A 264,088-nucleotide genomic window follows, 5' to 3' on the forward strand; every position below is an offset into this window, starting at 1 on the left:
TTCGCCATCACTGCCCTATACCATTTCAGACAAGCAGCTATCCAGTCTCTTTTTCAAAACCTCCAGTGATGGAGCACCCACAACTTCTGAAGGCAAGTCGGTCCACTGATTAATTGTTCTCACTATTAGGAATTTTTTCCTTAATACTAAGTTGTTTCTTTCCTTGATTAGTTTCCATCCAGTCTTGCCTTCTGGTGCTTTGGAAAATAGGTTTAAATAGGCATTTAAATAAGAAAATAGGTTTAAATAGTAATTTTAAAAACTTAGTCTTTTGTGTCAACAGCTTTCTATCTTCTGGAAGCTACATTCCTCTACCCCACAGGGCCACCATAAGGCCCACTTCCTGAAACATTTTAATTTTATTGTTGCATTGAAGTAGATTTATGACTTTCAACATCAAAAGTAATTTGTATGAAGAAGTCATCAGAATATTCTTTTAAATATCGCATCACAAAAACACCCTTCCACTTATAGAAGTTCTTTTTTTTAAATTAAGTAGGAGTAGATATCACTGGATTTTCATTTAGCTGGAACCTGCTCCTGGGGTTCCAACTGAAGACCCTCCAAATGTTAGTAGCCAATGTTGTTAATAAGCCAAACTTCAGTGTTGAATGCGCAGGTTTGCCACATGGCTCCTGTTGAGTTTGCAGTCTGAAATTTGGCCTCACCGTCTGTGGTTTTCAAGGATTTCAGCAGATGCAGGCCATTGATTTAATGTTTCATAAGGACCCCTGCTGTAGCTTCCACAGCTTGTCCCATTGCCTTGGGAACAAGGGAGTAACATGCAAACAATAGAACTGATGCCACTCAGCAATTTTGTGCTTATAAACAACATCCAGCACCAGGCCTTCTGGCATTTCTATTTCATCCCATCTGCAGTAGAAGCTATTTTCTCCCCCACATGCATGAATAACATTCTTTCTTTTAGCCCTTGTGCCTATTCCTTGCTTCCTTTTTTTTTGACAATGGTTTTTCCCTGTAATTTGAATGCATTAGTCTTCAATGTAACCATGAGAAAAGCATGAGTTGTCACGTTATACATTTTGAGGGCCTAACTACTTTCCATCACTAGATATTCTTGTGTTATTTAGCTTCAGTTGACTTTCCCCTTGCTAGATTGCTTAACTTCCAATTTTATTCATAGAAATATTATGACTAGCTAACCTGGGACATGTGGTGGAGATCACCCAGCATGTTAAGTCAAAATACAACAACTATATTTGTCTGTGTGTTCTAACCATTGTGGTCTGGAATCCATCCATCCATAAATTATGATAGATGATTATGAGGAATCCACGTCTTTATCAAAGAAATCCCAGGTCAATAAACATGTCCTACCATGTTCTGCAAACTCAGTTTACATGTTTACCCAAGGTAAGGGTTATTTCCAGGCTGTTATGTTTTCAGAAATGTTATTTGTGTGATATTGCTTATCTGTTTTAGGAAGCTATGTGTAATTATCTCTAATACACACTAACTGACTAATTGGTTCAGTTTGCCCTGGCCTGAACCATCTGCCTAATGAGCCTAGGGAAAGGAATTCAGAACTGTAACATCAGCCCAAAATTTTGGATTCATCTGCTTCTTCCCCATCTCTTGCATTTTTGACCTGAGTCTGAGGACAACAAAGGATTGAACCTGTAGATTTCTTTTTTATTATTATTATTATCCAGTTCTGGACTTTGGACTTTATGTACTTTTATTACTAAGATTATTTTTTTAATAAATGAAAAGGGCTCTCACAGATAATGAAGTTTTTATGAGCAGCCACCTAATGATAACCATCCATTTCTTTGGTTTGGTTGTAAGAGCAAAGCATATACAGTGTGGCACCCTGAGGATTAACTTTGTGCTTGTTGTTTGTGTGTGAGCTGGAAAACATTTTAGAACTCAGTCATTAGTTTCTTGTTGCATAAAGTGTTAACATGGTTATTGCTGCTTTGAATTAGCACTTCAAGGGTATTTTTTAAAACCTACAACAGTGATAGAGGCTGGGTTCACATCAGAGGTGGGTTTCAGCAGGTTCTGACCAGTTCTGGAGAACTGGTAGCAGAAATTTTGAGAAGTTCAGAGAACCGGTAGTAAAAACTCTGACTGGCCCCGCCCCCATCTATTCTCTGCCTCCCAAGTCCCAGCTGATTGGGAGGAAATGGGGATTTTGCAGTATCCTTTCCCTGGATTGGGGAAGGAATGGAGTTTTTACAGTATTCTTCTCCTGGAGTGAAGGGAAAGGAGATTTTACAGTATCCTTCCCCTGCCACCCCCACCAAGCCATGCCACGCCCACCAAGCTACACCCACAGAACTGGTAGTAAAAATATTTGAAACCCACCACCGATTCACATGATTCTACATCAGGAACACTGAACCACAAACTAGTCAACTGCATAGTTAAGACTAGTGAGTTTTGTATATCACTATGTTTTTTCCGACTCAGTCCCTGTCCTGAAGAACCACAAGTTCAGGAGTGAGCAGAGGTGGTCTTCCAAAGAGCAGAGGCAGTGACAGAGAAGGCACGACCTTTGGGGTTCTTTGCTGATAAGATCTGGAGAAAGCTGACCCTGCCAATTCTTACTGGATAAGCAAAAACAATCAGAAAAATATTGTATGGCTCAATGTGTTAACTCCGGAAACTAGACTAATTGAATGCATTCAATTAGTGCATGCATAATTGCACTATAAGCATATTATGTAAACAAATAAGCATATTATGTAAATATAAATCAAATCTTTATCATGGTCATAGACCAACATGTAAATATAATCTTTATAATATATTATATTCCTACTTGATTTGATTTCCAAATATTATATACTTGTGCCTGAAGAAGGTTCTTCCCCTACAATATTTGTAGCCATGGTAATCAGTTATGATCTCTCTCTCTGTGTGTCTCTTATCGATCTCCATCCATCCATTCACATGTACACACACATACACAAATATGCCCACCCCCTGAAACTGATGCCACAATAATTTTATTGCTGATGAAAGTGTTAGTTTTCTTTTGATGCAGTTCTTTTCTTTCAGCTGCCACAACAGATGGGCAAGACTACTCTTACAATCTGGGCTCACACAAGGTTTGAATGAAGATGGTGACATCAACAGGAACTAACTAGTAACAGAAATAATGAGCACCAAACAAACCAATATGACAAAGGGATTAAACTAATAGAGGCCAGACCTGGTTGGTTCTACTTTAATAGCCAGAAAGTCATTCTTTCCATGTTAGCCGAGCATTTTGGAAGCTATGCTTCTTTATACAAACTTGGGCTACAGACAGGACAATCTAGAACAGGGATGTCAAACTCAGATCGTCACGCCGGCATCACGTAACATATCGGGGCTTTTTCCCTCTTCGCTAAACCGGGCATAGGCATGGCCAGCATGTGATGCATCTGGCCCGCAGGCCAGGAGTTTGACAGCCCTGATCTAGAACATTAGCTTTAAATATGTATTTATTTTGCAGGTAAGAGTTTATGCAGCTATTGCCAAATGCAATTGAAAACCAGACACAAGTTTAAAAATCTGGAGTGGTTGAATGTTTATTTTTCACAAACTTCTGCTCATCTTGAGTTCTGGCAGAAATTGCCAGTCTGTGGCAAAGCCAAAGATTTAACAAATGATTTCCCAGGAATTTGTTAATAGCATGATGAGGCATATTGTCCTCTAACGCCAACTTTCCCTTTATGGTAAGCTTTTTTTTTTTAACTGAATAGGTTCTTGAGAATTAGTTCAAACAGCTCATTTGGAAACACACACCTTGTTTCAGGTAATTCCAGCTCCGTTTCCTGATTTCAGAGTGTTCCATGCTCCAGTTTACATGAGTAATTTTGCATCCTCCCAAAGACCTGGGCAACAGAAATTAGCAGTAATTGAAGTCAGGTTACCTTGACAAGCCACTAGGTGGCTCCATTTCCATGGCAAGTCATTCATTCAAGGCACTAGTGGCTCATTGCTCAGGCTTGATGCTCTATCTATCCCAACAGTTTTAATAATACATATGGAGACAATTACTGTATGCTGAATCACAGTGAGCCGGCACTTCATTATACAGATGCAATTCTAATGCAATCCATAATGTTTTTCAACTAGCAATGATATTAATCATGGTCTTTTGCATCTCAGACTACTCACTTGTGTAAATAGCTAATAATAATTTGCTGCCCTTTAAGGACACTAAAACCAGCTGTTTGCAACAGATGTCTCACTCGGCCTATTGGCCTGCCCCATTTTAATCACTCATAACCATAATGAAAAGATGCACTCTGGGAAGTTTTACAACCTCATCAGTTTGCATCAACAGGGTCTCTGGAATTACAGCCAGTTACATGCATCCTGAATCTCCTAGGGAGACCAGAGCTATTGTTGACAACAAGTATTCTCCTTAACTGATGTTGACCTTATGGGCAAGATTCTGAGAAGGACCCTCTGCTATTTCCTGCCTCTCAACCTGTTTCTCCCACCCCCAGCATAGTGTCTTTAAAAAAAGGCACAAAGTTTACAGTGAAAATCTGTCAACACAAGGATTATACACATCCCAGATCAGGATGGCCCATGGCTGAAAACACACAAAAACGTGCTAAGTCCAAAGCAGTTTTTTCTTAACCATTTAGAATAGAATAACAGAGTTGGAAGGGATCTTGGAGGTCTTCTAGTCCAACCCCCTGCTTAGGCAGGAAACCCTACACCACTTCAGACAAATGGTTATCCAACATCTTCTTAAAAACTTCCAGTATTGGAGCATTTACAACTTCTGGAGGCAAGTTGTTGCACTTATTAATTGTTCTAACTGTCAGGAAATTTCCCTTAGTTCTAAGTTGCTTCTCTCCTTGATTAGTTTCCACCCATTGCTTCTTGTCCTACCCTCAGGTGCTTTCTGCATTTCTGAAGGAGGCACAGCAATAACATCTGTAAAGGGGCTTCTCCATAGTGGCTCCCTTTCTCTGGAACATCATTTCCCCAGAGATTAGAATGGCCCGTACTCTAACACTCTTCCAGAAGGAGCCCATTAAATGGCTCGTGATGTGTTGTGGCCGGGGTGTGGGGTTATTACATTATTTTATTAATATATTATATGCTTATTCTCTTTTACTAGTTTTACTGTTTTAAACATGAGGTTTTATATTCCTGTAAGCAGCCTTGAGTCGCCATGTATGAATAGGCGGCAATGTAAATTTCCTAAAATAAAAATAAATTGTTTTCAAGCTGTAGAAGAAGTGCTAATTACAACCTCCCTGTTTGAACTTCCCTTTGTAAAAGGTAGAAGAAATGGAGACCTGGAAAGAGTGGTTGGATTTAAGGAGAATCATAGCAAGATGGAATTCCTATAGGTAGTCCTTGTTTAATGACCATTTGTTCAGTGAGCAAAGTTACCATGGTGCTTAATGACCGGTACTTGTGACCAGTCCTCCTCAAAATTCTGGCCATCCCAGCTCCTGGTGATCATGTGATTATATGTGATCTGGGCACTGGGCAACTGGTTTGCACTTATGATTGCAACATTCCATAGTCAACTGATCATCATTTGCAACCTTCCTATTGGCTTCCTACAAGCAAAGTCAATGGGGAAGATCACAAGTTGGCCCTGCAAGTCTCTTGCACTCTATCTCTCTCAGCGGCATCCCCTTACCTGCCAGCTGGGCAGCTTGGAAACCACCTGGGACTGGATTAACAACCCACAATCCTTGTTTAATGGCAGCGATGGGGAATGCAGCATTGCCATTCCTCAAGAATACAATCATGTGATATCACACTTTATAGTTATATCACTTAGGAACAAAAATGCTGGTCCCAATTACTGCTGTTAAGCAAGGTCTACCGGTATCAGGGATATCCAAATCCCTATCTTAGGAATTTTAACTATTGATGCATGCCAGCTTCTTTTAACAGTGCATGTGATGGAGCTCTGAAACTGTTAAACCCTCCATCGTAGACTGGAGGGGGGAAATGAACAAACAAGACTGTGTGATGTCCTGTATATCATTTTGAAATCATATTCCGTTAAGAGCACAAAGTTATATTCTTGATCAGAGCCACTTCTGTTTTGCCTCTTGCTTTGATCAAAAGGGGGGGGAAAGATGCATACAATACGTTTTGTTTTATGAATTACAATATAAGTTGTCTTTAACAATAGGCGCTTTTGTGACTGTTCCCAAAAGAGACGCAAGGCTGAAGGAAAAAATTATCCTTTCCTGCCTACAGATGGTCTTTCAGGAATAAAGGAATATATTGTCAGGTGCACCACAATGTTTATGATCTCAACAAGTAACTAAAGAGAACTTCACTGACTTTTGTTCATGCATGGGGATCTAGCAATTATTTAAATGGAAACATTCTGGAAAAGGTTAGTAAGTGGTAAAGCAAGAATTTGTGAGTATGTTTTTCCATTGACAATTACTACTAAAAGGCTAATAAATTCTATTGACAATTTATTAGATTTTCATCATTGCCAAGATGAAGAATATTGTTCTTTTAAAAATAAATTCAATTTCATGCATTTTAACATGCCACATTTTCAAAGTAACTAATCTGTTTGTTAATCTATGGAGCAAGTTAGAGACATTTGAGATACCATTATTGTCACCTTTGTGTACAAAATCTGCCTTTTATGTTAAATAATTGCCATTCTAGCAACATTAAGGATTGTTGTTTTTACATAGGGACACGTCAATGAAACATTGGTTTAAAATTCGTATGAATTAAAGAGAAATTAGTGAGTGATCATTTCTGAAGGGATAATTTACTAATGAATGTAGTGCCTGCATATTTTTATATATATATAAAGACTCCAAATATCTGTCTAATAAGTTCTGACAGGAAAATAAAAAATCAATCTGTGATTTTCAAGAGGAACCGAAGGTGCTGGTTTCCACATGCTTGAAGCTCAATTTACTTTTCCATTAAGGTTGGTACAGTAAGCAGAATTTCAGCAGCAATGAACAGATTGCCAGAGAAAAATGAAACAGAAAGACTTATTTCCTGCAATCCAAACCGAAGCATGGATTGCGAACTTTGCACTTCTTCGGTTTGGTCACCCGTGAAAGAGGAAAGAAAAAAATATATACTGGATGGCCGTGAAGCACTTTATCAAAACAAAAGCTTTCATATCGGTGACAGGAGAGTCACTAGCTGCCATATGTCACTCTAATTTACATATGCTAAGCCAAGCCTGGCCAATGGCGTTCCGTCAAACTCTTCCTTGACCCTGTTGTTCCCTATAATGAATGCCCCTTTGTCAGCAGTGCTAATGCTACGCAATCTGTTTGGCCATATTGCCACATGTAGCCCAGCTTGGTGCAGGCCTGCACATTTTGCCACATCAGAGTCCCGTGCTGGATGCTTCGCAATCTGTTGCTCTTGAAAAGTGGAATTCAGCTGCGAGAAAAGGAGGCCCTTCATTGTTATCCCTGTCAGGCATTCCAAGTGTGGCTCTTCCGAGAGCAGCTGTCTCCCAGGCCTGGGTTGAAAACACACTTCCTGCCAACAACTTGGCCTGTTGTATGAAAACAAATTGCAGGGTGAAATAGAGTTGTTTTGACCAGTTCCTTCAAGTGTGTAGGTTACACTTTCCAAGTCTTCAAGCTACATGGGATTCCTTCCTGCCTCCGTGCCTGATAGGACGACACCTCTGATTTGGTGCCGTTCACTTTTGCAATCACCACACTCCACGATTCCAGTAAATTGGGATAACTCTTACCGTAAACTGGGAACAATGTACTCAATAATACAGAATGATTTTTTTTGCTGAAGTAAGCATCTGATAAAGTGGTGGGTTCCAACCGGAGTTACCACCGGTTCTCTTCGCGCATGCGCACTGCGCAAGCCCATTAGATTTCTGCCCAGCTGAGGCGCAGCAATCCACTCTGCTGCGCCTATCAGCTGGGCTAAAAAATGACAAATGAAGGTAGGTATAACGTGGGGGCGGGTGGGAGGGCCAGCTCACAGTCATATAGAACCAGTTCGCTGATGTCACATCATCACCACTACCGGCTCACCTGAACTGAGCCGAACCGAGAGCAACCCGCCACTGATCTGATATTAGGGGAATATTCTTGGATTCATGTTATAGTTCAGTTAATTATTAGTGAGCTCATGAATCAATAGTTTGCTTCCTTTGTGGGCATCAGTTATAATAGTGCCATTCATTTTTATGTGCTGGGGATGATTACTAAGGGTGGACATGTTTGTTGTTGGAAACCGCTTTGATTTTGCTTTCTAATGACAGATACAATCTGGGAAAAAAGATATCATTTCAAGCACAGGCAACTTGCTTTTGTTTAATATGTTTTAACCTTGCATGTTTCTTTTTGTTTCTAAAACTTCCTATATGGGTATCTGATTATGTATTTGTAAAGGCATTTTTATAAATATTTCAAGTATTTTTAAATAGCGCATTTTTAAGAAAAATGAAACCAAAATGCCCTGAGATCTGCTTACAGTCACAGAATTGTCATTCAAAAAAAAATAGTAGAACAAGATTGCTCCTGCTCTGCGTTGCATTGCCATGAAGTGTAAAAACGATTAAAAGGCAATGCTTAATCAAATATAAATATTTAAGTTGCTTACAGATTTAGTTTCCATTATGATCTAGGTTTATGAAAATAAGAGTTCTATGTAAAGGAAATCACTGTTTTCCACATGGAGGATTCATTCATCATTTATTTACATGACTTTCCAGAGAGAGGCAAAGTGGCATTTTAAGAGGCATGAAAAGCAAAAGGCAGTAAAATTAAGACTCTGTCCCTAAATTCTTAAAGCTCTTCGAAGAGCAAAAGGTTAAACAAAAACCAAAACACTACTACACCATACAGAGCTTTTGCAACACAGCAAATAAAAAATGAACCAAATGTTAGCCTAGAAATAGATAAATGTATAGGCACTGTAACTATGCGTCCTTCATTACAAAAAACAGTTCTTTATTTCAGAACCGTGTCCTTTAGATTTTGTTTTTCAAAAGTTCACTTTTGACTTAACTTTTACTATACAAATGGTACCACTTTGTGCATAGGATTTCATGTACCTGTGAAAAATACTGAAATTGAATTGTTTTTTTTTAAATATTTATTTATTTATTACATATATATGCTACTCACCTCACTATCAAGTGACTCTGTACTGTTTGATTTTAGATATTTTTATTAGAATAGGGGTTTATTAAAAGCTTTTCTTGGCTTTGGTCTTGAATTTTCCTTTGTAAAGCAATGTTATAAACATGACAATTTCTTAATCCCGATGAACCTATTTCAGATGAGCCCTCTTTTCAGGTTTGTCCTTTATTTGTTTCAAGAAAATATGGTCGCTGAATTTATAGTACACAGTAAAGGAAAAGGGACTTTCCTGCATGTTTGTTTGAAGCCAGAATCGTAGCAAACGGCCTTTTGCAGACCGTAACTATTTCTTATCTGGTATCTGTAAAACATCGTTTTCCTCAGTATCCCGCCTTCTGTTCTCCACCAGTTTCCAATATAGTTCACTCACATGATACAGGACTAAAGGAGAGACACCTGCTGTAAAATAAACTGAATTTTGTCATGAAAAACTCCCTTTGCCACGAAAGCATATTTCCCCCTTACTAAGACAAGGTTTACATTAAGCACATGCTGGCAAGCCAGGAAAGGCTGTGTGGATTTATGGCCGGCTTTACTGCTGTCACACAAGGAAAACACGTTTGCGGTACCCGAATTGTCAAAAACTCTATGCTACACTGCCGCCTTCTCAGCCATTTTCTTCAGCAGGATCCTGGTGTGTGATATTATGAATCAATACACATTCTGTGGATGATTTTTCTGCTTTGCTAACTAAATTTAATAGTTAATCATCTGGGGGCCAGGTTCTCCAAAGGCACCAGCGTTCTTTAGGTACTCATTACTTAGCCATGATAAGACCTTCACTTACTGGACAATTCTAACAGGCACCTTTCCATTATGAGCATCCAAAGTTGACCCAATGTCATGTTTCTTGCATAGATCATCATCCTCTTTTAATGAGTCCACATTTCCTTGTGGGGTAGAGTTTGGGCAACTGAATGAAGCCAAGTGTTCACTGGCCCGATGTCCTTCCTGTCGCCAATGTGGAGTTATATTCAGCAGATATATTCTTAGCGTGCCTAGAGAGAGAAATCTCTACCCAGGATCGAACTCATAGCCTCCTGATTGTGAGGAGCAAGCTCCACCTCTAGGCCACCGCACCACTCATTTCTTGCACAGATATACTGATGATTTTATTTGCTTATTTGTCTGAGAGGCACTGCCCAAAATTTTCAGAGCATTACACAGCCCCAGGACCTCTGGTTGTGTATCCCTGAGTATAAAGAACTTAATTGGTCTTTTGTGCCACTATACCAGCTCCAAAAGTATTGAGATGGTTAAGCCACTAATTCCAGGATTTAGATACCTGACTGGTTACATTAATCATTTGATCATAGGCAATTAGGAAATTCTAAAGGCGTTTCAGCAGATTACGGAGTGGTAGCAATGTCCTAGGGAAGACATATAAGCTTTTGCAATAATGGAATGCCTTCCATCAGAACCTCTAGATTGCTATTGCCTGCCCCCAAGGCCAGATAAGTGTTCAATTATACTGTAAAGTCAGTTGGTCTTCACATTTGCTCTTGTCCATGTAGAGTGACCACACAGACTGTCTAGGATCTGACATTCTCCTCGTGGTGAGCCAGATATTGTGGGTATTCATAATATCTGGGTAATTAAGAGAAGCAACAGAGCCTCTAACAAATATCAGATGCTCCAAGAAAACAATAAACATAGTACTTAAAGCTTGAGTAGGAAAGCCTTGGATCTGTCCATTGTGATGTCTCCCCTTGGCATCTCTTGCCAGGATGAACCAAAATGATCTGGAGAAGAAAACAAAGCAAACACACACACAGAGACAGAAAAAACACTGAACAGAAAAGCAAAACCAAAACAAACATGCAAAACACATATACGGTAGGTCAGTGTAATTATTTCTCCAACATTCCTTTAAATACACAGTTCTCTCAATTATTATCATACTGTCAATGTGAATGAAACACAAAAATACTTTGGAACAAAGCCAAATAATCTTCTCTGAACTAATATAGATATGAAAAGCCCAGCATTTCTGAAATTTTCCAGTGTTTTTTACAATTTTGAAACACAATTGTCTCAATGGAATGTAAGTTAATTCTAGTGAAACAGATTTGTTGAAACTCTATGCAACGTTTCAAGAGAAAGAATGGGCTCATTCAATTGTTACCAAGCTATGCAATGAATATAATAGTAATCTCAAAACAAAATCAAATTTTAAAAAAGGTAGGAGGAGATGATGCATACTTTATTCAGGAAAACAATGGCAGAAAGAGAGGGTTATCTCCCCCTCCAATTTCTGAACATCTGAAACATCTGGTTGGCTTCTGTGAGTAGCAAAATGTTGGTCTGGCAAGGCTCTTGCATGGCTGCTATACAGGAAAAATATGCAATTGGCACAGGAGAGAAATTATAAGGAGAACAGTAGAAAGGATTCTGGAAATTATAAGGAAAACAGCAAGAGCAATAAGAAAAGGTTTTGATTATTTTTAGTATTATATTTTTTACAATGGCCCTTTCCCACATGAAAATAGGTTGAAATTGAGATACACAGCAATACAGAAATATTATGCCAAAATATTTTTCAGTGCAATCTCATTATTTTATTCTTGTTTATTCTTCTTTAAAAGAATACTTTATTCTTTTACTGTTTGAATCTTGGCGACTGTCAAGACCCTGCAGTTTTCTTGGTGAGGTTTTTCAGAAGTGATTTCCCATTGCTTCCTTCTTAGGGCTGAGAGAGTGACTGGCCCAAGAGGTCACCCAGCTGGCTTTATGCCTAGAGCAGGACTAGAGTATACAATCTCCCAAATTCTAGCCTGATGCGTTAACCACTATTACAAGATGACCCTTACAGATATATTAGTTAGACATAAATCCTATAGCTATCGCCCAGGGATGTCCTAATAGTCTAAATTCATTTCTTGAGTATAGTTTAGATTTGAATGAAAATCGATTCATATTACAAAGCAGAAATTTTTAAAGGTCTCTGCATATATGGAATGTGTCTTTCCTTAATACCTTTGATGCTCCCTGTCCATGATAACCTCACCTCATTAATAGGCTCTTTTCTACACCTCCAAGAGCTGTTTGGTCTTATCACAGCTTGAAGAGGGAGCAGTGCAAGAGTTAGGAAAAAGCCACGTATTTGGATGCTATTCCTGCTTTTGAGGGGTTCTTGTTTGGGAAAAATGACTTTTGAAATTATTTTAGTTTATTTTGGAGTTTAGGTATACTTGCATTTCCAGTTTCTTTTCTGTATTTTAAGCTTTAAGTCTGCCTGTCCATTTTTGCTGCAGCTCTGTACATGTGTTACTTTAAATCACATATTTGTAATGCATTGTTATCCATACCTGGCATAGCTCTCCTATGGTTAAACACACATACAACTGTGGAACAGGTGTTGTTTACCAGAACTTGCAAACATTGGGCTTCTAATGCTGGTCAAATATTAAACCGAAATGGAAACTGCTCCATTATGATTGCATGAAAGATATAGGCAGAAAACAGCTGGGGAAACTGCTGTTAAGAACAGGGTTTGGGGATGGTACATACAGTGAAATAAACTATACAGCATTGTTTAATATGTTGTGTGAACATACCCTGTATAACTCACAAAGTGATGTGTTCAGCTTTTCTAGCATGGCCTTGTCTCAGATCTTTTTCTATCTGTCAGGGAATAGTAGAGGCTACTTTCCCAACATATTCTGTTACATTTTATTTGAAAGAATTCACGTGTTATGCTTATTATAATTATTTGGCTTTTATTTCCTGAACTTGATATCATGCCACCACCATCATCATCTCTAGCTTGCAGCCTTATTTTGCAGCATTTGAGGGTCTAGATCCAGGCTCCGTATCTGGAGGTTTATGGTCCTGATCTTCTATGCCAGATTGAACTTTGAAATCCTGCACAGAACTCTGATCACAGGATGTTGTTAGTGATAAAAGAGACAAAGCAAGCTTTCCCCTAAAAGCCTCTTTAAATCTGCTCCGGAGACTTGGTGCATTTGGAAGAGTTGCCATAGAAGATGGAGTCAGGAAACCCCCAGATGAAAATCATTTCTACTGAAAAGATCCCTTTATGAACTGTTGGGCCCTAATATCTGTGGAACAGCAAAGTCGATCCAAATCTAAAAAACAAGCCTATTGCTGAAAGTAAAGATTGAACTGAAGATTAAATAAACTTAAAGTATTCAAGCAGTGCTATCCTAAATAAAATTTCCAGAAGACAGCATGGTGAAGCACCATGCTTGCAAGAAAAAATAGGTAGATGTGTCATTATGTTCATTAAAAATTGGATCAATTTTAGGAACTCTTTATTTTTAAGTCCCAAAATGTTTTCTGATAAATAAATTTCCCTTGCTGGCCGAGGAATGAGCACAAGCTGTGGTGGATGCTTCCCTCCTCCCCCTCCTTCTCCTCTTGTGTGCACCCTCCTGGCCTCACCACAGCTGGCCAGGGGGTTGTGAGAGGAGGAGGGGGAGAAGGAGGGAAGCCTCAGCCACAGTTTGTGCTTGTTCCTCAGACAGCCTGAATTTCCAAAAAGAAAGAAAAGGGGTAGCATAGAGCCCCAAGGAGAGCTTGCTGGGCTTTCCGAGAGAGTGAGAAGACACACACACACGCACGCACAGAGAGAGGGGGGGGGAGAGAGAGAGAGAGAGAGAGATACACACACACAGAGAGATACACACACACACACACACACACACACACACACACACACACACACAGATGGGAGGGAGACCGGATGACGGGTGAGTGTCTTTGGTGAGGGCCCTCTGGCTTTCTCTGAACCTGATCCCTGGGGTGGGTGTGCGAGGTTCAGCAGGGCCCCTTTTTCCCGCTGCCCTGAGCTTCTTAAAGCCGCGGGCCCATCCCCCTTTCCATCATCCCCACCTCCCGGATCCCATTCCCACCCCGCCAGCCATGTTAGCGAGGCCGGCGTCGGTTGTGACTGGGTCGGGCCAGTGTCTCAGGGCGGAGAGTAGGTTGTGCGTCTCCCTGAGCGACCGAGGCATGCCCAGCACCAACATGGCCAGAAGAAGCTCCAGCAAGAGTAAGGCGCCAGAGAATCAGCCCCAGCTGCTTCTCCATCCCTGGCCATCGCTGTTACTTTCTCAGGCCAGGCGAGAAGTGACTGGGAGGGGAGGGTGAGGCCAGCCAGTGATGGGACAGGGAGCTGCAGCAGAGGGCCCAAAGAGCCGCATGCGGCTCTGGAGCCACGGGCTGCCGACACCTGGTATAGGGCAATACAAGCAACAAAATGATAACAACAATAGCACAACAGAGATGCTCAACAGATATGTTGTAAGTAAGATATAGTTGGTATGCCTTGCTCTTTACCACCATTGAAGTATGTGAATGGGATTAACATTCTTCTAAACTTCTTTACCAAAATTTGACTCTTGGAAGATGTTATTCATAAGGCTTTAATATATAATAGGAAGATCCTTTATTATGATGTGTTTAACATCCAGCTTTTTGAAGGCACTTATCTTTTGAGAAGGATAAAAGTGTCAGGGTCAGATCTCAGGACCTACCAGCCAAACTCTGCCTGTACACCCATCAGGGACACTTCATGTGTAAAGAGTCCCTCCTTCAGGGCCTAACTGACAACATTGAAGCAAATTAAAACAAAATTGACAATGATTTTATTTCCTTTATTTCCAATCAATACTGTAGGAATACAAATTTTCTAGAAAGCTACAAAAAAATCTACCACTTTATCAAGAAGGCATCAAAATGTGTCACTTTGCAAAGACATGAACACCTGCAGTAACCGACACAAAAATAGCATTTTTAGAGTGATGAAATAATTGCACTTAACTGTCATGGATATTAAAGGTATCACACATATGTACCGCGAAAGCTAGAATACAGTTTTTTTTTACAAAGCACTTTTATAAAAAAATTCTCTGCACACAAACCCTATAATTTTCATATTACTATCATACTAAAGATAAATTCACTTTAAAGCCAACACTTAAAACGTTTTTAAAAACAAAGAAGGTACCAGTACCTACACACAGACGACAAATACAAGAATACTGTACTGCCAAAAGGTTTGATTGAAAGTTGTTTTGAAAACTTCAAAATATGTTAAGACACAATTTGCCAAGGTTCATTTTTCTTTTAAAATAGAGCTTTCCCTCAATGCCTAAGCAAGAGGTACTTTGTCATCCAAGGCAGATTGACACCCCTATTCCCAAAATAACCAGCAGCAGTACAATATTAAAATAACCACTGACCATATATGAATATGCTTAAGTCACAAACCCAGTTTATACACATTACACAAATAAACAAAGTGAGAATTCCATTAAGTCATTTACAAATGTGAACAAATGCATGTGTCAAATAAAAAAAAAAAGGAAACAGAAAGAAAACCTTTTGTTTTTACATAAAATGTACTGATATTAAAAAATTAAAGGCTATTCAGGTTTTAAAAACTGTTATAAAATTATTCTGTCTTTTTCAGGCACATATTGTAGGCTTTTCTTTTGCAGTTAGGAGCCTTGATTGAGAGGCCCGTGTAAAAGAAAGGAAACAAAATGAGAAACAAAAAGAAAACCACCGTGTGAGGAGGTAACAGGATGTATGTCCTTTGTGAAGCGAGTGCATTTTGGAATTGATACAGCAGAACAACCTTTTGGGAAACTCTCACAGCCATAGTAATCTACGCAATTGGAGATCAACAAATCCAAATTTACACTGTACTTTCAATTATTCAGTCTTTCTATTCACAGAAATGGCCGGGAGAAAGAAAACCAAACAAGATTACCATGTAGTAACCAAAGTAATAATAGTAATGATAATATTAATTAACCTGAGTAGAGACAAAAATGGGAACCAATTTATGTTGTTACGGACATCCCGTTTGGAGGTGGGCAGGGAGTGATGCTTTAATGCCTCCCCAGGTGCTTCAATCCCAACTTACATTGGAATTGGGGTGTGAGCATTGTAGGCAATTAAATCACTACCTACTGCAGATGGTGGAGTGTTCTTCCCTGGATTAGCATATATTAATCATGTATATCTGTCCTACAGAACAAGGATGCCACGTATATCTATCCTACAGAATAGTAGGTCAGTATTTCTGTCCTATAGAACACAGATGGGCCAGTTTTTAGCCTGTGTTGATGTCCTTGGTAACTGCATCATGCCCAGGGGCTGTAGAAAGTATAGGCAGAGTGGGTGAGGCCCCACCTTTCAATCTTGTTTTTAAGTATTAGGCAAATGCCCATACTGTCTCTTCTGGCCTTAACCCCCCTTCACCAACATGGGAAGAATAAACCCATTTGGCGGAGGGATTAGAGGACTTTTAATGGGTGAAATGGATGCAAGTCTTCACCCTTCAGTCCACTACCTCAAAAACTGGATTCGCATTTCAAGCCCAGCCACAAGGAACTGCAAACAAGGTGCTGCAACCCATAGGTTGACCACTCCTATAGCAGAACAACATATGTTACATGATGCTATGATGCTAATGTTGTGTTAAAGTTGATTGATTTGTAACTGATTTTCCTACACTGTCAAGACAAGGTCAGTTTAGAAAACACGCCAAACCATGGTTTTCATTTCCCGTAACGTACAATCCAAATCACTGAACAGCAACCTTTTCAGGCAGCCTTTTGGGAACAGAAAATCTTTTGTGAGGGAAAAATAATAAAATAACATGAAATGTCCGTCAATCTTCTCTCTTGCTCCAAACAATTGTTTATATTGTTTTGGCCTTCTCAAATAACAGCTTGTGAGATTTGTGGGATTCTGAGATTTCACCTATTTTTATTTTAGCATGCTTAATTCTTAATTTTATTTTAGCATGCTTAATAATAGCTGCCTCATACTTTCATGTATGTACTGCCAACTCTAGGTAGCTTAAATAATGGTTTCAGATATAAAATATAGTAGGTAAATCATGATTCTGAGTTACTATGTTTGATTATTATATATGATTGTTCAGAGATTTGAAAGGGAACTCTATGATGCACAGCTTCTACAGGCTGAGTAAGAAACATTTTTACTAAAAGGTCATCAATGCAGATGTTTTATCAAGTATAGAATGAATAAAACATTGATTCACATTCTATGATTCTGATTCTGTGTACTTGGAAAATTGTGATTAGATTTCATAAAATTTGGTATTATTTAAAAACTGGTTTATACACTACAATATGATTTATTTTTATTTAGTAGAATGAGAAATCCAAGCCAATATGTTTTATAAATTGTGTGTTACACTTTAATGTGTAACACGAATGAAGCCAAATATGGCTTATTTGACAATCATCATTAAGCAAACAAAGATTTAATCAGTTGTTGTGTGAACAGTTTCTAAAACATCATTAAATTTCCTTCCTGGTTTGGCATGATGTCTAAACTAAAGAAAATGAAGCATACTCTAAGAATTGAACCAAGACTAAAATTTACCACTTTGCAGCTTTTGAAATTCTATAAATCACCTTTATATTCTTGGTTGCTTTTGTTCCATTTAATTATTTCTGTTACTTGAAGGTGATAAAAACAGGAAGATTGAGTTCAAGGGAGTTGCCAAACTGAATGGACTCTAGTAGTAAGTGAGAAAATAGATATGAAACTTGCAAATTACATAACATAGTGGTACAGTACCTAAATAAGCCATTCTAGAATTCAAGTAAGTATAAAATTACATTTGTAAAAGCTATGTTTCAACTGCAACAACTTGTACCATTTCTTTTTTTTCTCAATTTATACATAAGACAATAAATAAAAATGATTCCTTTGCAATAAAATATACTCCGCCCACTTCCTAACTTATATCTGTCTCAGCAGATATATTTAATAGTTGTAAATATATATAGTTTACTTTTGAGGCCAAGCAATCCTTAGGGGATTAGATGCAAGAAGAGAGTGAGGGAGATTTAAATCTTTGAAGAACAAGAAAACCAGTATGAATGAAAATGAAAGAGAGAGGGGAACAATCACAAATGTTACCACTTTGTGCTGCACAGTAATTTTAATTAAAAAAAAAAACTATTAAAACCAGAATAGCTACAATTCCCTCTGCCAACTTTTGGTTTTACTGCTATCAGTTTTCTCATGTGTGTGTGTGCATGTATATACATACGCACACATACCTTTTTGAATGAGTACATCAGTATCAACATTGTCAATGTCTCTTGAAATAAGCATTCTTCTTCAAATTCACAAACTGTGCTAAATGGCACCCTTTAATTAAAGAAGCTGCCTGTCTAGTAGTGTGACAGTAACAGACTGAATGATACCAGTCTGAAGGATTTTCTAACAATATTTCTTATTCATTTCTAAAAAAAAAAAAATGGTGCCCAACAGCATGGGTTAAGTTTCAGAAGTATTTTGATTCATGCTTTTCAATTTTACACATCCGATTGCTCAAATTTGTAAACAAAATAAGTGCAAATTTAAGATGGAGAAGAGGGCCATCTTCACAGAACCAGTTAGTACATTAATAAAATCACATTTGTCCTTTGCTTAATTTTCTGCTAATTATGGAGAAATGTCAAATTGGATGGAGAAAGACATGGCAAAGGTGAAATACTGATTTTTTTCCTTTTTAATGCTAGTTATCAAAGCCTCAGAAACAACAAGAGGGAGATTAGTTTCCAGCATTATGCACTCTCGTGATTTGAAAAAAGCATGCTACTATAAAAAGATACTCTTTGAGAACGGAGGCCTGTTAGTTTTGACTGTGTCCAATAAACCAAAGGCATTATGGTGATCTCTAAATATTTTTGGTCTCTACAATTTGTCATTATTATGGCAGCACTTTTCTAAGCTGGAACTTCAAAACCAAAGGCACTTGCATGCAAGAGTGCAGAGTCACAAACTAAGTATTTGGTCATGAGAATTGGAAAAGGCAGCATTATTTATACAATTCACTTTCTGCAGAAAATTCTAGAGCTGTTTTGTTTCATTTTGGTATAAAGATTCCAACTATGTGGTAATGGGGATTGACTTATGTAGGAAGGTTTCTTTGACCAAAAGGGTTTCCTCTAGGAGATTATTTTTTTATATATACATAAATAAACCAAATTAATGGACTACATATGATTGGCATGATAGGCTAGAAGGTTCTCCTACTATAGCACTAAGGCACTGCATATTGTAATGCTTTGGCAGCTTGGAATTAAGAAGTTCCTACCACAAATAACAGTAACAAGAGTGATGCTTCCAGCTTACAAAAGAGCTCACAGTTGCCAGGCAGCGTTTGGGGGACCAGACATTCCACACAAAACCTTTGACAGACTTAAGGCTTGAGGAAGAAACATGCTCAGGGGATGAATCGTTTACATCCACAAATAAGTGACTGACAAGGCAAACAGTTCCCCATACATTTTTACAAAAACGAACATCAAGAAACATTAGGATGCTTCAGACTGTATAGTCATTACATATGTTTTGTTGCAGGTTGCATTATCAGAAGAAGAAGAAAAAAAACTGTGCCTATTTTGCAAACTGATCTGTTTCACGTGTGAAAAGTGATCCTAATGTTTTAAAACTCCCCCCCCCAAATAAATAAATCCAAAACCCAAAGCCTTATAATACTCGACTGTTAAAAAGAGAATTTTAGACCTGTTAACACCAAGTGCTTCAAATAAAGGGCTCCTTCTGCTAGGTAAAATGCAGTGCTTCTATTTAAGATACTTAGCTAGTGTTAGAAACACGTGAAGAGACCCAACCATAAATGTTCAGTTCTAGTGCTCTCAGACAAAATGACTGACAGCACAATCCTGTGCGCATATCTACCCAGAAGTAAGTCCTATTTAGTTCAACAGGATTTACATCCAGTTGATTGCAGCCCAAGAGGTTCATCTGCCTTAACATCTATTAGTCAAAAGATGCTCAGTTTACCAAGCATTCCAATGTTCTTCTTGGCCTTCCATTCTACTGTTGGCCTAACCTCTTATTTTTGTAATGTTAGAAAATGTTAGAAAATGTTAGAGGAACCCTGTGCGGCAACAATCCACTAGACAGGTGAATGCAATCATGGACAGAAGACCACAGCGTTATGCAGCCTTCCAGATGTTAAGCACCATAATCTTCAACAATGAAGTAAAACAGAACCTTCCAGATGAACTGTATCTTGATACATCCTCAGTCTTTGATGAAAATGTTTTTAATTGTGAAAGTTTATTAACACAGTGCCTAAAATGTTTTATATACAGCATTTACCCTAAGAGCCACTCCAAAATTTAAAAACTTTAGGAAATTGGAATAATTGCTAAGAGCAGCAACTATTGTCATTCTATCATGAATGTAAAATCAATATGAAGGAGGAAAGCTTCCATATTTCGTTCCAGAACTTTTCTCAATTTTCAGCTTTGGATACCTGGAGGCTAAATTTTCATTCTAAATGCCTGAAAAAGTCCCAAACCAAAGAAACTTATATTTAGAATGGGAGCTATGAAGGAGAACTGCCAGGTGCAAAAAACACCCACATAAAAGGGAAGGGGGTGTAGTGACAAAATGTGCAAATTGACATCAACATGGAAAAACGATAACTTATGTACTTGTCTCAGATGTTGGAGTACAAGTATATGAGGATGGAAATTGTATTCCAATATTTATCTACCGCTACGCTTCTAGAAACTTCTCAAGTAAATCCGCTTCCACAAGTGAAGAAACAAAGACAGACTTGGTTGTTATTTGTGGCTAATATTTTTATGTGCCAGCACTTCAAACCACCAAGTTGAATTATGGCACATAAGGAGATGGCTTAGAATCAGAGTAGCTGTTTAAAGCATGTATCAAACCATCTTGTGAGCATGAACACTTCCTAAATTGCATGTCCTAATATAATCTTGATTAAGCCACATTTCAGCCTTGCTCTTGTATGAAGACCTAAACTTTGTACATAATATGTTACTGAAGGAAAAGCAACCCTACATAGGTACAATCAGATTGTGTGCCTAAGCAATACGAAATATTGTATATCTAAACAGTGGAGGGGGGGAAGCTCAAATGAAGGGAAATTATAGTACAGAAGCCAAAATGAAGAGATTAAGAGAAGGATTTGTGTAGAAAGCTCTATGCAAATAATCTGTTCAAACCTTTGGCATGAGTGCTGTGTTCCTTTTCCTGACAAATAGAATTGTAGACAGGAAAAGAAAAATATGGATAATGATCAACAAGGAGGAAGATTGAGCCAGATATTTTGAGAAGTCTACAAAAGAAAAGTTGGTCACAAACTCAACCATTAGTGCTGGTTATAATTCAGAGAATTATAGTCCAACCCATCTGGAGGGGCATAAGGCTGGGGAAAACTATATTCATCATGGCAATTTTAAGACAGAGTCTACCAAGCTACCTGTAACTCACCAGATATGCATTCTGGGCAGCCAAGTGCTTGACAGTCCTTGGATTTATTTCAAATTATCAGAGAAGTTACTTATTTGTGAAGGGATATAGTCATGTGCTGGCATTATATATAGAAGGTCCAGTCTTGACTCATATTTTTATTTATTTATTTATGATCTTTTTTTAAAAAAAATGCTTGATATCTTAGAGCAGTGTTTCTCAATTTTGGCAACTTTAAGATATGTGGACTTCAACTCCCAGAATTCTCCAGCCAGTGTACAATCCTAGAAAATAACTCTCAATCCCTACTGATAAACCTGAGCTAGGTGAAACAGTGATCTGAATCAGTGTAAAACAGTTCTGAAATATATTAAGTCCTTAATGTGGCTTCCACAATTTTTGCATTTTTCACCTGGTGGATCACATTGAGCAAGACTAGCTTAAGAAAACCAAACAGTCTTTTGTCAATGTCAGATATTTTTAGAATTCTAAAGACATTAAAACAGATGAACCTTTTGTTTTAGACCTTCTATTGTTTTTCCCCCAATTACAATAATTGTGACTTTTATCTGACAATGTAATTAAAAAAATAGCACTTTCAAATCCCTCTCCCATATAATTGGTAATTTGGGTGTTGCAATTTCTTGAGTTGTTAAGAAAAACAAAACAAAACCATTTCATATAATATATAATCACGCACACAGGATTACATACACTGTAAGTCTAATCTTTCAGTAATTGTCTAGTTATTGCAAAACGAGCCATCTTTTAATTAAATAATCAAATGTCCTTATTAGTACAAATATTTTATATTTTTAATGCACTAGATAAAATTAGTAAAAGAAAGGAAGTCTTCTCGCTTTGCAATACCTGCTTGAAAGTTTCAGTGAATTAGAATATTAGTTTAATATAGAGGGAAAGAAAAAAAATATATTTTGCCTACTTTAAGGACCTGTCCATTCCCATCAGGCATTTCTTAAGGCTAAGTTTGTCATTTGGCTTCAAACAGAAATTGAGTTGCAGTATAAAATAATTTAGTGATTTACATTCGTCAGTATTTTCCACAGTAATCAGTTATGAAGATACTTTTTTTTAAAAAAAAATTGTGTGCTAATTTATGCTTAGTCAAAATTCATTTCATTCTTGCACCTTAGAAACATGATTTTATTAATTGAGACAAAATACCTCATAAATTCTTATAACTGCTGTTAAGCTTTTCCATGGCAATTGTTCTGTCTTACATTTTTCTAACACAAGTTAAAACTTCCACAAATTCTTAAATATAGTCTCCCTCCAAAAGGGTGGCTTTATAAATTTAAAGAACACTTTGTTTTAAGAAAGAATTTGTACAACTGTACCAGAATTTCACAGCTACAATATTTATCAACACACTCCAATGAGGTTTAGAAAAATGTTGGGGACAGCTCAGCCAAAGAAAACTGCCACTTAGTGTTGAGGTTGACAGTCTGTATTTTCATAAGGAGTCATATTGAAAAGGTGTCTATAAATAACTGTTCAGTCCTTTACAAGCCTGTAGATGTGATGCTGTGCACCATGTTCGCTGTTTGAAACTTCAAATACACAAGCCATGCAAAGGAGCGTTTCTTGAGTGTCCCTGTTTGTTACAACCTGTTTGGGTTTTTTACGTGAAAAAAAGAAGAAAGAAAGAAAGAAGATGACACGTTAGAAACCTGTATTTTGCCACAGGGACACAAAAGTAAAGGATGTCATTTCAAAAGCAGGCACCTTTTTCAGTTTGTATATCAACAAATGACATATTTCTAAACTCACCCGGTCTGTTAAACAAGCAGCTTTTAAGTTAGATTTTTCAATTCTACCTTCACATGAGGACAAGGCAAGGTGGAATTGGTTCAAAGTCAAACTCTGAAGGAATATTTTTGGAATTTTCTTAAGGAAAATACTAATTTTAAACCCTGTCCCTTAGTTAATTAAAAAAAGTCTGAAGCATCCATGAACACAAAGAAGTGGGAACATAAGTAGTTCTTTCTTCTGCAACCTTCTTCCAAAATTTGCTCCAGATGTTTAAGGATACTTTTGAGAAAACATGGAGGCTAATAGCATGAAAGCTTTCATAAAGATTTTTAAAAAATTGTTCACAGATATTTTCTACTTTTTAAAAAGAGAATAAAGATAAAGGTAAAGATTTCCCCTTTCAGTTGTGTCTGACTCTAGGGGGCAGTACTCATCTCCGTTTCTTGGCAGAGAAAGCCACTATTGGCCAAGGACACTTCCGTGGTCATGTGACCAGCATGACTATACGCGGTTGCCTTCCCACCAAAATGCTACCTGTTTATCTACTCATTTTTTCATGCTTTTAAACTGCTAAGTTAAACTGCTAGCTTTTAAACTGCTAGGAGCTGCATCAAGTAACCGGAGCTCATCCCATCATGTGGCACTCGGGTCTCAAACCCAGGCTGTCATTTCCAGCTGACAAGCTCAGCGTTTTTAAATGCTATGCTATTGTGCCCCTTAAAATAAAAGAGAATATAATAGTGCAATTGTAGAACCACCTAACTTTTTAATAACCTGTTCCATCCTAACATTTGGAAATCTGAATTTCCAACCACGTTTTAAATGGAACCAAACCTACTCAAATTTAGAATTTTGGAACTGTTAGTGAGAACTTCCATTCTATGTATCTTGCTTTAAAGCCCGGAGAGAATACACACAGCTACTCCGAAACTCTTCTATTGCAGGCTGACAGGTGGCTTGAGCTATTTGAGCTTCTCTGCATTTCTAAAGTGCTCAGAAAGGGGGTAGAGTTAGGAGTATTGGAGAAGAGAAGAGAGGCAAAGCAGAGGTATAGTAAGTTACATAGATGGATCTGAATTATATTAGATGTCCTGGTATCCAATCTTTCTAAGTTCTCAAGAATTTCAGGAGCTTCTGAAATACAGCCTGTTGAAAATCGATAGCTAACACCGAACATTGCTTAAAATGAGTAAACTGCCAAATGCCGTAAGGAAACATTACCTTCCTTGCACTTTGTACTAAAGAGGTGCCAGCTTCTTCCCCGAATCCCACTTCATCACTCAGAATACTATGAGATAAACACATTGGGTACCCAGTCCAAAGAAAACATGTAAACTCCATTGCTAACATAATTAATAGTCACACATTAGTGCATAACAGGCTTATGCGAATGCCGGTATCTCATTCCCATTAGCCTTCACAGATGAGGGCTAAGAGGAAGAAGCTCCAAGTATAAACACAGCCAAATTTCTACCATTAAGGCACAAATCAGCCTAAATTCACATTAAATATTAAGCCATAATGCAATTTCTTTTCGTTTCATTTAATGCACTGCGCAATCATTCCATTGTGCCTTGATTTCATATTTGAGGTAGGCACAATGGCTTGTTCAACAGATCATGTTTAAAAATCCTAGGTTAGCATTGTCAGTTTCTGACTCCTAAAATTTTATTTTAAAAACCCTGAATCCTCAGCACATAAAGTTTCAAATATTGTCCTGTCAGGAAAGATTAAAAATCAGAACCCTCCTTTGAAATGACATATCTCTCAGCTGAAGGACATTGCATTTCTAACTCATTAAAACAAATCATAAGAAACATCTACCTCCTCCCAACACACTCCAGAGAACAGTGAGCAAAGGGAAGAAAATTATTACCAACAAAATTGTAAAGTTTTCCAACACACTGTTCATCATATATTTCTCTGGTAAATGCTTGAGCTTGTGGATGAAGTTGATCATATATTCACACATTGGGGAGCGATTTATTCTAAACACAAACCGACCATTCTCGAACCGTGCATATTCCGTCTAAGAAGAAAAACAAAAAGAAAGTTGAAAATTGAACTAGGAATTGCAAATAATTTTTAGAAACCATTTTATTTCCTCATTCAATTAAACCAGTGCTTAAATATAATAAATTAAATACTGTAAAAGCATAACAAATTAAGAGTATTTATTTAGACTGCACCCATCAATGGAATTAACTTTGTCTCCCTCTGCAACCCAATGCAAATCTTCAATTGTCTAAAATAGATGGGGAAGACACTCTGAAGAAAACTAGAGGCTAGGGGTGTATATGAGGAGAAAATATAAGAAATCAGGATAGCAAGGAAAACTCCACTTGCATAAACTGAAGTTATTCATATTATTGTCAACTGTGGCTCTTAATTAAATATATAATTCTACTGAATTAAACATACAATGGAGCTGAAATGTTACTTTGTCAGAAAAGATATGCTGGAAAATGCTACATTGTTTAACCCATCATCTTAAGCAGTGCTTTGATAATTGCAGTAAGGCAAAATAAGAATAGTGCAACACTCTGATGCCCGCTTGATATACCCAGAAGCCAATCCCAATTTAATTTAATAGTTTAAATTTTATAAGCCACAGATGCATTTTTAGCAACAAGCATCATTGTTATGGTGTGTTTGCCTGCCAAATGAAGCTTCATATACAGCGTAATGGAAAAGTGTACTTGACAGAGGGCTTTCGTTGCAGATACCTATATCATCATATTTTATCAGTTGAGAACATTAAGGAAGATTTTGAAATATTCCCTATTCAGTATGTGGTGAATTCTCAAATCTAGAAAACAGATCGTTCATAGTTCCAAGAATTTAGGTAAGAGTTCTTAATTCTTGAGCTAAAAGCAAGTATATCAGGAGCCCTGGTGGCATGATAGTTAGAATGTGGTATATTGCAGGCAAACTCTGCCCCAGCCCAAAGTTCAATCCTGATGGGTTCAAGGTTGACCTCATCCTTCCGAGGTCAAAATGACAACCCAAACTTTTGGGAGCAATATGCTGACATTGGAAACACCCGGAGAATGCAGTAAAGCATTATGGGACGACATATAAATGCTATTGCTAAGTATTATATTATGATTCAGCAGAGGAAATATGTAGGCTAAAACAGAATTTTAGACTTCTCCAAAAATAGTGAATAAGGCTGTTACAGGGATGCATGCTTACATATCTGAGCCACAAAGAGATTTAATGAGCAAGCTGCAATACAAAATACTACAGCTGCCAAACAGCCAGACTGCTTTAAGGATTTTAAAGGGCACTCATTATAGAAAATTCTCCTAGCAAATTAGTTCAAGTTGAATAGCAGGGAGTATATTCCACTTCCCTAGTAACTTTTTTCCAAAAAGATACCTAAGTACATGGAGAAAATATACACCACAACAATTTTATATTAGCGTAACTATAGTTGCATTGATTCAGATGGACAATTTGAAAGAAGGCATTTCTTTTTTTAAAAAAGACAAGTATGAGATAGCAACAATAATCCCTACCTCTACTTTTTCCACCACTTGCTTTCCAAATGAGCAGACTTTGGTGGAACAGGTGATTGTCATGTTTTCTGAACTTTCATATTGACTAGTTACACCATAGAATGCTCCTGTATCATCTTGGATGTTGCAATTTAAATCCGCCTGTAAGGAAAACAGCATTTATATAAGAAGCAATTAGCATTCTATCTTTATGTAGGCCACCCTGGAACCAAAAACAGCCCAGTTATATGCAAAGAAATATATCACCTTGATTCTCACTGTAGGTTTACATTTGTTGCCAAGTGACTTTCCACTGTAATTTTGAAAGGCAGGGTTATTTCATTTAAGGCTTGGATTCAAAATTCCTGGCCCATAAAAGCTTTTGACTATTTTAACTATTCAGTTTCTAACTCAAAGAATTAAGAGGATATAGCTATTCAATGCAAAGAATATCTCTCCACCCCCACCCCCCCAAACTTGAACTGGATACATATAAATAAGTCACTCTTTGAAATGAAAAGAGCTAAAAATATATATTCCTTTATTTGCTTGGGTTAGGGTTCTCTTTGCTTTTAAAGAGAACATTCAATAATTCCACATGCCAATAATGAATCATATCATACACTGTTTATATAATAATCCACCACAAATAATGACAACTTCACAAACTTAGGTGGCATTGGTACAGTTTAGATCACTGGGAAAATAAGTTATAATTCATTTAATTACACCAACTTGTAAAAACAGGTCAGAGTGATTACTGATATAAATTCATAGGCGTGAAAATATAGCTACTGTATATGACATATATGTCATTGAAGACTAAGGAAGATTGCCCAATATTCTTCATCACAACCACTGAAAATGGCAACCCCACCCTTTGAAAATTTCTCAGCAGCTCACAGGAAAGAGGAGAATGGATAAGAGTGTAAATATTTACACAAAGCAAGAATAAAGACACATTAGCATATACTTGGAGAAAGTATTGAAAATTTGCAGGAAGAATCTCCTATTCAAATCCTCCCACCCAACACCACATTTGTAATTTGTCCACAGCAAAGATGGAGTGATTTTATAATAAAACAGAATTATCCAAACATTTTGCAGATAGCGTTGTTTGGCGAAAGTAACCGAAATGTGATCATAAAATGGATGATTGGCAGCATTTGTGATGGATGCAGCTAATCCCAGAGAACAGTAAACTCCGGAGGCTAAAAAACACAGAAACTGACTGCATGCAATTAAAAATTTATTTTGAGTAGTTATTATAATTCAGGATTATCCATCACCTCAATTCCCTCTTTTCCACCTCACATTTCTCAAACAAAAGTGATGTATTCATCCCAGAAAGTCATAGTTCTCTTTTAGGCTCAGCACTCAGATATTTTCCTTTCTAACTTTCTCCTGAATTTTGTTAACATGCAAGACTCCCAGTTATATTCTGCAACACCCTTCTCCCAACCCAAAAAGAGGTTGTTTTTGGTTAATGACCATTCGTTGAGTGACTGATGCTAGGGCACTGAACCGATCTTTAAAGTTGTGGCTGTTGGAGCGTCACTGCAGTTATATGATTGTGATTTGGGCACTTGGCAATCAACTTATAATTTCGATGGTTGCAGCATCCTGCAGTCCACATGATCAACATTTGTGACTTTATTGCCAGCTTCCAACAAGCAAAGTCAATGGGGAAGCCAGCACGAGGTCACAAATGGTGACCGCATGACTCCGCACTTAACAACCACAGAGGATTTGCTTAATGGTTGTAACCAGACCTGCTGTTGTAAGTCGGTGTGGTCGTGTGATATCACACTTTACAACTGCATTGCTTAGTGATGGAGTTTCCACTTAGTGTTAACTGAGGACTTTCCTTCTCCCTCAAATAAATTATTTCTAATCTCCACCTTTCCTCAACCCCCTACTATCCCATTTCTACTGACTTCCTCTTTTATCTAGCAAGTGGTGTATAACCTCCTTTCATGGGAAAGGAAGCAATAGGAACACATTAAAATAAAGCATGGTCCTCTGGCCACCTTTCAGCTTGGCTTCTTAAGAATGTGAGGTCTAGAAGAATAAAGACAATGAACTGCTTTGTGTTGAAGCACTCCAAGGATCACCCTTCTATTATAAAATCAGCATCAGTGCAGCAAGAGATATTTCTTTGCAATGATTATGTCCTTTTTCCAACTATATTAAAAGGGACAAGTGAAGCAAAGAAAAATGTATAAGATCAGCCTGAACCTATTTCTATGAAATTTGTATTTATGTTTATAAAAGAAGGGGTCCCTGAGGATTTTACTCTGCTAACCATAGCTGATTTTAGGCGGTGGTGTTCATCTTTATTTCTAGACCATTGAAGCCAGCACTGTCCAAAGACGTATCTGTGATCATGTGGCCAGCAAGAGGTCATGGAGCACTGTTACCCTCCCAAAGCGGTACCTATTTATCTAGTTGCATTTGCATGCTTTCAAACTGCTAGGTTGGCAGGAGTTGGGGTGACAACAGATCATCCCATTATGTGACGCTTGAATCTCAAACCTGGGTTGACGACTTTCCAGCCAACAAGCCCAGTGTCTTAACCACTATGTCATGGTGCCACCCCCATTAATGTTAATGCTCCCACATTATTTTAATAAACATGAATACAGGGCCCATAGGTTGGAGTTTGAAGATTTGGGATGGCTTTGCATGTATTCCTGTCACTAGCTAGTTAACTCCAAAGAATTTGCATCTAACTGGAAGAGAAATATAATTACTGAGATTTCCTTAGCAATACATCTTTTTGCAAATCTTCATGGGCCTGGTTATTTAAAGACCAAACACTCAGATCTGAATAAGTATCCCTAGTTTAGACTGCAACAACATGTGTCTTGTAAAGCACATGAAAAAGCTTTACAAATGAACCCAATTTTTATTAAGAACATTTTTGCGGACATTATATTGAAATTAGTATGAAAAAGTCTGTAATATAATCTTTCTTTCCTACTTCCACATGACCTCACCATCATTTTATTTATTTATTTTAGTTCTACCACCAGTATACTTTTAATATTGTAGAGTCTCAAATAATTTGCTAGGGACTTTTCTTAAAAGATAGTGAAATCAATCTGCCATCAATCTGCTGTCACAGTTGACTAATTGTTATATCTGAACATAAGGACAGTTATTTTGTCAGGCAAAGTCATCCTACGGATTTTAAAAAACACTGTATTAAATGTAATTATTCTGTGGTGTATGAATCATCTTTCTATCAGGAGTAGTCATTTTGGTCCCAATGGCAGATCTGCTTTTATCATCAGAATGTTATTGGTCTTAGTCACTGTCTTAAGTAGCAACTCTCATGAGGTAAATTATCATCGTTTTCTGTTTTCAACATTCCAACATGAGTATTTTAGGGCAAGGGCCCCCAACCCATGGGCCGCAGTCTACTATTGGACCGTGGCCTATTCAAAATTGGGCCATGTGAATGGCTGGCCAGAGTGCGCATGCAGGCCCATACATGCAACTCAACTTGTGTGAGTGTTGGGCCAACATGCCAGCCTGCCTTTTGTGCAAGTTGAACTGCAAATGTGTGCACCAGCCTACCATTTGTGCAAGGGCTGTGTGTGCACATGGTCTGCTGCTTGAGTGGCCCACTTCCCCTCTCTCCCCTGCTGGACTGCCGAGCTGCAAAAGTTGTGGATCGCTGCCTTAGATGCCTTTACTACTGAGGCAAAGATCATAAAACCAAATCATGTATGGGGTTCTAGAAATATTAACAGGAGGTCCATTCTTCAAGAGGCTGAATTTACATATACTGTACTAGACAACTGTTATCCCATATATGCTTTCCCTTTGGAAAAAGACAAGGGACAGGAAAAAAATATTTTCCAGATCGAAGAGAGTCAGGATTCAGACCTAGGCATAAGACTAAAATTGCAATGGTCCCTGTCATGGATTATTGGCGGTAAGGTACAGATTATGGGAAATGATTACTCTTGTCTTGCTGGAATAGTATTGATCACAGCATTTTTTGAAACAGCTATTCTTGCTGGAATAGTGTTGATCATAGTATCCTTTGAAGTTAAGAGTCAGGGGAGTTGCAGGCATCATTTTATGGTGGATTTGCTCATCTTCAAAGGTTCCAGTTAGTTATGGTGAGGGGAGAGTTGGAGTTCTATTATTATAGAGCTCCCCCCGGAGATACGGAGGATCCCGGATCTGCGCACCTTCCGTCGCGCCTTAAAGACCTTTTTATTTCACCAGGCGGGCCTGGCCTAATTTTCTCCCTCTTTTATAAAAGATTTTTAATTTTTTAATATTTTTTAGTATTTTATGTATTTAAATTTTAAAATTGGTTTTAAATTGATTGGGGTTTTAATTTGTCTGGGCCAAAACTATTTAATTTGATTTTAATTCCACTTTTAAATTTTGTATGTATGTATTTTATTGTTTGGCTGTGCACTGCCCTGAGTCCTTCGGGAGTAGGGCGGTATAGAAATCAAATCAAATCAAATCAAATCAAATCAAAACAAATCAAATAAATAAATAAATAAATAAATAAATAAATAAATAAATAAATAAATAAATAAATAATATTATATATAATAATATATAATATAATAATATATTATATTATATTATTATAACCCTTCTATTATTAGGGTTAGGGTTTCAGTTGGTGTATAGTGCAATGCTCCATATGTCTACTGGGCAGCCTCATTGTTGCCCTATAATACAACTGCTGTGGGAGCCGCATTGTGTGATTTCTAGGCCCAAGTGAAGATGCTGAAGCTCTATATGACTCAGGAGATGAATTTCTTTGGGACCAGTAGAAATTCTGTCTACTCAATCAGCTCAACTCCTTGATTTAGCGCATTTAGTACCGAGTTTGTATGAGTACTAATACTGAAGCTTATATAAAGTAACTTTTAATAAGCGTACTTCATGAAATGAAATTTTAAGTTTTGATGGTATTTTTCTTTTCTATTTCTTCTATGTTGGCGAGTACATTTGCAAAAGCACGTTGTTCAAATTAAAAAGGGGAAGGTGGAAGAAGAAACATCTAACATCTAAATCTAATCCAAGATTTGAACTGTATGATTAAATCCAACTGGAAACAGAGAATTGGATTATTTCCTGCTTTCATCATATTTTCAAGGCAAGAGTAGTAGCAAATTATAGTCTAAAATCACATGAGTGTTTCAGTGTTAAGATTTCCTTTTAATGCAAATACTTCAGCAACATCCTAGAAAATAGTACTGGCCATTTCCCAGACACTTGTTCTCTGCGCCTGTTGATACATATAATGTATTCATCCATCAATATAATGCAGCTTGTCAGTACTGAGTGCTGGAAATTTTACATACCAAGCCTATCAGCTGCTTGACATGATGCATGCAAACAGCTCCTGCTGAAGGCCCACAGCAGGCATTGAAAGAGAGCTGGCTGAAAACAAGACTGCTCTAAGTGAAGAAAAAAAAAAAAAGACTAAAATCTGGGAAAAGAAGGCATTTGCCTGCATGTGTTTTACAACAGCCTACTTTAACAATTTGCTTAGTCCCCCACCGCCCACCCCAGCAGCATTTGCAAAAAGAGACTGAAATTCTTTTGCTTTGAACAGGTGGGTGGGGTGGGGGAAAAATCCTAGACTGTATTTCCTGAGGGAGCAGCATAATTAACAGACAAAATATGCAGTAGTTAAAATTGAGCACGGAGAGTCATTTGCTAAATGGCATTGAGGCTTCCTACCATTAGCATGAGTTGCAATGAGTTGTCATTCATAGGAGTGCATTATGCTTCCTCTCCTTCCAGTGAACAGTGATCAAAGGGCAGAGATTCGTTCCAATTTCTTTTCTTCTCTCTCTCTCTTCTCTCTCTCTCTTTTTTTTTTTTAAGTGCAGCATCTGGAACTTTGGCTCTGTTTGCTGCCACACGGCTCAGCTTTTTGCTGCCCAAGCCAAGCCACTGTACTTTCCAACTGCTCTCCAATTCATTCACCAGAATGAACACACTTGTATCAAGAATTTTGTATTCAGGTCCTGAAGGTCCCTGGGCAGGAATGATCTTCTCTCGGGTGACTGGAAAGGGCAAGCAGCAGAGCTTTCCTTTCACCTCCAAAGAGGTTGCAAAACTAGGTCAAAATGACCAGGCCGCATCCCTCTAACCTCAGCTCTCTAAGGCAGTTGATTTGCCAAGCCTTACTCGGTTATGCAATAAAAATGACATCTTAGGAGGGGAAACATTACAATGGCTTTTTTGTGAATGGAGACAAAGAATTGACATGCCTCCAAAGAGGGCAGCAGACACACATGAGGGACGTGGGAGGAGACCATGTGGCGGAGTTCTTTCTGAACACAAACTATACTGAATACATTGCTGTTAACAATGGGCAGACAAAGAAACAGCATTATATTTTTTCAGGTCACATCTATTTTACATGATAAGAAAAGGGAATAAAGTTAACCATCCAACTCATGTTACTTTGCCACTAATTATGGCATATATTTACATCTATAAAATGGGAGAGATTTTTGGACATGATTTAATGCCCCTTTATTGTGCAGATTCCTTTATCTCTGTTCTACATTTGAATTTCAAAAATGCTTTGGACTTCAAAGCATCTTTAAAAGAAAAAAAAGAAGCAAAGAAAACCGCTAATTACAGCCTGTGTTATTTTCTAGAATACTTCTTTGCAATGCAGATTCTTGAAAAGTAGGTATTCATTAAAATACTTATTGATATTAATCAATAGTTCTTCATGGAGCCCTCTGTCTCACAGGCATTCTCTGCCACGTACGTTTGCATTATTCTGAAGCAATGCCACAGCAATTTAACACTGTAATAGCATAATTCTGAGTATATTTACTCAGGAATGAGATCTATTGTGTTGAGTGGTGTTTATTCCTTTGTAAACATGAATGGGACAGCTATCTATGCCAGTTACTAGTGAATATATAAAACTGATCAAGGTTTATGTCTTGTTCTGCTTCGCTCAGTTCAAAGCATATATTCTTTTCTTTAAAAATATCCCAATCTCTCATTTCCACTGCTAATGTACTTACTAGGTGGTGCTCAATGGCAGATACTGCCAATTATTATTTTGTCTCATATCTAACTATAATAAAGACAAAACAGAATTACAATGAAATAGAATAAAATTAAACACACTATTAAAACGTATTGATAAAAAGATATAACTGGCATCCAATCAAATTAAAACAAATACCCTTACAACTGATAAACCATTTTGAATAACACATATTTCAATAGTAGACAATATTTGCTGGATTAAAAACATTTGCCTTTCAATGGTAGAGTATTGGAAAGATTGTGGAATCCTTAGTGCTCTCCGAGCTTAGTTCTTTGCTTGCAAATGTTTCATTACCTAACTAAGTAATATCATCAATGTGATTGAGTATGGTTTTACTCCCTGTTTATATACACTAGCTTGCTCTGCTACTTTTGGTATTTCTCCCAGACACATCCTCCTGAGCAGCCTACATCCAGATAAGCAGGGATTAACATCAGACAAACAATTAAATAGTAAACAACAGCCTAATCAAGGAACTACCAAGGAGAAAGCAACATCTCCACCAACATCGGCAGGGCAAGCTATATAAAAACAGGGAGTAAATCCCACACTTCTTAGCACTGATGATGTTACCTAGTTGGGTAATGAAATGTCTGCAAGCAAACAATCAAGCTCAGGGAGCACCAATTATTCCACAGTTCAATTCTGAGCTACATATATTCTTTACTGGATCGCCTTTACATACCACATCCAAACTTCTGCATGCACTCCTATACCATGCCAACTGTCAAATCTTGTGGATTGTTCCCTCCTGGCCATCCCTACTTGAGTAATTGAATAGCTGTGTTATTCTGCTGTTTTATTCTATTTTCAATTTTCTGATGATCGCCTAATTATGCATTAACAGTAGGGATGCCAATGTGTGCTTGGCTGTACTTAGCAAAATAGGTTAATCTAAGGTTTGAGCAGCTAATGTGATGTGTCAAATACTTTTCTTAGCTTAATTACTTTTTTTTAATCTAACCTCTTGGCTACAGTGTCTCTTCCCTGAAATGTAGCTGCACTCTATTAACACCTTCTGATATAACATTCATCTTCCAAAGAGGGTTTCACATTTCTAAAATATAATGAAAAGCTGAAGTAGACACCTTACATCACTGAAGCATACTACCAAAGAAATACATTTCATAGATAGTCCAGTTCAGTAAATTATCATTCATATGGGGAAAAAGACAAAAATTCTTAGAAACAAGACTATAGGAGAAGTAAAATTTAAAGGTGGCTAGGAAAATGGTTTGAAAAAGTACAAGGGAATAAAACTCTAAAGTTATAGATCTTCTTTACAATGAACAATCTTTACAATGATGAATTCTTACAAATTGGGGCCTGCTTAGCAGTTGACTATCTATTCCATTCATCCAATGTGATTGCATTAAAATGGATTTGCATATATATTGTTGGTATATAGAGCATATTCTTCTAAAAATATATTGCCAAAATAATATTCTAGAAATAGCTGCAAATTGTCCATATATTTCCAGGACCTGTTGGGATTTTGAAACTGAAAATTGCTCATACTACAATTGTGAAACAAAGACAAAAAAATAATATATGCCATTTCAGTTTTGGAATAGGATGTCAAACCAGAGTACTATATAACCGATTTGCATCCTAAGTTATCTTGGTAAAACTTTAGTATATATTTAAAACATTGGTAAATATATATTTTGGGTCAAAAGTTTAAAATGTATTGTATCAAATGGATGATCTGTGGCATTGGATAATTTGGTAAGACTTGATAATAACAAATATTATAATCACTGGATTTTTGTAATAAATGATTTCAGGAACTTAATGTGACATCTCTACCACCTCTTCCTCCATTTTTCTTCCCAATCACAATAATTTGAGATGAAGGCTGCACTACGAACTAGTGGCTTTTCCAAAATAATGCAGTGAGTATCATGGCTGATATTAAACATGAACCTCCCCTCCTAATTCAAGACCTTAATGCCCTAACACTATACCACACTGCCTCTTCATTATAGCAGAAATCCTTCTAGACTAATATTCTATTCTAGCCACCCAGATTCCTCCAAAAAGTTCCCAAACAGAGCCCAAAGATAACAGCCCCTTTCCTACTATTGCTTCTTAGGAACAAACATTTCTTCCAATCATGACTAAAATATAGTAGTGGACTTGTCTTCCATATGTCTGTTCTTTTAGAAACCACTTCAGCTATAGCCCTTAATACATCGTGAGTAGCCAATCCAAGTGAAGTGCCTTCTATGTCCTTTGGAATCTATTGTCATGTCTCTGGGTAAGACTGAATTGTTCCTTGAGAGAGAGAAAAGTACTTCCATCTACCTACTGTATACCAGCCAAGTTTATTTTAAGATTCAGAAAACACAAAACTAAAGATGCACATGGATAAAACTCAGGCAATATTTGCTTAATATCCTACTCACCCAAAATTTTACTAGGAAGAAGGCATTCTGGGGTCCTTTTCCAAACAGTTCCTTCAAGCCTCCCTTCTTTTCAGGGAATTTGTCATAAATTTGACGAATGTCCACTGACTCCAGCAATGGATCGCTATAAGAGTGGTTGGCATGTCCAATGTGCACAAAGAGGTGTTTGTTATACTACAAAGGAAAAATACAAAGGAAAAATATATTTATAATATATTTGTAAAAGTTAGATAACATAAATGATCTTTCTTCCTAAAAGGAAATAGCCAGTATAATATAACATATGCAATGTAACAGAATTCAATCTGAGCTAGATAACCTTTAGTTAGATACAATATAGTTCTCATATTCCTAAGAAACTTTACTACTAAATAACCCTCATTTAATAAACAGAACAGAATACTTTATTGGCCAAGTGTGATTGGACACACAAGGAATTTGTCTCCAGTGTATAAGCATTCGGTGTACATGCAAACAACAAAGTATATCATCATAAAATACCAATGGAGAAGGTAGTAGAAAAGATTAGAAGGATAATAGCCTTTACATGGGTAAATATCCTTAGACATAAGACAGTGCTGTGGTAATTAGGTGTTCAGGTGAGTGATGGCACGAGGGAAAAAATTGTCTTCGTGTCTAGTTGTTTTGGCATGCAATGCTCTATAGTGGCATTCAGAGGACAGGAGTTGAAACAGTTTATGTTCAGGATGTGATGGGTCTTTTGACATTTTCTCAGCTCTTTCTGATCCATGCAGTATACAGTATAAACAATGAATAAAACCAATTTATTAATGTGCATCAATAGCCAGCATTATCAGTTTTTTATTTCAGAATCAAGAGTAGCATTTTATGACCTCTAAATTCAACTTAAACAATTATTAACTAGTTCCCCCTTTTTTTCACCATTTGAATTTCCCTCTCCAAAAACAAACAAACAAACAAACAAAATATAGCTTCCTTTCCCAATAGCCAAAATCACATTATTGTCAAGCCCAAGTAGAAAACTTTTCTATCTTCTAGATTAGAGAGCTAGAGAAAGGGTATTTCTGTTTTAAAGGACAAAGTATATAGGTCAGAAAAGTAAACAAATGAATGGGAGAAGCTAACGCACGAATGAACAAATGCATGAATGAATGAATGCTTATGAGCAAAAGCTTTTGAAAGGGCAGGCTTAACTTGCATACCGATCAGTTACACAAGAATTACAGTAATTATCATCCTATTCTGTAACTCCAAGTAATTACCATATAGCGTCTGCACAAATATAGGACAACTGCAGAAACAACAAGCTTACTAAGCTCTTTAAAGCTCACTTCAAAACGATATATGTAAAAGGCTTATAATATGTACCATGATGTACCTTTTTAATAAAAATAACTCCGTTCCAAACTTAGGCTTCATATTCCTTGTTTCCAAACACTTATATTGAAATATCCATAGGGATGCTAGTTGGTTTACTTCTCAGGCTTCTTTCTACGGTCTCTTTAGAATTCTGGATTAAGATGCTACATTAAGCACACTTCAAGAACTTCAGACTGGTTGGATGTTGAACCAACACAGGATTATGAAGTTGCATGCATACTGTTTATCAGTTCTAAAAAATCACTAGGAATTTAGTTTAACATTTTTGTTTTGGCTTATATAGAATCCCCCATTGATAAAATAGAGGCTAACAAAAATATTTACACAGTGTTTCAAAGAAGGAAGAGATTGATTCACATATTATCTGAGAATCTTTTTAGCCTGTGGGGGAAAATCTTATTTATTTATTGCATTTAGATTCGTCCTCTTTCTTCTATCAAAAACAAGGTGGCTATATTACCAAGTAATTTGATTTACAAACCATGTTAAACCATATAATTTACATTAGTTTAGCATGTTATCACAACTCTACAAATCTTATTCTCTCCCTCCCTCCCCTCCTCTCACACACAAGTAAATTAATTAATTAATTAATGAGAAGGCGGTCTTTGATCCTACCGATTTTCTGATACCTGCAGAAGACGACTGTATGAATTTATAGTAATTGCCAGTTGTAGATTGGTAGTGAATATTCCACAAATGGTCACTATGACTTAGCAAGTCTCATGTAGTCTGATACATCAAAACTTTATTGAATTTATTGGTTCAGTTTCTACTCTTAGTAGTTCTACTACTTCTAAATAGCTCCTTTAAGAGAAGACAAACCCACAGCTGTGTTACAACCATTGCACGTAAACTGTATGCAAATGCAGATTAATATGTTAAAAATAACTTTGGGAGTGTTAATCTTGAATACTTTATTGCAGGGCAAGCTTTGGGATGTAATCCTATGTACCTATACTTAATGAGCCCCGGTGGCGCAGCGGTTAGAGTGAGTCCTGCAGGCTACTTCTGCTGATCGCCGACTGCCAGCAGTTTGGCAGATCGAATCTCATCAGGCTCAAGGTTGACTCAGCCTTCCATCCTTCCGAGGTGGGTAAAATGAGGACCCAGATTGTTGGGGGCAACATGCTGACCTTGTAAACCTCTTAGAGAGGGCTGTAAAGCACTGTGAACCGGTATATAAATCTAAGTGCTATTGCTATTAATAGTAAACACTATTGAACCAGTAATCCATATGAACAATGTCTCTAAAATATTTCAATTCCCTACTTTCTTTTTTTGACCAAGATGGTAGAGCTAATATAAACAAAGGGAACATCCAAGGTTACATATTATGAAGGACACTGCTGTGTCCATTTTGAATTGCTGCCTGTTTGTATCAATGTCCTCTGTTCAAAATGCTTAGGGCTCTACATGCATTAAAACTTGATTAAGTGTACAACCGCAAAGATAATTCAGAAGTAACCTTGGACTGGTATAGAAGTATTTTAACCATTTTTATGTATGCCTTTTGATAAAGAAAGATACAGGCATATTTTGATTCTGCCATTTTGCCATAGTTTTTCCTTTAGATTTTTTAGGCACACAATAGCAATATTTTTTCATAAACTTTATTTATCAATTTAAGTAAATAAAACTGTCCCATCTGGGCTTAAGTAAGCAGCAGCAGAGCATCAGAAAATAATTGCCGTGCTATGACATGTTTGGCTTGGAACATGTATGTTAGCAGACTACAAAGCAGTTTTTAGATCAGAGGAATTCACACACCCCACGTCTTAGGCTGGTTACTTCTGCTTTTAAGTCTAGGAAAATCAGTTCAGAAAAAACATAATTCAGAAACTAAAAGGATTTGTTACAGAAGGCAGTGCAATTTAAGTTGAAGACAGTTGTAAAGCTACTACAGTTGTTTGCAGATCTTTCTGAAAATACCGGATGCTGCTGTAGCAGCAGAAAAAAAATTCCAATATGTTTTAAAGCGACAGATGGTATGGCCTCATCTGACAATATTCTTAGAACATAAATGTATTATTTTGACATTACATGAATGATTATTTTCTTCTTACATTACTGTAAATGCTATACTCTACTGAATGTCTTATTCCTTTACTTATGACATGTTTCTAATGAGCAATAAACAGAACTTGGAGGCAACTGCTCATATGCTTCAGAAACCACTGACATAGTTGAAAAGAGCCTAGAACACGGGTGTCAAACTCACCATGTCATGTTGCGGTCACATGACATTTCACAACATTTTTCCCATTCATGGAGCTGGAGTGGGTGGGGCCTGTGCTGTGACGCATCCAGCCTGTGGGCCGCCAGTTTGACATCCTTGGCCTAGAAGATCTGCATATGCTAACAAGCAGAGATAAGCTGGGAAATTTGAAAAAGGGAATAGACCAGCTAAATTACTCCTTGCTATTTTCCTTCCAAATTGATGTTCAATATCAGAAGGTTACACCAAAAGGATTATTTAAAGCAGAGGTCTCCAACCTTGGCAATTTTAAGCCTGGAGCTTTGCTGGCTGGGGAATTCTGGGAGTTGAAGTCCTCCAGGCTTAAAGTTGTCAAGGTTGGAGACCAATGGTGGATTTAAAAAATTTTTACTACCGGTTCTGTGGGTGTGGCTTGGTGGGCGTGGCATGGCGGGCATGGCAGGGGAAGGATACTGTAAAATCTCCATTCCCATCCCACTTCAGGGGAAGGGTACTGTAAAATCTCCATTCCCATCCCACTGCAGGGGAAGGGTACTGTAAAATCTCCACTCGCTCCCCAATCCAGGGGAAGGTTACTGCAAAATCCCCATTTCCTCCCGATCAGCTGGGACTTGGGAGGCAGAGAATAGATGGGGGTTGAGCCAGTCAGAATTTTTACTACCAGTTTTCCAAACTATTCAACATTTCCGCTACCAGTTCTCCAAGACTGGTCAGAATCTGCTGAAACCCACCTCTGTTGGAGACCCCTGCTTTAAAGTGATGATGAGGAACTGGGAAAGAAAGCCTAACCAAACTTCTTCCTTTTTTCTCCATCCTTTCTGTTTGAAATCTAGTTTTGCTTCTGTTCAAAATTGTCAAGGCACAGAAGGACTCCACTCGCTCTTAACTTTTGACACATAAACCACGAATTTAACATTTTCCAATGAGATAACATGGTGTGCCTTGGATGGCTAAAGCATGAATAGTGTTTGTTAGTGAGAAAAACTCTAGTTACAAACCCTTTACAACTGAGTTTCCAGTGCAAAAATATCTAGGTTTGAAAAGATCATGAATATATGTCATTCAGTCACAGTTCTTTCAATCTCAAATATTCCAGATAAAATAACATCGGTTTCTAAAGAGAAATTTGCCCACCAAGGTGTTCGCTGTTTTCAATATGACATCCTAAGCTGTTTTACTGTTGTAGTCATTGTTTAAAAGAAGGTTAAATTTTCGCACTAGGGAGCACAGAAAGTAGAAAGAGGTTGATAATGTACTTTCATGAATGCATAGTCTAAAGTAAACCATTTAGCCTCGAGATGGCGGTTTCTTACTAAACATTCTTATATTTGAAGAATGCAGAAAAGTGGCTCTTGTGAAATAAAAACCTATATAACTCATTTAGAAATTCAAAGGAAGCAGGACAAATTACTGTTATATAGGAATGCATTTGTTTTACTTACTAACATACAATTAAGAAATGGCATTGTTTTGTTTTTAAAGAACTACCACAATCCAAACCCAATAGGAGTAGGAAGTCATAAACATTACAAGCTTTTTTTTTTTTACTTATAAACAAGATTATCTATTGTGTTTGTTTCAGAACATGCTACAGAGGAAAATAGAAATGTAAGATTCATTATCACTGTGGCCTAAATTAACCAATTCCATTGTTTCTACCAAGAAAACCTATGTCAAAGTGTAATGTAAGAAGGCCATTCCAACATTTTTCTCAGTGGTATTTTAATGATTATTCCAACAATAAATACCACTCCATAGTTATTTTAAAGAACCTTCCTGGATTATAGCCAGAATAGTTTTCTGCATATTATATATATAAGGAAATAATAATTTTGGTTTTATTTTGTTTCCTACATAGTCATCACTATCCCAGAAGCCCTAAGAAAGCTCCTCATGCATTGCAATAGGTGATCATGTACAGCAATATTTCATCATTCATTTTTAACCTAAAACCAATCAACCAGAATTTATGCAAAGATTGCTGCAAAAAGTAAATTCATTAGGATTTAGAAATTTGATTAAAGGGGGAGATTTCAATCAAATTCCAAATAATGAATTGAACTGATCTTCTAAAACAGGATGAGGGAAAATGACAATACGTGCCAGTTTTATCGATATATATATATTTATTTATTATTATTTATTAGTTCGATTTATATGCCGCCCTTTTCCGGAGACTCAGGGTGGCTTACAATGCATTAAGCAATAGCCTTCATACTTTTGTATATACCTGCTTAGTAGGGCTTTTGCCCCCCCACCCCTAAGCGGTGTTCTTTTTTATACAAAGTCAGTTTATTGCCCCCACAATCCGGGTCCTCATTTTACCTACCTCGAAAGGATGGAAGGCTGAGTCAACCTTGAGCCTGGTGAGATTTGAACTTGCAGTAATTGCAGGCAGCTGGCAGCTAAGTACTACTTTAACAGCACTTAGTCCACTGCGCCACCAAGCTCCTTATATAGTGAAATAAACAATTAATTCAAGACAACAGAACCAATTAGTTATCAGATTATCCTAAGAAATATTTTAAACTGTGTATCCGACGGATTCTAGCTTTTTCCTGATTCAATTAAATAACAGCTAAAATAAGAGATGGTGAGATGCATATTGTAAAATATTTCTAGAAAGACTTCCTATGCTATGTATTTTTACCATTACAGAAAGAAACTTCAGCTAATAGCTTTGTTGTGAAAACAAATCCATATTAGACTTGCAAAGCATCCTGGGCCGTATCTTCAATTGCACTCTAGATATAGAAAAGTTTTAGAGGAATTTGGATTTGAACTGAAATTTACACAATTAGATAAATTATTAACAGGCCCGGAAGAGAAATTATCATCTAAAATATATAATGATTTATTAAATTTTGACTTAGAAGAAGAAATTGTAAAGGGATCAATGATAGCATGGGCAAAAAATATTGGGCACAACACTGAGTTAGAAGAATGGGAAAAAATTTGGGGAAAAAACTATACATTAACAAAATCTGCCGCATATAAAGTAAACCAGTATAAAATGTTCTATAGGTGGCATTTAGCGCCAACAAGAGTCGCAAAAATGTACCCCAACCTAAAACCTAATTGCTGGAAATGCAACCAAGTACAAGGTACCTACTTCCATGTATGGTGGCTTTGCCCAGAAATTAAAATTTTGGATTAAAATACAAAAATGGCTAAAAGAAATTACACACTGTGAGATAGAATTTAAACCTGAACTGTTTCTTCTGAGGATTATTAAAGGAAATTACCCTAAAAAGATAAAATATTTAATCATTCATATAACTACAGCAGCTAGAATTGTACTTGCGCAAGCCTGGAAAACATCCACTATACCAACAGACTGTGCAATAATCCGGAAAATGTTCGAATGTGGAGAAATGGACAAACTTACTTTAGAATTAAATAATAAGGAAGACTTGGAATACTACTTAACTTGGGAAAATTGGTATCAATGGATAGAAATTAAAAATAAGGAATGTATAGAATAAAATAAGATTTAAAATGTGTTTAAATATGTTGATGAAATAGGAATATGTGGGAATAGATGAAGAAAGTTGAGAATTATGTACTGTCAGAAAGACGTTGAATTGTATAATTATTACGGATGTATTTTTGTCATAGAGGTATTTTAACTTGTATTTTTGGATTTTAAATGTTAATAAAGGTTTATTAAAAAAAAAAAGACTTGCAAAGCATCCCAGAATTTTCAGGGTGGAAGAATGATGACAAATTAATTCCCAATTCCAGCAAGCATCTGAATGGACAGCAAAGGTCAGCATTGTATTGAATTGGTTTTCTGTTTGTCTGTGTGGCTCTTCCATGAAGAAGAACCTTCTCATTTCAGGTAGTCTTCAACATATAATCATAGTGCCCATTACAGTCAATTGTTGTAACATTTTTGTGGTGGTTGTTAAAATGAATGTGGGGGATGTAAAGTGAACACTATGATTGTTAAGCAAACCAATAGTTGACTATGGGCATGGTTTTACCAAAACCCGGAAGTGAGTGCCAGTTTTTGGTAAAATCCTTGTAAAACACGCTAAGCATCGAGACTACCTGTAGGGTTCTTTAATGTGCCTTTTGGTGCAGGCAGGACGTATAACTTCATTTCTTTTTTTTTCCTCACAAGTATTGTTTATTGTTAGTAATGGCAGTAGCACAACTGTACTCTCATTCAATGTTAAAATTATGTTGTTATTGTCTTTTAACATTTGTTGTCCCAAATGGTTCTGACTGGTACTCTGGCTGTCAGAACGCTTCCAAAGATCTAGGATAATTAAATATATTGTTTAATATATATGTGGTAATATAACTTTTATAACTGACACTGACATTTTATCGATTTCTATTGTGTCCAATGCTTCTCTAGATCTTTGAACAATATGGATGTTCCTCTTGCTGTTGCTGCTGAAATAAATCTTCACCTTTACCTCAAGGTATTGTGAATGGGGATAAAATGTGACATGGAATCTTCATGTCAACTTCATTTCTTATTTATGGCATACCATCTCTGCTGAGTCATTTTTAAATTACACAGGGAATAAATACTTACTGTTATTCTCCCCTTAAGTTAGTCTTATTTCTGTTCGTGAAGTTCTACTCTGCCTCTCAAGCCAACGAGTTATTTCCTTTACTCAGATTCTTTTTATTTGCAGTATGGATGTATCAGTAACCAGTAAATATAAACCCAAAGAGGCAATCACAGCAATGATGTTCTAAATTCAATTAATTCCACATTCTCTAATTGAAGGAAATAATGGATTTTGACTGAAAAGGGACAATAAGGTAATGGCCAATCACCCATACAGGTTGATCTGTTAGCACTTTCTATCGGCAAATACCAGAACAATGCAAATATGAGACATGTTTAAAACATGATCACTGATCCCAAGTATTAATAGGCTCACTTAACATCAATATCTTAGCATATAAGAGATAAAACATCTTTACTTCTAATATTAACATTTATTCAGTCTTTCAAAGAGCAGCACTGAAAAATGAACCATTATTGTTTCCGTTAATATTTCTTACCATTGTGCTGTTAGTTTTTATTCATAGATTATTGTAAAGATTCCTCTTAGGCAAGGTTATAGTGCTATATATCTGATCTCTTATTATTCTAAAAACACTCTTGATAATATCTCCTTTCACATATACTCACTGCCTTAGAGAAAAACAGTTATATACATACAAAAACCTCAAAATACCTCTGCAGGCTATTGTAGTTCACAAGCTTTTGAATAAAATTAAGATAGACAATTCCATGTGTTCATGGAATATCTGAGGGGAGGGGGGAATCTTTATAAAATGTTCAATTAAACATGTTTTCTCTGTGTGAAAACAAACTAAATAGATATTTACTCTTTTGTGACACTCCATAGAGAAGCCAATTGAAAAAAATAATAATGGGAATTATATAAATATAATAATTATATTTCATTTAATATAATAATATATCATTAAGAGATTTCTTAATATTGCTATAGTTTCTTGTAAGTCTTATAGTATAAAAATTCTATAGTATAAAAATCTAGCTTCTTAATCTCCAATTTTAAAAAATCCATACAGAGAGCGAGCCTGGCTATTACTTCACTTATTGCAATATTGTCTGCTCAAGCTGTTGTTGTTTTTCCAAAACCTGACATAAAAAAAACTTGTAAGAACTTTTCCTACATTTTATCATTTGCATGATGTAGAACGTAGCTTTCAACTTTTCACAAGAAATACTAGTCACCTGTTGTGGAAAAATGCATGCTTAAAAAAAGAACCAAAGCAATTGGAGATAGATGTAAAAATAAAAAAAAGTCTCTTTTATTGCCATATAGTTATGGGAATCACTGGGCCCCTCACCAGAGGAATGGAGAAAAGCCCCAAGTCCCATAAGGTTACAGGTTAAAAACCCTCTAGAAATGATAGAAATGATACAAAATGCTTACAAAAACAGTTTAAATTATAACGTGACCTTTATTGCAGAAATGTAGGATCTGACGACAATATGCAATGACCTTAGTAAGGGCTGATTTCAGAGGTGGGTTTCAGCAGGTTCTGACCACTTCTGGAGAACTGGTAGTGGAAATTATGAGTAGTTCGGAGAACCGGTAGTAAAAATTCTGACTGGCCCAACCCCAATCTATTCTCTGCCTCCCAAGTCCCAGCTGACCGGGACGAAATGGGGATTTTGCAGTAACCTTCCCCTGGATTGGGGAGGGAATGGAGATTTTACAGTATCCTTCCCTTGGAGTGGGGAGGGAATGGAGATTTTACAGATTTTTTCCGCTGCCACGCCCACCAAGCCACACGCACCAAGTCATGCCACACCTACAGAACCAGTAGTAAAATTTTTTGAAACCCACCACTGGCTGATTTGGTGTTTCTACATTCTGCTCTTTTAATGAGACTCCAAGCCTGCCTTCAGTACTGCTACTAGCACTTTCTAAGATAAACAATGACCGTTATTGGACCAATATATTTATTCCCCTTTGGATTATGGAAAAATACCACAATCTATTTTTTTCTGTTTCCTTCCCTTCCAAAATTATCAAGCAGCTTGAGCTTGCCTAATCTGCCTGCTACGCACTTCAGAATTATCTATGTTTGAAGAATATTTTTGTGTTGTGACTCAGACCCCCGAGCCCCTTATCGGAGGGAGAAGACTCCGAAAGTGAACGAGAAGAATTGGCAAGGCCTCCCTCTCCAGGACCCTCCTCTCTGGCAATGCCTCAGGTGTCTTCCGAAGGAGAAGAGACAGGCCAGGAGCCAGGCATTTCCGAGCAGCCGCAGTTAGACAGCGACGGAGATAAGTCTTGGCTGGATCCCCAACAGCTTCGGAAAGACAAGCGCACGCAGCAGAGAAGGAGGCATGCCAGAGATTAAGCTGAGTCACTGGACCACACCCCACAGGGGATAAAAGGGGGTGTGGTGGCCATTCAGGCTTTGTGACGGACAAAACTGAAAGCTAGCAAGTCATTCTGCATTTCTGGAACTTTGTTATATATTCTGTTTGGACTGATTTTTTGGACTGGACTTGACTATTCTTTGGCTTTTGTGGACTTCGATGTTTTCGGTCGGAGGAGATAAACCTCCCTTTGTAAGTAAAAAACTGTTGGCAAGCAGCCACTGGGTTGCTGCCAATTCTGTTATCAAAGGAAATTCCTGTCTGCTGGTTTATTTTAACTCTTGGTCGACTGCTGGTGTGCGTGTGTGAGACGGGGACAGAACATTTTGCCCCCACACAGCTTCTGTTGATCATTTGATGACAACCTTTTCAGGCAGTGGGCCTTACACTAGACCATGTGATGGTCTAGAAACCAGGGGACTATAAATTCCAGTTCCACCTTAGAGGCATGAAAGCTGGTTGGCCCAGTCACTCTCAGTCCAACTCATCTCAAAGGGTTGGTATTGTGGGGAAAAATAGGTGGAGAAAGGAGTATTATAGTATATTCCCTGTCTATAAAAGTAATAAAAGTGGGATTTAAAAAAACAATTCTAATAAATAAAATATAAATAAAATCATTTAACTTTAATTTTCATGTTGTTAATATAATGATTCAAATGCATTTCTTCTTCTTCTTTTTTTTACTTTCTGTTACTTTCAAAATTTCAATTCATTGGTAAATTTTGGGTAAGTACTGAGAGGTTCTACCCAAGGTTTCCAAATCTAGGGATCCAAAAGATTTAAGCAGTGAGAGAAAAGAAGAATGCTGGCAGAAGAAAACCATAGTAATAAAAGTACGAGGAAGGAGAGCCAGAGAGAACAAATGTTGATAATCAAAGCACAATATGACTACAGCATGATATGCGGTTGTTTTGTTTTTTAGGTATAGGGAATACCAATTAACAATGGATGATTTGAAAGAAACAACAACAACTACTGATAGATTTTTGGTGGGAGGGTGGGAGTCAGGTACCTACATTTCTTGATAAGAACAATCTGAATAATAATCAACAAAATGACTCAGGAGAAAATATTTGTTCAATCTGTTATACGCTGATTGTGATGTGAGAAGGTGACATCACAAAGTGATATTCACAAAACCTAAGTGAATATCAGCAGGAGATGAACAAAGGTTGCGAGATCTACACTGTGATCATCCCAACAGAGATGTATTGATGAGGTTAGTCAAGAGATAATCATCAAGAATAACAGGAGACTAACAGCAGGATCTGAGAGATCCCAGCAGGTAGAAAATGATATAAAGAGGAAAGAAGGGGGTGATTGGGAGGATTCACATGCCCTTCTAAATTCAAATCAAGCCAATCACATTAGCAAAATAATGTAAACCAAGCCACATTAAGTATGATTTATGCTCTAAGTGCTATAGATCATTGCTTCCCAAATGTTTTCCTTCATTACCCAAAATCACTTATTAGAAAGTTCTTATTTAAATGTCCCTATTGTGACTGATTTGTGTGTGTGGTTTGTGTGAAATTACCCCCCAAAAAACATTTTTACTTAATTTACACACATTTGGGAAGCACTGCTCTATTATATGAACCCAGACATTGTTATTTATTAGACAAACCAAAGTTCAAAGTATATGGGTGGCATATAAGTGTAAATAAATAAATAAAAATAAACCTGTGATCACATCCATTTATTTACAGTAAATCAAAGGGGAATTATGAAAACTGGTACAAAGCAGAAAATTTGATTTCCTAATAAATAGTTTAGGTGGAGTGAAAAGGTAAGTATAACACAGGAGGTTAACACACAGATTTAGAACAACTGAACTAAGCAGAAAGTAAACTGAAAAGGAAAGACTGGCTAGGATGCACAGAGTGAAAAAAAATGGTTTTGAACGAATGACAGAAATGACTTTAAATGTTACAGCCCCCCCCCATTTTATGTTTGATTCCAAATTGTTCAGTTTTCTGTATTTATTATATTCTCTCCTGCACAGTTTTAAAAAATATCTAACAGATATGTTGAAATAATTATTTTTAAATTTTAAATTAAATTAAGATGAAAGATGGGTGAAAGCATTATGTATAATTTCACCATTTTAACCATGTTAACATAGCTAATGACCCTGAAATAAATTACACTTAGAGAGGTTTAATATATAATTCTCAAATTTTACTTTTGGCTGAATATTGCTAAATCTCGTAGGGATGTTTGAGTGGTTGGGGGTTGAATTTGGCTAAGAATTTGGCTAAGCCAGCAAAAAACTATAATAAGTAGGATACTATCTACAGAACTAGAACAAAAGTTATGCTGCCAGGAATTACTTATTTTACTAAACAGTAATTGCAGAGGTGGGCTTCAGCCGGTTGGGACCAGTTTGGGCAAGCCAGTTGTTAAGATTTTGTGCAGTTCGGATGACTGGCAAATTGTACCACTAGCTGGCCCCACCCCACCCCACCCCTCTCCACCCCACCCCTTCCAGTCACTCCTTATCTCGCCTTGGCTGGGGCCTAGAGTCATGCCTGTGGCCCCATCAGCTCTCTGGCTCCTTCGCTCACTCACTTGCCCAGAGAACGCAGTCCCTGTGGCCCAGCTGATCTCCATGCCTTGCCTGCTTGCCTGTCTTCACTGCAGCCTACCATTTAGGCCACGCGGCCAAGATATCTCAGCGCCTCAGGGTAGACACAGCGAGGCTTGGCTGTCATTTGGGCCTGGCTCTTGCCATCCTTCCGCCCACATGCCGCCTGATTGCCCTCCACCTCGGCTCGGGGGGACGTGCCAGTTCCTGCCTCTCGCCTTCCACGGGGCCTCTGTCTGCATGCTGCCCATCTGCTCACCCTCTCCTCTGCCTTGGGTTCTGCATTCAGGCCGCAACAGGGAGACATGCCACTTCTGGAAGGCTGTCACGTTGGGGCCATTGCTCCGCTGTGCGTGCAGCCCTGGGACATCTGCCATCCTGGAACGCCATTGCCACCAGGTGCTGGCCCCACTGGGCTCTGAAGAGCAGGGCACTTGGGCCAGCAGAGGCGCATGGAAACTCTGGAGCTCGCCTTTGGGATGGATCAGTTTCTCCAAGTGAGGCGTTGCTCCCTGGGAAGGGCTCTGCGGCTGCACTTTTAAAAAAGGACTTTTAATGAAATCTCCAATGTGGCAGCCAATGCCGAGCCAAAAAAACTAGCTTTCCCCCCGGCGCATCTGCCTTATCTTGCTAAATTGGGCCTAGAGCCTGGGGGAGGATGAGAAATTTAACAAGCGGGAGGGGTGGGAAGGACGGAAAGGCAGCAGAGCGAGGTTCATGAAGTAAACTCAAGTTTCTTAAATTGGACCAGTAAAAGGCCTGTGTATAATTTTCTGCCTGCTGTTGGCTGTCCTGCTCCCTCCTGGAAGTTCTCCAGCCTGCCAGAGCACTGCCTTCCCTGCTCCCGGAAGACACGGGCTCTCCACAGCTGGCCGATGAGGGCACCGGCAAGGGAAGAGGTTTACAAGCTTGTAGGATCATGGAGCTATTTGAGGTTTTTACGGCCTGCCGGGACAGTGAAATCCAAAATCTGCCAAAGAATCGAGAGAGGCATGTGGCCGAGTCCCTCCGGCGCCATGAGGTGTGTGCGTGTTTGCTTTCTGTGTATGTGAAAGCCGAAAAGGAGGGGACGACTTTTCCTGCCTTGGAAGCTACTCAGAAGGCAGCCGCCACGGCCTGTCCCTTTAAGATCCCCCCTCCCCCCCGGCCACGGAGCCCTTCTTCATACAGGATCGCCTAGCAGTGAGGAGGGAGAGGAAGAAGGGGATGGCTGCTAGCACAGAGGGGAGTGCTTCTGGGATGAGAGGAGCCGGGAAGAGAAAAGGCAGCTTGCAAGAGTGGAGGCAGGAGAGCAAAATAAGCGAGTGAGTGAACATTTGGCCTGCCGAGTGGCCTCTTTATTCTCCCCCACTCCCAAGGCAGGAGTGAAAAGCAACCAAAGGGCCTTCTCGCCGGGAGCGCTGCCCTTGTTCAGATTCCCTGCCACCCTCTGGCGGCCCTCATCCGAACACGGCTGCCCCACCAACCGACACCAGTTTCGGCGACACCACCACCACCTGCACCCAAAATCTTTCATCTTGAAATGTTTCTTGAAAGTCACCCCCAAAGGATAAGCAAAGTAGGATCCTTATCCTACATTCTCAGTAGGGGTAGTCCTCAATTTATGGCCACAACTGAGCCAAAATTTCCATTGCTAAGCACGATTTAAGCTTTGCTCCATTTTGTGATTTTCCTTGCCATTGTCAAGTGATGTTTAGTAGTAGTAAATAAATAGAGATTATATCTTGTTGAGACTTTTGAAGTGAGAGGCTGGGAGGCAGGGCCAGGTGTGGTGAGTGATGTTGAGCTGGCCACCCCCATCCAGTCACATGATCACCCAGCCACACCTACCCAGCAGAGAACCAGTTGTTAAATTATTTGAATCCCACCACTGAGTACCACATTGTTAGTAAAAAAGGTTCAAAAGCCAGATTCACTTAGCAACTGTGTTACCAACTTAACAACTGCAGTAATTAACTTAACAACTGTGGCAAGAAAGTTAGTAAAATGGGGTGAAACTCATATAACAACTGTCTTTCTTAGCACTCAAAATTTGGATTCTATTGTGGTTGAAAGTCAAGGACTACTTGTGAATGAATGAATGAACAAATGAAGGAAGGAAGACTTTGGAGATGCACTTACAGAGTCTGGATCCCTTTGTTGCTCTAGAAAAGCAGAAAATTCTACAAGTCTGAGTTTAGTTGTTCCAATAGATCGACCTTGCCAAGCTGGAACAGATGGTGCTGGAGCTGACGTGGGTTCAAATCCTAAAAAAACCAAAGAACCATCCTTCATGAAATTAATAAATTTATTGGTTGTTCTAGACGGTAAATGGTTATGAGCTAATGGTAAAACTAGGCTGCCTTTTCTGAGGGAACAAATTTCATGCTGTCTTTTAAAGGTCAATTGAAGGCACATTTGTTCACTCAGACATTTGCAAGATGACAACTGTCCCAAGACTAGGATGCCTTTTCAGCTGTCTTTGACCTGAGCTGCATTTTTCATGCTGGTACTCCAATCGTGTTATCCTACTGTTGTATGATAGTTTGTTTTATAATTACTGGGGTGTTGTTTTTTTTTTTAATGGTTTCTGAAAGTTCCTTTGGGAAGGAAGAGCGCAGTGAAATAAATGCATGAAATAAAAGTTTAAAAAATAAGAAGAATCGCAATTGTTTACAGGGTCAACTTGACACTTCATTTTGATTTCACTGTTGTTTTGTTTTTTGCCAGCAACGCCAGTTTGAATGATTCTAGCTGAGTTTCTGCTTCATTAATGCTTCCACCATGCAGAATTCTGGAATACACATCAAACTACTGCTGTGCTCAGAAGCGGGAGCAGTTGTTAAGCAAGCTCCATGCATATTCTGTAACTACTGATGAATGTGCAAATAATTATGTACACAGGTTCACATACATATAGATTCATTATTGTTAACTAAGTAAAGAGGCTACCAAACTCCCCTGCATATTTTGATACATGCTTTAACAACCACAACCTGTGCTGAGCTCTAAATATGGTCTGAGTCCCATCCACCCACCACAAATAAATTAATAAACGTTACCTGAAATGGGAGTTGTGACTGTGGGCTGTATAGGATAGGCCTGCTGAACGAATGGCTTTATGCTGAAACGAACCAATGGACAATGAAATCACACACCCTTGCTTAAAATAATTATTACTAAAAAAAAATAAGTATATTTCTTCTCATTGTAATCCAGTCCAGTGCAATTAATATTTACTGTAAATATTGTTTTGTATTAAAAATAGAACCTCAATAAATGCATTTACTAAACTACTGACTAAAAAAAGGAAGGGGGCCAAATTCTGTCAAGGAGCATTTGGTATAAGTTTTAACTCAGCTGGAAGCTAGCCACAAACAAAACGGTTGGATCCTTATTGGGAATCACGATTATCATCTGCATCACAGATCTGTCATTGTTCCTGCCTTTTTATGGATAACACATGGACTCAAGTTTAAACTCTGGGAGATTTAAGGTGGCTAGGATTCCTACTTTCCTGCACAATAAGCAAGGGCCATGCAAAGCTTCATGGGAGTGCTTTGCTATGACAGCAAAGCAGTCCCATTATTCCCTTGCTCCCTTTAACAGCAAATGGGCTGGCCACACTATCTCACTTTGAGGCTTCCTCTGGCAGATCCCAGTAAGGGAGTGAAGAGGCTTCTTCACTATGCATGTACAGAAGTCTATTTCAGCTACAGTGAAGCAGTAGACGAGGCTTAGAGCAATGCACAATATCTCCCAACGCACTGTTGTACCTTCTTGTCTTGAGGAGAAGGAATTGCATTGCCTCCGGGCTGCAAAGTGACTTGCCAAGGCATACGCAAACTACCTCCCAAGGGCCAACTAAAGAGAGATTTCCCTCCCCACCCCCGGCTGCTCTAGTTGCTTTAATTATGGTGCCAAGCTCACTACTATAACTCATTGGTTGAACCCATGCACAAAGTTAAATTACTCAAAGCATAAACCAGAAATCTCATGCCTTTTTAAGTAATTGATTAGGTGACTTCCTGGACATTCAATAAATTCTCATATGCAACTAGGCTGGGAGTGGATTTCTGGGTTATATGTTTTTTCTTAAATAGCTTTCAACATTTTTATTTGCTTTCTTTTAAAATGTACCTATTTTTCAGCCAAGGTACTCACAGCAGCCTATTGAGTCATATAAAATTATGTTATATGTACAAAGCACCTAAACTGAAATATGTTCACCATCAACTTTTTGCAGCTCTTAGACCTCGATAAAATGGATGGTGTCAAAATTCTGTCCTTTCTTGTTGCATTTTTAAAGTTATGGTGACTGTAAGAAAGGAAATGGTGAATGAAAAGGCCCAGTGTTTTTACCCTCAAACTCTGAAACCCACCTATTCCTTATTTACTTATTAAGTTTAAATAGCTGCCCTTTGCCCATTTTTGAGAGTGACCCTTGACATCCTGCACAAGAGATGTCAAGGAATATGCCATAAATCTTTGTACATGTATTTCCCTTGACACTAAATACTAAAGGAAAAAAACTACGTTCAGTTAACATGCGGAATTTGACAGAACCAAGCTGGACAGAGAGCTGGAAACTGGATTGGTGGCATGCCTGCTGAGCAGAAGACACCTAGCCTAATTCTGTGACCTGGTGTTTGTTGAATGTACAGCCTAGAATGAATTATGCTAGGACAAAAGAGAAACAAAGCAGTTGCAGTCTTAGCATTAACTTGCAAAGTTCTTAAACCAGGAAGACAATTTGATCCTCATTGACTTCACAGTCATTGTACTGGGTGGTGTACAATTAAAATATTACTTGTGAGAAGTTGGAAAAGAAGATTGCAAATGGCAACAATCACGTAACTGTGAAATGTTGCAACACTGTAAATGTGAACTGGTTTCCAAAAGCCGAGATCACCTGACCGTGGGGTCACTGGGCCAGCCACAATTTCAAAGACCAGCCATAAATTCCCTTTGCTCAGTGCCATGATAATTTTGAATGATCATTGAACAAGTTGTTGTAGCTGCAAGGACCATCTGCAGGGTAGAAATGTTTGGGGAATTTTCTAAATTTCAGGAATTAGTACTTTTACAGAAAAGTTTGATCATGTAAATACTATATACCAGTTGGTTTATTACTTTTTTCATTTATAGAGAAAGGCACTAAATTCTATTGGACTGGTAAGTATTATTTCAAATAATAGATAGTCCTTGTTTAGAGACCTCAGTTGGCACTCGATCGTTAAGTGAAATAGTCATTAAATAAATCTGTGACTGTAATTATGATCTTACTTCAGTTTTCCTTTGCTCTACAGACTAGTGAAGATTGTAAATATAAGAATTGAACTCTAAGTTACTTTTTCATCACTGTTGTAAGTGCAAACAGTCACCAAATGAGGCAATTTCTACCTGGAAGTGCAATCGGGCAAATATTCCATACCATCACATATGTAAACCAATATACAAAACCAGAGATGCCTGTTTCTTGATTTCCAACTTACTCCTGAGAAGATCCGGGCTGTCCTGTTTGTAGCATCCCAGGCCAAAACTAGATTGGGTCAAAAGGAAAGAAAGAAATGAAACACAGAGATTTAAAGTATAAAAGTCACTTTCAGTAAAGTACATTTTTAACCCAAAAGATTTATAACGGAAAAGGGGAAGAACCTTTTATGGATAAATTAACTAATTTAGGCATATTCTGCCAATCACTTATGGAGAAATATATATTTTATTTTAGCCAATTAACTTACTCCAGGTGCTCCAGGGAACGTCGGACGGGGAATTCCTGGCAAACCCAACTTATTGTGAATCGCTGTTGCAGACACTATTTGAGCGGAGGACATGGCTGCCATGTGTTGGAGTGCTTTGTCCTTTGCAGTCTGATCCTTTAACATGACAATTACAGGCAATCATTAATAGTCCGGACCCAACAAAGCACACTGAGCAAGCACAGTTAGAAAGCATATGTGCTAAAATTAAACGGCACAGGAAATGTGAAAAATACAGAGCATACCATGCAGAAAAATGTAGCTTTGTGGGGGATGAAATACATTCCAATTGCATCAGGGCAAAGTTCTTTGCTCAATATTATTATGTTTAATTCTAAAAGAGATTCTCTGCTGAAAAACAGTAGGAAGTCGACTGAATGAGAATTGAAAGCTGGGATGATGCCACAACAAAGTAGGAAAGAGCCTGTGTGCTGTGCCATGCCGAAAATGGAACTCTGAAGCAGCAACAAAGTCCCATTTCTAGTTTGGAATAAAAACTTGTTTTAAATATGTACATCGGTAGACTGTAAAATAAATGTAAATCCTTTGCACATTAAACCTCATCTAACTTCATTTTTTTTTCCAGGAAGCCTAAAAGCCATTTTAACGGTTGCTGTGTGTACAACAAGGAGAAATAGGACAGCGCTACAATGCAAGGTACAAGTTTGCAAGAGTTACAGCAAGTCTTATCTGAAGTGGTTGAAAATGTAGCACTGAATATTTTCCTAAGGAACGAGGTTTAAATGTGTAGGGTGGACGTTACCTTTAAGGCTGATCTATAGAGGAAGAATCATAGAATAAATATCCAGACGCTTGGAAACATTCTATTCCAAACATCATTCGATTAAAAGTATTTATTCATTTTACTTATTTTTATCTTGCCTTTATTATTTTTTTACAAATAACTCAAAGTGGCAAACATATCATACACACCTTCTTCCTCTTTATTTTCTTCACAACAACAACCCTGTAAAGTGGGTTGGTCTGAGAGACAGAGAGAGAGAAACTGGCCCAAGGTCACCCAGCTGGCTTTCAGGGCTGAGGAGAGACTTGGAACTCACAGTCTCCAGTTTCCTAGCCTGGTGCCTTCACCACTAGACCAAACTGGCTCTAGCAATGAAGGACATCTAGAAATAGAGTGATATGCCTAGATTCCCTCTGGGCTACACTGTAATTGTGGGCAACTAGAGCAAGAATCAGGACTTGAGGAATTAGCACATTGTAGTAAATTATAATGTAGTTGGTTTAGTTTTGGATAAGAAATCTGAGTGAATAAAGCATGATTTATTTTAGGATAATAAATTATAGAGTTTGTTACTGGCTTACTGACTGCAATTCTATCTCGAGCGCAATGTGCAAAGAGGAATACATGATTTGTGGGATTCCATCTTATTTTGGGTTTGTTTCTTGCCTAATCCTCTAATCAGTCCAGAGGGTGCAAGAAAAGAACAGCTAAAAAGAGAAGAAACAAGCTAGGAATTAGCTAATGAAGCCACAATTATTTTGCTCATCCCGAAGACTGATCCTGGTTTGTTTCCACTTATTCAATAATGAATTTATGAACACAACCACTTGTGGCCTCTTACTTCCTAACGTCCTAAGGTATAAGATTTGCCTTGTTAATCACACAAAGACAATCACATATGTTCCCATAAACTAAGCTTGGGTTGGCCACTCTTGAGTCATAGAACTTAACTAGCTCAAGTTCCAGCTTTGAACCAAGAGGTCTGGATTCTGACTTAACAACCTCTAACACAGGAGTGTCAAACTGGCGGCCCGCAGTCTGGATGCATCACGCGCAGGCCACGCCCACCCCAGCTCTGCGAAGGGAAAAACATCATGATACAGCACATGACGGAAACGTGACACCGGGAGTTTGACACCCGTGCTCTAACACATTATGTCAGTGGCTGTTGCACAGCAAGAATTGCTAGTTTATCATTTTCCTCTCTATGTCAGGAAGACAGAATAACTGTTTTAAAAGGGAACGTTGTTGCTAAACAAATGCAAGTTCTGTGGAGGGCTGGAATAATGCCAGCATGGCTGATCCCTATACTGTATTATATACAAACTCACCTTGGAATCAGCAACCAAGCTGTACATCAAGGTTCAAAACTAAGAACCATTTATGAATTATAGTTCTAAATATGGACTAACACTGCATTTGAAGTTTGGGTTTCTCTTAAGATTTTTAATATCTACAACTTTGTTTGATTTATTAAATAAGGACAGAATTCTTGAATTAGACAGAAATGTCTATTAATTCATTCTGACTCATTGAAATTAAAGTGATTATTATTGAATAATAATATGATTTTAGAAAACTTCTAAAGGGTTGAATGCAGTGTTTTAACATGGAGGATTAATCTTAGTTCAGTTTTTTTAAAATTTAATCTCAAACTACTAAGAGTCTCTTTTTGCTTTTCTTTTTTTCTTTTTTACTGTGATTTTAAACCTCTACTAAATAAATACATAAATCTTGAAGTAAGAAAGAAAAGAAAATGTGCATGCTTGGATATATTGCTGCCAAGAGTCTGCATATAAAAGATTGGGGTTTCATATGATGTGGAGAAAGCCAACTGCTAGAGAGAGATGCATTTGATTGATAGCATCCATGCATTTGTGCCATTCACACATAGATTCCACCTGTGTGGGGTTTTCCCCATTGAGCAGCAGCATCTTTGAAGTTACAAGCTGTGCATGAATGGACTGAAATGGGCAATAGTCCAAAGAAAGACTAGCCAGGCACTGATTTATTGACAATTAGAAGTTATATTGTATTCATTCACATTTTTTCTCAGAGATCATTTATAACTACTGCTGTATAAGCAGCAGAAGAATTGATTTGAATGGAAGTGAGATAATTTACATTTTGCTTCAAAAGTTTTAACACCATGGGATAAATCATGGTTTTAGGAACTGATCAACTTTGGATGTAAGACTGAATAGTGAAGGGACAGAAGCACTAAGAGGCAAACCTATGATTACAAGCAAAGTTGCAAGCATGCTGGCTAGAAATGCATGCCATCCAATGTGGAATACAGATTCACACAAGTATTCCCTTGAAAGCTCATACAGAGTAATGAGAAGTGAGCAGCTTTTTAATTTGAACAGCTCCTTTAGAAGCAGCACAGGCTAATAGTATAGTTAAAGCTACTAAAAAAGAATATATATATGTATACATATATATGTGCCCACACATACACATATGTATACATACATATATACATATCTCTGCCAAGCATAGTTAAAGTATATATTTGTTTTACTGACAATACTTACCATGCTTGTTACCTGGATGTAACAACAAAAAGTTTGTTAAAATGTTTCTACATAAGTGCAATTTCTTAGCAAAATAGGCTACAGCAAATTTAAAAAATAGAAGGGGATTGCAATTCATTCGGTATTTATAGGAATGTTAAATTTTCACCAAGAAGCAGATTCATTGAAAGGCGGGGGCGGGGGGGGGAGAGAAGGATTTAAGAATAGACATGTTGATAACTTTAATAAAATTAAACACCTTGTTTTGCCAACACTGCCAAAAGACTTAAGACACTGGTGGTGGAAGCTCCTGTATCAATAATGAGATGCTGCCTATTTTAAACTATCTGATTTGGGAGGGGGGGGTTGATGGCAGGAGAGCAGCTGCTTATAGTAGTTTCTTCCATCCATCCTGCACAGAATACGAGACCAAAATCTGATCTGGCATTAATGTTCCAGAAATGGCCATAACACTTGTGGACCCGTCTGTAAGCTGCTCTTGCAGGCGAAGGGAACAATTGAGAACAGTGTGGTTGCAGAAGAACTAGGAAATATACTGGTTGGGATGAGAAAGAACCTATTCAAAAAGCTAACCAACTCCCTGACCAATTTTGTTACCCAAGCTTTTGGATCTTTTATTACCATTTTAAATATGAAAAATAAGCAGTACTGGTTCTAAAATCACGTCTTACTTTCTGTACACTTATTCTAGAGCCCATCACAACCACAGCCTAGCCACACAAAATTTTAAGTGCCAGAGTCGAGCTATGGACATTCATCTCAGCACCTAAGCCTCCAAAGACATAATGGGATTATTGTGATTGTGATTATTATTATTCACGTGGTCAGCCAGATGTTAAGACTGGGTTCGGCATTTTTGTCTACCTATTGAGTCCTTACCAAGGACCTGGGATAGGCAAATCTGGATGATTGACGGTATTACAGATATTGTCGTAGGATGCAAGCTGTTCTAAGTAAAGCCTTCTTCTTCAATTTACTGATGGCGAATTTGTCGATGCCAATGGTGTTCAAGTGGCACTCCAGTTGTTTTGGGACTGCACCCAAGGCGCCTATTACTAATTGGTACTACCCTTGCTTGCCTTGCCATAGTCATTCTATTTCTATTTGTAGGTCTTTGTATTTTGTTATCTTCTCCAGTTCTTTCTCTTCCATTCTGCTGTCTCCAGCCACTGCCACATCCACTATCCAGACTTGTTTGTCTTTCTTATCGACAACTGTTAAGTCGTGGTTGTTATGTGGCAGGTGCCTGTCTGTCTAAATTCTGAAGTCCCAGAGCAATTTAACTTCTTCATATTATGATGTTGTTGCCACTTTTTAATACATGTAACATAAAGCAACACAAATACCTAATACCTCCCTCCTGTTTCCCCTCCAACAACCTCTTTACCGGGTGGGTTGGGCTGTGAGGGTGGCTTTCATGCCTGAGGGAGAGTTCCTAGGCCAGCACTTAACCACTATACCATCTCTATTATTTTCATATTATACCCTGTCTAGCCAGTCAGAGAGATTCATAACAACTATTAATTGGGCAAGCAAGGTCAAATATGCAGATTTCTTTCATATTTGGAGAAAGTAATGGTTGGGTTCATCTGAAACACTAAGCTTATTATATTATATTATATTTTTAACCTTGGCTTACCATAAATCACAGTTATCTGGGGTATTGACTAAACTATAATCCTATTATCTACACATAATGCTGAGATGTAGTAGATGGGCTTGTTATTAAGCCATAACAAGTGTGTACACACACACACACACACACACACACACACACACAGAGAGAGAGAGAGAGAGAGAGAGAGAGAGAGAGAGAGAGAGAGAGAGAGAGAGAGATATTAATATTTACTTTGAGCTCATCTACTACATCTCAGCATATATCTCAGCATATAACCATTTTACACCAAATTTATATTTGCTGATAAATAAAGGGAGACTAGTATAGATCTATTTCAAGCTCTTTAGCTCTCATCAGCTAGCCATACCCTTACTTGGATTCGAACCTGGGCTACCTGCATATTAGGCAGTTGTATTAACCTGTGAGCCACAAGTTCTTTATCAGCAAATACTTGGTATTAAATGGTTTGTCGTGAATGCGACTGTTTGAGGGCTCCTGGATTGAAACTGAAAGGCGAAAGGGAAGCAGTATGCTCCCTCCCATATTGGGGTAGACCAGGTGCTTCGACAGAAAAAAACACTTTATATATATATAAAATTTATACACACACACACACACAAGTAATATTTGTTGCTATGCCTCTGGCAGCTGGCTTGCTTGCTTGATTTCTGGCATAAAGTTGTCTCTAGCAGATAATGTTCTTGTTTGTTCTGGAACAAATAATGATCATCACCCTCTCTCCTGATAGATAATTTTTACCTATTTGGGGATATCTGCAGGACTAAATAGACTTCCCTGCTTTGAAAGTAAAGAAGAAAGAAGATTTGGCCTTCTGTCTTAATCTGCAGTTCTGGCGTAACTCCTAAGAACTGATTAAATCACTCATTAAAATGCTATATGACGTTTGAGCAACTAGTGAAGAAGTCTACATCCAATTAAAACTGGATGGGGAATTTAGGCAAGGAGATTAGCAGTAATTACCTAAACTGGAATTTGGCCAAGATACATGACTTAACACCCTTGTTCTCCACCTCTGAGTACACTGGGATCTTTAATGAACATAAGTAATCAAGACCTTGACTTTTTAAGAAAACGTGCATCTATTTTCGCTGTCAGTTATGCAGCAGTTCATATAAAACAGCTTAATTAGAATAAGGTACAACTATGAAGTTGCTAGTGCAAATTTGAATAGAAATTTGACATGAATTATTAATTTAAACTATTAAATCATTAAATTATAGATTAATCTTCCTTAAAACCTTGGAGCAAAGTAGCATTTCCTTGGACAGCTATTATATATATTTTCTTTTTTTAAAAAAATCCAGAAATATTTAAGCTATATTTAAACAATTGCTTTGACCAAAGTAATCACAATGCTTCCTAAAATAGTAAACACGGACAAATATTCTATACCATATTTCCTACACTACTCTCCTACACTATTCTGGTCTCTGTCAATCCCCATCCCACTTTTCGGGTGGGGGGTGGGGGTAGGATTAAATTTTATCAAATACAGTGGGGCAAAAAAGTATTTAGTCAGCCACCAATTGTGCAAGTTCTCCCACTTAAAAAGATGAGGCAATGAATGCAATATATTCATGTATAATATAAACAATTTTTTTAAAATAAATCAGATTCCATGGTTTCCATTGCTTTTGAAAAAAATTACCAAAAAAATAAAATATGATCAGAAGATTCCATTTTTAAAAAACCATGGAATTACTTACTGAAAGTTATAAGAAGCTGATTTTTTTTCATGTTGTTCTCCCTTAAAGAATTTAATCAGTCCAATATGTTCTTAGGAAATTAATTTTGTATTTTAATAAGATAAAAAGTATATTTAATTTAAAATTTCAAAACATAAATTGGTGTGGGTGTATAATATTATAATATAATAATATATATGGATACACCCACAAACATATGAATTTAAAAATGATAAATATGAGCATAGTTTCTTAATAAGCAATTTCAGAAATCTTATTCCTGTTCATATATACACCATGTTCACATTTATTAGTCAAGTGAGTATTTTGACCATATCATCCTTTGTATGCATATTTTCCACTTCCAAGCTGTATAAACTTAAATGCTTAGTGGATAGAAGCAGATCAGGTGATGTGTATTTGTGTAATGAGGGAGGGTGTGGCCTAAAGAGATGAACACCCTATATCAAGGTATGCATAATTATCAGGCAGCTTCTTTTCCTCAGGCAAAATGGGCCAAAAAAGAGATTTAACTGTCTCTGCAAAGTCAAAAATTGTAAAAAGTTTTTCATAGGGATGCAGCACTCTTGAAATTGCTAAGATATTGGGGCGTGATCACAGAACCATCAAACATGGTTGCAAATAGTCAACCGGATTGCAAGAAACCTATTGAGAAAAAAAAGATGCACCTTAACTGCCAAAGATTTGAGAAGAATCAAACATGAAGCTACCAGGAACCCATTATCCTCCAGTTCTGTCATATTCCAGAACTGCAACCTTCCTGGAGTGCCCAGAACTACAAGATGTTCAGTGCTCAGAGACATAGCCAAGGTAAGGAAGGCTGAAATCCGACCACCACTGAACAAGACACATAAGTTGAAACTGCAAGACTGGGCCAAGAAATACCTGAAGACAGATTTTTCAAAGGTTTTATGGACTGATGAGATGAGAGTGACTCTTGAGGGACCAGATGGATGGGCATAGAGCTCCACTTCAGCTCAGATGCCAGCAAGGTGGAAGTGGAGTACTGGTATAGGCTGGTATTAAAGATAACCTAGTTGGTCTTTTTTGGGTTGAAGATGGACTCAAAATCAACTCCCAAACCTACTGCCAGTTCTTAGAAGACACTTCCTTCAAGCAGGAAAAAGTCTGCATCTTTCAAAAGACCATGATTTTTATGCACGACAATGCTCCTTCGCATGCATCGAAATACTCCACTGAATGGCTAGCCAGTAAAGTGACATGGTCCCCTTCCTCACCTGATCCTATTGACCCTAAACCCTATTGAGAACTTGTGGGCCCTTCTTACGGGAGAAAACAATAGAGCTCTCTGAACAATGTCTGGGAGGCTGCTTCACAAAAAAGTTGATCGTCAACAGATCAAGAAACTGACAAACTCCATGAATGGAAGGCTTATGACTGTTATTGAAGAAAAGGGTGGCTATATTGGTCACTGATTTTTTTTTTGAACTGTCAGAAATGTTTATTTGTAAATTTTAAGTTTGTTTATTATTCTCACTTTTAACAGATGAAAATAAATGAGTGAAATGGGAAAATTTTCATTTTTCACTTAGATGCATAATAATTCTGCACACTAATAGTTGCCCAATAATTGTGCGCATATAGATATTCTCCTAAGAAAGCCATAACCTCACTTTTACTTTCTTAAATATTCAGGTTTGAGGTTTATTAACATTTTGGGTTGACCGAGAGTACTGTAGTTGTTCAATAATAAAATTAATCCTCCAAAATACAGCTTGCCTAATAATTGTGCACACAGTGTAGAATTGATTTGAATAATGGAAGAGGAGGAGGAGGAGGAGGAGGAGGAAGAAGAAGAAGGAGGAGAAGGAAAAGGAGAAAGAGAAGGAGAGGGAGAAGGAGAAACAAGTGCCATGGAAATATGCAATTGTTCTAAATAAAAGACAGTAGAATAATTGTAGCCATGATCTCCAATTTTCTTATTATCAGTGAAGAAGTGGAAGACACAAAAGCTGTCTATTTCAGCCAGCAATAGCCAGTGCTGAAAAAAGAAAGCACATTCAAAAGCTGTCCCAACTTGCTGCTTAATGAGGAGCAATTAATCCATCTTATTGTATTTCAAAATGCAGAGGACTCCATTCACATCAAAGAGAATTTTCCAAGGCTTTTATTATTATTTTTCAATAAAGAGAAGCTACATAGAGCTATCTTTAGAAAGCCGACAATAGTATTTTCTTTTTACACACAAACAGTATGAAATGTCCACTAATGGATATCAAATCATTGCATACATGTGAGCAGTAGGCATTTTTTTTTATTTTGTTTAATGAATTCCTAATGGATACTGAAAACGAAGCAAAAATATTAGTTAAATGTTACTGTAGATCAGTGCAAAATGAGGAGCTGCAGCATTTCCTACGGCGGGTGGGTGAAAAGCAGCAACCCACATTTCTGAATCGATCATTGAAGATATTATTAACTGAGTTCAAAAAGCCTTAGCCCATATTGGGGATATTTGTATAATATAGGTAAAAATCCTGGATCTGGATAATTGTTTTCTACAATAATGACAAAAGTGCAAAGAACAGTGGTGTGCTCCTAATACTCAGCAATTTGAACTCAGGCCCTTTCAGTGCACTCCTTCTAGTATTCACTACGTATCTTTTGGATAACTAATCAGTCACATATACCGTAGAGAGCTGCTATGAAAATTGCAGGCTATAGGTATAGGCTGTTCAGTTTACCTACTAAATGTGTGAAAGTCAGAGGTGGGCCTGTTTTTTATCCCACTATCAAACCCTAAATATTGACAGTTGAACTCTTATGAAATACTCATAATTCGGAAACATAAATTTTGCTTTCTAATTACTGAATAAAGTTATTCATACTACGGTATAGAAATGCTATGGCTGTCCGTCCTCCTTTTTTAATGTTTTTTTAAAAAATATTCCTATTAATGGGTTTAAATTTTTCAATGTATTTTAAAATTTGCTGTTGTACTTGATATTTATTCATCTTGATATGAATTTTTTTTAACAAAAAGAAAAAAAATGTTGTCTTCCTTCACCAAGTATTTCAACCTGATGAAGCTATGAGCACTGAAGAAATCTTAGGTATCGTTACAGATTGTATGGCTATAGAGACTAATTTGATTCGGAACTTAATAACTGCAGCAAGACTTTTGGTGGCGCAGTACTGGAAGAAGGAAGATTTACCTACTATTCAAGAATGGACATTAAAAGTAGTAAATTTAGCAGAAATGGCGAAAATTTCAGCATATCTAAAGGACTATTCAAATGAGAAATATATGTTAGAATGAAAAAGATGGATTGATTATATTCAAGGCAAATATCGGACTAAAAAATTTCAAATAGCTTATGAATGATCAAAGAGATTTTATAAAGTACTTAAATTTAGTTTAGTAAAAGGGGAGTTAAAAGTTCAAGAGGGGGATAGGAGACTATAGATAATTAGCTTATGTTAGCTTATTTTAGCTTATGTTAGCTTAGCTTATTGTCAAATGTTATACCCTGTATTTTGCTCTGGGAAGTGGGGGGGGGGAGAGTTGGAAGGGGAGCAGGGAGGGGGAAGGGGAAATGTTTGTAAAACTTTTTAAAACTTTTCAATAAAAAAAGAAAGAAAGAAAGAAATCTTCATCCAGGTAACTTGAAAGTACACCTGGGAAAACTTTGCAGCATTTGGAACATGGAATTATCCGCAAGGGCAAAGGATATTTCCGCTGCAGTGAACTAGCTCAGGGGTCTCCAACTTGGCAACTTTAAGACTTGTGGACTTCAAAACCGGCTGAGGAATTCTGGGAGTTGAAGTCCACAAGTCTTAAAGTTGCCAAGGTTGGAGACCCCTGAACTAGCTGGATGCACTGCTTTGAGTTGCTTCACCAGTGCACTTTGCATGGAATTGCAGCAAGGGGCCAGAGTTTCTCTGTACAGGTAGTCCTCAATTTTTGTTGTTAAGTGAGGTATTTGTTAAGTGAGTTTTGCCCCATTTTACAACATTTCTTGCCACGCTTGTTAAGTGAATCACTGCAGTTGATAAGCTAGTAACCCAGTAGTTAAGTGAATCTGTCTTCCCCGTTGATTTTGCTTGTCAAAAGACTGCAAAAGGCGATCACATGACCTTAGGACACAGCAATGGTCATGTTATGAGTCAGTTGCCAAGCATCTAAATTTTGATCACATGATCATGGGGATGCTACAAAGCTTGTAAGAGTAAAAAACGGTCATAAGTCACTTTTCAGTGCCGTTGTAATTTTGAAAAGTCATTAAATGAACTGTTGTAAGTCGAAGACTACCTGTTCTTTTGAAGAGATGCATCAAATCATCTCACTTAAGGTTTCCTCAGCTATATGAGCAGGCTGTTCAACAATGCAGCATTCAGATGTGCTAAGTGAATTACATTTAGCAGTGCTAAATAATCTATTTACTTTCAATGAAAGTTGTTCATGGAATGTAGTATTGTGCAGAACATTAAGAAACACTCCAACACAAGTTATATTGTGGAAAACTGTTACAAATTGCAGTAGTTGATCTGTGATTATTTACAGTCTTAAGATTAGATAGATGGCTTTTTCAGAAACTATTCCTCAGTAAATCATGCTCAATAGATGGACAGAACTGCAAGGGGCACTGCACTCATTAGAATCTGCTACAGACCAGGGCAGAGTTTGTGTTTATCTTAAAATGTGCATGGTACATATAAAAGATTATCTCCTATTGCCCATTTTTATCCTCCGTCCAAATCCTCCTTTATGTTTAGAAAAGTTAAAGTGAAAGAAAGTTTTTCGTATGATGTTAATAATTTTTTTTAAAAAATCCATTCCTTTCTTCTTTTAATTTAGTGGATCTAGTCCCAAATGAACAATATAAAAGGGCATTATTTCTTAGAGAACTCAGATTGTGACAAAATAATATATTTTTATATTCTCCCTGAAGAACACAGATAGATAGTTGATTACTACCTTGCACTTAAACTATTTTTTAGCAAATATCAACTCTAAAAAAGGCTTATCATAAACTTTGTTGCCATTTTTTCCTACCAATTTAACTTTTTAGCCTCTCCGCGCATATATCTGGATTTAATACAATCACAATGTTACATTTATTTCGATGCAGCATCCAGATTTTTTCTAAGCAAGTTTTACTCTAGAGCAGGGGTGTCAACTCGCGGCCCGCTGGCCGGATGTATCACCTGCTGAACACACACACACGCACGGTTTTAGCGGAGGGCAAAAAAGCCACGATACGTCACGTGACGACGCGAGTTTGACACTCCTGCTCTAGAGAATTCAGATAATCCTATATTTAAATACGTACAAGACATTCCCAATTTTGTAGTTTCTGTAGGCTTAATGTACAAACCCATATCCAGCTTTAACCCCACATAGATCCAGTTTTGAAGGCTGGATCCCATCCGATTTCGTCCTCCACCTCTTCCTTAATAAGAGGAACATTTTTTCTTTCATTTACATCATGTAAAAAATGTATGATACTACCCTTGTCACTCAAAGCTTATTTTACTGTGGTGGCTGTCTCTTTGTATTGATTCATGTCCTCAAATTGTGACAATGGCAAAAATTCTGAAAATGCAGCAAAGGATTCTTTTAAAAGATTCTTTAGACTCAGTGCATTCAGGACAAAGAATTCCTAAACTTTAAACAATAGAGAGGCAACAAGTAAAGTAACTTCTTGGAAAGAAGGCTTGTAAGTATAATTGGTATTTGTTCTGCAAAAAACGGGATTTTCTGTCTTCATTGTGAGTTGTATTGTGTTGGGGGGGCTGCACTGAGGGAGCTCAACCAATTTCATTGTACATATGTTGTACACTGACAATAAAGATTTGAAATTTGAATTTGAAATCGTCGCCACTATCACCATCACCATCATTAACAAAAGGAAGTGCATAAGTAAGAAATAAGCACATTTTCTAAAAGGAAACTTTACTATTTTGGGTGGTGGGTGAAAACAACAACAACTTATGTTTTCTTCATAAAGCAGAACCACGGCAGTGTAAATACAAAAGTTTAGGAATAGGCAATTTGATAGGTACAACACGAACAAATGACTGAATTTATTGTCCACAAAGGAGGCTGCAGGTGCCCAGTATTAATTTGGTTGTGCAGTTAAAAGTCAGTACACTGCTTTAATGTTCCAAACATGAGCTAAAACGCCTTCTTTTAGTCATTAGATTGGATGGTTTTAGTCTGAAACGCTACGGCTTTCTCCATCTTTGCACCCTGGGTTAACAAGCAATATGTTTTAAGTTGACTTAGCTGTTCACCAACCCCAACTAATCAGCCAGTGCAGCTCAAAAGCCAGCCACCAACAGCCATACAAGCCTGCCAACATGCTGCCCGCAGCAGAGTCAAACCAGAAGCTCCTGACAAACAGATCACTTATAAAATGAGTCTGTGGTTGACATTTTCCTGTTCCAGGACTGGGGCAAATGCCATTGATGGTATTTAGTATTTCAGACAATGAAGCCTCTTGGTGCCTTCCAGAGTTTTTGGACTACAATTCTCATAATTCCTATTCCAACCAGGATTATATAACTTGTAGTGTATCGTAGTTGGAGCACATCAGGTTTGAGAAGACTGGTACACAGGATTCACAGGCTGAAATGTGTTTCTTTTGGTTGAATTGTTAAGGTATTTTGATTCTTTTTTTTTAAAGGAATTATTACAAAATAGATAGAAACACAAAAAACCCCCCCACCACCTCCACTTAACCTGTCATTTTTTTTCCCCATTAAAAAAAATATTCAGGGGCTTGCAATGCAACATTTATATTTCTTACATGGAGAAAATGAAACATTGCTTGCTGTCTTTGTTTGCTCTTGGGGAAATTAGAAAAAGAAAAAAAGATCATCCCTCTTTCGTTAATTTTAAGTGAAGATGCACAGCTTCTCCAGGATATATACTCTTTAAGAAACTACCCAGCTGAAATTGTGCAGCCCAATCTTCATTCTGTGTACTCAAAAGCCAGTCTTATTTGTGCTCTGTGGACCTTAAATCTGTTAAGAGGAGAATCCAGGATTTCCTCTACAAAGCCCCTGTTTATCAGATCTGACAAAGACTTCCACATCTTCAGGGAGTGCAGATTAAGCACACGCCTAACTTTTCTACAGAAGAAGCCAATGAGGCCGTTTCGTTTGGTCAATATAAAAAAGTGTGGAGGCTAGAATGATTTGTCAGAGGTAAACTCTGGACGTTGCAGATAAGGATAACATCACTGGAGGCAAAGTGCGAATTTAGCCACTCATCTGAAAATGTATCTTTAAAAACAATACAGGAGAACTGGTATACTGATTTAAATCTCAGCTTTTACAATATGTGCTTGAGCACATACAAAGATCTTCTTTTATTTAACCAGTGTTTTGCTCCCCCCACCCACCCATAATACAAACTCTTATCTACTAATGAGATTTTAAAAGCAAAAACAAAAACAAAAAAAAACCAAGGACACATTTCCCTATAAAGTTGGCATGCAAACAGTGAATAGCATTCCAAGGTGTTAAAATAGTTTAATATAGATGCTACTGCAGAAATCAGAGGGAGGGAAGGAGATTAAACACAAAGAAATGTCAACAGCTACCACATGCAAGGAAACTAGGTTACAAGAATCACAGCCCCAGGCATTCCTCCAATCACCAGGGAACACAGGAAGTGAAACGCATAGCAACCACAAGCCCCAAAGCAGAAAAGCGCATACCTTCAGCTTGGAATGAAAATCACGAGATTTCCTTCTGGCAAGAACCTGAATGTGACTAGACACCTGCAGGGTAGGGGAAGGGAGGGAAACAAAGGAAAAGCCTGTAACCATGGAGATGAAAAGCCCCCTACAACTGGGCAAGCCAAACGTACCTTAATGGCAGCTTGAATTTCTCGAACTTTCTTCCTGGCTAAGACCTGTATGTGACTAGACACCTACATTGTTTGGAATTTTAAGGGGGAAAAAAAGGGAGAACAAAGGGGGAAAGGGAGAGAAGAGAAATAAAAAAAAAAAGAACACGAGAAATCAAATTTATGCCTGGAAAAAAGAAGGAAAGAAAGAAAAAAAAAACCCAGAAAGTTTCTTCGGGGAAAGTATTTTGCATTATCAGTAAGCTTTGCTATTAAGAGATCGTATTTCCCAGCCATGCACCATATTTCGTAGCACAAACATTTTACCAATGCTGGTCATCGCTGCAGTGATTTAAAGGAAGAAAAACTTTTTAGACTATTATATCTTGAGCTCTTTTCTTAAAATTGTTTTGACTACAGCCTGTGTAACTGTAATCTGATGCTATTCAAATTTTCAGATGTTCTTCAAAAGTAAACAAATTAAAATTTAATTATATGGAATTACTAGATATATATTAGACACACACACACAAAAAAAATAGTAAGCAAGATTTGTATCTTTTCCCAAAACAAATAGCTCTAAATTCAACTCAGTAAATATCACAAGCACTTAAATGGCCTAGCAGCACTTCAATTAAACATTTTTATAAACACATACTTACGTATATTCTTATTGTAGTTGTTGCTATGACACTTTTTGTTTTAACTTGCATATATTACCAGCATGGTAATCATTCTTGCCAACTTGTCTCTAACCAAACTTCATGACATTATTTCACATTATATTGAAGAAAAAAGTTTTATTTTGGGAGAAAATGCTATCCCTCCCCACCAAAAAAAGCTCAGACAGGCACTGTTATAACGGGAAATTAAAAATAATCACTATACTGCAAGGCTGGTTTTGCTATGAATATTTTTTTTAAAATTCAATGATTTTAATACAGATACATGAAGATTATTTGAATTCCTTCACTGCAGTTTTCCTGGTCTGATCTATAGTGTGGTATTATTAAGGGCACTACAACGTTACTAGCTACAAAGTAGAAAAGATCCAAGTAGGATTATATTCAGAATGCAACTATTTAATAATAAAATTATGCAGCAAGAATTAAACTCCCATTAAGTCCTGAAAGGGCAGGAAAATTACCCAATTTTCTCTCTCTTTAAAGCAGCTGCCTCACAAATCTACCTTAAGACCTGTTCATTTATAAGGAAATGTAAGTGTTCTATGTATTATTTTGTAATACTAATTAGTTGTTAACAACTAATTATGTCTGATACATCATCAAGACTACTAAATTTTAGCATTCACTCTGCACCTATAGGTTACAAATAAGATCGCTGGTTTGATCAGATTTCTTACATTTCTTATTTTCCACTAAGTGTGTGTCAACTATTATTATGTTGGACTTTGTCCTTACTACAATCAAAAGCGTAGTGTTAAAAATGATCCTGCAGTGAGAATTGAAGTAAAATTTTATAATCATTAAATTAACTCAGTGGCAATTAATATATGACTGAGGTTTTAATTTTTTATCTACACTTTATTTGTATTAGATTTGTTTTGTATTCTGTTTATTGTATACATTTTCAAAATTGAAAAGCAAGGGATGAAAATAATTAACTTCTACTTAATTTTTACTCTTTCTTATTTTATAAAAATTAAAACAATTTTGTTGGCCCTAGGCTCTGGGCCTTTTGAGCCTAATAAATAAGTTGATTTGGCTGGCCTGTGTACCAATGATTTCCTTTTCAATCTGTAGAGGGTTCTGATTCACTGTACACAAATTTCATGGTCAGAAATCTGTTCTATGGGAAAGAACTGGAGACATTGTGCACTCTAAGCAGGTCTATGATCACAATTAAGAAACAGTTTATATCCAGCAACTGCCTCCCTTTCCTTAAAACCATTTTTATAAAATTATTTTTTTAATAGGAAAGAAATGGTTCAGGTAAAAGAAAACCTGTAAAACTTCAGAGATTTCTGGTTTAAGAGAAAGTCACTAGTGTAGCCTTATATAAATATATCCTCAGAAATCATATTCAAGAATTTAATGTTTCCAGCATCTGTACATTGTACTGATGTCTTATATTTTCAGTGAAATGGCAAAGAGAGTGTAGTGTGACAGTGACATTTTGCCTTTATTTCAGGATCTTTTTTTATCACAGCAACCTAATCAGAAATTTAGAGTGAAAAATAATGCCTGGCCCTATCTTTCAATAAATTGGAATTTGAACATGGTTCCCCAGTCCTACTCTAAATGTTCAATCATACTCCAGCTAACCCTATTGCACAATATAATCTTAGAACACAATAACTCATATTATGGGCATTCACTGAGGTGGGCGGGGCTTAAAATCAGGAAATTAGTGGGAGAGGTGTCACAATCCAAGCCCTGCCCCTTTTGGATGTGCATGGGACATCAACACATGACGTGTAGGTCTTCAATTTTGACATTATACACCCTCCCACTTTGCATATTTTGATATATATAAACTTTGAGCACACCATGCTCTGTGGCTATTCCCGATTGTTCCGTTTTTTTCCTGCTGTGTATCTAACTTAAAACATTCAGTAGTACTGCTATGCATTTGAATTGTCCGGAAAAACAAAGGCAACCATTGTGGGTGTATATTTAATCCCTAGAATCTGGATTATTTGATTCTCAGATGCAAGTTAAGTGTAACAAGAAGGCCCAATGTGATTCCAAAAGCAAAATAAAAGAAAACAAAACAAAACAAAAAAGCAAAAGCAAAAGCAAAAAGTCTAGGTAATAATGGTAGTTACATCGTAGTAAAGAGAACAAAGAATGCTAGGTCACCTATTACCAAAAAATTGTACTTTTCCATATAAAATGTTTAATTGTAACTCCTACAATAATTTCAGCAGTGACTTGATTTCAATTACTCCGTAAAAATCCTAATGGTTTTTTCCCTGTAATTATTACATAATCAAGAGATAAAGCTCTGTTCTTGTACACAGGTTTGAAATTCACTGTCCAGTATTTTCAGACAGCTGTAGAAAAACAAATTCAAGTTTAAAATTCCTAAAAACCTGTTGCCAATTTACAGGTTGTACCAAATTGCAGGGCCCATAAACAATGTATTATACCATATAAATTACTTAGCGTGAAAGTAGGGAGCTCTGGTGGCTCAACAGACTAATTAACATCCACTTACATCTGCTGCCTGCAGTTACTGCAAGTTCAAATCTCACCAGGCTCAAGGTTGACTCAGCCTTCCATCCTTTCTAAGGTAAGTAAAATGAGGACCCAGATTATGGGGGCAATAAGATGACTTTGTATAAATATACAAAAGTATGAAGGCTATTGCTTAACGCATTGTAAACCGCCCTGAGTCTCCAGAGAAGGGTGGCGTATAAATCAGATTAAAAAAAAAATGTTCAAATTGGTTGCTATTTTCTTCTAAACAATTCCATACTCTTTGATGCATGGCCTTTGAACTTCCTAAGTACAGAAACATTTTCTTTGAAAAATAAATAAATAAAAAGTTAATAAAACATACTGTGACAGACCTACAGCCTGATTTTGGATACACCTTATATTTAGGAAGAATTCTAAACTAGGTGGATCAATAACCCTACTCAGCTTTAAAGTTCTTCACTCCAAAACTGACCTTGATATCTGTGCCCTTACCTTTGATTCAGAAATATCCTAATTCAGACATTAGAGAATCTAAAACCTTAGAATCAAAAAGAGCCATTTAGGTCATCAAGACCAACCTCCTGCTCCATGCTGGATTCCAAATTAAACCATCCATAGCTCAAGATTTTTTAGCTTCTGACTGAGCTCATGTGGGAAGAGGATACTCAGAATTTTTCTTTGTAATGGCTGCACTGTTGGTGTTTACCTCTTAATGCTGTTCTAATATTAAACTAGAATTGACCTTTTTGTAATTTTAATCCATCACTGTATGTCTTGCCCTGAGATTTATAGCGAATGTGTCTGAAAAGTATAATTGTGCAACTACATCCTTTCAAAGTACAATTTCAGGTATAAGCTGATTAATTTTATTTTCTTCCTAGCAGCACTCTAAAATTTAGGTACATTTTGGAGACAGAAAAAGAACTGTAACCTGAGTTCACCAATTAAGATTGGTAATGAAAAGTTATAATTTGGAAATTCATTTCAAAGCTATTGATTTGTTAAACTAAGAATCACATTAGGCCATCATTAGTTTTTCTACATATGGTTAGCTGGATGTTAGAACTGAACTCAGTAAAATAAATGGATTCCTTATTATAATCCTTCAGGGAAACGTGTGAAAAATACTGAAAATAAATAAAATAAAGTATTTTTGCAATATTATCTTTGAATAGTCAAAATAATTTCATGGGATTTAAAATGCTGCCATAAAGTAATTTTAGAGATTACAATTTTAGAGATCTACTTTTAATTGTAATTTGGAGCTCAGCTTTAAGAGTGACTGCAATTTAATTTCTCTCCATGGAAAAAAGATGGCAGAAAAAAAATATTTAATGCAGATGACTATGAATCAGTGATATTAGACCATTTCCCTCCTTTTCTGTTTTGGCTGAACTGGCATTAATTTTATGGCATCATAAACAATACATACATGTAAAGCTTTCTGCAGTTCAACCAAGATATACATTTTGGATTTCTGCATATTTAATTTTCTCTGTAAATATTCAATGCCATTTTGTTCTGAAGACAGAAGACACATAGCCCTCCCACAGCCCGGGAGGATTTTTTATCAGGTCCGCCTGATTCGCCAGTTGCATCCCTTTCTGGATCGGGACTCGTTACGCATGGTCACTCATGCCCTCGTCACCTCCCGCCTGGACTATTGTAATGCTCTCTACATGGGGCTCCCCTTGAGGAGCACCCGGAGGCTCCAACTGGCGCAGAGTGCAGCCGCACGGGTGGTAATGGGAGCGACATGGCGCTCCCATGTAACACCTCTCCTGCGCGAGCTGCACTGGCTCCCGGTGGTCTTCCGGGTGCGCTTCAAGGTTTTGGTTACCACCTTTAAAGCGCTCCATGGCTTAGGGCCTGGTTATTTACGGGACCGCCTACTACCACCAATAGCCTCCCACCGGCCAGTACGCTCTCATAGAGAGGGACTCCTCCGGGTGCCGTCAGCCAAACAGTGTCGACTGGCGGCCCCTAGGGGGAGAGCCTTCTCTGTGGGGGCACCTACCATCTGGAATGAGCTCCCCCCGGAGATACGGAGGATCCCGGATCTGCGTTCCTTCCGCCGTGCTGTGAAGACCTTTTTATTCCATCAAGCGGGCTTGGCCTGATCTCTTCCCGTTTTAAAATATGTAAATTTTAATCTGTTTTTAAATTATTGGGGTATTTTAATTTGTCTGGGCCAAAAAGTTTAATTTGATTTTATCGGGTTTTTAAATTTTGTGTATTTATGTATTTTATTGTTGGCTGTTCACCGCCCTGAGTCCTTCGGGAGTAGGGCGGTATACAAATCAAATAAAACCTAAACCTAAACCTTTCATTATCTTGCACATGGAACAACTCCCCCCCAAAAGGGGAAGGGTCAAGTCCACCTTCCTTTCTTAAAATGAAAGTCTCCATTTATATCTGGAGAAGACCCACATAGGAAGCAAATGTATCAGATGGCCATGCGTACTACAGTTGCTCCCAGTGGGACTAGGAGGTAAAATCTGAAATGAGAATTTAACCGTTGAGTCCTTGGTGCTCTGGGAGTTTGATTATTTCCTTGCAGACTTTTCATTACCCAACTAAGTAACACCATTTGTTTGAGTGGAGTTTCTTACCTGTTTATATATAGTAGCTTACTCTGCTAGTGTTGGTGGAGGTAGAGTTTCCTCCTTGGTGGTTCCTTGAATATTGTTTTCTGCCTAATTGTTGTCTGTTGCTGACCCCTGTTTATTTGCATGTTGGCTGCTGGAGGCTATGTTCTAGTTTTTTTGTTTCTTTTCTAGGTAATTTTTAAAAAATATCTCTTGAATGGTATATAACTGTGGTTTATTTGTATGTCTGTTGATGGCTGATTTTTCTGAATGCTAAGCTTCCAGGAATCCCTTAGCATTTTTTAGTTTAGATTGGTCTAGAATACTAATACTCTAGTTTCCCAGTTGAAACTGTGGTGGGCTCTATTCGTGTAAGATTAATGAGTGTTCATCATGTCTTCTGACAGCTAGTTGGCGTTCATGGATTTGTTCTTTTAAAAAAAAAAAAAAGATTTATATGCTGCCCTTCTCCGGAGACTCAGGGCGGCTTACAGTGCGTAAAGCAATAGCCTTCATACTTTTGTATATTTTTTATACAAAGTCAGATTATTGCCCCCACAAACTGGGTCCTCAATTTACCTACCTTAGAAAGGATGGAAGGCAGAGTCAAACTTGAGCCTGGCAAGATTCGAACTTACTTTAATTGCAGACAGCTGGTGTTAAATTACAGTGCCTTGTCCGCAGAGCTATCCAGGCTCCGCTCTGCTCTATCTACATAGTGGCTGTTGTATATTGTAGATAATTCCCGTTTTCTTTTGTTGGACTACTTTTGGTTTGCTTAAGATGTTTTGGAGGACTTTAGTTGGTTTGTGTGTTATAGCAATGCCATGTGGTTGTAGCAGTCTGTTGGTTGTTTTCGATAAACAATTAGGCAAAAAACAATACTCTAATCAATGAACCATCAGGAAGAAAGGAAGAAAACTACATCCACACTGAAACTGGCAGGACAAGCAGTAGCATGTAAACAGGTAGCAAACCCCACACTTACTCACACAGATGAGTGTGTTATTAGTTGAGTAATGAAACATTTGCAAGCAATTGAACGATGAGCATGAAGAATTGTCCTGCAATGTTATTATTTACCTGGGCTTTGCATCAATTTACTTTGCATCAATTTACTTTATTATAAAAATATGAGTATCTCTGATAATTATACAGGCTTGAAGTGATCACATGCTGTAACAATATTCCAGAAAATAGATAATTTAAAAAAAAAAAAAAGAAACTCCTACAGGTCTCCTATTCAAATGTTATAATTAGGGCATTCTGTCATCACATGAACAATGGGGATAAATTCTCACCAGCCTTCTCCCTTCCAAAGGCTGGAGATACATAGCCAGAGAAGGCACTTATGCTACAGCAAGGTCATCTGCATCAAAAAGGCCTTTGTCTATAGAACTGTATGGGTATTTTCTTCCATATGATCCAATTACCCAGACAGATGGTAGACTCCTCTTCACTGAATGCATTCAAGGAGAGTTTAGACAGCCATCTGTCCAAGATGCTCTAATGTGGATTCCTACACTAGATTGGAGGTTGGACTCAATAGCTTAAAAGCCCCATTCCAACTCTGTCGTTTGACAAGCTCAAATCCTGATTGCACAGATTTTGAATTCATCTGGAATCCAGGATCCATCCAAGGGATTCTTTCTAGATGTCACTGGCAACATCGGTCATCTTTGACACTCAAATGAAAGAGATAAATGCTCAGTTTGCAATGCAGTAACAGGGCTATGATCAATTGGATATTCTTTGTCAGCCAGAGGATAATTTCTTTATGAAAATCTGGACTGCTTCCACCTGACTGGTTTTTTTTTGCAAATTGCTAAAAACCTGGTTATTTCCATAGGTCTCGGATAAGGATGGTGGTTGAGCTTCTTTGGATTTTGGTATATTTTGATTATTTAATAATATGGGATTGGTCTTTTGATCAGTTTTATTCTTTTTATTCAATATATGTTTTCTTTTTTACAATAATTATTAAATTGTAAAATTTTAATTGTAAGCTTGTAGAGTCAGGCATAAATTAAATTAAAAAAACCAAAACCTTCATTTACTTTTTCTAACTTTTAAGTAGTATTTCAATTCTGTCACCAGTTTCCTCAGTCCTTCCATCAAAATCTGCTTAAACATATTACTATTCCTGGAGAAAAATGCTTAATATATCAATAAAGTTCTGTAATAGATCTTGCAGGATCTTTTATATAAATTTGAGTGGCTACTTAATCATGGGGTAAACTTCCTTGTTTTCATATTTTGCCCTTAGACAACATCTTGTGGCTATTTCTATTTGAAATGTTTCACACAAAGAATTTGGTCTAGTTTACTTAAAAGCCTTACACTGAGCAGATTACTGTCTCAAAGAAAACAAGCATTTTACTGGTTATTCCTGAGGTTTTGCTAATTTTGAAACATTCTCTTTCTTTTTCTCTTAAATATCATGTGAACTATTCTTGATTCCAATCCATCAATGTATCTTACTTTTTAAATATGATTCTTTGCCTTGAAGTTCCTCAATTCTACCGTCAGTTGATCCATTCGTTTGAAGCCCAAATATTTATGTAGGTCTTAAACAAGTTCTAGCTGATGCACTGTGTTAAAAGGAAGAACTAAGTTATGTGGTTCTGCAGAAAGTTTTCATAAGTGCTAATTCTTTTGAGATGTGAACAATAAGCTGGGAACAAGCCGGGAGTTTAAGAAAACACAGATCCATCACGCCAACTCAGCAAAGTATTTGTTCTGATATTAATAGATTAATAGTTCCAGACTGTTTTATAGGTCTATAAGAGTTTTAATCCTGCAAGTGTCCTAGGTGCCTAAGCAATTTATATGGAAGTGGTGAGTGGTACAAACAGCACTATTTTTCAAAGCAAACCTAAGATATTGTAAACCTCATTCTGCATCTGCTGCATTCATTCACTCATTCATTGGCACACATCTTCTATCCTGCAGGATTGTCTTACCTGTTTCCTGGTCCGTGTCTTTCCCGTCCTAAGTTTGATGTATCTGGCTATCAGTTCATTCCTACCTGAAATGAATATGAATTTACAATGAAGACTAAAAGTAACAATTCATCATGAATAATATACACATCGGAACATAACTTAAAATAGATGCAAAGAAAAGATACGAGCAAACTTTTTCTTTTTTCTTTTTGCATAATGGCATTTTCCCATTTTTAAAACTCTTTTGCTATTTGTAGATGGGAGAATCCAATAAGCGAATACCTAGGTATCATTGGATTTTTTTCCCCCTTGGTTTTGTCCAAAAATTGTATTTCAGCTAAAACAGTTCTGGCATATGGGAAATTATTTTAATTGTAAACTATTCAGATGGCTTTTGTTTATGACCACTCATTCAGCAACCATTTACACTTACAATAGGACTGAACGAGTGATAGTTATGACTGGTCTTCAGAGTTCTGACTGTGCACTGCCCCCGTGGTCATGTGATTACAATCCAAGCCCTTGGTGCCCAGGTCATGATTATAGTATTGAGCGATCACATGATCACAAATTTTTACATTCCCTTCCAGTTTCCCACAAGCAAAGTCAACAGGGAAGTCGCAAACACATGAGGTCCTCACTTAACAACTCATGTGGTCCTTGTTTAACCATGACAACTGGGCTTACCAGAACTGCCGTTGCTAAGAGGCATGATCACCTGACATCACAAATCACTTAGCAATAGCAACTCTGGTCCCAACTGCCACTGGAATCCGAGGACTACCTGTATTAAAAAGAGAGAACAACGGCAGACAAAAAGCTGAAAAAAATTCAGACGCAAGCTGTTACAAAGTGGAGCAAAATTCTGTCACTAAACAATGTGATTATTGAAAAATACAAAGCTTATATAACTCTTTATTTATTTTCATGCCTTTGAGTCAGTGTCAACTCCTGGCAATTGTCTGGACCATTCTCGGCAAGTTTTTTTTTTTTTTTTTAAATAAGATTTTAGGTTAGTCATTGCCTCCTTCCTAGGGCAGAGAAAGTGACTGCCCCAAGGTCACCCAGTTGGCTTTGGGTCCAATGTGGGACTAGAGCTCAGGGCCTCCTGGTTTCTAGCCTTCTACTTTAACCACTATAGCAAACTGGCTCTCTACATTTAAATTTAGCTTACAACTAATATTAAATCACATTTTTGGCTTGGCTGTGACCACCTGTTCTAGGATGCCCCTCAGCACTAAAGAAGTTATATATTCTACTAACTGCAAAGGGCTAGATATTATATCAATAAGAGAATTCTGAAAACACTTGACTCCAATCAAGATTAGCAGGAAATGTTACTTCAAGACTTCCATTTTACTGCAAATTCAATTATCCACAGTAAATAAAGTTAACAAGGAGGCAAACAGCAAATTCCCAGGCCACAACATTGGTTTAACTTCACTTCTTTGTCTTTCCATCAGAAGGGTGTTTCATTACATAAAGGAAGTCCTTGACTTATAGCCATTCATTTAGCAACCATTACAATAATTTAAAAAGTGAGTAACAACCAGTATTCACACTTACAACTGTCACACTTACAACTGTCATGATCATGTATTAAAATTCAGGCACTTGGCAACAGGCATGTATTTACAATGGTTGCTGCATCCAGAATGCAGCATACCATTTGCTGCATTCCCAACCCATTTCCAACACGCAAAACTAAATGGGAGAAAATGGGACTCACTTAATGGCCTCAGTGATTCATTTAACAAATCTGGCAGAAAAAAAACCAAAATTGGAAGCAACTCACTTAACAACTACCTTGCTTAGCAAAAGAGATTCTGGTCCCGATCATGATCATAAGTTGAGCACTACCTGTAGGGGCAATTATCTCTACAAAGAAGCCCATCTCCTCAGCTATGCCCAATCCAATGTTTCTTATATTTCTTCCTCCCAGGACCCCTGCCCTCTTCTAAAAATTATGAAAGACGAGAATTTCTATTTTCATATGTTCCAGCATCATAGAAGATTCCAATTCATGTTTTTGGGGCATATATTTTGGGCATCTTATTCATAATTAGTGTTTTTCTTTTCATAGTTGGTTTCTATTCATGAAGTTGATATTTTTGAACCTTATTTTCAATTAAATCAAGCTACTGTTATTGCCTTTCCAAGTGAGCTTTTCTCCTTCGCAATTTTAATTTTTAAATACTATGGATTTCATCAGAATTCTTTTGAAATGCTTTCGGACTATGGCAGGGCAACACAATTTTATCTTCAAATCCAGATGTTGTTGTTTTGCTGATTTTCAGTGCATGTTCTAGTAGTGTTTGAACCGGTGGTGTTTAAGAGATGCTTCTCAGTAGCATCATTTGAAAAGTTATTTTAAGATAACCACTTAGAGTATAGCATTCAAAAAATTTAGCATCTCAGTCAAAAAGGGCTGAGCTGTTTAGCATCAGAGAAGAAGGGGGGAAAAATACTTTCCTTCAAGCATTTATGTGCGTATATTGAATTGCCATGATGAGGGAGGAAGACATTTTAAATCCAAATTAGCAAAAAAGAAATCACTGTAGGCAGGTCAACAGCAGTTCATACAGTTTCCTCTGCTAGGTAAGAGACTTGCTATTTAAAAGCCATGAGCAAAATCTATTTTACGCCTTCACAAAAATAGTACAGCATAGGCAGGTGTTAAGTCATCCCTACAGCGAGTTTTGAAAGCCATCCCCTTTCTGAGCCTTATGGAAAAGCAGGGACTAAAAGCCTGTGAGATTGGGCAGCCCTTCTCAGCACAGGCTGTGTTTTGTTCAGACAAGCTTACGGCAGAAGGTCATGTGACACGGGCCAAATAAACAGCATCTGGGGATTTTCAATTACAGACCTTCACCCAGCATGCCTGCACTGTAATCTCTACCAGATGAGGCTCAGGCCTCACTATTTTCAATAATTCACACACTGTGTACACATAACATGACAATAAGGGCATTCATGCAACCGCCTGATTCGCACATCAAAGCTCCCAAATGGCCAGCTGTAAGCATGCTTACTGTTGAATAATTCATTCTTTTCACAGGCTTGAAAAAACGCTCAGCAGGACTTGGCAAGCTTGTCTTCTTTCCTGTGCGGTATGCTAAACTCACATTTTGAAAGAGGTACAACCCCACTCTTTCTTTAAAAAAAAAAAAAGAGGAAGAAGAAAAAGGAACTGGATATTCAAAAATTTCATGCGCATTTGCAAATGGTTGTTTATATATATATTGTAAACTACAGTTTCAACTAACTAACAATAGTAATAAGAGAAAGAAAGCAGATACAAAACAACACTGTTTTCTGAGGCAGGTGTTTAATATATATATATATATATTTAAAAAAAAGCCTTTTCCTGAAGGGTTTTCTCCTGTATAAATGAACGGGTACCAAAAAAATAAAAACAAAATAGACCCTGCATTTCCTGGAGCCAAACAATTTTCATGCTTGAGAAAATTAATTTTGATAGATCCATTTATTTTGTTCTATAGCTCTACCTTTAAATAAATACCTCCATTATCCAGGAAGGCAATCACCAAACCGCTCCCTTGAAGCCAACCTTCAAAAAGGACTAGATTGATCATTTCATTTTCCTCCTTTGCGCTTTATTAGAAGACTTTTACAGGCTTTTAAAAAAAAATGTGCAGCTATAATTTTAATTGCCAGAACAGCATCCTTAAACAGCCTTTATCATGTTTACTGAATTATGGTAACTGTTTCCCTGAGCTACCAAAGCAGGCAATCCTTTGCTTCATTATATCAAGTTTTCTTATCTGTCAATCAACCCTAAAACCAGCAGGATCAGCTAGTCATGACCTCCCCTCATAGCAAACACATGCTGTTTACCAGCTGTGGGTTGTGTATTTTTACACCCTTTTCCCTATCCTTCGGAGTGGTTTCCTCTTAATCACAATAATCCCAAAAGTGCTAAAACATATCAATCGGCTTCTAAGCCCTGCCTACAAAAGGCAAATGGGCTTGTCCAGCCACAGCTGATGCTTCATTCAACTGCAAATCGGATTTAGCAGCTACAAGAGATTTAGCATACCTGGAGAAATATTGAGGGTCACTCTTGCACAGTTAAATTAGCTTATATCCTTCTGCCTTACTGTTTGGTCTTTGGGGGATGGGGGGGTGTTATATTTTAATTTTTATTTGCATTCCTTAGTTGAACTGGAAGGAAGTGGGTTTCTTTTACCACTACTGGTCTGATAGTCAAATACATGTTTAATAAATTACGTTCAGATTTTTCATTCTGACAGCACTCATAAAAAAGGCATGAAATCCCAGCGTGTTTTTCCTGTCAAGTAATAACTATAGTGGGTTTTTTTTATATTATACCAGAATGTTTTCATTTACTGTGCACTTAAGCCATGAAAATTTATTAGTTACTACATGAAAGGTTATTTAATAGGATACCACGTGAGCTGATGCAAATGATATGTATCTCGCTGTCCATAATAGTATTTGGAATAAAAGACATTATTAATAGAACAGTTTCTGAAACTAGGATTGTCAGCCATCCCTTGGCTTTGTCACTTTTTGTGCTCTACTCCCTCAAGACAAAATTGCTTGAAAAATATAAATAAAGTGTAGGAAGAAATATCCTTCTGGGTTCAGCTCCAAGTGGGGAAAAAGACACTGGAAACATGGAGACTGCTTGGAAAGATGGTTTAATGGTGGACAGGATCACATGGTTTGAGTTCCTGAACAGAAAAGGGGGCGAGATGCAGCGAGTCCCCGGGTTTTATGCCCTCTCTGGCTTTGAACTTCCTGGGGCCCAGAAAGAGTATCCTGATTGGTTGTCAGATTCCCAGGGGGTGGGGGTCTTAGCTAGCCTTGCTGGCTGATGTAATCTTCCTAGGTGCCATGTGGTGAGTTTCTGTTGCTAGATGGGTCCTATTGTGTTAGTTTCTGTTGCTAGATGGGTCCCATTGTGTTGCAGATGATGGTCCATTGTCAAAGATTGAGTTTCTGCCTCTGCCCCATTGACAAAGGGTAGGGGCAGGAAGATGGGAGCTGCTTCGTTTTTAAAACATGCTTCTCCATTTCCCCTCAAGGGAAACATAATATTCTGCCTTTTTAATATTTCCCAAAATATTTCATTCCTCTAGGAAAGGGGTGGATGCTAACTTCCTACAAAAGGAATTTATCACAGAACAGATTTAGAACTCACTGATTCCCAAATTCATAGTCTTTGGCCAACAATGTCATTCATCATGATTTTATCATTTGAGAAACTTTGTTCTCACTGCAATCCATCCTAGGGTTCAATATATTTAATCCTAATCTTAATCACTGGGAGTATCCACTCTTTTGGGGGTGGGTGTTGAATTATACTTCTGCAAACCTATATTTCAATTTAATCTCTCCACTCTGAGGAATAAGATATAGAATTGTGGTTTAGGGGCATCTCAACTTCTATATTCACTGATTTAGATTTTCAACACTTGTAATAGTATTTGTTTTTAAATTTAAATTAATCAAATCCATCCAACATATATCTACCTACATATATCTATTTAGTGATTTCTCACAATAATAAGACACCGCAAACAACAATTTGGCACCCATCTGTGCCTAGACAACATTCTGTCTGTGTGTTTGTGTCTATATATGTGGCCTATGTTTCATTTTAGAAAGATCACAGCTACCATTTTTACTACTACAATAACTACCAAAATACAAATCATTTAATGAGCTCTATTTTACTTCCGATATTTTTTTTTATACAGAACATCAACTTGTTTTAAGCAAGTTCCCTCCTTTCAAGAATTAGGAGAAAAAACTCCATTTTGGACAGAAAAGCCTTAAAAACGGATACAATAGACTTGAGTCTTGTCTGTCATGCATGATGGATGAGCTAAGGGGATTAAAATAAGTATTTGCATCAGAATAGGTAAAAATTAGCAAAACACAATTTCATAGTAGGTGGTTTCAGTTCTAATTATTGAGCAAGGAAAAAAACAGAGGCCTTTCTTTATGAGGAATTATGATTACCCTATCGTTTTCAGCTATAAAAGTTTTCTTATCCAAATTAGTCTTCCCTACTCTGTTCCTCTCCAGATGTGCTGGATTCCAATTCCCATAGTGACACTGGCCAAGAAAAGTAGCATGGGAGTTCAACATCTGGAAAGCAAGATATTTGAGAAGTTTGTTCAACTATTTTATTATCTCTCATAATTAGATATTAAAAGGATTAAGTGTCAAATGATAATCTAGAAAATGAACAAATTTATTTCAGTTGCACCATGGCATAAAGAAAACGCATAGTATTTTGAAATGGTGATATTAGACAGGTGTTTGCTCCTGAGAAAAGTGAATTATGTACCGTATGTACATAAGTCCATTTGTCACCCTGTCTAGAACTCAATATCTTCTTGAAGAATAAATTCAATAATAGTAAACCGCAGATTCAGTAAAATACAAGCAGATTAACTCTGTGCTTAAGAATTACAATTAGCATATCATTCTGCAGGCCATATTTGGCCTACAGGCTGTATGTTTGACACCCCTGGTTTAGAATGAAGACATTTGGGTGTTTTTGCTCTATATGAAGGATTTGGAGAAATGTGACATAAAAAATTCAGAAACATTACTGTGGATTGCAAGATAACTTTGATCTTTGTTCAACTACTTAAATAAGGAAAATGGGATGAACATGGTTGACTGGAGGATGTTGATAAATGCAACATAAGAGATAGGAAGAAATTGAGCAGAGATATATTTGATTCCCACTCGGAAACCTGACACTAATAGGTCTTGGTATGATGGTTCAACACTTATGATGACTCCAGATTAGAGAAAAGAGATTTCTTTCACTTGTATATACACAACTCTGAAACAGCAACTAAAAAGGGGCTATACACATTGCTTCAGTTTTCAGAGAGATAGCTGTATTAGGAACTGTGGACCCATGCCATGAAGGGTTTTAAAGGTGATTACCAACACCCTGAATTGCACCCAAAAGCAAAATGGCAGCCAGTACTGCTTGCAGAGCACTGGCATTACATAGACCATACTTGGGACCCCAAGAAGTACCTGTGTCTGTTGCACTCTGCACTAGCTGTAGCCTCCAAATGCTCTTCAAGGGGAGCCTCACATTGTGCTGCAACAGTCCAGCTGTTATGTCCTGGAAGGGACTAACGGACTGAGGCAAGACGGATCTGAAGGCTAACAGATTTATTAACTAACAGTAACAACTAACAAAACTTGGCTCTGCTCAGCTGACAGAGATAGAAGTGCGCCGGCACTTTGACAGTTCTTTTATATTCCCCGCTGGCAGTGTCTCAGCCAATCAGGAAACGCCGAAGGGACTGCATCAGGGGCGGACCATAGGGCAAACAGGACACAGCACCAACCATGAGATGATTAGGGCTTGAATGATTGAGTGTAAGGACTCCTGATGCAGGACAGGCTGCAACTGGCACACAACCTGAAGTTGTGCAAAGGGTTAGCCATGACATTACAGCTACATTTGCAAACTTTATAGTTTTCTTTGAGACTTTCTGCCCGAACATACATCAGCCATAGACAGGCAGCCTGAGAATGCATATTTGGTTTCTTTTCATTTAGTTCACATGATCCAGGACCAATTTTCAAACAGTAAGTCTATAAAAATGATGTTGATGTATATCAGGGGTGAAATCCAGCAGGTTCTGACAGGTTCTGGAGAACCGGTAGTGGAAATTTTGAGTAGTTCAGAGAACCGCCAAATACCACCTCTGGTTGGCCCCAGAGTGGGGTGGGAATGGACATTTTGCAATATCCTTCCCCTGGAGTAGGGTGGGAATAGAAATTTTGCAGTATCTTTCCTCTGCCATGCCCGCCAAGCCATGCCCACCAAGCCATGCCCAACAGAACCGGTAGTAAAAAAAATTGAATTTCACCATTGCTGTATATGGATGAAATCTAAAACACATGAGAGAAGACAGAAAAAGGTAGAAAAAAAAGAGGATGCTTAATTTTGCTTCTGCTTAGTCCCTTTGACTCTTCATGACCAAATGGAATGCTTAGTTCCTTAGACTGTCTTTCCGGCCACTTCTTTATGTTTTTTTTTTGTAAACTCGTGCTTGTGAAATCTTGGCTCTTCTGCTGGCTTGTTTTTCTATTGCCCTTCTTACATTAATACTAACAAGCAATGTGACATCACATCTATGGCCAGGGCATTCTTGGTAACTTTCTCTCCAGATTGCCAGATTTACATAAATCATGAATTTATAAAAAGTACATCACAGTGGTTTATATCTCAACATAATGTGATATAATAGTACTAGCTTGGTGAGCAAGTCCATATTTTTGTATTTGGGGGCAGGGAGGCAATTTATGAAAGTAGAATAAGAAGCAATGGATGGAAATTTATGAGCAACTACCGGGGGGGAGGGGAGTCCAATAACTCTTGTGTTCTCTCAAGAGATGTCTTAAAGGCATGATATACAGTAATTCACAGAATGAGCAGTCAAGAGTACTGTTACTCTCTATATGGTGTATCTCTCTTCCACTCGCATTCTCTTCAACGCAGCTCTCAAAGCCTTGGCGTTAGCTTCAAATCTTGACAAGAACTGATATTTTAAGATGACCAAAGAATTCCATTTCAAAGATTTAGAAAAACTCTGTGATGATGATGAGAGGAAAGCTTGTGAAAGGATCAGGAATAGACAATGGAGTGTTCATAGCAATCATGTTTGCTAAAGCTACTGTAAGAGCTAACTTGGAATTAAATGCAAACTTCTAGGCAGACATTTACCCATATATTTGTTGATCCAGTTGTATAGTTCTTCTCATCTTTACTTTTATTAAAAGTTTTGTTGTCATTTCTATAATGTTCCAAGACACAACTCTCAAAAGTGTTCACTTCACAGACTGAATAACTGTTGCAACATGCAAGTTTGCTTGTGTTTTAAATTTAACAAGTTTATCAACAGAAACAGTGCAGTCAAAATTGAAATAATATTTTGCCCATTTTATCTTTTCACAAAAAGGAAATAGATGGCTTTCTCTGTAACTCTGTAAGTGAAGAGTTTCTATCTAGATCAGTCTAAGTAGATAAGCTGCCTTAAATAGAGCTTGCATATAGTTCCATTTTGCAAAGTATTTATTGCACCATCATCATAGCCATTGTCTATCCACTACAGGATGAAGGGCTCTTCTCAGTGGTGAAATGTAAAATTTGTTACTACCGTTCTGTGGGCGTGGCTTGGTAGTGGGGATAATGTGATTGGGTGGGCGTGGTCAACTTTTTTTTTGCTTTTAAAAGGCTCTGACGATCCCAGTTGAGCTGCGCGATCATCAGAGCCTTTTTTTTAACTTTTAAAAGTACTTTTACTTTTACTTTTTCTTCGACCGAAGAAAAAATGCTTTTAAAAGTTTTTTTTAAAGAGCCTTTGATGATCGCGTGGCTCAGTTAGGCATGAGGGGTGGGCAGGGATTTTTTGCTACCGGTTCTCTGAACCACCTGCCATCATCGCTATCGGATCGGGTAATCCGGTCCGAACTGGGAGCATTTCACCCCTGGCTCTTCTGCATGTTTCCAACCAATATGGTCCTGAGCTTTCTTTTGCCAATTGGGCCCGCAATACTTGCCGATGTAGTCGATCCATCTTGTTTTAGATCTCTTTTGTGGATGCTTTTTAATCATGTGGGATCCATTCTATTCTTTGGAGTAGTTATTTTTCTCAAATCCTCGAATTCTAATTTGCACACCATGTGCTCTGTTGCTGAACTTGCTTGCCTTCTCAGACACAAGAATTATCCTCAGCCAGTCATTTTATTGCTTTGGGCTCTGCAATCAAGCTCAACTTGAGTCCATAGCCATTGACATAGCTCATGCTTTAAAGAAGCACTGTCCTTACTGCATCTCCAACAAAATGCTGTTTTTGACAATCCTTTTCTATACACATATAATGCAGGGGTGGGTTCTACTTACCTTTACTACTTGTTTGCAATGGGAGCGCGCATGTGCATTTGCTTTGCTCATGTGCTTGTGCTTCTGCAGAAGTCCCTTGATGAAGTCGGGGGGGGGGGGGGCGGAGCCTCCTGCCAGTTTTACTACTGGTTCTATAGAACTGGACAAAACCGGGAGCAACTCATCACTGATGTAAACATTCTAAATATTATTTTGTATAAATATTTTGTATTTTGTATTGTATAAGTTTTAATTTGAGATCCATTGACCCTATTGCTACAGTAGTTAAGACACTCCCGTTGTCTAGGCAATATAGGAAGATCTTATTCTTTATACCTTTCATATCTGTAAACTGTTTAGAGAGGGCTGTAAAGCACTATGAAGCGGTATATAAGTCTAAGTGCTATTGCTATATTTTATAGAACATTTCTTCCACTCATGTTTATAAAACATGATAGTTATATAAAGGTATTAGAAACTTATATGTACTTGAATAACAATTGCCATAGATAGCAATATATAGAATTGTAATTATTTACTATTAGAATGATACATATTACTTTTCTTTATTGTGTTTTTTCAATTTTATTAAAAACATCTATGTTTTTCCCCTTTGATAATATATGTATTTTTATCAATAGCTTTGTGCTTTGCTTTTTTCCCCTTTTTTGTTATTTTAAAAACAATACAAATAAATTTTAAAAGACAACAAAGGTCTCTTTCCAAGAGACTTATTGCATAAGCTTTTTTTTTAAATTGCAGACTGATTATAAAGTATTAGAATATACTCTAAGCTACTTTCCAGGGCCTTCTATTAAAAAATAAGGCGCATTTAATCAAGTCTTCAAATTTCAAGCCATATTCATATTTACAAATAACAAACCCAGTAATTTCATTTTCCAGAGAAAAATCAAGCTGATGACACAGATATCTGCTTGTTAATCTGTTCTAATGTTAAACCACACAGGTTAAAAGGAAAACCACGTTTTAAAAGCTTGCTTTTTTTAAGCCTTGTTAGAGAATATATATGAAGTTTCAGAGTTCAAAATTCTTAAACACCATAGCTTCATTATCTTTTAATGGTTTCATCCAAAGAAAGTGTGAAATGCTTGTTGAGAACACATTGCCTTACGTTGCATACAATATTAGCCAATTCCCAGTCACGTCTACTTATCTAAAAGGAGAACTAACATCCTAGTTTTTAACGGGAAACAGAAAAATCACCGAGAATCAGATGAAACAAATACCTCTGGAGCATAAATTATTAATACTTCCACAAGTATTTAGTATTCACAAGTATTCCAACAAGTTGGAATTAGAGGCTGAAATATGTGCTACATCTACCCACAATTTTAACCAGACCAATTACATAAAATAAAAAAAATAATAATTTGAATCAGAACTTTACCAAATGCATCAACTACTTCAGTTTGGACATAATACACTGATTTTGGCTTATTGTTCATTGTTTTTCTCTCAGTTGTTTTTGAGGAACAGAGGAATTTAAAGTAACAACAGTTTGTAATCATGGTAGAAATCACACAAAAGTAGTGCTAAGGGAAGGGAGAAGGTATGGACACACTTAAAATAGACACATCTGACAACAACAACAACAACAACATTATCCCCAAATCAGGGTACTATCACTACCTTTCAGCAATCCTTCTCCCAAATAACTATTGTCAGACTTAAGGAAATCATGTAATGCTATTGTGTCACGTCTTTTGTCTTATTAGGGAACAATTGGAAGAGACAGTCAGGAATGACGGCTTTCAGGTGCCAAGCCCTCTTTCTTCATAACATTATATTCTGCCCTACATCTTTTATTGAAAACAAGCTATTCTGGAAAATACAAAGAGAAGATTTCAAATTACACCTTTGTCAAGCTAGATTGCTTTGAACCAATATCTACCATTCTTCAGCCCAAAGGATCCGGAAGCAGGTTTAAGTTAGTATATTTAATGGACTGCAAACCTTGTTTGGCTCAGGGATGACCTATTCTAGTGAAATTATTTTATAATAAAGAATTAAATGAACAATTAAAATGGGAACATGAATGGATTTGGGGGGGGGGGTGCCTTCAAGTCAATGTTGATTCCTGATGACTGCCTGGATTAATCCTTTCAGATTATGTGACAAGATTTTTGGAAGTGATTTCTCACTGCCTTCTTGGGGGTGGGGGCAAGTGACTGGCCATCTAGTTGGCCTCATGCCTAATGTGGAAACAGTTTACTCATTTCTAGCCTGGTGATCTGTCCCCGTCCACACACACACACAAACACAGCCAGCCGAGGGTTAAGAAAGTACTTGGCACGCACACAGGTTGTTATCTTAAACTTGGCAGCAATATAATCACCGTCTGCCAAGAGCTTTTACTGCAACAGATAACATAAAATTACATACGCATTGCAAATAGTCCAGCAAAACAATATTCCTTTCGGCAGCTTCAGACGTTGTTCAAGTGACTAGCCAAAGTTCGTTTTTGTTCGTCATGGAGTCTTACCAGCCACCACCCTCTCTTATATAGTCTCTGGGGTGTGGTCCAGTGACTCAGTTCTAATCCCTAGCACGCCTCCTTAACTGCTGCAACCATTTATCACGCCTTCGTTGGCATGCATCCAGGAATGATGGCTCTCCTTCGCTCTCATCCGAGACACCTGGCTCCTGGCTAATCTCCTCTCCCTCGGCCGGCACCTGAGACAGTGCCAGAGGGGAGGGGCCTGGAGAGGGAGGCCTGGCTGACTCCTCTTCCTCATGTTCGGAGCTTTCTTCCTCCGATGAGATAGGCTCAGAGGGTGGGGCCACAACACCTGGTGCCTTGATCACTACACCAAAACTGGATCTCTTGAATTGAATATAGAAACAATTAAGAAACAACATATGATGAAAATCAGTCTTCCATCAATAACAATGAAACATCAAAAATTAATTTTCAGCTAAAGGCAAAGAATTCCTCAAAAGTACTCTTTTGATAGCCAACACTGAACAAGTTATTGTGTTAATGTTGCATATGGGGCTGGAGGGGGGAGAAAGCAAGGTAAAAGATAGTGTAAGGGAGTAGAAGTAGACATGAGTAAATATTGGGTATTATAAAAGTATGTGTTTTAAAACAGCATTGTCCTTAATAAATTTCCAACAACATGCTGTCCTACACAATCCTTTTCTATTAAAAAAAATTGTGTCGAATAAATTCTAAATATTATTTTTGTTGTATAAATCAAGAGTTTAAAAGCCGTTGACATAAAAGCCGGGTAGGGGACCTATCAGAGCAACTGGGTGTGACCTTTCCTGCTGGCTTCCCCATTGACTTTGTTTGTGGAAAGCCAGCAGGGAAGATTGCAAATGGTGATCACATGACGTGATAAGCTGCAACTGTCATACGTTCATACCAGATTGAGATCACATGATCATGGGAATGCTATAATGGCCAGAACTTTGAGGATTGGTCATGAGTTTCCTTTTTCAGTGATGTTGTAACTTTGATAGGTCATCGAATGGTTGGTTAGCAAAAACTATCTACCCTTTATTTGTGTCATTTTCTACAAACGTCCTTCTGAAAAAGCCAGTTCATGCACAAGCGTCTAGACTAAATCCTCCTAATTTTCATCTCTGTTACTGTGCTATTTCCTCATTCCCCTTTTTTATGTGCCATGAAGCCAGGGTCAGTTAATAGCAACCACATAGATAGATCTTCTCCAGAATGAACTGTCCCTAATCCGGCCCTTCAGGTCTTTCAATAGTACACAGACTGTTGTAGTTGAATTCATTTCCTTGTTGTGAGATTCATTCTTTCCTTCCCTATTTCTCAACATAATGGACTTCTCCAGACAAGTAGGTCTTCATTTAAGGCAGGGCTGTGAAACTCAAGGCCCAGGGGCCAGATCTGGCCTATGGGGTACTTAGATCTGGCCCGCAGGACCACCCTGGAAACAGTGATGGACTGGCCCATGGTGCTTCTGCCAGCGAAAATGGGCTCCTGAGCTCCGTTTTCGGCTGCCATGGCCTCCCGCACCCCCCTGACAGTGAAAACAGAGCTCAGGAGCCCATTTTCGCTGGCAGAGTGCTCAAGCCACCACCGGTGCCCCAGACAGGAGTGACATCAAGCTGGCCACGCCCTCCTGGCCACCCCCACCCTCCTGAGGTAAAACACAACCCTGATGCAGCCCTTAATGAAATCGAGTTTGACACCCCTGATTTAAGGTGTCCAAAATTAGACAATTTAAGTTTAGTCATTTGTGCTTCATATGAAAATTTCCGATTGATTTGTTTTATGATCCATCTCAGGAGTCATCTTCAACACCAACATTCAAAAGCATCGGAATTATTTCTATCCTGATTTTAATCTTTTGAAGGAGTAGTTGGATCCTGACATCTGATCCTCTTTTCAAAAGCCTTATTGCTATTGTACCAAGTGGTACTCTGTGGCATATTTCTTGACTGCTCGTTTCTTTCCTCTTGATAGTTGAACTTAAAAAGCAGCATTATCTACTAAATTACCTAGGTGGCACATGATGCTCATAGCATTTTCATCTGGGAAGCTACTCATCATGTGTATTACACTTCCTTTTGTCTACTTTTTAATAATGTATTTGTATATTTGACTGCTAGGAAATGGACGTTGTCTTACCTGAACGTCCCTTCTATGCACGCTGCTGGAGAACCTCCCTCTTCTGGGACAATATCTTTCAACTCTCCAGAAATTGAGTCCTTTGTAAGACTCTAAGACTCCTTAGAGTCTCCTTTCTCCCTCTTTCTCAGCTTGATGTTCTAGCCTGGCAGCTTCATTCTTAATGACCTAATGAGGCAACCTAATTGTAGTGGGAAGCTGCTACCTCACCTCAAAGGCCTTTGCCACCATTCATTGTTTCTTCCTATTCTTCCAAATCAACTATCAAAGCCTTAAAGGAATAAATATGCTCCTTGAAAGCAAAGAGCTTATTACTCCAGACTGAGCAGTGTCATATATATGGCACTCAATCTAATATATTGAATACCACAACATCCCTGATGGCTCTTTGATTGCAGTTACTTGGCAAGATTTATTTGGCCGAGAATCAAGTTCCTTAAGAGTATCATAGGGAGATACTTTCTGGCCTCCTTGTTCTGCTGCTGAAACTGGAAAGATGTTTTAACTTTTGAAGTTGTCTTCCTTGCAGTTTATAAAGGAGCATAAGGAAGGAAGCATAATGTGTGAGTATATTTCCACACACCATTCCAATAACCATCAGCAAATAAATGCTTTAATATAATAATAGAGGCAGTTACACTATTTTCAATCTATTACTCAATTAATTCCTTTTAAGGCTGCACAGTTTTTCACTCAATTCAATTGAAATACATAACCACAAACCAGATGTAGCGGAACATTAAAAATCTGATTTAGTTACAAACACTTTTTATCAATAATCTTTGACAATCTGAAGAGAATCCACTGAAATCTTGCCTGTGGTTTTACTATCAAGCTAAGCACTGAGAAATATCAGTTTTCTTTATAAAGTATCTGCCTAAGCTACCTGAGGTCCCTCAGCAAGTTCTACTTCCTTTACTTTGCATGTCAAGTTCATACGGTGGTGAAATGAAAAGGCACATATTAAACATGATTTTAATGAAATCCTACAGTGTTTCCCCAAAAAGAAGACCCTATCTTATATTTTTTTAAAACCCTGAAATTAAGCGCTTGGCCTTATTGCCATGTGCTCAAAAGCCAGATTGTGCTCATTATCAGGGGATGTCTTTTTGGGGGGGAAACAGGATATGTCTTTTAAGGTGAACACTAGCATTGTTGCTGCTAAAGTAACATGCCTGCTACAGTTTTAAAGCCTATTAAAATAAATATGTTCAAATTGTTAAAATAAACTGATATTTGGATAGTGTGGTTGTAGTTTTTAAGCATAAATAAGAACTGATATTATCATGGATTACATCTTGGTAGTGATGGATACATCAAAATTTCTAGAACTGTCTTTTAGTCTTTGTCTTTACACGTTACACCATCTTCACCATATTACATTACAGCATCTTATATTTATTTTATTTTTATTTATTTTATTTACTTGTATCCCATCTTTAATATTTTTACAAATAACTCACAGTGGCGAACATATCCAACACACCTTCTCCCTCCTCCTATTTTCTCCGTAACAAAATACCACTTGCAACATAGTTTAACTCAGGGAAAAAAATCTGTGTGTGGACATTTTTATGTGTTCCATTATTTAAACCCTACTCATGCAGCTGTTTCCATAGTTTGTAAATGTTTCATTTAAAATATAATCATTTTTATGTTGGTACCCCATTTATTTCAAGATTAAAAATATTTAAAAATTATTCTATTCTATTCTATTTCCTCTTACCACTATTCCGACTGGCTAGAGTCTAATGTAGTCTACACCGTCTGGTCAATTATAGCATGGAGGCTGGGGACCAATTAATGCCATCTATAAAAGCTTGAATCATTCTGTCAATTAACTAGAACTAACTATGTCATCAGATATATTACTAGTGAGCAAGTCTATTTGGTTGCAATATGTCTTGGAGGAGTGCAGTATCAAATGAATCACAATTGACTTGGACAACTGCTAGCATAATTTCAGAAGATGAAAAGACAAATGGGGTAGTTATTAGTGGTCCCCTGAGGAATTACGGCCAATTGTAATGTGCTAAGCCTGCACTAGCAGGTGCCCTCAGCACAAATCAGGAAGAGGGTTAAATCAATATTTTCAATTTCTTTGGATCAATTCAGTGTTTGAACAAGATGGAAACTTGTTAGCAATTGGCAGAATGTGTAAATGAAAAGTCAAACTTATTATTTGTTAAAAGGGAACGGGTGCACTGCATCATGCCCTTGGCACAAAGTAACGCTTTCATGATCTACTTGCTTGGGCATTCGCTGAGAATCAAGCAGTTCTTAAATTTTAATAGAGTGCAAAAGGTTAGTTGCATACACGTTGACAATTCAAGAGCTTTAAAAATGATTGAAGTGTCAATAGGAATGTTTTTGAGGTGTGACAACAGAACAGTTATTAATGATTAGTGCAAGAACCAGCAAGAAAAAAGAAATACTTGTCTGCTTTAAAGAAGAAGAAAAAAATCCCTCCTAGGAACACAGCATAATATCTTAAATACTTTTCTACAGGGAATGGAATTGAGAAAAGAGAAGTTTTCTTTCTTTACCAGTAAAACTTTATAAGCAAGCCCATGTGTTCACGTAATCCTGTTAAACACTTAAGGACTTTTACAACTGAAGTTCCTAAGGCTATGAAATCAGGTAATTAATTTGGTTTTAAATTAAAAGTTGACCCCAAGAAAACAAATGAGCATCACATTTTGACAAATGATAACCAACACAAATTCTGAACAGCTCTATTCAGAAATAATCTCATTAGCACAGTTTAATTTCTACAAAGTGGGAATACATCAATTTATCTATGATTTCATTAATGTGTCATTTTATTTTGTATTTCATTTCAAAGATCTAACAAGAGCTGATTGGGTATAGGAAAATAAAATTTACTTATTTACTGCAAATTTAGAATGCGATGCGTGATAGTGCAATATCGGGTTTTCAATTTCAATTATATAGAATGTAAAGGGTGTATGTTTGTGTTTTTATTTTTATAGTTATAATGTACACTGAGACAACATTTAATTTTGTTGTACCATGTGCAATGACAATAAAGTAAACTATAAAATATAATAGAATGAGATCCCCCCCACACACACTTTTGGAGTCATCTATTTTTCCAGACAGGAAACATAAAATGACAAAAGTAGATATATGATGGCTTTCATCATGGACAAACAAATAAACAAATTTAAGCATTTTTGAGCACTAAAGTGATTCACAAGTAAAGACTTCAGGTGTGCCCCAGTGTAATTAAAAACTGCATTAATTAGAGCCTGTCTTCTCAAGTGCATAATGAATTATTCTCAGTAGACAAATATTAATATGTTTCTCTTTTTTTAAAGGGAAAACAATGGGTTGGATCTTGAAATGTACAGGATAAAACGCTGCAAAGCCGCTTCTGGCTGGGTTGGACTTAAACGGCAATTCCTGCTGATTTACCTACCCTGTTGCAATCCAATATAAGCCTTAACATTTTGGGGAAACTTCCCCACAAGTATGTTGGGCGTTACTGATCATCATCCAAGTGAGAGCAACTAGTAGTCCCATGTCCATCCATTAAAGGATGACGATTTACATTCATAGACAGTAATTCTAGGTCATTTGTCAAAAGTGCTGTTTAAAAAAAGCCATGAAATTCAACAAGTTTTAACTGTTCAATTGTAAAGAAATCTGAAAAGTCACTCATTTTTTTAAAAAAGTACTTTTTAATGGACATGCAAATAAGGCTTAATTCCAAGCTTAAAGCTTGTGCAGTCATAGCAAAACATAGTGTTTCTTTAGTTAAACAAATATTCCCCTCAGTAATTTAGACCTGATTATTTTAACCTTTGCCAGAATCAGCACTGTCAGGTGCTGTCAGGTGCTGAGAAATGACTAAAATAATTAGTGTTTCAGCCGGTATCATGAGAATGCACATGTTTTCCTGGACAACTGTTTTAAATTTGCATAGAACAGTTTTGGATGTAGAACAGCTGATTCACACTCAGAACCAAAAATTGATCAGTGGTGATTATATAACTGTGATCAACTTTAAATATGATGTTCCAATAGAGAAGAAATGCAGCCAGAAGAGAGACAGAGAACAAAATGGAGGGGAAAGGCAGGGAGAGGGAAAAAAACAACCCTTGCCTTCCTGTAACTTTCAAAAAGTTTTCTGCCTTGCTGCTTGTTAAAGTGCAAGCCAGCCACACATTTCACTAATTAAATATTTTGTCTTTGATTCAACTCCATTAACTCCTGAGAACTACATGGACAAGTCCTGGTAGTTTTCTTTAGTATGTGAAGGAAAGTATGCCAAAGTGTTTTGCAATTACTTTCTTCCAAGATTTATTTTTTAAACTTCTTACGAGTCTTGGATATATTGGAGCTCTCCCATCCAAATACAGATCAGACTACTTAGCTTTCTTATGAACCAAAGTTCATCACATTTTACTTCTTCCTCTGGATTTTTAAAGATTAAGGAAACACAAACTAATACTAAGTTCAACCTTGTTAAAAAAATCACATTTAAAACTTTTGATCCTCCGATAACCTTACAGGGGAAAAAATTACTTCCCTTATTAAACAAGGCTTACCACATTTTTGTAGATAAAAATGTTTGTAACACTGCATCCTCAGCTGTTTGCATTTTGAGCTGAAGTAGACCTCTGAATAACATCGGTGTTATAATTTTCCTTCTTTCCTGCTTTGGATCCAATAATATAGATTCTCTTAACCTTTAAAATTATCAGTTTATCAGGCTCATGTTTTTTGCACTGAGGTTCAATAAAAAGAAAAGCAGCAGGGGAAAATGTCAAATTTGAAACTAGCCTACGCATTGACCAAGAAAAAATCAATGACTTGTGTCTCCTACTTTGGATAGACACACCCAATTTTTATCCTAGAAAAGCACAGAGTATTCTATTCCTAAGCCAAAGAGTTAATTGACTCAATTATCTACTGTATAAGAAGCTATCAAACAAAGGCACAGAGAATAATATGAACATACAGCTCTTTAACAGCATCACAAGAGTTTACTGTTTAACAATGGTACTGATCAAGAAACAATTGGAACAACTGTTTCTTCCAGTTGCCACATCATAGGAAGAATGCATAATTAAATTGAGAACTGCCTGTCCAGTCATAAAATGGATCTTTTGTAGAATGATAATGTAGAATGATATTATATATATATATATATATATTATAACTGTCAAATGAACAATTCCACTTTGTCACAGCCTAATTTAGATTTGGTAAAATCGACTTCACCAAGACCTAGATAAAAATAAGTATATTTAGAGCTAGCACTTTGACTTTTAAAACAATTTGCATGATACATAAAGATTATTTCAAAACAGAACAATTTCAAGGCTTGAAATTGAGAATATTACAATAATTCTAAAAGTAATCAGTTGTTTTGCACAGATAAAGAATAAGAAACTCTGGAAATCTATAAAAGGATTACAGGTAATACCACTCTGCAAAGAAAAATGTAACTGAACTTTAAGTTTTAAGTTTCTCCGAATGAGGTTAGTGAAGAAATTTGATACAGACTTTTTAAAAGTTCATGTACATAAATTATCATTTAGAGCACTTTTATCTACTGTACATATTTGTGGTCAAACTAGAAGACTGGCTGGACAAGACTGCCCTTCATAGAACTTACAGTATTTCAGCTGTTTTTCAAAAAAGCCTTTTTTCTCATATGGATGATAGTTTCTCTCTGTATCTTTCAATTTCTTTGTAAGATATTCCTAAAATTCACCTCTGTCATGATTGTGTGCTTCATTTCACTTTACCAAGCCAACTGGGTCCAACTCCAGGTGATTGCATGAACAAACAGACTCCATCTTACTGACCACCAGTGACAATCTAGAATTTTTTTCATTCTGCTGAGCTTCTTGATCCTATTTATCCACTTTTGCCACATTTAGTATTCCATAAAATGTATGCTATAAGTATAATTTTTTTTCAGGGTATAAATTTCAAGTTAAATGTCCCAAAGGTGCTTTTTCAGGAGGCCACTGGACTTTCTTGTTTTTTCATTTGAAGACCTTTCGCTTCTCATTCAAGAAGCTTGTTCAGCTTCAAAAGAAAAGGAAAAAAAAAAACAAGAAGTCCAGTGGCCTCCTGAAAAAGTACCTTTGGGACAACCATGACCTGGATGACTGAGAATCTCTATGGACTTTTAGCTATACAATTTGGGATGAACACCGTTTGAATGGTGTGGGAGTAGGAATGGTTTTCCAGAGAAAAATTGCTGACTACAGGAACCAGGAGCACTACTCAGGTGACCCTGAGGACACAGATAAACCTCCAAGTGCTTCAATGACTCTCTAAAAGGATACCAGCTGTCTGCAATGAATATAAATTCTTCCACTCCCCATTATCCTGTCAGAGCTGAAGAAGCTTCTTGGATGAGAAGCGAAATGTCTTCAAAAGAAAAAACAAGGAAGTCCAGTTGCCTCCTTTGGAATAACCATGACCTGGATGACTAAGAGTCTCTACAGACTTTTTCAAGTAAATACATATTTTTAAAAAATCTAGAAATCAAGCAACCAGCAAAAACAAAACAAAACCAACAACAAACCCCTGAATACGCTTATAGATTTGCATTGTTGAGAATTATTTAGATGACTCTTTGACAGTGAAGTGTATATTGTTGCTTCCTAACAATTACTAATTGCCTGACATACACAACAGCTATACAAGAATGCTGGAATGTTTTTTCCTATCAAGCAACATCATAATGAAAGCTTCCTATTTTTTTGCTTTATAGAAATATTAATAGAGTAAGAAAGCATATAAGCTCAACAGCAGTGACCTCAAACACAAAGCAGCTATCAACAGCTTAGAATAAGCCAACATGTTCTAAACAATGTCATTCAGAGATCTGATTAACTCAAGATCTTCTGTAAAAATAAAAATGAAAGACACTCAAATACAGTAGCAAGCGGTCAAACCATATTTAAGTGAGTAATATTTAAGGCATGTTTGTGTCTATAGGTATGTAAGGATAACACAACTAACACTGAACTGCCAGTCACATTTAATATTTTTGGCTGAATGATTTCCAGAGGCTGAATGTGGATGCAAGTCTAATAATTCACAAGACACAGAGATGTTTGCCTTCTGGCTTCTTTTCAACATGTCTTACTTTGAAGTTTGTGTGATTCATTTAAACTGGAAATCAATGTTTCTGTGTAAGATTTCTATGAGGATCCCCCTCAGGGAAGGTATATACACCATGGAGAGAAAGTAACTCAAGGAAATTTAATTAGAAGCCTTAAATGTACAGCATGTATACTTAGCTAATCGGATCAATTGCAGCCCACTAGCAAAGCATATTCTAATTATCAAGACAGATGAAATTTTGCCACCTCTCAGCAGTTGTGCAAACCATCTTCAGGAAAATAAGATACAACAGGCAAAGATCTCTCATACTCGGCACAACATTGAGTTTTCGCGCTTGCATTTTGCAGAAAATCCCCCGTGGTTGTTTGATTCGTTAAAGGTGGTTTTATCACATGTCTTTCAGTCGTAAATCAATGTGCAATTTTGATGAGCCAGATCCTTTGCAAAAACAGAGCTTTTCAGCTTGCCAGATTTGCAGGTTCTTTATCCTTCTAAGTATTTTAACATGTATTGCAAAACACAATCACAGATCATGAATTGGTGTTGTCGTCTTTTTTTTTAATGAAAGTGGTTTAGAAGAGATAAAGTATATAATGTATATACCCACAAATAAGCATCTACACCACATCAAAACCTTCATAATCTAAGACAAAACACTATTTAAGATGCAAAAATCAGAAATTTTATAGATTGATATTAGATCTCCCTCTCCTTTATGTCATTACATTCAACAGAGGGAAACTTGAGTTACCCAAGTGTTGCCTTCTTTACTTGGGAGAAAGGGGAAAATAGCAAAGCTACACAAATATGGTTCTTAAATATTCTATCAGGTCGGTTTCTGAACACCTTAATCTGCTGGCAGAAACTAGTATAATTGAACCCAAGGTTATTTTTATGTTTTTACAACTTCTCCTTACAAAAAACAGTCTGAGGAAGAACTTCTAAATCTTTTCCCACAGCATACCGTGTTTCCCCAGAAATAAAACCTCCCCCAAAAATAAGCCCTCACCCAAAAATATTTAAACACATGTGCAGCAGGTCCCCACCATTTCCTCTGGTTAGGGTTAGGAAGGCAGAACTGGAAATCAGGTAAGACCGCAAGAGGATCCCCGTCTTGCTCTATGCGCCCCAAAATAATAAGACCTCCCCAAAAATAAGGCCAAGCAAAAATATAAGACAGAGTCTTATTTTCGGGAAAACAAGGTATATCAAAACTGGGTACTTTAGTGAATTGCTATGAGAAGGGGAAACTAGCCTGTTTGACACCAAGAAGTTGCTGAATGCTTGGCAGAAGTGACTTGGAAGATACCTGCCACTGAAATGGGTGAGTGTTTAATATTCAGTTGTGAAAAGGAGCTGCTGCCTAGAAGAATTACAGGGAATGAGAAAGGTTTGCTGGGAGGGACAGGATAGGATTAGCAAGTGCATCTCAGTTGTAGTGGGTCAAGGGAGATATGATAGAAAAGGAGGCCATTTTAATATTGGCATAGATGTTGCCTTCTAGTTCTCAAGAATTAGCCCCAAGTGGACCCTCAGCAAATCTGGTCTCTTGTTGCTGTTGCTTAACACCAGATCAGCTTGGAATAAGGCTCCTCAATCCAATCTTCTAAGGAAGGAGAAGTCTGATTTGGCATGTATAACTGAGATGAATCTATCTCAGAAATGTGCCCATTGGATTTCATGGAGGTGGTGGCTCAAGTAGGTATTATCAGACGCAATCAATTCGAAACAAACAGACTTTATTAGAACAGCTGAGAATTAATTCATTCTCAGTGGAGTCCAAACTAATTCAAAACAAATTCTTCGTAACACAATTCTTCAACCTTATCACCAACCTTGGTCTAATTAGGCAACTTGCCAAAGGCTTTTCTTGGCAAAAGTTCAGAAGCAGAAGACGCCGACAAGAAATAAATGCAGCAAGACAAGAAACAAATCTATCAACGTTGTTTTCTGACAAAGAGCCCAAGAGCCGTTGCTAGTCTTTTAAGCTTTATGGGAGGGGCCAATCATCTCTTGGCCTTAGTCCCAAGTTGTCCTTTTTGCTTTAGCTGCTCTTGCCTTCTGGCAGCTCTGTGCATGCGTGCAGCTCTGTGCACTAGGAACAGGCTCCTCCTGTTCCTCTGCCTCTCTACTATCAGCCTCTGGAGGCTCCGGAGTCCGCACATCACTCCCAGATGGCCCTGGCCCCATCTCTGCCTCCAACTCAGAGCCCTCATCCGGGCCTTCCCCAGCCTCCCATGGTCCCCTGATCTTCCTCAGCCTCCTCACTGTCTGACTCCGCTGCCAGCTCCACAGGCTGCTGGTGGACCACAACAGGAGGGGAGGAGTCCATTTCAGAAATGGGCCCATCTGGATTTCACAGAGAGGCTACAGTCATCTAGGAGACTGTTCGAGACGCTCTTCCACAGATATCCAAATGTGAAAATTTACTTCCACGTTTTACTTGAGGAATCAGATAGGAGTGCTGTTGTTGTATTGGTTTGATAGGTCTGATGGGCTGGATGAGCACAGATGCACTCAATGCATCCTCCTGGTCTTGTTAATGTTGACATTCAGGATGCTTTGTGTTTTCATCTATGGAAGCACTGTAAAAGTTCCACACTCAACAGGAATAAAGAGCATACATAGAATGCACATATGTCATTAAGCTTAGCAAACCTTCAGTGAAACATTATTTCCAAAAGGAAAAAGCTTATTGTGCTGGGTTTACTTTGATGTGGTTGGCTGCTTTGAACTTGGTTTTTTTGAAATTTTGAAATAATCTGCTCGGTTTTAGGTATTCATCATTATACTCTAAGCATTCTGTCATACTCTATTTGTTGGTGGAAAATTCAGTGTGCAGTAAACAATGCGAAACACAAAACCATCATATCTTATCTGGTTGACCTGCTAAGCCAAGTGTGTGTCCTCGACTTTTGTGCAGTGTTAATACAATCCAGGATGCATTTTGCTATGTAGATTCATCACGTGCAAAATTGTTTTTTTAAAAAAGTTATTTTGCTGTGCAAAAATACATGGAAGTCTCATGATTCTTCCTTTATTTTATATGCTGCTAATTTGCAAGTGCTGGCAGCTAGAAAATGATTTTTTTTAAAAAAAAATTTTCCAGGGTGTGACCTGTCTCCTGGGCAGTTTGCTTTTTCCCCCCCATGAATGTTCTTGTTCTATTAGACAGAAAGTGGAATTCTTTTTTCTGGCACCAAATTGATGAATGTATTTGCGGGTGAATTTTTAATATTGGAGTGAAGGGCATCAGTCCATATTTTTCTTTACAAGATTAGGTTTAGGTGCACATAGATGAAATGCAGCTGTATTTTAAAGTAGTTCTCCATTGAAATCTTAGTGATGCTAATGGTGATTGCAATTCATCTTATGTCCTCCTGCCTTTTAGTACTTCATTTGAAAGGAATGCGTGGGAGATTAAGATCTTTTTTCTTTTTCTTTAAAGAGAAAGACAATAATGCATTTCACATTCCTTTCATTTAGCATGCCCTCAGGACCAAGAAAGGAGGATACACTTGTCCTTGAATTCAAAGAAGGTAGCATGAGGTACAGATGAGCAAATGCTTCCATAATGGGAATGTTTTTTCTCTGCCAATTTTTTTGCAACCTGGTTTGCTGGTAGCAGTCAGTATGAATTGCTGTGGTCTCTACTTTTTTTAATCCTGAGACGAAGAGAAGGGAGCGAGTTCAAAACAACAATCTACTATTTGTACATCTCCCTAGACACCATACAACTAAATCTCGAGTTCCAAATCATCGGGAACAAAAATATCCAATAAAAGAATGATGCAACAGAGAACAAATGCAACCATCATTTGAAGTCTTCAAAGAATATTTTTCTTCTTAAGGGAACTAGCTTTGATTCAGATGAATGACAAATTGGAATCTTAAACATCTGCTCAAGAACAAATTTGGTATACTATCTGAAACAGTTTTCCTCCACCCAAACTGATGTCTTTTAGATTGAGAAATTGTAGTCCAACGTACCTGGACTGCTTCAATAGTGAAGACTGCTAATTTGAAAAGCTTAAACTGAAGGAGACACACTGGGGAGAAATTAGGCTCCAAGTATTTGATTTGTAATTGTTAGCATTTTTTTTTCTTGGTCTCTTCTGAAATGTGTGTACATGTCAATAAAAATTAGCATAAGCCATAATCATCTGGTTGTAGTATCAATGCACTGTAAACTTCATTAAAAATAAACCCTACAGATTGCTCAGCAGTAACATCAAAATGCCACTCAGGGGTATAATATCCATGCAGTTTACACAGCATATAATCACTTTTTGCTCTGAGGATTTCGCAAATATATTTCTAAAAGGCATACATTAAACAGGTCCATTTAATAATTACACATTTACCTATGTTCTTTAAAACAGAGGGTAACTAACTTACAGCATTGTAAGCATGTATTTTGACAAGCCCCAGGAAATCTAAAGGGCTCTGGCACTGAGGCCCACTCAAATGCTCTCAGTGACATAATGGCAAACTATGTATCTTTTGAGTGTGCTTCTCTCAATGCAAACCACTTACACTAACAAGTCTTACCATAACAATCTTGGGCTAAATCTTGTTTTATTTTGCTCAGAATATTCATGGAGTATGAACACTGGAAGTACTCCAAAAGTGAGGGTGCTCTTACCACAGTTGCTATACTGAACACCCTGACCTCTGAAAACCTTCTGAACTTTGTGTTGCCTCTTGTGGATCTAGTGCCTCTCCTCTGCCTCTTTAGGTTCAAGATAGTGAAGATACAATGATGGGGGCTTTTGAGTTTTGAAATGAAATTTATTTTTAATTTTCAAAACCAAACCTCTGTTTTCAGGATGCTGTGAACAAGGTTCAAAAGAACCCTGAATTGTTTGGAGCCATAGATGTGGCACTTCTTCTTTCAAAAACTACTGTATTTTTCGGTGTATAAGACGCACCGGAGTATAAGACGCACCATAATTTTGGGGGAGGAAAACAAGGAAAAAAGTATTTTACCTCTGCCTACCAGCATTTAAGGTGGCACCTAATGGTCTGCCGCCCGAACCCGCGATCCCTTTCCCGATTCCAAACATGGGGTGTGTGCAGAGACAAAAAAAAGTGTACCGTGTTTCAGGTGGCGGATCTGACCAGGAGGAAAGAGAAGAGTCTGCTGAGAAGGAGGATGGGGGTGCGCGGCTCTGCAATGCGCAGAAAAACAATTTTAGGCATCAGCGCTACAATCTCCTCCCCGAATCCAAAGCACTTGCCAGTTCCCCGCTGCACATTGCAGAGGAACTGGCCACCACCTGAAGCGTGACTCGAGGTTTGCATTTTGGAATCCGGGCAGTGATGGCTGGAAAGGAGGAACGTTTCCCTTTAGGGGCTCCCATTCAGCTCGGCTTGGCTCCTGGGCGCAGAGAGGGTTAGGCAGCGGCAGCGGTGGCTCCTCACATTGCTGGGGAGTGAAGTCAGCGCGGCCAGAGGGGTGACCAGCCGCAAATCGTGGCACCCGCCTTGTTCCCCAAAGCTGCTGGGCAGATTCCCCCCCCCCCACTGTCCCGAAGAGGGAGGGTTGTTCCTCAGGCTGTGCCCTGACCCAGATCCCTGCCGCCTGGAACTGGCCGAAAATGGCCGAAGGGTGGGGGCCAGCGGGGGGGCGGGGCTACATTCGGCGTATAAGATGCACCCAGATTTTCACCCCCTTTTTGGGGGTAAAAAGGTGCGTCTTATACACCAAAAAATACGGTATATGGTGATCTGATTCAAAGTTTATTTTAAAGAATCCATACTGAGTATTCATGTCAAACAATAAATGTTGGTATATGATTTATTCATGGAAAAGATTGTTAGGCAATGAATAAGAGAGATATTATACATTGTTATACAATACTCTGAAGCAGTAACACACTTGCAGTTCCTCACAATTATAATACCCTGCCGTTTATTTTTCTTTAATAGTATGCACATGAGACCATGGAGGAACACAATTTTTGTTAGAATTTCTAAAAACATATATATATCTAGTGGAAATATTCTCAGGCAGGATTTATATGACTGGTTTAAGTGCTTCTTACACTGGATTTATTGTTCCCATATTATTATTTTTTTCCAATACTTCTCTTATATTGCTATAGTGAACAAAATTTATTTCAATGTCACATAAAGTGTGTTGTGACCTAGTTTCAGCAACTTTGAAAGTTAGAATTAACTTTTACTAGCTTTGCCATATACATTTTAACAAACAGTCTCATATTTTTCATTTATTTGATATATTGTGATAGAACTATATTTTGTTTTTAAATTTTTAAAAATTTCTTCTTTAAAGAGGGGATTCCCGAGATTTCATATGAAGGTTGTTTTGATCTCACAGTCTGAAAACGTGGCTTTGGTGCTGAGAAGGTACATGTGGATAGAAGAATGCATAATTTGGATACCATTAGGTGAGTCTGGATATGCTAAAAGTAATTAGGAATAAGTAAAGTAAAAATAATGTTTTGGTCTAACAATCCATCAACGTAATGCCTGTTTTACTTGGAAGGCCCTAGGAAGCAGCCAACAGCCAATAATAATGCAATGTAGTAGCAAGCAGTGAAATTTGGGGGTTTCATCAAAAGTACAGTAGGCAACTATGTCCAAAATTTGGACATAGGACTGAATACCTTTTAATATTGGCCTTAATTCTGTCTTCTAGGCTGGAGAAGCAGACCATTCTATTCTTTCATTTTCCTGAGCTAAAAGACGTTTTCTTTTTCAGAACTTTTCTTCTTTCCTTTGCTGTCTTGCCCAGAGAAAGTCTATCTATGAGCTTGCTAAGAATCAACACCAACTTGATGCCACACAATCAATCAACCAACCAAACAACCAACCCCTTGGCACTTTTATCTAAAATACAGAACAGTTTTAGGCATCCACTAGAATGGTAGATATATTTTATTTTATGTTAAGCCACCCAGAGTCCCCTTATAGGGGAGATTAGCAGCATAAAAATTTAATAAACAATTGTTTAAATATGCTTTTACCAAAAATAAGATAGCATGGACAGGGATTTAATTTTTTTCCCTGATTTAAATTTGATCAGTTTCTAATTCAACATCTACTATATGATCAACATTTCAATTCCTTCATGTCAGGAAGTTTAGTATATGTTTGCTGATTTAGAAAAAGTATAAGACAAAATGAGTAGATATAAATTATGGAAATTTTGCGCAAATATGTTAAGAGAGATTATGGGATGCAAGGAAGAGTACTCAACTGGAAGCCAATATATCAAAATCTAGGGAGTTGTTTCACAGGGGAAATGTTGTAAGTTAAATATAATTGATAAAAACTAGAGCAAGTAATTGAATGATCTTCTGATGTAATGATTATTAAAAATGGAAAATACAGATGGAGAAATTGATATGCAAATGTTGGTAGAAAGTAGTGGTTAGCATTAAGAATGAATTACATCTTCCTCTTAAACAAGAAGAGAAATACTCAAGAATGAATGGCTGCAAAAGTGAGTCACCAGTATAAAAGAAGTAGGTTAAAGCTGTTGGGCTTATAGAGTAAATTATTTATGGAGAAAATGAATTAAGATCTAATTTACTAATCTAACAGAATGTTAGGATTGAAACAACTAGTATCTACTAAACCAAGGCTTTACTGCAAAATGACAGGATTATGTGAACTGCATCACTTTGCAGATGAGGTACATTGACAGAAATGTTGTCAATTCAGATTTAATAGATAATTTCCTCCAAAACAGTTTATTAAATCAATGTATGTTAGACCACTTAACCACTGGTCTAGATCATTCCCACCCTTCCCTCTCCCCAAAAGTATTGCAGGTAAACAAATGAATGTCTTAGATGCAAATAGCAGAAGATCCACCTGATTTACATTCATGTCTGCAAATCCCAAACTAATCTGGGCTGTCCAACAATCTGTCATTGCATTATCCTTGGTTCCAGCCACCGCTGGATAAGTGTGTGTCCAATTAGTTGAAATGAGTTTCATTGTTGGAACTCCAAGTACCCAGGGGGAAACTTACTATGCAAACCAGTCCTAATAACTGCCAAGTTGTTTCCATGAAATATTTTTTCCTCTCTTTAACACTATATTTTGCTTAGATGTATTACAAAGGGCTGTATACAAGTATCTATAATACAATAACCTGATTGCAACTAAGTTTACTTTCTCATTCAACATTTCTCTGCCCAGAAAGGATAAGAGGGGATATTTTGCTTCTGGCAGTTGACTGTGGACAATTGTATATTTATTTTATTATACTTTTGTAGCACTGCACTACCGTGTTTCCCCAAAAATAAGACCCTGCCTTATATATGTTTTGAACCCCAAAATAAGCGCTTGGCCTTATTTTCGGGGAGGTCTTATTTTGGGGTGCATGAAGTAAGACAGGGCTCCTCTTGCTGTCTTACCTGATTTCCAGCTCTGTGCTTAAATATTTTCAGGGAGGGCTTATTTTCAGGGGGAGCCTTATTTTAGTGCATGCACTCAAAAGCCCGATTGGGCTTATTATCAGGGAATGTCTTATTTTTGTGGAAATAGGGTATTAACAATAAAAGAGCCACAATGCAAAGCTCTGCTCTTGTTATTAGTATATGCTGTATCTTTGTTATAGGTTGGCTTGGGAGAACAAATCAATGCAAGACAGCAGTACTGCAGGTAGTCCTCGACTTACAATAGTTCGCTTAGTGACTGTTCCAAAGTTACAACATCACTGACTTACAAAATTGACTTATGACTGTTTTTCAGTTACAACATTTCCAGCATCCCCCTGATCGTGTGACCAAAATTCAGATGCTTAGCAACTGGTTCATATTTTTTTTTAATTTTTTTTAAAAAATTGATTTATATGCCGCCCTTCTCCGGAGACTCAGGGCGTTAAGCAATAGCCTTCATACTTTTGTATATTTATACAAAGTCAGCTTATTGCCCCCACAAACTGGGTCCTCAATTTACCTACCTTAGAAAGGATGGAAGGCTGAGTCAACCTTGAGCCTGGGGAGATTCGAACTTGCAGTAATTGCAGGCAGCTGAATGTTAATAACAGGCTATAAGCCAGCTGCGCCACCAGGCCCCTTTATGACCGTTGCTGTGTCCCAAGATCATGTGATCACCTTTTGCAACCTCCTAACAAGCAAAATCAATGGGGAAGCCAGAGTCACTTAACAACCGGGTTACTAACTTATCAATTGAGGCAAGAAAGGTCTTAAAATGGGGCAAAATTCACATAACAAATGTCTCACTTAGCAACAGAAATGTTGGGCTTAATTGTGGTCATAACTCGGGGACTACCTGTATCATGGAAAAGCACATACACACAGCATAGGATAAAATTACAGAGGGGCAATATGCTGATTCGACAAAAGATATGGCAGCTATGTGTTATGTGTTATTAATTATTTTTTCTGCAACTATGAAGTCAATTACACTTCCAGAGACCTTTACAAGTTCAGTATAGTGAAATAAGCTTTAACCATGAAATTTCAATTCAAATGAAATATAACAGTATAGCTTAGAGGATGCCCAAGCTATAGGGTCATAAAGAGCCATATTTATGATATTGATGTGCCATTGTTCCACTAAATTGAAGATGAAAAATCTTGCAACAATGCTTTCATTTTTAATGCTTCTAGCTTCATGATTGCTTTTTGCCTGACTGACAACATGAGGATCTAAAATGCTACAGTTTGAAATCACACACTTTAAATAATACTTTTAAAAACACTAGATGAGATAAGCAAAACATTATTTATTTAGAATTTGCACTGCACAATATGCCTAGTTGATATATTGGTGCCCAGACCTGATTAATCCTACTAGAAAAGCAGACATACTCATTCAACAGGCAGTAACAAAATCCTAATATGAATTCAGTTCAATCCAGATAAAGTTGCAAATGTATAATTAAAGTCCTTTTTTATTTTGACAGTTTAATTAAATGAGCATTAAACTTTTTTGAAGTAATTTAAACTACTTCATGCACAAGAATACCAAGCGATGAACTTTTGGATGCAATTTCAATTCCCATTCTTGTGGGAAGTCTGTGCCTGAAATATTTCATTTGTCGTTGCTTGTGTATGTGTGACTGTGTATAAACCAGGCTCTAGCATTCTAAGAGTGACTGCATTTCGCCACCCAATGCCCTTTTTCTATCTGTGACATTTTCATTAAGATGACAGGTATACATTATGTCACTGCAACAAATGACAGCATTGTTGGCTGTTAATAACTACGCTGAGTGGGTAAGAAACAGCGACAGAAAAAAAAATCCCTGGGGACAAAGCCTCATTGTGATCATTAAACAATTATTGCAACATGAAATTAGACAGCGTTGTCAAGCAATAGCTCTGTTTTACTGCGAGGGAAATGAGGGCAGCTCTTTTCAAATATATGGAACAAAACCAAACCTGTAGGCTGCCTATAGGAAGGGGCCAGGCTTACATTTCAGTGAATAATAGCCTACTATACTAGCAGTTCATAAACTACACTGTCAAGTCAACTAAGAAATCTTTATTGAAGTTTTTGAAAATTGAAAACATTTTAAAACAAGGAGTATTTTGTTATTAGTTTATTTTATGTTAAGAACAACTGGTGGTGGGTTTTTTAAAAATGGCAGAAAATACATTAAAATATTTTTACATTTAACTGTTCTGTATTTATACCTTTTGGCTGTTTTATAGATTGTTTCACATGGAAGCCAATAAAAATATAATGGGAAAAATCATTTAAGATTATTAAAGTCATTTCTTAGATATTAAATCAGGAGCCTGTATTTTTTATTTTTTATTTATATTTAAAGAACAAATGAGGTTAAAGAATGCTAAAATTGCTCTACATATACAATCTTACAATATTTTGTTTATGTTTCTTGATGAGGACTACTAATTCAAGTAAGGCGTTGAATTTCCCCCCCTTAATTTTAACTTTTTGAATGTTTCATCTAATTTGTGCCCTTTCTCTGTAACAGAAGAAAGACTGAAAATTTTTTTTTTTAAATTGTGGTGCAGTGGTTAGAGTGCAGTACTGCAGGCTACGTCTGTTGATCAACGACTGCCAGCAGTTTGGCAATTTGGGTCTCACTGGCTCAAGGTTGACTCAGCCTTCTATCCTTCCGAGATCGGTAAAATGAGGACCCAGATTGTTGGGGGCAATATGCTGACTCTGTAAAGCGCCTAGAGAGGGCTGTAAAGCCCTGTGAAGTAGTATATAAGTGGTATTGCTATTGAAGGAATTGTAGATGATATAGGAAGGTTACAAAGTTTGAAAACAGGAGATGAGCCATATAGTCCTCATGCGTATCATGGCTGTCAGTCAACCTTTAAACCGGGGTGACCAACCTTGGCAATTTTAAGTCTTGTGGACGTCAATTCCCAGAATTCCCCAGCTAGCATTGCTGGCTAAGGAATTCTGGGAGTTGAAGTTCACAGGTCTTAAATATGCCATGGTTGGATACCTTTGCTTTAAACTTTCCACTCTGTGGGACTTAAAACCTCCCTTCTAAATTAATGGTACAGCTTTTACTACACTAGTAAAAACAGCTGATTTATGCTTAGTAGTGCGATTTGGGAGAATGTGCTCTAAAATATGGATTCACCACACAAGAAAGCATAAAGTAATATGGTCTCTACCACAACACCATGTTTTAAAAAAAAGACAAAAAGCCTAAATTCCTACAGACAATTTATAAAACATTGGTTTACAGCTGATGCTCCAGAGTAATATATATTCCTTGAAAGGCCCTGGCTATCTAACTTTTCAAGATAGTTCTTGAAAAGTTGGCTGGCTCTTTCACAGAGACCACTTAATGGTATTTATTAATGGTATTAAGAGCCGAAGTGGCGCAGTGGTTAGAGTGCAGTACTGCAGCTACTTCAGCTGACTGCTAGTTCAGCAGATCAGTAGATCAAATCTCACCGGCTCAAGGTTGACTCAGCCTTTCATCCTTCCGAGGTGGGTAAAATGAGGATCCAGATTGTTATGCAATATGCTATATGCTAACTTTGTAAACCACTTAGAGAGGGTTGTAAAGCACTATGAAGCGGTATAGAAGTCTAAATAAATAAAATAAATAATAATAAATAAATTTTATTTAAGTTTGAAATTAAATTACACTAATTTTTGCTTTGGCCCCACCCACTTCCTTATTCAGAGCTTGCCTACTTTTGGAGTGTGGCCACCTACATGTCAAGGAGAGGTGTAATTATCATCTTTTTCAAAAAGTTGCACTTTCTGAGATTAACCATTTCATAGTGAACTTTATCTCTTCAGGTCTGCCACATCTTTTGCTCAGAATTGTTATAAATACACCATTTATAAGAATTTCTGTAACACAAAAGTAATTATTATATATACAGAGTGCTTTTGATTTGGAGACAAAAAGGTGTAAGAGACACAAATGTAGCACTTCTTACAGTACTTAAAGCAATTATGTATTTTCCTAGGATTGTGCAACCATCTTTTGAATACAGTGGAAACCGGGAACTGCAATCCTCGTTTAAAAAGAGGCAGACAGGAGCTTCATTTGCACCTAATGAACTCTGAAACATCATTTCCTCTACAGGTCTGAAGCACTACACAGCCTTAAGAGCATTACCACGGCATTTCAGCTTATTTCCAAATATAAAGGTGCAAAGTAACACAGCACGGTTGCATATTCTAGTTTCTACATTTGATGCCTATTCTATGTATATATTCCTCCCTCTACTTCCAAGAATGGAAGAGAAACAGAAATAACAAATTAGAAGGGGTAATCTGCTAAATAAAGATAGCAGATAAGAAACCTAACATGATGTAATATTTGGTTTTCCTTGAATTTCTGTGGGTAAATTTATATATTATTTTTCCAATGATAAATATTTTACAACAGTAATTATGAATACTAATCCTCTGAATAATATACCATATATTCAAATATCTCACAATTAAATCACTGTACTATTGTTCCTTATAACACAGTCTTCACAAGATTGTAAATTTTGTCACTGTCAGAAGTAAAAAAGTTTCTTACAAAGAAAATTGTGTATTATTTATTCAGGAGAAATTACAGTGATTTTGAATTTATCTAGTTTTTAAATTAAGTGTTCACTTTGCAACTAGAAATGTTGTTACAAATATACAAAGTTGTTTTTTATATCAAAAAAAATCATGTTCAATGCATAAAATACACCCCGGAGCTCCTATTTTCAAAATAAAATTGATTAAAGTAATTTAGCAAGTACGTTATGTCAAAGTAAATGCAATAATACTTTGAATATTGATGCTTACCAAAAATTCTTTGAATTTTTGAAAGCTAGAAGAAAATGTCAAAAGATATTTTAAACAATATAAAGAACCGTTTACCAGGAAAAGACAATGATTCCCTCACTTTTGGCCTCCCACAGTTCAACAAGCTACCTCCTATATTGTTGCAAAGAGGCACCCAACTCTCTGAAGCAGCTACAAGAGGGTTACAAGGAAAATGATAAATGCAGAAAATTCTCTCCCCCCCCCCCATTCCACTGACATAAAACTCCATTGGGTGAAATAATTTGTCACCTCTGTTGTTAAATAGGATTGTGCAACACTTTGTACTGGCACTTCAGATTGAGAAAGCTTTTGACAGAAATCACCCCATCAAAATAAATTGTCAAACTGAAATAGAGACCCATCAATGCCGTGAATCAAATCCGATGGCTGCAAAACACTTTGCAGATTCCACATATATTTTATTACTTCTAGAATTGTGGGCAACAATTATTCAACATTGGAACTTCACTTCTATGTTCAGAGAATGCTAAGTACATTAAATTGTATGACAAATTAAGACCAGCTGCCTGAAATTACTGCAGGTTCGAATCTCGCCAAGGCTCAAGGTTGACTCAGCCTTCCATCCTTTCTAAGGTAGGTAAATTGAGGACCCAGTTGTGGGGGCAATAAGATGACTTTGTATAAATATACAAAAGGATGAAGGCTATTGCTGAGCACATTGTAAGCCGCCCTGAGTCTCCGGAGAAGGGCGGCATATAAATGAAATTTAAAAAAAAAAAAAAATTCTTTTACACATAGTACTATGGCAGCCTCTGATAAATTGGCTGTAAACTTTGAGGATAAAATGTAATTTGATGTATAGAAGTGCCCTAAGCATTAATCAGATTATTTTGGATGAGTTTTCCACTTAAAGTTTTTTATAAGTTTTCCACTTTTCCACAGAAAAGATGCTCAATAGAGTTCACCCAATTCTATATTTACTCAATCCTAACCCTTATAGCCTATTATCTCAAATAGGAAGTGGATGTTTATAAATAGTTTAGGCACTTATAAATTCCATTTTCATTGAAGAAAGATGTTGCTGGATTCAGAAGATCCAAACAATTATAAACCTGTGGCTGATATTAACTTCCTGGGCAAGGTTCCTAACTCATTGGTGGCTGATTAGATTTAGATATTCTTAAATGGGTTTTCTAGATCCATTTCAAAGTCTACATTTGGTTTTAGCACTGAAATGCCTCATTCACCGTGCGAGATTATCTTTGCAAGAGAGACATAGAAGAATGGAATCCTATGGATTTTCTAAGATCTCTCAAGAGTTTTCAGTATCATCTGCTAACTGTATCCTGTTGGAGTGGTTATCCAAACTCGCTGCAGCTGGAATAGTGTTTCAGTTTCAGTTCTCTGCTCACATCTGAATAATCATTTCTAGGGAGAAATGGGGGTCAAACCCATTCTATTTTTCTGTGCAGTTTCACAAAGTACCATTCTCATTTCCTTGATGTTTAATTTGTTTAACGTGAAGGTGTGACTGAGATTACAGTAGTCTTCATTATTCTGAAGAACCAGAGTTTTACTTTTGAGGACTAAGTGAGGCAAAGGCTGTTCTGTTCCAAGTCAGATACTGTCTTGGTGTAGATTGGGTGAAGGTGAATAAATTGAAATTCAATTCAGACAAGACAGCACATGTGCTATTAACAGATGATTTTTCTGTCCAAATGAATGGTGTTTAATCCTGTTCTGGAATAAACTTCACTCTCCCCAAAGGATCAAATGTGTAACATGGATATTTACAGATTCATTTTTTAATTAGAGCCATAACTGTCATTCGTGGTGCAAAGAAAATTTATCACAGCCTCGGTGGCGTAGTGGTTAGAGTGCAGTACTGCAGGCTATTTCTGCTGCCTGCAATTTAGCAGTTCAAATCCCACCAGGCTCAAGGTTGATTCAGCCTTCCTTCCTTCCGAGATGGGTAAAATGAGGTGGGTAAAATGAGATTGTTGGGGGCGATATGCTGACTCTGTAAACCGCTTAGAGAGAGCTGTAAAGCACTGTAAAGCGGTATATAAGTCTAAGTGCTATTGCTGTTGCTATCAGCTTAGACTGGGCAACATTTACAAATGTACTTGTATACAGTTAGTCTTGCTTTAAGTGCCTCCTCATACTCCATTGTGTTACAGTTTATACTAATAATTCAAGTATTGTGATGCATAAAAATGACACAATGGAATATAAATTGGGAAAATTATACAACATAGCTTTATAAAAGTTTTCCATTACACTGTCCTTTAAAATGATGCTAACTGAAATGTTTTCACTCTCCTTCAGATCCCTTAATTAGACTTTTATTCGTATATCAAAATTTCAGAAGACACTTCGTCCAGCTACATCAATTTTCCCTTCCAAGATTGCCTTTCTAGATGTACTAAGGAAATAAGGAATTGTTTTAATAAGGAAACTTGAAAATAATAGAAATGCTTCAGGATTAATTTAGAACTTGGAGCTCCTGTAAACAGGCTCTGGATTGTTTATTGACCGAGGGAAGTATGGAAAATGTAATGAACTGGAAAATATTAGGGACTGTTTATGTTTGTTTCCCATATTCAAACAGATTTACCCCATTTCACAATTCAGTTAGCTTATGTACTTTTGATATGAGACCTGTGTTCTCCTTGTAAATAAAGCCATTCCCTGCTTCAGTTTTGCCAAAGTTGTGTAAAGCAAGAAAATCTGATATGAGATCCAAGAGTGGGATTTTCTAACTGCTAGAGGCCTTGTTGCTCTGGTTGATGCCAGACAGCAACACTGAAATGTTGTGGATGACACACTGGATAACTTTTTTTTTAGGCCTGCAGGCAATTGATTGATTGATTGATTGATTGATTGATTGACTGATTTGATGCCACCCAACTCCAAACAACTATATTTAATAACACTCTGGATTAAGTTCATTTTTAAATATTACTTATATTGCACTAGAAAACTAATAACATTTAGAAGCTTTTGGGGTTTTTTTTGTGCAAATACAACCATTATCTCGTAATATAACTGGGGAAAAAATGAATTATGGTTGCTGTGTTATTGGGTCCCCAAACAATCCAATGAATACATAATTTGAATTGAAGTAGGAACTATGCACACACAAAGCTTCTTTCAGGTAGATTTGTCCTCCACTGAAGGTGATGGGACAACCCCCGAGAATACTGACATGTTTACTGGAGCTTTTGAGTGCTTCAAAAATAGTCTAATTCAAATCAAAGTATGCATAGTTGATGTTTACCCTAACCTTAAAGAATTCTTGTAACTCAGAGCTTAGCATTTCAGGTGTGCTTACACTGGGGTATTTTTATAAAGTGGAACAATATTCTCATTTTCTCTCTCTCTCAAAAAAAGATGGTGTTTTAACAGTATTTATATTCCAATTTGTAAAAGAAATATGGAAGTGTTGATTTATATTTTAATTAGAAAACCTAGTTACTAGTTTTAACATTACAAAAATACAACAGGGAGAAGTAGCAATGCCTTACAGACTGTTGGATTCACACTTTCATCAGTTCTAGACAATAGGCATACAGATGCATTCTAGCAGTATTTCAGAAACCATAAGGATGGCAGCAATATGGTACTTAAAATGTATGTTTAATGCTAGAATTTCACAATGTTATTTAACTTAAACTTATACTTGATGAATCTTCATAATATAATAAATTTATTTACGGTCACAGACCAAAATGCAAGCATAGCTACAGAAAAACATAGGAAAAAGAACATCACGAACAGCCGGCCACCGGAATGAATCTTCATTATTTTAAGACTTATTGAAATTTTATTTGTGGTTTATGTCTGTGCAATAAATATATTCTTCTTTTGTTTGGTATTTTATTTATAAAACTGGCAAATTCTAGAATAGTTCTTTGCTATAATTTTGTACAAGACTGTCATCCATTTGCCAAAAGTCTACTAATTTCCTTGTTTTCTTCTCTGACTTAATATGTATTCATTACACAAAAACTATTTGTAATATTTTAAAACAATAATTGTTATTCAAAGAAGCCAGAAGACAAGGGTGGCATAACAAGTACAAAATTGCTTCATAGGGCAGAATATATTAAAATGTGTTTCTGCATTGCCAAATGCTTGCTTCATTTTCTATTAAATAAAAATATTAATGATAACTTCGAATATTTTTAAGCAAATAGGAAAATCCACATATTTATGAACTGCAGGTGGCCACAGGACTCCATAACATGAGAAAGAAGATTAAATTTATTTTAGTCTCTTAAAATAATCATTGTTGTTCAGTTTCCCTAGGATCCAGGAGAAAAACATCTCATCTCTCCAAAACTGTGTGAAAATACAACTTCAGAAACTGTTTAGAGAAAATTAGATCAAACATTTGATTCTATATATATGCAACATGCACTTGTATGCATCAACACTACTGTGAGGCAATGAAAATTTAGTACTGGGAGACTCTCTGAAATGTTTCTAAGAATAAGCTATGTGCTTTTTTTATTTCTAAGCAACCAGTCAACAGTTTAATTTAATTTAATATTAAAAGAAAAGTTCCAGTTAATACAACTGTTTTTTCTCTTAGTTGCCTCTAACAAATTCAGTTTAAAATGAATCAGAAAGAACCAGTCTCTATCTGTTAAATGGGTTCATAAAAGAAAAGGGAGCAGGCTGGTTATTTGTGAGAATTAATGTAAAGCACAAGAGAGCTTTCTTAGCTAATCTCACTGCCACAAAACAGACTATTCTTATGTTTGAATTCAATGTTTTTTATTTTCTTCCTGCATCAGCATTCTTCCTATCACTTTGCCTCTGAAGGAAGACCCTATACCAGTGATGGCTAACCTTTTTGCCGTCGCGTGCCAAAAGCGGGGGGGAGCATGGGGGGTCGCGGGTACATGTGCCCCCATCCATAATTCAATGTGCCCTGCCCTCCCGCGCATGCGCATGTGACCCACACACACACTTCCCCCTGCTTTTGGCACACAGTGACACGGTGTGCCCAGTAGGCCCGGTAGGCTCGTTTTTCCCCCTCCCCAGGCTCCAGAGGCTTTCTAGGAGCCTGGGGAGGGCAAAAACAGCCTTCTCCATCCCCCCGGAGGCCTTCCAGAGGCTGGAAACAGCCAGTTTCCCGACTTCTGGTGGGACCGGAAGGCTTGAAAATCAGTTGGCCGGTGTGCGCATGTGCGCTGGAGCTCAGCTAGGGCAACACTCGGGTGCCCACCAATATGGCTCTGCGTGCCACCTGTGGCACCCGTGCCATAGGTTCGCCATCACGCCCTATACAGTAAGTAGATCGCAATGCTTATAGAGAAGAAGTTGTAAGCCTCCGTAGGAAATTATCTGGTCAAAGTAAAGATATGAAATGTTAACACCCCCCCCCCCGGTCTTCCTCCTCTTTCTGAATCACTTAAAAAAATAGAATATGAACCGACACAAAGTGTTGGGTAGGGTAGCATAAGCTTTGGCTTACAGGATTCTATATGGATAGAGAAAACCATTTTCAGCTAACGGAAGCACCAGAAAAGGTGCTTCACATATCCTCCATACATTGACAGTGAAGCACACTACCCTGTTTCCCCGAAAATAAGACCCAATTGGAAAATAAGTCCTAGCATGATTTTTTAGGATGCCCGTAATATAAGCACTACTTCCAAAATAAGCCCCAGTTAAGATTGTCAGCCAGATGGATGCATTTAGTACAGTATTTCCCCCAAAATAAGACCTAACCAGAAAATAAGCACTAATGCGACATTTGGAGCAAAAATTAATATAAGACCTGGTCTTATTTTCGGGGAAACACGGTACCTTCATAGACTGAAGTCTTTCTCCGCCTCACATAGCTTAACTTTGGAACCTCTCATTTAGCATGATGACAAAATCCTTAGTGTGCCCTGATTAGCCAATATACAACCATCATACAGGTAGCCCTCAATTTACGACCACAATTGAGCCAAAATGTTGTTAAGTGAGACATGTGTTAAGAGAATTTTGCCCCTCTTTCTTGTCACAGTTGTTAAGTGAAACACTGCAGTTGTTAAAGTTAGTAACATGGTTCTTTAGGTGAATCTGGCTTTCCCCTTGACTTTGCTTGTCAAAAGATCACAAAAGGTGATCACATGAGCCCAAGACACTGCAGCAGTCATAAATATGAACCAGTGGCCAAGCATCTAAATTTTGATCATGTGACCATGGGGGACTGCCACAACTATTGTAAGTGTGAAAAAATATCATAAATCTGTGCCTATTTATTTATTTATTTATTTATTTATTTATTTTTATTTTATTAAATTTGTATACCGCCCTTCTCCTACTGGACTCAGGGTGGTGCACAGCCAAAATAAAAACATCCCAATACAAAATTTAAAATTTGTTAAAAGAATTACACATTTTCAGTGCTGTAGTAACTTTGACTGGTCTCTAAACAGTGTTGTAAATCGAGGATTACCTATACTAATGATGGCTAACTTTTTCCGGACTGAGTGCCCAAAGTGCGCCCAAACCTCCAAAATGCAATGTGTGTGCGGCCCCGCACATGCTCCTGCCCCCGCACATAGCCCCTGCATGTACCCCGCCCCTGCGCATAGTCCCCGGCATGTACTCCACCCCCACGCATGCGACTCCCACATGCTCCACACCCCTGTGCATGCACAGCAGAGACCTGAAAACCTGCTGGCCGGCGGGAGGCATGCACACATGTGCAGTGGAGCTGAACTGGGGGGGGGTGGCTCACGGGCCATCAGAGAGGGCTCTGTGTGCCACCTCTGGCACATGTGCCATAGGTTCGCCATCACGGACCTATACACTGATATTAAGATTAACAGAAAACCTAGGGAAGTAAACTAAAGCTCTGTTTAGTAATTGTAGTCTATCCAAAGGCATCAACCTTGCTCTAAATTAGAAAGACTAGGATACTTGCCAAGTCTGCTTTACAGGGTGGAGAAAATGAGATTCTAGTCCAACATCAATACTCTAAATAAACAAACATTGCCTCAGAGCAATACATTTCTATTGTCCTTTAGAACAGAGAACTTTAGCATTCTGCCTAGTTGCAGAAGCCAATTCGAACAACTCTTATGTGATTGGACCAGGGTCACATAACAAGAAAGTGCCAAAAGTAGTTTGAACTTTAATTAATACAGTGCCAAAATGTCAATTCAGTAACTGTAAGGAAAGAGCAAAACAAATTTCATCCCCTAATACATGGACATATCTTTAAAAATAAATAAATAGAGGAAGTCATATAGGTATGTAAGCGTGAGTTATACAAGCATCACACAAAAGAAGGTATTAGGTTTTTTAAAAAGGAAATATTTCAAGAAGGAAATAAAATACAGACCCACTATTCATCCCAATAGGAAAGAACATAATTCATTAGTCCAAATATATATAAAGAAGGCGTACAGGTAGTTCTTCTCTAGAAACTATATTGGGATTGGAAACTCAGTCATTAAATGAAGCAGTCATTAAATGAAACTGTGACTGTGTTTTCAATCTTATTTCAGCTTTCTTTACAGACCTTTAAAGGACTGGTCATAATGTTGTTTTTTCATTACCTATGAATGGAACGAACAGTCACTAAGCAAGGATTATTTGTACAAAGAAAAGGCTCCAATGAGGCACTAGCCACAGCTATGCAAAAACATTTCAGACTACCTTAGGAATCACAGTTGAGGATTTGAGCAAGGGAGTGCTTTATTTATTTATTTGTACTACAAGCCATCTGATTTTCAGAAACCCAATGATTTCCTCACACTATTATCAACACCATCACAGAATAGGTCAAAAAGTGGACCGTGACATTTTCTGAATTATTTCTCTTCTTTAATGATTGACTGAATCATTTCATATTCTTCAGGTTCTGGATTACACATTTCTGTAAACTGACAGCAAATAAATTATAAGCCCAGGACATTTTAAAGTTAAAACTGAAGAACCTGAAAAAGCTAATGGTATATACCTTTTCCACCAAAGGTTCACATGATAAAAAAATGAAAAATTCTGAACATTTTGAGTCCTTTTCAGATGAAAATATAAAATCTACATAACTTATTTGGTAAGGAATAAATCGTGATGTCCTTCAGATAGTTAAGGCAGAGATACCTCTGTAAGCATACTTGTGGGGGGGGGAGAAAAGTGGTAGATTCCAATGAATTACTTAAAAACATACTATTACATATGTTTCAGGTATAACCTTTTAAAACAAAAGCTTATGAAGAATGCAATTTTGAAAAGAATAGCTGACAATTAACCTTCCTTGGCACTCAAGAAAGGAGCTTTTGAAATGGTAGGGTCCTTCAAATAAGGGTTTTTTTTTTTTAAAAAAAAGTTGGTTATGTTGTGTGGGAATGTTATTATTGTTTGGTGAATGGAAGGTGTTCTAATTGCAGAAAAGCAGGGCTGTAAGATTGCTAATTGTTCCATGTCCTTAAAAACAAGAGAACTTTCAATAGGTCAGACTACATTCGGCACCCAGAAAGGGATGAAAAAAATGCAACACAATCTAAGTAAGCCCAATAATTTAAGGCTTAATGTAACTCACAGTAAAACTCCAATTTTTGTTTTTGTGAAACTTTTTTTTTTTTAAGTTCCCCATACAGCATCTTGCTGCCATGGAGTTGTTTTTTTTTTTTTTTTCCTCCTCAGCCTTGACAATTCACTTCCGTGGACAGGCATGCGGCCAACTCAAATGAGACCCAGCGCGGTGAAAAGCCCTTCAGGTAAACAGTGTGATAAGCTAAACTGCAAAAACTAGGCAATGTTTTTGGACTATGAGGCAGTTGCTATGGAGACAGTTGCTAATTAACCGCATTCAGCCAAGAGAACAAAGGGTTTTAAGGGCAGACAGGACTCTGTATCTTAGAGTGAGCAATGTCGTACTGTACATCTTAAGCAATCTGCACATTTTCCATACCTGAAATACCTGAATCTTTGCTTCACTTATAAAATACCTTAGGAAATACATGAGCACTTCCTTGGAGTTTAATCAGATTTGGCTCATCAGGAGCAATTACTAATCAAAATATCATAAACATTGAACAAAAATACAGTTGGTCAAGAAAACTCAAGGTAAGCATCAAGGTTTACTTAAGCAACTCCTTGTTTTTATATTAAAATTAAAGACGCTTACCTCTACATCTACAGATGTGCTAGAGAGCAATTTAAAGTATACAATTCCACAGAAACACATCATTTTGAAACAAATTTGCTTCCTACAAACAGCAAGTTTATTGTTATGTTTTGGGTGTTATTAGACTTCTTATGGAGGAAGGGCCTAAACAGAGGAAATTCATCTATATTCTGAGGATTGAATCATGAAGCTATAAAACATGTTATTAGATCCAGGTTGATCTAATGGATAGACTATTGCATTTGCACACAAAAAGAGTAGATTCAGATCTCTACTGAACCATGAAACTTAGGTTAATGACTTAGTCATATCTCTTTTTCATAGTTTGCTTTACCTCACATATATGCAATGAAATAAGATACGAACCCTCACTATCCTGATATAAAATATTTACAGGAATGATGTAAGCAAACATAGAAAAGAGTTTTGTTTGATGTTTTGTAGAATTTGATAGAGACTGTGGTAATATTATTTACTAAATGTGTGAGCAGATTGGACTGAACTTCCCCTTTCTGTCTCACATCCAGTTTCAGGCACCATTTTATTCTAAGCTTCTAATGATAAAAAGTTTTATTTCCTAGTATTTTTTAAAATATTTTTACAGAGGTTAGATTTTAACAAAAATAATGATTATTTCTGCTGATATCAAAGTGGTGAATAGCTTCTGCTTTTTATGATCAACCATCAACAATAAAGGAACAAATAGTTTGGAAATACACTGATGACTAGCACTTTATAGAGTCGCTATGAAGGCTTTGTAAAATATATTAAGAAACAAAAAAGTAAATGCACAAAGAAAGATTTGAAATCTAGAGAGATAACTCAAAATGGGCAAAAACCTTGACTGCCAATTGCTGAAGACAAAAGTCAGAATTAGATGAGAGCTCAATTCCAACCTGCAGGGATGCATAACTAGTGAGGGTAGCAAGATCCAACCAAGATAATTTTTGCCTGTCCCACTCATCCAGTGTGTTTCACCACCAGCCCTAATTTTCCAATTGAATCCCTTTCATATTAGCAGATAGTCCAAGTGAAACTTCCATACGGTTGAATAAAATATGGTTCTGGGGAATGCAGAGGAAGACTACTTTTGAGCTTGAAAATTTGAACACGACTGACTTCAGTTTGTTCCAGCAAGAAACCATATAAAAACCACTGGTTTCAAATTAGTATTTCTGGGAACCCAAAGTGCTGAAACATTCCTCCACGGATTAAATATGCAAAATTTTCAATTCACTCAGCCAGGGCGTCTGACCATCTTTGGTATATGTTCTCAGGGAAGCTAGGACTTTAGACAGCTGCCCAATCAGTAGACAATACATTGATAATCCAATGCACTTTCCACCCTATTAATTCTTCTTAAAGTGCTTCAATATTCTTCTACCATTATGATGGGTGCAGACAGAAAACAATTCATTTAACTTTTTCTGCCTTCTGCAGAATATCTGCAACAACCAGTAGTTCAGGTTCTCTTGATGAGTTGAATGTACTGTGTTAGAGGCATGAGGGAAAGCTACTAGTCCTCTTTGTTGGTCCAATTCATGTAAACACAACTTTTTATTGAAAAGAGCATTTGGTTTTCTTTACACAATCCTTCTTTCACAAGACCTTGGTAGAATATTCACAGTGAAACAGCCTGGATTAGAAATCACTTAAAGTTCAATCATGAATTCATTTTTCAACCACACTTTTAATCCAAGCCTTAAGGCAGGGATAGGCAATGTGGCATTTTCTGGGTGTTTTAAATTACCACTCCCTTAAACTTCAGCCAGCACACCCAATGGCTAGGGATTATGGAAGATAACACTTTGCTTACTCTTGCCTTATGGCACAACAAACCTATGGTTAAAGGAATCAGTACCAAAACAATCTTTTCTATTCAGAACGGTTTTCAAAAACGGTAACTGCTAAGATGTTACAAATCTTGGAGAAGGGACTTGGCACCAGGGATAGTGTGTGCTGGTTGATGAAGACCAGAAAACATTTCCAAACTTCACTGATTTTTTTTTTTTTTGCATGGTGATGTGGAGTTACAGGTTTTCTTTGCATATAAAAATGATGTGCATTAAAAACCCTGAAATGTATGATTTAGAAAAAAGCAACATGTAACACAACTCAAGAGACTAATGTAAACAGAAATGTTTTTGAGCTGAGGATTCAGTTTTTGGAGCAGAAAGTCAGTGGCTCTTAGCAGCTAATTAGAAGGCAAAACTTGTCTAATTTTTCTTAATGAATAATGTTTTCATGCTGAGTTCTTTCTAGATCATAGAAGTTCAATACATGGGATATATAAGAACTCAGGCAAACTGTGTGCATTGAATCCAGGACCAAATGCTTCCAATACTTTTGATCCACCTATTTCTACAATTAAAAACTTATAGTTTTTTTTCCTAGTATTTTTTTAAAAACTCCATAAATATGTGTCAATCAGCTATTGATGAAAAAATGTTCAATAAGCTGTTTTACCTATAAGAAATTTCAAAACGTAAAAAAATTATGAAATTGTTCTACCTATTGGTAGGAAGCTGTCAAAAAGTTCACTCCTCTCCACTTTTTCCAAATCAGCCTGATTCAGATAAAAAAAATGAATGGAATCCAACTCCAATGCAAGTCAAGAAAGGACATAGATGATTTGTGCCCCTGGAAACCACTGAAATGCTGATAAAATAACAACATGCAGTGAATCAGATTATGACAAGACAAAGGAATAACTGCTTGATAGGGACTGTTCCACTTTTGCTGCATCTGGATGGGAGTGAGTAATTTTTGGATAATTAAGCCTCTTTCAGTGGGGTGATTATTTTTTTCTTCCTGTGTTTGGCTTTGCATTGAAGACGTATCTAATTCATGAACACTCCCCCCCTCTCCCAAGACTGGGCCAAGTATCTTATTCTTGAAACCTGACCATTTTATTCAGTTTTTTATTATCAGACTGACTTAACTGCATTATTACTGCTGGGCCCCTAGCAGTTTAGACAAAAGGCTGAACTCTGATTTATAGCTCTACAAGAAAGTACAACAGTAACTGTCCTAGAAATTTACAACTAGACTGTTAATCCCTGCAGGAATCTAGTTAGTCAGTAAAAAAAAAAGAGGTCCTGTCATGATGAAGGCCTCACAGATTGTACAGAAGATGGTGGTGATTTCTGCTCAAGTGATTATGCAGGGTTACAATTACATGTGAGAACTGCCTCAATGGAGTAGAAGAGAAAAGTCTTGGATATGTGATGCTATAGATATAGATAGAGATAGAGATAGAGATAGAGAGAGATAGAGATAGAGATAGAGAAAGAAGATGCTCTTATGCTGTTCCAGATTCTAGTAAAGTGCTTGAAAGCAAGGAAAAAAATTGAAGGCCAATATGTATAATAATCTGTGTATCAATATGCTGTGGGCTGTCTAAAGAGGTGTATGCCCACTGATGAGTACCATTAGAAGGTGGATAGTTTGAGGTCCAATAGTCCAGAAAAAGAATGTATTTCTATATGAACATATAGCATCAAGCAAAACTAGGGAGATACCACCCTTGGAAGCAAAATGGAATTGAATTATGATCTCAATGGTATATAGGACACCTAAGATCTAGACCCTGAAAGCAGTATTCCAATATCTGAGGGGCCACAAAGAAGAGAGAAGGTAAATCGATTCTCCAAAGCAGTGGATGGAAACTACTGTATTTTTCGGAGTATAAGACGCACCTTAGTTTTTGGGGAGGGAAATAAGAAAAAAACTGATTGGTGGGTGGAACAGCCTCCAGGAATACCTCCAATCAGCTGTTCCCAGAGGTGAATTTTAGCAACAGGTTCATTGGTTGTGAACTCTGTGCATTGCTTTTCTGAAGCTTCTTTCAGAGGCTTTTATTCTGAAGGACTATCTGTACTCTGGTCAATCTCCTTTCTTTGGTATTGGTATGTAGATTAACCTCTTTCAATCTGTTGGTTATTGTGTCATTCTCCAGATTTGTTAGCATAGTTTGGTTAGAACTTTTACTGATTCTTCTTTTGTTGCTTGCCAGATTATTTTAGATAAAAGCCTTTCTGAGGCTTTTTTTCTGAAGCTTCTTTCAGAGGCTTCTTTCAGGCTCTGAAATCTCCGTTTGCGAGGCTGTGCAGGGCTACATTCGGAGTATAAGACGCACCCAGATTTTCACTCTTTTTTTGGGGGGGGGGAAAGGTGTGTCTTATACTCCAAAAAATATGGTAATCAAGGCAAGCACCAACCTAGAATTAAGGAGACATTTCCTGACAATTAATCAGTGGAACGATTTGCCTCCAGATGTTGTGAGTGCTCCAAAACTGGAGATTTTTTAAGAAGAGATTCAACAACCATTTGTCTGAAATGTATAGGATTTCCTGTTTGCACAGGGGATTGGACTAGAAGACCTCCAAGGCAGGGGTGCTATTCAGCAGGTCCTGACAGGTTCTGGAGAACCGGTAGAGGAAATTTTGAGTAGTTCGGAGAACTGGCAAATACCACCTCTGGCTGGCCCCAGAGTGGGGTGGGAATGGAGATTTTGCAATATCCTTCCCCCAGGAGTGGGGAGGGAATGGGAATTTTGCAGTATCCTTCCCCTGGAGTGCAGTGGAATGGAGATTTTGCAGTATCCTTCCCCTGCCATGCCCACCAAGCCACACCACGCCACACCCACAGAACCGGTAATAAAAAAAATTGAATTCTACCCCTGCTCCAAGGTCCCTTTTAACACTGTTATTCTATTAGACCAGATGGCTTGCAGACAAAGGACTCCCCCTCCACCCCTCCCACCTAATCTTCAGTGACAAAAGTACAGGTCAGAAGAAAAATAATTTGAAAAATATGAAACGTTTGAAAACTAAAATGGCCAAGACAAACATGTAATGACTGTGATGGTTGAAAGCTAATTGAAGGGATTCGGAGGAAATCCTCTTGTAAGCTGTTTGGAGGCTGAGTCTCCCAACACATAATTCTGTGAACTCTAGAAAACTCTGAATGTATCTCTATGCAAGCACATATTCCATAGTTGTAAATTACAAAGTCTAAGCTAAAGAAGCTTAGGTGTGTAGCACTGGTGGGTTGCCCCCGGTTCGGACCGGTTCGCAAGAACTGGTACTAAAACCGGTGGGAGGCCCCGCCCACCACCCCGGATGTCATCATCGGTGATCTGCGCATGTGCAGAAGCAAGGCACGCACACGAGTGAAGCAAGCGCACGTGCCCAATCCCATTCCAAACCGGTAGTAAAGGTAAGTAGAACCCACCCCTGGTGTGTAGGCCTGAGCAGTAAGACCAAATTTTATTGGGGAGTCTGAACTTGAAAGAAGAGTTTAAACCACAAGGGTTTGGGAAATCAAGAGAAATCTAGATGGAACAACTAAGAAATCTTTTTTTAAATAAAATTGAGCACACAGGTCAGAGGAAGAAATAGTTGACTTTCTTGTTCTTCCCAGCTCAAACAAACTACAGAGAGCTGGATCGGAAATGACACCTCTGAACTGAGTATACAATTCCTACTCTGAAACTATTTTACATGTATAGGTAGTCCTCGACTTACAACAGTCCATTTAGTGACCATTCAAAGTTACAACGGCATTGAAAAAAGTAACTTATGACCGTTTTTCACACTTACGACCTTTTTTTTTTTTAAATTTGATTTATATGCCGCCCTTCTCCGGAGACTCAGGGCGGCTTACAATGTGTTAAGCAATAAGCAATAGCCTTCATACTTTGCAGCAGACCTTTGCAGCATCCCCATGGTCACGTGATCAAAATTTGGATGCTTAGCAACAGGTTCATATTGATGACGGTTGTGATATCCTGTGATCCCCTTTTTGTGACCTTCTGACAAGCAAAGTCAGTGGGGAAGCCAGTTTCATTTAACAACCATGTTACTAACTTAACTGCCGTGATTCACTTAATAACGGTGGCAAGAAAGGTCTTAAATGGGGTCAAACTCATTTAACAAGTGTCTCACTTAGCAATATAAATTTTGGGCTCAAGGTGGTCGTAAGTCGAGGACTACCTGTCCTGTATAGTATCTTGTTTGCACTGCAAGAGAAATTCCATAAACAGTATTCAGGATTTCCTCACCTTCCCCATCCCCAGATCACTTATATATTTGCCTAAATGCTGACTCTGGGTTGATAAATTTTCCTGGACACATTCCTAAAATCTTGAACTTGGTTTTCTTCTCTCCTACAGTCACATAACTATAATATTTGGAGGTTCGGATTTTCTAAAATTTCATACTTGCTGCAACAAACTAACAGGTTAAATCAGAGAAATGCCTGAATTATTTTAATCTTAAATTCAACAGCTTTCTAACACATGTTTTAAGTGTTTCAGACTTTTAAATATTGATAGTTTCCAGCTAAGCCAAGAACAGTATTACCTTCATTTATATTCTTTCACAACTTTCAAACAATAAACTCAATGCAGCCCATTTACTGTTACTAGAGGCAGTGCTGAAGTGGCTAAAATGAACAAAGAGATTCCCTTAAAACCACTATGGCAGGAGTCAACCATCTGGTGCTCTTCAAATTTTTTGGATATCTGCCAGTATCCACAGAATAGCCAATGATGCATGGCCAGCAAAAGATGGATGAATCAACCATACGACATGCTAAGTTACACTTCTCTTCTGTTAGTAAGTTATCATTCATTGTTGATAAAACACAATAACCATGCAACATGCTAAAGTAAAATCTGGCTTATTCCAATGTATGACTGAACCTATATCATCTATATGGAGGATCCAACAGACCACTGAACAAGATCCTTCAATCTACGCACAGAGAAAGGCAGTAACAGAAGCATGTGAAATTGTGAATCCTAGATATGCACATATTAAGCTTAATAATTCACAAGAAAGCAATTAAATAGATAACTTAAATTATCCATAAAGATATTCATATTGCTATTTCACCAGAAAAATGCATATTGCGAAAAACTAGATAAAATTAAATAAACAACATAAAAATACTGTAATAAAAAGAATGCTACCAGGATCAGCTAGATAAACATTTATCCAAATATTTAAAACAGCAATCAAGCTTTTATCCAAGTATATAATTTTGGACAACAGATTATTACAGTTACTATTCTCTAAGTCAAAAATTTCCAAACTGTGTCTCATAGTGGTCCCACAACGGTCCACTACAGTTTCTTTTTTTTTCCCAGCCCCCACTTCCCATCACCACTCAACTGGTTTGTAAAAATGAATCTGTGGTTGAAAACGGATTCATCAAAGATAAAGTGATTATGTGAGTGGCAGTATGAGTAATAAGTTCAGGAAAGTAACAGCAGTCTTGAGGGCTATTATCAACTGTAAGTCCACTTATCTGTTCTAAGTGGACCTGTTATCTTGTATAAATGACCCCCAAAGAAAAGTATGAATAGAAATTGGACAATGATTCTCCAAAAATGGATTTCATAGGACTGGAGTTCCCATCATCCCAAATTTCCTTAGTGTTCAAAGATTTTTACTGAAAAATATTCTGGACAATCATGCTTATGATAAGAGTTGTTGGTAAAGTAAGAGATTAAAAAAATGAATTCAAATGGTAAATGAATACCGTATTTTTCGGAATATAAGACACACTCCCCCCCAAAAAAAGTGGGAGGAAATCTCTGTGCATCTTATAGAGTGAACATTGCCGAAGTCCCGCCCACCTGCCCCACCCTTTGGCCTCTGCCTCCCAGCAATTTGCCTCCTTGCAGCAAACAGCCTGATCAGCTTCAGCACAGCCCGATTTAGCACAAGCAGCTGATTGGCGGTTGGATCTGCCTCCCAAATACCGCCTATTAGCTGTTTCAGGCTGCGGGGATTGCCACCACCCATCGCCCCCATCGCCTCCTCTGTGAGCCCCATTTTTGGCCTCCGCAGTCCCATTTTTGGCCTCTATGTGCCCCATTTTTTTGATTGTTCCACGTGGCAGGGATAGGCAGCGGGGATCCCTGCCACCTGGAATGGGCCGAAATGGGGGTTGTGGAGGCCAAAAATGGGATGCGCGGAGGCGGTGATAGGTGGTGGCCGTAATTGGCAACAACGGCAGCGATGGGCGGTGGAGATCCCTGCAGCCTGGAACAGCTGATAGGCAGTATTCCGGGAGGCCAATCCAACTGCCAATCAGCTGCTCATGCTAAATCAGGCTGTGCTGAAGCTGACCAGGCTGTTTGCTGTTTGCTGCAAGGAGGTAAATTGCTGGGAGGCAGAAGATTTTTTTTCCCCCTCCCCAAAAGCTAGGTGCGCTTTATAGTCCGGAATGTCTTATAGTCTGAAAAATATGGCACTTTGTTTTGAATTAAATTTTGGGGTTTACAATTTATTTTCAAAAGATCTTTAAAAATTGAGAAAATGAAATGGCAAACACTAATGCAAGTGCAATCAAGATCTTATTTTCTGAAAAACAGGAAGCCTGATACTCTTGTAGATAAAGATATAGGGAAAGGGTCCCTATATTTTTCAAATGTTTATGTAGTGGTTCATACTGCAAAAAGTTCGAGAAATACAGTTCCAAGCAGAATATAATAGATAATGTGTGTTGAGTTCAAATCTTTAGGCAGCTAGTAATATGAATGGTAGCCATGGATAAATCTATCTGCTGCCCAACCTTACAGGGTTGTGGTGGGAATAAGACACAGTTAAGAAACTCTGTCAAATGTAGCCAACAGAAAGACTGTATACATAACATATTAACATATATACAAAATCCCATCCTCAACCACAGGTTTTTTTTAAAAAAAAATGTTCCTGCAATTTGCATATTGTAACTGATCCACCAACTATAATAAGAGAGGCCCATCATTGGAGTATATTTTGTGTATGTTGCCGTGAAACAGAAATTGTAAGACTATATCTTTGTGTAATGATCGCAGTAACAGTTGGATAAACATGCAACCCAATATCTCACATCTGGTATTTCAGCTCTCTCAATAGTACTTCTATATAGTTGTCCTTTAGAGTGTGCAAACTTTATGACTTACATTGTTAGAACAACAGTAATAGAGAGAAAACACCTTTGAGCTAAACCCAGCAGGGAAACCCCCATATATTTAACAATGCATTAGAAAGTTCCTTTAAACATGGAATCCAAAAGAGGACAAGTATAAAACATCGTAGGGAGAATTCTGCATATGAATAAAGTTAAAATGATGTTTCCTCAGTGTAATGCAAAATCTCTACAAAAAGAGATTGAATTTGATGTGCTGAGATAAACCAGCAGAAGAATAAATTCAAAAAATGACATGGTGTATCTTGGGGAAAGGCCCCCAGTGATTATTCCCCACAGCAGAAGCATGGGCAATGGCTTGGAATACTGCCAACTTCTCCATTCACACACACATTCCCCATTGCTCCTGCTCATGTGACCCAGAGTGGAGCTATTATTAAGGAGTTGGAAAGAACTCACTTTCTGCATGTTTTCCCTAAATTGTTATTTTTTCCCCAATCCAATAGAATGTTGGAAAGAAATTATGTGAAGGGGGGTTCTGACTTGTTCTATCTATCTAACAAGTTAATAATGCTCTAAAAACTGGACAAAACAGGGTTGCATTTGGGGTGGAAGAGAAGCCAGTGAATAAAGATGGACTTCAAAAATAGGCTGGGTCAATCAGAAGGCTATGAAGGGGGGGGGGGAAACTACTGAAAAATTGTCCCAATGCATCTCTATGGAAAGTGAAAGTTGGCAGCAACTTGCAAAGTTGGTGACTGCTCCATTATAAGAATATCTCCTTGAACTTGTCAGCTGGAGAGAAGTATATGCAGTCCATCACGTGCTTCCCATCACATGACCAAATCACTTGGCAACAGAAATTCTGGCAATCCCTGCTGCTGTCATACAGTGAGAATTGCAGGGCATTAAGAGAGGATTTCCTTGTGCCAGCTCCCAACAAGCAGTCCTGCCAGCTCCCAACAAGCAGTCAATGAGGAAGTCACAGGTCCTGAGCAGCTCATAAGAAGGCTGTTAGGCTGGTTAAATGCTGCATCAGTGTGATTTGTAAGCCGCCCTGAGTCCTACGGGAGAAGGGCGGCATATAAATTACATAAATAAATAAATAAATAAATTGGGTGAAGGAGTGGCTGCTGCCAGATGTGTAAAGGGTGTACCAGTGACCGCTGTGGTGCCACACAAGCATGGCTGAGGGGGCAGGCATGCACTATGGAATGCAAGCTGGAAAGAGTGCTTTGGGTGGGCTCCTCAGGAGAAAAAGCGGCAGGAGCAGGAATGACTTGTGGGCCTTCCCTGCTAGCTTCTGTTGACCTTGCTTATGACAGGCAGGCAGAGAAGATTGCAAATGGTGATCATGTGACCCTGGGGGTGTTAGGACAGCCAGAACTCCAAGAACCAATTGCAAGTACTACTCATTTAGCACCTTCATAACTTTGAACAGTCACTGAATGAGTGGTTCATTAACTGAGGACTAGCTGCATATTACTCCTATACATTACTTTACATTGATTCTTCCTATGGTTACTATTGATAAAGGAGTTGGAAAATTTTATAGCAGCCATTTTATCCATGTGTTCCCTACTTAGTTTTTTTGAGAATGGCATGTAGGCAATAAGCCACAATCGGGTAGGAAAAAAATCACATTACATTTAAGAATTTCCCTTCTTAAAGCTGTGTACTCTTCCAGCCATGCCATCATACATTGTTCATACTAAGAACACATTATGGAATGGGAAGAAAGAACAACCTTGAGGAACAAGAAGAAAAGCTGCAACCAAGGCAATGGCCAGATAAAAGAAATATTGAGTCCGGGCAAGAATTGTAACCTACAATATGAAAGCAACTCATTGAAACATTTGTTTGCAATCATTAGGTTTTTAGTAAAATTGAGAAAGCAACACAGACAAGACCCTCCCTAGTTGTCACAAAAATAAAGGAAGAGGGGGAAAGTGCAAGATTCTGTTATTATAATCTTAATAAAAGTAGTGTTAGCATGCATGATTTTGGCTTCCTCATCTGTCTACCTTGGGGGGGGGGGTGACCTATGCACACATGCAACAACTGCCTACATGCTCACGTGCATGCACCATCAGTGAAGAAACTGAAGCAGAAAATAGGTTGGGTATTTTAGCAAGACAGCAATCCCAAAATGTATCTTCAAATCACCCATGAATACTTACAGGAAAGAAAGATAAAAATTTTGCAATGACCTCCAGTCTCCAGACTTGAATAATACTGAAACTCTGTGGGAAGGTTTCAAGCATGCAGTATATGCAGGAGGCCTAAGAATCTTTCTGACCTTGAAGGATTCTGCAAGGAAGAGTGAGAAAAGAATACCTAGAAGCAAGAATAGAAAGATGCTAGGCTGGCTACAAGAGACATTTGGAAGCTATTACTTCTGCCAAAGAATTACAAAGCATCGGCCAAAAAGCAGCGGTGGGTTGCCCCTGGTTCGGACCAGTTCTATAGAACCGGTAGTAAAACCAGAGGGAGGCTCCGCCCACTGACCTCGACGTCATCAGGAAGTTTCTGTGCGCACGGCCCCATTGCAAAATGGTAGTAAAAGTAAGTAGAACCCACCCTTGCCAAAAAGGTATCGAAACTTGCGATACCTGCCATATTCATTATTTTCTTATTTTCAATCTATAAACAATTCTCCATAAATAATGGGCACACATTCAAATTTTCACAAAGATATTACGCCTAACTTCATATCCATGTAGTTGTGTCAGCTTTTGTTTCCCAGAGATGCCTAAACTTCTGATAGAACAATATTTGCTTTGCAATATGATCTTCAGTCATTCTCTCTATATGACCAAACCATCCCAACATACTTTTGTTGTAATTTTACTGGTTACTTTTATATTCAAAATTCTTTCCATATTCATACATTCTTGAATCAATCACTTCTAGTTTTAGTACACACACTTAAGCTCCTCAGGGCCACGACATTCATCTTTTATATTTCTCCCAGCATACTCCCAGTTCCACAAAGTGAGCAGAAGCATATATTCCTAATACAGCTACTTTCCTTTCTCTTGACAAAACAATAATTATTATTAATATTTATGATCAGAATACCTACAACTGTTTTACCCAGTCTCTTTTTGATTCCTGCTGAATCTCTCTGCATTCTGCATAGTTACATGGTTTTGATATGAATCTCGGTGCATCCCTAACTCATAATTTCTCAACACATACAAATTGCAGATCAAATAAACAATAAGACAAAAATATGACAAACATTTTACTTTTCTGTGCTTTAAAACTAGATTACCTTTTTTCCCTAAAGGTAAAATACAGCTGCACTTAGACAACATCAGAAACATCTGTAGTCCTCTTACATACGTACTCAAATATAACCTATACCAAAGCAAAAACATGAATAGGCAAGTATTTTGGCAATAGGTAACTTTAATTACTTCCCAAGAAGAAATTCATTATCAAGAAAGGTAGGCCAACAGTTTGATTTAAATACAATGCAGACCAGCCAATATCTTTGATCTTCAGTATACAAGTATAGTATAATACATTTTAAAAACTGCCAGCTTTTGTAGATAATATCAAAGAAAACTCAAAACAGTTACATTCAAAGAAAACATAAATAATATTTAATAAATATTTTTCAAAATATAAAATAATGTGAGTAGAAAGTTTCAACATATAACAAAATATTCATAAAGGTTCTATTAATTGCTCCATGTATAGCTGTTATTCTTTTTTTAAATTGTGAATTGTATTTATTCGTTACCTGTGAATTGCTAGTATTTAAATATCAGTTTTTATACATACACAGCTCCAAATGATAACAATATGAAAAAAATGTACCATTACTCTTTTGCCTCAGTAGAGGTCTAAGCCACACCTTTTAAAGAAAATATTAAAAACCTCAGATACAAGCACCAGATGAGTTTGGGCAGGTGAGGGAAGCACACTGTCTCAGCAATCTCTAATTTCATTTGGAATTAACCACAGACAAATCTGAGGGAAATTACTGCTACAATCTACAAATTGCTTTCTTACATTATCTATGTGAGCCGTTTTAGGAGATGATAATACATTTATCCTTTGACTCCTATGCGGAAATCTGAATCACATTTCTCCAATCAAAAATCCGATGCATATATTACAATATGTAAATCAGTTTTATGGCACAATAAAGTAGGACCACAGTTCTCATCCTGTCAAAACATTTTGACCTCATGATGGATCCGCCCTCTGACACTACAAATGAGCAGAATGCTTTACAACTGGCTAATTATGAACAGACCTTAAAAAGTGTCAGAGTATCAACTCATGAAGGATAGGAAAACAGATCCTGAACCAATCCTTCAAATATAGCATGGTATTACTGCAGCTATCAAAATCTGTATTTGACACACTTCCATTTGTGTATCTAACATGAGAGGGAAAAATTGTACATGGGACTTTTCTATCTAATTTTTTCCCCTACCTAAGGCAGATGTGGAGCTATTGAGAAGAAGTTTGGTGTAATGGTATAAGGTATCAGAATAGCAACTAGGAAACTGATGAGACTTCTGTCACTTCCTCTCATCCCTAAGAAGGCAATCAGAAATCACTTCCAAAAATCCTGCTAACAAAACTGCAGGGACTTTTCCATGCAATTGTCAAGATTGACTCAAAAGCACACCCAGTCAAATTACATTGCATTGGTCCAAAATCCCAAGAATTCTAAACGCTAACTTGTTTATATTGTAAAAGTTTTCTCTCCTCCATTCCTTATTGAATTAGATTTCCCAAATGAAACAATACTATAGAGCAGGCCTGCAGAACTTGTATGGAGGAAAAATGACAAACTTCTCCTCCGTACAAGTTGACAAATTGCGGGCTGCAAAGGTATTCCTTTGCATCCCAATCAGTTCTTCAGGGGCTACTAGCACAGCAGCAGTAGTATTGAAGCTGGTGGTAACAGCAAGACCTGGAGGTCTTACAGGCACTTAGCAGTGCATCTTGGGGGGGGGGGAGATTATTGACTTAAAAAAGAATGCTAGAGGTCTGCATGTTGTCCAGATCCCATGATGATACAAAGCTAGCAAGTCTCAAAAGTGCTTTTTCAAAAGGCAACTGGACTATGTTTTTATCCTTGAGGAAAATGTTTCGCTTCTCATCCAAGAAGCTTCATCAGTTCTTACTGGATGGGGGGGGAGGGGGGAGAAGATGGAAGGATTAGTTCCATGCCCCCCACCACCATCCAGTCAGAAATGATGAAGCTTCTTGAATGAGAAGCAAAATGTCTTCTTCCTCAAGGAAAAAAAACAGTCCAGTTGCTTTTTTAAAAAGCACATTTGAGACAACCATGACCTTGATGACCGAGAATCTCCATAGACAAAGCTGGCAAGACTATATCTATTTGTGAAGAATGGCTCAAATTTATTGAAGTTGTACAAAAAGTAACTTTTACTGTTACAGGTAGTCCTCAACTTACAGCCGCAAATGAAAGTCGTTGAGCGAAGTGATCATTAAGCGAGGTGTCATGTGAACCTTTGCTCAACAACTACAATCCCAGAACTCCTAGTTGCAATCATTAAATGATCCTGCAGATGGAAGTCCAAGCTAAGGAGTTGGGGGGTGCCTCGGGGGGGAAGAGAGGCCCTGGAAGGCCCCTCGTAGGCTGTGTACAAAGTGGGGTTTGGGGCTGCTGAGGACAGGTCTTTCCTCTATGAGACTGAATATTCTACTTAGATTTTGGCAGGGAAGATTTTCAGCTCTCTGGAGGAGATAAACAAAGTCAAAAGGAAAGTTGGCAGGAGGTAAGAAAGGGTGATCACTATGGTTAACAACTGCAACTGGAGAACTGTTGTCGTAAGTTGGAATGGTCAATGGTATTGCAGTTCATAACTGCATTACGGTGGCGCAGTGGTTAGAGTGCAGTACTGCAGGCTACTTCTGCTGACTGCCAGCTGACTGCAATTTGGCAGTTCACATCTCAACAGGCTCAAGGTTGACTCAGTCTTCCATCCTTCCGAGGTGGATAAAATGAGGAGCCAGATTGTTGGGGGGCAATATGCTGACTCTGTAAATTGCTTAGAGAGGGCTGTAAAGCACTGTGAAGTGATATATAAGTCTAGGTCCTTGATGGCGAACCTATGGTACACATACCACAGGTGGCACACAGAGCCCTTTCTGCGGGCATGCAAGCCATTGACCCAGCTCAGCTTCGCCTCCCATGCATGCACGCTTCCTGCCAGCCAGCTGGTTTTAGGGTCTCTACCACATGTGCCGGGGGGGGCAGGGCGCATGTGGGAGAGGTGCATGCAGGCATGGGGACAAAGTGCATGCATAGGAGTCATGTGTGCATGCATGGGAGGTGGGGAGCATGTGGGATGTCATGCACGGGGAGGCGGGGTGCACATGGGGGTTGCGCATGCATCCGCAGGGGGGCAGGGCACGTGAGGGGGTCACAAGCACATTGCATTATGGGTGTGCATGCGTGCTTTCGGCACTCGGTGCCGAAAAGGTTAGCCATCACTGGTCTAGGTGCTATTGCTCTCACTAAGCAATGGTCCAAATTATTGTCATTAACCAAAGACTACCTGCACCATGATTCCGCTGTTATATCTTCTCCAAGCTATACTGCCTCCAATCCCAAAGATGCTTTTTCCAAAAGGCAACTAGACTTTCTTGGTTTTTTCTTTGAAAAAATTTTGCTTCTCATCCAAGAAGCTCCTTGGATGAGAAGCGAAACATTTTCAAGGGAAAAACCAAGAAAGTTCAGTTGGAAAAAGCATCTTTGAAACAACCATGACCTGGATGATTGGGAATTTCCATGGTCATTTAGTGCCTCCAACCATTTTGCATTCATATTTCCTTCCAGGTTTCTTATCATCCCTACTCTAGATGCACTCTTAATGTCAAGATTCCTCTGAATATTGATACTGTTGTTTATTATTGCTTCATTTTTTTATATTGTGGCCAACTGTTATAAATTCTCATTGAAGTTATTTATAAATACGTTAAACAGCACAGAACCCAGAATGAAGCCCTGTGCAATGTCATTCAAATATTTATAGAAATATCCTCAACTCCACTAGACCAACCAAAGTATTCTAGACTTCTTCACTCTCCAAAATAATCACACACTAACAGGTAAAGGGAGAAAAAAAATGTTACCCAATCCTTCACAATTTGCTACAGACTGCAACTCACTCAAACACAGTTTCAATTAAAATATTTGCTGGGATGATTTTTTAAATAGTTCATCTACAACTGTGAAATTACATCTCTGAAAACTTAAAATACTGTCATCTTTCGACCATAAATAAACATAACATGCTGTCCAACAATATCTTGTTTATTACTATTATTCCATCCGGCATCTGGAATAAATACAATATATTTATATTCAAGTATTATTAAGGCTATATTTAAATAAAAGAACTGTAAGACTCTGTTATAAAACTGTAAATTCTCAAATTCTCCATGTACAGCTTAAATTTTAAAGAAATTTATCCAATGAAAAAGAGGATACACTTTCTAGTAACATAATTACTTTTATTTTCCTAGAAGATATTTTACTGCCTTAAAAAAATCAAAATTCACTACAATCCGGATACATATTTCAGACATCATAAAATGACATATCAGATAGTAAGAATGCCTTTTAGAAATCATACTAGCTCTAGATTAAAATGACGGTCACCATTACACAGCAGCCATCTGCAGCTGTCTTCCATATCTATTTTGTTTTTATTTATTTCAGTGGGTTTTTATTTTATTGTTTATTTTCAACAACTGCTTCCTGGTCCAAGTGCTAGTAAAAATGGTAGCACAAAAAGGGGGAAATGCTTCATATGCCTGTGCTCAGAAAACTAAGGAAATAATTCTGCATGTATCGCTAATCCATCAAAAGAGATTATTGTACAAAGGAAATATTTTTAAAAGTCAACAGCCAGGCACTGAGCACTGTTTTAATTATACATGCGCACACTTTTGTACATACTTATCTCTGGGCTTCTTTTGGAAAGTGGAAAATAATGTTCCCTAATTATCAGAAATCCCCAGTACAAAATACTCAAAATGGAAAAGAAAAGGGGAAAAAAAGAAGGTAGCAATGGATCCAAGGAAGCCAGAGAAGGCGGGAAACCTCTAGTGCTTGATATAAATTGGGGACGGGAGGGGAAGGGAGAAAAACCAATCGAGCCGGGGAAAGAGCGGTCTAGAAAGTTTCTGCCAACAGCAGCTGAGATGCTTCATCACCAGCCTATTTTCCAGACATTATGTTTCATATGGCTTCAAGGGTCACATGACAGCTGCAAACTAATGCCTTGAGGTCTGTTTCTGCCTCTCTGTGACACTGGCAGGCTGTGAGAGACTGCAGAAAAGAATGTTCCCCCTTTTTTTCCATTACATCATGCAAACCGGTCCCGGGGGAGAAGGGAGAGATTCACAGCTGGTGGCAGCTGCAGTACCATCTGCTTTAGTTTGCTTGGCAGATTCCTACCGAACCTCTTCTGGGGAAGCATGCCTGTATCTCAACACAAAACACCCCATTGTGCAAAAAAAAAAAAAAAAGGATATTTGCAGATTGTGGAGGAGTGAGCTTTTCGCTAAATGGTCAGAAACGGAGGCATCAGGTGAGGATTTCTGATCCCAGGAAAGGAGCCTGCCACACAAAAGACAAAATTGCTAAACACACCATGCTTACGGGAGAAACAAGGCCAGTGCCATAACCTGCCATCTGCTTGCCACAATGCCAGGATGGAAAAACTACAGTCAGCAATAATTTTGAAAAGGGGGGAAGTGAAAGAGGAGGAAAAAAACAGTTTACGCCTTCAAAGATAGAGATTAGCTGGAGCAACTTGGGAAAAAAACTGAAACTAACAACTTAGCCCTAGATGGGAAAAACTTCAAATATATTTATGAATACTGTCAGCACATCTGATAATTTATGGGAGCCCCAGCTGGAAGGGAAGATTTTGCAGTCACTCACTGTGATAGTCAGAGAACTTCACCATAAACGAATAGCAGAAAAATGGTTTTATCCAACTCCTTTATTCTTTGTGATATTTATCGCCAACCACTAAGTTGCATTTTAGTTGTGAAAAGTGCTTTCCATATTTAGTAAGTATGAATGCTGCTTGCTTGCTTGCCTTAGTCATGTTACACTCTTGGAATATGTTTAAACTTTTGTGGAAGACTTCAGAACTAATGCAAACTTTCTACTTATCACTACACAACACACAGTTCAGTGAGGTTTTTTTTTCTTTTTAATCTAATTACAGAGGAATAAGAAGTGGGGGAAATTGAACAATGCAACAAGCATGAATGATCAACAGCAGGCTGTCCTTATAGCCATAATTCATTTGTTGAAAAAGCAACTTCCCTGCAGTAAAATGGCTAGGATTTTGGAGTACATGTACAACAGATGCACCACAAATGAGTTGTTTCGGTTCTAATATAAACAACAGGCAAGACCTCTGATTTCAGCAACACATCTGTGAACTCCCAACACTTCTGAAGTATCTCACGTCTCTAGACAAGAAGCTTCAGGCAATGTTTACTGCGCTGTTTTCAAAACTGTCTGGATTTGTAATGACTTACCATACATTTTGCCTTCATCAGACAATATGATTTTCCTCCTCCCACAAGGGGGATATATAGCTAGGGCCTCCTGAAAGCTCTGCTCAATATCTGGGCTCCAGACCCCTTCTGCGTCATTGTCAATAGGTTTATCTGCAGAATCACTCATTCTTTCAATGTCCTCGGCAGGACTCTCGCTGCCGCTCCAGCTGCTGGGCTCAATGATGGTGGCTGGTTGGTCCAAGCCTTAGCCTGGAAGCTTTAAGAGAATTAACCTAAAAACAATAAAGAACAGTTTCAGGTGAAATTTTCTTCGTTAGTTTTAATAATCGATAGAACAAAAGCACAAGTGGTACTCAGAGATGTTGGAGAACTAAAGAAAATGAGTCAAGTTCTATTCTTAAAGCAACAGGGGGAGGCTAGTATTCATTATTTCTGAAATTAATAAGAACTGTAATCAATACACATAATATTTTGGAATATACTGATTACACTGAATAACTATAATGGGTTCTAGAAATTTAGAACTACTCCCTGTTAGAAAAAGGAAATATTTGTTTTAAAATGGGAAATTTGTTATTTTAATTCATCTCAGACGATCAAGGAATTTTGACACAAATGGAAAACCAGTATACTGCACTTTCTCTATTTTGCCTCTGAATGGCATAGTTTGCAACTGAAGAAACAAAAAAGTGACTAAGCCATTGAAAATAAATCATATAATAGAGATAGTAATAACTAGACCAGATTTTTTTTTTTTTATCAGCATCAACTACGGAGCAAGAGATGGCTCTTCTCTCAGATGCGCGATCAATTTATTATGAAATAATCTAATATGACAACACCTGCTAAGTCCACTCGACTCACAGACATTTCATTGCTTCTCTTGTATTTGTGGAAAATGTACTGCTGATACAAAGGTGTGCTCTAGGCAAAAATCTGCTCTACCAGTAGGCCATCACAGTGGTAAGCCTGAAGAATACAGTGCAGAAGCCCCAGGAATGGATTTATCTCAACCTGCTGAAGCATTGCTGATTCTTATTAGGGACAAATCACACATGGACAGACTAAGACTACTATAAAAGATAACTTCCAGAAACTTTTGCTCAACTGTTCACATCCTTCTTTTTTAAAAAAACAAAATCCAGATGAAAGATCTAAGAAAAAGTAGTAAAGTTTTTTTTCCCCTCCCCTTCTTTTGCAGAGGAAAATATGGAAATAAACCAAATCATTTGTTTAACATTGCTGCATATTATGAATTAAACCCTCCGCGAGTGATTTAGATTTGCCTCAATGAAGAGGCATGCCCTGGAGAAACATAATTCTCACTGAAGCAGAGATAAATTGATTTGCTCCAATGAAGCCCTTTGTGTTCTCTTGGCATTTCAATTCCCCACCTGCCATTTGCCAATGTCAGAAGCAGCTTCCACGTGCCTGTCCCAAAACCTCTGTGGTGAGGGCAGACCAAAGAAGGTGGAGCAATGTTTTGAGGAGGTAAGCTGTAAGGGGCTGCAAAACAAAGCAAAAGTGGCAAGCACAGCATGCCCTCCTCCTCCTGGGTGAAAACTCAGCAACCACCTCCTACATGGGTGAAAGGACAGCTGCTGGCCACAGCAAGTCTCCTGGGTACAAATTAAGGTCTCGGGAGCTGTACAGAGTTTTAAACAAATTCCTCATTTTGGCAAATGCTGATATTTTACAGATGCAAACATCCGCTTTTGTGACAAATAAATAGCTTCTGTTTATTTTCCCGAGAACTTGGTAATTAATCACTTCAAGCTCAGCTTTATGTATGCAGAGCCTACTGCATTTTAATCTGGAGTGAATCACTAGTATTGTGCAAAAGTAACCTTTGTATCATCCAATGTTTAAATGTTTACACATTTGTGAGTAAACAGTCAATATTAAAACATTTCTATGTTAAATTTCAGAGTGTTTTTTTTTAAAGTATAGCTAAATAGCTTATGTACACTACAACTTAAACCAGGTGGGTAGCTTACTTGAATATTTTTAATACAAATTCACACATGCAAGATCATAATGTACACAGGTGAATTACATGCATATTAACTGGATTTAGTTTCCAAAACTGGAAAAAAACACTCCCTTCAAACACTGATCTAAACAGCTTCAGCTAATTAATTTGCAGGAGAGAGCCTCTGATCATAGCAGAAACCTGACAATCTTTAAAACAATTTTGTTTTTCATTTACTGCGCAATCCAAGTATTTTCAAAGCATCTAATGCCTTATTATCTTTGCCTCTATAGTCTTTTATTTCTGCCTTGGCTCCCCCCCCCACCCCCGCTCTTCTGACATTGTGCATGAAATATTTGGGTTCCTAGATGTGCAGGCTACTTCTGGAACTGCAAAACATTCATTTCCCTTTTGCAAAGAGATCCAGTCCATTCTCTATCATTTCTTTTGTATATGTTGCAAATTGGACCTTTATGAGAATTTGGGCTCTCAATTCTACATTCAGTTCAATCCCTGGATTGAATCACTAATAAGCTATGCTTTAGTTACATGCAAATTGCTGGGGCTTGGCTTGCTAATAATTAACTTACCCTGTTTATTTTAACATGACTTAGTCGATATGTAACCTATTGTTAGCCAGGCAGGTCAAACTAGCTGGTAAAAATAGCTCAGTTCCCATTGTTTGCAATCAGAAAGGACAGAAAAACATTTTATCATCCAGATCACTTTTGGGTTGTTTTCAGTACAGTATATCTGGGGAGGTAACATACCCTTTTTATCTGCATTAATTCCTTAAAAAATTGATTAGGTGGGGCAGAGGAACTTCAAGGGCCATCACTGCTGAAAAATCTGTTCCAAGTTCTCTACAACTAAAAACTTTTTAAATCATTGCCAAAACTGAGGCATTCTCACAAAAGCAAAATTCTATTTTTTAATGCTGAAAGATTTATGCAATCTGTGTTCTTCTGACATTGCATTCCTGTTACATTTCCTTCAGGGGCGGGTTTCACTACCGGTTTGCTCATGGGCGCGCGTGCACTCATGTGCGATGCTTCTGCACAGAAGCTCTGGGTGGGTGGACGGAGCCTGCCGCCGCCACCGCCGCTACCAATTCATCCAAACCGGGGCGAACCAGTAGCAACCCACCACTGATTTCCTTACATTTCAAATACAGAAGGCAGGGCGGAGGATTTCGGACAATATCTGTATGACAAAATCGCTCAGATCCGGGGGGAGTTGGACTCTGACTGGGTAGATTCGGGCAGGGTGACGAGGAATAGTCTTGAGAATGTTATCTGGGAAGAGTTTGACTCTGTGACCCCTGATGACCTGGACAGGATTCTGGTGAGACTTAGTGCGGCCACATGTTTACTGGACCCGTGTCCCTCCTGGTTAGTACTGGCTTCCCGGGAGGTTACACGAGGCTGGCTCCAGGGAATTATTAACGCTTCGCTGAGTGAGGGTTACTTCCCCACGGCCTTGAAAGAGGCGGCGATGAGGCCTCTCCTCAAGAAGCCTTCCCTGGATCCAGCAGTATTAGCCAACTATCGTCCTGTCTCCAACCTTCGCTTTGTGGTGAAGGTTGTTGAGAGTGTGGTCGCACGACAGTTTCCTCAGTACCTGGAGGAAATGTCTTATCTAGATCCGTTCCAGTCGGGTTTCAGGCCTGGGCACAGCACGGAAACGGCATTGGTCGCATTGGTAGATGATCTCTGGAGGGCTCGGGACAAAGGTTGCTCCTCTGTTCTGGCCCTGTTAGACCTCTCAGCGGCTTTTGATACCATCGACCATGGTATCATGCTGCACCGGTTGGAAGAGTTGGGGATGGGGGGCAACGTGCTACGGTGGTTCTCCTCCTTTCTCTCCGACCGGTCGCAGTTCGTGTTGGCAGGGGGGCAGAGGTCAACCTCGAGGCCTCTCATATGTGGAGTGCCTCAGGGATCAGTTCTTTCTCCCCTTCTGTTCAACATTTATGTGAAGCTGCTGGGCGAGATCATTTGGGGTGAAGTATCATCAGTACGCTGATGACACCCAGCTGTACATCTCCATCCCTGGCCACCCCAACGATGCCCTTGAAGTAATGTCCCGGTGCCTGGAGGCTGTGCGGATCTGGATGGGGAGAAACCAGCTCAAACTCTACCCTTCCAAGACTGAGTGGCTGTGGTTCCCGACATCCCGATATAGTCAGATGATTCCATCTCTGACTATTGGGGCAAGTCTTTGGCCCCCTCAGAGAGGGCCCGCAATCTGGGTGTCCTTCTGGATATGCACCTGTCCTTGGAGGAACATCTGATGGCTGTGGCCAGGGGGACTTTTTGTCAGGTCCGCCTGATACGCCAGTTGCGGCCCTTTCTTGATCGGGATGCCCTGCGCACAGTCACTCATGCCCTCGTCACTTCTCGCCTGGACTACTGCAACGCTCTCTACATGGAGCTCCCCTTGAGGGGCACCCGGAGGTTCCAACTGGTCCAGAATGCGGCCACGCGGGTAGTTATGGGAGCTGCATGGCGCTCCCATACAACACCTCTCCTGCGTGAGCTGCACTGGCTCCCAGTGGTCTTCTGGGTGCGCTTCAAAGTGTTGGTTATCACCTTTAAAGCACTCCATGGCATAGGACCTAGATATCTTCGAGACCCCCTGCTGCTACTGACGGCCTCCCATCGACCTATGCGCTCCCACAGAGAGGGCCTCCTCGGGGTGCCATCAGCCAAACAATGTAGGCTGGTGACCCCCGGGGGGAGGGCCTTCTCTGTGGGGGCACCCACCCTCTGGAACCAACTGCCCCCAGAGATAAGGAGAATCCAAGACCTCGGTGCCTTCTGCCGTGCCCTTAAAACCTTCTTTTTTCAGCAAGCCGGGCTGGTTTAACTTTTTTTCTTAATTTTTTAAATGTTTTAAATGGGTTTGTTATTGTTCTTAAATTACGGGGCCAAATTTATATATATTCTTTTAAGACTATTTTAATGTTTGTAATTTATGTTTTTATTCGGCTGTACACCGCCCTGAGTCCTCAGGGAGAAGGGAGGTATATAAATTGGATATAAAAATAAAATTAAAAAACAAACAAACAGAGAGACAAGTCCAGTAAAGCATAACTAAAAGTTGTATTTTCTTACATTTTCACTGGAACAAATACTTTATTTGACTGATAGTGCCTTTTATGACCTGGTCTTATTACCAGATGCTACATTTGTATCAAACACACAGAAATTGTCTGCAGAGTATTTACATATCATCCTGGCAAACACTTGGCAGAGATGTTCAGCAATATTTAACCAGATGTAGAAAATTATTTCCAATTAATAAAAGATATCAAGTACAGGTTTTTATATAATTTATTAAGATTTAACAGAACCCAAAACCCTGATTCTTATTTATTAAAAATCCTTAATATTAGCCTTGGCAACAATTATAAGCAATATTAATAAATTAGAACAATGTTCAATTTAAATTAAATTTGCTATTTTTATCATTAGGTCTCTAATTTTTTTTGGGGTGGGGGAGAGTACTCTGCACTGGGATGGAAGCCCACAGGCTTCAATAAAATCAAACGCAAGAAATACATTTTTGTATTTCTTGATATATTAGAATTATTTCAAGGAACTTATAAAATGAAGTCAAGAGAACACTTGATAAAGAAGGATACATTTGTCAATAGATTATTTATTTACAATGGAAAGAGAAGCTTAAAGTGGATAAATGATTTGGTGGTTTTCAACAAAATAAGACTGGGTTTAAAATAAGAATTATGTACTAATGACGAACATGTTATTGCTAAATGTGTAATGTTTTGTTGAGATATACCAGAACAACAAAATAAAAAATGGATAATAAAATGGGCTAAAAATTTTGTAATAATATACAGATAAATCAATGGAAAGACTGAAATTTACATTTTTTCTTAGTCTCAAAGATAATTTTTATAAAATGATCTATTGTTGCAATTTGTCACCAAAGAAATTGTCTAGAATAAGGGTCCCCAACCCCTGGTTTGTGGCTCAGCGCCAGGCCATAGCCCGTTGGGAATGGGGTCATGGAAGTGGGGTGAATGTGCATGTGCACACACACTAAATCATCCCCTCTCCGCTCCCTCACTGCGACTGCCTCTGCAGTCTGCTGAGCCAGAAAGGTTGGAGATGGTTAGCCTAGAATAGTGAGGGTTAACCTTTTTGGTGCCGAGTGCCCAAAGCATGTGCGCGAATGCACATGCGTGCCCAAATTCCCAAAATGCAATGCGAGCGCCCACACGCATGCATACCGGCCCCCATGTTCCCCGTTTTGGCTTCCAGATTGGTGCAGGAGGCTATCCAGGCCCAAAACTGGGCACGGGGGGTCATGCAAGGCCTTCTACTACCCATTTTAGACCTGGAAAGCCTCCTGCACCAACCTGGAAGCCAAAACGGAGTACAGGGGCGCTGCACAAGGCCCCACCACAACCCATTTTGGACCTGGAAAGCCTCCTGCACCCATCTGCACCCCCCACACATGTACCCTGCCTCCTGTGCATGCGTGCATGTCCCCTGCATGCGCCTCCCCCCCATACATGTGCGAGACCAAAGACCAGAAGACCAGCTGGCTGGCGCATGTGCATGCATGATGGAGCTGGGCTGGGGTGACAGCTGACATGCCCGCAGAGAGGGCTCGGCGTGCCACATGTGAGACAAGTGCCATAGGTTCGCCATCACGGGCCTAGAATGTACAGCACTATAGCACTTACACTTATATACCACTTCATAGTATTTTACAACCCTAAATGTGAGCATATTGCCCCCAACAATCTAGGTCCTCATTTTACCCATCTCGGAAGGATCGAAGGCTGAGTCAACCTTGAATTGATCAGGATCGAACTTCTGGCAGTCACCAGTCAGCCTGCAATACTGCATTCTAACCACTGTGCCACCATGGCTCTTTATGTATAAAGATATTTCAAATATTTGCTGGAAATGTGATCAATATGAAGGGACATTTTACATGATGGATATGTAAAAAAGCTTTTAAAAAGTGAATACAAATACATAAATTCAGAAGTTTTTGAAGTCTGAGGTACAATTGAAAGCCATAGGCTTTTCTTTGGGGATTAATGAATAAGCAACTAAAATAAATTATGAACTTTGTGTTTATATATGACAATTGCAGCAAGATTATTATTAAAAAACATAAGGGGTTTCCAGTCAGTCATAATATGTACCTGTGTGGCTGATTGGAAACTCTTTATGGATTTTTTTCCATAAAAGGGAAAAAACATGATTAAAAAAAACCTGGATAATAAAAAAGATAGGCTTTCTTTTGTAACCATAGACCAAGATATAACTTTGTAATTGTACTTATGTATATTTTCTGCAAAGGAAATCAGAAACTATTTCTTTCCATTTCTTTTTCTTCTTTCTGCATTTTTGTCTTTTTTCTTTTCTCTGTTTTCTTTTTTTCTTTTTATTAGTTTGTATTAAGCTTTTATGTTCTTTGTAAAAAAATTTAATATAAAAAATTCTTTTTCAGTCCTGTCCATTATTCTCAGAAATAATGTCAGATTTCAGGTAAATGGCTTCACAAGGCGCCTTTTATTTTAAATGTCCAGAGAAACAAATCAGAATAAAGTGGCTTTTTCACTACATGGCTTAAAGAATTATTTTTACAAACCCTTTTACATCATTAGACAGAGAAAAAGAAAACTATGCAATTAAAAACTGTGTTTTGCCTAAACATTGAAGCAGGGTTGTCTTAAGAGCTGAACTTTATATTTTCAAAAAAGAGAGGAAACATTTACTTTTTCCTTCGTTCCAGCAACCTGGAACACAGCTTACTCCCAAAATTCATCTAAAACTATAACTGATATAGACACGGAATAAACAACAATCATATTTATTTCTCTCTCCTCTGTTTTTCTGTAATATGAACTAATTCAGCTCAAGCACATGGGGTTCTTGTTACAATTCTAAAAGAAGCAGACGAGTCCAGAACTTATATATGAAAATGGCAAACATCATTAGCACTGATTGTAGTTCTGATACTCTCAAGGGGTATTTCTAAACATTGAAATCTTGTTCCCACAATTCTGTCAATTGCTTCCAAGCATAATTTTATCCAATGTGATTAAATCAATTTAAACAACAATGCTGCATTCCAGTTTACGGATTCTTCCTCAACAGAATTAAAACATGATAATAAAGAATTAAATAGTACATTCTACATAGTGTTTTCCTTATACAGTATAATCTTCAAGAATTCTTCCAATAGTTTTTGTATGTAATTTCTGTTGTGTGGAATTTTTTAAAAAAGGTTTCTTTACTACACCAAAGAACTTAAAAGGGCTCTTTTCAATCCCCCCCTTCTTGTTTGTTTAAATAATTTCCAACATGGCCAACTAGATAGGAATTTGGGAAATTGTAGGCCCAAAACATCTGGAAAGTGCCAGTTTTGGGGAGGAATCATGTTGCAAAATTCCAGATTTGATTTGCATTTAGGAAATACTTTCCACTGACTCTGACATACTCCTGCACTTTGAAATTCACGACATGAACAAATGTAAAGCAGATCATTCATGTGAGATAGTTTTATGTGAGATACATTTGCAGGACTGTTACATTTTCAAGGATAACTTTTAGGCTTTCAAGGGCCATTAAAGAAAACCCTACACTCCTCCTCTTCTTCACTTCTTTTTAGCATCTTTTTTCTCAAGGAGTTAAGAGAAAAAATAGGGAAATTTCTTCCATTGTTCATTGGAAGGAAATGGGGTTGTATAAAGATTCCTTCTATTACAATTGGTAATTGACATGGCAGAATGAGATGAAGTGATTTATCTCGGTACATATGATTAAAGGTCCTTGGTGTTCTCTGTGCTTGGTTGTTTTTTTGCAGACATTTCATTACCCAAACTAGGTAGCAGTGATTACCTAGTTTAATGAAACATCTGCAATGAAACAGCCAAGCTCAGAGAGCACCAAGGACCCTCTCATTTCAACCTTGAGCTACAAATATTCTCCTTTATTGGTACATACGGTTAAAGAAAGCGTATAGTTTAGAGATTAACCTTTTCCTCCAACACTTCATGGTGATCCTCCACTGTGCTGTAAGAATAAAGTTTTCATTTTTTTCCCATTTATAAATTTTATTTTGTTCAAAAAATTAAAGTACAAACTTCAAAAAAATAAGAAAAAATTACAAAGACGAAACAAAACTAGACAAACCATGAAAGAGAATCCCAAAGGGCCTCTCTTCCTGTGAGGTTAAAACATAACACTTACTCCTACCCTGTTTCCCCAAAAATAAGACATCCCTTGATAATAAGCCCAATGGGGCTTTTGAGCGCATGCACTAAAATAAGCCTCCCCCTGAATATAAGCCCTCTCCAAAAATATTTAAACGCAGAACTGGAAATCAGGTTAAGACAGCAAGAGGAGCCCCATCTTGCTCCATGTGCCCCAAAATAATAAGACCTCTCTGAAAATAAGGCCAAGCACTTATTTCGGGGTTCAAAAAAAAATATAAGACAGGGTCTTATTTTCGGGGAAACACAATATAATTGTATAATGAACACCTTGTGATCAAAATGAACAAATGGATTTATTAAGAATGCACTTTTGCCTGTGGGTCTTAGATTCTAAAGGACAGGTGTATAGGGAACGCACAATACAGTCTTAGATAAGGCACCCCAAAATTACCAGTTTTGTTGTGATGATGTTACTGCATAAGGAGGCTGAAAGAAAAATACTATTTTGTATAAATAAATATACACAGGTATTCCTGAAATATTTGACTTTTGTCATTTCTTTTCCTAAGCATATAGAGCAGGGGTGTCAACTTGCGTCGTCATGGTGGTGTCAATGTGATATATCGGGACTTTTTTCCCCTTTGCTAAACTGGGCATGGATGAGATCAGTTTAGTTCGGCCCTTGGGCCACAAGTTTGACAGCCCTAATGTAGAGCATGATTTTCTTAATTACTAGGCATTGTGCAAATGTAAAGGTTCAACAGAAGAGCCATAAAGGTGATCACAACCACAAATCCTTATCCCAGTTGGGTTGGGAAGTCAGAAAAAACTGTGTACAACAGCTGCATGAAGCATACACTGGAAAAGGCAACTTTTGGCAGTGGACAAGGAAATGTTTTTGGAAAGTGTAATGCCAGTTGGACCTACCACTGTCCACTCTGAACAGGTGCAGCTATGCACAAATCCAGAGGAGAAAAGGTAGGATTGGAAAAAGAGCAATACAGGACAATTAAAAATACTTCCACATGATTTTGCCATATAATCAAGGATTATTTTTACTGGCACTACAAAAAATGACAGAGAAGAGGATTGCCAAGAGACATGAAGTTAAGAAATGCAAAGAATAATTCAAAGATTTCTAGGCCATGAAGGCCTTCAAGGCACTGATAAGAATCTACCACTTTGCCAATAGTTAGGAAACAGAAAGTAATTTGACAAAGGAAGAGTCTAGTGACAAGTGATCCTGTTCATACCATGTACTTCCCTGTGCATTTGGAAGCATGAACTATGGTTTTAGTGCTGAAATCTGATTGCTGCAAAAATGAGTAGATAGGATCTTTGAACTCACCCACACACTGTGCCCTGGGCTATATCTCCCTAGCAAGACAAGAAAACTAGATTTTGCTGCAAGCAGCTGTCCTCAAATCCCAATCTACGCTTTGCACATGGGTGGGAAAAGCCTTCCAGCAGCAGGTGCAAAGAGGTGCAAAAGCTCAGTCTTACACTTGATAGCTATATAAGCCTTCTGGCAGCCTGCCAACCAAGTGGGTCAGCCATGCTTTGAACCTGCCAGCTGTATTCAATATTTCAAGAACAGGTTGCTACAGCAGCCCTTCAGCAAGTTATTTATTTCCACAACAATAGGATAACAAGCTAGACCTCTACATACCCTCTGCATACCCTCATTTAAAAACACACACACACAGTTAAAAGAAAACAGAACAGATTCAACCCGTTTCTTTTCATTCCTACCCTTCAAAACAGAGATTTTGGGTATACAAAGAAAACTAAATGTATCACTTTTTTGAAGCTAAGGAAAACCGTACAATCTGTGTATTCATTTAACAATTTATGGGTCACTACTGGCAACTTAGAAATATGTGTTAAAGCTTTATCAATGTTTTCAAATTGATTTGGACATAATATTTTGGAATGTACAAGAGTTTAAATAGAGCATCTGTTTTGCCTCATTAAGGGAGCTGTGTCTTTTTTTCACAATCATGCAGCTGTTCCAGGTAGAACTACAGACAGTCCTCGACTTATGACCACAACTGAGCCCAAAATTTTATGAAACATTTGTTAAGTGAATCATTGCAGTTGTTAAATTAGTCACATGGTTGTTAAGTGAATCTGGCTTCCCCATTGACTTTGCTTGTCGGAAGGTCGCAAAAGATGATCACTGCAACCATCATAAATATGAGTCAGTTGCCAAGCTCCTGAATTTTGATCACGTGACCATGGGGATGCTGCAACAGTCATAAGTGTGAAAAATGATCATAAGTCACTTTTTTCAGTGCCATTGTAACTTCAAATGGTCACTGAATGAACTGTTGTAAATCAAGGACTATCGATTTATGAACCATTGACCATTGTTGTAAGTCAAGGACTATCGATTTATGAGCATTTTTATTAGATCAGAAATGCTTTATCTACTGAGAATTTTTAATGTCTTGCTTTCTGCACTAATGGAATCTCTGTGCATTTAATTCTAAGCCATATATGAGCTCTTAAATTTATATTAAAACTTTTAACAGATTTTCTTTGGCCCACATTCCCTGAACCCTAGACCCATGTTTCACAATCTTAGCAAAGTTAAAAGATATTTAGACTTCAACTCCCGGAATTCTCCAACCAGCATCTTGAATTCCAGACATTTTAAAGTTGCTAAGGTTGAGAAATGCTGCCCCAGACCATGTTCAAGACTCCATTTCAAATTGCTACCTTCCTATGGGGTTGAGATTACAACTCCAGGAATTTCCAGATTGAGTAGGAAATCTGGGACTTGAAGTCCTGAAGGATGCCACTTGGGGAAGGCAGGTTTAGACACTGCAGACAAAAACAAAACAAGCTGCACCATCACACAAGCTATTTCCTTTCTAGAAATCTGCAGGCCATTACTGATCTACAAGTTGAGGGCTTCCTGGTAATTCTTCAAAGAGCCGTAGGGCTCTTCCAGAAGATACTACGAAGTCAATAGCAGTAGAAAAAGCTCCAGGCATTTCCCCATGAACCTAAAGCCTTTTTTAAGAATCCTGGAAATGTAAGATCATACTGGCAGCCCAACAAATATTGGAAGCGTGTTTTCATAAATATCTTCAGTGATTTGAGAGAAAGGTACATGAGCAACTGGAACAGTTTGATACACCTAATTATATAAAGCCAAAATCCCTTAACAAATAATAATAACAACAACAACATCCAACAACAATTATCCAAGAAGTCATGGGAACATAAAGTGGAAAAAGTTATAGAAAATGAGGTGGTGAAGATCTTGTGGGACTTTCGAATACAGATGGATCGTCACTTGGAACACAACATGCCAGATATCTCAGCTGTCGAAAACTGAAATGTACAATTTATTGACATCGTGGTACCAGGAGATGCCAGAGTCGAAGAAAAAGAACTGGAAAAAATAATTAAATATCGCGACCTGGCCATCGAAACTACATGGCTATCGATGAAACATGTAACAGTGATACCCATTGTCAACAGGGCACTTGGTACCATGTCCAAGAATTTTATAAGATACTGTACATTAGCAAATTGTAGATTCCTGCAATAACACCAGCGGAACTGCAAAAAACTGCACTACTTGGAACATCATACATCTTAAGAAGGTACTTGGTTGATACCTAGGATGCTGGCAGCAACCCGTATCAACCATTAGCACCAGTCAATGGTATTTGTGATGCATTTTTGAATGTTCAGTTGACTGAGTTTCATATTTAATGAATAAAGATAATAATAATAATAGTAGTAGTAATAGTAATCAGAAACATCGAACACCTGTGAAGTATCAGAATATCCTTCTTATATCCATTTTGTTCTCTGGTATACAACAAAACAAATACAGAGAGAAAGAATGGCAAATGGCTTCAATATATTTTCCAATCCTGGCTCTGCAGCACTTGAATGCTTTTGTAATCCGGAATTCTGTCTTTTGTACATGCAAAGAGACTCTTAAAAAAACATTTAGAGAACTAAGCCAATAAAAAGATTAGGCATTATTATAGTGTAATTACCTAGCAAATTTAATTAGATTTTACTTGGTTAGCTGTGTGTATGTGTGTGAGAAAAAGAAAGAGAGAGAGAAAGAGAGAGAGAAAAAGAGAGATTTCCATTGATCAGGAAATAACATAATCTTCATTAGTTGCAAAGGTACAGTCCACTAATGATGTGCTCCTAGGAGATGAGAGGGTGAATTCATGCTTTCAGCAGTAAAGATTGCCTCCAAAAATCCACTGCTATTAAATTCTATGCCTCCTGTTCTCTTTTACTTTACCCTGCATTTTCTTCTGCGAGAACTCATCAAGAACAAAGTGACAAAGGCACAAATACATCATGTGTAGTACTAGCAAAATCTCCTACAATCTTGTACCCTCAGCATGTAGATATTCAAACCATGGATAATCACAGAGAAAATTCTAGCATTACACCCCCATTAGGAACATTGATTTACTTGAGCAACAGTCTTAGAGAGAAACCATCTCGTTGTGCTATGATTTGTAAGTGCTGTTTTTAAGAATCAACCTTTCTGCACACAACAGTGAGATTCACCAAAACCAATACCATAGTTTATAGCCTACATTTCCCTTGCAGTTATCACTTGTCAATGAAGCACTCTTTGTCACCAACTCAGATTTATGTAGGCAGTTGTGTTTCATCTCCTCATTGCTTATGCAGTTTAGCTCTGTTTTTTAAGGTATCGGCTTACTATAAAAATAACTCTGTTGGCATTCGGTAGGATTGTGAAACCTTGGCGACTCAGAGAAAAGAGACAACACAAAGGCGTTGCAATAAATAAGTCAAGCATCAAAGGAAAGGACCAAGGGATTGCAAAAATCAGCTGAAGACTAAGAACCAAAGGGTTCTTGATTAAATTTCTACTCATCTAACTCTATTTATCTCAGATGTTGCTTTTTCCGAATACTAGCCCCCAACTCAGCTGTGATACAAATGCAATTCCTGCAACCAACTGTGTAAGTCATTCTACAGCACTCAAGCATGTAACAACCATGTTGGATGAGGCAAGTGATGTTTCTCTGGACATTATGAATGAGAGAGGAGAAGGCTTGAACATATTCATCATTATAACATCAGTAATCCAATAGTTTATGCAGCTCCTTCCAAATATTAAAAGTATCTCTTCCTTAAACAGGTTCTAAGCCAGTTGGAGTAATATGTGTAAATCTGTTCTGCTCCAAGTTTTCATCCTCACCGTCTCTAAATGTAGCACAGGGCATGCTAGTAACCTTTTTACATTCCGTGTTCTCATGACGTTGCCTTCGTCTCATCTCCAGAACACAGCTGAGACTACTTGAAAACCTACACACAACTTTTTAGTTGACTTCTCCCCCTTTTCTCAATACATTTTTTGATATGAAGACGTATTTCAACAGGAATGTGGCTGATGATATGGACAAGGATTGGGATCTACCCTAATGGCCACCTAATGCTGCTGCGGGCATGCCTCCTCCACTCCAGTTGCTGGGCACTGCCCTCAATGGCAATTTTGGTTTGGGTTGCAAAACAGACTGGAAAGCTGGCTTCCACAGAGTCATCTCTCTGCATACTTAATATCTGACCACACATTTCTGCACTGCTTGCCAGGTCTTATGTGGGTTCTTTATAAGTAAACATTTACACTTTTTCAAGAGAGATAAACTAGAAAAAAGTTTAATGCAATTGGGTTACCAGTTATTTTTTCCATCTGAACAGGACACTGGATGGGAGAGGAAATGTAGCTGGGGAATCCACTAATTATTTTCCTTAATAGTCTTGCATTAAATCAAGATGGTCAGTATCACTTGTCAGCATGACAAGCAATCCACCATATTTGGCATAACACTTTTCTGCCAACTCACAAATTGGAAGAAAGTACGGCTGACTGGATGTGCCCTCTGACAGGAGTGTTTCCAGCATGAAGGCTTGGCTACCATTAGAAAAGGGAAGAAATTAAAATTAACAAGCAACTGATTGAACAATTTGTAAATTGTTCACAAGAAGACAGACACAATATAACAGGGACCTGCAGCTTCTGAAGAATAAGAAAAAAAATAGGCATTCTAAGAAAATGTGAATTTCCTTCAGAATAACCAAATAATCGGGAATGGAAGAGAAATTCCATTTTTGCACAATCCAGAATACAGTGTTGCAATACTGTATAGTTCAGAATACAGCTATCCCTTGAATTCTACCCTTCTCGAAATAAAGCATCTGTCTCAACTCAAAAATTATAAATTTTCTAGCACATTTTTTGAAAAAAAATGAGCCTGGTTTAGCTCAACAGACAGAAGCACTGTAATTTAACACCAGCTGTCTGCAATTAAAGTAAGATCGAATCTCGCCAGGCTCAAGGTTGACTCAGCCTTCCATCCTTTCTAAGGTAGGTAAATTGAGGACCCAGTTCGTGGGGGCAATAAGCTGACTTTGTATAAATATACAAAAGTATGAAGGCTATTGCTTAACGCACTGTAAGCCGCCCTGAGTCTCCAGAGAAGGGCGGCATATAAATCAAATTTTTTAAAAAATGTGTTTTTTGAAAGAAAGTGTCTGTCTAACTAAGTTTAATGAAAGGAAGGACTAGGGGAGACATGATAGCAGTGTTCCAATATCTCAGGGGCTGCCAAAAAGAACAGGGAGTCAAGCTATTCTCCAAAGCACCTGAGGGTAGGACAAGAAGCAATGGGTGGAAACTAATCGAGGAGAGAAGCAACTTAGAACTAAGGAGAAATTTCCTGACAGTTAGAACAATTAATCAATGGAACAACTTGCCTCCAGAAGTTGTAAATGCTCCAATACTGGAAGTTTTTAACAAGATGTTGGATAACCATTTGTCTGAAGTGGTGTAGGGTTTCCTGCCTAAGCAGGGGGGTTGGACTAGAAGACCTCCAAGGTCCCTTCCAACTCTGTTATTCTATTCTATTCTAACTGCAATTTTTATTCATTTTTTTAAAAAAATAGTTGCATTTTTTTTAAAAAAATCATTGAGATGAAACAGTAGAACACACCTATAAATGTACAGATGAGAAAGTGGAACTCTGTGTATGCAACTTGACCAGACAAAGGAGCTGCTGATCCAATGACAGTGAAATTAATGCTAAATATAGCTCTATTAATATGGGCTTGAAGTAATACATTCTGAAAAGGATACATTCTATTTTCAGCGATTCTATAAATAGATATGAAGTCTTTGGGAAGGGGACTTTTGTTTCAAATGAATTTCTGATCAAGAGCTATGGTTGGTAATTATCTAATAGAAATTAAGTTTCCAAACCTGGGAAAGCTAAACTTGAGAGAAAGTGACTGAAGTAGAGAAAGTGTTACTGGAAAACTAGGAATGCATGTTTGATTTAGCAAGAGATAAAACCAAACTGCAATAAGAATGAGGAGAAAGGCCAAAAGAGCTGGGGTCTATTGTAGCCACTGGCAACCAGAGAGTGGTGCCTTACAAAGTTGGAATAGTCTGGAAATAGCCACTGATGGCAGTCTAATGGTGGCTGCTAGCAGCTGGTGCTGAAAAGAGGACCAATCCCCTGAGTCAAAAGCCCAGCAATGCTGGGCTATGACAGATCAACTCATGCAGCATGAACATTGGCCAACAACTGGAGTTGGAGTTGCTGCAGAAGGAAAGCATATTCCCAAAGATGAAAGTAAAAAGAGTAGCTTAGAAAGAGTTCTACTATTATGAGGCAGTTTACAGACCCACAGCCATAGAATGGGAGGCGAAGACTGAGTAGGGAAAGGGCACCTGAGCATGACTCTGTTCAAGACCATTTGTTTGTTAAAAAGAGAACATGAAGTGTGTAAATTGGTCAGACTAGTGATGGAATTGGCCAGAATTGGTGAAGAAATGGGCTGGAGAAAATTGTGTTACAAGCTACCCTTTGGGTGAGAGGCAAAGAATGGCCCATTTTTTTCTTTTTCTTCTTCTATTTTTTAAAATGTGTATTAATCTTCATCTTTTTAATTGTAATTTTTAATAAAAAGTATTATAAAAACAGGATATAATCCATTAGAGGTAGAATACATTTAGGCTATTTTGGAGGGGGGGGGAGAACAGTAAAATCAGTTAGCAGTAAAAAGTACATACCTACTGATTTCAGACAAAGAACCAATTCTCGATCAAAAATAGGAACAAAAATTAGATTTATGGTGGAAAATATCAGCATTAGAATGACACATACAACTATCCTTGTACTAGTGTTCTTGTGAGACTTCCCACAAGTATTTTATAGTATCATGGATCTTTGATAATGGAGAGAAATATTTATCTGTTTGTTCTCTTAAACTCTTAACTCTTTCTAATTGCATTGTTATTAGTAAACTTTTCTGATTCCAGTTATAAGAAGAAATACAAGTATTCCTTTTGTGCTTGTATTATTTTATCTAAGGTAGCATGTATGCTATGCAATATATATAATAACAAACATACTTTCTATATGACTGGATATGATATGGAAAGCTCGGTTTAAACAAAAGCCTATTTTATTGAATGTGGGTAAATGTCTATTTTAAGATCAAGAATTGGGTCAATTAGTCACTAATTTCTTCCTTATTTACACTTCTTAGTCTCAAGACTGGACAACTGTTACCTTCCACATTTTATACATTTATGGACTATACCTGTCATAGATATAAACATTCTCTCCTATCCAATGTGTGGGAATAACATTCAAGTATGTGTATATAAAACACTGCACACGTGTATATATTCATGTATATTCATATATAGCTATGAAAGAACATCCTTGCACAAGATGAATATTATCTATGGTAATTTAAAATGGAATCTCCATAATTGAAAAGCAGAATTCAAGTATGCTAAAGGCCGTATATATGGTCTTCAAACCAGCTTATAATAACTCATTATTCTTACAGTATCTGACTTGGAACTAAAATAAATGCCTTAGATACTTTAAATTGTAATATACATGCTTTACCATCTAATTTTTTAATTTGAATATAAAAACATCAGTATATATTAAAATATATAGTACATAATTGTCTTTTAAGTTATTATTTGAATAATATATATTTAGTTTTAATGATTCAGGCATCTTAAAAGTAGGCTTTAAAATGAGGTTCTCCTGTAAGGAAGAGTAACTTCTAGAAATAACATCAAATTAAACTGAGTTAGTCTAAATATGTACAGGAATAATCTGCATATTAAAGGCAATCTTGCTTAACACCCAATTTTACAAAACAATCATGCTCAGGCAACAATCTTTCAAAACGGAGATTGTTTTTTCATTACAGTGCTTTGTATTATATGGGAACTCTTAATGTAAACAAGTACTGTATTTTACATAGGTGAATTCTGCTGGTAATAGAACTTTACAGTCTGAAATGTGCTTTTCGTTTCTTGACAGTTTTGAAACCAACATGGCTGTTTAATCTCTACATCTTCTTCCAAGAAAGCTGCTTTTATATTTTCATGGAATTTTGGCTTCTACAGTTGGCTCAGCATGGTTACAACTGACTGATCTGCATCAGGAAGTTTCCCAGGCATGACTTAAGAGGTTTTTAAGGGCCTGTGAAATTTTATTGGTCTTCTCTATCCCATACAAGGATAGAGAAGTGTTTTTAAACTGCAAACATCAGCATAAATTATTTTTATAATTCAAATGAAACATACATGTGCGAACCACTTTAAACTCAAATCATTCTAAACTTGACTGTAAAAAATACAATTTTTGTAATAGAGTTGTCAAAGTCTGGAATGTTCCACCTGATCCAGTTGTCTCAGCTACAAATTTTCACAGTTTTAGTCACAAATTTACTTCTGTGGACCTCACTTCATACTTAAGAGGTCCATAGAGGGGGTGTGTATAAGCACACTAATGTGCCTATCGTCCCTGTCATTCTATTTTTATATTTTTCCTGTCTTCGTTTCTGCCTGACAAATTACAATGAATAAATAAAATAATAACTATCCTAAGAAATTTGTATCTTTGAAACTAGGCCTCAATCTAACAAAACCATGGAATCAATTTCTTTTTCAACAGCCTGCCTCTCTTAAATACGCAAACAAAGTTCAGCTTAAGCTGACAAGTTCTGCAAATAATTACAGTCAGTCAGTGCTAAGAAGGGGGGAAAGGTTATGAAACCTTCATCTCTATTAACCTACTGGAAATTTCCTCAAAGTTTCAATTGATTTTCTACTTCATTTGTTCATCCCCCCCCCCCTTCAAATAGCTATTGGTTGTATAAAAACGAGTTTTCCAAAAATCCACTTTCCAATAAATGATGATTCAGGATTTATCTTCTGCTCCTTCAGCTCTAATTCATAGCTTTTCCACTTCTAAAAAAACGCCCACATTTCCATTTGTTTTGTGTTGCTACCTTAACACTAATTACCTGGAAAAGTAGTGTATTTTCACCCAAACAATTATTTTTTAAAATGCAGACACCAACTTAGATTTGCTGAGGAAAAGACAAATTTCTTCCATCTGGTACCATTTCAGGTATGCAACCACCTGAAAAATCAGAATTGTTTTTGTATTCAGAAAATTCAGTAGTTTTATTTTGCTATATCCAAAATAGTGGCTCATCCATAAATGCAGCAAACTGTAAGTGTCATAATTGATGAATCTAAGTCTAAGACTTCGTTAAATCTATTTTATCTACTTAAAAGGCTTTACATATCTGAAACAGACAATTGTCTCTGGAAACTAACTATAGATTCCATTAAGTATTAATTACACTATACTTGTTTTAAATAAGGACTGTCTCTTAAAGCTTGTCAGATGGGTAACATTACCACTTTGTTGTCATTTTGTGTCATTTGAATCTTAATTAATCCTTCCAGCTATCCATCATGAAATTTTACTCACTTGAATCTGAGCCCGAAAGGAGACTAAATCAGTTATCAGTTAAAGACCTCTTTGGTTACTTAATGGATAATCTACACAGGGAACTAGACATGCTCTGTTGCACGGAGATGATGGAAATTACAGTTCAAGACATCTGGAGAACACCAGGTGGAAAGGCAGGCCTATAGGCTCCTCCAGGCTATTTAACATCTACATAAAACATTTAAGGAAGGTTATACAAACTTGCCTTTTTACATTCTATAGAACATTCACTTGTCTTGTTAATAGAACAGGCATGCAGACTTGATCCAAACTGCATCAGCTAAACTTTTTTTTTTTAATGGGGATTTTGGCTGAAGTAACTTTGGCACAGGATTTGAGAGCATTTTTGGAAGCTTTGAAAAACATCCCAAGCTTCTGGGTTTTATTATTTAACAGAAACCTTATTTCTACATATCAAAGCAAAACAAAATGGTATTCACTCACACTTTTACTGTACAACAGGACAACAACAGCAACAAAACTAAGGTGGAACCACCAAAATTTGTTCTGACCTTGGTGCATAAGAACTGGAATTTTGTGGAATTGTAGCTCATCACAGTTCTTGGGAGAAGGTAAGACAAAGGAGCTCTGGTGGCTCAGCAGACTAATTAACATCCACTTACATCTGCTGCCTGCAATTACTGCAAGTTCAAATCTCACCAGGCTCAAGGTTGACTCAGCCTTCCATCCTTTCTAAGGTAGGTAAAATGAGGACCCAGATTATGGGGGCAATAAGCTGACTTTATATAAATATACAAAAGTATGAAGGCTATTGCTTAACGCATTGTAAGCCGCCCTGAGTCTCTGGAGAAGGGCAGCATATAAATCAAATTAATATATATGTCTTCTTGAGTTTTCGCGGGTGTGTATATGCAAAAAATTAAAATCTTGGGTGTTTTCCCGCGTCATGTTAAATAAGTTAGTTAAAATGTTTAAAATTCTGGTTAAAATCCTAGTTTAAAATCTTCCAAAAATCCTTACAGAGCACTCTGCAAGGTCCTCTAAAACCTTAGCTAAAATCCTACCAGTACCTTAAAAGTTTTTCTTTCTAGCAACATTTCAACAGGCTCACAACCCTGTCATCTTCAGGCTCTTGTTTAGTTTAGAAGCTATGGGTGTGTTGCAAGGTCGGAGCTGTCGCTTTTCTATGTTTGCTGCTGCTGACGTATGCTGGTTAGCCTGTAACTCTGTGTCCTGATTGGAGGACAGCAGTTTTTCTTCCTGCTTCCTCATCCTGGCTGTTTGGCTACGTGTTACAGGCCTAGCTTTCTCAGGTTCTCTATTGGCTAGCAATAGGGAGAGAGAGAGGATCGAGCCAGAAGACAGGCTGAGATCTCAACTAACAATCAAGGGTGTTGGGATGCCTACCAGAATCCTTTCCCCTCTACAGCAGACAGATAATAATAGAGAACTTTTGAGCGCATGGCAATAAGGCCAAGCACTTATTTCAGGGTTCAAAAAAATATAAGACAGGGTCTTATTTTCGGGAAAACACGGTAGTAGTAATAATAAAATGTATATGCTGCCTCAACATCTGGAGGATCAAATGTGATTCCCATCTTTTTTGGAATTTCCCTTTCCTGAATTTGCCTCTAACGTAGAACTTTCAGCAAGTTCTTTCAATACAAGACCGCCTTCTGCCACCAGTAGCCTCTCACCGACCAGTACGCTCCCATAGAGAGGGTCTTCTTAGGGTGCCGTTGGTCAAACAATGTCGATGGCAGCCCCCAGGGGGAGAGCCTTCTCTGTGGGGGCACCTGCCATCTGGAACGAGCTCCTCCTGGAGATACAGAGGATCCCGGATTTGTGCACTTTCCGCCGTGCCCTCAAAACATTCTTATTCCAGCAGGCTGGTCTGGCCTAACCTCCATTTTAATTGTTTTTAAATTTGTTTTATAAATTGGGGTGTTTTAAATTTGTTTTGGGCCAAAGTATTTAATGTATTTTTAAATGGTTTTTTAACTAAAATACTATGTGTATTTTATCTTTTGGCTGTTCACCGTCCTGAGTCCTTCGGGAATAGGGCAGTATATAAATTTAATTAATAATAATTATTATTATTATTAAAAATCAAGTGGTTGTATTCAGTTTTAATTTGGATTTTATTAAACGACACAAAACTGACATTGGAATACCAACTAGAGTCAGAAGACTCACAAGGGATAGTGTGATAAATTATCACAATACTACTACTCAAGGGTGAAATACATCAGGTTCTGGAGAACTGGTAGCAGATATTTTGAGCAGTTCAGAGAACCAGTAGCGGAAATTTTGAATAGTTTGGAGAACCGGCAAATACCACCTCTGGCTGGCCCCAGAGTGGGGTGGGAATGGAGATTTTGCAATATCCTTCCTCTGCCATGCCCACCAAGCCACGCCCATAGAACTGGTAGTAAAAAAATTTGGATTTCACCACTGCTACTACTGCTACTAATAAATGTAACAATATAACTACCATCAGTCAATTGCAAAAGGCAGCTTAATTTAGAATAGTTTAATGTGCAACATCTTTAACAGCATCAGACAACGTCTGCCTATCCAAGATCCTTGGAAGAACTCAATAGATGGATAAAAATACAAAATTAGTCTAAACATCTGGCTGAGTATAAGACCAACCATAAAATAATATACAAATATAGAGATATTATTACACAATGTATCTTTTATTTAGGAAACCATATCCTAAATTTGTTATAAGTAACACTTTGGTGTTACTTAGCAAATTAAGAAGTTGTATTTTTCTATTCTTAAAGTTCCAGGTATTATTATTATTATTATTATTATTATTATTATTATTATTATTATTATTATTATTATTATTATTATTATTATTATTATTATTTACAATATCTAAAACATGAAGCATTTGCTCTTTTTGTGTCTGAGGAAGAGATATATTTCCACATTTAGAGCAAGTTTAGTTCTCATTGGCAAACATTGGCTGTCTTAACAGTAATTTCACTTAGAAGTGAAAATCCTGCCCAGTTAATTTTATGAGAAAGCTAATCATTGGGCTAAATCATGTATAAAGTGATCAGCCAGCACTGATTATTTAGCACCTGCAAGTTTGGCAGCAAAGTAAGCACAAATGTTTCTTGCTTTTTTTACAAAGAAGGAATGAGGGGACTGCCTCTTACATATCTCCTCCCCCCACCATCCCAATATGTTCCCTTAAGCCAATTATATTTGCTTAGTATCGTCTTCCCTTTCTTCCCCACTGCAGCTGTATTGCCAGACATCTTAAAAAGGGATTCTCACATAATGTTCAGAGTGACAACCAACAAAGAGGAGGCAATAGTACAACCGCAGCTAAACTGTTGGGAATTGTCTCCTGTCACCGGTGTAAGTTCAGGACTAATGTTAATTTGCTTCACACATTATCTTGATGGTGGCTTCTCTGCCAAGAACAGAGATATATAAACAGGTGCCCATGTTGTTATTTGGTAAAATGCTTGCTTGAAGCAGCACCTGACAATGTTTAGGTTGGTTTTTAACTGCATTTGGAAAATGACTTGAAAATAGTATTAAATTAGACACATCAGTGGTATCCATGCTATCCATTTCTGCAAAGATATTTTATTTTATTCCCTCTAGATATATTCTGCTCTAGTAAAACATCTTAGTTATTTTCCTGGCAATGTGTCTAGGATACTTTTAAAAGGCACTCTTTATGTTTCTGTTGGACAAGCTGAAGTTGACTTTATAAGGACATGACTTTTATATCCTTGTTTTCTGTGATGATGCACTCAAATTGGTGCCTGTATAAACATACAATCAATGTGTGCTTGCTTTTTACTCCATGTGTTCAGAATTGTAACATGAAATTGCATGAATTTTCTTTTTCTAACTTATACTTAACAGGAAGAGCTATTTTGAATTAGAATGTAATACCTACATGTAAAATTCCCTGCTTCAATCTTCCATCATAAGAGTCTTCTTTGGAAACAGACAAGAACTTTTCTGTCACATTTAACCTCTCTGGTGATGAAATGAATAAAAAAGGAAGGCTCTACCATGACCAAAAATCTTCTTTCTAATCTATGTAAATTTCAGCTTGGATCACACATATATGTACAACCCCCCCCCCCTTATTTATTCAGAGTTCTGATTATGTCCTGCCTGGACTGCAGCAGAAAAGATGAATATGCATTCCTTGAAGGACTTCAAAGGTTGCCTTACCAAAATATATCCATTCTCAGCATTTGAAGCGGCTCTTTTATCAATAAAAAAGAAAAATTAAGTAATGCAATTCTATGTGGTCAAAGTTCAATTTCTTGTTTAAAAATGGATTAGTAGTTATGAATGCAACTACAATTCTTGTATTGTAGAAAGCATGTGTATGGTTTTATTTTATTTCCTTTGCTACTTTAATTCCATTCTTTCTTTACAGCTATGTTAGCCTGTTCACCCTACTTAGTTTTTTATATTGTACCTAGTTTTTGAATGGGTTAAGTTGTATTCGCAGGATTTTGGGTGTGGGAAGTACTGCTACTTGTCACTTTTAAGAAAATTAATAACATTTATGCCAAAAATCCTTCCAAATTCCAGAATTTCGATTCCTGAGAAAAGGTAAACAGACCCAGCTGAAAGCAATGCATCTGCTATAATACAAGGAGACCTGAAAATATTTCCGCTATTTTTGGTGACTTATTAATGACTCCAATTGTATCCATGCTCATTGCAAACTACAGTATTTCTTTCTTCCATAAATACTACTCTAAATCCATAATAAATCTGCTTTATTTTACTTGATTCTTTCCTCTCTGGTTAACTAAGGGAAATCTGATACAGGTAATCCTCGACTTATGACCATAAGTCCATAATTTACTTTGCTAAGCAAGACACTTAAGTGAGTTTTGTCCTATTTTAGGACCATTCTTGCCCCAGTTGTTAAGTGAATCACTGCATGGTTGTTAAATGAATCTGGTTTCCCCATTGACTTTGCTTGTCAGAAGGTTGCAAAAGGTGATCACATGATCCCAGGGACACTTCAAATGTGATAAATACATGCAGTTTGCCAAGAATTTGAATTTTGATCACATGACCATGGGGATGCTGCAATGGACGTAAGAGTGAAAACTGGTCATGTTGTAACTTTGAACAGTCACTGAATGAATGATTATAAGTCGAGAACTACCTGTAGTTCCTTTGTGTTCTGCTACTTTGAGCTTAATATTATAAAAGCCCAGCAATACAAGTAGTTCTCAACTTATGACCGTAATTGGTCATTTCCACTACAAAGCAAGGTGGTTGTTAAGTGAGTCACACTCAAGTTTACAACTTTTTGCCATGGTTGTTCACTGCAGTTAAGTTAATCATGTTGTCATTAAGTAAATCCAACTTCCCCCTTTTATTTTGCTTGTTAGAAGCTGGCTGGAAAGATAAACAAATGGAGATCACATGTCCCATTTTTTTCAGTGTTATTGTAATTTTGAACAGTCACTAAATGAATGGTTCTAAATCAAGGACTACCTGTAATAGCACCTTAACCCTTCCCCACCCCCCAAAAAGCAATGGTAACAGGGAACTAGCACTAGCATTAGCACTTAGACTTATATACCGCTTCATAGTGCTTTACAGCCCTCTCTAAGCGGGTTACAGAGTCAGCATATTGACCCCAATGATCTGGGTCATTTTACCGATCTCACAAGGATGGATGGCTGAGCCAACCTTGAACCGGTCAGGATCAAAGGAATCAAATTCCTGGCAATGTGAGCAACGTTAGCCTGCAACCAACTGCGCCACCATAGTTCCTATATAGCTGTCCATTTCTCTTCATTGCAACTCCTGCCACTTTCTTTTCCTCCTTAGGAGGAGGAAATGAAAGCTGGTTGGACCATAGGAAAAAGTATATGCTGCAGACTTTACTGCTTTTCATGAATCAAAGAATTACGTTTCTTTCTCTTGGTCACATCATGGGAGACTACAGAGGCCGACAGTATCACCAATAATTGTCTTGTCAGCGCTCCAAATATATTGATAGTTGCAGTTTCCAGTATTTCCAGACACCAGCATGACATACTGGTTTTGGATTCTAGAAGCTGAGAAATGCCAGAGGGAATGGATTTGAGAAAGATAAAAATGCATCTCAAACTACTAGAACCTACATGAATTGTTACTCAGAACTCTGAAGCTTCCCGATTAGAACTTTTAACTTTCATCCTGTGCTTCAAATTGTTTCCCACAAACAGGCTCAAAATAACTGTAGCTTCACCTAGAATCACTTGCACGTTTATATGGATCAACTTTAAAAAATAATGAAAATAAATGAATAAAATTTATAAAATTTATAAATTGAATATTCTACGTTTAGCACTATCTTTGAGATGTTAGCCATGAGGAAATACTGTAAATTAAACATGCTCCCATAACTTTGTTTTTCTTTTTGCATAGACATAATATGCACGAGTAAAAGCACAGTTAGCTTTTTAAAATTCCATTATATAATATTAATTAAAAGTGCTATATTTTCAACCTTTTTTGTTACACACATATATAACATGATTTATATAGATACTATTCTGAAGTCCTTTTTGATGGGGCTTGGAAGCGATCAGTGGGCATCCTTTGAAAGTTGGGGGAAAACACCAGCGAAAGAGTGGGGATGATTTATGAATGCTTATTTGAGAGTTTGTGGAAGACGTGAATTCCAGAAATTCTTTCTTGTCTCATGAAACATGGTTGGAATGCTGCTTTTCAGAAAACTCCTCTCCACAAGATTGTCCTTCAAAAGGAAAATAAAATGTCTTATCTTTTAAGAGCCTAGTAAATATGCTTATTATTTCTACTACTCATAAAAGAATTAAACCATTATTTTTATTACCTTGCAAAACTTGAATTTCTTATATGTATGCAAATTTGCTTTAACATTTAGCAAACTTTGTTTTGCCAAATTTGCTTGCCTGAAACAAAAGTTGCATAAAGCCATTAAACAAAATATTGTTCTAACTGAACATTTTCAGGTTTCTGTTCAGCATAAGGACTGTGTTTTTTTGCAAAAACGAAACTACTGCAGTTCCAACACTGTTAAGATATTGTAATATTATTAGATTTTTTTTTTATCCAGGTACCTAATATACCTGCATATTTTCCCTACCAAACAATCTTGGGAAGTAGGCTGGGCTGAGTAACTGATCTACAGTCACCCAGCTGGTTTTCATGCCTAAGGGGGTTAGCAACTTCGTCATTGTACCAAACTGGCTCCCTAATCACTTGAAAAGATTTGTGTCTTTTATTTTAGCAAATATTAATATGACATAGCTTGCTATGCCAAATATTTAGTTGTATCTACTGTTCAATACTGAGGGGAGGGGGGGTTCCTTAGGTAACATCAGTTATGCAAACTAGGTAACATCAGTGCTGGTTTATACATTTTTTATATACTTTACACACTAATGACATGAGCATTATTTGATTAGCAGAATGTGTACTGTATCAATATGAAGAAGTTATCCTTCACTCACTAATTTTTTTTATAGGTAAGATATAGGTAGTCCTTGGCTTACAACAGTACATTTAGTGACCGTTCAAATTTACAATGGCACCACTGCTGGTGGCTCAGCAGACTGATAGCATTGTGATTAACACCAGCTGTCTGCAATTGGCTTAGGACCTGGTTATCTACGGGACCGCCTGCTACCACCAGTAGCCTCCCATCAGCCGGTACGCTCTCATACAGAGGGGCTCCTCCGGGTGCCGTCGGCCAAACAATGTTGACTGGCGGCCCCCAGGGGGAGAGCCTTCTCTGTGGGGGCACCTACTATCTGGAAGGAGCTCCCCCTGGAGATACAGAGGATCCCGGATCTACGCACCTTCCGTCGCGCTCTCAAAACCTTTTTATTCCATCAGGCTGGCCTGGCCTAATTTTTTCCCTTTTTTCCTTTTTAAAACGCAAATTTTAATTCGTTTTTAATTTATTGGGATGTTTTAAATCTGTCTTCGGCCAAATTGTTTAATTTGGTTTTATTCTGTTTTTAAATTTTGTATTTATGTGTTTTTATCTTGTGGTTGTTCACTGCCCTGAGTCCTTCAGGAGTAGGGCGGTATATAAATCAAATAAACTAAACTACACTAAACTAATTACTGTAAGTTTGAATCTCACCAGGTTCAAGGTTGACTCAGCCTTCCATCCTTTCTAAGGTAGGTAAATTGAGGATCTAGTTTGTGGGGGCAATAAGTTGACTTTGTATAAATATACAAAAGTATGAAGGCTATTGCTTAATGCATTGTAAGCCGCCCTGAGTCTCCAGAGAAGGGCGGCATATAAATCAAATTTTTAAAAAAGTGACTAATGTCTGTTTTTCATGGTTACGACCTTTGCAGCATCCCCGATCATGTGAACAAAATTCAGACGTTTGGTAAACTGGTTCACATATATGACGGTTGCAGAGTTCAAAGGGATCATCATCCCTTTTGCAACCTTCTGACAAGCAAAGTCAATGGGGAAGCCAGATTCACTTAACAACCAGGTTACTAATTCACTTATCAACTGAAGCAATTCACTTAACAACTGTGGCAAGGAAAGTCGTAAAATGCGGCAAAATTCACTTAACCAATGAAATTTGGGGCTCCGTAAGTCGAAGACTACCTTTATATACACTCAGGAACTGCCATAAGTATCAGTTCCTAAATTCTTTTGTGCAACTGCGCAGTCATCCAAGCTAAGCACAAGTTGTAGACTTACACAGGCATACGACCAGCGTCACTTCAAAATCAATCAAAATTTCTTCCTGCCTCCCCAATTTCTTCCTCCACTCAAAATACACATGAAGATGTGTAATGACAGGGCTAGAAATAGAAATTCCACGTACAAAAGTTAACTCAGTGCAGAAGGGAAATAGCACATTCTAGCTTCCTTGGAGACGGATTCAGGAGATCAGGAGACAAATATAGATGTGCATCTGACTTTTTGCAGGTACAGGATCCAGTTGCAGAAGGTATTCCTGAACAGAACTCAGTTTAACTCAGTTTATTCTCATTCACAGGACTATCAGAGGGAATCAGATGTACCATTAAGAGTGCCCATTTCTCATATTTGCCTACGCAGATGAGGAACAGGAAATAGAAGATTCTTGAATAAAGAGCAAAGAATTATCATTCCTTTTAAGACCCCAGTATAATGCTTGAATACAAATTGAGAGAAAAAGTAAGGCTCAGTGGAGATTTCACTACATAAGCACTTGTCTCCTTCAGTCATAAAACCTAATACAGGTAGTCCTCGACTTACAACAGTTCATTCAGTTACCATTCAAAGTTACAGTGGCATTGAAAAAAGCGACTTATGACCATTTTTCACACTTACAACCATTGCAGCAGTCCAGTGATCAAAATTCAGATGCTTGGCAATTGACACATATTTATGACTGTTGCCGTGTCCCAGGGTCATGTGATCCCCTTCTTCTGACAAGCAAAGTCAATGGGGTAGCCAGATTCACTTAACAGCCATGTTACTAATTTAACAACTGCAGTGATTCACTTAACAACTGTGGCAAGAAAGGTCATAAAATGGGGTAAAATTCACTTAACAAATGTCTCACTTTGTAATAAAAATTTTGGACTCAATTGTGGTCGTAAATCGAAGACTACCTGTAAACTGGGTGACATTTACATTTTTAAATCACTGAACCAACAACCTTTAAAGGACCGGTGACTCTAAAGATACAAAATTCTTCACTACTGTATGAGAAATCATACAACCGAACTGTCTGCAGTGTTCACAGAAGAGAAATGCAGCAACAACAAAAAAGCCAATTAAAAGAGGTTTTGTTTAACATAAACAAGCTGCTGCTTTAGCCATATGTCTTTGTTCTTCTAAATGTAATCCCTCTATTTGGTACCCTAGGTTGGAGACTTTGAAATTCCTCTTAAGGATAATAACAGTAGACAGCACTTGAATGCTCCCTTTGAAGCACACACTACACAGACTTTACTGCTGACCTTCAATTTTCAACAAGATTAATCCCAGATCTACAATTGAGGTAGTCTAAATGTGATTATCAATCACAGTTGGTTTTTTTTCATTGTTGCTGACCGGTTCAGAATACATTCCAAAATGGCAACTGGCAGGATATAAATTATCTGTTCAACGTTGCATTAATATTTTATGCATAATAAAATGTAAATCGAAAAGGCCTCTTGCTCCCTCTACATATTTTATTTTCTTTGGAGTAGACCAAAACATTGTTTGCTTTGCTCTGTACAGTGGCCAGTGCACAGTTGTGATATTCCAACAACAGTCAAGTGACAGGCATGTTCCTGTATTTTTTTCAAAGGGGAGGTTTGTTTGTTGGTTTATTACTTGCTTGGTAAGTGATAGCTGCACTATGAATAATCACAGAGAATGCAAAATTCAGGAAAAGTCATGTTTGAAATTATAAGAATATGCAAGTAAATGGTTACTGCAAAGACCAAAACAGAAAGGCAGACTGACACCAGATAAGTTTTTTTTTAGTTCTTACTATACTAACAAATATCCAGTTTCCAGAATCTAATTTAATGTTCCAAAAGGAAGATTTAACATAATTCTTGACCTGCCAAGCAAGGTTAGAGCAAAAAAGTTCCATAAACACCATAAAAAAAATCTCTACACTATCAGCTTCCTTTGATTGTCACCTGGGCCTGCCAAGTCACACCGAATCCAATGCTGCAAATATTTCCCCTCAACAAATATGTGTACTTTTTATACTATAATGTAAAAGTAAAAAGTTGAGGTTCTTTGTTACTTATTTTACTGCACCAGAGAGAGTCGGAAGTCAATGCCTTTTATTTCTTTTTCCTTTCTTCTCTACACTTTTCTCTTCCCTTTCCCCTCCCCTATTTTTCCTATTATTGGCTTTTGTATTTTTCTATTTTATATTATAAACTAATGAAAAGAATTGGTATCTAAACAAATATGTGTACATGAGTATGCTTATCTCTATACAGGCTACATTAGGAAAAAAACCCAAGATCAGGACAAAAGATTTAATATTAGCAGAATTAAAAATCCCTATAAAATAAGACAACCCATTTATATAATTACAGACAGTCCTCAGCCTTATGATTAGTCACTTAGTAACGGTTATTAAGTTATGATGAACCCTCAAAAAGCTACTTACAACTTGGATTCAAAATTTCAATGGCTGCTCTCCCACTGCAGTCACGTGATTTGCATTTTGGGTGCTCCTCAACTGGCCTGCGTTTATAATCATTTGCAGAGTCCTATGGTCACATGATTTACAACATATTTTGCCCACCCCCACCCCCAACATTTACTTCCAATGGCCAGCAACAAAATACCGATGGCAGACAATGGATTTGCTCAATGATTGTTGCAAAAAATTGTCTTAAAACTCAATCACATTAATCATTGGCATGACTTATGACCAGAATTTCAGTCTCAATCATAGTCGTAATTTGAGGACTATCTGTAATGTAAATTCAATCTGCTTATACACATACTCACAAATCATTATATTATTATATTATACTATTTCTTCTTCCTCAAAGTCTAAGTAGTTTGAGATGACACAGATCAAATATATGAAGAAAATTAATAGATCAAGAGAAAGGGGAAGTAAATAGATTAAGAAGAAAACCAAGAAAATTGGGTTGGTTGGAGTTGATGAGAGCCTCAAAAAGAGACAGCACAGAAGGTTAAAGAACAAGAGTCATAGGCATATCACTGAGATGGAGCCAAGAAAGGTTATCAAAGACAGAAAGACATAAGAGGCGTTAAGAGGCTGGTATAAAAGAGATTGATTTAGATGGATACCTTTTCCTTTTCTCTTATTTCATCTCTTCGGTTTCTTTTGTTTGCTACTTCTTACTTTTTTTCTGCACTTTGGATGATACTGCTTACCTTGAAAGGGAATTGTGTGACGAATATATTGGCCAAAACACCAAAAATACAAATTAGAACAGCTTGAAAACTATTTAACAGCCATCAATTCAAGTAGGACACAAAATGTAACTGTGGATGTATAAACCTTACTTCCATCATAGTCCCCCAGAAATTTAGACAGACATACAAGAGAATCAAGGACAACACTGGACTAATAACTTGATATTCTCGATACAAATTAAACTACATTCACCCAACAAAGGTTTCAACTGACCAAGAGAACTGGATTTAATTCCAGCTTACTCACCCCCATGTAACTCAATATTAACCAAGGAAATACTGAGTCTTTTACCAAAGTTTAGTGAAAAAGTAGAAATATGATTGAATGTTCTAAGCGTTTTGGATACATTTCACTTCTAAGTTCTAGATAAGCTCTCTCAGAAATTTCCTCTAGATCTTGAATAAGGTCAGAAAGCATATACTGTAGGCTGGCCATGGTTATGCAACAGTCCTCCTGGCACCATCATTTATCATGATGTGATGAGAAGAGGATCACTGAAAATACGTCACTAAGGCACAACCCATAGTATCAAATGTTGTCAAAAAGTCTCCCAAGTTAACAGGCTCTATTTATTTTACTCAACCATTTCCTGGCATAACTCATCAAAAACAATGCAACCTGTTTTATCCTGAAATCTCAAATAGTTCAGAGATGAACCAATATGGTATGTTTGAATTTGTGTTATGATATGGTTTATAACCATATCATATAAATATTATGTTCTATATAAACATCACCAAGTAATTGACGAAATAGATAATACAACAAGAAAAAAAAACAATATAAAGTGATAAAAATTGAAGATACCGGTAGAAGTAAAAGAATAACAACAGCATCTAATGTCATAAGTAGAAGATCTGAGTGAAGAGATGTCATAGTTGGTGCCTTAGAAATCACATAGTGTTGAAGACCATGGAAGAGCCTTGGTGGCGCAACAGACTAAAGTGCTGGTAAATAGCATCAGCTGCCTGCAAGTACTGCAAGTTCAAATCTCACCAGGCTCAAGGTTGACTCAGCCTTCCATCCTTTCGAGATAGGTAAAATGAGGACCCGGTTTGTGGGGGCAATAAGCTGACTTGTATAAAAAAAAGAACACCGCTGGGCGGGGGGGTGAAAGCCCTACTAAGCAGATATATACAAAAAGTATGAAGGCTATTGCTTAACATATTGTAAGCCGCCCTGAGTCTCCGGAGAAGGGCGGCATATAAATTGAACCAATAAAATAAATAAATAAAATAAATAAATGGAGAAGGGTTCATATTTGAACTAGTACAAGATGGCATTCTGAAGCTCCTTGCTCACTCAAAGGATTTCTCTAATGATCTGTAACAGCAAGGACAGGCAACCAGGTATACATCTCCCAAATGATTTGACCTCATGTATCATAAGCAAAACCCGAAAACTATTTACCCATTAGCTGAGTATTATATTTCACTTCTCCAGATACTTTGTCCAGAAAGGAATTGGACAGTTCATTGTCAAGATTATTTCAACTGGATGCAATCCAACAGTAAGACCAAAGAAAGGCAGATTGATCAATTCTATCCCAACAGTACCAGGGTTGGGCTGATGGCAAAAATTAAAGTTGCCATGTTGTTTTCACTAGGAAGCAACATTCAGGGCAAGGAAGTATCACCATCAATAAGCAGATCGATGTCAAGAATCCTTTCCAGATCAATCTAAGAATAAGAAAACGTTCTTCCTTATGTGCCACATCACGTTGTGTGCTCTTGATCTCCAAGGGAATGATATTCTTAGACAACTCTGGCACAGCAATCATTCAACCAGCCTCAAGTTGCTGATAAAAATGCAAACTCTGCCCTAGATCAAATTATTGCAATGTTTTTGTTTGTGCGTGTGTACATGTATGATTTAGTACATACATCAGCAATTGTAGCCTAGCAAAATACAAACTAAAAATGGAAGTAGTGATTACATGACTTCCCGTAATCCTCAGCAATGGATGAGAACATGGCCAGAAATTAACTGGATTTCCAGGAGGTTGAGGAAATATTCATCACTACTAGAAGAGCACTTGTTATGTTGACGCATTAATACCAAAGACACTTGTTCATCCATGAACCGTCAGCTGCCTGCCTATTTGGGTTCAGTTATTTAGTAGTTCCAAACAGACACATTGCTGAAAACACGTCCCTCTTCATTAGCAACATAAAGATTAAAGCTCTTACAAAATATTAACTAGACTATGCCTATACAGATGGTACAAACAAATTACTTGCACATGAATGCAAACAACTGGAAACATGTAGCAAAACCTCAGCCTTGTTTTAACTAAGTATGACACTGTAGATTATAAAGGCTCCTATCGTTTAAATACATAAACTGGTGAGTATGATCTTTAATATATAGTGTCCCATACAATCACTTTGCCTTTGCCTAATAAATTAACTAGATTAAAATACTGCCTTATTTGCATAAAAATGTAAGAAAAATAACTGCATAAATTTCTGAAACATTTGCTACACACACAGCATAATTATTAAGGAATTGTAGAAAAGCCAATAGATACCATGAAACAGGTTTACAGATGTTTGTAAAGTAACTGCAGCTAGTGTAACTATTAATTGTGCTGGCAAAACAAATCTGTGATCTAAGGAGAATCCTAGGACAGAAAATCTGTTTTACTAGTGAAGCAAGTCAACATGCTGCAATCAATTAGGCTTCTTCTGGAATGATCACAGTCTCTAGTATGGCAAAGCTATGCAGGATCAACTTGAAAAACAAGTTTAACTCTTGCCCACAAGCTAATATTACACTCTCCAACACACCTTTCTAAAATTTCTTTTGTGCATACAGCTTGTGCAATCCAGTCCTAGGCAATTATTTACAACTGAATGTTATGCATCTTCTCCATAAAGCAATTTCATAACTCTACATTTGAAAGTGGTTTGTACTGAATTTACAGTGCTGCTGTTTCTATAACGGTCAGTGGTTTTGTTTTACATTTTCCTTTTTTTTTTTCCTCACTGGAAAAAAAATGTAAATGAGAAATATTGAGAAATTTCAAATATATAAGCAGACTTCCCTAGTTGGACACCCTCCTGAAGTATCAGAACTTCTTACTGCCCATGCTGATCCAAAGTTCTTGAGTACATTTCCAAAGAAACTCAAGACCCATCAAGCACAGCCAAGTTGGTAAAGGCTCAAAGAATTAGCATCATAGATTTTTCATGACTTTTATTTCAGTCTAGCTAATGCTTCACTTGGTAGTTACCTTTGAGGAAATAGCTATGATTACATTATTTTGTACATTCATTCTCAGACAATACAACATAGTGACTGCATTTCTCTCTGTAAGTATGGGCAAAACACTTGTATGTATACACAGACAGGTGATCTCTGGGTCAGGAGACATGTCCAATTAATATATTTTGTTTTTAGATGCTAATTAGTGCCACTCCGAAGAAGAGGCTGTCCATAAATTACCCATGCAAATGGTAAGGAAGTATACACTGCAATTATGCAGGCTATAACTTTACCATGTGAACACTTGTGAAAGGTTTGTAATTAGCCTGCAGCAAGAACAGCCTGCAGAAGACTAGACAAGGAAACTTTGATACAGAAGAAAAGAAGTGGTTCTTTCAGGCTATTAGTGAGTGGCCTTAATGCAGATGACTGAGCAGACAAATACAGTCCTGTGTACAAGCAACGTTTGCAGATTTCTTTGCAAAATAAATGCAGCACAACAGGCTTGTAGAGGCATACAAGCAGCTGTGTATTTCCCATTGTGAACAGCAGCAGACGACACACATGGGATCAGAACAAGTTGCCTTCACCTTTACTATACAGTTGCTGTAAAAATGGCATTCTCTGGCAAACTTTGCACCAATCCCAATTACCTAAAATAATTTAAAAATGCAAAATTATAACCTGGATAGATATTTTAAATCATTCAAACCCCAAACGGGTTGCTTTCAGCTCAAGAAACAAAAGCATAGAAGTAGCAGCCTAAATAATATATCTCTGGGGAGGAGATCAGATCAGACAAATACAGCTTTTTTCTTTATACCTAAGGAACCAAAATACATACCTAGCATATCTGTCTTATTTGATTATTTTCATAACCATCTTTCTATAGACCATTATTTTAAAATTGCACTTCAAACACAACATAATCCACAATAATCAGCTTCTGCAACTCCTTCAGAGGTTTTCACCTAAAAAGCCATGGATTATCTTTCCTGAAAGAAACAAACAGCAAGCACTAGCATCAAGAAAAAAAAGGTCTCCAACTTTAACATGATTCAACCATAACCTTGGGGGAGGGAGGCGAGCTGATATGTAATGTTCTGATATGTAAACCCAGCTCTCCCTCCTTTCACAGGGTTAACACTTTTGGGGGGGGGGGTGACTGTGCAAAATTTTTGTTATGTGATTGCCATTAAAAGCAGCAAGATCCACTAGCTAAAACCACACATCTCTTTCTTAATTTGCCTCTTTGAATTATTTAAATGTCTACTCCGTATCATGACCATATGAGTTAAGAGAAGAAAACCATGTAGAACTACAGCTTAGTCATCCATTTAGACATAAACTGTCCTTTGCTTCCCGCATGAATAATCCTGCAGATTCATTACCAAAGGAGAATCATCACATGTGGTAGGAGCCTTGAATGACTGTAAAAAATGCAGGATGCTGGAAGGGAGTCAAAACAGCAAATCAATCCAGTGTTGGCTCTTAACATAAAGTATATAAAATGAATTTAAAAATAACTAGTTGCCTTAAGAATCTGCATTTTTCTACTATAAATGATTGTTCTTTTATAAAAAGATATTTAGCATACATCCCCCATCCCACATTTAGCTATCTATCCCAAATATCGCAGCTTGAAACATCACCTTTGTTACTCCTTTGGTTCCCTTCTCCAGTTTGCTTTTTTTTAAAAATTTGATTTATATGCCTCCCTTCTCCGGAGACTCAGGGCGGCTTACAGTGCGTTAAGCAACAGCCTTCATACTTTTGTATATTTATACAAAGTCAGCTTATTGCCCCCACAAACTAGGTCCTCAATTTACCTACCTTAGAAAGGATGGAAGGCGGAGTCAACCTTGAGCCTGGTGAGATTCGAACTTACAGTAATTGCAGACAGCTGGTGTTAATCACAATGCTATCAGTCTGCTGAGCCACCAGGCCCTTGCTTTTAAAACTTTTGAAAAGGTATTTACATTTTTAAACATTCTTTAAAAGCAGCTGGCACACTGCAGAGCAAAGCATCAACCTCTAGAGTCTCTATTACTTCCAAAAACAAAATTGGACTCTCTACAATGCTCATAGGGGCATTGTAAGCATTCTTTAAAACAACACAATATGTAGCTGCAGACCAAAACTTTGCTTTCAAATGTGCCCAGTTATTCAGAAGAAAAACAAAAGCAAGACAAAGGTTGACAGAAATCCTGAACAGCTACATGTCATACCCAGGACCAGCCTGATTCACCAGATCGTTTACCACTATCTGGTCATGGGTAAGCCATATGCACTATTGCAACTGTGGACTAATACAGCAACCCCAGGTCCCAAAAGTTGGGGACTTCTAAACTAAATGATCTATGCCAAAAGGGTAGTAGTGATGCATTTTGGAATAATAGCTAGTCTTCACTCATTTAGCGACCATCCCAGTTACAATGATGATGAAAAAGTAACTTTGCAGCCAGTCCTTACATTTACGATTTTAGCAGGTCTGTAAAGCAAAGGAGAGCTGAAGATTGTAACTCAGTTGTCTTTTCGCTTAGCAACTGCTTCACTTATCGACCGAGTTGCGGGTCCCAACTTATAAAGCCATTTAACTTACCAATCCAAGGAACAGCATGAAACACTTCTGCAGATGAGCCCTATCAGCAGTTCTGAGCTGGGGAATCACAGCATGGCACAGAGGTAAACTGATGTGTCCAGAATGGAAGTATTTATCCACTTATTTCTGCATGTAGCCTAATTTTTATACATAATTTTCTAAACTGCCAAGCAGTTGTGTTAATGTTGCCCAGATGAGCTAAAAAGAATAACTTTGCTACACCATTGACTATTCTTTCCTAAGTTGTTTTTCAAACAAAGCAAAACAGAAACACATTTTCCCCCTTTCCCATAAAGGAAGAAATCTAACTTCTTCATTTTCAAAGGCATCTCTTTTCTGAAGTCTGTGTCTTCCAACTGTAGCTGACCAATTAAACCATAGGTTTAATTTACTCACAAAGTAACAATTTCTTCTTTATTACAAGCCGGAAGTATACGTCTATTTTCTGGGTCAAAGAAAAAGGCATACAACAGAACAAACAATTCCTCTATCCACTAAGTGTCAAAGGAGCTTCACTGTCATAATGTCCATGGCCTTATCAGACAGGTTACCTTGGAGTGAAAGTTATGTCACATAATCCTCAATTCTGTTCCCTACCATACACCATCTGCAGACAAAGTCAAACACTAATCTGATTTCTCTGTTGTTATTTTTTTAAGTGCCTATTTGGATTGAATATTGTATGCCATCTGGCAAGATAAGCTGTTTATTCACATCTATTGCTTGCTTGCCTGCAAATCATTCACAAAACCAACATCACAGACTTTCGTTTCTTAATTTAGTGGGGGGGGGGGATGTTTCAGGAATTTAGGAAATGTATTTATACAAATCCACTTATCAAAATTATTCAACCAAACAGCATCAATACACCTTCCCAGAGTTCTTTCTTGAACACCGTATGTTGCATGGTCTAAGAAATAAATTTTATGACAAAGAAAAGTCTTAAAGAGACTAGACTGCTCTATGTCCCAGATAAAATCATATAAATAATTTGCAAGGAAGAAAAGCTGGCTAAAAAGTAAAGCATAGGAAAAAAATCCAAAAGAATTTAAAAAGTCAATCAACAGCATGCCAAATTCAACTGACAATTTATTTAGTTCTCATTGACATATTTTAATCTAATCTTCACCAAAGTGTCATCATACTTTAAGTCTCATTTTCTCCCTCCCTCCCTCTCTCTCATAAAAAATGTGAATATGAAATGCATATTTTAGTAACAGGTTTCTCTAAAATTAACTTAATAACTATTAAGAATGTCTATGCTTAAAATATAACGCAGAAAAAAATCATGTAGGATATGGCCATCTGCTATTCCTGCCTGAGAGTGCTCCCTATGTAGCTTGCCAGTTCCATTTCAACATATTTCAAAATGTATGTATAAAGAATGTACAAAAGCATCTTTAATAAGGCCTACAGAGAAAAATCCTATGCATTTACTCAGAAACAGCTTTCCCCTGGAAATATAAACAGAATTTGCTCATAAGAATCCATATAACATAAAGCTAGCTTTATCTGTTTCAGGAATAATTAGAAACCAAAAACATATCCATTCATTTCAGACTTAGCCTTATAACATGCAGTTTCTCTGCTGTAGAAAAGCCACATGATCTGGTATCTTGTTCTGTTGCTTAAAATGGAAATCCACCTGTAATTTTACTTATTCTCTTGGGATCCAGTTACAAAATCATACCATCTTTTAAGCTTCATCTTCCCCACCTAGACTGATCACGGGTATATTTTCTTTTTTATCTTTTATGATAATTTAGTAAGCCTAGAAAAAGTGGCCTGCTTTTCCCACCTCATCATAGCTTTTCAAATTGAAACATTTAAACTTTCCCTCATGTAAATTTCTTAAGCATCTCACTCCTTCTAAAAAGCTCTAGACTCATTTGAGTGGAACAAAACTCTTGGGGGCTACCCAGATATACTCATGTACTTTTCTTGGCAACAACATGGTAGTGATTGCATTTTTTTCAAGTTTTTCTTTTTATTTCCCAATCTAGGCTACAGCCTGATATTTGCTAATAGCTCCACTCTGGTTAGACTTTTCAAAAATCTATCGAGGTCATGTCACCTTTAATGATCTATTTCTTCAAAGCTGTGATTTAATCACCTTAGTTCCTAATTGTAATCATGAATAAGAAACAAAACTGGAGCATCTTGTCTACTTTTACAGCTAAAATATAAAAAACTGAACAAAGTCACAGTATCCTTGAACAGAGTTGAAAGTTCATCTTCAGACAGGGAGGGGGTTGTCCCTTAAAACAGGGGTCCCCAATCCCTAGTCCATGGATCGGCATCAGGCCATGGCATGCCAGAAACCAGGCCATGCAAACAAGCAAAGCCCCATCTGCAGGAGGCAGGCAGCATGTGAAACCACGCCCCTTCCGGTCCGCAGAAAAACTTCTCTCTATGAAACCAAACGGTTCCATAGCGGCCCGCTTCCTTAAAAGACCCACACAATAGAAATACTGCTTGACAAGTGAAAGGAAAAAGATCTTACTTGAGACCCACTCTAAATATTCCTGGATCCAACATTTCTGAAGAAGCTATTTTTCTGGAGCCTGACCATCTGCAACTTCCAAACAGTATTCAAAGGAATTTGTCATTCTGATCTAAGTTCTATACAAGGAACTACCCCAATCCCAATAAGCTCAGCGTGATTCTGCCAGATGATTAAATAAAATCTGCTTTACACAATGTTCAAATTTATGAAATCCTCACTCTACACAAGTGGTCTCAGATTGCTCTGTATGATTCCTTTTCTTCAGCGACTCATCCAGACCTTTTCTTCAGCAACTCATCCAGAGGACATCTCTTCCGCCTTTGTAAGGTGGCAGGGAAGAAATAGAATTTGATCCAGTAGTGATATCCATTTTACTAGATGAAGGATACAATTGAATAGACCCCACAGGGAATTAAGTAAATGTGTAAAGGGTGGAAGGTGAGATAAACATCTGAAGATAAGAAACATCTGGTAGCCTCTTTTTCTGATGCCTTTTACTGAGATACATCTACTGATTGCTTTCAGTGTCTTGTCCACCATTATCGTTATTGTAGGTAGCACTGATAGGATGTGCCAAAAATGATCGCTGCACAAAATTCATATACTTTTGGTTATACTCCTTTCTTGTGATTTTTATATAATTAATTGATTATGAGTAGCTGGATTTTATACTTATTTGCAAAAGGCAGGTCAGTGTACATTAAAGATATAAAACATTACTCCCCCCCCTTGTTTATGGATACATATTTGTAACTAATTTCTAGTGGTGTCTCCTTTTGAAACCAAATAGTAGAAGAAAAAACTGAGGGAAAATATGTCAAATTTTACATTCAGGTATCCTCCATTTAACCACAACTGGGACTGGCAACTCAGTTGTTAAGTGATTGCTAAACGAAACCACAATGATGAATGCTTGTTAAATGAGGCAGTCACTAAATTAGGATTACTTGTATACAGATTCAGTTTTTGATAGTTGTCTTTCTAATATAGGGGGGGTCTTACCCTCCCTATTTCATTGTAGCAATGTGATTTTTCTTTTCTCCGGTAGTTTAGAATATATTGTTAAGATGTTGAAAAACAGCATGGCTGGGTTTGCCTATTGTACTAAGCCACATGGTTTTGGTGTGTAAACCATGACTTGCGGTTTAGTATTATATGCAAATCCAACCAGTGCTGATTTGTCAGTAACACAGTAAATGACTCAGATATTGGCTATGATTTAATGTTGATTAAACCAGGTTTAGCAAAAACAGCAGCAAACTCTAATAAGGCTAGTTTAACATTTCTTTTCCTCATGTGAGGCTACAAGGGGAGGTACTCAAGCACAAGACTTATGTTTTAGAAGCAGTTATATTTTAGCAAAGATTTTTAAAAGCTTTCTCCAAACTCCATAGGGGGAAAAGAGGGCAGGGCAAGCATGGATTGTCCCTGGCTTATTCCCATCATGCAAATCCATGTTTAACTGAGCCTGTGAACAAATGAGTCTAATGTGCGTTCAGAGTGTTTATTTAGCACAGCAAACCCTCAGTTTAGTGGACTTTGGATACAATGGACAGATTTTTTGTTTGGATTTCACGGAGGGTTTGTCCATAATTGAGGTTTTCTTGGGTTTGCTGTTGTTTACACCAATTATATAATTATGCAAATGATGTAAATTGATGCAAATTGAAATTTAATGGACTTCCCTCCCCCTGCATTCACCTCTGTTAAATCAAGGTTTCATTATATGGGGAAATATGCTATCTATATGAAATATATGGATGAACTCATTCTGAGTAGGTGCTGGAATTGATATTTAGTAGAAAATCTTTCATCCACAAATGTGGCATGACAACTTAAGCAATCAAACCTCAGGACAAGTTGTCTTTCCAGGGAGGAAAAAAAGTGTGGCTTCCAATAATAAAGAGGCAAAGTTATTTTGGACATATGTCATCAGGCAGGTTTGACCTATAAGATTGCACTCTCCCTAATATACACATGAAATCCAACACAGAGAATTATTATTGCTGATATAAGAGCACTGAAACTGAGGAACAAATAAATGGTGTAACAAAAATGAACACAATAGTCCTACATATATTTTTTCCACATCTATTGGAGCAGGAATATCCTGAGGCTATGAAAGTCTGAGAAAATATCAGGTTTTAATTTTCCAAATTTAATCATAACTCATATCTCCTTAAAGTGCAGGCAAGTTGTTCTTTCACTTTCACACCAGTTTATTCAATGCATGGCTTTAATACACTTTAATTAGCCAGCACTCTTATAGGCAAAATCAAAGCTTGTCAGCTTATTCATTTCTCTTCAGGAGAAATGAGAAAGAATCCAGATGAGTAGATAAGAAAATATATAACCATGTAAACACTTCTCTTCTGTGGAAAAGCCAGTTCACCTGCGCAGAGAGTGAAATGTGAGTGTTTTGTTTTGTCAAGCCATCTGTGCATGAAAAGCCTTTGCTTGTCTCTGTGTCAATACGCTATCAAGACAAAGGATTTGCCGGATGGATATATCTGCCCTCCCACCCAATCGATTCAAACCCCTATGGAACTCAAAACATTTTATCACTCCCTGGGCTGTGCTTTGATCCTTAGAAAACTTCCTCCTACAGCCATTAAGAAGTTTTTAACAGGCTTCCTCGGAGCAAACTATAAGTTGAATCCTCAGTTTCTTTCATTGGATTGGCTGAACTTGGATATCTATACTCTTCCTCTAAAGATGTTTGAGTAGCCCGGTCCAGGACCTTTATTATAATGGGTTAGGTTTGGCTATTCAGTTAAGTGTAAAGAATTGGAGAATACAATATGCTGTTCCTGAATATTATGTACACATTCCCAAGTTTAATAAATGTTATTTATTCTACTTACTGGTTTATGTCACTATTGGATGGATAGATGGATGGATGGATATTGCAGCAACCATCTGAAATGAAGAGCTGCTTCTAGACATGGATGCTCCCCCAATTAATAAGGACTCTGATTTTCCAGGTTCTTAACCTCCTGGAGTGCCCATAAAGATACAACAGTCTATCAAGTATTGATACAGTAAGTACCATTTTCATATGAAAGATGATGTAAAGAGTTAATACGCTTATCTCAACCCAGATTGGGGGCACATTGTTTCCCACTGTTGGGTTCCTGGTGATCGTTAAACTTGATTGTTTTTGATAAAAGGCTTTGTTACTATGCTAGGAAACATCACCAGTGCATGAGAGAGTGCAGTTGGTTGATAAAGCTACCTAGGCTGGTAATGAAATATCTGCAGAAAACAAACAAGCTCACAGAACATCAAAAGCCAACAGATCAACTCTGAGCTATATGTATTCTCTACTATTACAATGGCTCCTGTTCTCTAAAATTCCTAAAAGAAAGCATTATTTTCCCTATTTAGTCCTTATATTCTTACCTATTTCTCCTGCACCAGAGGACAAGGAAGGAGCATATTATCCAGAAACCTGTTCTCTTATTTGTCAAGAATCCCGAGATAAAAGAATGTCTGATTGTGCATATAATTTGCTGATGCTGGATATTTACCCATGTAGTAGGGCTGTATTGCTATTATCCTTCTCATCTTTCCTGTTATGTTCTCCTATTGGTATCTTATGATTTATCACTTTGTATCTTATGATTTCTAATGTATTTTATGATTTAGGATTATGATTTATCGTTTTGTTTGTATGTACACTGAGAGCTTATGTTTGTATGTACACTGTATGTATATACTGTATGTACACTAAGAGTTTATGCACCAGAGACGAATTCCTTGTGTGTCCAATCACACTTGGCCAATAAAGAATTCTATTCTGTTCTGTTCTGTTCTGTTCTGTTCTGTTGTGGTGTGGTGTGGTGTGGTGTGGTGTTCTGTTCTATTCACAAACACTTCTCTAATATATATTCTAAGACTTTATGATCATTGACACTCAGAATAGGTTCAGGTTTATTAAAGGATTAATAGCAACATAAGTTTAAAATACTCAGCATGATGGCTTTTATATTTTTGTCTTTTGAATGCTTAGTTCTCCTAATAGAAGGTAGCTACCTTGTTTAATTAATGCAAGTAGTCCTTGACTTACAACCATTCGTTTAATGACTGTTCAAAGTTACAACAGCACTGAAAAAAGTGATTTATGACCATTTTTCACACTTCCAACCATTGCAGCATTTCCATGGTCATATGATCAAAATTCGAATGCTTAGCAACTGGCATGTATTTATGACAGTTGCAAAGTCTTGGGGTCTTGTGATCACCTTTTGAGGTCTTCCAACAAGCAAAGTCAGTGGGGAAGCCAGATTCATTTAACTCACTCACTTAATTCACTTGTCAGAAGGATATTCCTGCTGTCTTTTTCCAAAGATGAAATATTGGCTTGCACTAAATTTAAGATGAAATACTGAGTAGTGCATGTCTTCAAGTCAGCCTTGACTCTTGGTAACTGCTTGGACAGTCTCTCCAGTTTTCTTGGCAAGGTTTTTCAGAAGTGGCCTGCCATTGCGTTGTAGGACTGAGAAAGAATGACAGGCACAAGGTTACCGATCTGGCTTTGTGCCTAACGCAGGACTAGAACTTACAGTCTCCTGGTTTCTAGCCTGGTGTCTTAACTGATACCACCACACTCCAAATACATAAGTAGTTCCAAATTAATTGTCTGTTAGCATTAATTTGATGGTGTGAATAGATGGCTTTCCTTCTCAAACGAAATGAAGAGTACTTCTGTGCAGATTTTTCAGTGCAAAATCTTCCAAGGGCATTTAAATATCACTTCATTTTGTGCTACAGCAGTTCATCCTAAAATTCCTTTGATAGAAGAATAATTTTAGATTTTATCTATGTCATACACATAAAACAGAAAAGCTGAATGTATGCATGTATAGATTTATGAAGTATATTCAGGTAGTCCTCAAATTTACAACAGTTCATTTAGTGACTGTACAGAGTTACACTGGCACTGAGAAAAGTGACTTATGACCGTTTTTCAGTTACAACCGCTGCAGCATCCCTATGATCATGTGATTAAAATTCAAATGATTGGCAACTGGTTCATATCTATGATGGTTGCAGGTCATGTAATCACCTTCTTACAAGCACAAGTCAATGGAGAAGCCAGATTCACTTAACAACTGGGTTACTAACTTACCAACTGCAGCAATTCACTTAACAACTGAGGCAAGGAAGGTTGTAAAATGGAGCAAAACTCACTTAGCAAACGTCTCACTTAACAACAGAAATTTGGGGCTCAATTGTGGTCATGAGTCAACCTTATCTATGTATAGATATATGAAGACACTAAGAGTTAAACATAAATGCAGCATGTTATATTATATTCTACTATATCAATTCCTGGAATTTACATTTACGGAGAATAATGTTTATACTCCCCCTTTATTAACTACCATTAGTATTACCTACTAATTAGCTATTGGTTGGGGAACATGACTTTTTTTATGTGTATGTTGTCAATAATGCAGACTCCCAGATAGCGGGCTTATTTCCTCCCCAGTTTTTTTCTTTCATCAAAAAGAAATTGTTTCTCGAGAAGGAAGAATGAAGCAAAAAGAAAAGCAGGACTGCTTTATGCTGCTTCTACTGTACAATGGAGATCTCTCCAGTTCCAAAATAAAGCCGCAATTGCTGGTTGCCTGCAGATAATATGGAACAAGACAGGATTCTAGTGAACAACGAACAGTACAAAGCAGATCTCTATTTCCACTCTGCTCATTTTTAGAAATGATAGGATTGTGTCTTCCAAAAACAAAAATCAATGGATAATTTTCTCTCCCCCCCAAAAAAATTGGTATTATTTTACAAATGTTTTTTTTTCCTGCTACTTTATCCAACTCCTTTATATTCTTATTTTAATACTAACTTTTTGCTAATATTCATCTTCCATGGATCTATTACCGTAGTTTATTTTGTCGCTTTCGTTTCTAAAACCCCATGTTTAATTAAAGATGGACTTAGGCTGCTCTTCATATAAATAAAAATAATCAGAATTCTATGTCACTGCGTTTTTGTATTTACCAGATGAGCTAATATTTTTGGATTTTCAGACTTTCTGTAGCTTGCCAAATTTCTTATCAGTAAGCTAACTACGCATGTCCGCATTCCTTTTCTTCCTTCACTTTTCTTTGTCCTCCTGCCAAGAGGTCCGGCCGCAGAGAGGTGGCCGGCAGGAACATAATGTAATTACGTAATGTAATTATTTAGATAGTGAGATGTTTTATTTTTTTTATAACAAATAAATGAATTTTTCTTAGAAAAATATATCTTCGGGGTTTATTTTCTTGCAAAAGTATGCTTCAAGAGAAAAGTCTCGATCCACGTCTCTAAATCAAGGTGCGAGTACCCAAAAGCAGAATGGGATTAATTAGCACCCTGACATTCTAGACGTATTATTTGTTTCTCATATTCATTATATTTCTATTTTTATATTTCTCCTGTATTTGTCTTAATCATTGCTTCTTATATTTAATGAAATTCATCAGTGGAACAGCTAGCCTCCAGAAGTTGTGAATGCTCCAATAGTGGAAGTTTTTAAGAGATTAGATAGCCATTTGTCTGGAATAGGGTCTCCTGCTTGAGCAGAGGGTTGGACTAGAAGATCTCCAAGCTACCTTCCAACTTTGAAATCAGTTTGTCACTAAATATAAATTTTGCATTATCACTAGTTCTGTGGAATGATTTCTCTTCTAAAGTGCAGGAAAAGCAAAACTGGTACATATCAGGAGATTTTTCATAAGCACTCTTTTAAAAATAGTTTTCATTAATTGCTAAGCTCCTGTTACTTATATTTTGAATGGGTTGGTGCTTTTTAACCTTGTAATATTGTTTTTATGTTGTTTAAACCACTTCTGGAAATTGGTTCACAACAGGAGAATTAGAGAAATGGAAAACAAGATTTTTGTATTTTAAAAGAAATTCAACTGCTGCTTCATCTTCACCTTTACCCATTTCTTCAACAATTTCAAAAGTTTTTAATAGCTAATTTACCATTAAATTATTCGCATATTCCAGCTTTGCCAATATCCTTTAATTAAACCAAGACATATTGATTCTTCAAATTTTGAATCTTCACAACATGTTGACATTAATTAATTTTGTAACTAATTTGTCTCCATTTTTCTCTCATATATTAGCTAGGTTAATCTAGCAGTTTATTTAAATGAATTTAAATATTATCTAGAACCCATAGAGTAAGCTTTCCTCTTAAAACTGTCACTAATTAGTGCCTGACTTTTTTAAAAATTCAGCCTTCATTCAGTATAATTATTTTCTGACTTTCTTGGAAATAGCCTAAACTGAAGGTGAAAGTCCTAATTCAATCATAGAGAAATAGGCAAAAATCAGAAAGTTGCATGAGTATCTTTCCAATTTTTAGATGTCCGAAAAGTAAATCTTAAGTCACAAGTACAAAATGTGTTTAGACAGATTTATATAAATAATTATAACAAAAGGAATTATTATTATATATTTCTCTTTCTTAATTAAAAAGGTCCACAATGTAATTGGGACAGTAAAAGTTTATTTAAAATACAATGAAGCCACATTCAAGTTTACAGTCTTCTCTCCTGTGCTAATATACAGGTAGCCCTTGACTTATGACCACAGCTGAGTCTAAAATTTCCATTGCTAAGGAAGACAATTAAGTAAGATTTGCCCCATTTTATGACCTTTTTGCCACAGTTGTTAAGCAAATCACCACAGTTGTTAAATGAATCATGTGAACCGTTAAGCAAATTGGGATTTCCCCATTAACTTGCTTGTTGGAAGCCAGCTTGGAAGGTTACAAATGGTAGATCACATGATCCTGGCACAATTCAACTAACACTTGCCCGTTCCAAGTGTTCAAATTTTCATCACATGACCATGGGGATGCTGCAATGGTCATAAGCATGACTAAAGAGTCATCCGTCACATATTTCAGCACCATTGTCATTAAACAAATGGTTGTAAGTCAAGGACTACCATGAACTCATGCATTTATTCATTTACTGGTAAAGAATAGAGCTGCTGTATTTTTCAAGCAGCCACAGAAATGGGAAGACCTGCAAGTAATTAATATCTTTTCGGTTCTTATGTGCTCACTTAACAACACTGAGTATGTAAAGGTAGGCAAACCCACCTCTGGGATAAACTGGTACAGATCAATGCCCAACCTGTCATTCAAAAATTACTTATAATCTGTTTTCAAATTTCCCACGGTCACAACACCCCATGGTCATGCTATTGCATTTTGGGTGCTTGGCAACCAAGTTCACCTATATGGCCATTCACAGCATCCCCACTGTCATGTGACTGCAATTTGCAATGCTTTTTGCCAGTTCCAACTATTATTTCTGGTCATCTGCAAAAAAAAAAAAAAGCCCATTGGGAAAAACTGATTCACCTGACAATTGCTGCATTCACTTAATGAACCACTGCAAAAAAAAAAAAAAAAAAAAAACCGCGGTCCTGTAGTGGAATCTGCAGCTGGAGTGAGGGAAGGGGTGAAAAGACTAGCAAGCTTGGAGTACTTCCTTCCTTGGGAAGTAAGTGACAGAGGCCAGACCCAACCCTGAAGCTTTTATCTGGCTGTTCTCAAGAGAATGTAATGCGTTTGGCCAGATTCTTGTAAATAGGTAAGCAAAAATGAAGAAACAACTCTGATCAGCTCACAGTATCATTTCAGTTCCTTGCACCCGACAAGTCCAATCATGTGAGGCTTCAACTTACAACTGCAATGACTTACAACTGGGTTCAGTTGGAGTTGTAAATCAAGGACTATCTATATATGTTACTTTTGTTCAGGGAACATGCAAAAATTCTGGAACTATATGAACATGGAGTCCTTCTTATTCACCTGTCCAACTTGCAAAGATGCCCTTAATGAAGCACTGTATATCAAATTAGGAAAAAAAGAGGAACAGAACAAATGTGATACCTCAACCTGCATGTGATTGGTTTGTTCTTTTTCTGTCCCTTTTCAACAGTTATACTGTTTCCTCTAGTTTTGCAAGAGGACAGAACCTCATCTTGTGCTTCCTTCTAGGCCCTCCTGTCCACCTGGAACATGTGTCTTTTATTCCAATCCTATGCCTTGTTCCTCTAAATCAGGGGTGAGGAAACATGGCCCTTTTATGACTTGTGGACTTTGACTCCCAGAATTCATCAGCCAGCCATGCTAGCTCAGGAATTCTGGGAGCTGAAGTCCACAAGTCATAAAAGGGCCATGTTTCCTCACCCCTGCTCTAAATAGTCTTCATCTGGCACCATTTGTCTAGGGACAGGCAAGCTTGGTCAGATGTTTTGGACTTTAGCTCCCAGTTAGCACTTGCTGGCCAGCTGCAATGTTTCATGTTTCTTACGCTTGAATTATCCCCTGCATTGCATCATGGCCACATTTCAGATTTCTCACAGCAGAGCAATGCCCTCACTATCAATTGATATTTTGAATTGCACAAAGTGATGCTACCTATTGATTTTTCTACAGGGGAGTATTTTCAGCGAATTGTTTAAAAAAAATTCTTGGCAAAAAAAAATGCAACTGAAAGTTTACGGATAAACAAGAAAAATATCTGTACCCTCCTTCTCTATTATGTAAGTATATTTACTATGCAAGAGTAAATAATCTTCAAAACTATTACGATTAGCAATGGATTCCCACAGGCTCTTTAAACAGTACTGTTTCATTTTTATCCTACATTTTTTGACAACTCAAGGTAAAAGTTTCCTCTAATTTTATCCTCACAGGAACAACCTGGTAAAGTACAATGGACAAAAAAAGAATAACTGGCCCAAATACAAGGAGTTATGTGGTTTAGTGATGATCTGAATCTGACTAGCTTCTTGTTACCATCATTCCTGCTTTGAATAGTGCTTTAGTAGTAGGAAATGGCAGGTATAAATATTTACACTTCTATCAATGCAAGCGGAATTTCTTCATCCCAACATGTCAAAAAACTAGTCTCCACCTAATCTTTCTTACACAATCTTGTGAATGTTCACTCACAACTCAACCCATAAATTCCAAGTTGCAACCTAGGAAAATTTGCACTTGCTTTTTCTCCCTCTCTCTTAACAGGTTTACAGATTTCTCAAGCTACTTATTTTGGTTCTTACTTGCAAACCAGCAAACAATAAATCCTGGTCTTTATTACAATTGTTTCATAAAAAAATAAAATAAAGATTCACTCCTCCTGACTTTAATTTTTTTTTTTAAATAAACTTCTACTATAAAATGATACGCCTATGTAAAATCTAATAAGGGCCTGGGAGGTGCTCAGCTGTTTTTGAATCAGTTTTGCTTTCTCCGAAAAGAAAAGCTCTTTCTGATTCAATATTTAAAAACGGCTTCTTTTATTTTGTTCTTAACTGTTTCTTTATTCTAGGAGGAAATTGTTCAGGTAACTCAGGTAAAAAGGTGGTCTTATATTCTTTTAAGAGAAATAGTAGCCAATCCAACTGAACAAAATGTTACATTCATAAACTTATACATGCAATACAAGAAGATTTGAATATACCCTTTGAATAACCTCAGCATATCCATCTCTGTGCAAAATTAAAAACACTGGTTTATTTTTAATGCATATTACTAAATTAGATGTTGTGACAAGCATTGCATTAATTTTTTGTCCAAGTAATATATTGTCCTACACTTTTCAAAGTAGCTGCTCAGCATAATTATTACATTTAACTTGTAGGGTGGCAATTGCTTCAACCCAGCACCTGCCACTAGTCCGCCACATAATTACATACTACTGACCTTTCTATAAAAGCATCATGGAAATGTTACTAGAAAACCCAATTGCCTTTTATACAAACACTGAACTGTAGCTATGGCAATTCCCCCTCCCTTTTTTTTTCTAAAAAAATGTGTTTATGTAAAGGAGGAGCTAACTAATTGCACTCACTATAATTTTCCAAATCTTGAACTGTTTCACAACATTTGCAACAAGTTTCTGCTGTCTTAAGACAAAGTACAGGTCACACTGTGTGCACGCAGATGGACGTAGAATTGAAAATATTCCCTGAAGTCATAATGGTGGGGTTATGCAGGATGTCATTTAAAAGCCATTTATCAACAATGTCTTTCCCTTTTAGCCGGAATCCTACTGTATAAATTCAACTGGGGGAAAAGGTCCATTAATTGAAATTGTGAAATGTCACTATACTAGAGTTGTAAACATAAACTGAAGGAGCTAACATGGTGAGGTGGGGGGGCACTATTTGCAAGTATTGGGTAGTACAGGATAATACTTGGAAGGTTGTCTGAATGACAGTGGGCATTTAGCAAGTCAGAGGAACAACTCACATTCAACTAAGACTCTGGTTCTAACGCACTGGGAGGTTTAGAGCAGGCTTCTTCACATCAGTTAAACTACAACTCCTGTTAATTCTCACTCCAGACAGAATCACTGACCAGGCTATCTTGGAATGATAGGAACTGTAGTTCAACCTACCAGGATTATATTTCTTCCCAGTCACCTTTTTTCATTCTACAACATTGTCCTGACCTCACTCACTTCTGAAGCTACAAACAAATGTCATCCTTAGCCTTAGTTTTTCCTCTGTAAAATGGGAGCAAAATATTAGACTCAGTGGGCTCATTACAAAAGCACCTCATCTTAGCATATGGCACGGAAATTAGAGTAAGAATGAATTTGCTCCACAGGATTCAAAATGGATTAGCACAATTAAGTCTAAATTTCTTACGCCATACAAGGAAGTCATGCATGGATAATAATAGTTTCATCCCGCTGCTTTTATTTGAAGGCTTGGTAATACCTCTGCTTAAGATTACTATTTCAAGTTGAGTGACCAAGTCTTACAGCTGTCGTACAAACATGCTATTTTTAAAGGTGCAAAAAGAATGTGTCTCCAGCACTTCTAGCTTGACACAGGGCAAGGAATCCAAGGAGCTACCACCAAACTTTCAGGGAAATAAAGCTACAGTTCAAGTGCAAAGAGAAGTACGTGGTAAGATAGGCGGCCAACAAATTTGATAGATCAATAAATAAATGGAGAAGAGTGGGTGATACACTGAAGGTGGCCAGATTTGGGGGGGTGGGGGATGGAATCAAGATGACACTGTTAGTATACAGGTAGTCCTTGACTTATGAAAATAGAGCCCAAAATTTATGTTGCTAAGTAAGAAATTTGTTAAGTGAGTTTTGCCCCAATTTGCGATTGTTCTTGCCATGAAGCAGCTGTCAAGCATCTGTATGTAAATCGTGACCATGAGGATGCTGCCATAAGTGTGAAAAATGGTCATGTCACTTTTTTCAACAACGTAACTTTGAACAGTCATTAAACAGTCATTAATCCTGTTGTTGAGGATTACTTGCATTTATATGCATATGACTCTAGACTCCCTTTGCATTACAGGACACAGTCGCTTTATTACTAGGTCTGGAAAAGTAACAAATCCACTGGGGAAAGATTGTGCAGTTTTATACATCTTGGAGCTACGCCTTTTGTCTTGATAGCTTCTCTCCCTGTCTTATTTACCTCCCAATATTGCACAGATGTTCACAAAAGATTCCAGACTTCTGAATAGAAGGCATTTGTACAGGAACATCTTATGCTTATGCTCCAATATAGAAATCACTCTCCAGTAACTTAGGGGACAAATAGTCAAACGTTTTGTGTTAATTCAGGATTGTTGTCCTACCCTGCGCTTATTTTTTTATACCATTTCTGATTAACTTCCAACACGGCTGTACTTGAGAAAGATTTGCAGTGATAAAGCTAGAGCCAGAAGCAAACCGTTTTCCACCAGCAGGAATTCTTGCTTAGTTCCTCCTCCCAGCTCCTCAGCTCTCCTGGGCACTTACTACTAAGTTTTTTTCAATGCAGCAGAGGAATTGTTTTGCCTAGTCTTTGTGCCAATCATTCTTTTTTTCTCTCTCTCTCTCCCTTACCTGATCAGCTAAAAGTGGGGACAGGCATGTACCACTGACTAGGTTAGGTGCCTTATTTTTACACTTCCTTCTTGATCTGTTGAAAGGAACACAGCAGTTTGTAAAAGCAATTACAGGCCAGAGTGAACTGGTTCCTGAAGGAAAATGGTCTGAGTGCCTTTAGCTTCCCAGTGTACGCATTGTGGTCATGATGTAAACAAGAGGTAGAGACATATTATAATCCAAATTATCCTAGCTTCATGGCAAGACAATCATCTATTACATTGAGTTCCTGAATATTCTGATGCAATGTATCACCTAGGGCTGTTGCAATGATTTCAGTAAAGCACCATAAAACACATCTACAATCATTCCTTGTTTAACAGTTATTTCATTCAACAACCACTCACAGCTACAATGGTAATTTTTTAAAAAAATACATGCATTTATGACCAAATTTCACACACCTGACAACAAAAGCCTTCAGTGTGAAACTGACTGAGATCTGGTCAGTTTCAGGTAGCAACACCAGCTGTGGGGAGGGCTCTAAACAACTAATTAAGGTCACAGAGCTGAGCTTGTTATCTTGCAGTTAGCACTTTCCAGGGAAGAGCTTAGCTATGGAGAAAAGCAGCTCAGGAAGAGATAGCTTGTTTAAGCAATCTCTTTGCCCTGTGACAGAGTACAAAAAAGGAAGAAAATGGGTCAGGCACAGGACAAGAGAACTTTTTCTAAATGAGATGTAATCAAACAGTGATCTTCACAGCATCTCTCTCTCCCTTCCTCCCTCCCTTCCTCCCTCCCTCCCTCCCTCCCTCTCTCTCTCTCTCTCTCTCTCTCTCTCTCTCTCTCTCTCTCTCTCTCTCTCTCTGTGTGTGTGTGTGTTACATGTTTGCTCAGCGATAGTTTTGCTTCCGATTTAAGGAACAGATTGCCGATGTTAAACAAAGAGTATAATCTTCCTTCAGATCTCCTAATATAAAAAGATCACCAAATATTAAAATAGTACATTGATTTGAGAAACTTGCAACAAAGAGGGTATCTGGATCTCAGAAGCAGACTCTACTCCAGACAAGGATGTAGCATTTAAAGGATCTGACAGGCTGATGTCTATATGAAAATGACTTTTTTGGCTGCTGACTATCCTCTATAGCAGTGACCCCAAACCTTTTGGGCACCAGACACTGGTTCTGTAGAAAGGTTTTTCCACGGACTGTAGGGGGCATGGTTTTGTATACTACCTGCATCCCGCAGATGGGACTTCGCTTGTTTGTGCAGCCCAGTGCCAGTTAGGTACACCTGTTCTACAGGGCTAGCTTGCAAAAGGATTTCAAACAATAACTCTGTGCATCTCTGTGCAGAGAACTAACAATGCTGCAAATTCTGAAAACTGCCCTCAACTACCATCATATGATCAAAACATTGCTAGTAAGAAATGCTTGCAGAGCTGAAGAAATGCTTTGATTGAGAGCAACTGACCTGCATATTACAAAACAGGGATGATTGATTCAAAGCACAGAATGGGTCAGCAACAAAAATGCAATGTCCTTGCTCCACATATGCCCAGAGAGTGAAGTTTTAATTCCAAAAGTTTCTTCAAAGGGTTAGTTTTTTTCTTTTGATGTGGTTTACATTCCAGGAGGAGACAGTTGAGGAAAACATAAAAAGCATTTATTTCCCAGGGTTGTTTTCATAAAAGCAATCACATAATTGTTTATTTGCATTCATAAGCCTAATCCTGGAAAATGTATTTGACCTTGCAACATGCTATTTCTATATTCAATACATTCAAAAAGACTCTAGCAGTAGAGATTACTTTTTAAACCCAAACCCCAACTCTGAGTTTTATTTACAATTTAAAGCTAGAGGAGATACTCTCAAAACTTGAAACCTGAAATATATTTGATCTAGGCAAATTTCAAGCAGTTTTTATAATAGTTTAGGTGTCACTCAATAGAAAGCTGTGAATGCATCATGAGTGACATGGCTTATATGTTGGTCTGAACAATCATGATTGTGTTTGAATCATGGAGTCTGTGTAGAAGGAGCAATAGCTTTTTTCCCTGTATTCCTTCCAGACATCAACCTACTCAGGGATAACCAATATAACATTGGAAGTTCTACTGGGGAAAAGAATTGCATCAACCATTAATGTTGATTAATTAATTTCAAATTGTCATATAGGGTTTTTCTAAACAAATAAAACAGTTAGCAATGTGTTTTTGTCTTTTCTGTATTTCTAAACCAAACTGCAGAAACTGACCCTGAAATAAAATAAAAAGTAACTTGCATAGGGAAGGAAGGAAGGAAGGAAGGAAGGAAGGAAGGAAGGAAGGAAGGAAGGAAGGAAGGAAGGACGGACGGACAGACAACTTTTGTGAAACTCACTTAAGGAACAGTGTGACAGACTGCATCATTTACTGGAGGAAACAACAAGTCTTGAATCTTCCAAGTTGAATGACAGAATCCAAGCATATTTCAAAATGCAATTTTCTGACGCAGAAGCAACATTCCATGTTAGGTGCATATAAGTAGGCCATGATTTCTCAGAGAGGAAAATAAGCCCTTTTTATGTGCTGGGGGGGGGCATTGTTCTTCTGTTGCAGGGCTGTCAAACTTGCGGCCTGCAGGCCACATGCATCACGCGCTGCCCACGCCCAGTTTAGCAAAGGGGGGAAAAGTCGCAGTATGTCAGTGACGACACTGTGACGATGCCAGTTTGACACCCTTGTTCTGTTGAAACCATTTCCTGTTAAGTCTAACTATCTTGGGTTAAGATAGGAAACAGTCCCCCCTTTTGGCTAACTACACAACATGGGTGAGTGAGATTTTTAATATTTCCAAAGGCACGTTATAGCCCTTTTAGTTTTCAATTCTGATTACAAGTTCCATCAGAACATCTGAGGTTTGAGACTCAGCTCATCCATCCGCTTAGGACTTTGTAAAGCAGATTTTACAGATTAGACGAATGAGGAGAAATTGAATTTTCATTAAAAGGATAAGCAAAAAGAAAGGACTATCTAAATTTTAGAGCCAACTTCCAAAATCCATGTTAAAAAGTAATTAGTGTCTCAGATTTCTATATATTGTAACTGCACCTGCTGAAGTTACTACCTGCTTTAGTTTCACATCAACGCCTGCTTCTGCTTGCCTTAGGTAAGTTTACTGTTTCAGAGGCTTGAACAGGGAAGAAGGGTAAGTTTTTTTTTCTCTCATAGTCATGTGCTTTCCCTTTTCCTCCTATAGACACACAAAAAGCACCTCAATAAAGGTACAAAGGAATTGTAACTTTTTTAAAAATGATGAAACTAAATAGATTTTGCATTAACTATGATGGAGGAAAAAAATGCACAGATTTGGTGCCTTCAGTTGCCCAAAATAGTTTTTATTTGTGATATTTTGTCTTCATTTTTTTAAAAAAAAAAGGGGGGGGGAGTTTGTAAGTTAAATTTGACTGCAATTCTTTCCTCTTCATTCCAAGACTGAAATCCAAATGCACCCTTACTGCTGAAAGAGCATATACAAGATCAGACTGAAAGCATTCATTGTGTTAAATGGAGGTGGGGGTAGGGATAAGGATGGTCATATAATACAGAGCTCAGCTCCCAAAGGGAAGCATGAAGTCAACATTTGCAACCAGCAATCTTCCTGTCCTCAAAGCTTCACTCCTTGAAGACCATGATCTACCCACCAGAGGAAATTTGGCCAAAAAGAGATGTTCCCACACTAATCCTTGATATTAGAAAGAAAAAAAAAGTTGGGGGAGGGGGGAGAGGATCCAAGTAAGCAAGTGTTCTTCCTCAACATTTAAATAGTACCAAATAACTATCTCTACTCTAAATTGCTATTGGTTTAGGCATCCTCTCATTTACTTCTAGAATCTTTTTCTTTGCAACTATTTCTGTCTGAATTGTACTGTATGTAATGGTGCAGGACAAGAATCTGTCATAAAAACACTACAAATTTTAGTTGGATGCAAAAGGACTCTGTTTAGTGAAGAGAGAGCAATGCAATAAATTCATGAACATGGTATCCAAATTCGGAAGTGAGCGCAATGAAATGTTAAAAAAGCACCTACACTTTTCCATTTTACATAATTTGAGCTGCTTGTATTTTTTTTATGTCTCAATATAAGTTGTATTATGAATATGGTAAGAAGGGTGGACAATCCTGTATACTGGCAACTCAGGAACATTGAGGATCTCCAGCTGAGGTAAGCTTCTGAACTGACTTTTGTGAATAAAGTCCCATTTTATTTAATTAGTTTTTCTGATTTCTAATCTGTTCTTTCCACCCTGAGATAAACAACAGTAAGAGACTTATCTTGACTGCCAATCTTGTCCCTCTGGCTACACTTTGCATATACCTCCTTCCAACCTCATTCATATTGTGTGATGCAAATGCCCCACAGGGACTTTCCAAATTATGCAATTCTTACCCTGGGAGAAAGATAAACATTAAAAAGATGTGGTACAGATATACATGTAGAATGTCTCCCTTAACATCTTTCTTTTTAAGTCTGATAGGGAAATGCCTGTCCAGTTCTTCATGAGGAACAAGTCTAGCAGCCAGGACAAGACTTTGAAACTGGCCTAAAATAAGATCCAAGAACCAAGCAATGAAAGACAGTCTCATTGTTCTACATAGAATTCAGAATTCTGTCTTGACTGTTCATAAACAGTTCAGAGGGTGTTACAGCAACTGTCTTTTGCCTATTGTGCTCTAGATGTATTAGGTAGTACAGTAACTCCTGACATTTTTCCAGTAATGTATGATGGGAATTAATCTCAAGTATCACTGTAGAAGTTGAATTAAGACTTTTGATACTATTCATTTATTCATTTATTCATTTATAGAATGTTTATGGCCATCCAACTGAAATGGCTTGGTGTACAATCCCTCTCCCCCAAACAAATGAAACTAAAAGTCAGCAGTATCAGTATTGCTTATTCGATCTACTGCCATGGAAACCTACTCCTATTGTCTCCAGCACAATAGCTCTCTTGTGAAAGCAATACAGGTAGTCCTCGGCTTATGGCCACAATTGAGTCCAAAATTTCTGTTACTAAGTGAGACAGTTGTTAAGTGAATTTTGCCCCATTTTACAACCTTTCTTGCCACAGTTGTTAAGTGAATCGCTGTGGTTGTTAAGTTAGTAACACGGTTCTTAAGTGAATCTGGCTTCCCCATTGACTCTGCTTGCCAGAAAGTCACAATAGGGGATCCCATGACCCCAGGACACTGCCACCGTCATAAATATGAACCAGCTGCCAAGCATCCAAACTTTAATCACGTGACCATGGGGATGTTGCAACGGTTGTAAATGTGAAAAATGGTCGTAAGTTACTTTGTTCAGTGCTGTTGTAACTTCAAACAGTCACTAAATGAACTGTAGTAATTTGAGGACTACCTATATTTAAAACCTTTTTACAGGACAGCAGGGTCAGAGCCAACCAAACACTGAGAAGAGGACAGGCACCATTACTGAAAAGGTAGGCCATCAAGGTCTCCATCAGGTGGCACTATTTCAAGGATTTCTACTGCACAACTCATTTAATACCCATTTATAATACAAGTAATCTTCAATTTACAACCATTTGTTTAACTACAGTTCAAAACTACAATCTTGGAAAAATTGACTGACGACCTATACTAGCACTTACAACTGTTGCATCGCCCTCTGGTCACGTGACTGCAAATTGGGTGTTTGGCAACCGGCTTCCATATATGACAGGTTACAGCATCCTGCAGTCACATGATTGCTATTCGCTACCTTTTTAAAAAAAAATTCTGGGGGGAAAAATGACAAAAGCACCTAGTGGGGAATCTGGATTCAGTTTATGACCCTGTGATTCACTTAAAATCTACCATATTATTGTAAAAATGGGTCTGGCTCCACTTTTGAACCTTTCAGCTGTCCAAAATTAGCTGTCCATCATTTCAGTTACTCAGATGACTGGTCTTGTCATTATTAATCCCATGTTTAATCCACCATTATTAATCTGGTGAATGGGATTGGTGTAAATTGGTTGTAACTATGTTGCCTTTTCTTCTGATCTTAGCTTTCAGTTTTGCTTGAACAATCTGCATAACAACTCATCTCTTCAGAAAGGAATAACATTAAGGGTTTATAAATGTATGTATTTGTCAAAATTGCTGGGTTTTTTGCCAGTTCTGTACTGCTTTCATCAAGTCTTGTAACTGAACCATGGGTTTAAAACAGTTATAGTTGTGACCCCCTTCACTGTATCAGAAGGGGCATTGGGAAGGAGCTATAATAATAATCTCACTGCTATACCACATGGCTGTGATGAATGAGTAGCAGTACAGTATTAAAAGTTTGATAATTCAAAGTTAATTCAAAGATGAGCCACAGTGGTGTAGTGGTTAGAGTGCAGTACTACAGACTACTTCTGCTGATCACCGGCTGCTAGCAGTTTGGCAGTTCGAATCTCACCAGGCTCAAGGTTGACTCAGCCATCCATCCTTCCGAGGTGGGTAAAATGAGGACCCAGATTGTTGGGGGCAATATGCTGACTTTGTAAACTGCATAGAGAGGGCTGTAAAGCACTGTATAGCGGTATATAAGTCTAAGTGCTACTGCTATATCTAAACTTCTTTAAAAAAGTAAAAAAAAAATCACCTCTAAGATTTATATATCTGACAAGGGCAGAAAATGATCCTGACAAGCATTCATACAAAGATTAAAAAGACTGCGGCTTCAGGAAAACTCAAGAAAAATTTACAAAAAAATAAACTTTCTCTTTATGTAAATGTGGGAAAACATTTCTTCAAGCTAGCTGTATTTTCTCTAAACATATTTGAAGGCCACACTGCTTTGGTGCTGTTAATAAGATAAGCAGCTATAGAAAGCTTACAAATCCATTTAAATTGATTTTAATTAATGAATCAATCACTAGCCACTGATGACTGGGTATATAGACACTGTACAACTTGATGCCTTAGGCTTCTAATTCCCACCTGAAATCCACATTATAGTGATAAGTCGCCTCTTGAACTGACATCAAATTTGCTGCTTCTACTAAGTTAAGTCTTGCATGTATCATTGGGAGGCACAAATTTCAAACATGTCAAATTGTACAGAACTTTGCAGCCAGTAAAGAATGAAACACATTGTCGGTCAATTAGCAGTATATTTCTGAAATTTATAATATCTTCTTTGGGATAATATTGTCTATTATGCACTCTAAAATACAGGGTTCTTTGTATATTATTTGACTATACATATAATTAGAGCTGTGCCAAAACAAGGCTTGCCATTTAAGATCAAAAAGAATGCATCTTCTATTTTGTTTAAAAGAATTTTTGGTTGTATTGAAGTCCATTTTATTTAGTTCTCTGTAAACAGTTCTGGAATCTTCTGACAGAAAGGGAAATAAAATAAGAAATAAAATGAAATACTACTATGCACTCTTTTATAGTATGCAAAAAGTTTCACTCTTACCACATTATGAAACAAATACGAAAATAACAGTTGTTCATCCTCACAAATCAATTTCAGGCAGCTCAATATCCTAATTGCTACACTAATTTGTTAGGAAGATATTTTAAAAGACCCCAAATTTCTGTTATCTTTCTTTTACCACATATTAAGCATACCTACTTTCATTTTCTAGTTGGAATCATAAGGGACTGCGAGGAGACTGAGAAAGACACATAGACCAGCTAACTGGGGAATTCTGGGAGTTGAAGTCCACACATCTTACATTTGCCAAGTTTGAAAAACACTAACATAAACCATAAGAGATGTACAGCAGGTCATTTGGCAGCTAATCTAATAAATGGCAATTTATTTAGCCCAGATGACAAGAACATGTGAAAGTTTCAAATTATTCAAATAGACTCTGCCTTAATTAGATCACTATAAATATGGGTTGGAAAGTCCCCTTATAGCTTTTAAGGTTTTATATTTATCCCAGGTTAGCATTAAAGATACCTTACTGAAGTCTGTATAGTTCTTGCTTCCTTCCAACTTATATGGAAGGAATGCAACCATGGCACCAAGTGATTCCAATCAAGTATCTTAGGTGTTTTTCATTCCCCTTACCCACCCAAAATTTTCAGATGAACTCCTATTTACATAATAAAGGCTGGTTTTCAGAATCTAAATGTTTCTAATTTGAAAGATAAATCAATAGTAGCTGACCTCCAACTCATACCCTCCAATAGGGTCATGTTCCATATGCTATGTGCCAGATGTTCAGCTGTTCTTTTGCCTGATTTGGGTACCTCTTTTCAGTCATTATCATCAGTGTTCAACTTGTGTCACAGAAAAAAAAATATAGTGATTGTTATTGTGACTGAGTACATTAAGGTATACGTGAGGGTTTGGGAGGAGTGGGGGATAAAGGCTGAACTTCTGTTGTATGCCAAGTGCTACCTAAGGGGAGGACGGAAGATAACTCCAAAAGAGTATACTTATCTAGTTGAATCAAATGAAAAATATGGTTATGTAAATCAATTCTTAGCAAATAATTTATTTCAAACTAATCTCCAACATGAAGTCCTAAAGTAATAAATTTTAAGCTAATCTCCAAATATTTCAATATATTGATTTAATCAATTTTAGTATAATTTGGTTATGGTATAATGGTATAATGAATTATTTCAACATGTGACATTTAGCTTCAATTGAATCCCAGGAATGTATTTAGTGTTTTCTAAATCCAATCTTTAATATGAATACGTATAGAGAAAGAGCACATCCAAAGTTTTATAATAGGAAAAATTAACTTGAAACATCAGCTTGTAATCCATTGGTCCCTCTCAGAAGCAGAGATATTCTCTTTTGGTCATTTTTCTGTATTAAATATTAATGCAGGTGGAGAAAGGTTGATGGGATGGCTCCATAGGGACCAACTAGAGGAGTCCATATGGAGATTATTTTTTTAAATGACAAAAGTTGGTGGCAAAGTTTTTTTCTGCCAAAACCCAACTGCAAAGTGCACTGTCCCTGTGGTGATAGCAGTCACAATTTTTGGCAGCACATTTAAATTCCAAAGTTAGAGAAAGGTCAGATGACATCCCCTAATGCTCTGACCTTATTGCTGAGCCCAAAGAATAGTCTTGATCAGCGTAGACAGAAGATAAACATGACATGGGCATCTCAAAGGTTGGTCCCAAAGGCAGAAAGGAGAAGGAACATGTGATCTGGGAACAGATAATCTATTTGGGAGTTACATTTGGCAGAGAGATATTTAACCTGATTATCCTTGAAAAGTATGGAGACTTACAAGCAAGGCACAGAAGCCTTCAGAAGAGAATAGACAGGTGTTGAAATAATGTCCATAGCAGCTTCACCAACCCACTGTTTTCAGCTTGGCTTCCTGCCTATATTTCTGACTTCTCTTGTTGATGACCTTGGAAATAACTTTCTGACCATGTTGTGTCTGAAGACTGAATTTCTGCTGACTGCCATTTATAATGTCCTTTCTTTGACCTTGCCTTCACCTCCGAGTGCTCTTTTCAGAATTGTGACTTCACTTTCCCCCCTTTTCTCCTTTACGGAACTCAATAACCTCTTAAAAGTTTTTCCTGGAAGAACTTCCAAAACAATGTGAATGATGACATAGAATGTAGGAAAGCTCATGAAATTCATGGAATGTATGATGATTAATAATCACAGTATGATCATTAAGGACAATAAGATGTGAAGTTCAGCAAGGGCAGATGCAATATACTACATGAGATCTCTTTTCCACACTCATAGTTAAAATAGCCTGTCTTTCAAAAATACTTCAAGTAACAGGAATTCCTCTACTATTTCCCCAAATTTGAGTGACTGCTACTCCATGAATCAAACCAGAGGGGGGAAATAGCTAAACGAGAGCCACACAGCAAAACATATCACAAATTCTTACTTCACTGAGGATTATAAGAACCCAAGAAGTGTATATTTTTTCTCTAATTTCAAAAAGAAGGAAAGGGAAGGGGAAAGGGAAAAGGAATCCACCCATTTACCTCACCATAAATCTATTTGTATTTGCGCTATAAATCTATTGTAATTTGAAACTTTCATTTTGGAATTTAGAATGGCAAAAGCCAATTAACAGCATATATACATATGTACATATATACATGCCTACTGGCCTCAGAGTATCATTAATAGCAAATGTTGCTTTTAAATCCCAACAAACCCACCAACCCCACATTGCTTTACAACTACTCCATGGTAGTCAGGCAACTATCAGGCCACTACACAAGGCACAGCATCTAAATGTCTCCAATCAATCTGAAAACAATTGTAATGTCAAATTTGTTTTGGCTCAGAAAATTTCAGGTTTGGAAACCTATTGCAGGGAATAAAAAGAAAAGAAAAGCTCTTAATACAATAAAAGAAATCTTTTTTGTACAGAATGTGTGAGGAAAAAATATTAGGCCCCAGTACAAAATTGCATTTGCTGAACCCAAGTCAACGTACAGGCTGTTGTTCACCTACAGAAATGGATTTAGTAGCCCCCAAGGCTGAGTTAGAGAGCAAACTTCATCCTGGCCTTAGTTATATTTGAGGCTAGGCTGAGACTTCCTATCTAAGGAAGGGTAATAGGGAGGAAGACAAATCACTTATTTTTTCCAAGGGTTTTCTCTACTCTTTGTCCTTGTGTCTTTTAGTCTGGTTCCTACCAAGCTTTTTCTTAAAAAATAAAAACTTTTTGGGAAAAAAGTATGAGTTAAAAAGTGTTCTATGTCTTTTTTTTTAAACTACATGTTTATTCTTGAAAAATCCAGATAATAGTTGATTCACTTTTGCAGATGTCACAGTATCCAGACATTCAAAATCAAGACCACAGATCATAAACAGCTTTAGCAAACGGAACTCTGAAGGCCTTTGTTCCTAAGACAAACGTCTTCCTATTGCTTACAAAAGCAGCGTCTACTAACCACTGACCCTGATGTAGCCAGCACTAGGAAAGGAAGTTATTCAGCACTGAATTTCCTGCTTTTGGTTGTAGCCAAAAACTGAGAAGCTTGTAGTGGTTTCAGGAACTGAGTCATCTAATGATTCATGAGCAAGATACTGGTTTTAATATGCTCCTAATCACAAGATTCAAAAACCTGACATCAAGCCTAAATGAGGCTTAATTCATAGTTTAAAAGCAGAACAAATCTCTGTTATAGCTGAGATGAGGGGAAACCCCATCATTTCAATTTACATTTGCTTTCAGCTTTTTTTTCAATATATCTGTTCCCATTACTGTACTATCTAAAACCATTCTGAAGATTTATACAGAGACCTAAGAATGACTGCCAAGTAATCATTCAGACTTTGCAACTTGAAACATAATGCTGTTTTCGCTACATGCGTGCAGCTTTCAAAACAAAAAAGAGGTAAATATCAAATGTTTTTATGGAAACCCCCCCCCCAGAAATTAAATGGAAAAATAAACTCTAAGCCATGTTTTTAATCAAATCTTCTTTCGCTCATGTCAATCTGCAATATTTATACCATTCTGATTTAATCAAAGACCAAATAACAACACCAAATTTTGGACCTTTCAATTCTATGCTTCGCAACAATCTGCCAGAAAACAGAAAGTTCACACATCAACATTCCCTTTCTGAAGTTTGGAACTTGAAGACATGGAGAGGCCTAAGTTCAGATATAAAATTCCCAATTCTTTCAACATTTGGGAAGAAAAATGCTGTACCCCACTTGATCTGAATATTTCTAGAACAAAGGCAAAACCCATTAGCAGCCCCTGCTACACAGGGAGGCCAGGAAGATAGGCAAAGGGGACAACTTGGGACTTTCAGATTGTACACAATACTGCAAGCACATTTAAAAAGAAACTATAAAAGGATAGCATGCTGGAAAAAAAAAAGTAACAATTGACAAGAAAAGGCCAAAGTTCAGTTTGAAGCTGGCAGTCATTTTATGGCTTCAGTCCTAGAGCAGATTTACTTAGATGACGTTAGTGGCTCCAATCCAGTTTGCTTTTTTCTTTTCTTTTTGGTAGCTTTTCCCACTTGCCTCTTGAAGCCTGCACAGTGCTATAGAGCTGGAGACCATAATCAAAATTCCCTTTGTGAAATAGAGTTTACCTCAGGGCACACAGGCCTAGCTGGTTGAATCGAAGGCTCTTCAACCTGTACTTCATGCCTAGCAATAAATAGCCTACAATACTGTATTTTCCTCAGTGCAGAATAAATATTAAAAGCAGCCTGCCTCATTTTAAAAAGATGTTTTCATTTGGTTCTCAAAAATCTCAAATGCCAGATTTTACTTAATATTTCAAAATATGTCATGACAATCCACCAGTCAGGCTTAGTGGCTCATTGAAACCTAAAAATGCTCATACACGTGCAGCTCTAAAATATATGCCAAAATGTGATCTGGCTAACTTGTATTTATATATTAACAGGTATTAGCCTCGACAGTATTTTAGTACCAAAGTCCTCAAGCAAATGCTTTGACAAGAGCTGATGGACTGCCGATTGCTCAGCTCTGAAAAAGGAAATGCATCATTTAAAAAAAAAATACAGGCAATAACAGATTTAACTGACTTGTGCTCAATGTAGGAATGACGTAAATAAAATATAAACATGTTGTATTTAGAACACACAAATATAAACACATCTTTTACACACACACAAGACTTTGAATTGAATACGGATGGCTTGTCTTTCAGGCACAATTCTGCTTACCCAGTCAAATATTCAAATATTTAACATTTTAACATTTGGCAGACATAGAATTTATTTATTACAAGTGTTTTTGTGCCTTTTCATTCAAAAGTGAATCCAAGCAGTTTACAATAAATTGCACAATACACATACTAATAAATGGCACCATCATAACTTCTAAAGAGGAAATAATTTATTCCTAAAGCTAAAGGAATGTATATTCTGAAGCTGACTCTTAATACATAAGACTGGTCTGCAAGTGCTACATGTTCAACAGGCTCCATAAAATAAAATATAAGTAGAGAACCTGCAACCATTCCAGAATGTACCTCTTGGCTATTTCAAATCCACATAAGCTAGAATGCTTCAGTTCAAATTTATGAACCTTTCTAAATTAAGCATTGTGGTAGCTCCTTATGTGACTTACTAAGGAAGCAGCAGCAGCATTGAAACATGATTTACTTTTGAATAAAGATCATATTGTGCTTTGAAGTATATTTTCCAAGCATGAAAAGGAATTAAAGCGAGGACAAATTTTACCTGAAATGATTCCATTATTCTTAGAAGTTTAATGCTGTTGGATCAGATCAAAGATTGATCTGCATATGAAACAAGACGCATTTTGGGAAAAATTAATGTGAAAGTATTAGATTTATCTTCCAACTTTGCAGTCTAACCTTTGCTTCCATTATTTTATCATATAGAGGAAAGGGGAAGGAAGGAAGGAAGGAAGGAAGGAAGGAAGGAAGGAAGGAAGGAAGGAAGGAAGGAAGGAAGGAAGGAAGGAAGGAAGGAAGGATACAAACTAGAAGACATGCTAACATAAATAAGACAGATTTTTCATACAGGTTAAATCTTGACTGCATGCAATTATCCTGGTCAGTCCTTCCATTGTGTTGGTAGAAAAACAATTCATAAGTAGAGAATTAACACATCAACAAGCCAGGACTTTGAAATAGTATAAGAGACTCACCACTGCAGTAAAACAATTGTTTTAGCTCTGCTTAGTTCACAATAAATCTAGAGGTTTTCATAGATTGACAGATTCCATATAATTTAACATCGCAGTAACCTAACCTTTGCTTTCAGGACAGTATATTTCTCACATCATTGCTATAGGCACTGGCTTTCATAGTACAATCTTCAGGACATCTAGATAAAACACAGTTATCATATAGATGAGTAAATGACTACGCTGTCTACTTACCTGCCAAATATCCTTCTCTCCATATTTTAAAATGACTAGAGCAGAGAGTATATTAATATGGCTATTTCTGGAGCATGAGGATAACAGTTTGTCCTCCAAGGAATAGGTCTCTTTCATTGCATTCTGAGGTATTTTATTTATTTACTTGTCAATCTAATCAACATCTCTGAAATTTCCTGGTAAGCTCCTATTCAAGTACTAACCAGACAAGTTAGCTTTTTCAAGATGAGTCAAATCACTTTGGTGTTGCCAACTGCTGTAATGCACAAAACACTGGGCAACTTTAAAATACCATCTGATCTTCTACAGTCTACAACTTTACAGTGATCAAACTGTGTTTCAGTGATATGCTGTGAACATTTTCTACAATAGGACAGTCTCCAGATGGACTGAACTTCAATACCCATTGTTCTCAATTATAGTATGGGTCATCAGCTGGAAAACTGCATGGAAATTATGAGCACTGTAGTACCAGACAGTTCTAGGAATTAGACACAGTTATGAAATTATGCTTTCACACGGTTTTCAGTCTGATATTTGGTAGCATAAACTGCATCCAGATCATGATCAGATACATCCAGCAGTTGTAATTTCATATTTTAGAAAAACAGGCCAAGTCCAAAATATTTCATTCATTGCATGTAAAATATGTGAACATGAGATTATGACATTTTTGGGTTGCCTGCATAAGATATTTTTTTTTCATTAGCAGATACTTTTTCCAAAGTTTCAAGAACAGTTTCCCTTAAGTTAAAACTGTACACCAATATCTCACATAGAATATAAGAGTTGAAATTGTATGGCAGAGTTCTCTGATTCTCACAATCAACAAGAACTGTTGAGTCAACAAGAAGCAAGTGACAAGGACCTTCAAGGCCAGGAAATGAGCAGCCTCCTGACCACAGACGCAAAGGGGCTCTAGTTTTAATCATGTTAACTAATGGATCAGGAAGATGCCATGAGACAAGAACTTGTTTATATGTGTAACTTGCTAATTCTCTGTAATAAATTTATTTAGCTAACCTTCTCTCTATCTGGGAAGGTGAAGATTGGAGGGAAATACTATGTTCACTATGAATCTTTGACAGCAGATTTACCTTCACATTACTCACAAAAGACCATGAGAAGGCAGCATATATTCAAATCTCTAGATTAAACAACATCTCCAGAATTTCTAACAATTCCACTGTTAACTGGATCAATTCCAATGTCTTGCTTGGGTTGCAGCCCAGATGTCCTATTAACCCAGAGGATATCACTGGGTTAACTTTGGCAACTTCCTGAATCAAAAATGATTCCTCTCCAAATATGATTATCGCAGAATACTAGTTTGGCAATATGTAGTAAGATTAATGGAGTACTAGTACAAGGATTGCAGCAAGTTAATTAGTTTCAATTTAGAACCAATATGCCTCTGAGTACATGAGTTTGAAAACTTCTGAGTCTTTTTCTCATAGTCTTACTGTGCACTGGAGAGCAAACAGCTATCTTCACAGATAATGGAGAAGGCCTTCAGCTAGCTGTTTACACAAGTTGAATCTTTATCTGTTTGAATACCAACTCTTACAGCAGGTGGGATAGAAACAGCAAGTTCAGTATCAGACTCTAAGATACACAGTCGCTGCTGCAGCAGCAACTCCCTGACACCAAATACCTGCCTTTCAAAGCATGATGGGTATCTTGGCAGATTTGTTATTTCATTATTTAATGCAAATCACACATCTCACCAAGACCTCAGGAATCTCTCACCAGTTTTGTGTAGTAATTTTAATCACTCTGACCAAGGGAGCTGCAAAATGCGCAACTTCACTTCTGGTACAAAACCACCTGAAATTTTGTGACGCTACTGAGAGTTTCATTTGAGAAAGCCAAATAGGTCAAACAATAGCCAGTCAAGTGCGTGACAACCATAAAATACAAAGCCTTAAGGTATTGTAAGCACACTGTATACACATACATGCATACATATATATACATACACATACACACTTTCAGTTGTTAGTTATAATGAATAAAGTTTAACTTAACTAATATGAAGAGAACTATCAAATGAAATACAGGATTAATTTATTTGATCCCTTCTACACTATTTGAATGAAAAATGTTCACATAATTTATAATTTTGAAGAGGTTTTTTTGGTAATCATATAGAGCAAGAGGTAATTTTGTAATCATACATATTCACTGCAAAGGAAACTGGAACTTCTTTCTGTTTCTTTTCTTTCTTTCTACATGTTTGTTTTTCTTTCTTTTTTTTTCTCTGTTTTTCTTATTCTGTACCAGTTTCTGTAATTTTGTGTTCTCTTCAAAACATAATAAAGTGTATATTAAAAAAAGGTTTGGCTGATTTGAAAGGTCATCTCAGAGACTTCGGTTGTTAATCCCACTGATCCATAGCTATCAATGGAAGACTCACAGAGTTGCAACAAAGCAATGATTGCAAAGGAAGGTGTGAGATGTTTATATTGTAAACAACCTCACAGGTGAAATGTCCTGCTGAGAATCCCCTTCCAACCAACTGTACTGCTCTCTCATCAAGAAAAGGATCCTTTAAAGGTAGGATTCCAAAACCCCAAAAGGTTTTCTTCTACTCAAGTGTTTACTTCGCTACCATCCATTAGTCAGATCCACACTGTCCTTTGTGGTTCAGGATGTTTCTGATTCGCTTCCATCATCTGCTCCAGAGTTTGATGACAGCCTGTTCCCATATATCTTTTCCCCAAAATACCTACGACATACCGACCAGGAGAGTTAAATTATGGTGTTTTTACCTAAGAATTTTTGGCTATCAAAGATGCTTTAGAACATAAGTATTATCTTCCATGATGTATCAAGCACCCTACAAAGTTCCAACTTCTAATAATCTTACACAGAAGGTCACAATTCCCCCCTCCCATTTTAACGTTCTCATCTCTTATATATCTCCTAATCCGCAGAACAAGAACTCCAATGACTTAGCATGTAAACTGGATTATTTCTTGTACTATGATCCTCCCACCACATTCATTCTGCACCTGGAAATCTTTGTCACCCCCTCAACACCTGCCCTGCTATGACAGCTGGTTGTCACAATGACAAGAAAGTCTAGCAGCTATTTCCAAAACCACCAACAGGTGCAACCTACCCCACCTTAAAAAGAGACAAGACATATCCCCAGTAAGAAAATGAATCAGAATCTTCCAATCTTAACTTGTCTGCATGTAAATTTCTCATTTAAAAATAGACTACTCATGTATAATAAATATTAGTAATCAAAGGTCTAAGAGACCTTGAAGATTTTTTTCCAGTCCAGGTTGTTACAAGAGAAGTTAACATCTCTCTCATATATGTATTGGCTTGGATAGATAACTTTCAGAGTATCTCTAGTTTTCTGCTCGCCATCTTTTCTTAGAAGCAGGAGGAACTGCTTCAGAACAACTAGCTATACTGTACCTTCTTCCTTCTCTAAGAGAAGTCTTACAGCTGTGTCACAATAGCCAGCCAAGTAGATATTTAGGATTAGTTAAAATCACTTTCTTCTCTGTGACTTTTGATGGCCTTCCATTAGAACAGATATCAAGGTCTATGGTTCTTCCTGCCTTAAGTATTGCAGGCTAAGAGAGTATTTTCAACAATGTGTTTCAACTGTCACATCCCTCTCTTCTGCAGCTTCAAATTTTATTTCTGAGGTAGATGTCTCAAGATCCTGGATGCCATTCTGGCAATAATTTCTCTTTCCTCTCTGACTTCATGTTTCACTTCCTGTCACAGTCTCTCCTCTATTCCTGAGATTATTCATCCGTTTATTCAATAGATTTCTGGAAATATGTTTGACCGAATCATCTCATTTCTGAAAGAAATGTTGCCAGCACATTTTTGGAAAGCTCTATTTCACCTACTAAGATATGTAGCTCCATTTACTATATTTTTCGGAGATTAGAATGCACCTTTTTCCCTCCTAAAAGGGGGTAAAAATTTGGGTGTGTCTTATACATCGAATGTAGCCCCGCCCACCCACTGATCCCCACCCTTTCGCCTCTGCCTCCCAGCAATTTACCTCCTTGCAGCAAGCAGCAAGAAGAAACAGCCCGTTTTAGCTTCAGCACAGCCTAATTAGCACAAGTTGATTGTCTGCTGGATTGGCCTCCCGACTCTCAGCTGTTTCAGGCTGCAGGGATTCCCATTGCCTATTGCTGCGCGGGCCTCTGCTGCTTGCTGCAAGGAGGTAAATTGCTGGGAGCAGATTTTTTTTTTAATGTTGCAGCGGTCATAAGTGTAAAAAATGGTCATAAGTCACTTTTTCCAATGCTGTTGTAACTTTGAACTGTCACTAAATGAACTGTTGTAAGTCAAGGACTACCTATAGTGTTAAGATTGAAAACTATACTTATTTGTACAGCTGTAAGTGAAGAAGCTAGTTTTTTTTCCTAGGATTTTTGAATGCATGAAGAAGCAACCTCCTAACTTTGACTCTATTTGTAAATATAAAGTTAATTTAATGTCATTGTATCAGAGAGAGGAGAGGAATTTCCATCAACATTTCTCCAAAATGCTAACAGGATTTTCCAAAACCTTGAATACCAACCTTTACCCATCAGATTTACAAATATTTTACTATGTAGTGAGACTTGTTAACCCTGCATAGAAGAACTTCTGACTTAAGAAATCTATATTCGACATTCATTTGACCACATGGATGAAATCAAGCCCAAAAGAATGCTGGACTTCTTTTAAAAGAATACAAATTGGAAGATTATAGAAATATATATACCAGGGATTAAAGTACAGAAAGTATGGGTTTCAAAAACCAAAAAAATAAAAAAGCTTATTTGGCTATTTTTAAAACTCAGTTTTTGTAGAGAGGACAATACTTGGTTGTTGTATAAAAATTATTATTCTGATCATTTTCAAGGGAAAATAATGGTTAAGGTATTTCTAAAAAGTCAATGCACCAAATAGAAGATTTATATTCATCATATTAACTTTTTCAAACATGTTATCTCTCTAAAAATTTCTTTCTCAGATTAATAATCTAAATAATCTGAACCACTTGAAGTGGTTCAAAAGTTTTATGTTTTTCTTAGACACAGAGATACTAAAATGTTAAGATCTTAGGAAGGACAGAGATATTAAGCTGACCAGCTTAATGGACTATTTAGATAAAACTAAGTATTTGGAAAATGTTGCCATGCAACTCATAAAATAAGAAAGAAAAAGTTCCTACCAAACAATCCAATTTGCATAAAGAACTAATGTTTGGATTAGAAATCAGCAACCACTGCTGAAAACAAAAATGGTAGCAGCAGGTGACATATTATATTTTTTAAAAAAAAGGCTTAGAAAAGGAAGTTGGAAGGGGCACATTCACAACTATGGGAAATTGAAATATCAAAACTATAGTGATCCCTAAAAAAGAAGAAAACTACAACAGAAAAATACCCTTGTGAAAATAGTACAGGCAATTTGGATGGAAAGGAGACAAGACAATACAGTGTATAATCTTAAACAAAAAAAAAATGGGTCAAGTAAGAAAATCCCAGGAACAATGAATGTTTGGCAGCATCAGAGGGCAACAGAGAACGATCTTATTCTAAAATCATTCAATTACAAAAATGGCAGGTTGTTGGAACCAATATTTTCTACACCAAAAACACAGAGAAAAAAAATCCCATTGCATTCTAGATACTAAATTCATTACTGATGAATACATCCCAAATTTGGGAATTGGATATAAAATCAATACACTTCCTTTTCAGCGCAGAACAATTTAAAAAACGTCATCTGTAAGTTATTGTTAAAATACTAAAAGGATATTTTAACCTGGCACAGGACCCACCTGCATGCAAGCAACCTAAACATATAGTGTCTAAATGTTTCTGTTTAATAGATCAAAACAATAAATATAATTTATAACACATTCTGAGAATTCTTATGACATGAAAAAAACTTTTATGGATTCAATGTTAGAATATAACTGCAATAATTGAAAACACTGCAGTGATGTGACTAATACTAACTTGAATTAATTGAATTGAAGTAACATTGAATTAATTATGTCATTAATTCAATTTGTTTCTAGACTTCTGAAGAATTGGGAGATTTTAGAATAGGCACAGAATCTACAGTACTTCATTTCTAAGTAACCCATGCAATTTCAGAAATAGTTCCTCTGGGGTAATTTTTGAAAAAGATGATCAGATCGGGTCCAAGACTTAAGAAAAAACAAAGGAGAGTCAAAAGAATTCCAGGTCATTCCACAGGGCCCAAATTTATCCGAGCACTGAATTAATTCATAGTTACCAGCTAAGCCATAGGCAGAATTTGCTCTAAGAAAAAAAAAAAACGTTAAGGGTTCCAATAACTTTGCAAACTTAGTTCAACAATTGGAATATATACTGTAGAGCAGGGGTCTCCAACCTTGGCAACTTTCAGCCTGGCAGACTTCAAGTCCCAGAATTCCCCAGCCAGCAAAGAGACCTCTGCTGTAGAGTAATATGCCTGTTACTACATATTTTAGCAAATAAACAATTCCAATAAAATCCTGTAGCATTCAAGGAATATTTTCATCTGGAATAGCCAAGCTCCTTGGAAATCCAAAAATGAAATGCATAAAACTACAATTGATCAGCTAAATTCACTGATAACTTATCTAAAACATAAAGTAGCCATAAGGTGTTAAAACTTTTTTTTTTATCTGTTACTAATGTAACAACAGGGTATTCTACAGGCATTATTTGACAGAACCCTCTGTGGCATTTCCCCCCACCCACCCCAGACACAGAAAAGAAACAAAACCGCCTCTAAGGCAATTGCATGCACATCTATTTGCATTTTTAAAAAAACAGGTGAACAAAGAGTAAACCAGATGTCAACTTTCAAAAGCGAGCTGTCTGGTTTGGGAGAGTTAACAGAGGCAGACAAACTGCTAGAGCTCAGAGGGAGACAATGAGCTTCTCTCAAAACATTCTGGCCAAGGGGAGTGGCTATTTAAAACACTTGGCTTCCTTTATTTCAGCATGGCCGAAGTGGATTCTGCCTGCTCTTACGTGCCAACTCCAATGAAGTCATTTTGTTTCAATGGGCTTTTCTATGCATTTCAGCAACACCGTGTGCAGCACTGTAGCAAAGAACAAAACATTTTTGGGTGTGTGTGTGCTTTCATTTGCAACTGCAAAAGAAAATGCTCTGATCCTATATAATGCTGACAAATCCTGTGAACAAATTGTATCAGTTTAGCAAAATCGGAAATCATTATTGTGTTCTGCAAGACCTTTGACAACATTAAGAGGAAATAGAAATTATTGTCTTAACCAACGTCATAAAGGTAAGGTGGCAAGAAGTAACTGAGAAAAGTGATTTACAACTCGCCTTCTGTAGAAGTCATAGATTCACATTTGATTTACAATGAAGATTATATATATTCTAATTATATAAAGGATGCTTTTAAGAACAACATGAAAAGAATTTATATGTGTGTGTGTGTGTGTATTTTCATGTTGCTCTTAAAAGCATCCTTTAAGGACAGCAAATCAACTGCTCAAAAGCCTTCACCACAAAAAAGTTTATTAATATACGTAACAGACCTTTATAGTATTTAAGTTGACATTATGAGCTGGATTTCCTATATTCTCAAATAAATTCAATTTAACTATGTTTGGATAGTGAGAGAGACAGAGCATACAGCACACAAAAATGAATTAAAGAATTAAAGGGTCTCTGCTATCACCTGATCTGCCAATAAGATTATTTTCAACATGAATTTCTTATTGAACTGAATATATTATCACTTTGGGTTTTCCTTAGGATGCCTTTTATTATAACTTAAAACACCATCTTGAACTCCTTCCAAAAGCTAGTACGACATCGAATTATGATAATTCAGAAATTCTGTGGATAAAGCAATGCAACAGATGCACTAAAGAGTTAGCTGCAGAGAATGTAAGTTCAATATGTTCTCACATAATTAACATTTCCCACTGAGTAGCTTTCAGTTTATGTACTGTTAAAATAATAGAATACACTGATATTAGAGATCAATGGGAATGGAATTATAATCATTTGACTAATAGGTTTTTTTTAAGTTTTGGTCTTGATAAAAGAAATAGTTGTCAAATTGCCAAAACATTAGGCTGCTTTGTATCTTTTGCTGAAACAAAAGAAAAGCAAAAACTATTAGCATACTTAGATTTTATTTGGTTAAATATAATAAGGCCATTTTTAAAAATCCTATTGTAATTTCTATTATTTGAAAGTAAAGGGAAGTCAGTGATTTTCTCTTTTATTTTTTTCAAATTCTTCTCCCTATTTTTCCTGTAAAACCTGCTCTTTACATTAAAGCTAGGAGGCCTTACTGGTATTATAGCAGGCAGGTATTAGTAGGTATTATAGGGTTCCAGTCTTACCTTAATACCCTCCTCCAAATAATACCAAAGTGAGGTGCAAACTTTTGCTCCCAAGTAGTCTGGTTACCCAAGTGCTTTGAAATTTATGTTAGAATTGCTTAGGAGCAAAGGTTACAAAATAACATACCTTGTACAAGACATAATCAGATAATTTCATTCAATTATTTTAAGCTTCAAATTGCTTAAAATAATTTGCTTTCAATAAAATACTTGCTTTCAATAACATTGCACTTGAGGTTTTATAAAATAACACGTTTCCTTGGGGTATGGAACTGCTTCTTATGAAAAAGGACTCCAATATAGTCTGTCTATGATCCTAGAGACAGTTATTTGTGAGTAAGCATTCCCAGGAAAGCATCTGTTTAACACTGAAGATTATTTTCCAGCACAGACTCATCATCTAAAAATCCTCCTATAACAACTAATCAGGATTCTGTAATACTGTACCACAATATGATCTACTTTAGAAATCCCCAATTAAGTATTTCTACTCCAAGCAGCATTATGAGATAGGATCCTGGGAGCCCAATCATAAATCCAGGGTGTCAAGCCAATTGTAATGATACATGCCAACACTACAAGTTGCGATATTGCTGTTGTGATGTAAGAATGTTAGTCTACCAAGTTGGCATGCAAGGCTTACAAAGTGACTTTGAAGCTTCAAAATTAAAAAAGTACATTTGTTTCTGATTCCTATTTGCATCATCATAAAATATCAGCTTGAGATCACTTTGCCCTTGTTGAGGAATAATTTAAAAAGTTTGTGCATGTATTGTAATAAGATCTATTCTCATCTTCAAGCAAGAACTTCCAAGGAGAAATACACAGCTAATGTAGAAGATTCACTTCTGAACATGCATATTTCCCATCTCCCCTTCCCCCACATACTCTCTGGTCAAGAAGATTCCAGTGATCAATTAACTTGATGTGTCTTTGATATCTGAAAGGATATTTACAGACTTGGGGATCAATTGGTTATTAGATAGAACTAAAGTTACAAAAGGACACTTATCAATACCATAAGACTTTTGTAGAAAATGTTTAACTGTTGCACTTCTAGGTTTTTGATTTCTACATGATTCTATAGAAATGTAGTAAAGATAATGCACGGCCACAAAAAGTAACAGCTTCCACATAAAAGTGTTATAATTTTCATAGCACATATTTCCAATCGAAATACACCCATATTAGAGTTCTTCACTTATATTTAGTAGGTAACTTTTTAAAAAAGTCCACTACAGTAAAACATGGAGGTATGAATGCATTTCTATTTAAATATATCTCTATGCAGAACCATAATGAGAAAAAATATATAGTATAAACCTTGCTTGCAATTCATATCCACATTGCATGTTTAGTTATATTATTTTTGAATTAGTGTCTAGATTACAATTCTTAAAATTCTCAAAACATAAAAATCTTAAAAGATCAAATCAGCAAAAAAATTAATTGCATAACAGCATAAACAAACACATATCCCATGTTAATATGAGGGCTTTGATGCAACAAATATTTAAATCCTAAACTAATGAAGCAGCTTTAGGAAACAAGGCATCAAGCCATTTCAGATAAACAGTGTGAAACTCATAACTGTGCCAGAAAACCTGCTAGGTTAAAAACTTTAAAATACCCTTATATCAATTCCTTACTTAAATGCACATGCTGCATATCAAGTTTCACAATAAGCCCAAAATATTTTAAAATAAAATACATTATTTTCACAGAAAGCACAGTTCATATAGTAGGATAATGGCTACCCAATTACCACTTTTTATTAGACCTATACACAAAAACATTTATATTTATTTTCCTTCAACTTTCCATTGCTTAGAAGTTTTTGCAATTTAGTTCTAATACACCTTTGGGCAATTCTACATAACACTTTCATGTTAACTAGAATGCTAATTCCACCCCTTCTTGTTTAATGCCTCTAGATATATCCATTTTTTAAAAGTTTTTTTAATATAATTTAATTGCTGAACTCTAGCAATGTTTTTTACTTTTTACAAACATGTTAGGGCTTACTATGTTCATGTTTCTAATCTTAACTTTCATTAGCAATAGAGAACTACCATAAAAGGCTACCTCTTTCAAAAATTTATTCACCATCTAAGCAAAAGGGAAAAAAAGTGTTACTTTCAAATTATTAAAGTGGCTTTTCAACCAACACACATAAAGAGCCACATTCTTCCAACACTAAAAATCTTCCAGCTGGAATTCACTAAGGGCCAAATTCTTAGTTGTGCTAAAACTGTTCTTTTCCACTGTTTACTAAACTTTCTTGCAAAACCAACACTTCACTCTAGTCTCTTCCTTGGGATAACTTTAATGAACATAGTTTGGACCTAAATACAATTTATTAATCATATATCTAACAGATTGTGCAGTTGCTTTTGATAACTTTAAATGTTTCTGCAGAACTGAACATCAATAATTATTAACAGCAATCACACATATTCAGATATTATCATTCCATTACTTTCATTTAGCAAAAGGGGAGAATATGGAATCAAAGGCTCAAACTATTTTCTTAAACAATGCATCTATAAATGTTGAAAATATTTAATGCAATTAGAACTCCAAAATTATGGCTAACTTTATTAACAAATCATCATGGCATAAACATGAATTAAAATAAAATATGAAGAAATCTAAAATGGATTGTGGAGAGCTGTGAAAATACTAAAAGAGTACCCCTTCTAAAACTCAGCTAGGCCTTAAATTTGTACTCCTGACCTTTTGAAGAGAAATATGAATTCTCAGCATTCCATTTGAAAAATAGGCAGGAGCTGCTGTCTGTACAGAGATACAGAAGTAAGGCAGTGTAAAACAGCCTCTGAATTATCTGGAATCTTTTTAACACTGTCAGTACAATCTAATGTCCTTGCAGTGGTATTCCCCAACTATTTATAGAGATTGCAATGCACTATATACCCTAGGACAACCATTCCAAATTTAGGAGCACATTTCTTTAAATCTTGTACGAAATAAGACCAGATTTCTATTTACAATTTGTGTCCCCAGTGCACTGTACATAATGCTCTTTTCTTTTTCTGAGTCTGTCCTTGAATACAATTTTTACATCCAGATAAAATGCATTGTAAGTTTAGCTAAAGGTGATCTTTTACTTAACTGCTTTCAATACTGATACTTATCTAGATTACTCTTGCAAAACTACAACTAAGGATGTTTCTTTAACTTGATTAACTTATAGATTAGAATGTTTAGTGTTCCTGATAAAGAGTTTTAGCTGAGCTACTTTTATTCCTTGGCTATTTTAAATCAGAATAGAGATACATCATGTCAGAAGTCACATAATCAGTTAAAAGCACCATGCTTTTAAAAAAAAATAGAAAATATATAGCAAGAGAGATTTTCACACCTGAAATTAAAACATAAAGACACTTACATTTAGAAACAAAGGAAGGTAGATGCCCATCAACTTTGGAGGCATTTATTGAAGGCCATTTGATATGGAGACATATCCCCATATCCAGAGTAGGTAGTCACTTCTAATCTCTTAACTATTCTCCTGAGAAACACAGTGACACTGATTTTTCATAGTTTCAAAAATATTTTAATAATGTTTGGTGCCTTTAAAAAAAGTAAACCAATCCAGAATGGTATAAATTTCTTGTTTGTCCATCTCCCCCAATAGATTGGAATAAAAAACAAGAGTTTGGCTAGCAAACTATCGCTCACTTTCTATTTTTTTTTGTTTTGGGTTTAGATAAACTTAATTCTCTCCCCTCCCCAATGTAAGTGGACTTCCTTTCTTTGACAGTGTGAATTGTGGAACAAAAGAGTCTCTTTTGGCCAGCAGCACTATTAACGTGTAGGGAGGGGATGCACAAGGTTCCTGTAAAAGGTTAGAGGAAAATAAATAAACATTGGGCTCCTACCCGAAGGAAGTTTTCCAGGGACAAGCTCCTCGTTTTGTTGGAACTGTGACTTTGTTGTCTTTTTGGGATACAATGTTTCTGCTGACTCCGGAAAAATTTTCCACTTGAATGTGCAATTAAGCAGCAGCAGTTCTGGAGAAAGCAAAGAAGCAACGAAAGAGAACATTCCTTCTTTCATCTTTAAAAGGAGGGATAAAAACGGGGGGCAAGCGGGGAGGGGGGGAGAAAGGAAAAAGGAGGGGAGGGAGAAAGAAGGAAAAAACAAAACAAAACAAAACCTCAAAGCTCTATAAACAGGCAGCTAAAATCTCCGATCCAGCCACTTTTTATAAAAGCTCAGCGCTAGGATGAGGGACTCAAGGGATGGGTTCGTTTTACTAGGCAAGGCCTGATCTGCTCCCAAGTTATTTCTTCTCGACGAAAAATGTGAAAAATGCCAAAGATTTGTGTGTGCGCGCGCGCGCGCGATTGTGTGTGTGTGTGTGAGTGAGTGAAAAAGAGAGAGAGAGAGACAGAGGGAGGGAGAGTGCGCGCGCGCGCGCCAGGCTGCAAAGCAGTGACTCAGGCAAGTAAATTAAAGCAGCAAACAGCAATAAGGCGCAGAGGGCGAGAGAGGAACGGCGCGGCCGCCTGTTGCAGCTCTGGCTAAATACCCAAATCAGGCTAAACTCCGCTGGAAACAGCTTTGCCTCCCCCTCCCCTGTCTCCCAAGGCTACTTTGCCTGATTTTTCGCTTTCCCCCCCCCAACTCCTCTCCCCTCTGTTCACCTGCGGAGACTGAGACGCGGGAAGGGAGGGGGGCGTGAAAAGAAGGGGGGGCAACCGACACGATTCTCCCAAGTAAATAACAGAGGACCTCCCCCCCCCTCCCGCCATCCACCGTTCCCTGCCACACAAAGCAAAGCGAACCGTAAAGAGAAGCTGCTCCCTCCAGCCTCCGCTCGCCCCTCCACGCACACGCACAAAACTTACCTCCACTCCACTCCCCACCTTTGCAAACACCACCAGCCTTTCTTTTTTTTTGTTTGTTTTTTGTGCAAATCAATTTCAAAACTTCTTCCAGCTTCCCCTGGGGACTTTTGGCTTGCTTTTAAAATGTCTATAGCCTTCGTGTTTGGGGTTTTTTTTTTTTTTTTTTTGCTTGTTGGTTGTTGTTTTTTTTTGGATGTTTTTTTTTTTTTTTTGCCCCTTAAAAAATCACTGTGTGTGTGCGTCTTGGGCTCTACAGCTTGTTGGCTTGCGGGATTATTGAAGCCCTTCAAGTGATTAGTTACTGCCCCCAAAACCGGTGGCGGCAGGGCGGGCTGGGCTTTCGAATGGGCTTGTGCAGCGCGAGCGATGCTAAGAATGTTCGGAATGAGAAGAGGAATGAAATGAACGCGAGGAGCGGACTCTCTACAGGGGAGGCGGAGCCACGGCCCGCAACAGCCAGGGGATGCAGAGGGGAGGAGCCAGGAAGCAGCTGGTGACCTCATAGGAAAGTCCAGGGGAGGAGGGAGCGAGAGAGCGAGGGGAAAAGGGGGGTGGGGGGGAGGAATCAGATCACATGGGGAGGGGAAAAGTTGGAGGTGGAGTGGGGGGGGGGAGAGAGAGAGAGGTGTCCTCGCGAGCCACCTTAGTCGCAGGCGCAAGCGGAGGAGCCTCTTGAAATGGGATCTTGCTCACATGCCGAGGCACAATCGTGAGGGCGGAGCTGAGGCCACTCGGCGGAGCCAGGATCGCTCCAGCTGCGGCTCCCGTCGGGGGGGGCGGGGAGGGGAGGGGGAGGAGGAGGAGGATGTATAGGCGGCGGAGAGCGAGGATTTCATTGCCCTGAGGGAGAAAGGCTGGCTGATGCAAACTTTCTTGGAGCTCCTTGGAGTGCGCGCTGGCGAGAGCTGGAATTTGCCTCGAATCGATCGTAGCAACGAGGAGGAGGAGGAGGAGGAAAGAGAAAGAAAAAGCCGCTGGGTTTCAGTGAAGCACGATAGAACTCTTAGGGGAAGAAAAAGCGCGTCATTCAGGAACAAATCATAACGAGGATGCCTTAACTGGGAAAGTAGGCTGGGCGAGAGTTTTGTTGGTATGAGTTTGTTTGCTCAGGGTGTGGTGATTTAATAATAATAATTTAAAAAAAAACAAATCTCAAGCGCGGCAACTCCTCCACTTTTTGAATTTGTTTTCAACGGCTGCGGTTGTGTGATTCCACATCGCGTGTTTTCTCTTGCCGGGGTAAAATCGATGTCATTTCCCCCCATGCAGAAAGAGGCTCCTTGGGGATTTTCGGTAGCGAACTTATCTCGTTTAACCATTTGAGAGCTGGATGCCAAAGGAAGAAAGCCTCGTTCTAAACTCGGGAGCTGTTGGGGGGGGGTCGTGATTTTAGGGAAAGGGAACCAGATGGGTTGCCTACAGACTAGGCAACCATTTGTATGAAACTTGGCATAATCATGGGTTTCTGTGTGTGTCCGGAGAATGCGGAAAAATGGTTAAATCAAAGTTACTATGGATAAGTCATGGGTCATGCGAACACAAGCTACCTTGTGTAATTGTGACACTGGAATCTCCTGTTTTAAAAGACACCTTTTTACTTCCAATTGTGATTTTTTTCCTCTTCTCTCTCTAGTAACTTACTGCATCTTCTGAAGTCATCTAAAGGTTCTTTCTCACATTCACCTAGCCATAATCTATGCTAAATACGCTGGTCATATTTAGAAGACATAGCCTCATGCTGTAACCTTTGGCTCATCCCCAGCCCACCACAAAGGCAGCCAAAATTCACCTCTAGCTATTCCCTTTGTATAGTAGGGTTTCTTATCTTGGTGTCCACGTGATATACCACACAGTGCATTTATCATCTTGGTTAAGAGCCAGCATCTTGTGAGTACCTATTCCCTGGTTGAAGCTGTCATTGCCCTCCATTTTGTTAGGCAGGTAGGAAGCAGATTCTATACAACCTTTTCCAGCAAAATGGATATCCACGCAACTTCATCAAAAAGTGCCTGAGAACTCCACCCAGTATAGCACAACCAAAACAAGTGAAAAAAAATGACAACATTGCCCTATATCAAAAACATCTCACAAGCCACCAATAGATTATTACAATCACATGGAATCGGCATAGCACACAAACCAACTAAAGCTGTCCAAAATATCCTAAGTAAACCAAACAACACAGCAGGTCCAGAAGAAAAAACAGGAGTCATCTACAACATACAGTGTAAAGACTGCAACAGCCACTACATAAGACAAACATACATGAAGATTAGCAGAACACATCCATGAACACCAGCAGTCAGAAGACAGGATGAAAACTTTGCTTTCACATATATGGACAGACTTAATCATATTGTCAACTGGAAAATTCTGACCATCCTAGACCAAGTCAAGTCCAAGTGCTAGAGAATTCCTGAAAACTGACTAATTGGCCATCGATAGACACATAAAAAGGGGCACGATGACTCAGCAGTTAAAGATGCTGAGCTTGTCAGCCTGAAAGCTGACAGCCTGGGTTCAAGACCTGAGCACTGCGCAATGGGATAAGCTCCCGTTACTTGCTCCATTTCTTGCCCACTTAGCAATTCAAAAGCATGCAAATGCAAGTAGATAAATAGGTTCCACTTTGATGGAAAGGCAACATCTTTCTGTGTGCCTTAACATAAATCGTGCTGGTCACGTGACCATGGAAATGTCTTTGGACAACACTAGCTCCCTCAGCTAAGACATGGAGATGAGCACACCTTAGAGTCGGACACAACTGGGCAGTGGAAACTTACCTTTACCTTTAGATACATAACTTTAACATCTACCTACTGTGCAAAAGAGACAATCAACAAGCCAAAATGGGAATAAAATGACCAAAACACTCCCTACCAACAATCGCCCTATGAGAAGCATAGATTAACACCAAGATTAACATCAAACCAACAAGAAGTAAATCATACCCCAATCAAGGAACTGCTAAACATGCTAACAGTAACCAGCCCAACCAAGAATCTCCAAAGACCACTCCCACCAATACTGACAGGACAAGCCACTAGAATATAAAATGAGAGCAAATCCCACTCCTTAGTAGCTGATGATATTTAGTTTGGTTGTTTTCTTGCAGTCATTTCATTACCCAATCTTGAAGACATCCAAGGACCCCTCATTTCAACCCTGAACTATAAATGTTCTCCTTTATTTTTGATTATATTTTTATTTATTTTAGAGAGAAAATAAAAAAGTTTTTTAAAAAAGTTTTTAAAAAGTTGACTGTTCTGCCACTTGTTCTTTATAGCAGCCAGAATACTGACCAAGACAGTTTTTACCTGACAAAGTTCCTCTTGGACTCTGCTAACAGATAAATGATTTGGCACAGCAAACAGAAATTCCTCAAACCTGCAGGATCCTGGTCTCTCCTGCTCTTCTTAGTATATATATTGTTCATTGTCACTAATGGGCACATCCTAACATATCACTGGAACATTTTCTTGCTTACTTGAAGTTCTACAATGGGAAGGTGTAACCAAATATTTATCTCTATACATTACTCTAGTCATAGCGGTAGCAATAGACTTAGATTTATATACCGTTTCACAGTGCCCTACCACCATATTGCCCCCAACAATCTGGAACCTCATTTTACTGACCATGGAAGGCTGAGTCAACCTTGAGCCGGTGAGAACTGAACTGCTAGCCGTTGGCAGAATTGGACTGCAATACTGCATTCTAACCACTGTGCCACCACGATATAGCCATATCTCCATCCATCCATCCATTGAGGTGCAACAAAAGATTCAATTTTACTTGAGCAAGTTGAAGGTGTATTGTATTTAGTTTTTTTAAAAGTCTGCTCTAGTAGCTTTTGTGAGCAAGTGTGGTGTGCCAAAGACAGGCAAATCATGCTAAGCTTTAAGATGGCTCAGCATGAACGTGGCCTTTGTAATTCACAAATTGGGTTTTACGGCACAGCAGATTGCACAAATTGGGTTAGTTTGAGTTAATAAATCATAGTTAAAATACATATAGTCAGCAACTATATTGGCAAGACTTTTCAATTGACCATAAGAACATTGCTAGATTATTTCCTCCACAGGACTGCATCACTTTTCTATGTTATGTGTGCACCAAACAGACACCATTTTACACATTTGAAAAACTCTGGCTGGTAAGCAAGGTTATTAAAAGTTACAGCATTCTTCTAGATGCCCAACATTGGGATAACATGTCAGCAAGTGTACGATCATCAACTGGATATTATAATATTGCATGTCATGGGAGCTTACTGAGTGCACCATTATGGATAGAATTAATAAGGAAGTCCTAGCTGGGTTCATACATATGAAGCCATAAAGTTGCTTTGGGGGTTTTGCTTTATGACCTCAGACATTGGTAAACCATGATTTGTTCGGTGTGGTATGGTATAACAGACTCAGTCAAGTATGGTTTACTCAGTAAACTAAAACAAACCTTATTTTAGCATGATATGTAGATCTGACTGATTAAGAACATTTTAAATTCTACTCAAAGTGACTTGAGCTATCTAAGATTTCTTCTAGTTAACATGATACCAAAGGCCATATGATGGCTTGCCCAGAAGCAGGGTGGATTTGATTTAAATCAAACTGATTTAAATCACAATTTAAATCACGATTTAAATCACTAGTCAGTAAGGCTTGATTTAAATCATAGTTTTCTACATAAAGACTAATTCTTGCTGGTATAACTTTAATATGCAAGTAGATGAAGATTTTTAGAATAACAACTTTTCATATTAGTTTTTTTTATCCCCAGTTTAATAGGTTAAGCATTCATATTTGGACAACTTTTCTGTTGTATTTAGGAAGGAGAAAAATAGTCATTACCTTAATAATAACAATTTAAATAGATTTATTCAACTGAAACAATAACATTACAGCATATGTTATTTGCTTAAACAAACATCCATGTTTGTTAACTAATTTGGCTAAACTATATATATATATTTTAAGAAACTTAGACTGTCAGCCCAGCCTACACATGAAAAACTTAAATACAGTCCTCTGTAGCTCACTCGTCATCTTCATCTTCTTTGTTCATAATCTGGAAAAAAAAAAAAACAAGCTTTCCTGCTTTATCGGGTCCCAAATGATTTCTCAATTTAGAATGAATGAGTCCAAAGGAATAGAATATTCTTTCAACGCCTGCAGAAGAAGCTACTGCTGTTAAAAGTGAAATCATTACTTGAACAGTCTCTAAATCCAAGTGCTTAAGTGACTTCCACCAAATCACTGGTGTGACTTTCTTTAAAATATCTTCAGCAAACATATATTTCTTGAATGGTTCCCACTTAGCTTTGAAGTTTATTATAGTTTGCATTACAGATGGATGATTGCTGGATACCCATGTCATAACTAACTCCTCTTCCTCAGCACTTAAGTTTTGACCCTGATACTGGATATTGACAATATTTGCCAAAAAATGAGCTGGAGACAGTACTTGTCCCATTCATTTTTTTAATGCTTGTAATTTAATTCTGTCCATGTGTAGTTCTGTTTTTAAGTGTTCACTCAATTCCTTCCAAATTTCAACAGCATCACAATAAAACAGCTATTTTTCTGTATTTTGTTTAAAGCTTCAGAGAAGGGTTTCAGGATGCTCAGCATATGTTCAACATTTCTCTTAAGCCCAATGTTGAGGATTTTGGCCGTGACAGTGCCATCTATTTTCTCTCGATTTTCTTCACAAACTGTCATCAGAATAGGCCAGTTCTTGATATACTGCTCAAAACAGTCCACCACAGAGTTCCATCTAACATCTTGTGGGAGCGTTAGCTTGGTTCCACCCATCCTTTTCAGAGCTGCTGCAGCAAAATGATTGTTATGGAAGTATTTAGCAATTTCAACAACATTAGTCTTTATTTCTGGAACACTTAAGTCTTTGGCTAAGAGGTGCAGCAAATGAGCACTGCAACCATATGTTATTAGCTTTGTATTCCCTTCCTGCTCTTCTAAATTTCTTCTCATCTTGGATACATTTGCAGCATCGTCTGTGACCAAACTGCGTACTAGACATTTGAATTTTTGTTCACATTATTATAGCTTTTACTGCCACTTCTTGTAAGTATTCTGCTGTGTGTGCATTTCCTGACGTATCAATTGTTTGTGCAAGGAAGACTTTCCCTTCTTCTGTTGTTATACAAGCACATACAATAGGATCGTTGTGGACATTATTCCACCCATCAATACTTAGGTTAACAATTCTACCCTCCAGAGCTGTTGCACATTGCTCCATTTCTCTGTCATACACTTTATCTAGCAGTTTCCCTGCAACATCTGCTCTGCTGGGTGGATTGTATCCTGGTCTCAGTGACTGAACCATATTAATGAAATGTGGGTTCTCAGTCAGACGGAAAGAAGTGTTCGTTGCATAAACAAACTGGGCAATTTTTTTCATCAATTAACTCTTTTTCTAATCTTCTAGTTTTTATCACAAACTTATCTATGGTGGTTCCAGGAGGGAAGGGTTTTTTCTTTCTTTTAGGTGATAGTGATATGTGGCTGTGGGTGTCTGATGATTATGATGCTAATGAAGCACTATCCTGGATGGATAACTCTGAAACTGTAGAACAGGAGGATGGTGATCTTGAAGGTGGATAGTTTCCAGAATCCATGAATTCCCCTAAACAAAAAAGTCAATGCTGTTATTTTATTGTTTATACAATTTCTGCTTATTGTACACAGCACTGCCCCAAAAGGAATATTTGCTTTTCTTCATAACTGTACCAAATGACAGTAACATGCAGTAATAATAAGAAATATAATTTTGCTCAAACATGACAGTTCAAGGCAGTCTTTAGAAATATGATTCAATAAAAATGTTTACCAACCTGAAGATCCTGCCTGTTCAAATGTGTTTCTTTGGTCATCTTCATCACAGCACTTCTCATGATGTTGCCTCATTCGGGCCACCAGGCCTTGCATTTCTTTGTTGCAGTGTTTGCAGTTTGCACGCATGCCTGCCTTACCGATAGGTAAAGGAACTTCATTAAAATAGTACAGTGGTTTACACACCCTGTTATTAACACAGCTGCCTGCAATTTACTGCTGGTTCGAATCTCTCCAAGGCTCAAGGTTGACTCAGCCTTCCATCCTTTCTAAGGTAGGTGAAATGAGGACCCAGTTTGTGGGGGCAATAAGCTGACTGTATAAATATACAAAAGTATGAAGGCTATTGCTTAACGCATTGTAAGCCGCCCTGAGTCTCCGGAGAAGGGCGGCATATAAATCAAATTTTTAAAAAAAATATTGCCAAACTGGGTCTCTTTTATGGCCTGCTGCCATTATAGGTTTTTCCCTCCAAGGAAAGAATGTGATAAACCTCAGGTCATACACACAAAAAGATCCAAAGACTTGTCTGTCTGTGGCTGTGCAGTATTGTGCTCAGAAAGTTTCACTTTCATTTTGTACTGCTTGTCTGCTTGCCCCTTCCTCCTCACACTTAGTTTCACTTTCTTCTTGTGCAGATCTATTCCACTCCAAACAATCAGAAAACTATTGTTTCTATTCTATTCACTGAACTTCTTGAAACTTAGCACTGAAGGGGTTGGTTCTGTATTCATAGGTTTGTAGAACAATAGGATTAAGGTCTTTTTCTCAACTCTGTTCATGTTATAACATTTTTGCTGTGAAGAAGAGGCATGTGATCTCTGCTGAGTCAAATTCAGTTTTGAGAATTGCAAAAGTAAACCTGTGATAATATCTTGTAGGCAGAGAAACTGCCCAATTATCTTACAAAAACCTCTGGAAGAGCATGACATTGTGAATAGATTAATGGAATTTATTTACCAAAAAAATTAAACATATACAGCCTTATTCTACATAATTAAAAAACTAATCTTTATTTCATGATGGAATAACCTTTGGATGGTAATATATTTTCCTCAAAAAGCACTTTATTTAAAAAAATCCGATTTAAATAAAAAAAATCCGATTTAAATCAAAAAAATCTGATTTAAATCAAAAAATCTGATTTTTTTGATTTTTTTAAAAAAATCATTGATTTTTATCCACCCTGCCCAGAAGCAGGTGGCATACTGGTATATGCTGTCTGAAACATGCTTCCCAGAACTACATGCTCTTTGTGGGGTTTTAAAACATGAGAACTAGAGAAAGAAACCAAAAACAAGGGAATGGAGGGGTATGGGGAGGGGTATCCTTCTCTTGCCCCTCCCTTTTTCTTGTGCCTTGTATATTTTAGATTGCAAACTAAGGATGCAGATATTTGTAAAACAGTAAAATAAAATGTTTTTGATAAATATATAGATCCTGGCTTCCTTTGGGTCTTTATATCAGAGGAAATCTGAGACAACCAGCTACATAAAGTTTGGACCAAAGAGTGTCCCTCAAGAAGGAACCAATGACAAAATCCGAACAAGGGACTACACTACTTTTTTTATTTATTCATTAGTGACTTGTTCATTCACTCGGCTAGCCATGTCATGCAGAAACAACCCTGAAACCAATAATTATGTTATAAACTACCTTTTGTTAAAAGGGTTCGCCTGGATTCACTTCAGCGTGAGTAGCACTGAGAATACAAAAAAAAAAAATATCCTGATGCTCAAACTACGTTATATTCCCAAGTGCTGGGTGTCATCCAGAAAACTAATCTAATCATAGAAGAATGTTTTCATGCAAAGATTGAAAGCAAGGATATTTTAAAAGTTCTCAGGAGTGGGATCCAAACACACTAAGCCACATAACTCACTAATGTGTAAATGTAGCTTGTTTGGATAGGACTCCACTTTGTATTATGTTAAGGACTTATGCTTCACAACTCTTTCCTAGTTATGAGACACAAAGGTCAAATTATGGTTGGTTCACACAAGAATTAATAGTCTTCTGGTACTTATTGACATCCAGCTTGATGTAGTAATCATGATTTAATGTGTACTCAAGGGATTATGGTTTCTTTTGTAAAAAGAAGTAAAGAAAGCCATGGCTTTGCATGTTGTTATGCAAATATTTACTGCTATCTTTACTGCACTGTAAGCTTAAGAAACAGATGGGTTACTTTAGGTTTGGTACAGACCTCCACAAAATTGACCTATACAAATTGGTTTAAAAATAGATGAGGTGAACATAAGAATCTAATATGTTAAGAAAATTAACTCATGAAAATAGTGAGTTACTCAAGTTACTCAAGTAACTTAATGAAACTAATGAGTTTCATTAAATTGATTAGAGTTTGGTGATTTGGTTGCAAATGTTTCGTCCCCATTGGAAGAAACATCTTCAATCCAAAGCGCACTGAAGATGCCTCCTCGAAGGGGGATGAAACATTTGCAACCAAATTGCTAAGCTCAGAGCTCAAACCAACAACATAACAATTTAATATAGTGGTTAAAGGCACTGAACTAGAAGACTGTCAGTTGTACTCAGTGGTGGGTTGCCTCTGGTTCACACCGGTTCTAGAGAACCGGTAGTAAAACCGGCAGGAGGCTCCGCCCATCGACCCCGTCATCAAAACCTTTCTGCGCATGCGCAGAAGAGCGCGTGGCTCCACTACAAACCAGTAGTAAAGGTAAGTAGAACCCACCCCTGGTTGTACTCCTGCTTTAGGCATTAAATCAGTTGGGTGATTTTGGGTGAGTTAGTCTCTCTCAGCCCTAGGAAGAGGTTTGAAGACTTATCAAACACTATGAAACTTTTTTTTTTTTAAAGAAAAAAGAACTGAACTAACAGCTTCTCTTTCAATTAAAGATCTTAAAGGAAAATTCAGTAAGATGCAGTTCATTCAAATTATTTCTGTACAATACTGATTACTTGCGGATATCTTAATGATTTTCCCCCCATGGTATGTGGATCTTTCCCCCAGTCCCAGCTCAGAGGTTCTGGAATAAGCAATTTCTAATCTTTACAGGTGACTGTAGAGCATTTCTACCAGATTTAGTGGCCCCTCAAAAGGGCGAAGATGCTTGCTGGAAAACTTAGCTTCAGGATTGACTTTTGCATGTGGGCATTGAGCTCCCATTAACCCTAATTTTGTGGGTGTAATTTTTGTGTTCATAAATTATTTCGTCCAGTATAAACCACAGGTACTGCAAGTGGCTTCTGATGTCTAACAGCTTGTTAATTCACTCAGCAAATTACTGTTCAATTCATTGTGGTTACAGAATTACAGGCTCAATTTATCAGAGGTCAGTGCTGAAAATCAGGTGCTAAATGAGCATTGGATGGGGGCATTTTAATGGAATTAAATGTCCAGTGGAACATAGCCATTTCAGAAACCTCATCACTGATTACCACTTCATTCAGATTATCTGGAACACTGGAACTTTTTGCTCTGCTTGTTCTTTATTTCTGCCATGGGATGTAGATTTATTAATAACTAAAACTCTATTCATATCATGATACATGAAACCAGGCTAGATTTATTGAATTGTTATGTTACGGTATCTTTAAAAAAGGCTTAAATAGTCATACAATTTATAGCTATATGATGTGACTTCAAAATTAATAAATAATATTTTGAAAAAGAAAAGTCTGGGAACCTATATAAATAGAACTACTACTATTAAAAATTACCTTATTGCTCAAAAATCATTTTCTTTGCCTCTTTGTTGTAAAAAAAAAAACCCTTATTCCATTATTAACAGACAACACATATCAACAGTTCATTGCATTCAATTCAGTTACAGATTTTTTTTCTTTGAGTATTGAAGTATATTTATTTTAGCCAGTTCTCCTACTTAAAAAATCCACCATTTTTGATGTCTGCATAGATACAATATATTAGGGCAAGAGGAAAGATGAACATGCATCTTTGTGTAGATAGTATTATTTTTTATTTTATTTATTTTTATCCCATCTTTATTATTTTTTATAAATAACTCAAAGTGGGAAACGTATCTATCACGCCTTCTTCCTTCTGTTTTCCCCATCACCACAACTCGGTGAGGTGAGCTGAGAGAAAGAGAGTGACTGGCTCAAAGTCACCCAGTTGGCTTCTGTGGCTAAATGGGACTTGAACTCAGTCACCTGCTTTCTAGTCTGGTGCCTTAATTACTAGACAAAACTGTTATAATCATTGTATGTCCCATCCACGTTGACAACCCCGATGCTTGCTGCTCCAAATATAACAATAACAGCATAAATCAGAGGCATATGGGACCGTGAGGGGGAGTGCAAGTGACAAAACATGTCACAATGTACATTTCTCTATTACACTGAAATCTCATTTGCTGGCTAAGTCTAAACCATGTGATTCGATCATCCAAGCCCTGAATGGAATTTCCAACAAGATGCTTGTAACTAACCGATATTAAATATTCACTAAGATATCCAACATATTTACTTAATTATTTATTATTAAATCTGAGCACTGCTCAACTCCAAGCAACTCCCAATCGCTCATGTACAAGCCATATTTTTCCATGTAACATCATTTTAAAACTATAGGAAACTAAGTTTGCATCATTAAAAGAAACACCACTGGTTTACCAGAACAGGACATTCAAGCATATTATTCCAGAGGTTGCACAAGTAACTAATATCAATGTCATCCACTTCCTTCAGCTTTCTGTACAAAAGGGTTACTGGCTTAGAAGTCAGATTAATTTTTCCCAAACCTCTAACCATTGAGAAATACATACGCAGTAAAAGCATCTGGATCTAATCTATCAAACAATAAATACTGGATAATCTGCCAAATAATCTCCCAAGAAGCATTCTGAGGTAAATCAAAGTCATTTTCTAATCATGCAGAAGTTTTTAAAAACTGGGTCTTCACTTAATCCATCATAAGAATATTGTAGAAGGCCCAAACTACCCTCCAAGAAAAGATTTACTCACTATTTTTAAATTAAATTAAATAATCTGAGTTTTTTATGGATTACATTTTCAAAACATTTTTATTATATATAGTATTACATTAAGAGCTGATCTTAAAACAAGGATTTTAGTGGGGTCCAATAACCAGTCTTGATCCAAAGAAAAATCTGAATTTTGAAGTTCTTCATTCCATCCAGTGACAAAACTTAGTATAAATCCCCAGTGTTATGATTGAAAAAATTGAAGTCAAATCCTCCTGGATTCAGGTCTAAATGGCACCGTTTGTGTTTTATATTTGCATCTTCTTTTTCAAAAAGCCCTTTTTTCTGTCAGTGTGTTGTGATGTACTAAGAGTAACAAATGCCTGAAAGACCAACTAGTAAATATAATTGCTGGGTTCACATTATCAGATCGAGATAAAAAGGCTTATTTGCTTGTGGCAAAATGTACTCTGTAATGCCAAACAATTGCGACATCTATAACAAGCCATGGTATATACCATAATCTGTGATATTAGTCACTAGCTCTGGTGTTGCATCACTTCTAAATGTAATTATAAACTAAGTCTATTGTTGCAAACTTCATTTCCTCCAGATTTTTAAGAACACATATCTCATCATTCCCAGGTACAATTTATTTATTTATTTAGCATATGGCATACAATGTCAGGGAAATCTAAATATGCTAGACACACAATGCAGTCCTGACAGCCTAGAATGCTAGTTTATCCTATTCAGCTTTTACACGCCTATCCTTGGTGAACTATGGTGGGAGTGGGGATGGGAAAGCTAGCTTTACACTAGCTAACTAGCAGCAGGCCAGCAGGGACTTGTACCCGTGCGCACCAGCACGCCCCTCACACAAGTCAAAGCTGTTCACATGTGTGTTGGCCCACAACTTGCGCAAGGGTTGTATGCATGCGCACACGCTGGCCCACTGCTCATGCAGTCCAGTTACCCTCTCCCCCTCCCCAGCCAGGCTCTCCCCCTCTCCAGCCAGGCCCCAGCCAGGCCCCCTCCCCAGCCAGGCCCCAAAGGTTGGGGATTGCTGCTCTAGAACATGTCAGAGTTAAGAGTAGTTCTTATCAGATCCACTTGAGACCTGTGGCTGTTGTCAATTTGTATAAAAACCAGAAAAACATGGGAGACATTAGCCCCTCAGGAATTACCAGCATCATTTTAATATTCCTGCATTCCTTCACAGCAGCTGTGCTGTCTGCTTCTATTCTCAACTAAGCAGGAACAGAGGTAGAAAGGTTAGATCATTGCATGCTGGAATTTGAAAATGTCACCCTTGAACTGATAATGCTAGCGGTGCAACTTCACCATCTATCAATTTGAAGGTCATTTGGTAGAAAGAAAAATCAGGGTGGGATCTTCTCCCTAACATCCTTTGGGGGAAGTGATTGCAGGGAGGGAAAAGATGCTACGAAAATGGTACCCAGGTATAGTGTAGAAGGGCAATTGTGGACACGGTGTTAAAAGTTGCTTTCATAAGTATTTGAATCTTGTTTCAAGCCTTTGGGTATTATTACCTTAAGGTCATTTTGGTGTACAAATAGCCAAGCGCAATAAAAAAATGATTTGTGTGAAAATTAGGGCTTGCTTTGAAGGCAATACTTTTTAATTCTTCCAATCTGTTCCGGGAAAAAGAGTTGGATTTTGGAGACAATATAAATATGACCACTATGACATGGATCGATAAGTTTTGATCAGGAATGTTCTGTCTATCAGGGTGACATGGCATGCAAGACATGAGCAAGGAATGGATTGGGCCAGGGCCTACAATAGCAGTGAAAGGAGACACATATCTTTCTCTCATTTTTTTCTCTCTTTCAGATTTCCTTTTTGATTTCTCATTCATTGTGACTTGTCCATCTTCTCTTTTCCTGCAACAAGAGTTGGTAAACAAGAGTGCTGTCACTAGGGGGCTTTCTAATTTCTTGGTAAGATTTTGTGTAATTAGGCTGAAGCCAAATTAAATGAGTTTGAGGACTATCTGTGCCTTAAGAGTTTTAGGTGCTCATCCTTCCAGAGGCATTGGCACAATGTTGAAACAGGTTACTTTAAACTGAAGTCCCATCTTTACATCCCCTTTTGAGGTTTTTCAGAATCACGAGGAATCTTATAGCATCTGAGATCTTTGAAGGACATAGTGCAAATCTTACATATAGGCATGGGTGGGTTTTCTATGTTCAGTAGGCACTATAGAATTAAAAAAGAAAATGTGTCTATAATTTAAAAGGGGAAAATGGATGATAGATCTGATAGAAAAATAAACCAACAAAGCTCAGAAAATAAAGCAGTCAGAGAAAAAGACATTTTATGAAAATGAGGGAGGGGAAAGAATGGAACTCCAGTAATCCACAATACATTTTGGAGAAAAGCTGTGAAAGAAGAGGATATTACTGGAGATGTGATCACTACATACATAATACATAATATATACAGAACATACGTACATAGTCACTGTTTGTATGCATGCATGCATAATTTTGTTAAGCATAAATTATAAACATTTTAAACAAAGGAAGCATGAGGGATTCATCCCTCACCTGTTCCATGTAAATAAACACTTCATTGGACATTAATAGAACTGGCATATTTGTAATGCAAATGTGTGTAAATGATTATTTAAAACAGTTCTTCTCCAAACTCCTTGGGACTGAAAGAACCAACTGTTTTTGGAAATATATTTCCCAAATTGTCATGTTGAGGAATTCTATGAAAATGACAGCACTATCTTTTTTTCTGATAGTTTTCCCTCAAATAAGTTAATCCTAAAAGTTGTTTGAATCTGTGTATTATTTCAGGGACCAGGCATTTAAAGTCTATGTGGGCAGAAATTATGGAGAGCCAGAAGTGTGGGAAGGCCAGCTGGTTTTTCTATAAAACAGCAGTTGGAGACCCCCACACATGAATGAAAAACAACATCCAAAAGAGTGACTATAAACATTTTTGTTCTCTAATTTTGATCTTGTTTTAGGCACACATAGAAACACAAGGTTCTGAAAGAGGCCATCAACATAGCAGCCATTAGATAGATTAATGTAGCGTGTAGGATTAAGGCCAATATTTTTAATCATGATATTCATGGAAAAAATACACTATATTAATTTTAACTTTTCAGATCAATTTCTAGGGAGGACCCATTTATAGGTAGCTGAAAAAACAGAACTACAGAACACAACTGGTGGCCATTTACAGTTCATCACTCAAGTCATTAAAATACCTCATTAATAAACTACAACATATACTGGATAAAAATACCAGAGTTTCTCATGGTCTTTATATACAGACCATCACACAACCTGGAACCAATACTCACACGCGACAAGAAATGGTGGTATAATAATAGGAATCCTGAGGTAAACTTGATATCTACTTTGTCTCAACAATGTCATAGACTGAAACAACTTTATACACAAGATTAGAGGCACCTTCATATATGTTCCTTCTTCAATATGATATATAGGTATTCCTTACTTAATGATGATTCATTCAGTGTTTAAAGTTACGACAGCACTGAATGAGGGGTAGTTATGGTACTTTCTTGTAGTTGTAGCTGTCTTTGTGGTCATGTGATCACAATTCAGGTGCTCAATGACCAACTCACAATTCATTGTTGCAGCATTTTGTGGTTACGTGATCACTATTTGCACCCTTCACTCTGGCTTGCAGAGCCACTCAGTTTTGCCACATTACAACTGAGGTTTTCCCCATGTAGACCCACACAGCCTTCACATATGAGGATAAGATATTCATGGCATTGCTTAATTCACCAGGGATGGAGATATATATAATTGGGTACCATCAGCCTCCTGATGATATCTCACCCCATGGTAAAGGATGAGCTCACCCAGGGGTCTCGTGAAAATATTAAAAAGGAGAAGAGACAGCACCCTGTGGCATCTCACATATAAGGGTTGAGGGTTAAACCTCTCCTTCCCAATCACAACCGGTTGAAATCAGTTCCAAAGAAAGGAGGCAAACCAGCACAACCCAGCATCGTGCCACACAACCTCAATCCTCTGAGCCAATCCAGAAGGATACATGGTTGATGGTATTGAAATGCTGAAAGGTCAAATAGTGCAAGGATGGATGCACTACTACCACCATCCCTCTCTAGCCAGAAGGTCATCCAAAAGCATGACTCATGCCATTTCTGTCCTATACCCAGGTCTGAATCCAGATTGAAAAGGATCCGTATATAAAAGAAAAGGTAAAATTAGATTATGTAAAAAGAAAATATATAAATGGAAATAATGAATCAATTTTTATTAAGATATTGGAAGGTATTGTTTGAGAAAATTGATAGCTATAGTAATTGGGATATTGTTTAAATATGTCTAACAATTGTAATAATTTGAACATTTTTTACTTAAGCAAAAAAGAAAAGAAAATTGAAATAGCATTATTTGAATTAAGAACTATGTCTAAATGTCAAATGTTAAATTGCTATATTTTTAAGATTAGAGATAAGATTTAAATTTGATAAATGTACTATGAGTTATTAACTGATTTAAGATTTTAGGTGGGTTAATAGAAGGGTAATTGTTTTGATTAAGGAAATAAGAGTAAACTCTTTTTAAGATGGTATTAGTTGAATATGTGACTTATTGAGAAAGATTGAGAAATAAGTATTATGGCAAAATAGAATATACAAAATTTTGTTAAAGATGACAAAAAATTTTACAAATTGATGACCGGATCAAAGCTCTGTTCTGAAAAGATGTAATTGGTATGTTTGGTTAAAAAAAAAAAAACTTTTTGCAAATAAGAAAGAAAGAAAGAAAAGGATCCATATAATCCTCTTCCCCCATGGCCCTCTGAAGCAGTTGTGCACCTTCTACATCAACTTTCCCAAGAAAGGAAGATGAGATACTGGATGAAAATTGCCCACTGTGGTAGGATGCAGTGATGGTTTCTTGAGAAGGGGACCAACCAAAACTTCTTTAAGAGATAAAGGAGTTTAGGAATTTAAAACCTGCTTAGTTTGTAAATTCTCTGTATCCTATCATCTGTCAGCAATCCCCTTCTGGATTCTATGTAGGACAAACACATCAGACTTCATACAAAAGATTCAGTGGGGGCAAGTTTAACACTGTGGCTCAAAACAAAAACAAAGAAATACCAGAGCGTTTTATTTGCTTACACATTTCAAAGTTTCAAAGAAGGAAGAAACTATGCCAACTTCATGGAGTGACAGATTATGGAACTCGGCTATATCAAAAGGCTTTAGCCTATCTCAGAAAGTCTTCACAAACACAATGAGTTTTAAATACTTTTTTTGTGTGTGTTTCTGTGTTCCTTCAGATCAGTCTTGATTGCTGATTGTCTGTCTGGATATTTGATAACATTTTCAGCAGTATTCTGCTATTGTCTTCTTCCTAGGGCTTAGAGTGATTGGCCTAAAGTCTGACTTCTTGTCTAAGGCAGGACTAGAATTCACAGTCTCCTAGTTTCAAATCTAGCACCTTTAACCACTACATCAAACTGGCTCACTTTTAACACATCCCAATCAGGGGTGGGTTCTATTTACCTTTACTACCAGTTTGCAATGGGGCTGCATGCACGTACGCACTTCTGTGCAGAAGCTTCCTGATGACATCGGGGTCGGTGGGTGGAGCCTCTTGCTGGTTTTACTACTGGTTCTTGTGAACTGGTCTGAACCAGGGGGCAACTCACCACTGATCCCAATTGCTAATTAATTAAGTACTTGAAATTTGCAATACCATCCTTTCTTCTTCTTCCCTTGCCTCATCATCTTTTCAAATGCTACATCAGTTTAACCATTCTATGCATCTTATGAAGAACGCTACTTATACTTTTTAATAATAAGCATTAGTTGGAAAAGATGTAACAGACTTCTGATTTTTATTACATTTATTTAAAAACATCATCTGCACAATAAATAAGAAATATTATTCAGGCCCAGGGTGTGTGGGTGTTGTGCATTGTCCAACTCAACTAAGAAGTCTCTAACTTGAGAGCCAACATATAATGGTAGAGATTCTTGTACTACAAGTGGGGAAGACCCAGGTTCAGATCTACTCTCAGTCATGGAAGTTCATTGTGATCAGTCGGTGTCCTAAGCCCAGCCAATCTTAAAGAGTTGAGGGAAAAAATAGGAAGAAGGAGAGCAATGCGTGGCCTCTTGAATTCTTAGAAGAAAAGCAAGATATCAATCTATTGAATAAATAAATAATAACAATAGCACTTAGACTTATATACCGCTTCATAGTGCTTTACAGCCCTCTCTAAGCAGTTTACAGAGTCAGGAAATTTTCCTCAATAATCTGGGTCCTCATTTTACTGACCTCGGAAGGATGGAAGGCTGAGTCAACCTTGAGCCGATCGGAATAGAACTGCTGGCAGTCGGCAGAATTTGGCTGCAATACTGTATTCTAACCACTGAGACGCCACCACGGCTCTTAAATATATTTCATGATGTTCAAAACAAGCTTATATAGCTGTCCACTCAATGATCTGAAGAAGGTCAGTTTCCCCATAAGAAGCAAGAAGGAAGTGCTTATTATAATAGCATTCTAATATATGCTATTATAGGCAATATTTCCTCTCCAGGGGGCTTGATAGTCATAACCAGGGTATTTTACTATATTAATCTTTCTGATATAATTTAGCCACATTCACAGATGCCTCAATAGGACAACATTTGCTGTTTGAGTGCTGTGGAATTACTGTCCATATGGCTCATGGAGGGAACCATATTGGAAAGAATGAACTCAGTATTGGTAGTCAAAGCCTAGTTTATTCCCCAGAAACACTGAAAGGGGAGCTAGAGTTTGGGAAAGAGATTTCTGATTACCATATAACTCTTGATATTTGTATTAGGCTATCCCGGAGGTGGGATTCAGCTGGTTCTGTCCGGTTTGGGTGAACTGGTAGCGGCGACTGTGGGAGGCTCCGTCCAACCGTCTGGATGTAATGCGCGAGCGCTGCGCATGTGCAGAATGCCATGTGCATGCGCAGAGGAGGCACATGCATTCACATTTGCAAACCAGTAGGGAAGGTAAGTGAATCCCACCTATGGGTATACAGTGTATTTTGTATTTTGTGGTATACAGTGCTGTACAAAACACAGAAAATGAGTGAAAGGAAGCAGGCAAAAGAAATTATAAGTAGAAGTGATGCCAAGAGTTGGGCATGGAGACAATCAAGACCTTAATCCATTGTCTGGAAATTTCAAACAACAGATCAGAACTCGTCAGTCTCTACATCCAAATCCTGGTTTCATCTCTTGAATGAAAACCCCATTAGCAAAGAAAATATACTGGACACCATAAGCTGATTATGATTAATTGCGGACCCTGACTTGGGCATTATGCAGATTTATGAACATTGGACATACTTAATTATTTATTCATCCATTCATTAAAGTGGATACACTTTATCAAGTATGAGTTCTTCAGCCAACAGCCCTATAAATTAATTAAAGGATTAAACTGCTAGCAGAAGCAATAGCCACCACTGGATTTAAAAAATAATAATTTGTTCCCTCTGCTGGTAAAGAGGATAGACTAACCCTTTTTGCTCGTGGGATTGTTTGTTTCAGAGTTGGAGTGATAGCATTATCTGCCACAGTAACTGATGAACCTTCATTGCTGTTGCCAATGATTGAGATAATAATGGGGCTGTTATCCTTTGTGACAGAAAAAAAGCATGCAGGAAATCAAAGAATGAGGAGAACAGTCAAATGTAGGCTGAATATTTATGTCTTTTTCTTTGATGGCCTGCTTGCTTCACTGGAAGTTGAAAGGTTGTCTGCTGTTCTAATAGAAAAGTGTCTCTTTTGTTGAAGTTAAATAATCTCTACAACACGAACTCTCTAGTCAGAAATAAGCATCCATGGATATAATGGAGTTTGCTCTGAGGTAACTATGCCTAAGAATGCTGTATATAAAATGTGGCTGAGTTCACATATTGTGTTAAAATAAAGCAGAAACCATTCATTGTGTAATTTGTACTATGTATATATATTTTAAGATGTCTGGCTGACTACTGATGATTGCTAAAGGCTAGAATAAACTGATTAGCATCTGATCTAGCGTGGCTTATTCAAGTTCATTATTAGAACCATAGATGCATATAGGGAAGAGGTGAAGGCTCTGGTGGACTGGTGCAATAAATGTAACCTGGTTATGAGTTCATCGTAGATTTTAGAAAGAGCCGGTATGGTCATACTCCACTCAGTATCAAGGATGTAGCTATAGAGGTGGTCAACAGTATTAAATATCTGGGGATGCAGATAACTAACAATCTGAATTGGTCTCTCCACACGTCATCCTTAGTGAAGCTTGCAAACCAGTGTCTGCATTTCCTGCATTAGATAAGGAGAGCATATCTTTCCTCTTCTGTCCTAGCCCTATTGAGAGCATTTTAACAAACTGCATCACTGTTTGGTTTGGTGGCAGCAGTGCCTCAGATAGAAAGTCCCTACAGAGAGTGGTGAGGACAGCTGAGAAGATGATAGGAAGCTCGCTTCCTGTCATTCAGGATACTGCTTATAAGTGCTATGTGCTTGGAGCTCAAAGCATTGTTAAAGACCCCACACACGCACTTCATGGTCTGTTTCTGCTGCTCCCCTCTGAGAAGAGGTTTCTAGCAGGACTACCAGATTCTGTAACAGCTTTGTTCCCTATGCCATCCATCTGGCAAACTCGCAAGATTCATTTCTCTCACCAAGCACATGTATACATCCAAACTAGACTGTGTTGTTTCTCTGTGTAATATAATATATGGCAAGGGCATATGCTTATTATTTATTTATTTGTTTGTTTGTTTGTTTGTTTGTTTGTTTGTTCATGTTTATGTAGTGTATATTAGAGGTGAAGAGAGCTGTATGCAATGAAATTTCATTTCAATGTATGCTGATTAGTGTACATTCAAAGTGACAATAAAATTATTCTAAGTCGAAGATGTCTGATACATACCCTTATACAATCACAAGCATGACCACATTATTATAGGGGTGATCTCATTTGTTCCTCCCTGTTTTCCCACTGTGGAGGTCCATGCTTAGAAGTAAGAAAAAGAATCAAAAAGATAATCCTTCAGAACCTTGTATAACATATACACCATGCTTGATACAGCAAATCGAGAAATTATGTCAGGGTGATTTCTTTTTCCCCCATCTCTATTATAGTAATAATGAGCTGTGTTAAATATCTGTGGTCATAGACGCATCAGTAAAATTTGTTTCAGAAGCACCAGATGTAATATTGAAAAAAGGGGCTTATTTGTCAGGACGTTACCTAGATGATTAAACATTTACCAACATAAATAAGGAAATAATAGTTCTGGGAACCCTTATTCAATTGAAACACAGCATGAAAATTCAGGCTTTTAAAAACTATGCCAGGCAATGTAATTTTATCCAAAAGCTGGGAGCAGACAAAGAAATCAAATCACCTCTGACAGAGAAATGAGAAATATTAACATGAAGGCAGCCCCCAACTCTCAACCTTGTATAAACATCATTGCAAGAATCTGAATGAGCAGAAAATAATTTATTGTCATCTTTTATTTCCTGTCACATAATAGCTGCAAGCATGGGTATATACGTGTATATATGTGTATATCTAGCTGGCTAGCTATACACAGAGACACACACCAAACACATCTATACAAAAAGACATTTGATCCATGTCTAGAGATAGAGAAGGAGGAACAAGGAAAACCTTCTGGTCAAAGTATTGTTCATTCATTCTCCAGAGTCTATCATGTAAAAGTGCTTTATGGAAAGAAACACACCCTGTTACATCAGACACCCGATCATGTCCCTACAAACATTTCTTTTGAAATACTTGAGTGTGCCACAAGTATTGCCATCAATATCATAGCATGTCTTCTGTCAAAATTTGACACACCCATAAGTAATTTTCCTGGTTTTCCCTTAGAATATTGGGGGATCCAACCTTAATTTATGAAATAAGGATGCTCCCAATATCTAGGTGTCTTCCTCCTACTGACATTTTGGAGGGGCTTTGGAAGTCTTGACTCTTTGCCAAGCTTTTTGGCTGGCAGTGAAGGTTGAAGCCCCTTCTAAGCAGAATTATGTTATTTCCCAGTTTTACCATTTTTCCTTTTTTAAAAAAAATTATTGGGTTTTTTCCCATCTTTTACTTTGTAAAACTATGGGTTGGCAGGAATTTGGCAGTATACAAAAGTAATAAACAAACAAACAAATCCATCCAGAGAGTGCTGTAAAGCACTAAGGGGCAATATATGTGCAATAGTGCTGTGCTATAAATGCTACATAAGGGTTGACATAATGTAGCTTAAGGCAGGGATCCCTAACCCCTGGTCCGGCACCAGTCCGAGGCATGCCAGCAACCAGGCCGTGCAAACAAGCAAAGCCCCATCCATGGGATAAAGGCAGCACGTAAAACCATGCCCCTTCCGGGCAGTGGAAAAACCACTCTCCATGGAACCAATCCCTGCTGCCCAAAAAGTTGGGGGCCGCTAGCTTAAGGCATTTTATTTGACATGCAATGGTGCCACAGAATCATAGATTCATAAAGTTGCAAGGGGACATTTAGGCCATCAGATTCAACCTCTGCTTCATATGTAAATCCAAGAGAAAGCATCTGTGACAAATAGCTATCCAGCCTTTACTTGAACACATCTTAGAAATGGGAAATCTACTGTTAAGGTGCTCCTATTTTTTCCTAATATTCACCTAGAATCAACCTGCTTGTAATTTAAACTTTATTGTTTATGTATGTATTTTTTATGTATCCAGTTTATATGGCCATGCACCGGGGTGAAATGCTCCCGGTTCAGACTGGATCGCCCAATCCGGTAGCGATTGAGGCAGGTGGTTCAGAGAACCGGTAGCAAAAATCCCTGCCCCCCCCCCATGCCCAGCTGAGCCGCACAATCATCAGAGGCTTTTTTTTTACTTTTAAAAGCATTTTTTCTACAACCTCTTCAGCCGAAAAAATGCTTTTGAAAGTTTTTTTAAAAAGCCTCTGATGATCGCGCCGCTCAGCTGGGATCATCAAAGGCTTTTAAAAGAAACCCCCCCCCTTTTTTAAAAATGCCTCTGACAATCCAAGCTGAGTTGCCTGATCAGCAGAGACTTTTTTTCTTTTAAATGTCTCTGACGATCCAAGCTGAGTTGCCTGATCGTCTACAACCAAAGAGGTTGTAGAAAAAATGGTTTTAAAAGTAAAAAAAAAAAAAAAAATTGGCCATGCCCACCCAGTCACATTACACCCACCACCACCACCAAGCCACGCCCACAGAACCGGTAGTAACAAATTTTAGATTTCACCACTGCCATGCACCTATCCAAGAAACTCAGTGGGTAATAAACAACAAACAATTACATTAAAGCACACAAACATAAAAAGCAATTAAAACTACATTAAGGCTCAATAAAAACACAAAGCACCAGACACATACTCCCATTCCATGGTTCCCAAATGAACATTCGGCCCATAATACCTACAGGAACAGCCTAGTCTTCACTGTCTTGTAATAGGCCAATAGTGTAGGAACTGTTCATATCCTGATCATCCTCATAGCCTTCCTGTTCCAGTTTCTGAATCCTTTCTAACATTTGAACACAATGCATGAGATGGGAAGCTGACCAATACAGAGTTGGAAAGATTAATTACTTACTTCCTGTGATTTAGAAACAATATCTGTATTGATGCGGTCTCAAAATGCACAGGCTTTTTTTCAGCCAAATCAGAGTTCTGACTAATATTCAGATTACAACAAATTTTTAAAAAATGTTGCATTTTTTTCTGTGAAGCTCACTGAGCGAGCAAATAGAGAAAACAAACAAATTTGCCTGGGAAATTCAGTTGAGGATAGGGAAGATGCAGAAGAAAGAGAAAGAAGAGGAAGAAAGGACCAAGGAAAGGAAGAGTCTGTTGATTGATTAGAGCTGCTGATTTGCTTCCTGAGTGCTCCTGATTAGCTACTGTATATGACTAGAGCATATGTTCCTCCTAACTTCCTTGAAGGTGCACCGAGGATATATAAGGAAACCAGTTCCTCAGAAAGCAAACGCGCCGAGTGAGCAAACAGAGAAAGCAAACAAGAGTTTTTCATGGCAGTTCAAGGAAGAGACACTCTGTTTGCTGTTATGATTGATGTTGTTTATTATCGGAAAAACATGCAGATGGAACAAACTGCTGTCATGACTGCAGACGTGACATGTTTTTTTGAAGACAATAAGAAATACACTTTCTATACGTGCTGGCTGAAGAAGGTGAAAGGACTTGAGGCATATCTGCTCACCGTCCAACTTCTTAGAGAAGATGGGGAATTCCTCGATCAAACACAGGGTGTTCTTGCAGAAAAGCCAACCAAAAGAAAGAAGGCAGCCAGATGGAAGGGATGAAAAGATTGAGGAATGTGATATGAAGAACCAAGCCAAGTTTTGTTCCTGGACTTTCAAAATCGATTCCATAGGCTCCTTGCCACTGATGTTGTTGGACTCTTGGATAAAAAGCAGTTAGCACAAGCCTCATGGACTGGGGATCAGGAGGAGGCAGCAACGATCTAATACTCTCTATTGAGAGGGACCAAAGCATTAGCCTGTTGTTCAGACAGTATACCAAGATGTGTGGAGTACACATTCAGGATGTGATAGAAAGACTACCTTAATTCTGTTAGGTCACTGACAAATTTTCCTTCCTAGTGCTACACTAGACACAACCCTGAAGATGCCACAAAGCACTATGAAGCACTTGACAGGAGGATGAAGGAATTGGTGACACAATTCCTTTCTGTATATAGCTGAAGAAAAAAGTGACGAGAACTGCAAGAGTTCTCTTCTCTATGCAGATGATGTCAGTGAGAACAGTTCAGAAGTTCTGATAATGGGGTACATTTCTGAAATGAGGGAACCTGCAAGAGATGGGTTGCACTTCATAAGAACTGAGGGGAATCTGTTTGGAAGGAACCTGGCAAATCAAATCCAGAAGGCCTTAAACTGACTCCTGTGGTGGGGGAGAAGAAAGTTGACAAAATATTGTGACACCGAATACTGGGAACAATATTGGGAGAGATATGCAGAACATGGAGGTATCGAAAAATTAGCATATAAAATACAAGAAGAAATTAATCAAACTACATGGATAGGATTTTTTTAAAAAAATAATTATTATAATATTATAATAAAAATAACAGAAATAAGAAAACAATACAACAGAGATAATATAGTAAAAAAGAATAAGGATCATGGTAAATTGAAAGAGGAAAAAAACATATAACAAAATTTAATGAAGAATATTAATATATTTAGAATATATTAGTTCCTTGTTCCACAAATTTAAATATTATCAATATTAACGTTTGTATATTTTTAAATTTTGTTATAAAAATAAATTGTCAGTTTTGCTTCAAATGCAACTTCTCTTAAACATTACAGTATTTTTGATGTCTGCTACAGCATTTCAACCATATTGTTTTAATTGTAGGTAATACAAGGTAGGTGATTCAAGTGAGTTACATTCTATACATAACCTCTCAAAGCATTTTAAACACCCATTGCTAATTAATTGATTCAAGATAGTAATACTTTGTTCATTTCTTATAGAAAACATTTATCCCCATCTTCAATACACACCCCCGCCCCTCAATATCCCATAGCATCTATGTCTTGAGTTTATCTGGATCAAAATTTAGTTGCTTCCCATTAATATTCAAATACATTGAGCAGTTTTCAAGGATTCCTGTCTCAGATACAGAAAATATGGGAATTAACAGGAAAAATTAAAAATTTTAATGCAGGAAGGTAAAGGTTCCCCTCGCACATACGTACTAGTCATTCCCAACTCTAGGGGGCGGTGCTCATCTCCGTTTCTAAGCTGAGGAGCCAGCACTGTCCCAAGACGTCTCCTTGGTCATGTGGCCGGCATGACTAAATGGTGAAGGCGCACGGAACGTTGTTATATTCCCACCAAAGGTGGTCCCTATTTTTCTACTTGCATTTTTTATGTGCTTTCGAACTGCTAGGCTGGCAGAAGCTGGGACAAGTAACGGGAGCTCACTCCGTTACGCGGCACTAGGGTTTCAAACCGCTGAACTGCCAACCTTTTGATTGACAAACTCAGTGTCTTAGTCACTGAGCCACCACTTCACATTAAAGAGACAGAACTGGCTAACAATCATAACCAACAAGGGTGCTTTGCTGACTCTATGTTAAGCAGGAAAGAAATATCACATTATAGCCTTCCAGATATTTAAGTCATTGTTCTATGTTGCTCAGACTTCACCTTATCTAGACCTCATCAAAAACCTTGCATCTGGGGCCCAGATTTTAGGAAATACATTGATAACATTTCCAGAGGAGAGCTACGAAAAATGATAAAGGATGGAAGGAAAATACTTTTGAAAGATTGGGTACTGAGTATCTTTGTCGTGTTAAAGAAAAAACTGTAGGGAGCCAAGATAACTGTCTTCAAGAATCTCAAAGGCCGTCATGTGAAAATTGGAGAAAAAAATGTTCTGTGTTTTTCCAGAAAACAGGAATGAAACAATGTGCTTAAACGACAAGGATATTTCTGTTGGACATCAAACAATGTTTGATAAATAAAGCTGTTCAACAGTGGAACTGATTGCTATGGGAGGTGGTATTCCCCTTTGCTAGAAATGTTTAAATATTTACATTAAATAAATTGTAGTTAACACAATGCTTTGGACAGGTCAGAGAATTAAGTGATTATATGAATGGCAAATATTGTATATATTGAATGTATACACAGCACAGTCCTAGCCCTTTGAATTGCTCATTTACACTGAAGATACTTTAAAGTGTACATTTAATATTATTATGCCTGAATGTCTATGGAGATTCTCATATCATCTATCTCCAATCTACAACACAGTCCTTTCAACAGTTCCAAGAAGGCTCCACACCAATTTGCACCACTCAGGTGACCCAGATGACACAGATAAATCTCCAGGTGACCTTAACGACCAGCTAAAAGAATGCAAATGTACAGCTGTGTACAAGGAGTATAAATCCTTCCATTCCCCACCATCCAGTCAGAGCTGAAGAAGCTTCCTGGATGAGAAGGGAAACGTCTTCAAAGAAAAACCAGAACATCCAGTTGCCTCTTGAAAAAGCACCTTTGGGTGTTATCCCTGAAGCATCCCTATGTAATCTAGATTCTCATGTGGTAACAATTTATAAATGTTTGTGTTTATATTGTCCATTGTTCAAGACAGTCCAGGAGAGTACACTGTTTCCCCCCCATAACAACAACGTGAAGTTGGTAAATTTGGAATATATTCAGGTAAACTAAATTATTTCCACAACTCTTTTGAGACTGATCCTTCAAGGATCTATTAATAAATAAATAAATCCTATTTATTCAGAGCATTCTGGTGAATCCAGTACTGTTTTAGTGACACAGATAATGTTGTTGTAGCTTCTGGTTTGGTAAAAAATTCACTCACAGTGGGCACGAATTAATTTAGATCAGTCCAAGGATGAACAGCAAAATAACTTATGCAGAATTACTGTCTGAACAGCACATCTGAAAACAGCAGATGCTGATTATCTCTGAATAAGGCAAGTAAAGTTTAATGCTGTGCTGTATCAAAAATACATTGAATTGCCCTTCAAATCCAGCAATTATAGGGGAGGGGACCAGTGGTGAAATCCGAACCGGTTTGCTACCGGTTTGGCACTGTGTGCCGAATGCGTGCATGTGTGCACGTGCAGTGCACACCAAACGTGTGCTCTGTATGCACACGCATGCACAGTATGCAACAAAAGGGGGCTTGGGAAGGTACCTAGAAGTGAGGAGGGGATCAGCTGTGGCGTGCGGTTTAGCTTCGCTAGAAAGCAGGATCTCCTGCTTTCTAGCAAAGCTAAACTGCACTGCACAGCTGATCTTCCTTCGCTGTTCTACTTACCTTCACAAGCCTCCTTTTGGCACATGCTGCACATGTACGCATGCGCAGTATGTGCCAAAAGGAGGCTTGGGAAGGTAAGTAGAACAGCGAAGGAAGATCAGCTGTGCAGCGCGATTTAGCTTTGTCAGAAAGCAGGATTTTTTAAACTACCGGTTCAGGCAAACCGGAGCAAACCGGTAGCATTTCACCCCTGGAGAGGACCTAGGAATACCACCTCCAAATGGCATGTATGATGCCATATTTGTAACAAAAGAATAGAAACATATATCAATCCACAGTCTTCTCTATTTTTGCCATCCTCTATTGTCTGAAGTGTCATATCCTTGGCCAGTGGTATTATCAGACTTCAAACATGTGGAATGGTACCCATCCATTATTTGCAGGAATTCATTTTTTATTTATATCTGCATATAAATGGGAAAAACAGGCAAAGAATCTGGTCCACTGCCTCTGTCTGCAGAGATTTGATGTCATGTTATTATATATTTTCTAGATATATTCCATATGGATTTTACTACTTTTCTTTTCTTTTCTTTTCTTTTCTTTTCTTTTCTTTTCTTTTCTTTTCTTTTCTTTTCTTTTCTTCTTTTCTTTTCTTTTCTTTTCTTTTCTTTTCTTCTTTTCTTTTCTTTTCTTTTCTTTCTTTTCTTTTCTTTTTTCTTTTTCCTCTCCTCTCCTCTCTCTCCTCTCCTCTCTTCTTTACTTTTTGTTGCTGTTATTTTCCTGCATACTTTCAGTCCCAATACCAAACAGGCATAGATTCAAAGAAATGCCATTGTTTTTTTCTTTATCATTCCAAACCTTGCTGTTTTATTTAGATGGCAGTTCATACTTATAGAGACAGATGTTTAGCTTCATTTAAGCTGCAAACAGTCCTCCTAGCACTCAAATCGTTGCAAAACACCCTGGAGACACCGTGACTTTAGCACTTCAAAATTGATTTCAGTATAAAAACACCATGCTTATGGTGCCTATTGCATTTTTAAAAATCATGGAAAAGCAAAGAAGAACAAAGGGCACAACCAATCCTATTATAGGAGTACAATTGTTTTGGATTACATTTTCTTTTTTATGACTTGCTATGCTAAAATCAATCTAAAAACACGCAGTCACATCTGCTATTGCCATCTAGTGGAGAGGTAAATTAAGAATCCATTAGGCTGAAACAAATTCTGGAGGCTCTTCAGCATTCAATAAATATGCATTTTGACCTGATGTTAAACAATTTCTTACATCCAACTCCCACTTTTTTTTTTTGCCTCATAGAAAAGAAATAACGTAATAACGTGCTCCCTAAAGCATTCCCTGATAATCACATTGCTTGTTTCTTCTTAACAAAGTATGCCATTTGCAGTCTCTCGGACTTCACGGGCACAATGGCAGGAATGTCGTTTGCCAATGGTTTGGAATGGCAAACCTCACATAATGTAAAAGAGAAATAAGCCTGGGGAATAGGTTACAAAATTAATCTGATTCTTTGCCACACAGCTCTATTATGCCTTACAGTGACTGGATTCTTTGGGACTTGGAGAACTTTCTCTGCCTATTATGCCTATTTTTAGGAATCAGTGAAGAATGATTTGACGTGGCTAGTCTGGGAACAGTTAGTGGGAGACTAGTGCCTGCAAGCTATCATGCATTGCTTCACCAGGGTCATGTTCAGTGGTGGGATTCAGCTGGTTCGTACCACTTCGGGAGAACCGGTTGTTAACTTTCTGAGCAATTTGTTGAACTGGTTGTTGGAAGAAATCATTAGGGCAGAGAACCGGTTGTTAAATTAGTTGAATCCCACCACTGGTTATGTTGCCCTCCTCACTGACAGAGGCAGGAAAGAGTGGGTGTCATTTTGGCCTTGCTGAAATGGATTTTGTCAACCTGAGCTCCATTTTCGTTGGCAGAAGGTTGCAGGAGGCTGTTGCAGCCAAAAATGAATGTCATGAGGGCTGCTTGTGGCTCTCCTGAGCTCCACTTTTGCTGGCAGAGGGTTGCAGGAAGCAATTGCAACTGAAAACGCAGCTTACAAACCCGTTTTCGCTGCCAGAGCACTCGGGCCCCCGCAGGCGCCCTCGACACGAGTGATGTTGAGCTGGCCACGCACACCCTGGCCATGCCCACCCCGGCCCCCAAGGTCAAACACAACCCTGATGCAGACCTCAATGAAATCAAGTTTGACACCCCTGATCTAAACAATTGTAGTACAAAATCTGGAAGTCCTTTATACTTGTGGTTGTGGTCAGGAGGGTCCTCTGCACAGCATCATGTTGTGCTCCTGTTGCATCCTTTCTGGAATCATGTGGCTCTATTCTTTATCACCTCCTGAATAGACTACTGCAATGCACTGCCCTTGAATAATATCTGAAAACTTCAGCTGGTGCAAAATGCAATGGTTACAGCTCTACTATGTGAGCTGCATTGGTTATCAGTTTGCTTCCAGGTCCAATTCAGTGCTGGTGATGACCCTTAAAGCCTTACATGGCATGGGACCAGGTTACTTGAGGGACTGTCTCCACTCAGTTACATCCACCTGTCCCATCAGGTCCAGCATGACGGGCATATTGCAGCCAAAAAACTTCAGTGGAAGGAGGGGCCTTTTCTGTCATGGTGCTTTAGAACATCATTCCCCGTGAGGTGAGGTCCAGAAGGCCCTCCAAACTTGGTTTTTGCCATGGTTATCTGGGGAACCCATGGAAGAGTGGAACCCATTAAATGGTTGGTATAAGCTAATTGTTCTCTTCCCTGTATTTTTGTTAGCGTAGTTTTTAAATTGTTTTAAAGGATAAATTATATTGTTTAACTTTTTGTTTTAATTGTGTGTGCATCGTCACATGCAAGTAAGTTGTGTTAATTCAAGTAAGTACATGCATATATACAATGTTTGATGCTAGCTTGTTTCTGTTTCCTGCAACACAGCATTAGTGTAACGGCTGTCAGAGTGAAAAAAATCTGCATGTTTTGTTAGTTTTTCTTAAACAAAACTATACCTGCAGTGTTGGTAGATGTTTCAATACATAAAACCACACTATCATCCTTCCCCCAACTGGATGAATTTTAGATATATTAGACCAGAGGTGGTATTCAGCAGGTTCTGACTAGTTCTGGAGAACCGGTAGCGGAAATTTTGAGTAGTTCAGAGAACTGGTAAATACCACCTCTGACTGACCCCACCCCCATCTATTCTCTGCCTCCCGAGTCCCAGCTGATCGGGAGAAAATGGGGATTTTGCAGTACCCTTCCCCTGGAGTGGGGTGGGAATGCAGATTTTACAGTATCCTTCCCCTGCCACAGCCACCAAGCCACGCCCATAGAACCAGTAGTAAAAATGTTTGAATCTCACCACTGTATTAGACCACCGCTTAGAGCCTTGATGGCGCAGCAGACTAAAGTGCTGTTAAGTAGCACCAGCTGCCTGCAATTACTGCAAGTTCAAATCTCACCAGGCTCAAGGTTGACTCAGCCTTCCATCCTTTCGAGATAGGTAAAATGAGGACACAGATTGTGGGGGCAATAAACTGACTTTGTATAAAAAAAAACACCGCTTGGGGGGGCCGAAAGCCCTACTAAGCAGGTATATACAAAATTATGAAGGCTATTGCTTAACGCATTGTAAGCCGCCCTGAGTCTCTGGAGAAGGGCGGCATATAAATCGAACCAATAAATAAATAAATAAACAAACAAACAAACAAACTTCCATCATCCCCAGATGTTTGAAAATGTTGGAAATCTGCCAGCTAGGCTGGAAGGAGGGGTCAAATGAGGACCTAACTTAGAGGCTTTGCAAAGTTGCAAGAGTCATAAGTTTGATCTCCCCTGAGATCTATGCCTTATCTGGTTATCCCCAGAAGGCAAGCAGTCAGAGAGATTCTTGTAACTAACTAAATACTTTAGTTATTCATAAATGGCTCTGGTTGCTTGTATTTGACAATTGGTACAGGGAACCAAACTTTTTTATATGTGCTCTTTTTAAAAAAGATTAAAACTGATTGCCGAATCTTCAGTATTTAACTAATGCTTGACCTGATCGTCTTTCCTCCATGAAATTATGTGTGTATGTGTGTGTCTATATCTTACATTTCAGGTACATATATTTTAAGTCACATTTTTTAAAAGAAAAATTTATATATGTGTATACACACACACACACACACACACACACACACACACACACACAAGTGTTCCTGAGACATATCTTCAGAAGAATAGTAAGTTTCCTGAGCAACATGGGATGGATCCAATGGGGATGCTTGTGAAATCTTAATAGGACGCCTATATTGATAACTGAGCTCTCCCACAAAAGTATCTGGATTCATTAGCCATCTCCCCTATAAAGAAGGTTCTGGGTGGCATACAACAATAAATAACACAACCATTACAGAACCAATAAAAATCTAAACATCACAATAATAAATAGCATAAAACAAAAATACAGAGTGAAGGGAGTATAAAAATGGTTCCCTCAGCAATGAAATCATTGGGACAAAACTCTAGTCCTCTGGGAGCTCCAGGCCTGGCAGCATAACAAATTTTTGAGGGCCTTATGAAAAATCAAAAGGGGTGAGGCCAATTTAATTTCAGGAAGATGTTGCTGAACATGATCCCTGGACTGGAGCTGTGCAATGATAATATGTCTTGGGTTTGTCTGAAAGATTGAAAATGGTATACTTCATAGTTACTTTGAAAAGGATCTTTGCACACAAGAAATGGAAAGAATTTACAGTAGAGTATACCATCACTGTCTGGTGTCATTTTGAAAAAAAGTAGCCTTAGCTGTGAGGGCAGCATTTCTCAACCATAGCAATTTAAGCCATGTGGACTTCATTTCTTAGAATTTCCCAGCCAGCATGATTGACTGGAGAATTCTGGGAATTGAAGTCCACACATCTTGAAGTTGCTGAGGTTGAGAAACTTTGCATGAAGAGGGGAAAATAGCAGAAAAACAGCAGCCATTTCTTTTTCTAACTGAACTTCCAAAGTAAATGAGATTTCCACCCACAGACTGGGCATTTTAAAGAAAGATTTGGATCATTTTCAGGGCATCCTAGAATACCCCTCCATTTTTTTGCTTTTCATGTCTCCCCTGCTGTATTCAACTTCTCAGCAACAGTTTTCCCATAAGAATGTGGTCATTTGCCAAGTATTCTCATGAACAGTTCATTAAACTCCTTGGCGCTAGTACAAACAAGAAACAGCAGCATTTCCCCCCCCTCAGAAAATACGCAAAGATGTGATTTTTCTATCCTTTGCCGCTCCTCTCTCCCAGTTTTCAGTACTTAAATTCAGAAAATTGCTTTTATTAGAGTAGGGGAGCATGACCTGAAACTAACCAAGACATCCCCCCCCAACCCAGTTGTATGCACCTCCTCCCAAAACCTTGAATACAATTCTACCGAGTTCCCAAGGTTGCTGCCAAAACGCACTATACTTTCAAAAACAATAAAATACAATCATTAAATACGACAGGCACAACCAGAGCAAGAAGATTTAGACACTTTAACCTTGTGCTGGCTCTGCCCAGTTTTGGGGATGTGACTCACAGTCCTCAAGGAGAAAAACAGGTGGTCTTCCTTCCCTGTGGCAAAGGAACAAAATGTTTTTGATTGAAAGCGTTGATTGTCTGCCATCTCAAACCGCTTGACATAGCGGAATGTTGCTGATATTTTGAAAGTCAATGGGGCACTTCCATTGGGTGCTGGGATTGTGCATACATTTTTTTAAAAAAAGATCAAATGATCTTTTAAAAAGTGCTTGGGCCTTAGGCGCTATTTATATCACTATCAGTGCAAGGGCATGCATGAAGGCAGAGGTAAATATATCAGTACAGCCTACTCTGCAGCAACTATGCTGAACTTTTGGATTTGATTGATTGGTTAAGGTATTTTCTTTTGTAGAGAATAGTTTAAGCACAAGTGTATTGCATGAAAACCTAATTTTAAACGTGCAGCAAAAGATATTTGCCACTGAAAAGTCAACCTCTGAAAGAAATCCGACCTGCGTAAGATCAAAAACATTTAGCACAGCAAATAAACACTGGATGAGGATCAGGAAAAATAAATGGTTTGGGGCAGGGGAAGGTTTCAAAACCCGTCGCTACCAGTTCGCTTGTGGGCACACACACGCTCATGTGCTACACTTCTGCGCATGCGCAGAAGCATCTGGATGGGTGGGTGGAGCCTCCTGCCACCGCCGCTATCAGTTCGCCTGATCCAGGGTGAACTGGTAACAACCCACTACTGGTTTGGGGCTTCGGTCAGTCCTAAGAGGGAGATGAGATACATTTTTTTAAAAATCATGTATCTTTTTGAAGACATTTTTGTAGAATTATACAGCATTTAATCTGCTTTTCACATTTAAAAAACTAAGTCTCAGCATGGGAAGAGGTTTGATTTCCTTTTGCTAAAGGAAATTTTTTTCTCCTTACTTAGAATGGACAAAAAAGACTCCCATTTTTAATACTATAACATTGGAGTTACTTTGAGTATATCCCACTGAGATGTAAATCTCACTAAATTCAAGGCTGTTCCCAGGTTCAGGAATGAAGATTTACAGCAGTCCTTATTTTAAATCAGCAGATATTTCAGATTGGAGGCTGATAGAACAGCTAAAAATATTCCTTCCTACAGCCGATCTTCCTTTTTACAAAGCCTGAGATTCTCAGTATCAGAAAGCTAAGAATCAGATTTCTCTTTCAGGTAGATGTGAATAACATTCCCAAATCTGATGTGAGTTGAACAAAAAGCAATCAATATACTCTGTCTTGTGAGTCATTTAGTGTCATTTAACCATGGATTTAAACTGGGAGCTTTGCTTAAATATCAATGACACAATGCTGCTCTTAAAAAATGGTTAGCACAATAGGACAATTAAAAGAAGAGGAATGAGGCAACAATGGTGTTTCTAAATGTTTACATAGAAAATGACAGCCTAAAATAAGTTGTTTTTTTTTTTTTTTTACTATAGCTAGCAGTCTTCAACTACCATTCGGAAAGTAGTCTCTTTCACTTCTTGTGACATATTATCAATTGGAAAGCAGAGTTGATATTTAGTTTAGGACCCATTTCAAGGATGGTATGCTAATAAATTAGCTATTCTTACCTTACCTTACCCCCCCCACACCAAAAAAATCCCTTAACTTCAAGTATGGCACATTTAAAAAAAGAGAAAGGTATTTTATTTTAATGAAAACATACTTAGTAAGTAGTACTTAATGTATCCTGGCCCCAAGGACATCACCTGAAGTTGAATATCCTGAAATAATTGAAGTGCTATCATGTTCTGAAGAGGAGTGTCAACTATATTTCTTTTTCTTCCACAAGCTTCATGGGAGCAATCTTAGAATGACATTAGACAATGATTTACTGCAGTGGTTCTCAACCTTTTCTTCACCATGGACTCCCTTTAAATACCTTTTGTGGTCATAGATCAGGGCCATGGACAAACAAATCCATTATACTGAAGTTGTTCTGAATTTTTTTTTTCATTTCATTTTCTTTTTCATTTCACTTCAGTTTTCTATTTTTAGTGAGTGGGAAATATGTTGGTGGCAACTTGGTCAATACAATGGAGAATTATGCTGCTGGTTTTGATTAGGGGCATGGTCATGGAACCTAATTGCAACATTGATTGTTGTGGCCTCATGTTTTCAATTCTGTTTCAGTATGTTTTCAACAAGAGCTCATAAAACTCCTTGGAAAGCTACAACTTGTCTAATAGCTTTTGTTTGTAAAAAGTGCTTTTGTCCAGGCAAAGTTAATTAAAACTAACTAGTGAAGTAGAGTGATATGTATGTTTATGAACACAAGAAAGAGAAAGATAGACAAACAATTTGGACACCATAACTTAAGATGTAAATCAGAAGTTAAATTATTATTAGAATGCTAAAAAGACAGTATGTTCAACAGATTGCATTGCATGTCTAATGCATACAATTCTATATTTAGAAAATTTTATGTCCCTTTTTCCCTCAACTTCAAAGGAACTAAAATATATATTGTTTTCCAGAAAATAAGATTTTTTTATGTGTGCATCTAATATAAGCCCTACCCACAAAATAAGCCCTACTTAAGAGCCTGCCTGGCTGCCCTTTCCATCTAGTTGCTCGTGGTGCTGGGGCCACGACATGAGACACGATGGTGGTGGAGCTGCCCCATGCGCCCTGCATTGCTTACCTCAGGCCTCCTGTAGCCAGGCCATCTATGCCTTGACACCTGCCTTGTGGTGGCAGCACCAGCAGACATGTGCAGCAGGCCCACTTCTTCTGCTTGCTCATGGCTGCAACATAGCAGAAGGCTGAGGGGTGTGCTGGTGCCATGGTGGCAGCAGCGCACCACACAGCCTCCTGCCCCACTGCGAGCAAGCAGAAGTGGGCCTGCAGTACATGGGGGAAAAATAAGACACACCCCAAAATATTTTTTGGGGCCAAAAGAAAATAAGATCCGGTGTTATTTTCAGGGAAACATGGGTGGTACTGTTAATGGTATGATTAATAAACAGAATTCAGGTTTTAAAAATTAAATAGCAAAAGATCAGGGCTGTCATGCTCAATATTGTTAAAGAGGGGAGTTTAAAATGATCTCCCATAGATCACCTTCTCTTTAAATACCATCCTCAATGCAGCCATTTTTCAAAAGCATCAACCAGATGCATTTTTCTCCTATTGTTCTTCATAGCTTTCTGCTGTATGGGAGAAAAGGGGATAAGGAAAGGAGGGTATTATTAAAATTACATCTGAGAAGGGTTTATATTCCTGCTGTCCAAGAACTGATCACATAGACCTGGTTCAATCATTACATCAAACTGTAAAAGAGCTTTGTTTGGTTTTAGCATAACATATCACACGGGCCCAGCTACCATTGATAGCAGTAGCACTTAATACCACTTATATACCACTTTACCGTGCTTTCCAGCCCTCTCTAAGCGGTTTACAGAGTCAGCCTATTGCCCCAACAATTTGGGTCCTCATTTTACCCCACCTCGGAAGGCTGGAAGGCTGAGTCAACCTTGAGCCTGGTGAGATTTGAACTGCCAAATTGCAGTCAGCCGGCAGTCAGAGGTAGCCTGCAGTACTGCACTCTAACCACTGTGCCACTGTGGCTCAGTGATCTTAGTATATGCATGGAATCGATTAATAGATCTCATGGGGAGGGGAAAAAAAGGTGTGTTCTTCAGTATTCCAGAGTACAGAATATGCAGTCATGGATGGAACTATAGATCTAGTTGAAAGTTAGAAAAAAAATCCCCCCAAACAATCTGACAATAGAACTAATTATCGAGGCAGGTGGTGGGCTTCCCTTCACTGGATGTTCTTAAGCAAAGGCTGGACAGCCATCTGCCGGGAATGCTTTAATTTGGATCCCTGCCCTGAGCAGCGGGTTGGATTGAGGGCTTAAATGACCCCTGCCAACTCTTGCTTCTGACCTTTTACTTACAAAGCTTGTATTTTGCCACTGAACTCTAGCCATGTGCCTTCTGTGGCTTATTCACTGGAAGTAAAAGAGGACGTCTCAAGCATCCTTTCCAATTTACAAATAAGAATTAAAAACAAAAGGCAATTTTGTGGACATGATGGAAGCAAGGATGGTTGGAATGATGGAAAATGTAAGAGTTACAATTTGTGCAAGTGGAAACTAGACTTAGCTATGTTTTTTTCTCCGTTTCCTCTCTTATGCATCTAATTTCTTTTGTTTATTATTTATTAACACTTCTCTATATTTTACATAAGGTTGCCTATTCTGAGGAGGAGTAACATATATGAGAATGTAGAAATGGGAACCTTCATGACAAACTTTCCAAGGAGGATAAATAAATACCACAGGCATAGGGAATTTTAAGCTGTTGAAAAACAGCTGAAGTTTCATTTGAGCTGTCCTCTTATTCTCTTCATAATCTCCCTTGACAACTTTTATTTTGTCTTGTCCTTTGTAGTCAGTGGCCCAGTAAAGGGTGTGTATAGAAAAAATCCAATATTGATAGAACTCTTAGCGGTATATTTTAACTGATACACTTTTGATCCTTTCAAATGTTGAACCATATGTTTGTTAACTTCCTGCCTCAAAGCCATGCATATGCAGCATTACTGCAATAGTCACTAACAACTTCCGAAGTAAGTTGTTAGTCAAACTAGAAAGAACAGAAAGCAGTTGTTGGAAATCCCAGAAGGTACAATTTCCATAAAGAGTGTAAAAAGCACATGTAACATTCAATATAAACTTATCTGGATATGGGAGATCTATCATGAATGCCAACTTGCAGTCTGCAATGTGAAAACCAGCTAGATAGATCTTCTGAGATGACTTTAAGTCAAATATTGTAGTCATAACAGAAAAAAACGGAGCTCCAAATTTAAAAAAATCTACAGAATACATTTTAAAAAGCTTCAACTGAGTACATTGTGAAGAATTGTAGCTCGGCAATGACCAAGGTTGGTAACTCAAAAATATCACCAATAATATGAAATGGGAGGTGTTCATTCCAAGATACTATTATTTATGATATCAAAACCCGTAGATGACAGTTAGGAGAGAAAATATGCTCATGTTGAATATTTCTCTATTACTGTTACCTCTGGAAGAATATGCATTACCAAGTCTAATTTTCTCTTCAGCCTCCTTTTGGGTATATCCCAGAAAAAGTTATACTTCTTAAAAAGTTTACTTTAGGCTTTTTTAGTTTAATAAAGCAAAGCAAAGCAAACTCTCAGAGGATAACAATCATGCATTTTCCCAGATAGAGAATTGAAGATCACATCATTTTCAAATCCTAAGGAACATCCAGTCAAATTTCTGTGCTCTCTTTGAACACATATTCCGTATCATTTAACGCATCATCTTAGAACCCTTTCTTGTTTAAAAAAGAAAAAAAGTTCTATGTGGCAGAAATGATTCATTTTTGTAAGAAAAATCTCAAGCAGGCTTGAGTTTGGGGGAAAGGACTAGATCTGGAGCAATGTTAGCTATTTTTACATTTGTTATTAATATCCTATTAAATAAGAACCAAACATTTTATTTCAGAAAGATGTATTTAAATAACTATTTTTTCTATTAATAATTTCACATACATAGCCACCAATTACAATTACTAGATTATGATTATTATGTATGCTGAAACAGTCTTCAAAAGACATTATTAATTGTTTCACAATATATATATAACAAATTAAAAAAATGTTACTCAAGTAGCAATTGAAGGTGAACTGATTTATTAGACAGAATAATTGAAAAGCACCATTTTAAATTATCTAGATGACAGAGAATAATTTATAAAAATTAAAATGCAAAGGACCAGGAAGTGTTAAAAGATCATTAACATTATAGAAAATAATTCCTAAACTTCTCACTGAATGTATTTCCAATGCCAGCCCATTTTTCCTCCCCACATCAAACAAATTTCAAAATGTATTGAAATCTAGAGTTAGAAGAATTTTGCCAATTTGTAATTGACTTCAAACGAGTATTAAATTAACACACATACACAATAGCAGCAGTTACCACACAGTGCTTGCTAGTTTAGTTCAGTGGGTTCAATGCTTATTGATTATACCCCACCTAGTGCACAGGAGGGGATGTTAAGCACTTGCTTCAAATTCCTGATTCTAACCTCTCAGCCTCATTAGATGACTTCTGAAAGAATGGAAGCATTTAGGTATTCTAGTTTACCTGTAACAGGAAAGGACAACCCATTAAACAAACCCCGCACAATTACAGCTGTTACCTGCTATAGTGTTTAAAGTTTTTATAATACAAACCCTATATATCGCTATTCAGAAAGAAACTTTGTTAAATTGATGTGATTTGTTCCTTACAATTTTAACAAACGCTTTTGGTGAGGAAGCTACATCAAAAGAAACAGTAACTGAAGTTTTCCCTAATGTGTTTTCAAAACACAGAATGACATTCTGGCTACTGTGGTGAAATACAAACATCCTTTTGCAATGGAGCAGGCTAATGCTGAACAAATAAAAGACTGAAAAGGATCAAGAATAATAATTTGAAATATCAATGAAAAGGTCTGTTTTTGAAATAATCCAAGATCAATTACACTGATTGTCTTTTATCTTAATATATATACAACCATAATTGATTAGCAAATCAGGCTCATAAACTTGCTGTATCAAAATCCCTACGTGTGTGTGTGTGTGTATTTCTCTCTCATCTACCTACCTACCTACGTATCCATCCATCGATCCATCCTTCTATCTATCTATCTATCTATCTATCTATCTATCTATCTATCTATCTATCTATCTATCTATCTATCTATCTATCTGTCTACCTACCTACCTATCTATCTATCTATCTCTACCCACAAGATGAACTTACAGTGCTGGCAGATTATTGTGGCAGAAGAACAGCTGGAAAAATAGGATAAATACATAAACCAGTAACTCCGCTAATTTAGGGCATTTCCATACTGTTCCAATTTTTCAGTCCCCGATCTTCAAAAGCAGGTTCTGCCAACTTTACAAGACTGAGGCAGAGTGAACAGTCATTGCCCTCGAACAAAATACTCTCAACTCTCTTTCCTCACAAAATGATAAAATGAAGTTTACATAACTCTCCTCAGGTTGGCTACATTCGTCTTTTAAAATAGTCTTGAGTGGATATTCTGAGGGGGAGGTGCACAGCTATCAAGTCACCCTTCTCTTCAAAAGATCTGCAAAGCCCAACTGTTGGGAGGAGGTTTGAGGCTCTACAGAAGCTAAATCAAGCTGTAGCATTTTAAAGAAAATGTTAGATTTACAGCAGTTTCAAACACACTCTAGCTGAGCCAGAAATAAATTGGTTTAGTTCTCAAGCCCAGCCAAGATTATAGCAGCACAGATGTTCAGGAGTGCTTTCAAACTGGAACAATATTCTTGTCAGGAAGTTTCTTTAGCCTATCTGATTGATTGATTGATATGATTGATATGATTTATAGGCTGCCCATCTCGAACTAGTAACTCTGGGCAGCGAACAAAGCAAAAACAACACTGCCATGATACCTGAGGTTAAAACACTAAACCAAAGTCATAAAAGCAGCCTTACCACCAGAGTTTACCTAACGTAGCCCAAACGCCTGGGGAAACAGCCTGGTCTTCGTTGCCTTACAAAAAACTAACAGGGTTGGAGCCATCTGGGCCTCTGCAGGGATGCTGTTCCATTGGATAGGCACTACCAGATGGAAGGCATGGCTCCTGGGTCCAAAAAGATGATACTGCTTGATGAAAGGGACTTGGAGCCCATCCTCCCTGTCAGATCTGCTGGGGTGTGCAGAAACAAGAGGTGATTCTGCAAATAGCAAATGTAGGGCTTTATAGGCGATAGCAAGCACCAAGCATTGTACGCAGTAACCTTCTCAAAACCAGTGCATCTTGCACAGCAGCGGTGTTATATAGCTGTAATAAGTAACACCAAATTTAATTGTGCTACTGCATCATTCCAGACCAGCTGCAGCTGCTGAAAATTCTTCAAGGGAGGTCCCATATAGACCATGTTACATAGGAAGCGACTAAGGCATGAATCACTGTGATCTGAGAATGGGTAATAATTCAGTGGTGGTATTCAGCCGGTTCTATCCGGCTTGGGCGAACCGGTAGCGGCGGTGACGGGAGGCTCCGCCCAGACATAATCACGTCCCATTTTTGATTCTCTGCACATGTGCAGAAGGTCCTGCGCACACGCGCTCACATTTGCGAACTGGTAGCAAAGGTAAATGAATACCACCCCTGGTATAAATGTTGCAGAAGACAAAACTGTGAAGACATCTCCATAGCCATAATCGAGTCCAAAAGGACCCCCACATTTTCTGAACTACTCCATTTGGGAAAATGCATTGCCAGGCAGAGTTAAAGACAGGAGATCTCCAGACGTAGGTGCTTAAACCCAATAGCCATTTAGTCTTGCCAGGCCTGAGCCAAAGCCTATTTCTCCCATCCAGATCCCCACAGCCTTTAGGTGCTTGGTGGAGGCCACTGGAGATAGCAGAATCACTTGGTTGGCCTGAGATTGAAAGATATAATTAGGTATCATTAGCATACTGATAATATGAACCCCAAAATGGCATGACCTCACCCAGTGGCTTCTGGTAGATGTTAAATAGGAGTGGGAGGACAGGAAAGCCCTGAGGCCTGCCACAGAGCAGAGGTCTCAGGTTCAACTTCTACACTCCAACACCATTGACTGGGACCAACCCTGGAGAAAGAAGAACCACTGTAATAAGTACTTCTCACTCCCAATCCCCTGAGCCGGAGATAGCAGTGAAGGCTACTGAAACTAAGAAGGGCCAGGATGAATGTACCATCCCATTCCAAACCTACTAGAGATCATCAACAAGGTCAATCAATGTTGCCTCAGTACTGGATCTGCCTGAACCTGCTTACAAAATTTAGTTTTTTTCAGACAATGGGCATTAGATAAGTGAAAATAGCAGCAGAGGAGTCAAGCACAAGACTCAAATAGATAAGCTGGCTTTACTGCAGATGCCAAAGTCCTTATAGTGAAGATCAGCTACTGCAGAATCTAGGAATCTAGCTATATTTATTCAGTTCTAGTGTCTCCTCTGCCTTTATGTGATAACAGACTTTTTGACACTCATTTCTCAGCCTTGGGTGTCAAGGGCACTTTCACAGTGTTTCTCTGATCTCTGGCTCTTCACTTCCCTTATCATTGGCTGAAAACGTTTCTCCCACCCCCCAAACAATCAGAGAATCTGCAGCAAAGAATTTCTGAAACCACTGCAGCATCACAAAAGCAAAAGTGAGAGATGAGACTATCTTGTGCACAGAAACCTGTTCACGACACACTGAATTTAACTCTAGATTTTTAGGATTTAAATTCTGATCTTCCCAATACTATGTGTAAATGCATGGCCATTAAACTGTGAAATAATAACAATTATATTAATAAAGGAGAATATTTGTAGCTCAGGGTTGACATGAGGGGTCTATGGTGTTCTCTGAGCTTGCTTGTTTTTTCTTGCAGACTAAGTAACCCAAACTTAGTTTGGGTTACTTAGACCCAAACTAAGTAACATCATCAGTGCTAGTAAGGAGTGCACTTTGCTGTCAGGTTTATATTCTGGTGGCTTGCCTGTCACCACCCCTAGGAACACTTGACACGCAAATCACCAGAATATAAAGCTGACAGCAAACTGCACTCCTTATAGCACTGTTGATATTACCTAGTTTAGGTAATGAAACGTCTGCAAGAAAACAAGCAAGCTCAGAGAGCACCAAAGAGCAATCACATTTTCAAGGTGATAGGAATGTGCAAACTGTGGCATTCATGGATGCAGAGGCATCAATTCAAAAATTTGTACTTCATAAGCTATGAGTCTATATAAGCTAGACATGGTCCCGTTGTTCTGCCCCAGCTCCGGATTCCCAAGGATATTGACACACACCAACGGTCCTTATCAAATTTATTAAGTAGCGAGAATAAACCAAAGTCTGGCAACCAGCCCAGAAAACAAGATATGATAAGACTTTTCCAGAAATGCTCTGATGATAATTACAAGTTGTTTCCAGCAAGAAACTTACTAATGGTGTGTGACTTAAATAGACTAAGGGAGTGGCCAATTATCCTCAAGCCTTACTCTCGAGGTGACCTCCTCCTCCTGAGTAGCCACTCCTG

General features: G+C 37.7%; 1 protein-coding gene and 2 long non-coding RNA genes across 10 annotated transcripts; 1 reads left to right on the forward strand and 2 right to left on the reverse strand.

Annotated features, from left to right (window-relative positions):
* Positions 1–14,704: 14,704 nt before the first annotated feature.
* TEAD1 (TEA domain transcription factor 1) lies at positions 14,705–221,306 on the reverse strand. Of its 8 annotated transcripts, XM_087878628.1 has the most exons (15): positions 220,781–221,306; positions 219,809–219,940; positions 140,588–140,841; positions 78,092–78,156; positions 69,398–69,460; positions 69,246–69,308; positions 58,213–58,224; positions 54,913–55,047; positions 54,664–54,710; positions 52,231–52,292; positions 51,311–51,435; positions 36,131–36,304; positions 26,675–26,815; positions 25,030–25,182; positions 14,705–23,009 (listed from the first exon to the last, which is right to left on the reverse strand). In XM_087878628.1, exons 3-15 carry the CDS (start codon positions 140,733–140,735, stop codon positions 22,896–22,898), a joined length of 1,302 nt encoding a protein of 433 aa, XP_087734754.1. In that variant the 5' UTR covers positions 140,736–140,841; positions 219,809–219,940; positions 220,781–221,306; the 3' UTR covers positions 14,705–22,895. The 8 variants fall into 8 exon arrangements, with proteins under 8 accessions (XP_087734754.1, XP_087734766.1, XP_087734763.1 ...); XM_087878640.1 differs by lacking the exon at positions 69,398–69,460 and having other exon boundaries at positions 220,781–221,305; XM_087878637.1 differs by lacking the exon at positions 69,246–69,308 and having other exon boundaries at positions 220,781–221,305.
* LOC117665351 (uncharacterized) lies at positions 47,798–90,490 on the forward strand. The gene is made up of 3 exons (XR_004591321.3): positions 47,798–47,887; positions 55,517–55,587; positions 89,726–90,490. It is a non-coding gene; the product is annotated as an uncharacterized LOC117665351 (long non-coding RNA).
* A 12,876-nt stretch (positions 221,307–234,182) lies between the features above and the next one.
* LOC117666076 (uncharacterized) lies at positions 234,183–236,101 on the reverse strand. The gene is made up of 2 exons (XR_004591596.2): positions 235,909–236,101; positions 234,183–234,469 (listed from the first exon to the last, which is right to left on the reverse strand). It is a non-coding gene; the product is annotated as an uncharacterized LOC117666076 (long non-coding RNA).
* Between the last annotated feature and the right edge of the window lie 27,987 nt (positions 236,102–264,088).

This window comes from Pantherophis guttatus, chromosome 1 (assembly GCF_059756535.1).
Source record: "Pantherophis guttatus breed Tessera chromosome 1, ASM5975653v1, whole genome shotgun sequence".
In the NCBI taxonomy this organism is placed as follows: Eukaryota; Metazoa; Chordata; class Lepidosauria; order Squamata; family Colubridae; genus Pantherophis; species Pantherophis guttatus.

Coding starts and splice junctions, on each gene's coding strand:
- TEAD1 (XM_087878628.1), bottom strand. CDS start 140,735: ATGAGTGATTCTGCAGATAAACCTATTGACAATGACGCAGAAGGGGTC. Junction 78,157..140,587: donor TGATGAAGGCAAAATGTATG/GTAAGTCATTAC, acceptor TATTCATTTCAG/GTAGGAATGAACTGATAGCC. Junction 69,461..78,091: donor AGACACGGACCAGGAAACAG/GTAAGACAATCC, acceptor CAAACAATGTAG/GTGTCTAGTCACATACAGGT.